We start from the raw sequence: 278,362 nt of genomic DNA, 5'->3' as shown, positions 1-278,362 counted from the left end.
TACTCACTTCTCCAAAGTACTGAAGAGGACGGACAACGATGCTAGGTATGTCTGAAGATACACTGATACTGGAGAGAGACTGATAACTCTGGAGAGAGAGAGACAGAGAGAGAGAGAGATCGACAGACAGACGGAGATAGAGAGAGAGACAGACAGAGAGGGAGTGAGCCAGACAGAGAGAGAGACAGAGACAGACACAGAGAGAGAGACACAGAGACCGAGAGAGACAGAAAGAGAGACAAACATTAAATACATTTTCATATCACATGTAACAAGGCAGTTTAGTTACCTGGAGGAAATGGATGTGATCCTCTGTGTGTGAGAGCTGCTCCACCTCAGTGCTTCTCTTCCTCAGCTCAGCTATCTCCTGCTTCAGTTGCTCCAGGAGTCCTTCAGCTTGACTCACTTGAGCCTTCTCTTGGGCTCTGATCAGCTCCTTCACCTCAGAGCGCCTTCTCTCAATGGAGCGGATCAGCTCAGTAAAGATCTGATCACTGTCCTCCATTGCTGCTTGTGCAGAGTGCTGTTAAGAGAGAGAAAGAGAGAGAGAAGAGGGAGAGAGAGAAAGAGGAAGAGAGAGAGAGAAAGAGAGAGAGATGGAGAGAGAGACTGATCCAGCCACAAACTCAATTCCATTTTCCCTAAATGGCACCAAAAAAAGTCTTCCTTTTTATTTTACCACTACAATCTGTTCTTTGGACGAAACTGGGAAAAAGTATATAACAATAATAATAATAACTGGTTTACGTTTTAACTACCAGCAATTGGTAAAAACATTGTACGATGCTCAAACTTACATCATTAGAAATAATAGGTTATGCTGATTAAAATGGTGTAGAACTTCAAACCATTAAAATAAATACATCTATTAGAGATAATTGGAGAAATAGACAGACATGTCCCTATTTCCCCAAAATAATGGCAGTCTTTTATTTAACCAGCTTACCATTTATCTACCACCATTTGACTTGTGTTTAACATTTAGTGGTTTGTAATCTAGTGGTTATGAGCGTTGGGCAGTAATAGAAAGGTGGCTGGTTCGAATCCCCAAGCCGACTAGGTGAGAAATGTGTCGATGTTCCCTTGTACATCAACAGATTTAGGCTCTTTACCCCTAGTCACTCTGGATAAGAGTGTCTCCTAAATGACTCACATGTAAATGTAAACTCTGCCTCTGCGAAAGTGTGTCTATAACTTACAAACTTTTCATTATTCACAGACAGACTCCTCTGAAGGCAAGCAGGCAGCACACTCCTGAAAACTAACTGCTCAGCAAAGCAAAGGCTATTTTGAGAGCTACCAGATATATATTAAAAAAGCTCATTTTCAGTGTCTGTGTTTATATGTTAAGGAGGTGTTACTTTGGCAGATAATGTCACCCATCTAGATAATTATATACAAATATGTATATTTAACTAAATGTTTAGCGTTTTCTGGTTTATGTCAGTTTCATTATGCTATAAATTGTTATTTTATGGTTGTTAGTGATACAATGAACTAGAACATTTTATATTTTGCAATTCTGAGTAATTACTACTTTAGTAAGGATACACACTTTATTCAGTACTGCTACAATTGCTAAATAATTCCAATAGATGGCAGCATAAGACAGTACAGATTAGTTTAGGTCAAGTATAAGTAGCCAACTCAACAAGCCCCACCAAAAGCTTGTTCCTTCAGCGGCAGCAAGGACTCTGCCTTCTCCCACCAGAGAGGGGCATGTTGAGGTAAATTTACTAACCGTGAGGGCTGCATGATGTCATTTATTGTCGGGCTGGAAGATGCATCATCTTTTCTATTCCGAGGCTGTTTTGTCATATTTGTGTATGTAGGTGGCAGGGAAGTCAGGCGCAGGAGAAACCAAATTGGTTAATCTGGAGTATTTAATGAAAAAACAAACTCCAAAACCAAAATACAAAATAACATGGGTAAAATATACCCGTCGCACACCGATACACAAACCCACGTAACATAACATCACAAACAATCACCGACATGGACATGAGGGGAAATAGAGGGTTAAATACACAACATGATTAACTTCTCTTGGGTAGGGGGCAGTATTTTCACGGCCGGATGAAAAAACGTACCCAAATTAAACTGTCTACTACTTGGGTCCAGAAACTAGAATATGCATATTATTAGTAGATGTGGATAGAAAACACTCTGAAGTTTCTGAAATTGTTTGAATGATGTCTGTGAGTATAACAGAACTCATATGGCAGGCAAAAACCTGAAAAGAATCCAACCAGGAAGTTGAAAATCTGAGGCTGTAGTTTAAATTAATTCCCTTTCCAAACTACAGTGACTTAGGGGTCATTTTGCACTTCCTAAGGCTTCCACTAGATGTCAACAGTCTTTAGAAAGTTGTTTGAGGCTTCTATGGTGAATTTTGAGGGAATAACAGCCGGTTCAAGCAGTGGACTGTCTGAAGTCATGTAGTTACTTCATGAGCATTCACACATGGCTAGCATTTTTTATTTTTCTTCTGTAATGAATATGCTATTGTCCGATTGGAATATGATCGATTATTTATGTTAAAAACACCCTAAGGATTGATTGTAAACATCGTTTGACATGTTTCTACAAACGGTAATGGAACTATTTAGCTTTTCGTCTATTGATTTGCGCTCCCGCATCGTGCCTTTGGAATAGTGTTCTGGACGCGCCAACAAAACGGAGGTATTTGGACATAAATGATGGACTAATGAACATTTCTTGTGGAAGTGGGAGTCCTGCGAGTGCATTCCGCCAAAGATCAGCAAAGGTAAGGAAAGATTTATAACACTAATTTAGAGTTTTATTGATGCCATGACTTGGCGGGTAGCTGTATAGCTTGCATTGATGGTTGAGCTCCGTACTCAGAATATTGAACAATGTGCTTTCGCCGAAAAGCTATTTTAAAATCTGACACAGCGGTTGCATTAACCTGTTGGGGGTAGGGGGCAGTATTTACACGGCCGGATAAAAAACGTACCCGATTTAATCTGGTTATTACTACTGCCCAGAAACTAGAATATGCATATAATTATTGGCTTTGGATAGAAAACACCCTAAAGTTTCTAAAACTGTTTGAATGGTGTCTGTGAGTATAACAGAACTCATATGGCAGGCAAAAACCTGAGAAGATTCCTTACAGGAAGTGGCCTGTCTGACCATTCCTTAAGCTTCTTGCCTCTGTTTATTGAAGACTGAGGATCTTTGCTGTAACGTGACACTTCCTACGGCTCCCATAGGCTCTCAAAAGGCGGAAAAAGCTGAATGATGTCATTCCAGCCCCAGGCTGAAACACATTTGCGCTTTTGGCAAGTGGCCGATCAGAGGACAATGGGCTTAGGCGCGTGCACGAGTCGACCCCATGCTTTATTTTCTTTAGTCTTTTTACCTAAACGCAGATTCCCGGTCGGAATATTATCGCTTTTTTACGAGAAAAATGGCATAAAAATTGATTTTAAACAGCGGTTGACATGTTTCGAAGTACGGTAATGGAATATTTCGATTTTTTTGTCACGAAATGCGTCGTGCTCGTCACCCTTCTTTACCCTTTCGGATAGTGTCTTGAACGCACGAACAAAACGCCGCTGTTTGGATATAACTATGGATTATTTGGGACCAAACCAACATGTGTTATTGAAGTAGAAGTCCTGGGAGTGCATTCTGACGAAGAAGGCTAAACTTGCTGGGTGTCTAAATAGCTAGCCCTGTGATGCCGGGCTATCTACTTAGAATATTGCGAAATGTGCTTTCACCAAAAAGCTATTTTAAAATCGGACATATCGAGTGCATAGAGGAGTTCTGTATCTATAATTCTTAAAATAATTGTTATGCTTTTTGTGAACGTTTATCGTGAGTAATTTAGTAAATTGTTAGTAAATTCGCCGGAAGTTTGCGGGGAGTATGCTAGTTCTGAACGTCACATGCTAATGTAAAAAGCTGGTTTTTGATATAAATATGAACTTGATTGAACAAAACATGCATGTATTGTATAACATAATGTCCTAGGTGTGTCATCTGATGAAGATCATTAAAGGTGAGTGCTGCATTTAGCTGTCTTCTGGGTTTTTGTGACATTATATGCTAGCTTGAAAAATGGGTGTCTGATTATTTCTGGCTGGGTAGTCTGCTGACATAATCTAATGTTTTGCTTTCGTTGTAAAGCCTTTTTGAAATCAGACAGTGTGGTTAGATTAACGAGAGTCTTGTCTTTAAAATGCTGTAAAATAGTAATGTCACGTCCTGGCCAGTATAAGGTTAATTGTTTTTGTAGTTTGGTCAGGACGTGGCAGAGGGTATTTGTTTTATGTGGTTCGGGGTGGTGTGTTTGTGTAAAGGGTGTTTGATTTAGTATTTCTGGGTTTTTGGTTGATGGTCTATGTGGTTGTATTCTATGGTTAGTCTGGTGTGTGTGTTTCTATGTTTGGTTAATTGGGGTTGGGACTCTCAGTTGAAGGCAGGTGTTGTCTATCTGCCTTTGATTGAGAGTCCCATATATTGGGGTGTGTTTGTGTGTGTGATTTGTGGGTGATTGTTCTGTGTATAGCCTTGTGCCTTACCAGACTGTTTATTTGTCGAGTGTTCATTTTTCGTTATTTTGTATGTTCATTTTTGAGAGTAATTAAAAATCAAGATGAGCATTCACGTACCTGCTGCGTTTTGGTCCTCATTCACCGACAACAGCCGTGACAAGTAATATGTTTGAGAAATTGAAGTAATAGCATTTCTAAGGTATTTGAATAACGCGCCACAGGATTCCACTGGCTGTTACGTAGGTGGGACGATTTGGTGCCACCTACCCTAGAGAGGTTAAAATCTGACACCACGATTGCATAAAGGAGTTCTGTATCTATAATTCTTAAAATAATTGTTATGTATTTTGTGAACGTTAATCGTGAGTAATTTAGTAAATTCACCGGAAGTTTGCGGTGGGTATGCTAGTTCTGAACATCACATGCTAATGTAAAAAGCTGGTTTTTGATATGAATATGAACTTGATTGAACAAAACAGGCTTGTATTGTATAACATAATGTCCTAGGAGTGGCATCTGATGAAGATCATCAAAGGTTAGTGCTGCATTTAGCTGTGGTTTTGGTTTTTGTGACATATATGCTTGCTTTGAAAATGGCTGTGTAATTATTTTTGGCGGACGTACAACCTTATTTTCGCTGTAAAGCCTTTTTGAAATCGGACAATGTGGTTGGAATAACGAGAGTCTTGTCTTTAAAATGGTGTAAAATAGTCATATGTTTGAGAAATTGAAGTTATAGCATTTATGAGGTATTTGTATTTCGCGCCACGCGATTCCACTGGCTGTTGACTAGGTGGGACGCAAGCATCCCACCTTGCCCAGGGAGGTTAAACGGCCCCACAAACCGCGGACCCAGCTTCCGGCAGGGCAGGTGGAGGGGCAGGTTTCTGGTCGAGAGCCAGACCCTGTCCCCCGGTGCAAACACCGGGGCCTCACTGCGGTGACGGTTTGTGCCAACTTTCTGGCGCGCTGAAGGCGGACATGGGCAGCGTCCCAGGGTTTCCTCTGCGCGCCGGAACCAGTCATCCACCGCAGGAGCCTCGGTCTGACTCTGATGCCAAGGGGCCAGAACCGGCTGATACCCCAACACACACTGAAAGGGAGAGAGGTTAGTGGAGGAGTGGCGGAGCGAGTTCTGAGCCATCTCTGCCCAGGGCACAAACTCCGCCCACTTACCCGGCCGGTCCTGGCAATAAGACCTCAGAACCTACCCACATCCTGGTTAGCTCTCTCCGCCTGCCCATTACTCTCAGGGTGAAAACCCGAGGGAAGGCTGACGGAGACCCCCAGACGTTCCATGAACGCCCTCCAGACCCTAGAAGTGAACTGGGGACCCCGATCAGACACTATATCCTCAGGCACCCCGTAGTGCCGGAAGACGTGTGTAAACAGAGCCTCCGCTGTTTGTAGGGCCGTAGGGAGACCGGCCAAAGGGAGAAGACGACAGGAAGGTGGAAGATCGGTTATAAAATCCACCGGCAAGTACGACCACGGCCGTTGTGGAACGGGTAAGGGTTGTAACTTACCCCTGGGTAGGTGTCTAGGAGCCTTGCACTGAGCAGAAGGAAACATAAACCCTCACGTCTTTAGGTAAAGTGGGCCACCAGTACCTCCCACTAAGACAGCGCATCGTCCGATCAATCCCAGGATGAGCAGAGGAGGGTGACGTGTGAGCCCAGTAGAACAACCGATCGCGGACAGCAGACGGAACGTACCGACGCCCAGCTGGACACTCAGGGGAATGGGCTCAGCACGTGACGCCCGCTCAATGTCCGCGTCCAGCTCCCACACTACCGGCGCCACCAAGCAAGAAGCTGGAATTATGGGAGTGGGATCCATGGACCGCTCCTCTGTGTCATACAGCCGGGACAATGAGTCTGCCTTAACGTTCAGGGAACCTGGTCTGTAAGAGAGGGTAAACACAAAATGGGCGAAAAACATGGCCCACCTTGCCTGGCAAGGATTTAGTCTCCTCGCTTCCCGGATGTATTCCAGATTAAGGTGGTCAGTCCAGATGAGAAAAGGGTGTTTATCCCCCTCAAGCCAATGTCTCCACACCTTCAAAGCCTTGAGGACAGCCAACAGCTCCCGGTTCCCCACATCGTTTCGCTCCGACGGGCTGAGCTTCTTAGAAAAGAAGGCACAGGAGCGGAGCTTAGATGGCGTACACGAGTGCTGAGAGAGCACAGCTCCTATCCCAGCCTCAGATGCCTCCACCTCCACTATGAATTGCAAAGACGGATCCGGATGAGCCAACACAGGAACCGAGGTAAACAGAGCCTTCAGTTTCCTAAAAGCCCTGTCCGCCACAGCCGACCACTGCAAACGCACCGGACCCCCCTTCAATAGTGAGGTAATGGGAGCAGCTACCTGACCAAAACCCCGGATAAACCTCCGGTAGGAATTGGCAAACCCTAAAAATCGCTGCACCTCCTTCACCGTGGTTTGAGTCGGCCAATTACGCATGGCTGCAATGCGGTCACTCTCCATCTCCACTCCTGACGTAGATATGCGATACCCTAAGAAGGAGACGGACTGTTGAAAGAACAGGCATTTCTCAGCCTTGACATACAGGTCATGCTCCAACAGCCGACCAAGTACTCTGCGCTGTTGCTCGGCCTCCGACTGCAAGGCATTACAGAGGGTAGTGCGAATGGCCCAGTACATCACTGGGGCCAAGCTTCCTGCCATCCAGGACCTCTATACCAGGCGGTGTCAGAGGAAGGCCCTAAAAATTGTAAACGACTCCAGCCACCCTAGTCATAGACTGTTCTCTCTGCTACCGCACGGCAAGCGGTACCCGGAGCGCCAAGTCTAGGTCCAAGAGGCTTCTAAACAGCTTCTACCCCCAAGTCATAAGACTCCTGAACATTTCATCAAATGGCTACCCGAACTATTTGCATTGCCCTCCCCCTCCCCCTCTTTACACCGCTGCTACTCTCTGTTGTTATCATCTATGCATAGTCACTTTAATAACTCTGCCTACGTGTACATATTACCTCAACTGACCGGTGCCCCCGCACATGGACTCTGTACCGGTACCCCCCTGTATATAGTCTCGCTATTGTTATTTTACTGCAGCTCTTTAATCCCTTGTTAATTTTATTTCTTATTCTTATCTGTATTTTTGTAAACTGGTTGGTTAGGGGCTCATAAGTAAGCATTTCACTGTAAGGTCTACACCTGTTGTATTCAGCGCACGTGACTAATAACATTTAATTTGATTTGATTTAGTAGGTCACTCCTATTAGATTTACCAGATGATAAACTATTCAATACAGACAGAGAATCTGAGCATACTATAATTCCAACAGGTTGTACGTCCTCCACCCACTGGAGGACAACTATTATCACCAACAGTTCAACTGAGTATACTGACAGTTCATCTGTTAGTCTTCTATCTGCACATCACATTCAGGAAGGTAAACACCTGCTCCTGTGTGCCCACTATCTGGGTCCTTGGATCCATCTGTGAAAAGAGGTAAAAAAGCATAACAACTTCTACCAATGTAACTGTCAACCAGTTTCCCTTTATCACTGACTTCTGACCCATCTTTTCTCTACCAAGGTTAGATCAACAACAGGATCTGGGAGTAACCATGGAGGAACATCCCCTATCACCACAGAAGGGCCAACCTCCAACTCCCTCAAACCACTCTCATCAGCAAGCTTTCCAACTGTCCATCCAAAACCACTGCCTTGTCTACTAGTATATTCCCAACAGTCATCTAGAACAGTAGCAGTGTGATGCTCAACCTCACAGCCTTTCAACCCAATAAGATAATGACAATTTATTACACCGTATATCCAAAGGCATCTCACCTGCCTCCACTAGTAAGACACATACAGATGTTGATTTAAATGCACCAATACATATCCTTAAAGCTATATACTGGATTCTGTCCAGCTTCTGAAGACAAGTCTTTGCCGCTGTTCCATAAACTATACACCCATAATCAATTGCCGTCCTGATCAGAGCTCTATAAATATCCATCAACGATTGTCTGTCAGCACCCCATTCATAACCAGAGACTCACACAACCAACTACCATGAAAGTGATGGAATGAGAGAGAGAGAGACATCATTACAACACTGTACATAGACATAATATAACGTTTCTTCTTCTTTGGAGTTTAACGGCGGTTGGCATCCAATATGTTTCATTACCGCCCCCAACTGTACTATAATATAAATATATTTTACTTTGAGATACAAAATGGGAAAAGCTGAAAAGAACATTTAATAAAAACAACAATAATACTAAATAAAACCCTTCCAACTAACTCTACAGTCATTAAAAACCCACTACCCCATTCCACTACTTTGACCCTATCTGCTCCTGCACCATGCCAACGATCTGGGAGGACGGGACACCACCACTCAACACACCCTGCTGGAACTCTTCTGAAGTCAAATCTCATATGACCAAATACTTCTCTGCAGCTGCCAACACAACATCTATTTTCTGTGTTTTACGTTCCATTTCTGTAGTACAGTTGGGGGGGGGAGAGAGCTGGTAATGTGATGAGGTAGCGTCTTCAAAATCAGTTTCGCCCCAATAGGGAACGTCCTCTTGGTGTAATGGTCTAGATGTTGGTTTCTCCTGCAGTAGACCTGGGTTCATATCCCGTTGGTTACATTAAGCAGTATATTCTCTGAAAGGGGTCCAGACAGCCTGTTCCCAACAGTGGGGTCAGTGATATTGGAGAGGGGGCCCTTTCCCTCTCTCTCTCTCTCTCTCTCTCTCTCTCTCTGACTGGAGGAGAGAAGTAAAATGGTGTGTCTCCTCTGGTCAACAATACTCACCTTAAGAGACTCCACAGCCTGTTGGAGCTCCTTCAGCTCCTTCTCTCTCTCCTGGAATCTCTGCTGGACCTTCTGCTGACTCATCCCCAGCTGCCTCTGTGGAGAATCACTCTTCAATGAGCTATCAAGCTTTATTTGTCCAGTAGATCAATAGTATAGTCATGTGACATAGGGTCCATAGAGAGGAAGGTCTACAATCTTGATGGTCTATTTTATATGATATTTATATGTTGCTATGTGAATGATTATAGTTCTAACAGTCGGTGTACATGTATCAAGGAGTTGAGACTGAACTTTGGACTCATAAAAGGGCATTCAGAATGATAATAGTGTTTGACTTTAGGAAATGGTGATACATTTGGAGAGTCTGGGTTAACATATCTATATAATCAAGGTTTGTGTTCATATTTGTTCTGCCGTGGATCGATTTCATTTGAATTATCTCATATTCAAACAGTCGTTGTTCCTACTGTATCTTTAATTCTTTGTTTATCAGACAGTCACCAACAAGTTGTTCTGGTCTTACCTGTTTCTCAGTCCTCTCTGCTGCAGCTGACACTGTATCATGGCCTTTATGTTCATCCATTGTACACTGATGACAGATACACTGCTGATCGGTACGACAGTAAACCTCCAGCAGTTTGTCATGAAGAGAGCAGATCTTCTCCTTTAGTTGTGCGGTGGCTTTGACCAGCTTGTGCTTCTTGAAAGCAGGAGATTCGTAGTGAGGTTGGAGGTGAGTCTCACAGTAAGAGGCCAGACACGCCAGACAGGACATGAGGGCTTTCTGCTTTCTGGTCCCAGTGCAGGAATCACACGCCACATCTCCAGGTCCAGCATAGCACAGAGCAGGAAGGGAAGCAGCCTGGAGTCCTGTCTTCTTCAGTTCCTCCACCATCTCAGCCAACATGTTATTTTTCCTCAGAATAGGCCTTGGAGTGAAGGTCTGTCAGCACTGAGGACAGCTATAGACCCCTTTCAGATCATTCTGATCCCAGCAGTCCTCAATACAGCTTCTACAGTAACTGTGTCCACAGGGAGTAGTGACTGGTTCCTTCAGTAGATCCAGACAGACAGAACATCATAACTGGTCCTGGTCCAGCAGTACTCCCTGCTGAGCCATTTGATGGTTATTCACTCTCACACAGACAGATGACACTGAGACTCAGATCAGTTTCGTTTCCAAAGAAGAGAGTTTTTGGAAGGTATGAACTTTCTGGATTTGCCAGATAGGTGAGTTTAGAGGGAGGAAGAGAAGGAGGGATTAGAGAGAGAGAACTGCATGCAATGTTGAGAGACATATTTTAGTTCCTAGTTTAGGACCCTTAATATGGAATACATTAGAGTGGTTAGAATACATAAAGGGTAACAGTTTCTATGAAATACATATTATAATTATTTAATAACCTTTATAATACCTTATAATAGACCTATGTGTTATAACACTGATTATAAGTGTTTAACATTTTTTAGAAGTGGTTGTAATGAGGAGGGGACTTGATATTGATACAATATACCGTAGGTGAATTGAATACTGTATGTATTGACTGATCATTGAGAATGAGGTAATACTTTATATTACAGGTTATTACTGTTAGCTCTGTAATGGGTGCGTGATGGTGGCAGGAAAGTCAGGCGCAGGAGAACGAACTTGATATAAACGGAGTCGTTTAATAAGTGCTCACAAACTCTGAAAACCAACATATACAAAATAATGAACGTGGGTACAAAACCCGTCGCACACCAGAACATAAATAGCACCAATACATATAACAAACAATCACCGACAAGGACATGAGGAGAAACAGAGGGTTAAATACACAACATGTAATTGATGGGATTGGAACCAGGTGTGATGGAAGACAAGACAAAACCAATGGAAAATAAAAAATGGATCAGTGATGGCTAGAAGGTCGGTGATGTCGACCGCCGAACACCGCCCGAACAAGGAGAGGGACCGACTTCGGAGGAAGTCATGACACTAGGGTCAGGGGTAGAGGTACTACATTCAGCAGTAACACTAGACATATCTAGGATTAAAAAGAGAAGACGTTTTACAGTCAGAGTTCTTTGTATTATGAACATATCCAATACATTATTTCTGAAACCAGATGAAATGAAACTGTCTTTCAGCAGGAAAAGCTTCTCTAATAATCCTAACCATGGCTGGGTGTCTTCAGAGACTGAGAGGTATAGAGACACACTGTCAAGTCAAAACATCTGGCTGTGCTTTCATGTCAAAACCCTTATTCTATTCTGGTCATTATATTATATTGTATTATATTCTATGATAATATATTATATCCATAGTCTCCACTCAGTATAGTGTTAATGATGACTGTTTATTGTGTACATTGATTGAATGGTTAGGACTATCTCTGTATTCACAGTTTAAATCCCAAGAGACCAGGAGACCTAAAGGAAGCCTTCAACACTGCATCCCTTCATCCAGTCATAGTAAACAACCTCTGTCTGTCTGTCTGTCTGTCCGTCTGTCTCTCTGTCACGTCCTGACCATAGTAAGATGTTATTTTCTATGGTAGAGTAGGTCAGGGCGTGACAGGGGGTGTTTTTCTATGTTTTCTATTTCTATGTTCATATTCTAGTTTTGTATTTCTATGTTGGTTTTGTTTGAGATGATCTCCAATTAGAGGCAGCTGGTCCTCGTTGTCTCTAATTCACCTCTGCGTCAAGGTTTGTTGTTTTTTTGTCATTCAGTTTATTTATTGCGTAGTTTCACAGTATAAATAAAATGTGGAACGACACACATGCTGCACTTTGGTCCGCTCCTCTTTCGACAGCCGTGACTCTCTCTGCCTGTCTATTGACAGCTGTAAATACAGCCAACTTCTCTGTAGTGGTTGTTGTTGCTATCAGTGCTGCACAGTTATTTTCAGGTCTCTCCAGAGATGGTAGATCAGGTTCAACTCTGGCTGGGCCACTCAAGGACATTCAGAGACTTGTCCCGAAGCCACTCCTGTGTTGCCTTGGCTGTGTGCTAAGGGTTGTTGTCCTGTTGGAAGGTGAACCTTCGCCCAGTCTGAGATCCTGAGAGCTCTGTACTTTGCTCCGATCCTGACTAGTCTCCCAGTCCGTGCTGCTGAAAAACAACCCCACAGCATGATGCTGCCACCACCATGCTTCACCGTAAGGATGGTGCCAGGTTTCCTCCAGATGTGACGCTTGGCATTCAGGCCAAAGAGTTCAATCTTGGTTTCATCAGACCAGAGAATCTTGTTTCATATGGTCAGTCCTTTAGGTGCCTTTTTGCAAACTCCTAGTGGGCTGTCATGTGCCTTTTACTGAAGAGTGGCTTCCGTCTGAAGGTCTGATTGGTGGAGTGCTGCAGAGATGGTTGTCCTTATGGAAGGTTCTCCCATCTCCACAGAGGAGCTCTGTCAGAGTTACCATCAGCTTTTTGGTCTCCTTCCTGACCAAAGCCCTTCTCCCACGATTGCTCAGTTTGGCTGGACTGCCAGCTCTAGGGAGAGTCTTGGTGGTTCCAAACTTCTTCCATTTAATAATGATGGAGGCCACTGTGTTCTTGAACCTTCAATGCTGCAGAAATGTTTTGGTACCCTTCCACAGATCTGTGCCTTGACACAATCCTGTCTCAGTGCTCTACGAACAATTCCTTTGACCTCATGGCTTGGTTTTTGGTCTGACATACACTGTCAAATGTGGGACCTTAAATAGACAGGTGTGTGCCAATCTAAATCATGACCAATCAAATGAATTTACCAAAGGTGGACTTCAATCAAGTTGTAGAAACATCTCAAGAATGATCAATGGAAACAGGATGCACCTGAGCTCAATTTCGAGTCTCATTGCAAAGGGTCTGAAATCGTATGTAAATTAAGTATTTCTGTTTTTTATTTTTAATACATTTGCACAAATTTCTAAACCTGTTTTCGCTTTGTCATTATGTGGTATTGTGTGTAGATTGACGAGGAACATTTTTATTTAATCCATTTTAGAATAAGGCTGTAATGTAACCAAATGTGGAAAAAGTCAAGGGGTCTGAATAACTTCCGAATGCACTGTAATGTCATCTATAACAGCGCTTTGGTCCACAATGCTTTATGCCATAAATAAACTGTTAAATACCCAGGAAAGTCCTGAGTCTGAATGAATATGCGGATATCTTTGTTTGGATTCTATTACATTCATTGGCTGAGATGCAACCTTCTATTGCAGAGGAGACAAAAAATATACTTTGCTTGGAAAGTAATCTAATTCTGTCGCTATCAATTCATTGAGCTATTAACTTTCAGTAAAATAGATGTTTAAACCAGTCAGCTTTTAGGGAAACACTTGTGACCATCTCTAGTTGGGTTAAGCCACAGAATAAGAGTAGCCATCAGTTAAACCATATTACTGTATTGTTATGACCACTCTGTCCGGGATGGAAAGGTAGGCCCACTCTGTCTGGGGTGGAAAGGTAGGCCCACTCTGTCTGGGGTGGAAAGGTAGGCCCACTCTGTCTGGGATGGAAAGGTAGGCCCATTCTGTCTGGGATGGAAAGGTAGGCCCACTCTGTCTGGGGTAGAAAGGTAGGCCCACTCTGTTCGGGATGGAAAGGTAGGCCCACTCTGTCCGGGATGGAAAGGTAGGCCCACTCTGTCGGGGTGGAAAGGTAGGCCCACTCTGTCTGGGGTGGAAAGGTAGTCCCACTCTGTCTGGGGTGGAAAGGTAGGCCCACTCTGTCTGGGGTGGAAAGGTAGTCCCACTCTGTCCGGGGTGGAAATGTAGGTCTAACTTCTGAAAGTACCATGCATAATGATGTCTCAGATTTTATTATTTGAAAACGGGGACAGATTCGTTGTAAACAAGACACACTGATGAACACAGACCTATCTCTCTGACCATTTCTGGCCTAAAATGTCTGCAATTTGTTTGGTATTAAAAAATCTGATAACGTCTCTAGTCATGTAAACTGACATACAATTACAGAAATGTTTTATAGAAGGCCAGTTGTTGGGAGTGAGTCGACTCCAAAAATCTTGGAGTCGTTCACCTCTACAGACGACACAGTTTTACTGAGAAGAGTTTTCTGTTTTCCTGGTTCTCTCTGTAATGTCAGGTAACAGGTCTGGCCAGAAGAGGGCGTAAATGTTCTGTTACTGGATAGAACAGAGAGAACTCAGAACAACAAATCATTAACCAGGTTTCCATCCAACCTCTGAAGTACATGTCAGATAACAAATGTCATGACAGGCCTGATGGAAAAAGCAATTTTATCGCTAAACGTTTCCAAATTTCAATAAAATATGCAAAGTGGGATCTTTCAGTGTTGGTAGAATTATTTTATTTATTGAACCTTTATTTAACGAGGCAGGTCAGTTAAGAACAAATTCTTATTTACAATGATGGCCTACCAGAAGGCAAAAGGCTTACCAAAAGGCAAAAGGCCTCCTGTGGGGACGGGTGCCTGGGATTAAAAATAAATAAATATAGGACAAAACACACATCATGACAAGAGAGACAACACTACATAAAGAGAGACCTAAGACAACATAGCAAGGCAGCAACACATGACAGCACAGCATGGTAGCAACACAACATGGTAGCAGCACAAAACATGGTACAAACATTATTGGGCACAGACAACAGCACAAAGGTCAAGAAGGTAGAGACAACAATACATCACACAAAGCAGCCACAACTGTCAGTAAGAGTGTCCATGATTGAGTCTTTGAATCTTTATGCAAGAAATTGGAGTTATAAAGGCTGGGAGTCATGCTATGATATGTTGTGTAGTCCTCCCGCTATGATATGTTGAGTAGTCCTCCCGCTATGATATGTTGTGTAGTCCTCCCGCTATGATATGTTGTGTAGTCCTCCCGCTATGATATGTTGTGTAGTCCTCCCGCTATGATATGTTGTGTAGTCCTCCCGCTATGATATGTTGTGTAGTCCTCCCGCTATGATATGTTGTGTAGTCCTCACGCTATGATATGTTGTGTAGTCCTCCCGCTATGATATGTTGTGTAGTCCTCCCGCTATGATATGTTGTGTAGTCCTCCCACTATGATATGTTGTGTAGTCCTCCCACTATGATATGTTGTGTAGTCCTCCCACTATGACTTATTACACTCAGACAGTAGGATACTGCTGATGGTGATGGACAAAAACTACAAATATAATATAAAAATACCATAAAGATCAATTTATCAAAATTAACAACATTCTCAGTAACGGTTACAAAAACATTTCTTGCTATGACTGATATAATGTATATCTACCTTGCTGAACAAGTCACTCTGGATGAGAGTGTCTGCTAAATGACCAACATGTAAATGTATATGTGAAAATGAACATACTTAAATGAACTGCAAAGCACACTGGGTATTATCATTGATCTTCAAATCAAATGTTATTTGTCACATGTGCCGAATACAACAGGGGAATCATCAAAGAAAAAGAAAAAGAAGAAAAAGGTCAAGGAGGTAGAGGGAGAATAATCTGGTTAGAAACTGTATTATATTAGGACTTTTAGTTGTCGTTGTATCTATCAGGGCCGGACTGACTCATGTATCAGCCTGACCGTTTAAAGACTAGAGGAGGGAACTCGAGACAGAGGTTATTTCACAATGACCAGCAGCTGAAATGCTTTCTTGCAAGTCCTTAACCAACAATGCAGTTTTAAGAAAATACCCCCACAAAAAAGTAAGAGATAAGAAAAACAAATAATTAAAGAGCAGCAGTAAATAACAATAGCTGGGCTATATACAGGGGGTACCGGTACAGAGTCAATGTGGAGGCTATATACAGGGGGTAGCGGTACAGAGTCAATGTGGAGACTATATACCGGGGGTACCGGTACAGAGTCAATGTGGAGACTATATACAGGGGGTACCGGTACAGAGTCAATGTGGAGGCTATATACAGGGGGTACCGGTACAGAGTCAATGTGGAGACTATATACAGGGGGTACCGGTACAGAGTCAATGTGGAGACTATATACAGGGGGTACCGGTACAGAGTCAATGTGGAGACTATATACAGGGGGTACCGGTACAGAGTCAATGTGGAGACTATATACAGGGGGTACCGGTACAGAGTCAATGTGGAGGCTATATACAGGGGGTACCGGTACAGAGTCAATGTGGAGGCTATATACAGGGGGTACCGGTACAGAGTCAATGTGGAGACTATATACAGGGGGTACCGGTACAGAGTCAATGTGGAGACTATATACAGGGGGTACCGGTACAGAGTCAATGTGGAGGCTATATACAGGGGGTACCGGTACAGAGTCAATGTGGAGGCTATATACAGGGGGTACCGGTACAGAGTCAATGTGGAGACTATATACAGGGGGTACCGGTACAGAGTCAATGTGGAGACTATATACAGGGGGTACCGGTACAGAGTCAATGTGGAGGCTATATACAGGGGGTACCGGTACAGAGTCAATGTGGAGACTATATACAGGGGGTACCGGTACAGAGTCAATGTGGAGACTATATACAGGGGGTACCGGTACAGAGTCAATGTGGAGACTATATACAGGGGGTACCGGTACAGAGTCAATGTGGAGACTATATACAGGGGGTACTGGTACAGAGTCAATGTGGAGACTATATACAGGGGGTACCGGTACAGAGTCAATGTGGAGAATATATACAGGGGGTACCGGTACAGAGTCAATGTGGAGACTATATACAGGGGGTACTGGTACAGAGTCAATGTGGAGACTATATACAGGGGGTACCGGTACAGAGTCAATGTGGAGGCTATATACAGGGGGTACTGGTACAGAGTCAATGTGGAGACTATATACAGGGGGTACCGGTACAGAGTCAATGTGGAGACTATATACAGGGGGTACCGGTACAGAGTCAATATGCGGGGGCACAGGTGTCGAGGTAATTGAGGTAATATGTACATGTATGTAGAGTTATTAAAGTGACTATGCCTAGATAATAACAGAGAGTAGCAGCAGCGTAGAAGAGGGGGGTGTTCAGATGGCTACCCAGACTATTTGCATATGATCTTGTTTTGGGGCGGAGCTCATTAGAATAATACTCAACTGAAATTGTTCACTTTCACATATATGTTTTAGTCATTTAATAGACACTTATCCAGAGAGACTTAAAATTTGTGCATTTACCTTCAGACAGCTAGGTGAGCCAACAACCTCTCACAATCGTATCAAGTACATTTTCCCTCAACAAAGTATTTATCAACATTTTTACATTTATATTTAGTTAATTTAGCAGACAGTCTTATCACACCATAGTACTATCATACTGCTGATACCAATGTTGTCATTTAGCAGACAGTCTTATCACACCATAGTACTATCATACTGCTGATACCAATGTTGTCATTTAGCAGTCTTATCCCACCATAGTACTATAATAATGCTGATACCAATGTTGTCATTTAGCAGACAGTCTTATCACACCATAGTACTATCATACTGCTGATACCAATGTTGTCATTTAGCAGACAGTCTTATCACACCATAGTACTATCATACTGCTGATAACAATGTTGTCATTTAGCAGACAGTCTTATCACACCATAGTACTATCATACTGCTGATACCAATGTTATCATTTAGCAGAGTCTTATCACACCATAGCACTATCATACTGCTGATACCAATGTTGTCATTTAGCAGTCTTATCACACCATAGTACTATCATACTGCTGATACCAATGTTGTCATTTAGCAGACACTCTTATCACACCATAGTACTATCATACTGCTGATACCAATGTTGTCATTTAGCAGACAGTCTTATCCCACCATAGTACTATCATACTGCTGATACCAATGTTGTCATTTAGCAGACACTCTTATCACACCATAGTACTATCATACTGCTGATACCAATGTTGTCATTTAGCAGACACTCTTATCACACCATAGTACTATCATACTGCTGATACCAATGTTGTCATTTAGCAGACAGTCTTATCCCACCATAGTACTATCATACTGCTGATACCAATGTTGTCATTTAGCAGACAGTCTTATCACACCATAGTACTATCATACTGCTGATACCAATGTTGTCATTTAGCAGACAGTCTTATCACACCATAGTACTATCATACTGCTGATACCAATGTTGTCATTTAGCAGACAGTCTTATCACACCATAGTACTATCATACTGCTGATACCAATGTTGTCATTTAGCAGAGTCTTATCACACCATAGTACTATCATACTGCTGATACCAATGTTGTCATTTAGCAGACAGTCTTATCACACCATAGTACTATAATAATGCTGATACCAATGCAGGGTGAAAGAGGGTTCAAAAAATGTTTTCATGAAAAGTTTAGTATTTTGAAAATACAAATGACATAATTTTGAAAATACAACATACATTGGAGTGTAAATTAAATTACAATATACTCCGAAGTAATTAAAATACGTATTTCAAATACATGTAACAGAAATACTGCCCATCTCTGACTTCATAGTATACAGTACAGACATGACATGGGCCTTTTCTCAATTAGATTTGCTCAACTCCTGTATCCTCTCTCCTCCTTTTGAAAAAGGTCAAAGGTAACCAAACTATGTTTGCTGTCATGTCATCTTTTACTATTCTATTATTTTATTTAGTATTATTACTATTATTATTTTAATATTGTTTCACTCACTTCTCTTTGACCTGCATTGTTGGAGCTCGGAGCTTAAGAATTTCACTGTACCCTGCCTGCAATTAGATCTGTGATCCTGAGAATGTGACAAAAAAACTCTGATTTGATTTGACATAGGCAGTGTTATCTACACTCAGTGGACAGTTTATTAGGTACACCCATCTACTCCTGGGTCGGACGCTCCAGAACACCCTGAATTCTTTGTGACAGGTGTTCAATCGTTGCTCAATTGGTATCAAGGGACCTAATGTGTGCCAGGAAAACATTCCCCACACCAGTACTCTACCATCACCAGCCTGTACTGTTGAATCCAGGCAGGATGGGGCCATGGACTCATGCTGCTTGGGCCAAATCCTGACTCTGCCATCAGCATGACGCAACAGAAACCGGGATGGAGCCACTTGTTCTTGTTTTTATCTGATAGGAGTGGAACCCGATGTGGTCGTCTGCTGCAATAGCCCAACCGTGACAAGGATCGACAAGTTCTGCGGTCCGAGATGTTGTTCTGCACCCCACTGTTGTACTGAGCCGTTATTTGTCCGTTCATGGCCCACCTTTTAGCTTGCATGATTCTTGCCATTTTCCTTCGACTTCTCATCAACGAGCTGTTTCGCCCACAGAACTGCCACTGACTAGATGCTTTTTGGTTTGTCGCACCGTTCTCGGTAAACCCTAGACACCGTCATGCGTGAAAAGCCCAGGAGGGCAGCTGTTTCTGAGATACTGGATGCGTCGCGGCAGGCACCGACGATCATACCACACTCAAAGTCGCTTATATCACTCGTTTTCCCCATTATAACGTTCCACGGCCACGTGACTCACTGTCGGTAGGAGCGCTGTGGTCCAGGTACACTCCTACTCTGGAGTCTGAGCAGATGGCAGGGATATCTGTCTCTTTACTATTGTGGTAGAAACAGCATGTAGATGCAGAACAGTACAACCTCCAGGACTGGTCATTACCTCCAAACCAACAGTCATTACCACTTCCTCTCCTGCTGATGGCTTTATCTGAGACGGCTAAATCAACCTCAACCCGGTCCACTCTTCCTCCCAGTAGCAGGCTCCAGACAGACCCTCTCCACACAACACCTGTTTCCAGTGGCTGAATCTATGTTGATGGTTGAGATAAGGCTGGATCTTATCACTCCTGGTCACCTTTTGGTTCCCCTCAGACAGACGCAGGAGTTGATGTGCTGTGTTGGGATCCAATGTCAGCGGGAACCAGTCCATGAAGAGGAAAAAGGCCCTGTGCCTTTAAGAATATATTATTGACAAGTCAGTCAGCCAATCTCTGCACCCATATGTTGGCCAATCACCTCTGGCGCCCTTCCCTTGGGCATCAGGGCTGCATTCAGCACAAATAAAATGTAATGCATCATTCAATTAAACGGATACGGTGCTGTTCTGAACGACCAGTTGAAAAACCGCAAGGGGTTGTGATTTGGGGAATGCTGTCAGCATGGCCGCTTTCCTTTAAATACGCCACTTGTTGCTTCATGCCACACCCCGCCACACCCACCAAATGGAGCAGAACATTGAAGAGCGTTTTGGGGAAACGTGCCATTCAGTATAAGCTGTTACGCAACAAAGCAAGCGTTTAATCAAACTGAACGCACCCCATTTGAGTTTCTAAAAGTGAGCGTGTTAATGAGTGATGTGTGCGTCCACTCAACGTGAGCAGTGCTGTGTAGTGTTTGCTATGCTAACATATTCATACTACTGTTTGTTGTTGACATTCATGCTTGCCTCTCTTACCATTAAATATGGACCATACATCCTGTTAAATATGGACCATACATCCTGTTAAATATGGGCCATACATCCTGTTAAATATGGACCATACATCCTGTTAAATATGGACCATACTTCCTGTTAAATATGGACCATACATCCTGTTAAATATGGACCATACATCCTGTTAAATATGGACCATACATCCTGTTAAATATGGACCATACATCCTGTTAAATATGGGCCATACATCCTGTTAAATATGGACCATACATCCTGTTAAATATGGACCATACATCCTGTTAAATATGGACCATACATCCTGTTAAATATGGACCATACATCCTGTTAAATATGGGCCATACATCCTGTTAAATATGGACCATACATCCTGTTAAATATGGGCCATACATCCTGTTAAATATGGACCATACATCCTGTTAAATATGGACCATACATCCTGTTAAATATGGGCCATACATCCTGTTAAATATGGACCATACATCCTGTTAAATATGGACCATACATCCTGTTAAATATGGGCCATACATCCTGTTAAATATCAACCATACATCCTGTTAAATATGGACCATACATCCTGTTAAATATGGACCATACATCCTGTTAAATATGGACCATACATCCTGTTAAATATGGACCATACATCCTGTTAAATATGGGCCATACATCCTGTTAAATATGGACCATACATCCTGTTAAATATGGGCCATACATCCTGTTAAATATGGACCATACATCCTGTTAAATAGTTTTGTGCTTACAGCATTCATGGAACTTTTTATCAGGTTTTTGCTTTGGCAGATTTTATTTTGTTAATTGACATTTGTCAATGAAACTCATGAATGCAACTGTTTATGTCAAATTGTGTTGTGTTCTAATTTTAGCCCTGGTTGTCCTGAAAGGAAAATGGTAAAATACTTCATTGTGAAGCTAAATATAAAGGCTGGACATACAGATAAATGGAAGTGGGGAAAATGAAAAGAGGATTTTTGCTGTGGTCTCAGGACTGATAGGGTTTACTGGCCTCTATAGGCCTAGGCATATCTCCAGTTGTATAGCTTTGACTATTAGCATGTGTAGCCTGCATTTATCTGGTTGCATTTACATCATTTAGCAGACACTCTTATCCAGAGCAACTTACAGTAGTGAATGCATACTTTTTTTTTTTTGTACTGGCCCCCCGTGGGAATCAAACCCACAACCCTGGCATTGCACACACCATGCTGGCATTGCAAACACCATGCTCTACTAACTGAGCCACAGGGAAGACTGGTTGTGTTTGTCAATGCTATCATATATCTACCTTTCCATATGCATGTTTCTAATATTGATGTTTCTGTTACTTCTAGAAACCACACATACAATGGAGGGTCTGGTTGGTGAGCAACATGTTATACATCTGCCTGGTTCTTATGAGATCCCCTATGGAGGGTCTGGGTCACATCACTAGCAGTCAGAGTTGACTATATAGCAGGCGAGGGCCCAGAACTGTTACATCTAGCTGTTTTTTACAGTGTGTGTGTGTGTGTGTGTGTGTGTGTGTGTGCGTGTGTGTGTGTGTGTGTGTGTGTGTGTGTGTGTGTGTGTGTGTGTGTGTGTGTGTGTGTGTGCGCGTGCGTTTGTGCATGCGTTTGTGCATGCGTGCGTATACACTTTGCTCCCACTCTAAGAACTGGTCTTGGGCTCAGAAGGGAGAACATTTAGAACTTAAGACACAGGTACATTCATTATCAGTTGGCAACACAATAAGTTTCAGGAGGACGACATCACTCAGCAATGCTAACTTAGCCATCAACTGTACAAATACCACAAATCATTCTGCATGCATTTCTACAGCAGACACAATAGCTAGAACAAATACACAAAAAGAGCACTTATATGAGCTTGAAATTGGCCTTCCACCAACCTCTGAGGACAACACCTGTCTATTTCTGGAATAATCACCCTGATTAATTCATTAGTCATATCCCAGTTTACCTATATATTTATGGCCCTGCCTACACCTAACGACTTAAATTATATGAGCAAAACATATTCCACTTTATTTGGAATGGCAAACCAGACAATATTACACGGGCCTGTTTATATAATGAACATGAATTCCGATGGCAGAAATTCTTAAATATTAAAGCATAAGACCTCTCACTAATGGCTTCAATCATAACTATAGTTAAATCAGAACTGGTTCTCTATAGTTAAATCAGAACTGGTTCTCTTTAGTTAAATCAGAACTGGTTCTCTTTAGTTAAATCAGAACTGGTTCTCTATAGTTAAATCAGAACTGGTTCTCTATAGTTAAATCAGAACTGGTTCTCTATAGTTAAATCAGAACTGGTTCTCTATAGTTAAATCAGAACGGGTTCTCTATAGTTAAATCAGAACTGGTTCTCTATAGTTAAATCAGAACTGGTTCTCTATAGTTAAATCAGAACTGGTTCTCTATAGTTAAATCAGAACTGGTTCTCTATAGTTAAATCAGAACTGGTTCTCTAGTCGATTAGTAAGAATGGCTCACCCAGTGTTCAAGAATGGCCTTTTCCTTTCATTTAAGTTACAACCTCTCACTTCTGGTTATTTGAAAATGAAATCATCTCCAAAATATTGCTATTTTTAATACAAGCAATAGAAAGGTGGTTGCAATTTTAGTTTGATACACCAGAAAAGACAGAACAAATATTCCAACAAATATTATGGTTAAACTCAAATATATTATTTGATTAAAATATATGCTCAAAAAAATTAAGGGAACACTTAAACAACACAATGTAACTCCAAGTCAATCACACTTCTGTGAAATCAAACTGTCCACTTAGGAAGCAACACTGATTGACAATAAATTTCACATGCTGTGGTGCAAATGGAATAGACAACAGGTGGAAATTATAGGCAATTAACAAGACACCCCCAATAAAGGAGTGGTTCTGCAGGTGGGGACCACAGACCACTTCTCAGTTCCTATGCTTCCTGGCTGATGTTTTGGTCACTTTTGAATGCTGGCGGTGCTTTCACTCTAGTGGTAGCATGAGACGGAGTCTACAACCCACACAAGTGGCTCAGGTAGTGCAGCTCATCCAGGATGGCACATCAATGCGAGCTGTGGCAAGAAGGTTTGCTGTGTCTGTCAGCGTAGTGTCCAGAGCATGGAGGCGCTACCAGGGGACAGGCCAGTACATCAGGAGACGTGGAGGAGGCCGTAGGAGGGCAACAACCCAGCAGCAGGACCGCTACCTCCGCCTTTGTGCAAGGAGGAGCAGGAGAAGCACTGCCAGAGCCCTGCAAAATGACCTCCAGCAGGCCACAAATGTGCATGTGTCTGCTCAAACGGTCAGAAACAGACTCCATGAGGGTGGTATGAGGGCCCAACGTCCACAGGTGGGGGTTGTGCTTACAGCCCAACACCGTGCAGGACGTTTGGCATTTGCCAGAGAACACCAAGATTGGCAAATTCGCCACTGGCGCCCTGTGCTCTTCACAGATGAAAGCAGGTTCACACTGAGCACATGTGACAGACGTGACAGAGTCTGGAGACGCCGTGGAGAACGTTCTGCTGCCTGCAACATCCTCCAGCATGACCGGTTTGGCGGTGGGTCAGTCATGGTGTGGGGTGGCATTTCTTTGGGGGGCTGCACAGCCCTCCATGTGCTTGCCAGAGGTAGCCTGACTGCCGTTAGGTACCGAGATGAGATCCTCAGACCCCTTGTGAGACCATATGCTGGTGCAGTTGGCCCTGGGTTCCTCCTAATGCAAGACAATGCTAGACCTCATGTGGCTGGAGTGTGTCAGCAGTTCCTGCAAGAGGAATGCATTGATGCTATGGACTGGCCCGCCCGTTCCCCAGACCTGAATCCAATTGAGCACATCTGGGACATCATGTCTCGCTCCATCCACCAACGCCACGTTGCACCACAGACTGTCCAGGAGGAGATCCCTCAGGAGACCATCCGCCACCTCATCAGGAGCATGCCCAGGCGTTGTAGGGAGGTCATACAGGCACGTGGAGGCCACACACACTACTGAGCCTCATTTTGACTTGTTTTAAGGACATTACATCAAAGTTGGATCAGCCTGTAGTGTGGTTTTCCACTTTAATTTTGAGTGTGACTCCAAATCCAAACCTCCATGGGTTGATAAATTGGATTTCTATTGATTATTTTTGTGTGATTTTGTTGTCAGCACATTCAACTATGTAAAGAAAAAAGTATTTTATAAGATTATTTCTTTCATTCAGATCTAGGATGTGTTGTTTAAGTGTTCCCTTTATTTTTTTGAGCAGTATATATATATATTAATATTTTTTTTTTCTTAAATATATATGAAGAAAGAAAAAAAACTGCATAATCTTTGTAAATGATATCATAAATGGAAATGTCTGCTTTATCCAAAATTACATCAAACTGATTGCAGCATTACCGCAAAAAATGGAGGAGGCAAGTGGAAAAGGGAGAAGGTAAGGAACTTGTCTGTCGGCCCTGCATTACAGACCAAAATTGGCTAAAAACAATTGTGATACATAAAAAAGTACACCGGTTACATTTAAAGACAAAACATTGACAGCTGTGTCATACAGGTTGACAGCTGTGTTAAACAGGTTGACAGCTGTGTCATACAGGTTGACAGCTGTGTTATACAGGTTGACAGCTGTACCATACAGGTTGACAGCTGTACCATACAGGTTGACAGCTGTGTTATACAGGTTGACAGCTGTACCATACAGGTTGACAGCTGTGTCGTACAGGTTGACAGCTGTTTTTATACAGGTTGACAGCTGTACCATACAGGTTGACAGCTGTGTCATACAGGTTGACAGCTGTACCATACAGGTTGAGAGCTGTGTCATACAGGTTGACAGCTGTGTTATACAGGTTGACAGCTGTGTTATACAGGTTGACAGCTGTGTCGTACAGGTTGACAGCTGTGTCATGCAGGTTGACAGCTGTGTCATACAGGTTGACAGCTGTGTCGTACAGGTTGACAGCTGTGTCATGCAGGTTGACAGCTGTGCCATACAGGTTGACAGCTGTGTCATGCAGGTTGACAGCTGTACCATACAGGTTGACAGCTGTGTCATACAGGTTGACAGCTGTGTCATGCAGGTTGACAGCTGTGTCATGCAGGTTGCAAAATAGTTGGGAGATTTCTTTATGTACCGATTCCATGGCACATGGTTTATGAACTGATATACAAAACGACGCCAGATTCAAAACTTTTACTTTTTCAATTTCAATTATTATACAAAATTCTTGCAACCAATATAATGTTACACATGTGGGAGATCCAACAGAATCATTAGATCACTTGTTTTTGTACTGCCCATATGTAGCTTGTTTTTGTACTGCCCATATGTACTGTAGCTTGTTTTGGTACTGCCCATATGTACTGTAGCTTGTTTTGGTACTGCCCATATGTACTGTAGCTTGTTTTTGTACTGCCCATATATAGCTTGTTTTTGTACTGCCCATATATAGCTTGTATTGGTACTGCCCAGATGTAGCTTGTTTTGGTACTGCCCATATGTACTGTAGCTTGTTTTGGTACTGCCCATATGTAGCTTGTTTTTGGTCGCAGTCTCAGGAATGGATGAAAAATTGCTAACTCTGCAAATAGCACTGCTGTGTGATTTGAAAAGTCACAGTCAATCAATCAATAATATAATAATACTCTTAGCAAAGGTGTTTATCTTTAATATTTACAATCTGTAGAAACTGTGAGATTAGAAAGGTTCAGAACATTAGAAATATATATGGCAAATAGAAATCAAAACTGGATGGTCTTCAGCGGTAGATGGGAGGGGTTGAGGGTAGCTGAGGGATGGGAGTAAAAACAAACAAAAGATAACTAATGTCAAATATAGTGTCTGTGAAATGTATGTACTATGTATAAGCTGGAAGTGGAAGCCTAAGGTTTCTGTCCATTAGTTTACTCCAGTTAGGGGAGTGGTGGTAGGGTTCGGGGAAATTAATAAAAAAGGAAAATATATTTAAGGTTATGTTTTCAAAATATATGTATGGGGTATTGGAAATTATGCAGACAATTACGCTGATACAAGCCACAATCTATCTGCAATATTAAAGCTGATTTATCCCGTGCCCCCTCTCCCAAAAAACATTACAAACAAGACAATAATAAAAACAAATATTATAATCATATTATTTGATTTAAACACATCTTCCCCAGATATCCTGTCCATTTCCTCCTTGCAGATCTCTTTCAGGTCAGAGACGTATTTCTTCGCATGTTTAAATGTGATATTGATGCTGGGTATGGCCTCAGATCCAGGAGGAACACAGAGAGACTGGAAACTCTATGATGTTGAGAAAGACAAAGGTTATTTGATTTCAAACACATACCACAGGTAAAGAGATCTAGAGATAGCCATTGAAAAGCAATTTGTTTGTGACATTTAAGTTAGTGTCACCTGGAGGAAATGGATGTGATCCTCTGTGTGTGAAAGCTGCTTTAGTTCAGTATCTCTCCTCTTCAACTCAGCCACTTCCTGTTCCAGCTGCTGCAGTCGCCTTTTAGCTCGACTCACTTCAGCCTTCACCTGGGCACTGATCAGCTCATTCACCTCAGAGCGCCTTCTCTCAATGAAGAGGATCAGCTCAGTTAAGGTCCTCTCACTGTCAGACAATTCCTCTTGTGCAGAGCGCTGTTAGGACAGAGGTGAGGGGGGACATTTCCACCTCCCTATTAACTTATCTCTCATCAGGACCCCAGACAGCCTGAATATAATGAAAGTATAGTTGGTCCCATCCTCACCTTCAGAGAGTCCACAGCCTGTCTCAGCTCCTGCATCTCCTTCTCTCTCTCCTGGATTCTCAGCATGGATTTCAGACTGTTTTCCCCCATCTGCTTCTGCAGATGTCACGTCCTGGCCAGTATATAAGGTTAATTGTTTTGTAGTTTGGTCAGGGCGTGGCAGGGGGTATTTGTTTTATGTGGTTCGGGGTGGTGTGTTTTGTGTAAAGGGTGTTTGATTTAGTAATTCCGGGTTTTGGTTTATGTTTAGTATTCTATGGTTAGTCTAGGTTGTGTGTTTCTATGTTTGGTTGATTGGGGTTGGGACTCTCAGTTGAAGGCAGGTGTTGTCTATCTGCCTTTGATTGAGAGTTCCATATATTAGGGTGTGTTTGTATGTGTGATTTGTGGGTGATTGTTCTGTGTTTCGCCTTGTGCCTTACCAGACTGTTTTTGTTGATCGTTCGTGTTTTTGTTATTTTGTATGTTCGTTTTGAAAGATAATTAAAAATCAAGATGAGCATTCACGTACCTGCTGCGTTTTGGTCCTCATTCACCGACAACAACTGTGACAGAATCACCCACCACCAAAGGACCAAGCAGCAGAGGAAGGAGCAGACGGAGTTCGAGTTGGACTGGCGGGAGAAGTGGACTTGGGAGGAAGTTCTGGACGGGGCCGGACCCTGGCATCAGGCTGGGGATTATCGACGCCCGCAGGGGGGAAATTGAGGCAGCCAAGGCAGAGAGGCGGTGGTACGAGGCCAAGTACGCGCTGAAGGAGAAGCACGAGAGGCACCCCCAAGAAAATTTTGGGGGGCACACGGGTAGTTTTTGGCTAGGCGTAAGAAGAGCCGGAAGCCAGCTACTCGTGGTTATATGGAGGAGCGTATGGGGTGGAGAGCGCTATGTTTCGCTGAGGAGCGCACTATCTCACCCATACGCACGCACAGTCCGGTGCGCGTTATTCCAGCCCCTCGCAGGTGCCGTGCTAGAGCGGGCATCCAGCCTGGTAGGAGGATGCCTGCGCAGCGCATCTGGTCGCCGGTACGCCTCCGAGGACCAGGCTACCCAACTCCCGCTCTACGCACGGCTACCATCAGGCCCCTGCACAGCCCAGTCTGCCCTGTACGAGCACCCCGCTCGTACAGGGCTACTAGTTCCATCCAGCCAAGGCGGGTTGTGCAGGAGGTAAGATCTAGACCGGCTGTGCGCCTCCATAGCCCTGGGTTTCCAGCTCCTGTCTCTCGTGCGGACCCGGAAGTGCGTCAACCCAGTCCGACTCGTCCTGTTCCCGCTCCCCGCACTAGCCTGGAGGTGCGTGTACATAATCTGGTAATCCCAGTACCAGCACCACGCACCAGGCTACAAGTGCGTCAACCCAGCCTCGCCAGTCAACAGTCTTCATCAGAGCTGCCCGCCAGTCAACAGTCATCGTCAGAGCTGCCCGCCAGTCAACAGTCATCGTCAGAGCTGCCCGCCAGTCAACAGTCATCGTCAGAGCTGCCCGCCAGTCAACAGTCATCGTCAGAGCTGCCCGCCAGTCAACAGTCATCGTCAGAGCTGCCCGCCAGTCAACAGTCATCGTCAGAGCTGCCCGCCAGTCAACAGTCATCGTCAGAGCTGCCCGCCAGTCAACAGTCATCGTCAGAGCTGCCCGCCAGTCAACAGTCATCGTCAGAGCTGCCCGCCAGTCAACAGTCATCGTCAGAGCTGCCCGCCAGTCAACAGTCATCGTCAGAGCTGCCCGCCAGTCAACAGTCATCGTCAGAGCTGCCCGCCAGTCAACAGTCGTCAGAGCTGCCCGCCAGTCAACAGTCGCCAGAGAGGTCAGACTGCGCTGAACTGCCGGAGTGGCCAGACTGCGCTGAACTGCCGGAGTGGCCAGACTGCGCTGAACTGCCGGAGTGGCCAGACTGCGCTGAACTGCCGGAGTGGCCAGACTGCGCTGAACTGCCGGAGTGGCCAGACTGCGCTGAACTGCCGGAGTGGCCAGACTGCGCTGAACTGCCGGAGTGGCCAGACTGCGCTGAACTGCCGGAGTGGCCAGACTGCGCTGAACTGCCGGAGTGGCCAGACTGCGCTGAACTGCCGGAGTGGCCAGACTGCGCTGAACTGCCGGAGTGGCCAGACTGCGCTGAACTGCCGGAGTGGCCAGACTGCGCTGAACTGCCGGAGTGGCCAGACTGCGCTGAACTGCCGGAGTGGCCAGACTGCGCTGAACTGCCGGAGTGGCCAGACTGCGCTGAACTGCCGGAGTGGCCAGACTGCGCTGAACTGCCGGAGTGGCCAGACTGCGCTGAACTGCCGGAGTGGCCAGACTGCCCTGAACTGCCGGAGTGGCCAGACTGCCCTGAACTGCCGGAGTGGCCAGACTGCCCTGAACTGCCGGAGTGGCCAGACTGCCCTGAACTGCCGGAGTGGCCAGACTGCCCTGAACTGCCGGAGTGGCCAGACTGCCCTGAACTGCCGGAGTGGCCAGACTGCCCTGAACTGCCGGAGTGGCCAGACTGCCCTGAACTGCCGGAGTGGCCAGACTGCCCTGAACTGCCGGAGTGGCCAGACTGCCCTGAACTGCCGGAGTGGCCAGACTGCCCTGAACTGCCGGAGTGGCCAGACTGCCCTGAACTGCCGGAGTGGCCAGACTGCCCTGAACTGCCGGAGTGGCCAGACTGCCCTGAACTGCCGGAGTGGCCAGACTGCCCTGAACTGCCGGAGTGGCCAGACTGCCCTGAACTGCCGGAGTGGCCAGACTGCCCTGAACTGCCGGAGTGGCCAGACTGCCCTGAACTGCCGGAGTGGCCAGACTGCCCAGACTGTCCCGGAGTGGCCAGACTGCCCAGACTGTCCCGAATTGCCAGACTGCCCAGACTGTCCCGAATTGCCAGACTGCCCAGACTGTCCCGAATTGCCAGACTGCCCAGACTGTCCCGAATTGCCAGACTGCCCCGACTGCCCCCCGGCGATGCCAGAGTGGCCCGACAGCCTGGAACGGCCGGAGCCAGAGCCACCTCCAGAAATAGGTGGGTTGGGGAGGGGGGGTGTAGCACAGTGCCGTCGTTGACGGCAGCCACCCTCCCTTCCCTCCCTTTAGAAAAGGGGACTTTTTGTTGGTGTTGCTTGGGATTCTTTTTTGTTAAGGTGCTTCTGGGGTAGCACCTTTAAGGGGGGGGTACTGTCACGTCCTGGCCAGTATATAAGGTTAATTGTTTTGTAGTTTGGTCAGGGCGTGGCAGGGGGTATTTGTTTTATGTGGTTCGGGGTGGTGTGTTTTGTGTAAAGGGTGTTTGATTTAGTAATTCCGGGTTTTGGTTTATGTTTAGTATTCTATGGTTAGTCTAGGTTGTGTGTTTCTATGTTTGGTTGATTGGGGTTGGGACTCTCAGTTGAAGGCAGGTGTTGTCTATCTGCCTTTGATTGAGAGTTCCATATATTAGGGTGTGTTTGTATGTGTGATTTGTGGGTGATTGTTCTGTGTTTCGCCTTGTGCCTTACCAGACTGTTTTTGTTGATCGTTCGTGTTTTTGTTATTTTGTATGTTCGTTTTGAAAGATAATTAAAAATCAAGATGAGCATTCACGTACCTGCTGCGTTTTGGTCCTCATTCACCGACAACAACTGTGACAGCAGAGAACATTATCAGACCAATAAATCACTAACTATCAGGTAGGCTACTGTGCATCTGACAAGGTACCCAGAAAGCAAAATGGCGTAAAAAGGGTTGAAAAAGCATCTTTTCCTGATGTTGAAACCACATTCACTTTCAGTTCTGAAGGAACAGTTCATGGAACAGAACTCATTTTTAGAGGATCGGAAACAGAACCGGGAACGAAAGCGATCTGTAGTGTTCCAGAACAGAACTGTTATTAATGCAATTCCATGAAAGGTTTGCATCAATGTTCCATCACGTTTTGGGGCACAGAGCAAATTTTAAGTCTTGTGAGCAGAAACGTGCAACGTCCGGCGCGCATTTACAGTGAACACTGAGGCGGTACCCTTACAGTTTTAGACAGTAGCCAATACATTGTGGCTATCTGAGCATAATGTAAGTCTACTAACAAAATCAATGGAGCAAATCCCATAACATACAGTAGCCTATATGTGGTGTTCAATGCAGGTCTACATTGCATGAAATGTTTTTACATTATGAAGGGCTTGACATTAATTAACAATGCTTTACTTGGTCTGTAACACTGTGGGCCAAATAGGTGACTGTAAATACCATTGTATTGTGTTCTATGATACAAGAAACAGGGGTACAAAATAAAATGTATTATTATCACCACACAGAGAATTAGACAATGTAGGTTACCCCTCTGCCTATTGGCTTACTTGCATATTCAAGCCTGTATCAAAATATAACACTGCCCCTTTAATTTTGACATAATCTTTCTACCTGATTGGCTTTATAAAGGTAGCTTGACATGTAGCCTATACATTTTGTGCTGCTGTAGGAAGCAGTAACTCCCCATTGCTGACCTATAGCTATCTATAACTAGGCTAATAACTCGCTAACTAGCAAAGAATTTCAACAAATGTGCACACGCGCTTCCTGCGCTCTGATCTGACATGAACTGATCTGAAAAGCAGACTCAATCTTGCATAGTTAGATTTGTTTTGGTTTGTTGCGTTGAAAAGGGGCTGATATAATGTTGATTCGATCACAGAATAAATGTTGATCTATATAGTGCAAACTATTATCCTGGAGGAAGAGCGCGGCCGCGCAAGTGCGCAGTTTAGAGGGGACATTGGATAGCACACCTTCCACTTTATTTTCCATAGATCGCATAGCCCCACGTTGATTATCTCTTACATAATATACAGCAATATATGGTGCATAATAATTTTCTGTAATGTAATACTATGTGTGTGTGGGTAATCATGTTCTTTTTTGTTCCTAAATCATTTCTAATGTCTAGTATATCATTCTGTAATTCAGTGAAGTTATGATGCTAGTAATAGCCCAAGCACGTTCTTATTCACGTCATGTCATTGTGTTCAGCGATTCAAGCCAAGCCCCCTCCATGTCCACCCCTCTCTCGCTCTCTCCCCACCCTTGAAATCTCTCGCCAGCCTATCAGATGAGACATTTCTTTTTAAACAAAAATACTTTACATACATAAACGTTTTGCCACACGAACTACGTGTGATTCGCTCTATTCTTCTTACACCTATTCTCACTCACTGGTCTGGATGCCAGGCTAAAAGAGATGAACACATCTTTAAATGCATTGTGTGATATTTGACTGTTCCCATCTTTACCTGTTTCTCAGTCCTCTCTGCTGCAGCTGACACTGTATCATGGCCTTTATGTTCATCCATTGTACACAGATAACAGATACACTGCTGATCGGTACGACAGTAAACCTCCAGCAGTTTGTCATGATGAGAGCAGATCTTCTCCTGTAGTTGTCCAGTGGCATCAATCAACTTGTGTTTTTTTCCTCGGTTGAGGTCATTGTGAAGTTTGAGGTGAGTATCACAGTAAGAGGCCAGACACATCAGGCAAGACTTGACAGCTTTGAGTTTTCTCCCAGTGCAGCTGTCACACCCCACATCTAAAGGTCCAGCATAACAGTGAGCAGGAGCAGCCTGGAGTCCTGTCTTCTTCAGTTTCTCCACCACCTCAGCCAGCACAGTGCTCCTGTTCAGAACAGGCCTTGGGATAAAGGTTTGTCTGCACTGTGGACAGCTGTAAAAGCCTTTCAGATCATCCTGATCCCAGCTTTCTTTAATACAGCCCATACAGTAACTGTGTCCACAGGGAGTAGTCACCGGATCCTTCAGTAGATCCAGACAGATTGAACAGGTCATCAAATCCATATCTGCAAAATGTGCTTCTGCCATTGTGAAACGCCCTATCAGACTGAGCAGCAGATTCCCAGAGATAAGTTTCGTTTCCTGGTTTAACGGTTTGTTCTGAGCAGTAGGAGTGGCTTCCCTTGAATCTGGGCTTTCTGCCTGGTTCTTTGTCTGAACTGGGATATCAGACAGTCTGGCCAGCAGAGGGCATATGTAGTGGAGGTCTTTGGACAACATTTACACAACACAGCTATGAACAATAATATACAGTGATATACAGGAATGTATGCAATAATGTACAGTAATGTTATAGTGTGTGATGACTGTCTTGGGCTGCACCCCCCCCACATACCACCACTTTCATATAGTTTTCGTGTTCTATTAAACTGAGGCACATGTTTTACATTGTTCCATCATCACTCAGTACCACAGGAGGTTTGTAGCACCTTAATTGGGGAGGACAGGCTCATAGTAATGGCTGGAATGGATTTAATGGAATGGTAATTTAACACATCAAACACGTGGTTTCCATGTGTTTGATCCCATTCCATTGACTCCATTCCAGCCATTGTTGAGCCGTCCTCCCCCAGCAGCCTCCTTTATATAGTTTTAGTTTTCTATTCAACTGAGGCACATGTTTAACTTTGTTCCATCATCACTCAGTACCCATGTCTTTGTTCCATCATCACTCAGTACCCATGTCTTTGTTCCATCATCACTCAGTACCCATGTCTCTTAGTTCTGATGGATTAGTTTCTCAATGAAGACATCTCTGTCCAACACTATTTCTCATCTTCAGCCACCATCTCTGCTTGTGTCTTTTTTGATGTTGTGGTCATAGCTGAGTGGTTGTGGAGGTGGAGAGGCAGGGTGTGGTGGTGGTGGTAGGAGAGCTATTGACACGACATAGACTAAATACATTGTTAAACTGGATAGAGATCAAACATTTGATAAACATCTGACGACAGTGTTATCAGGAAAGGCTAGGCTCTGGGACTAAGGAATTGCACACAACAGACATTACACTGTGCTTGATTTTCCACTGCAATCTTGTGATTCAAAATTGACAGAAATCCACACTTGTCCTGAAAATGTTTGTTTGTATCAGGGCCTAAAGACAGTTGAATGGAGCAGTCAGCAGCGGCCCCCGACTAGGTCTGAACATGATATAAAACTATTACAGTCATAATCATAATCAATGTGAGTAACTCAGTGAAATGCAGCTTGATGGGCCTTTATTAACCTTTAGATGCACAGAACGCTGTATGGATTGGTGATCAGATAACTGTCAAACATGTCGATGTCTCCAATGTTTCATAACTGTGTAATGAACACTGTCAGAGGAAAGAGGAGAGTGCAGGCAGAGCCATGTATTTAGACAAGAAACATGTCAGCAACATTTATTCTGTGAAAGTAAATAAAATGTACGATCTCCGAATAAAAAATGTTTTGGGAGGTTCATTCACCTGAATGGGTTTACCTGAGCCTGAAGGTTCATTCACCTGAGTCTACCTGAGCCTGAAGGTTCATTCACCTGAGTCTACCTGAGCCTGAAGGTTCATTCACCTGAGTCTACCTGAGCCTGAAGGTTCATTCACCTGAATGGGTCTACCTGAGCCTGAAGGTTCATTCACCTGAGTCTACCTGAGCCTGAAGGTTCATTCACCTGAGTCTACCTGAGCCTGAAGGTTCATTCACCTGAATGGGTCTACCTGAGCCTGAAGGTTCATTCACCTGAGTCTACCTGAGCCTGAAGGTTCATTCTCCTGAGTCTACCTGAGCCTGAAGGTTCATTCACCTGAGTCTACCTGAGCCTGAAGGTTCATTCACCTGAGTCTACCTGAGCCTGAAGGTTCATTCTCCTGAGTCTACCTGAGCCTGAAGGTTCATTCACCTGAGTCTACCTGAGCCTGAAGGTTCATTCTCCTGAGTCTACCTGAGCCTGAAGGTTCATTCACCTGAGTCTACCTGAGCCTGAAGGTTCATTCTCCTGAGTCTACCTGAGCCTGAAGGTTCATTCACCTGAGTCTACCTGAGCCTGAAGGTTCATTCACCTGAGTCTACCTGAGCCTGAAGGTTCATTCTCCTGAGTCTACCTGAGCCTGAAGGTTCATTCACCTGAGTCTACCTGAGCCTGAAGGTTCATTCACCTGAGTCTACCTGAGCCTGAAGGTTCATTCACCTGAGTCTACCTGAGCCTGAAGGTTCATTCACCTGAGTCTACCTGAGCCTGAAGGTTCATTCACCTGAGTCTACCTGAGCCTGAAGGTTCATTCACCTGAGTCTACCTGAGCCTGAAGGTTCATTCACCTGAGTCTACCTGAGCCTGAAGGTTCATTCACCTGAGTCTACCTGAGCCTGAAGGTTCATTCTCCTGAGTCTACCTGAGCCTGAAGGTTCATTCACCTGAGTCTACCTGAGCCTGAAGGTTCATTCTCCTGAGTCTACCTGAGCCTGAAGGTTCATTCTCCTGAGTCTACCTGAGCCTGAAGGTTCATTCACCTGAGTCTACCTGAGCCTGAAGGTTCATTCACCTGAATGGGTCTACCTGAGCCTGAAGGTTCATTCACCTGAGTCTACCTGAGCCTGAAGGTTCATTCTCCTGAGTCTACCTGAGCCTGAAGGTTCATTCACCTGAATGAGTCTACCTGAGCCTGTCATACCAATTGTCTGAATCAAATCAAAGTTTATGTCTCGTACATCTATTAGCAGATGTTAAAGCAGGTGCAGTAAATGCTTGTTTCTAGCTCCAGCATTGCAGTAAATGATTGTGTTTCTAGCTCCAGCAGTAAATTATTGTGTTTCTAGCTCCAGCAGTGCAGTAAATTATTGTTTCTAGCTCCAGCAGTAAATGATTGTGTTTCTAGCTCCAGCAGTGCAGTAAATGATTGTGTTTCTAGCTCCAGCAGTAAATGATTGTGTTTCTAGCTCCAGCAGTAAATGATTGTGTTTCTAGCTCCAGCAGTAAATGATTGTGTTTCTAGCTCCAGCAGTAAATGATTGTGTTTCTAGCTCCAGCAGTAAATGATTGTGTTTCTAGCTCCAGCAGTAAATGATTGTGTTTCTAGCTCCAGCAGTACAGTAAATGATTGCGCTTCTAGCTCCAGCAGTATTAGTACAATACTAATGCACAAATAACACCCCACGTCGTTTTAGAGAATTTGGCAGTGCGTCCAATCAGCCCCAAAACATGTATAAGAAGAAATATCAGAATATTTTTTATTTAACCTTAATTTAACTAGGCAAGTCAGTTAACCTCTATGGGACCCCTTCCAGTTCTCATCCCGGTAACGGTATTGCTTGACAAGATAGCAAAAATCTAATAATTTCAATTTCTCAAACAATCAACTATTTTACACCATTTGAAAGATAAACATCTCCTTAATCCAACCACGTTGTCCGATTTCAAAGAGGCTTTACAGCAAAAGCATAAAGTTAGATTATGTTAGGACAGTACATTGACAAACATTACACACAGCTATTTTCAATGCAAAGACAGGCGTCACCAAAAGCAGAAAACCAGCTAAAATTATGCACTAACCTTTGACAATCTTCATCAGATGACACTCCTAGGACATTATGTTAGACAATACATGCATTTTTTGTTCTATCAAGTTCATATTTATATCTAAAAACAGCATTTTACAATGGCGGTGATGTTCAGAAAATATTTAGCCTCCAAAACTGCCGGTGAATCTGCGCTACAACTTACAAGATTACTATTCGAAAACATTGGTAAAATATAATATTGTCATTCAAAGAATTATAGATTAACATCTCGTGAATGCAACCGCATTGCCAGATTTCAAAATAACTTTACTGGGAAATCACACTTTGCAATAAACGAGGTACTATGCTCAGAAAAATAGGCTAGGCGATACAGGTTAGCGCCATCTTGGAACCATCTAAAATCAAATATACTATTGTAAATATTCACTTACCTTTGATTATCTTCATCACTTCCAGGAATCCCAGGTCCACAACAAATGTAGTTTTGTTCGAAAAAGTTCATAATTTATGTCCATATAGCTCCTTCTTGTTAGCGCGTTCCGAAGGCTACTCAAAATGTACGAAGCGCGTGGGACTTGTCGTCACGAAAGTGCAAAAAAATATTATTTACGTTCGTTCAAACATGTCAAACGCTGTATAGCATAAATCTTTAGGGCCTTTTTCAATCAGAACTTCAATAATATTCAAGGTGGACGATTGCATTGTCTTACAAAACGTTTCGTAACGAGAGAGTACCCACGGGCATGCACATCATAGTAGTAATGGACTTCCTCCTATGACAAACTTTCCAGGCCTCTCGTTCGGTCAGTTTTTACAGGAGAAGACTCAAACCACTTTGTAAAGACTGTTGACATCTAGTGGAAGCCGTAGGAAGTGCTACATGAATCCTAATTTACAGTGTGTTTCATAGGCAAAGGCTTGAAAGTGATTCCACACATCAGATTTCCACTTCCTGTTAGGATTTCTCTCAAGGTTTTGACTGCCGTATGAGTTCTGTTATACTCACAGACACCATTCAAACGGTTTTAGAAACTTCAGAGTGTTTTCTATCCAAATCTACTAATAATATGCATATCCTACGTTCTGAGTTTGAGTAGGAGGCAGTTTAATATGGACACATATTTTTTCCGAAATTGTCAATACTGCCCCCTAGTCCCAACAGGTTTTAAGAGCTAATTTACAATGACGGCCTACCCCGGACGACAATGGGCCAATTGTGCGCCGCCCTATGAGACTCCCAATCACGGCCGGATGTGACACAGCCTGGATTCAAACCAGGGACTGTAACGATTCCTCTTGCACTAAGATGCAGTGCCTTAGACCACTGTGCCACCCGGGAGACCAATATATAGGATGAGCTATAGAATGTTGAGAATACAGTATGTACATATAAAAGTGAGTAATCAGTTAGCTTAATTTCTCAGAGATCAAATTAAATGTCAACAGAATAATGTTGCAGAATTATTATTACCATTTCAGAACCATAAACATTATGCAAACATTAACGTGGCCAGTGTTCAATGAGTCTATGTATCTAGGGCAGCAGTCTCTAAGATGCAGGGTAGAGTACTGGGTGGGAGCCAGCTAGTGACAGTGTCTAAGGTGCAAGTCAGGGTACCGGGCAGACACCGGCTAGTGATGGCTGGTTAACAGTCTGAAGATAGAAGCTGTTTTTCATTCTCTCTGTCCCAGCTTTGATGCACTTGTACTGTCTCCGCCTGCTAGATGGTAGGAGGGTGAACAGGCCATGGCTTGGGTGGCTGAGGTCCTTGATGATCTTCTTGGCCTTCCTGTGACATCGGTGCTGTAGATGTCCTGGAGGGCAGACATTGTGCCCCCGGTGATGGGTTGGGCAGAACGCACCACCCTCTGGAGAGCCCTGCGGTTGCGGGCAGTGCAGTTGCCGTACCAGACGGTGAGACAGCCCGACAGAACGCTCTCGATGGTGCAATATGTAGAAGTTTGTGAGGTTTTCAGGGGCCAAGCCCGGCTGTTGCGCCTTCTTCACCAGTGTCGGTGTGGAGGGACCATTTCAGGTCCTTAGTGATGTACACGCCAAGGCTTTTGACCCTCTCCACTGCGGCCCAGTCGATGTGGATTAGGGCGTGCTCTCTGCTGTCCTATAGTCCACGATCAGCTCCTTCATTTTGTTAACGATGAGGGAGAGGTTATTTTCCAAGAACCACTCCGCCAGTGCTCTTACCTCCTCCCTGTAGGCTGTCTTGTCGTTGTTGGTAGTCAGGCCTACCGCTGTTGTGTCATCAGCAAACTTGATTATTGAGTTAGAGATGTGAGTAGCCAATTGCTTGTCAAAACACGTAAAAAATACAATAAAAATGTACTTTCCCTCATGAAGTGGAAACTGACATCAAGCCCATAGATATGATAAATCGGTGTGTATAGGATTGTCTTAGCTCCTGTGGACACTGGAGGGCACAAAGCACAAAGCAACCAATATTGTTAACTACTTTAGCGACATCAAAACAGATATAATGTGACAGTTTAACATATTGGCAAAATGTAAACCTTTAAAACAAACATGTTTTATGTATAAATGGAGGACGTGGGTTCAAATGGCTTATTGTCATCCCATAACTAATGAGCAGACTCCTGTAGCTCAGAAATCCACTACCTGCTCTCTGATAGACAGCGATGGGGAGTTCTTAGGTTCAAGCAGTAACTCACAGTGGTGGAAAAGTATCCAACTGTCATACTTGAGTAAAAGAAAAGATACCGTAATAGAAAATTACTCAAAGTCACCCAGTAGTCACCCAGTAAAATACTGCTTGAGTAAAAGACAAAGTATTTGGCTTTAAATATACTTATGTATAAAAAGTAAATGTAATTGATCAAATATACTTAAGTATCAAAAGTAAAATAATAAATACTTTTAAATTCCTTATATATAGCAAACCAGACACCACCATTATATATTTTTTATTTACGGTTAGCCAGGGGCACACTCCAACACTCACACTCCAACACTCTCACTCCAAAACTCACACTCCAACACACAGACAATTTCCAAACAAATCATTTGTGTTAAGTGAGTCCACCAGATCAGAGGCAGTAGAGATGACCAAGGATGTTATTTTGATCAGTGCGTGAATAGGAACCATTTGTTTTCCTGCTAAGCATTCAAAATGTAACGAGTGCTTTTGGGTGTCAGGGAAAATGTATGGCATAAAAAATACATTATTTTCTTTGGGAATGTAGTGGAGTAAAAGTTGAAAAAATATAAATAGTAAAGATACTCCTTAAATAGTCATTTGAAGTATTTTAACTTCGTTATTTTACACCACTGGTAATTCAGTCATATATTATTCATCCAAGAGTGGTGTCCTGAGGAGCATCTACCTATCGCAGGTCCTCCATGCCACTGACACTTTCACCGTTTTCACTCTGAGCTGCAAAACAGTCTGGATTTGCTTCAGAGAATGGCTGAGAGACACTGGTTGAATCTGATTCTCTATAGTCCTCTCCGTCAGGTTGTGTTTTGATCAGTTCAGTTGTAGTACTGGGTTGTGTCTCTCTGTCTGTTAGAATGCACCTCTAAATATTCTGTCTGAAGACTTTCCCCAAACAGCACATTATCATGTTTCCTCCATCTTGTGACCGTTGTTAATGTAACTTTGTAGGAGTTCTATAATAAAACATGTAAAAACTCTGCAATCATTGCACCTATACAGTGCTTCTGTGAGTCATCATGTGCACTTTCAGATTGATGCCAGTACTGAATAGTTTTGTATTTTCTCTCCTGTGCGAATCTTCATGTGCACTGACAGATTACCAGCAATGCTGAATCCTTGAGAAGCATCCAGCTGCAGATTATGCGGTCTGAAGCTGCCTATCTCAGATGGTATTTTTGCATCTCAGATGGTATGTACACATGCAGTCTGAACTCCAGCCGTAACATAGTAAACGTTTTCTTGTGTCCCTCCGTTTTGTATGATGTTACATTTCTATGTATGAATTTGTATCGGTCCCTCCAATTCGTGTGATATTAATTTCATTAATATACGTTACAAATGTGTGGCTAACGTTAGCTAGCTGCCTACATGTCAGTAGCTCTGGTCCAGGGCGTTATGTTAAGTGAAGTAGTATCTTAGTGGTAAAAGTTGGGAAAGTTAGCGGAGTATAAATTGGCTACACTAGCTGGCTACACTAGCTATCTAGCGTTAGCTAGTAACGTTAGCTAGCTCTCTGGCAGGATTCGACATCCTGTCTCAGCTCATATGTCTCACAGCGTGTGTGTCCTGAGAAGGTATCTGCTGGAGCCAGACCCTATTAGAATCCTTTGCCACAATCAGGGCAGCGATATGGATAATCCTGTGTAAATTCTAGTGTGTTTTTTCAGATCACCGCTGGTGCCGAATCCTTTGCCACAATCAGGGTGATACAGTTGCTCTCCCGAGTGTCTCCTCATGTGTCTTTTCAGACCACCGCTAGTGCTGAATCCTTGGCCACAATCACAGCAGCGATATGGTTTCTCCCCTGTGTGGATCCTCATGTGCTCTGTCAGTTTACTGTTACAGGAAAAATATTTACTACAAACATGACAAGAAACATTAGCTGCAATGTGAGTTTGGAGGTGATCTTTCTTACTTTCTGTGGACTCCATACTTTTCCCACAGACACCACATTGATGATCTTTATCCCCTGTATGGGTTTTAACATGTCTAATTAATGTACTCATGTAATTAAAAAACTTGCCACACACCTTGCAACAACAGGGAGAAGCAAAACTTTGCCTGTGTGATTTCAGATGGGACAACTGTGTGGATGTGCTGCCCATAGTAGTGATACAGGAGTTTTGCCCTTTTACCATATTTTTTCTCTTTGATTTGACTGGCTTAAAACCTATCGCAGGTCCTCCATTCTCCATGCCACTGACACTTTTACTGTTTTCACTCTGAGCTGCATAACAGTCTGGATCTGCTTCAGAGAACGGATGAGAGACAGTGGTTGGTTCTGATTCTACATAGTTCTCTCGGTCAAGTTGTGTTTTGATCAGTTCAGATGTAATACTGGGTAGAGTGTCTCTCTCTCCGTTTTCTTCATTTTGGGTTTGATAGAGATGTGAGGGGTGAGTTGGGTACTCATCACAGTCACTTTTCACATAGGCGAGAGTGAAAATGGAGTCTATGGTATCTGCCTCAAGCCCTTGAAGCTGCTCTTCTTCCCGACTGGTCCCGATTTCCTCCGGTTCCTCTTTTATCTGTGTCGGCTGTGGGTCCTCCTGCCTCAGACTGGTGTTCCACTCTTGCTGCTCAGGGGCAACCTCAGCTTCAGAGACGGAGAGAGAGCGGTCTGGAGGAAGAGAAGCGAAAGGAAGAAACTGTTAACTCAATGCTGACTCACTTTGGCATTGCTCCTTTTGTCCTATAAAATTATGATTTAGTAAGTTAGACAAACGTACCGAGTAACACACCTGCCCTGCGTAGCTTTATCTCAGGTTGAAGAACTATGTCGAGCAGCCTTTGTAGACGGACAACTTCCTCCTGATACTCTATTATAGTTTTTTCAACGATCCCGAATATCTCATTGGCAGCATATGTTAATCTCTCGTTGAGAAAAACCCTCAACAACTGTATGTTAGACATTTTTACTTCTTAGATAACGCGAGTTGCTAGCTAACGTCTGGGTTGTTTTCGTCACTAATGTAACACCGCTGATGAATGATTAACACAGTCACAAAGTCATAATTGTGCCTAAACTCCGCTTATTTCTACAATTTATGTTATTAAAATCTTATTTTAAATGTAACCCTTGCCTTAAATGATTACCAAAAATAACATTGTGTAGCCTTTGTGGCTGTAATATCGGACTTTGTGGCAATGCTATCTAGTGGGAAACTGTTGTTTTCATCATGTGCACCATCAGCGACAAAGACATCCGGTGGCAATAAATCATTTGCGCTCTTGTCGTAAACGAGTAAATACATTTCTCTATCGCCACCTGCTGGAGTGGAGTGTGACAAAGGTTTGGCTTATCAGAGGTGGAACCTGTTGAAATGATAGTTTACTGACAAAACACATCCTCCTTGATTCGTTGAGAAACATAAACAATAAAACAAAACAAAACAATAAAAGTACATCATTAACACTAGATGAATAGCATTTGAGAAAATGTATAAAAAAATGATCCAGTGATAATCCTATCAACTACAAGAGCCTTATTTAAATTCAACCTGTTTGGCCTTTATAGTACTTTATATGTATAACAGATTATATGGATGGGTGATTAGATAACTGCCAAACATTTCAATGTATCCAATGTTTCATAATCGTGGGGGTGACGTTCAACGTGTTGTTTTGGGCCATCTGTGAGTGGAAGTACAACTTTAAGTGGTATAGAGTTATGTTAAAGTTTGAACCTGTTTGCTGCCAGTCCTGAAATCTTTGTAAATATGTACATAAGAGCATGTGGCATAAAATACATACAAATATTATTGTAATATCCTTAGTCAAACATTGCATAACACCATTGGTGAAAACTATATACACTTCCTAGTGTTAAAATTACTGTGTGAGGTGTTAATTGCCTAACACTGACAAAGTATAACAGCGTCAGCAGTGTTAAGTTAACATTGGAAGATGTGGACCTGTATAGACACTGGCCCAGTTTTAAATGCAACACTGTCCGAGTCATGTATTAAGACACTTAACATGTTATTCTGTCTACTTTTTCCCTCATGGTGAATATTGGCATCAAGCTCATAGAGGTAATAACAAAAAATGTATAGGATTGTCTCTGATCCTGTAGACACCTGAGGACACATAAGCACAAAGTAACCAATATTGTGAACACTACTTTAGCAACACAATCCCTTGGTTCTTCAAACCTTAAAAAAGGTTGACTTACTATCAGGGAACACATTTAAACTGTAGCTTTGCCTCTCTCAGGTTGCACCGCAACACTAGTTTTAAGACTAATTTGCCCTTCAAATAAAGACACATCTTTTCCAACTGTCATCGCTTATGTACCAACTTTCCATTGTTTCCTTTGAGTCCTGTGAAACTCCCTTAACTTTGGGACAGGTAAAATTCTATGCGTCTGTCATTGTTTTGGCTTTCTGGGCCATAGCTTTTTATTTGCCAAACTCTTGTACTATCTTTCAGATGGTCCAGAGTTAGTGCCGAAATAATTTGTATTTTCCTTTTGCAATATGCACATTTTTGCTCAACTGGGCAAATCATTTCAATGCCATTTTCCTGCCTCATGTCAAACAGTGACAGGCGATCCATTTCCTTCCTCATTGTATTTTGGATTTATCTCAACTTCCTTTTACTGTACTTTCTGATGGTTTCAACAAAAAATGTGTATCAGAGATTCCCTAATAGAAGACATTAATTGACATTTTCAAGCTCTTGCTCAGTGTTCATTTTGATTGTCATGGTGAATGTTCAACTGGTGCATTACCTGTGGAGAACAATAAAAGATGAAGAGACCCAGCACACTGCATTGTACAGTTTGCGCCCATTTAAATTATTTGACTATTTCACAATGTTTTGATGACCCACCTGGCCTGGTTTACACATGGTCCTCAGGAAGCTTTTAACAACAAGGTGCACAAATGGAGCAGAGGGGAAAGTGGAAGCTAAGGTCCCTAAGATTAGATTCAAATGTGCATTGGTCTCAGAAAAAGCTACACCAACTCTATGAAAATCCACAAGGTGGTAACTTGTTTAGCATATAGTATTGAGCTGTGTGTTAGAAATGCCGTCTCAAGGATATCAATGTAGTTGTAATATTTGAATTTCTTGTCAAATCATGTAATGGCGTCAGTCATAGCTGAGCATGGGCTTGGAGATGCTTGTCTATGACATATCAATTGGGCGGGTATATACAGTATTCGAGTGCCAGATGCATGTCAGAGTGGTGGGATAAAAGGTACATCAAAAGCTTGAGTTGTCATATTTTAATAATTTAACTGTTAAACAAACCAATTCATATACTTCAGCATTCAAGTAAATACACAACATTTTCCGATATGATAGTGATAAACACAGAGCTTCAGCTAGCCACTTAAATCGAGAGATCATTTACAGGTTTACAAGCTAGTACTTGAGCTCAAGTTATCCCAACAAAATAAAATAACATATCTGAGAAATAATGGAGAACAATAATACTGAACTCTCCTACGCAGCAACTCACACATTTTACATGTTTAAAAACAAAGTCTATTTGCGGTGTGATGTTTCAGTAGGATAAACCACATTTGAGGTATGTATTACTCAAAAACAAAACCATATTTTGGCAGGCAGTACCATTGATTAAAAGCTGGCTTCCAATAGGCTTGCCCATGCCCAGAGTTCACCACCTCATTAAAGGAGTACAATATTTCCAAGCTAAACAAATAATGATAAAGAGTGACTCTCCTGTGCACACAAACAATGAATAACTGGGGGGGGGGGGGGCAGTCCTCCGGTGGCAGCAGTAAAGGATTCAGTTCTTCAAAACAACACAAATTCAAGTATCTTCTCCATTGCTTAGGGGAGAGTGCTGGACAAGCATGTCTTCAAAAGGGATGTAAGGTATACTCTTCTAACAGTCTTGGCAGTTACAGGTGAACAGCAGTCAGACCTGACTAATCAGGTAACGGGTCAAAACTCAAAAGCCAATCAATCACATTGACCTTCTGCTGCAGCTTGGGGCTTCTACACTAAATTACCAAAAGTATGTGGACACCTGCTCGTCGAAAATCTCATTCCAAAATCAAGGGCATTAATATGGAGTTGGGCCCCCCTTTGTTGCTAGAACAGCATCCACTCTTCTGGGAAGACTTTCCACTAGATGATGTACATTGCTGCGGGAATTTGCTTCCATTCAGCCACAAGGGCATTAGTGAGGTCGAGCACTGATGTTGGGCGATTAGAACTGGCTCGCAGTTGGGGTTCTAATTCATTCCGAGGTGTTCGATGGGGTTGAGGTCAGGGCTCTGAGCAGGCCAGTCAAGTTCTTCCACACTGTTCTTGACAATTCTTTTCAGCATTGACTTCGCTTTGTGCAGGGGGGACTTGTCATGCTGAAACAGGAAAGGGCCTTTCCCAAACTGTTGCCACAAAGTTGGAAGCACAGAATCGTCAAGAATGTCATTGTATGCTGTAGTGTTAAGATTTCCCTTCACTGGATCTAAGGGGCCTAGCCCGAACCATGAAAAACAGCCCCAGACCATTATTCCTCCTCCATCAAACTTTACAGTTGGCACTATGCATTGGGGCAGGTAGCGTTCTCCTGGCATCCGGCAAACCCAGATTTTTCCGTCAGACTACCAGATATGAAGCGTGATTCATCACTCCAGAGAACACATTTCTCCTGCTCCAGAGACCAATGGTGGCGAGCTTTACGCCACTCCAGCCGACGCTTGGCATTGCGCATGGTGATCTTAGGCTTGTGTGTGGCTGTGCGGCCATGGAAACCCATTTCATGAAGTGCCCAACGAACAGTTCTTGTGCCGACGTTGCTTCCAGAGGCAGTTTGGAACTCAGTAGTGAGTGTTGCAACTATTTTTAAGCGCTACGTGCTTCAGCACTCAGCAGTCCCATTCTGTGAGCTTGTGTGGCCTACCACTTTGCAACTGAGCCGTTGTTGCTCATAGACGTTCCCACTTCACAATAAGAGCACTTAAAGTTGACCGGGGCAACTTGAGCAGGGCAGACATTTTATGAACTGACTTGTTGGAAAGGTGGCATCCTATGACGGTGCCATGTTGAAAGTCACTGAGCTCTTCAGTAAGGCCATTCTACTGGCACTGTTTGTCTATGGAGATTGCATGGCTGTGTGCTCGATTTTATACACCTGTCAGCAAAGGGTTTGGCTGAAATAGCTGAATCCACTACTTTGAAGGGGTATCCACATACTTTTGTATATAGGAGTATCTAATCTACAGCTACTGAGCCTCTGTTACAGAGGCTCTACACTGCAGGTACTGAATAGAGCCATAGGCCGGTGTTACGGAGGCCCTACTCCACAGGCACTGAATAGAGCTCTACGTCTGGGTTACGAAGGCTCTACTCCGCAGGTACTAAGTAGAGCTCTAGGCCTGGGTTACGAAGGCTCTACTCTGCAGGCACTGAGTCCGGACCCTCATCCCTCAGCATGCCCATCTCAGGGCTAGGCAGGGCTGGGTCAGAGGTAGGCGTGTCGGCCTGCTCCTGGGAGAGGTCTTCGGAACACCGGCTCACGGTCGGGGAAATGACATCGGGGCTCGTGTCACATGACTCTGTGCTCTGCTCCGACATGGCGGTGGTGATCGTCGCAGCAACGCTGGGCGGGATGAGATCAAACTCGTCGTCGTCCTCCTCCAGGATAGGCGACTCGTGGACGTCTATGGGGAAGAGGGAGAGACTCAGAGTGAGTATCAACAGTCTAAAGTGGCCTCCATCTACACTCATTGTAAAAAAAACAAAAAACAGCACGTCTAATTTCTTTCTTTCCCATAATTGCAGATAGAGGAAAGGAAGAATTAACGCCACTTAACACTATCAAGATGCACCCTCAGAGAGGCACTGAGAAGGACTTACTGTGGTGTCTCTCGTCATGTGTGTTTTGTCCTATACTTTCTTTTTAATCTCAGCCCCTGTCCCCGTAGGAGGTCTTTTGGTAGTCCGTCTTTGTAAATAAGAATTTGTTCTTAACTGACTTGCCTTGTTAAATAAAATGTTCAATAAAAAAATACATAAATAAAAGTAGATTGAATTGAAACATTGAATTCAGTTACTTGACAAAGTGTCTGATGTGTAGCGCTAACTAAAGGGCCCTAAGCAAAGTCGTATACCATCTGTTCAAAACATTTTACAGCACAAAAGTACGTAGAATTACGTACAAAAAGACACTCCATTGCTGCGTTTACATGTCTCATCTTGTTAAGCCCGCAACACACAACAAAAAACACTGAAAAATGTATGATTAGCAACTATTTACAGTAAACAACATTTGTTTGTCTGCCAATGTTACTGTCATGACTGTAAAATGTCAAACTCACTGCTGAAGGCCTCTGGGTACTGCTTGGCGATCTTGCCCTTTAACGTCCTGCATGGACAGATAGAACCATGAATAAATGGATTATGTTCTCGTTACAGAAGGAAACCAAGGTTAGAGCAATAATTGTGTGACTACTCCCATGAGCGAGTGTAAAAATTGAACGAGAGTGAGTGACTGAAAGTTTCCATTTGTAGTCAGTATAAAGTCCGCTTAGAGGAAATCTACAATCCACCAAGAGTATAGATAATCCAATAAGCCAAGGGTTTGTTAAACAACCCCTTGCCCCTTATCCTAGGAACTTCATGTACAGTGCATTTGGATTCAGACCCCTTGACTTTTTTCACATTTTGTTATGTTACAGCCTTACATCCCCCCCCCCCCCTCAGGTACATCCTGTTTCCATTGATCATCCTTGAGATGTTTCTACAACTTGGAGTCCACCTGTGGTAAATTCTATTGATTGGAAATTATTTGGAAAGGCACACACCTGCCTATATTAGGTCCCACAGTTGACAGTACATGTCAGAGGAAAAACCAAGCCATGAAGTTGAAGGAATTGTCTGTAGGGCTCCGAGACAGGATTGTGCTGAGGCACACATCTGGGAAATGGTAGCAAAAAATGTATGCAGCATTGAAGGTCTCCAATAACACAGTGGCTGCCATCATTCTTAAAAGGAACAAGTTTGGAACCACCAAGACTCTTCCTAGAGCCTGGCCAAACTGAGCAATCGTGGGAGAAGGGCCTTGGTCAGGGAGGTGACCAAGAACCCAATGATCATTGACAGAGCTCAGAGTTCCTCTGTGGAGATTGGAGAACCTTCCAGAAGGACAACCATCTCTGCAGCACTCCACCAATCAGGTATTTATGGTAGTGACCAGACGGAAGCCACTCCTCAGTAAAAGGCAGAAGACAACCCGCTTTGAGGTTGCCAAAAGGCACCTAAAGGACTCTGACCATGAGAAACAAGATTCTCGGTCTGATGAAACCAAGATTGAAATCTTTGGCCTGAATGCCAAGCGTCACGTCTGGAGGAAACCTGGCACCATCCATACGGCGTAGCATAGAAACTTCCCAAATACAGGTGTGCCAAGCTTGTAGTTTCATGCATAAGAAAACTTGAGGCTGTAATTGCTGCCAAAGGTGCTTCAACAAAGTACTGAGTAAAGGGTCTGAATATTTGTATTTCTTTTTTTTTTTTTTATATATACATTTGCAAAAATTTCAAAACCTGTTTTCAGATCTACAGAAATGTTTAGGGGGTAAGGCTTGGTTATTTTTGTAGCGAACAGTGGGGCTAGAGGCCGGGTCTAGGGGTAGTCCATTATCTTACATAGAATGATGCCATCTGTGGGAAGACAATGGGGGTAGCCTAGTATTGGGCCAGGTCCTTCACCTGATTCTCCTAAAGATACTGTCCAAGTCTTTCTTCATCTCCACCAGGGTGCGCGTGTGAAGCAGGAAGTGTTCGTTCATCTGCAGCAGCCGCACGTTGGACAGCCCATTGAAGTTGATTAGCATCTCATTGGTCTTCTCAAAGCGGTCCAGCCTGGAAGAGGAGCAAATGAGTGAGATAAACAGGCTTAAATTAATGGTGTTATATTTGTATCAGGCTGTGGCAAAGCTGTGCCTATTTTGCTATAGTCTACCCACGTTGACTGCTAACCAATGGCCACCCATCAAGACCCCTTGCAGACAGTCTGCCCTCTATATGAGAAATATCAATAAATCCAGCAGATGTACAATGTGGACTGTGCTGTAGTTCAGACTGTCACTCACATGTGCCTCTGGGCTTGGATGATGGCGTTGACATCCTCCGAGTTTACCATACTGAGCATTCTGTTACAGAACATTCCGGAGGCTGTGGGTTCCATGGTGCTGGTGATACTGGAAAGCAATTGGAAAATAAATGCTACACCATCAACAGTGCTAATACATGAATGTCAAACAACTAGGCTAGCTAGCTATGCGTTTGTATCACCAAATACACCAAGACAGCTAACAAATGTGAGACTGTAAGGTAGTAGGCCTATCGTGCTCAAGAAATGCTATGGGCATTGGAAAGATGCAAGGCTCATTAGGCGTTATCTATAAATAAATGTTTGCTTAGCAAGACAGCTAACGTAACGTTGAGCTGACAATGTAAAAATCTGTCGTTCTGCCCCTGAACAAGGCAGTTAACCCACTGTTCCTAGGCTGTCTTTGTAAATAAGAATGTGTTAACCGACTTGCCTAGGTTAAAAAATATATTTTAAAACGTTAGCTGGTGCAGAATACTAGCTAACGTTACCTAAGTAGAAAGACAGACCATAGACAAGCTACGTTAGCTAGCTAACATAATTACTTACGACAGGTTCCAAACACGTTATACCCGTGAATTTTCTTCAACACTTGAAGGGAAAAATACACGTTTACATTAAGCTACTGTCAGTCACTTCCATAACTGAAGCTAACTGCAATTTAGCAGCTGTGGCAAAGAGAAAAATGTCTTAGTTTGGGAAAACAGAACGCTACGCCGCACTTCAGTGCTGTGAAAAATGTTTATCACATGACAGCAAATGCATGTCAGCCATTTCCGGTGGAAAACTAAAGCTAGTTTAAGTAAGATATATATCTTATTTGTGATGTTGAATTTACGAACAGTTTAAAATTATGTATGGTTTTCCCCCTATTTTGGGCGAGTACAAAGAAAGTGTTTATGCCGCGTTCGAGACAACTCGGAATCTCGTAAATATCCGACTTGGAAACTCGTATAAAATAATCTGAGTTCTCTTGAATGTGGGACTAGATTTAGCCCTGAAACAGCATAAAGGGCTAAAGCATGGCAAGGCATTTGGGAATATAATAATCATGCCAAAAACATAAAATCCAGACTCAAACTCACAAAATTACTTTTATTGAAAGACTAGTAAAAAAAAGTACATCATCATGTATAAAAATACAAAATGTCTAGAGCTAACTTGGTAAATAAATGCAAGTGCATAGCTACAATACATGCATGTAGCACTAAAGCTATTTTTAAGAGATGCACAATTGTAAATTGCTCTGGTGAAGAGAATCTGCTAAATGACAAATGTAAAGCTAAATCGAGTTAAATTATATGCAACATCACAGGGCAAAGATGAGGAAAGTAAAGTTTTAATATACGTCAAAAAATGTAATTCATATTTCAACAGGCTAAATACCTGATATGGAGGTACAGGTCCAATCAAATGTTTGTTTATAACATAAATTACTACACGATAATGTTGATTAAAAAAAGACAAGTATTGATCCCAATATTTCACAAATACTGTTATAAATTGTGAATTTCTGACTCGAACACTGCTTACTTAAGAACTACATTAAAGCTAATCATATTACAGAACTAAATTTTTAATGTAACATCTTTAAGTTATTACAGTGAGAAACCAGAATAAGAATACAGTAATATGGGGGAAATGCTGTAATACCAATAAATATGAAATAAATAACAGAAAAACTGAACTACAAAGCCGTCACCCTCCATTTAAATATGTACACATACATACAATCCTCCCTATGTTATGGCTCATTAAAAACGAACATATTTTAGTGTCCTTTTTATGCCACTAATAGCCTACAAAATAAATTGAAATGATCAGTTTTGCATTTCAAATTGAATGAATTTAATTGTGCTTTGGTTGTTTGATATATGTATGCTAGTATATCGTGGTTGCTTAACTAACCAAGGAATGAGGAATCCTAAGTTTAGAACATGATAATAAGTCCCCAAAAGTATAAAATGATTAAATAAAGATCAATAGCATTGACATACTGTATGTATCATAAGTAGGCCTTCCATTTAAATCTGAAACACCTGCTGCACCACAAGAGGCAATGTGGTTTAAATTATGTGGAAGTCCTGCAAAAAAAAAAAAAGATTTAAAAAAAACACTATAATACGCAAACCGTTTCCTCAAAACAATCAAAAAACAATACACTGTTATTGACAACAGGGGTGCAGACTTAGAATGTTGTGCTCATGTGGAGAGAAAACACTTAGAGGGTTTGATTTCCGAGGCCACCCTTACATGAAATGTATGCATGCATTACTAAGTCGGTTTGGATAAAAGTGTCTGCTAAATGGTATACATTACATTGTATGTCTAGGTTGTTGCAGTAGATGTGTGTGTATGTGTGTATGTATATATGTGTGTGAATTGGTTCTTCTATACTTGTGGGGATTGAAAATCCCCAAAAGGATAGTAAAAGAACAGAAATTCTCCATCATGGGGACACTTCCCACATCCCCATGAAAACAAAGGCTATTTTAAATTCAGGAGTTAAGTTTAGGGTTACAATTAGTTATGGTAAGGGGTTAGTGGTTCGGTTTAGGGTTACGGTAAGGGTTAAGGTAAATTGGATTTGGAATGGAAATAAATGTTAGGTCCCCACGAGGATAGAAGAACAAACCGTGTGTGTCTGTGTTAATTACATCATCCTGTCCCTTACTGACAGCAAGAAAAACTCAAGTATAAAAGTTTTCCAGCCTCTAGAACTCTAGAAGGAATAGGTCATGATCTGAACTGGTCACTATTGTATTTGCTGGTGTATAATACAGCAGATGAGACAATTCTGCAAATTTTTTCCCCCTTTTAAATAAATACCTTGTGGCTTCGGGGCATTAGGTCTGGAAAATACGAACAAGACTTCCACAAAAATTGTAGTTATGCTTTTAAGGCCATGCAATAGCTTATTAGACTTATGCATCTGATCTACAGATATTTTGGATGAGGGGTTATTTTCATCAGCATTCATGCAAAACTCACTGTGTTGCTTCTCTTCATTTTGAAAGCCTTAGGCCTCCATTAACATATAATAAGCAGGAGAAAACTCAAACTTGCACTAACTATTATGTCTCAATAGGGACATTTCACAATTTTCTACTTCATATTCATCATCTCCAGTGCCACCTCAACAAATGCAAAAAAAAAGCGTGCTTCGATGTTGTGTAGTCATAAAGATAGAGGCAGAGGAAGAAAAGTGTTTCTGATGACATAATCCATAAACACTTGTGACATGATCAGATAGTTAGTTTCCTAACCTTTGCCTGCTCATAGTTGGTTTAAAAAAAATCACGATGTCAAATGTTTTTCATCCAGAATCCATTTTCTTTTACATCATCTGGTGTGCATCCTTTAGACTGCAAAACATAGAAACCCCCCCATTTTTAAATATGTTGATGTTGGGGTGATGCTGGAGATAATAAATATCAAGTTGAACCTTTTTGAAATGTCCCTTTAATATCATCCCTTAGTACCAACACTGACAAAACACTGGCACTGCCTTCCCTCACTAAATTAAGGCTGGTGTATTGGCTGTTGGTGGTGTATTGGCTGTTGGTGCTGTGAATAGGCCTTTCTCAATCGAGGCCGATATATAAATATATACAGGCCCATATACAGAATCAATAAAAAAAATGGTATAAATGCAAATGTGTTTCAGTATATTACAAGTGCTACTGTACGACTGTAACCTGTAAAAGGTATGCTGGTGATCAGTCAGAGCTACAGCATTTCATGTCAAGGAGAAAAACACACCAAGAAAGGTGTTCGAACATATGGGTCATATTCATTAGGAACCAAACAGAAGAAAATAGATTGCAACACGTAGGTACTACATGACTTGCCCAATAAGAAAAGCTCATTTTCCGTTGCATGCCCGGCCTAATGAACATGAACCCAGGACAAGGAGAATACCAAGTACAAGACCTGATGGCTCAGTCAGTCCACAAGTTACCAAACTAACAAACAAAAGTACTGAAAAAAAAGTCCAAATGGGTTTCAGCTGCTCGTTGACTGAAGGAAATCCGACCTAACTCATCTTTGTAAGCGCTTGTAAACCAGGAGCACTCCCAAGGCTTCCTCAAAGATGCACACTGTGGTGCAGCGTCACCAGTCTCCCTCCTCAACCTCCTCTACGGTCTGAGGCGTTGTCATGGTGACCTGTAGCTGAGGAGTCTCTAAGCTCTTCTGGCTGTTTGACCTCTTCACCTCCTCTTCCTCCTCCGTCACTTCTACCACCTCCACCTCTTCTTCCTCGTACCCTTCCTCCTCCTCCTCCTCCTCCTGCCGCTGCCGTTGCTGTTTCTTGCGGCAGCAGGGCTTGAAGAGGTGGGGGTCGATGAGCACCTCCCCAAACCGGCCCTTGTAGATGATCCCACAACACACCCTCTGCCTAGAGGAGGAGCAAAGGAGCATGGGATTATTCCTGTGATACTGACAGTACATCCAACCATGCGAGATACAGACAACTATTGTGACAGACACTAATGCATGTGCGCATATAAAATACAAAAAAAACCTCTCCTTCGATGGCTCATCTTTCTCTTTCATTCATTCATTCATTCATTCATTCATTCATCCATCCATTCATTCATTCATTCATTCATTCATTCATTCATTCATTCATTCATTCATTCATTCCTCTCTTTTATCTAACTACCAGAGCAGTGGTGAGGCTTCGCATCTGGTGAAAATTAACAAGGAAGCTTCCAGGCTGGAGATTACAAATGCAGTGTTCTGTTAGGAGGCTCATGAGCTCACCACACACACCACTACATTGTGTGAAGTTTATTGTTTTTAAATAAACTGGGAAAGAGTGGCCACACACATACAGGCCATGAAGGATAATGAATTCATGATGTACCATCTTATCGACTGAAGACTGTATGAAACTGTATGAGTGTTATCAGACATGGGGGACACAGGAAACAAGTTACAGTAACTCCGATACAATCTATGGACACATTCTTCCTGTTTATCATCCTCACTATCATTGTTCTCAGAGGAATAAATCCACTTCAAAACACTTGTGACCATGGATATGAGAGGCGGCATATGGATCAGAAGACTTCCCACATTTGTTCCGCACTAAATCAATACAAAACACTGACTAAATAAGTACAGAAAATCTACCAGAACAAAAAATATATATATTTTAAAAAGGGAAAATGTATTAAATGAAGCATTTGGACAAGGCAGTCATGAACATTCTACATCTCAAACAGAGTTTGCAGGACAGAAAGGGACGTTTTCCCCAGACCCAGATTAAGCCTTGACTTCATATACACCATTCTGTGTTTGCAAACATTGCCGCACAAGGGCGATGCGCACAAGTTGGTGGTAGAACACGGGGGAGTTAAAGAACACCAGCAAAAAAAGTCTATATATACACGTTGCTTATGAGTACATTTCACTCTACTTTTGGATTATAATTGGATTTTAAGGCTCGTATGAATGTCCTGCTTAATATAATGTTTGTGTCATCATCGCAAATAAACTGCATTATACTTAAAAAATAGTTAAACTTCAACCAGTAAAATGGCTCTTAGGCTGTTGCAAAAGCTAGCCAATGTCAATAAGCATTAGCATTCTAGCTAACAACTGCTGCATCCAAAATAGTTATTTTGCAAAGTTCACAACCAAATATAATCTTAGCAACTGTTCAAGCAAGAATCAAAACATCATTGTAAGCGTATGAGAACCTAAAAAAGTTATTTTGTTTAGAAGTAATAAAAATTTAAATCTAGGCTGTTGAAAATGCGCAGATGGCGATGGCTTTCTTACTGAAGCCAAGAGTCGCGCACATCTGTGAGTGACGTCAATGTGGCGTGTACTGGAAAGGGGTCGATTGCACTTTCAATGGATATTTTCAGTCCCGGACCAGGTTTAAACTGTGTCCCGGGAAACTGGCCCATACTGTCTATCAGGGCATGTATACTGAACAAAAATATAAAACGCAACATGCATCAATTTCAAAGATTTTACTGAGTTACAGTTCATATAAGGAAAACATTAAATTGAAATAAATTCATTAGGCCCTAATCTATGGATTTCACATGACTGGGAATACAGATATGCATCTGTTAGTCAGATACCTTAAAAAAACAGTAGGCGTGGATCAGAAAACCAGTCTGTATCTGGTATGACCACCATTTGCCTCATGCAGCGTGACACATCTCCTTCGCATAGAGTTAATCAGGCTGTTGATTGTGACCTGTGGAATGTTGACCCACTCCTCTTCAATGGCTGTGCAATGATGCTGTATATATTGGCGAGAAGAGGAACACGCTGTCGTACACTTTGATCCAGAGCATTCCAAACATGCTCAATGGGTGACTGGTGAATATACAGGCCATTGAAGAACTTACAGGAATTGTGTACAGCTCCTTGCGACAATGGGCCGTGCTTTATCATGCTGAAATATGAGGTGATGGCGACTGATGAATAGCACGACAATGGGCCTCAGGATCTTGTTGTGGGATCTCTGTGCATTCAAATCGCAATTGATAAAATGCAATTGTCTTCTTTGTCCGTAGCTTGTGCCTGCCCATTGCATAACTCCACTGCCACCATGGGGCACCCTGTTCACAATGTTGACATCAGCAAACCGCTCACCCACACGACTCCATACACATGGTCTGCGGTTGTGAGGCCGGTTGGACATACTTACAGATTCTCTAAAACGACGTTGGAGGTGGTTTATGGTTGAGAAATGAACATTCAATTCTCTGGCAACAGCTTTGGTGAACATTCCTTCAGTCAGCATGCAAATTGCACGCTCCCTCAAAATTGAGACATCTGTGGCACTGTGTTGTGTGACAAAACTGCAGATTTTAGAGTGGCCTTTTATTGTCCCCAGCACAAGGTGGATGTATGTAATGACCATGCTGTTTAATCAGCTTCTTGATACGCCACACCTGTCAGGTGGATGGATTATCTCGACAAAGCAGAAATGCTCACTAACAGGGATGTAAACAAATTTCTACACAAAATTTGAGAGAAATAAGCTTTTTGTGCATATGGAACATATTTAGGATATTTTATTTCAGCTTATGAAACATGGGATCAACACTTTGCATGTTGCGTTTATATTTCTGTTCAGTGTAGTTTACTGGGAAGATCCTCCAGCCTTACCTCTTCCAGTAAGTGAGGTCCAGGAATGAGAAGACAGGGGAACGGCTGGAGCCAGGGGAGAGCTCTGTGTCGGTGCCCTCGTCTGAGGGGTTGCTGTAGCTGGGAGACTGGGCCGGCGAGGCACTGGACGTGGTGCTGTGGGCATCGGAGTCTGGAGAGGGGGTAGAACCATAGATGAAGTAAGCTATACTGTAGTGTACATTATTTGGTAGAACGCAGCAGGGGTATGTTCAGAGTGGGAATGTCGCACAAAGTTTGAAACATCTCATCCGCCAGAATATTTACATAATAATTAGGTGGGTGCTTATATTTGTCCTATACAAGCGTGTATAATACACATGTGTGAATTGAAAATGTGTTGTTTTGCAAATCCCAACTCCCCCTGAGACACCCTCGGAAAGTGGGGCCACGGCCAGCCATTATCAATGGCGACACTGGAGCAATTAGGGTTAATTGCCTTGTCGGCTCAGGGATTCGAACTAGCAACCTTTCGGTTACTGGCCCAATGCTCTAACCGCTAGGCTACCTGCGGTTAGGCTACAATACAAGGATACTCGTGAAATGAAAAAAAAAAGTGACCTGAACACCTGAAAAGCACCGAGATTGGGTCCTTATGGTTGCATTGATCTATTACTGAAGTGGTCAAACCCCATTATGTTTATGGTTGCATTGTGAACAGGACTTACTGTTTCTCTTCAGCTCTTTCTGCAGTCGGCTGATCTGGCTTGGCCTGGCTCTCTTGGAGAGGGACTTCAGCTTCTTTGGCCTGGAAGACATCTTTAGGCTGGGGCCTCCTCGGGCATCAACCACCTAAGATAAGAGAGGAGGGGAGAGAAGAAGAGTAGAGAGGGGGATAAGAGAGAAAAGGAGATGCTGTGCGTTTTGTAGGGAGTTTTTCCTAGGGAGTTTTTCCTAGCCACCGTGCTTCTTTCACATGCATTGCTTGCTGTTTGGGGTTTTAGGCTGGGTTTCTGTACAGCACTTTGAGATATCAGCTGATGTACGAAGGGCTATATAAATACATTTGATTTGAGATAGGAGCTCCTCTCCTCCCCTCTTTTTGCTGTTATTCATAACCATTTTCAACAAACAGTAAGGTGAAGAGGAGATCAAGACAACATGTGGAGCTTACATGATTCCAGCTTTTCTTAGACCCCACTGGGAGTTTCTTCCATCGTTTCACAAGGAGTACACAGGCATTGCAGATTTCACCAGACCGAGTTTCACACAATCTACATGAGGGGAAATATGGGTTAAGCAGGACAATGTGAACAATGTTAATATTATGGTTCCTAATGTCATTACATTTTGGTTACCAGGACATATTTTTATTCAAACCATTTTAGATGAATTCACATGTAGCTGTCAACGCATAGGGACAATGTTTTGTAATTGTGAGAGTGTGTGCTTGGGATGCAGCAATGTCGCTACACTACACCTGTTTCCTGCATAGGCGCCATGCGTAATTTACGCACCACACGCAATGGAAACAGAACTGAATATGTGGCATTTCATTGACTCCGCTCCGTTATTTAAAAATAAAACTATATTTTGTACAATGCATGCAGCAGACTAGTCTTTCTATTTTTACAACGTGGAAATACACTATAAAGCCGCGGTAATTGTCAGAAATTCTTGCTTACCCGAAACAGCTCGTGAAGTCCTTCTCGTACCGCTTGCTATCCGTGAAGCGCGAGCTGGAGGACTTGGCGCGGCAGATGCAACAGCCGTCTAAACTCCGGTACATCTTCGGCTTGTGAAAGCCAAACATCTGTTTTCGAAAACAAAACAGCAAAGGCAATTTGCAGTTTATTAAAATGAGAAAAAAAGCAAGAATCATAATGAAAAGGATTGGCCTATAATAGGCGATGGTTAGCCTACATGCCTGTTACATTTTGGGGATATATATATTCCCTATTAATGGCGTATTCAAACGTTATGCAAAATATTCAGCCCATGTATCAACCAGCGGAACAACAGGCTACCATTTCAATGTGTTTGTATATGGAGATGGTTGATAAAGCTTACTTGCAATATTTTTTAGACGGTTCGCGCAATAAAGCGCACTAGATGAAAGTGAGCGCCATACTCTGACCCAAATGGGACTGAATATAGGTCAGCTGTCTGCACGTCAGACAGATAATGTCCCCGTGCTGCCCCGCTCTGATCGCCCTCTGAGATTAGCATAGCTTCCGCACCGATATGGCAAAATATAACATATCATAAACTAGGACAAACCTGTAAACTCTGGTTTTGATGCTAAAGGACAGACCCGCCTGCCCAGTGAATGAAAGAGGTTAAAGTGATGAGACCTGTTTGTGTGAATACCTCGTGGTGCAATAAATTGTTTAAAAAAATGTAATAAAAAAAAAAAAATCATGGGGGTATGGTTTAATTCTAATCGACATTTAAAGTAGATTTTATCTTATGTTGCCATGCAAACCCTATCACTAAGCACAAGGAGGCCTTCAAAATAATCATGCGGCAAAACCGTGAGCCGCGCCCCCCATGCTACTTGTTTTCCCATCTAAGCGGCAGTCCTTCGGGTCTCTTGACAATGCAGGGGTACAACCACAGACAGTACAGGATAATACAGCAGGCCTATGTGCGGTAACTCTACATGGCAACACACTTCAAAGGTGGGGAAGGGGGAGTGAGGGCGGGGTGTGTGATGCGCTATCATGTGCGAAATATTTCGAATTTTAAAGTTGTAAAACAGACTTAACATCGTTAAATCATTAAAACTGACTGTGTTTAAAAACTGAAAAGTCGTCTTTCATGATAAAAAAATAGCCTTTCCACCGAGGAAAGACTACTGTAAATCGATACGTTCACCGCCCACTTTCGCCAGGAAGCATGGCACACGAGCAGCCTCATGCGCACCCATTTTAAACGGAACCTTTCAACCCGTCGTCGGTCGTCTACCAGTCCATAAACTCGATTGTCGATGACACAACCGCATTATCAAACTTATTTCAGAAAACGGACATATTCCTCTCTAAAACGATACAATCATGCTTTGGAACAGTCTTGTAATGTGATCTTTACCCTTTGTTATTTATGCGATGCCGCATCACTGGCCAGTGCACCTCCAAACACGCACCAAGTTCAACGCTTCGTTTTTTAACAGTGACAACGTACTTCAATGTTATCGAATTGTGGTTTAACCTTGCCATCATTTGGTTAGGCTACTACTTGTTTTGTCGTGATGGATGCATCCATGAATGTGTTGACACACGGAGTAATCGCGTGTAAACTCATCTCGGGTGGGCGTGATGGGAGCTCGAACTTGGGCATTAGTTACATCAGTATACTATACAGTCATTAATCACAAACGGAACATGCATATTTCAACATTGCAAACTTAAAAATGGGGTTATAAGCTATGAATTCACCTATTCAAAATCACAATTAAAACGAATTTATCAAGACACCATACAATAATGTAGAAGGCATAGCGCTAGAAATCATGGGGATACAATGCGTTTAGGGCCAAATCTGCATTAAACATTGTTGCAATCGTTTCTCCAATTATTATTTCAATTTAAACTAGCCTATAAAAAAAAATAATGGTAAAATAGTAGGCATATGGTAGGCTTATTAATGCTTAATTCTAACGGTGACATCGATGTTAATTGTGCTCCTTCTCAAGTGGACAACTCGAGCTCACTTGTTTTGAATCATAGCCTACAATAGTCAAGCAAAGACACCAAAAGCTTGCACATTTTGAGTAGCTTATTGAACAGTAGCCAACACAATTCTTACCTTGAAGCAAAACGAACGTAGCTGATACAAAGTAATAACCTTGAACACGAGTCGTTACAATGTAATTACTCTCACAATTCACCAGCATCAGTAACCAGCTCTCTGTTGTTGACGTCTCGCTGGTTGTGTCTGGGACTGGGTAGTTGTGGACTCACTGCGCGTGCGCCCCATCAACGCCTCCATTTTCTGATTTTCTTCAATCAACCTCATTTGCATAAGTGTCTGACGTTTCAGTGCGTCTGCGTCTGCTGGCCTTATAAGGATGGGAACATTGCGCGGGAAGCGGGGGCTCGTCTCTCGTTGCTATGGCACAGTGGAGAACGTAAGCAAAGAGGCGGAGCCAATCGTTTTACTATGGAATGCCAGATGGCTTGTGTAATTATGGTCGTCAACGTTAAAGCCATTTTGTGACAGTAAAGGCTAACTAGGCCTAATGCATGCCCAAACAAACATGATTTTTTAAACAAATTATATAACCAACCATTGCGCGCGCACGCCACCTTTGCATCAGGTAGGGCCTATCGTTGCCGACAGTTGTGAGAATCATGCCACCCGACAAAACAAAAGTCAGTTTTATATTTTAGCAGACTTTAATCTTTAACACAATTCATTAATATTGAAAATAATAGATTAGTACTTAGCCTAATATCAATTTTCAAATAATAATAAGCTAGAGACTTCATCATTGCGGGTTTGACAAAAAACAGTGCAGGAGATGACATTTTCCATCTTATCAACAAAAAAAGCTAAATGTAATATCAATATCAAGCTTGTTTTCGAAGAAAAACCTAAATGTTTTGACCAAGCAATTACAATTACATAAGCAACATGACATTTAGAAAACAAAATGCAATTTTTTTGTCAACAGAAATGTAGACAGATAGAGAACTCCCCTATCAACTGAAAAGTCTATGGTAACATTGTATGACTGAAGGACAACTTCTTACAAAGCAACGTTCAAATAGTCACAGTATTAAAAAAAAAAAACATTTGAATTGACAAAAGACCATTTTCAATATTTCAAACCAATATTTTCTAAATTTTTGTCAGTAAAGCCAGAATGATCCTGTAGGAGGCAAAAAGTCTATAGAACGATAAACAGACAGGGCTACAGAAACCGGCCCGAGTCAGGGAACATTGAGAAGAGTAGTGGTGCTAGGGTTTCAGTCAGTCAAATAAAACCTGACGTACAGGACCAGGCAACTGCTGCACAGAGACAATTTAAACAGAGTTTTTACATCAACTTTCATGAAAGGCATTCATAAACTATTAAAGTATTTTTAAGCATTACATTTTATAACATTTATAGTTTATAAAGCATTTATGATGGTTCATTCAGGAAAGTTATTATCAAGTGTTGGCGAACAAAAATCTACACCAGTTTGAGCAGAGTAACTATCCTTAATCTCCATTAATTTTTAAATGAGAAATAATCCATTCACAATGTCCATACCATAATAATACAGACAATCGGGCAGCAGAATAACTTTAGCTAGAGACTGCATCACTGAGAGAAAGGAAAAACATTGGGTGTATTCATTAGGGCACACCGGTGCGAACCATAGCAAAAATGTTTTGCAACGATAACGAGCGTTGAGTTTAGTCCCTCCTCATTTCGGGCTGTTTGGTTCATAGTGAATACACCCCTGATATGGCCATGCATGTCAGGTTTATATGCCAAGGGCAAGCATAACAGCAATACGACTTGGGTTAAGTAGGGGCAGGACAGGTAGGTGGAGTCAAAGTTCATCACAACTCTTTTCTCCCTTGCCCTTCACAGTATGAGCTGAGACATCAAAGCTGGTTGGTTAAGGGTATCACTCCGCCTCACTCCAAGAGACAGATCACAGTGTAAATTAGGAAAATAAGAAATGCAATACTGTTGTTTCCTGTACGTACGTCGGGGCGCAACTTTCGTTTTAGAAGTGAGGGCGAAAGTTATTATATATATATATATTTATCCATTCGGATAAACACGCCAAACAGCCAACTTGACCGCTCGGAGGCGTCCGCATGGTCCTAAAGCACACCGTTGCCTCGTTTTGTATCACATTCCAATAATACAACTCAAGGGGACGAAAATGAAAGTTGCACCCATGTATGTATGTATGTATGCATGTATGCATGTATGCATGCATGCATGTATGTATGTCATTGTAACTTCAATAGATATGACATATGCATCAGCGAATGAGGCAATAGGCCTGCTGTGGCAATATAATAGGCCTGCAGAAGCTGCCAGGTCAGTGGCTTGTCTTTGGTGTTCCATCCCTCTCCTAGACTCACACCCCAAAAAGGTCTCCCATTGTCACTTCCTCTCTTGTCGTGAGAGTTCAGCTGTCCAGTTCTGACCAGGCAGGCGCTGCATCTCAATTGTCTAAAGTGACTTCCTGTCCTCGTGTCCTCTCCCTCACTAGATCTGACAGGATTGAAGTGATGATCCAATGATGGGCTTGTGTCACTTCTTACTTACACCTGTCATGATCGGTGCGGAACCGAAGGAGAGGACACAGGGAGAGGCAGTCACGACACTATTGAGGCCCAGCCACCTTGTGTGCGTTGCGCAGTCTGTGGATAGGGGTTAAAACGCCATTTCACCAATGTCCTCAGCGGCGGTGGGGTTAGAGGTCCACCCCCTTGACCAGGGTGGTCTCCAGGGTGATGGAGAACTCGTGGAGGGTGTGGAGGACACGGGAGAGAGTGTGGACGGCGGCACGATCCCGGACCAGCGCTGACTTCTCGTATTGAACAGCCGTCAGGTGGCACTCGGCCAATAGGTGAAGCCACTGGGGCAGCAGCCGGTCCCTGCCAACATACAGGGTTAAAGGTCAAATCCTTTTCTCCACAGGTCTGTTCAGGAGGGAGCAACACTACATAACACAAACAAAAATGCATTGTGTAGAACAAAAGTGATTTGCATTTATGCTATAATGGTTAAGGTCTGGAATTGGGGCTCAGAAATCAACTTGTACCTGGAGCTTTTGACTAGGTTCTCATAGATGCAAGTTTGCATTTTATTTCAAATGAAACTGAGTCAGCACATTCTTTGTGGGTTTAATTTGATGATTCTTCCAGTAGTGGTCAGTTTCTAGCTAGCTAGGTAGGTAGGTAGTCTGTCTCAGGAAAATGTAGATGCAATATATATAGAAGACTAGATCGTAATAAAGCCACGTTTTCAAAAGCAAGCTCCAAGGTGTACCAAAGCACATCAGACCACTTACTTCAAATCAATTGTTATTTTTAGTTTATTTTAATGAATTAATTGCATTTATAAACTGGGTGGTAAGAGCCCTGAATGCTGATTGGTTGACAGCTGTGGTATATCAAACCGTATACCACAGTTATGACAATACATTTATTTTTACTGCTTTAATTCCGTTCGTAAACAGTTTATAATAGCAATAAGGAACCTCTAGGGTTTGTGGTATATGGCCAATATACTACGGCTAAGGGCTGTGTCCAGGCACTCTGCGTTGTGCATAAGAACAGCACTTAGCCATGGTACATTGGCCATATACCACACTCCCCCGGGCCTTATTGCTTAATTATATAGCGCCTTTCATTAGGCCTCAAATGCATGAAATGGAATGAGGAAAATGTATCAAGTTTAGACCATATACACCCATTAACAAACCAGATGAATTGTCATTGTATATAAAACTATTATTAGTTACGTTTCATTTTACAGCCCGTTACTTAGAAATTATTACTTATTAAAAACAATTACCTAATAATTGCATAGTTATTATATTTCCCTTTCTTTGAAATTCATTGACACAAATGTCAATATGTACCATTTGGTAACAGGTTGTTTACCAATTGTGTTGAATTCTTTGGGAGGTAGGTACCAGAAGGTATCTTGTTTCTACATAGTTAACTACCAGGTAGGTACCAGCTTGAACAAGGCATTACCCAGTTATTCAGCCAGCTATGTATCCTACATTACACTGGAGGCTCCTCAGAGGTGGAAGAGGACCATCCTCAGTAAATTTCCTAAACAAAAAAATTGTGAAACATAAAAAAAAAGGTATCCTTTTTAGATAAAACTATACTAAACATAGTCACGTCACCAAATTATTTATTAAAATACACTGTTTTGCAATAGCCTCAACAGCACTCCGTAGGGTAGCACCATGGTGTAGCCGGAGGGCAGCCAGCTTCCGTCCTCCTCTGGGTACACTGACTTCAATACAAAACCTAGGAGGCTCATGGTTCTCACGCCCTTCCATAGACTTAGACAGTAATGTTAACAACTTCCGGAGGACGTCCTCCAACCTATCAGAGCTCTTGCAGCATGAACTGACATGTTGTCCATCCAATCAAAGGATCAGAGAATGAATCTAGTACTGAAAGCATAATCTACAGATAGCTAGCACTGCATAACGTGGTGAGTAGTTGACTCCGAGAGAGAAAGACAATAGTTGAACAGTTTAACAAATTAATTTCCCCTAAAATGAAAAAGCAAGAGATTGATATGTACACACACAAAAGTTTGGACACACCTACTCATTCCAGGGTTTCTTTATTTTTACTATTTTCTACATTGTAGAATAATAGTGAAGACATCAAAACTATGAACACATATGGAATCATGTGTTCAACAAATTACGATATATATTTTATATTTGAGATTCTTCAAAGTAGCCACCCTTTGCCTTGATTACAGCTTTGCACAATGTTGGCATTCTCTCAACCAGCTTCACCTGGAATGCTTTTCAAGTCTTGAAGGAGTTCCCACATATGCTGAGTACTTGTTGACTGCTTTTCCTTCACTCTGCGGTTCAACTCATCCCAAACCATCTCAATTGGGTTGAGGTTGGGTGATTGTGGAGGCCAGGTCATCTGCTGCTGTACTCAATCACTCTCCTTCTTGGTCAAATAGCCCTTACACAGCCTGGAGGTGTGTTGTGTCATTGTCCTGTTGGAAAACAAATGATAGCCCCACTAAGCGCAAACCAGATGGGATGGCATATCGCTGCAGAATGATGTGGTAGACATACTGGTTAAATACTGGCAGTCCTCATGAGACACAGTTTGATGGTTTAAGCTGGTTGAGAGAATGCCAAGAGTGTGCAAAGCTGTTATCAAGGCAAAGGGTGGCTACTTTGAAGAATCTCAAATGCAAAATATATTTTGATTTGTTGAACACTTTTTTGGTTACTACATGATTCCATGTGTTATTTCATAGTTTTGATGTCTGATTCTACAATGTAGAAAATAATAAAAATAAAGAAAAACCCTGGAATGAGTAGGTGTGTCCAAACTTTTGACTGGTACTGTATACATTTCATATTTTTTCTTCTTCTTCCACTTACTTAGCTAGCGAATGCAGCTAACTAGTTTAGCCTACTCAAATAAAGAGTGATGCTATGTTACCTAGCTGGCTATGACTATCCAACAACACAAACACTTCCGAGGTAAGCTTTTGGTTGTACTTTTTTTTTTTGACAGCAGGGCCTGCTGGTGTAACGGCTAAACTGCTTGTTAACTGTACTGCATGCCTGTAGCAGGTTTACTACTCACGCATTAGTTCTATTAGCTGTGTTGACTATGACGTTACTTTAGCTAATATGGTGACAACGATGTAGGATGTGTGCAGCGGTTATGGTTTGGCTTGGAAAGGTTTTTTGCCCTGGTCTCATACAGCTGATGTGCTGTGCATTATTGAAGTCCACAAGCAAAGGGAAAAAGTCGAGAGGAGGGCGCATAGATGCGACAAGGAATACAACGCAGCTGCTATGAAAGTGAAATGTGTTTAAGTATGATCAGGGGTGTTTTAATTCTGCCGATTCCGTTGAAAAGCGTTTCTTAAAAAGGGAAGCAATAGAAACTCTTGTTTGCAACAGTGGGACTAATGATTACACCCTAGATCAGAGATGCAGGCAAGAGTGTGCAAAGCGGTATTGAATGTCACCATCTGTGCATGTGTCACTGTCGGTCACCTCAAATTTCTCTCGACCTGTGTGCAGCTACTTTCATTCATAGGCTAGGTTGTAGCAACCTCATGAAGGGTATAGAGAACATGTCAATGTTACATTGGAATGGAATTTGAATGACAGCCATCCAATATGCTGTAACAGAAATAACGCCATGCTCATAAAAAAAAAAAAAAAAAAAAAATTGTCCTCCCTCATCTTAAAGCGGCACCGACCACCACTGTTTTGACCACCCCAACGCTGCAGGCCTGCAGCAGCCCAAATTCCTGGCTGAAATAACAGTGTGTGATGTAAATGGGTCAGGTCTATGACTGAGGCCTTGGAGACCAGTCCTGCTGCAGGCCACTCTGGCTGCAGAGTGCTCAGAGGGGCTACAGGGAAATGGAAAGTGTGTCACTCGGGACTGATAAAATTAACCACCAGAATGGTGACATTCACATTTTTCATTAGAGGGCCCGGTGGCCCGGTTAGAATGCATCCGTCATGTCATACTTGCACAGTCTTACACAACTGGGGTCTATTCAGAAAGATGCAACGTTCAGTACGTGAAGATAGAAATAGGATGTATGGAGCTGGAATTATTCCCTATTCTGCATGACAGACAGTCATGATGTTAGATCCCCTTGGCCCCTACCATCTCCCTTTCCATTGCCGTTTGAACTTTCAACTATGACCTCTCACCTGATTCCCAGGCAGACCAGCAGCTGGAACTTGCCCTCCTTTCCGATGTTCCGTGGCGAAGCGTTGATGGCGTTGGCATAGTGACACAGCGAGTCACATAGTTCTGTTGACTCCCTCAAGTCACCCATCTGATCCGCAGTCTCCATGGAAACCACCACTTTCTCTGTGTGTGTGTATGTGTAGGTAAAACAGAAGGACAGGGACCATGGAAATAGTGACTAATCATACACTAGAACGCTAGAAATTCAATTTCTATGACAAGATGATGCCGTTTACTGGGGGTACTAGGTGAATTATGCTGTGCTGCACTAACACACTGAATAATGAAACATTTAACTTGTAAAATGAGCCACTAGATGGAGACAAATTACATTACTACACAACACATTCTGTGCCCACACACACTTACCCACAAAGTCCCATATGAACACACTCCTTTGAAATAGGCGCGAGGACTTAAAGCCGTGGAGGAGGAACTGTTCCAGGGAGCGCACCAGCCCCCCCTCTCCACAGAGCAGAGCAGTCAGGTTCCCCCTCTGAAAGGAGAGGAGACAGAGGAGAGGTTCAATGAGTCGCTAACTTGTAGAATATGGTTCTGGTTATACAGTTACAATGGTAGAGTTTAAAGAGCGACTGAAAAAAAAAAAAAAGAATAAACGGCCTGTGGCATCGATACGAGTCAGAAACATTTATTCTAGTGTCAAAATTTACTACAAATAAATAAAATAAATATGATAATTTTGGTCATATAGCCAGGTCTCTTCCAAAACGGAGATTTGTGAGATTATTAGGGGGAAAAAAAGGGTATGTCACGGAATGAAGGGTACGTAACAGTTTTCCTTCGGTTGGGTGATCGTCAATTCAGAGCACATCTGCACAAGACACATTCGTAATTCCCAGGACACTGACCATGATAAATTTGGTTTGACTTTGGATATCCCTATTTGGCTAGATAGGGGCAATCAGTTGTCCCATTTATGTTGTGTAATATATTGACAGTCCCACATATAGGCCATCCAAAGTCAAACCAACTTTGCCATGGTTGCACACCCGCCAGCTGAAGCCAATTGGCGAAAGAAGTTGGCTATCTTGCTAGCTAGCCTACTTCCAGACACAAGACCTGGTTAGACTGTTTCAAGTTATCTAGAAGGGTGCATGACTAACTGTATACTGTTTCTGAGTGAATATACAAATGCTTCCCATGTGTGAACACACCCACCCCCAAAGCCCACCTTCAAGACACAAATCTCATTCTCAGTTGCATTTCCTAATGAGGATGATTGAAAGCGAGGCTAAATCAGTAAGTTCAGCCCCCCTTTAAAGATGCTACATCGCTTTTTAAGCTGGACACAACAGAACACTCAGACAGCGGAAGCAATCCCTCTGAAGTTTCTTCAGAAACCTTCCATCCGCATTCAGTCAGTTGTCCTTACAAATTAAGCATTATTGTCTTGCCTACAGTGTTGTAGAATTGTTGGACTGCAGTGTGGAGGAGTTGAATTATGGTTGCCAAGGTGACAAACCTAAGCCCAGGGCGATATTATCTAGTACAGTTCAGTTCCAGAGAAGGCTCTCAAAGCAACACGATTCAGCTTTCCCTCCAGGGTCCAACAGTCTAAGATGAAATTAAAAACCAAATTCATAGCACTTGCTGTGACGGAATCTCCCAAAGCAGTGAGTGGTTTCTTGGAAGCTCATATACATAATAATATAATTTCATGGATTATAATATTCAATTCACTGAGGGGCTATGTGAATCTTCATGGAGCCTCTGCTACGCCAAGGAAAGGTCCATTTATTAAAGCTGATTGGTCGATGAATTATCCAGGGGGGAGGGGTTAAGTGGTAACTGATAAAAACAGTGAGCTACTGTCTCCACATGGCTGAGGTTTTTAAGGGGAGTTCAGACTAGGGATTTTAAAGATGTCAGAGCAGGCTTCTAAAAGGAGAGGTCAGAACAGGCTTTTAAAGGGGAGGTCAGGGCAGGCCATAGACCAGAGAAAAAAAGGCAGTCTGCCTTTAAACTGTGGGAGATTCTGCCTTGCAGAGTGAAGGTTATGAATCGTGCTGATAATAACCTCTAGACACACAGAGACTCAGATCCAGACACACACACAAACAGCAGCAGACAAAGGCTGAGAGGCTAAAGTCTCCTCTGCTCCCTCTATTTGGAATCTCTCACACACAGCCTACCTCCTGCTCTGCTTTGTGGAAGTGCTTGACAAGGTTGTTCACTGCCTCCCTCGTATCCTCCTGCACCTGGACAGAGGAGAGCTCTGAATGGAGGAGAGAGATGGCGGGAAGGAGAGAGGTAGAATGGGAGAGAGGAATTTAGACGTGAAGATGGACAATGGCATGAAAGACGATAAGGGGAGGAAAGATGGAGCATTAAAAGAAAGGTATAGCAATGAATTACAGAAAATGTACATTTACTCATGACCATAGGAAAGATATTACGCTTAATGGTTAATATAAAAAGTGTAATATCTGTTTTTTTACATTCCCCTTCATAAGATTCCAGGTCCAAACTGTTACCAGGTGTAGATGCTCAGTAAATCTGACCCTCAGTGTGTGTCCATACATACTGTTGCTGCGGCCCAGAGACCCCAGACTCCCCGTGCGTCCGCTCTGTGGGGGCGAGCCCTGCTCTGGGGGAGTCCCCGTCCACCTCCCAGAATCATCCTCTCCTCCGGGCGCCACCAGCTGACCAATCAGCACCCTCTCCAGGCTTCCGTCACCCACACCCTTCCCCAGCCAGCGGCCGCACGGGAACCTGGGAGGAGAGCGCAGGTAAAGATAAGGGGGTGAGAGGTTATATGTGAAACAGGGCAAAGGAGCAGTCAAATTTTAAATTTGTTCATTCAGAATTTTGAGGCAGGATCATGTTCATTAGGGACCAAACAGAAGGACAACCTGGGCTTGTCTAATCCGAAACACAAATGTTCCTTTCCTGTTGCAGACAGTTTTAAAGTGGTTTTCCGTTGTGTGCCCTAATAAACACAACTTGTGTGAGTACAGAAATTAGAGCAACACTTTAACTAACTTGGTTAACAACAAAAAAGTGCAGTGCAAAGCAGGTTTAACAGAAGAAACCCCCGTATGTGTTTGTTACCTGTAGGTGTGTCCAGTGATCTCATTGTGCACAATTACACAGTCCACCAGACACTTAGCCAGCAGGCCAGAGTTCTCCTGGCCCAACTGCAGGGTGCTCAGTCTGCCCAGGTTCTGACACTAACACACACAGAGAGACAGACTAGAATAAGAACAGAGTGTGCCAGCATGTGTGTGTGTGTGTCTGTTCGATGGAGAATTCCTAAGGAGTAGCTTCCATCCGCTCCACCCAGCCCAGGGAAACAATGGGACTGAGCAGCTCACCTGGAAGAAGATCTCCTGTGTGTTCTTGGGAATCTGCCTGATCCCGGAGTCACCTAGCTCGCCAGAAACACACACCCAGGGGTTGGACATTGTCATGGCAATGCTCAGCTTCTTCATGGACATTATGACAACACGGTACGGAATGCCTGAAGGGACAAGAGACGAGAACATTTACATTTTAGTCATTTAGCAGATGCCCTTGTCCAGAGCAACTTACAGGTAGTGAACACCTTTCACATTTCAGTGCAATATTAGATGTTTATGGACTGTTAAAAGGTTGCTTTAGTTTAAACCAGCTAAGAATGTTTAGATCCCAGAACATTTCTGGTAGGTTAATGGTAATGTTCCTCTATCCAAGATGAGTGTTCTTAAGACCATTCCTTCTTAAAAACATACCAGGAATGTTCTCAGAACTGCAGGAGGATGCTGACTAATATGAAGATAATAGAATGATATTACAAAAACATTAACTAATGTTAGAACATTCTCTCATACAACCAAATAGGAATTAGGAACCCAATGACATCATAATAAAACTCCCTGTAGGCTATTTTTAAAATCACACTCAAGTTGTGGTCTGATAATGATGGGGTCCCTGATTAGCCTTAGTACCAATCTCTTTAGCGAACATTCCATTCCTTGCCACTCGTCATTGCCACAGAGACTGGCCTTATGCAGCCGGATTTACAGCGCAGTTGCTGATTGGTGGTTGGAAACAACATTAATAGTTTCCATGAAAATTTCTAAGATTGTTGTTCTTAATGTCTTCACTGTTCCTTTCTTGCTAAATTCATGCATCTCCACTGGCCTCTCTCTCACACTTCTATCCTCTCCCTATTCCTCATACAGCTACTGAACCAGTAGCCTAGCCCAATGTGTCCCAGAAGTAGAAACATCATTTTGTCTCTTATTTTGAGAAAGAAAATAGATAATTATCCACATACACACAACTCTTGCTCGCTGTACATACAGTAAAATTGTCTACAGCGTTCACAATGAACAGGCAGGGAAGTTAAAGAAAAGCTCTCACCATTCAATGTGATCCCATTGGCTGGTGGTAAAAATGCAATAAACAGGAATCCTCTGTTCTCCCAGCGCATAATGTTAATGTTTCCAATGAAATGTATTGTCAGAATGCCCAATGTTAATGTTTCCAATGAAATGTATTGTCAGAATGCCCAATGTTAATGTTTCCAATGAAATGTATGAATTAATGAATTTAGGAAACGTTCTATCAGTCTAATTTGCATAAACATTGTGATTGGATGATAGCTGTGCGGGTTATCGAATCAGGATCAAATCCTCTGATCTCCTCGAGCTCATTAAGAATGTTCATGTTTTAAGATTGCCAAAGATACTGGCCTTTTTAGCAATGACAAGGAGTGGCATGTTAGCGAAATAGACTGGTACCCAGGCAAATCCCTGATGAATTTGCTGTCACGAAAGGCCCCCCGCCCGAAAAAGTCTGAAAACCCCTGCATTAGTGCACCAAAAAATAAATGAACATTTCTCATTGGACAATCTCAGGTACTTCTTCCGTTTGGTGCCTAATGAACACAGCCCTGTTGAATCTCCCAGACTTACTGATGGAGGTGAATTTGCGTGTGAAGCAGAGGTAGTCTACAGTGTTGAGCGACAGCAGGTGGAACAGAAACTGCTCCCTCTCCTCCTCACACAGCAGGAATGCATAAGGCTTATACAGCTGCCTGTAAGGAGAGGACAGAGGTTAACACACACACACACACACACAAAGCCATGCATCTGAAGAGTCATCACATTATCGTGCCGACCCCAACCGTGCCGGCTCAGATATTTTCTTTTCACTATGTACTTTCCAGCACGGTTCTAGAGACTATCCTGGATGTGCAACCAAGCCGGCACGGCACGGCTCGGCTCAGTAGTATGAAGAGGGTATACGTGATATGGGTGTGTACCTAATCAGGTCATGGTTGGCCAGCAGCAGTTTGAGGTGTTGTGAGAGCAGTTTCTTCTCCAGGGCCAGATGAATCCAGGCCCGGGCCTGACCCACTTCACTGAGACCCCCACTCATGGTCTGGACAAACCTGAGGTGGTAAAACACATTCTATGGTTTTCAAAGAGAGCAGTTTGTTGGGTTGGGTTGCGCTGTCCTTTAGGAAAGCTGCCGTGGTTTCAAAACTCCCTGTAATTGACCATAGTTACTGGAATTTTCTGAAATGTTGGTTATTAAGAGGTAATTTTGGAAATCTATGGACACGTGGTCCTTTATATTTTCAAGTATATTTTTTTCCATATTCTTTATGTGTCCATTACTTTCTAGTAGATAGACCATGTGGTTCAAGAGAAAATAGCCTTCATGATAAAAAAACATGTAAAAAACATGTAATCAACAATGACATAATTTCCAATGAAATCCGCAACTTACAACTATAGATTTTTTCCACAACTGCCAAAACATTTACAACACAATATTGACATAGTAAAATAAATAAAAATGTTAAATATTTCATTGTGAAACCCTTATATTAAAAACAGCAACAGTGATGGTTACATTTAAGATCATGTTTTACAGCTTTGTGAATCCACACATTACCTCATATCCTGTACAAAGGAGCCCTTCGGCGGTGGAAGCCCCTCCTCCAGCCTCCTGCTGTCCGACCCATTGGACACTGTAACCAGGAAGAGCATGATTGGCAGATGTGATCCCTTCACAGAGCATACCTAGCAGACAAACTACTGTATTATCTGGTTAATGACGGGTGATGCTAGCAGACCAGACCAATAAAATAATACCAGATGGATATTACTGTACAACCTTCCTAATATCTAGCCTGGTCCAACATCTGTTTGTGCTGTATATCTAATTCCGATGATCATTGTCATCACAAACAGATCTGGGATCAGATTAGTATGCATCTACTTTGACCTGGAGACTCGGCATTTGAAGGCGACTCCATCTTCTCCTCGTTGGCCTGGTAGTGGAGCAGGTGGGACCACAGAGCCGACCTCCCCTGGACGGTACAAACACAAATCAACAGCACTCACAACATTTTAGGGAAACATTAGATTTTTTAAAGTGTATTCCAGCGTGCAGATTGCCAATTTTATGCCACCATCGTTTTGTACTTCCCGGAGACAAAGAAAAGTCATTATTAGGATGATTATTGCTAATTTGCATGTCTGTTTGAATACTGGGCTTCAGTGCACTCAGAAAGTATTCCTTTGACCCCCCCCCTCCCATCTTCACACAATATCCCATAATGACAAAAGTATGGGGGTCATTGTCCTGTTGGATAGTAAATCTTCGCCCCAGTCTAAGGTCATTTGCACTGAAGCAGGTTCTCATCAAGGATTTGCCTACATTCATTGTTCCCTCTATCCTTAACCATCTCCTAGTCGCTGCTGATGAAAAGCATCCCCATAGCATGATGCTGCCACCACCATGCTTCATGGTAGGGATGGTGTTAAGACGGATGATGAGCTGTGCCTTGTTCTCTCTAGACATAGCACTTTGCATTCAGGCCAAAGAGTTACCTTTTTGTCTCATCAGACCACAGAATATTTTGCGTTATGCTCGGAGTCTTTCACATGCCTTTTTCCAAACTCCAGGCGTGCGGTCATGTGCCTTTTTCTCAGGAGTGGCTTCCGTCTGGCCACTCTCCCATTAAACCCAGAGTGGTGAAGTACTGTAGAGACTTGTCCTTCTGGCAGGTTCTCCCATCTCAGCCAAGGAACTCTGTAAATCTGTCAGAGTGGTCATTGGATTCTTGGTCAACGCTGTAGTTCTGTCAGAGTGGTCATTGGGTTCCTTGACACCTCCCTGACCAAGGTCCTTGCCTGGTTGCTCAGTTTGGTCGGACGGCCAGGTCTAGGCAGAGTCTGGGTAGTTCCATATTTTTTTAATTTCCTAATGATGGAGACCACTGTGCTCTTGGAAACTTCCCACACTCTAGAAATAGTTTTATACCCGTCCCCAGATATATGCCTCATTACAATTCCATCTCAGAGATCTACAGACATGCACTGTCAACTGTGGGACCTTACATAGGCAGGTATGTGTTTTTCATGTTCAAACAATTGAATTGGCCACAGTTGGACTCGAAATAAAGTTAGTGACATCAAGGATGATCAAAGGAAATTGGATGCACCCAAGCGCAATTTGGAGTGTCATGGCAAAGGAGTGTGAATTTATTTTCAATCAATTTGGAACATTTCGAAAAATATGTTTTCACTTTGCCATTATGGGGTTTTGTGCCAAGATAGGTGAGAAAAAAAACAATTTAATCCATTTTGAATTCAGGCTGTAATGTGGCTGTAATGTGGAATAAGTCAAGGGGTATGAATACTTTTTGCCGTCCGTCTGCCTGCCCGTCCATGCGACTAACCTGTTTGAGCTGTAGCCCGTGGCCCCAGGTCCTCTCCAGCAGGTCACAGAGGCTGTGGATCAGTCTGTTCTCCTGCAGGCCTGTAATATTGGCCTCGCCCTGCCCCAGCTCCACACTCTCCTTGCCCATCCTTTCCATCAGCATACGCCTGGTCTGCACCACACAGATACACACAATCAGGGTTACATCATAATTCTAATCTTAGGCTGCGTCCCTATTCTAACACCCTTCCCCTGAAGTGTGCACTTGCACACACTCAGCAATGGATTTCAGGATTTTATATCCATGACGAGGAGGAGTGTGCAAGGGCATAGACGGCTTGGCTGACAATGTCACAAAAATAAAGTAATCAGCAAGCTGTGCAGTACGATTCTGGACGGTCAGATAGTTAGAAACAATGACAAGATGCTGCCAAGTGGGGAATTCTAGGTGGCTTGTTTCAGCTAGTTGTATCTTGTTATTGATACCCTGTCTTGTTTAGAGGTGTTTTGACTGATTTCATGTCAATGCTAAAATGGCTAATTCGCTAGCTAGCTAACCAACCACTTTAACGTATTTGAGAGACAAGTGTTCATTGTGGAAATGTTTTTGTTTTACATAAACATTTGGAGAGGAAATCGTTCACAGGTTGCCAACCCAGTGTGTTTTGCTCCATAGTTGGGCACGTGTCAGTTTTGTTGCTAAACAACCAGCCAGTCTATACTTCAGAAGTGTGGACAATTGGGACACACATCCTTAAAATCTTCCATTGACGTCAATGCAGGCTTCTTGCAAGGGACAGAATTAAAGCTGAAATCCGTAGCTGTGAAATTGCCAAGTCCGTTTCCGATATTACAACAGCAAAGATGTTACTTCAAACAACGAAACCGTTATTATAATTTTTTGAATCAGTGAGATTATATATATATATATATGTGTTCGATAGATAAAAAAAAAATAATAGTATTGTGGTATATATAAAAATATGTTTTACCTCTCCTCTACTTTTAGAAACAATACAAAAACAACAAATGTGCCTGGGGTGACCAGCGGCCTGTTCCACCTAATGCGGATCCACTTCAGCTTTAAGCACATGCAACTTAAGTGAGGAGGACTTGGCCCTTATTGAATGTAGTCTTGATTTATGTTATTTCAAGAAGTGGATTTTTTGGATACAGATGCCCTGCACACAGGCACACTGCATTTATTACGAGTCACAACACAAACCAGGGTTCCCCAAAGTTGGTCCTGGGGCTCCCCTGGGTCAGAGTACGTGAGCTGAGTTGAGCCGCTCCATGTCCTTTCCTACAGCGCTGCTAAAAAACACGGCATGTGCACAGGCAAAAAAAAAATATATAAACTCCCGCTTCAAATTCACGCCGTTCATTAAAAATCACAATTTAACCACCACCCATCTATTTTTGCGAGTACCTGGACCTACCAATAGTTTAGGTATTGATACCATATGGATTTTAATGAAAAGCATTTGAATAAACATTAAAAGGTGAATGTAAGAAGCGAAAATAATTTCAAAATAGGCTACGTCATTAAAACAGCATTTAAACACTAAATAGGTCAGGAGCCTAAGGAGGAACAAAAATTAATTATTTAGGTTATATTATTTCAATTATTTCAAGGCTATAGCCTACAAAGAAACATTGTGAAGCATTTGCAAGTGCGACACTAGGCTGGTAGGGACATAAAGCTCATTTAAACATGTTGTTGTATAAAATCCTTAGTCTATAAATTGCGCATATAGCCTGTGACTTAGAATGAAATACAAATTAAACAAAAAATGACTTATTAGTGCCTTTGAATTCATTTTTAGAAACAGGAGTTTGGCCAGTCTGTGGATTCAGGCTCATGTGATGGTGCCTGGAGAGCCGGCCATCAGCAGATCGTATCCTGTCCACACCTGCAGAGCCACTGGGGATGCTAAACACCCTTTTGGCCACTCTTTTCTTTTTCCTATAGGTTGGCCTAAAGGTTTTTATGCAAAATAACCCAATCAAAACAGAAAGCTCCTTGAACATCGTCCTTTACTTGTGGATGTTAAATGTAGCCAGTGTATAACTACCATATTCCACGTGTAGAACAATGGCATCCGGTCTGTAATCTAATAGTTTAGCACCATAACAGCAGGTAGCATCCAGTCTGTAACCTAATAGTTTAGCACCATAACAGCAGGTAGCATCCAGTCTGTAACGTAATAGTTTAGCACCATAACAGCAGGTAGCATCCAGTCTGTAACCTAATAGTTTAGCACCATAACAGCAGGTAGCATCCAGTCTGTAATCTAATAGTTTAGCACCATAACAGCAGGTAGCATCCAGTCTGTAATCTAATAGTTTAGCACCATAACAGCAGGTAGCATCCGGTCTGTAACCTAATAGTTTAGCACCATAACAGCAGGTAGCATCCAGTCTGTAATCTAATAGTTTAGCACCATAACAGCAGGTAGCATCCAGTCTGTAATCTAATAGTTTAGCACCATAACAGCAGGTAGCATCCAGTCTGTAACCTAATAGTTTAGCACCATAACAGCAGGTAGCATCCAGTCTGTAACCTAATAGTTTAGCACCATAACAGCAGGTAGCATCCAGTCTGTAACCTAATAGTTTAGCACCATAACAGCAGGTAGCATCCGGTCTGTAATCTAATAGTTTAGCACCATAACAGCAGGTAGAATCCAGTCTGTAACCTAATAGTTTAGCACCATAACAGCAGGTAGCATCCAGTCTGTAACCTAATAGTTTAGCACCATAACAGCAGGTAGAATCCAAGCCTTATGTTTCGAACACACCGACATCGTTATTTCCTTTTGGGCCACCAGAATTATTCATTTCCAATGAAACGCTGCATTTCCCTCGCAACAATGCGTTGCAGAGGCAGTTGCAATACGTTCGGTGTGGTGCATACTGTTAGCAGTTGATGTTATTCTTCAATAACACAGACCCCAAAGCAAATCAGGGGGAGGAAAATAGGTTTATTCAAAGAGGACATATCATGCAGGGAGGTAGATGGTCATGCTCCCCTGCCCTCAGTGATCATCTCCACAGAACAAAGAAACAGGATGTCATTTATAACCCCCCACCCTAGCCTGTGGCTGACCAATTAGAAGTCCTTGCAGTTCAACTGGGCCAATTGCCAAATAAAAAGTATGCTGCTCCAGACTCAGACCAATGAAAACATAGCACACCTAGCTATGAGTTCAGGACTGACATTCTTAACAGATGTTGAACTGAAAAACAACCGTTTCCATTGATCGTTAATTCTAGTCCTCTCCGTTGTGTATTTATCTTCAACATATTCTTACAATACGTTGGATTTATAGAAGGTATGCGTCAAACTATATTCGTAGACGGCTTGACAGAAATGGTAGCAGAAGGTGAATGTTGAATACATATCCAGATGATGCTGCGTGCTATTTTGTGCAAAAATCTCAGTTGTTGTGTTCGAAGCCTTACACATAACAGTGGACACTACATCACCGCACTCCCTCTCTTGGTCCTCATCTTGATTTAACACCTGTATGTTGTAGAAGTTTCTTTATGAAAATATTTAGCTTCCTCCATGACAGTAGCTACAGCAAGGGGCAACAAATGCATGCTGGGGCAGGGATGCCCTGAGCACTACTAGAGTGGGTGAGAAGACTTGGCACATCTGAATTCTTAAAAGGAATTGGTGTGCTCAAATGTTTGTGGTAGAAAGTATTTGGGTGCTGGATTCCAAAAGGCATATATTTAAAGAAAGGGAAAGTCCACTCTGTGAAATTCTTTACCTTTTAATGTAAAAGACAGACGCTCCAGCCTTTGGGAATCTCGCTCCAGTCAAATTGAGCACGCGCCGCTCACATACTCTGCCCTGGGTGCACGTTTTGGTTTTTGCCCTAAACACTACACGTCTGTTTCAAATAACCAACTCATCATCAAGCTTTGATTATTTTAATGGGCTGTGTAGTGTTTAGGGCAAAAACCAAACCATGCAGCCAGTGGGGGACCCAGGGCAGACTGAATCCCTGCACTAAACTACAGGTAATACACACCTTGACACTGCTTCCATCTTGAGGACAGAATAACAGCACCCACACATTGGTTACCTCTGAAATGGCATCCTTTTCCCTACATAGTGCACTACTGAGGCTTGAGGCAAAAGTGGTACACTATATAGGGAAAAGGGTGCCAATTTGGGACACAGACAACCATTCAATTTTTAATATGCTGTCTTTACAATCCAGTAAGGGATGGGTTGCCAACTGGCGAATGACACGAAAATAAAAAAAAAGTGTTAACAGGTGAGATTGACTTCATCACTACTTGTAGAGTTCGGCCCCGAATTTAGGCTGGCCTCCCTGAAAAAAATTAAAAGAAGTGCCCCCGAACAGCTGAATAAGTCCAAAACATCACAAAATGTCGTCATAATATCTGCACAAACTCTACTGGCTGGGAAGCATTCGGATGCCTTAAGGAGACCCCTTACCTTCACACGACACTCCCTCAGCAGCCCCTCCACGAACCCACGCTGGGTTTGAGTGACAGCTGAGGGGGAGGGGTCAAGCAGCTTAGACTGGCATAGGCTCCTCCTCCCCGGAGAGAACTTCTATTGGATGAACACAGAGAACAACAGCCAATACTAAAAAGTTGATTCTGAAAACAGCCAATAACTCCTTTCCTGGCCTAGCCCCTACCCATCCTGGGTTTGTAGATCAGACTGAAACAGAGAGGCACTAGCTGGACTTGTTCAATAAGGCACATTTTCTTTTTCCCCGTTACAAATCGTTGTTTTAGAAATGTTTTCCATTGTGTGCCCTTATGAGCACGGCCCAGAAGGCAGAATGGTGTTCACGCAAAGAAAGGTAAAGGCATTACAATATTGTTTACACCAGGTATGGGAAACGGGCTAGAGGTAGATTTTGGACTACATAACTAAAGCAGGAATTTACCTCTCTCTGGTCATTGTCCAGTCCTGAGGTGGTCTCAGTGGTCACTGGTCTCTTAGGGATGTAACGACTTGACCACCTGCACACAGACACAATGTACTGTGTGTGTTTGTGTAGATCATTTGTGTGTGTAGGTAATTGTTGTGTACGTGTGTGTATATATGGGCGTGTGTTACTTACTTGTTGGTGTGGTGTCCCTGTGCCAGTACATCAGCCTGTAGCCTGGGGAAGCAGCCCTGTTGGTGTCGGCCCTGGCCAATCCTCATGTCCAACAGGTGGGGGTGGATGGCCGTGTGGTCAGCCTTAAGCAGCCTGCGCTCCATGGCCTGGACTGGGAACCAGAGGATAATCGAGGTTGGGGATGTGAGTGGGGCCTACTGGAGAAGGTTGTAGGAGAGGCAGCCTCTAGTAACCTTTTCACACTAGTGTGCTGACCCAAGCCATACTGTGCTGCCTGATATATTCCTGTCACAGAGGCAATTCCATGATAACGGAATTACACCGATTACCCATTGTCATTTGCAGGAACTATGGTGGATATGTAACCAGGCCAGCACTGTAATAATAGCCATTTAGCAGAGTCCGTTATCCAAAGCAACTTATATTCATGTATTTTTGTATGGGGTTGCCCCAGCGGGAATCAAACCCACAATCCAGGCATTGCAAGTGCCATGCTCTACCAACTGAGCCATACAGGACTCTGCTCAATAGTGTATTTTCTACATCATGTTCATTTCTAAATTCTCATTCCTCTGTAGTCCGACATCGAAGGACCATTTGAATAAGCCTCCTTTCAAATCCAGAGTTGTAGATACGTCGTCATACTGCATGTCTAATCCGGAAAGCTCTTTGTGCAGAAACAAGGTCATGTGTTGTTGTCGTGATGTGGAAGTGAATCCCTATCTGGTTTGCTTTCAAAGCCCACATTGCTGGGAAACACGGAGTGAGAGAAACTTAAAACAGAGACCCAGAGAGAGACTGAAGCAGATTTAGTGGTGCAGTCTCTGCAGAGCGCTTGGCAGAACTTCAAAGCTGAGAGTTGAGGGTCTCATTATAGGGACACAATGTACTGGTTTCTTCCTCATGTGCTACTTTTCCTCCCCCCCATCCTCCACTCTAGTATTCCTCCCCCCCCATCCCCCTCCCCTCTAGTATTCCCCATCCCCCCATCCCCCACCCCTCTAGTATTCCCCATCCCCCCATCCTCTAGTATTCCCCATCCCCCCATCCTCTAGTATTCCCCATCCCCCCCTCTAGTATTCCCCCATCCCCCCATCCTCTCCCCCCTCTAGTATTCCCCATCCCCCCTAGTATTCCCCACCCCCCCAGTATTCCTCCCCCCATCCTCCACTCATCTAGTATTCCTCACCCCCCCATCCTCCACCCCTCTAGTATTCCCCCATCCCCCCATCCTCTAGTATTCCCCATCCCCCCCATCCTCCCCCCTCTAGTATTCCCCATCCTCCCCCCCTCTAGTATTCCCCATCCTCCCCCCCTCTAGTATTCCCCATCCTCCCCCCCCTCTAGTATTCCCCATCCTCCCCCCCTCTAGTATTCCCCATCCTCCCCCCCTCTAGTATTCCTCATCCCCCCATCCTCCACCCCTCTAGTATTCCCCATCCTCCCCCCCCTCTAGTATTCCCCATCCTCCCCCCCTCTAGTATTCCCCATCCTCCCCCCCTCTAGTATTCCCCATCCTCCCCCCCTCTAGTATTCCTCATCCCCCCATCCTCCACCCCTCTAGTATTCCCCATCCCCCCATCCTCCACCCCTCTAGTATTCCTTATCCCCCACCCCTCTAGTATTCCCCATCCTCCTCCTCCCCCCCTCTAGTATTCCTTATCCCCCCATCCCCCCATCCTCCCCCCCTCTAGTATTCCCCATCCCCCACCCCTCTAGTATTCCCCATCCCCCACCCCTCTAGTATTCCCCATCCTCCCCCCTCTAGTATTCCCCATCCCCCACCCCTCTAGTATTCCCCATCCTCCCCCCTCTAGTATTCCCCATCCTCCCCCCCCTCTAGTATTCCCCATCCTCCCCCCCTCTAGTATTCCCCATCCCCCACCCCTCTAGTATTCCCCATCCTCCCCCCCCTCTAGTATTCCCCATCCTCCCCCCCTCTAGTATTCCCCATCCTCCCCCCCTCTAGTATTCCCCATCCCCCACCCCTCTAGTATTCCCCATCCCTCTAGTATTCCCCATCCTCCTCCTCCCCCCTCTAGTATTCCTTATCCCCCCATCCCCCCATCCTCCCCCCCTCTAGTATTCCCCATCCCCCACCCCTCTAGTATTCCCCATCCCTCTAGTATTCCCCATCCTCCCCCCCTCTAGTATTCCTCATCCCCCCCCATCCCCCCACCCCTCTAGTATTCCCCATCCCCCCATCCTCCCCCCCTCTAGTATTCCCCATCCCCCCCCATCCTCCCCCCCTCTAGTATTCCCCATCCTCCACATCCTCCCCCCCTCTAGTATTCCCCATCCTCCACCCCTCTAGTATTCCCCGTCTCCCCCATTCATCATTTTGTACCTCTTACCATCAATGCCTCTCTCTCGCTTTCTCCCCCTCTCGTGTCTACCTTTTCATTCTCTCAGATTGATACTGGACTATTTTACCCCAGAACGGAATATTCCCCATCCCTCTCATGTTCTGGCATTCTACGGTGCTCTGGCAAAGTTTTCCTTCCTTTGATTCTCTCTTCAGTGGAACTGAGGGATTATAGGGAGTAGAAAGAAAAAAAATGACAAGACATATAATGTGTGTTCTGTGGTTTTGGAGATGCTTGCATCCTTAGCTAATCCCTGCCTCCCAATGACCTCCATGCCAGGGGTCCCCAGTTTCCTTGAGGGGGAGGGTTGGGGGCCAGAGCAAAGTTAAAGTTTTACAATGCAAATTGACAGCAAGACACCCAAACATGTATAGTATTTGACAAAAACAGAATTTCAGTATTTTTTTGCTCAGAAAATGTGGGGGCCGAATAGAATCACCCATAGGCCACTTATTGGAGAACCCTGCTCTATGCTTTGGACAAAGGACAAACAGAACATGTTCATCAGGCAACAACCCCAACCCACCTGACTCATGGAGCACTGTGCACTTCCTGTAGTGACGGTTGCCAGGATCGTCCTCGAACGTGTTGTAGAGGCGCTCCCTCTCCAAGCGCTTGTCGAACATGCGCTGCAGTGGCTCCCGGTCTGCCCAGCGAGACAACACCTTGCTGTCTACGAACGATGAAAACATGGCCGTCTCCAGGAACCGAGACAGGAAGCGTAGGTGTGTGGCAGGCTGCGCCGACAGGAAAGAGCCCTGGGGATAGAAAAACGCACAAGTACATAAAATGTTAACACTTCACTTAAAATCACTAACAGTGGTAGAATACTGCTTGTATCCTGAATAACAGCTTCCTGTCCATGTATGTAGGATTACTGACTGAAGGAGTAGGCTATGGATAGGAGAGTCTATGGTATTCATTCAGTGAATGATTGTTGATGGATCTTCATTACCTTATCAAAGTTGCTCGTTCCCTCACGGTTGCCCAGCCAGGACTCCAGGTCGGGAGCGCTGTGGATCACAAACTCTTCGTACCTCCCGAACATGGAGGTGAAACGCCCCGCGAACACCTCCCTCAGCTGTACATTCATCTTGGCTGCCTTCAGCTCCTCCTCTTCCTCCTCGAACGCCCGTCCCAGCGTCTTCCCTCCCGCCATTCCCCCTCCTCCACACCTCCTGGCCAGTGCTTGCAGTCGTTCCAGCACGGCCAACTCCTCCCCTCCCAGGTTCCCATTGCGCCGGTCTTCCATCAGGTCCTCCAGGACTAGGCTGCTGAGGCAGGGGGGAGCGGCAGGGGCGGGCATGGTGGTTGTAGCACCCCCGTATGGCTGGAGGCCGAAGCGCAGCAGAACCTCGTTCAGCTCCTGGATGAGCTCCAGCTGGTCTGGGAAGAGGGGCAGGTCCTCGGGTGGATCCACGCAGTGGTTGTCAATGTCCACGAAGCACAGATTGGCCTGGAGAGGGGGATGGGAAGGCAACAGTAAACTTAAAAATCTGTTTATCCATCATTATCAAATAAGGGATCTTTCCCAAAGTGTGCACATGAATACTCCCCATCATGGATTTAGCAGTTAAGGATTGGCTGGAGGGAGATTCCATCATTGCTAAATCCCAGACAGGGAGTGTGCAAGTGCATACTTTGGGAGAAGGCTGCGGAATCAGAACCCTTGTTAAAATGTTCAGAAAGGGAACACAGACCCATCCTGGCAGAGTGGCACAAGCAACTCTTCTTCATGTAGATCATTCAGATTGTAGAGGTTATTACCACTGATAGGATTAGGGCCAAGTATGCAAACATCCCATTAAGATCAGAGAGACTCAACTATGCTCGTTGACGTTAGACCACAATTAGCGCAGATACTGACATATTAGTATATGAAGCATTAGCAAACTATTGCTGTTATCACTTACAAAGGGGAGATAGGAAAACTGCAAAAGGTTAAACAGGAAAGCTGCAATACATCACAGGAGGTTGGTGGCACCTTAATTGGGGAGGAAACGCTTGTGGTAATGGCTGGAGCGGAATGTTATCAAATACATGGTTTGATGCCATTTGCTCCACCATTATTATGAGCCTTCCTACACTCAGCAGCCTCTGCTGCCCCCACACCAAGCGGCCACATTTTTTTAATGGCCCTCCTCCTGACGGTGGGGAGAAAGATTTACGTTTTAAAGTCAATTTCCTGCAATTCAACACATTATGCCATGTGGCGTAGACACACTGGGTGCGTCGCAGTTCAGATCTCCCGAAGTGTGCACTTGTTCACTCCTTTCATGGTTTTTAAGGAAAAATGACTGGTGTATGGAAACTCCCTCTGGCCCATGACAACACCAATCCAATGCTTTTACAATTGTGAGGGGTAGTGAAGGAAAAGACATTTCAGGCACTAAGAGAGATTATTGGGATGCACCCTCTGTACCCATCCAGGTCCATTAAAAAGGTTAGTCAAGCAGTGGTACAGTTGTGGATAGTAAACTTTTCTTTTTTTTACCGTAGAGCTCCTATAAGTCACAACCCTGAAGCAGACACACACACAGAGGCAATTGTTCAACCTAGCCTCACTTTTTAGGGCCCGCAACTGTACTGAAAGTGCAACTGTCATCTGTAAGGTGTGGTGTAATAAAGTGAGTGGCCCAGCTGTCAGTGGAATTCAGTGGCCTTATGGGTAGAGTATCTGCCTTGAGATTAGAAGGTTGGGGGTTCAATCCCTGTTCAAGTCAAACCAAAGACAAAAAATGGGTCCGGTGTCTCTCTGCTTGGCACTCAGCAAGATGGATCGACAGTTAAGGCCCTGCGACAAACTAGGGGCCTGTCCAGGGGGTGTACTTGTACATCAAGTTGCCTCAAGTTACAGAAACAGGGGACAGTCTCCTGCAATATGGGCCATCCTGGCTCGAACAAGGCTTACTTAAGCAGTTAAGTATGCAGCAGCCGCCCCAACACCATGACCTTCTGACAAGTAGTGCACTGCCCCAGGGGAGTATGGGAGATGTAGTGAGTGAGCAGCTGCAGTGATGTGTATTGCTCTCACTACATCTACACCGTTTGTCCGCAACTCCTACCTTCAAATCCCTCTTCCCCAGATCAGTCTCTTCCTACATTGCATCTCTCCTTTAACCTTTCCCCTCTCAAAATGCCCCCTCTATGGCCCATCTCGCTTGGCAAGTACTAGATTTACATATCCTAGTCCCATAGGTCTTTGTGCTGTATAACCAACTCTGTCCATTGGAGTTGGCTATACAGCCAAACAGATCTGGGACGATCACCTCATTCACAGACACACGTTTTTTTATAAATGCAAAAACAGTCAGAAAAATGAGTCGACCTCTGGAGAGAAGCCGAGCAGGCACTAGCCTGGCACATAGAACTACGTCAGAGACTGACACCAAATCCCATTCAACAGCATTGACAGTGTGCTCTGCTTAAGTTTGTTATTAACCCCATGTGATGACTGAGTCACACAGACTACCGTTTGTTTACAATTCTACTTTAAAGGCCTACTCCTCAACTTGAAAAACAACAAGACAGTGATATTCTTTAAGAACGGGCATGAACAATGGGTATCATTCATTTAAGTTGTCAAACATAACGAATAATGTGCCTTTAAAGGGTGATATGATTCAAATGCATCACTGCTCCTCTTCTCATAGGAAAGGCAACAAATCCTCTATGACAAACCCCCCCCCCACCTCACAGTATGGTGACCCAATTCACCATGACAAAATCTAAGAACATTCCACTGTGATGCATCAGCTAAATTCCATTAAAACAAATCTGTGCCGTTTAAAAAGCCTTCGGATAAGGCTACAGATATTTTTTTTATTATTCAACCCTGCTGGAAGGATGGAACTACAAGGAGGGGATTGTATAAAAATACATTTCCAATAGGACACGCTCTCGATGCGTTCTGCCATCTGCATCGCTACCTACCATGTTATCCTTATCCTCTCAAAAACCCAGAAATAAAGTGGGCAGTCCTTAAACCCTGTTAATTATTCACGTTGTCCGATTTCTCTGGAAATGTGATGTTCGGTGCCTTCCTCCTCCCACCGTCGCCCACGGCTCAGCGCTCTCCTTCTACTGGTGTATTTATGGGCCAACTCTACCACTTCAAAGAAAACTCCTGAGCTGTATCCTAAATGGCACCCTATTCCCCTACATAAAGCCCTATGGGTCCTGGTCAAAAGTAGTGCACTATATTGGGAATAGGACCCCATGTGGGATGCAAACCTAGCAAAACGCTTATACAGCATGGTGTGATTTGGGGAGAAGTGTAGATCGCCTGAGATGTGTGAATCTCTATATTTCATCAGCACCAGAGAGCAGGGGGATGTTAATATGCAACCAGAATAGGATTAATTAGTACAGGCACTGCAAGAATGCAGCAAATGTTACAATGCTCTTTCACTGTCTGTTACAATGCGTACTGGAATGCCTGTTATTAGAATGACTGACAGTGTACATTAGACTGCTGGAAAGCTTGTTGGAATGTTTTGCAAGGTCAGTGAATTCCTGTCAAAATGTGTATCACAATGCCTACTGGGAAGCTACAGAGAATGTGAACTAAAATGCTTCTAATTCCATGTGGTAAAGCCAATTAAAATGGGATTCAATAGTGGATTTAAAACTCACTGGGTATGTGGATTCAGCAACCTCCCATTCTTAGAGAAATAGGAACTTAGGAATGAGTGGCAACATTGTTTGTCCTACTGCATCGCAAGTGCAATACATTTATCACTCCTTCTTGGTCAGGTGGTTATTAAAGAAGAGAATGTGTTCACAATAAGTCAACTGGTTAAATAAAGCCATTTTGAGGATAAAAGTGTTTTTAAAAAAGGCCTCCATTACATGGCTACAGTCCCAAACACAGATGACCATGTACATGCCATTCTAATACTGTACCTCATTGGACAGATCCAGAGTGGAGCGTTGAGTACCGTCCCTCCTCTGGATACCCATGAGGAAGGGCACTGGTGCATCCAGGAGGTGGTGCAGGGGAGCGGGCAGGATGGGCAGGTAGATATGCTGCCACTGGAACGGGAACAGCAGGGTGGTGATGCCCTCTGCCACAGTCATCAACCGCTGGTAGTCTGAGACAGAGATGGAAAGACGGAGGGAATTGGACCTCGGTGTACTAATGTGTTGTATTGTTAAGTTGTTGTCGTCAACCTTTTGATAGTATGGAGACAGAGACGGAGAGGAGATTTTAAATTGTTGTTGATTTGAGGAATTTGACCCTGGTGGTACTCATCATGGATACATGTGTTGCGGTGAAGTTTTAGTTGTGATTAGGTTGTACACTCATACACTCACCACCATGGACTAGTGGCGGGTGTCCAAGCCCCAGTCCTCCCGTACCCCCAACACTACACGTTGTTGTAGCGCCAGACAAACTCACCTGGGGGCTTGATTATTAGTTGAATCAGGTGAGTTTGTCTGGGGCTACATCAACGTGTGCTGTTTGGGGTACAACTCCAGTACCGATCTAATACTTTAAAGTGCATGATGGGAATTGAACATGTACACACTTTAGAGTGAAGGTTAGAAGAAAAAAAAACCTAGGTTGTTGATCTTTCAGCAAACGCTGCCTGGTCCTTTGGTCCTCACCTTGTGAGTAAAGCAGGACCTGGGTCTCCAGTAGCACAGAGGTGAGCAGTCTCACCAGGTTCTCCACCCCCAGCAGAGAGAAGGCCTCTCCCAGTGGGTAGTCCCCCAGCGGGAGCTCCTCTGGGCCGGGCTGCTGGCACACAATGGGCCCCTGGACCCCGTGGAACCGGAGCGACCGACCAGGCGGCGGTGCGGGCACCTCATACAGGATGTTGTGGATGTAGCTCTCTAGGGGCAGCGGCGGGGCGGCGTGCGATGTCACCGCCTGGTGCAGCTGGGACAGGAAGTGGCGGGCGGCGAGGAGGAAGGGGAGGGGCGTCAGGAGGCAGAGGGCCTTGGAGACATACAGGGTGTCCCGGGCCGGCTGGAAGGAGCCCGATGTGCAGCCCAAACAAGCCATCAGGGGACGCTCTGCCAGAGAAGGAGCATCCGACTCGTCCAGGCTGCTCACCAGAGAGTCCATGCTGGATGTGGAGGGGGAGGAGGCAGAGGAGGTAGAGCGGGATGAAGAAGAGGTGGAGTGATGCTCCACGTGGTGCATCTGATGGAGGGTCTGCATCGCCGCGGTGATCTGGGCGCTCGTCACCTCCTCGTAGTACATGTGCACAAAGCCGTAGGAGTGTGTGCCGTCGTCCCGAGCGACCGTGAAGGAGTGGAAGCGGGAGTCACGGCTGTCCGCCTGACTACGGAACGACAGGCCCCGCGGCATGCAGAGCTGGGGAAAGAGAGAGATGATGATGAGGAGGAGGGAGTATCGAGAGAGATGGAGACGAAGGGAGGAGGAGAGAGGGGAAGGGAGGAGGAGAGGGGAAGGTGATACGTGAGAAAAATGGAAAGATGAGTGAGGGGAAGGAGGATGAAGAGGTGGTGGGGGGGAGAGATATGGACAGAAGAGTTGGGATGTTTTAGAGGACATAGCAGAGGAACAAAAGAGAAAAAGGTGGAGAGCGGTAGGAGGAGGGGAAGAGGGAAAATACAGAAAGAATGACAGTGTCAACTGCCTTCAATAACATGTTCTTGTATCAAACACACAAGGAATTATGGACAGGGATGAGGGGTCAAATCATTCTGAAGAGCGTCCATTCTGACAAATAACATTGAAGACTAGCGGTTTAAAAAAAAGAAAGAGGGCCCTTATTCGCCTCCCGAGTGTCGCAGCGGTCTGAGGCACTGCATCACAGTACGAGGTGTCACTACAGACCCAAATTCGATCCCGGACTGTCGCAGCCGGCCGCGACCGGGAGACCAATGAGGCGGCACACAAGTTGTGTAAAAGTTGTTAAAATAAAGAACAAAGGGGTCTTATTTGTGGAGAGAGTCAGAGCTGAGTGTGGCTCCATGAAAAGTTACTCTATCCATCTGTTACAAAGTACTTCAGTGTCTGTGCTCACAACAGGCTTTAGCTTCATGAAAAACTAACATTTGTTTATTGGTTCATTTAAAATTAAATGCTGTCGAGTTCCTGCCTAGTGCTTTCATTATCCAGACAAGAATGTGCCATTAAACAACTTATTTTATTATTGAAATTCCATACATTTTGAAGGATACTAATGTTTCAAAAATGCTTCTTAATTAAAAATTATAACACTTGAAACATTCTCATTTGCATAAAAGAGAAATGCATTGTGGTACTGGAGAACCAAACAAATTTGTGATGTCACAGCAGTTCCAAACCATCAGCATTTTGTTTATTACTTTCAATTGGTTCAATTACTAATTTACACTGACAGATTTGCGACAGCATTGTTAAACCCCAAAAACATACATTAACAAAACAATAGTGCACAAACCAATAAAGTCCCCTATTCTGTGTAACAGAATACAACAGAATGTCCACAATAAGCTGTACTGTAATTCAACATGACACACTTTCTTGTAATGAATGCAATAAATGAATCTGTTTTCACATGGACACATGACAACCATCTCTAGAAAGGGCTAAAACAGCCCAAATGCCATAAAAATAATGACTTAACCCTCTTCTCTGTATAGAACTTCTCTAAACGAATCGTAGCTCCACCGTCTTACCATGTTGACTGCATCTCTGTTGAAGGGACTCCTGTCTGTGCTCTCAGGGTAGTGGGACAGAACCTTGGACTTGAAGGACCTCCGGATGGGGCTCTGCTCAAAGCTCTCACCTAGGAAAGAGATGAGAGAAGACAAACAGATGTTGAAAGGGAGAGGGAGGGCAGGGACAAAGAAAGAGTGAGCATGTCAGCGTTGCAATACTGGCACAGACAAAATCAGAGGGACAAGTGACCTTCATCGCCGCACTGAATTCTTAATAAGGGGACATGGTGGAGAACACTGTGGTTACCAGATAGGGTCAGGATTTAATATCAGAGACAGCACAACTGTTTACCCTTCATTTGACACCAGCTAAAATCCCTGTGTGTGTTTAATCCCTTTATTGAGCTAGAGGTGAGATTGTAGAGGGTTGAGACAGAAGCAGTGAGACCAGAGAAGGATCTTAAGGTAGCCCGCTAGCCATTTTCAGACAGGGCTAGAAGAAAAATGTAGAAAGGTGAGACAGAGGCGTGGTCCTATAGTGAAGATGGGAAGCCCTGGGAGACCCAGATCACAACAACCCCAGAGGAGCTTCCACAGCAGCTGCTGCACCCGCCAGCCCCTCACGCTGCACCCTCCCTCCATCCCCTCCAGCTGCACCCTCCCTCCATCCCCTCACGCTGCACCCTCCCCTCCATCCCCTCCCGCTCCCCTCACGCTGCACCCTCCATCCCCTCCCGCTGCACCCTCCATCCCCTCACGCTAAAAATGAGTAAAGAGGTTGTAGAAGGAGGATCAATGCACAGAATGAATCCCAAATTAACGGTACATGCTGAACCTGGGGCCTGATAAATGAAAAAAAAGATTATCCTTGGTTTGGCACTGAAGGGAAGGAGAGAATTCCTTAAATTTGAGGCCGTTTGAGTGCGTCACCAGTGACACTCACTTCCTCTGACCTTGATGTATTACCTTGTCTGCCTGATGCCTCTGCCTCTCACTGTCCCCTGTGTCAGCTGCCTGATCCACTTACATACAGAGAGAGATAGATATATATATATATTGCTCAAAAAAATAAAGGGAACACTTAAACAACACAATGTAACTCCAAGTCAATCACACTTCTATGAAATCAAACTGTCCACTTAGGAAGCAACACTGATTGTCAATCAATTTCACATGCTGTTGTGCAAATGGAATAGACAACAGGTGGAAATTATAGACAATTAGCAAGACACCCCCAATAAAGGAGTGGTTCTGCAGGTGGTAACCACAGACCACTTCTCAGTTCCTATGCTTCCTGGCTGATGTTTTGGTCACTTTTGAATGCTGGCGGTGCTTTCACTCTAGTGGTAGCATGAGACGGAGTCTACAACCCACACAAGTGGCTCAGGTAGTGCAGCTCATCCAGGATGGCACATCAATGCGAGCAGTGGCAAGAAGGTTTGCTGTGTCTGTTAGCGTAGTGTCCAGAGCATGGAGGCGCTACCAGGAGACAGGCCAGTACATCAGGAGACGTGGAGGAGGCCGTAGGAGGGCAACAACCCAGCAGCAGAACCGCTACCTCCGCCTTTGTGCAAGGAGGAGCAGGAGGAGCACTGCCAGAGCCCTGCAAAATGACCTCCAGCAGGCCACAAATGTGCATGTGTCTGCTCAAACGGTCAGAAACAGACTCCATGAGGGTGGTATGAGGGCCCGACGTCCACAGGTGGGGGTTGTGCTTACAGCCCAACACCGTGCAGGACGTTTGGCATTTGCCAGAGAACACCAAGATTGGCAAATTCGCCACTGGCGCCCTGTGCTCTTCACAGATGAAAGCAGGTTCACACTGAGCACATGTGACAGACGTGACAGTCTGGAGACGCCGTGGAGAACGTTCTGCTGCCTGCAACATCCTCCAGCATGACCGGTTTGGCGGTGGGTCAGTCATAGTATGGGGTGGCATGTCTTTGGGGGGGCCGCACAGCCCTCCATGTACTCGCCAGAGGTAGCCTGACTGCCATTAGGTACCGAGATGAGATCCTCAGACCCCTTGTGAGACCATATGCTGGTGCGGTTGGCCCTGGGTTCCTCCTAATGCAAGACAATGCTAGACCTCATGTAGCTGGAATGTGTCAGCAGTTCCTGCAAGAGGAAGGCATTGATGCTATGGACTGGCCCACCCGTTCCCCAGACCTGAATCCAATTGAGCACATCTGGGACATCATGTCTCGCTCCATCCACCAACGCCACGTTGCACCACAGACTGTCCAGGAGGAGATCCAGGAGTTGGCAGATGCTTTAGTCCAGGTCTGGAAGGAGATCCCTCAGGAGACCATTCGCCACCTCATCAGGAGCATGTCCAGGCGTTGTAGGGAGGTCATACAGGCACGTGGAGGCCACACACACTACTGAGCCTCATTTTGACTTGTTTTAAGGACATTACATCAAAGTTGGATCAGCCTGTAGTGTGGTTTTCCACTTTAATTTTGAGTGGGACTCCAAATCCAGACCTCCATGGGTTGATAAATTGGATTTCCATTGATTATTTTTGTGTGATTTTGCTGTCAGCACATTCAACTATGTAAAGAAAAAAGTATTTAATAAGATTATTTCATTCATTCAGATCTAGGATGTGTTATTTTAGTGTTCCCTTTATTTTTTTGAGCAGTATATATATATATATATATATATATATATATATATATATATATATATATATATATATATATATATATATATATATATCCATCCTCTTGGGTACCAGAAAATCCCCAAAAGTCCCCACAGGGAAAGTAAAACAAGAAATTGTACCAAGTGGGGACATTTCCCATGTCCCAAAGACAGGCTATTTTAGGCTTAGGTTTACAATTAGGGGTTAGGGTTAGGAAAAATAGTATTGTGAATGGAAATAAGATGTTAGGTCCCCATAAGGATAGTAAAACATATCCTCTGTATGTAAGACACAGGCGAGTACACTCACTACCTCATTTAAAGCAACACCGTCACTCTCCTTCCCTTGAGTGCACCACTCTTCACAATACTACTCTGTCTGGCATTTGGACACACACACAAAAACACATCTTGTAATCTAATGCTTTGACGCATATCCACTTATCCAGCCAGATTCCAGCATTCCACCTGCTTCTCCGATGACGCACGGAAAGCCGAGAACAGTAAGGATGCCGAAGGCAAGAGACGGAGCAAAACTGAGAATTGCTTTGCTTTGAATCAGGCTGGTGGGTGGGTAGTAATGAAGTTTGGGTGCTAGGAAAAAAAACGTCCTGAAATGCAGGACTACCTGAAATTGTCCAAAAATAAACACTTGTATTCGCTGTCCATTGCGTAACGTTCTGCTACTGTGTGTGCACTATTGAATACGACTCTGGTGGGTGGGTTGTACACATGCTATGTTATGAGAACAGGGCAGCCATGTTGTATATCAGTGTGATAAGGAAGAGAATCAGAGCTGGTATTAAAAACGACCATCTTGCTGAGTGTTGTACCAATTCTCCATTTGATTTTAAATCAAGGGACACGGCCTGCAGAGATGTGATGAGTCATCAGTGTGGTCTTTGTGTTTATCTTCCTCAGGGCCTCGTCGTCAAGAAGAGAACGATGTCTGGTTTCCATGGTAGCCGTCTCCGCTGGCGTTACGGTTATCATGGCCTTGAAGAAGCCAGTCATCAGCTGACGCAATTAGTTGGGTGAACATTCACACACACTCAGCCAGCCATCAGGGGATGACACCATGTACAGTACACACACACACACACACACACACACACACACACACACGTGTGAAAGCTCCATTTAACCCGAACCATGCCTGGGATTGTAATTTGGGTTTCACTGCTCAGTGTTCATGTGGACTCGCTGAACCGGTTCTTCTAATGCCTTACCATGACCCATTTAAAAACACAAGCACTTGAAATGAATAGCTTCCAGAGTGTTGTGTCAGAGATGGAAGTCAAATATTAGGAAGTTGCTGACCACATTAAAGAAAGATTTTAAAGGAGAGAAAGAGAGAAATGGAGGGGAAGAGAGAAAAAAAAAACAGTTCAACTGACAGAAAGAGAAGTGGGATGGAAAGATGTAGGAAAAGAAAGAGGGAGATAAGAGGAGAGATGCAGGGAGCGAGGGTGGCTTGTTATGGTTCTGTGGATGAAAGATTAAAGCGGTGCCTCGGTTAGGCTGTGTGACTAAATCAGCTCAGCCCACTCTAGAGAGACTGCAACAGATCTGCTGGCCGGGGTAACACACTACCTAAACGCATCATTTAACCCTTCATGAACACCAGCGAAAGCAAGATTCTCCTACGTACATGTATGCTCACACCACTTCTGCCACGAGGGATCAGTGATTGCTCAGAGGAAGGAAGGACAAAAGATAGAATGAAGGATAAAGTGAATTCACGTTGGAAGAGGGCCTCAGTCTCACAGTTCCACTCCAGGGACTGCAACGTCACCCAGAATCTCAACACCACAGGATCACACTCCAGCATGGATAGATTTCTCAAGGGGCGTTTAGTCAGAGTCACGGCAGTACTCAGCCTCAGTAAGAGGACCATGTTATGCCACATATTACCATTTCATTATCAAACTGGAGTCTTTTTCAGTAGGCACACTTACAGAACAAAACTAAAAATGTGAAGGCAGTACGAGACCTTGTCCAATAAAAAAAGGCTTGACTTGGTTTGTTGAGAAACATTTTGATATGGTGTGCCCTAATGAACATTGCTGATTGATCACAGGATGACATCTGGTTTTCATTGGTCTATAGATGTAATGTTTGATGTTAAAGAAGATTCCAAACACATACAATTTCATAGGATCCTAGTAGGCTTACTCTAGACTGTTAAAACACCCAGTTCCCACACAGCAAATATGCAGACAGAGGAGGACTCTGACACCTAAAGATGAGGCACCTATGATGAAACAGCTGACATATGAAAGTATGATTAACAGTCATGCGCAGCTTTCCATCCTTCAAACAGACAGACCGAGACAGGGATGAGTGAGAAGAGAGATGCATTTCATCCTTGCCTAACTCAATTGCTCCACCACATTCAATTCATCATACCCTCGGATGGGCAGATGACGAGGAGGAGAACGAGAGAGAGATGGAGGTGGGTTGAGAGATGAAACGACAGAATGAGCAGACACTGCCTCAATTACAAGAACCTCCTACGTCTGTCTCCTGGTTGAAGAAATGTAGCAGATGTGGTTTGCCGAACTTTGCTTTCTCAAATGATAGCTAACCTTGCCCCCAGACTGGAAGACTTGTGTGAAGGCTTTCGCTCAGAGGGATAACACATTCTTGAGAACGGACGACTCAGGTTTGATCATTGATTGGTAACAGAAGCAACCAAGAGTTCACAAGATAAAAATGCAATGTATAAATCACCAGCCTTTCATATTCAATTGTATTGAACATAGCCGAATCGGACTTCAACAGTCCATCCTTGTCTTCCTGTTTGCGACATTTCAGCGTCCGTGAACATCCCGACTGTGGTTCCCGCCTGACACTGATGTCATTCCCTGTGACAGTCACCCGTCCGTTTGGAGCCGGGAGCTGAAACCATGGCGACCCGGCATTCCAGCCGGGAACGTCATGTGAAATTAGATTAGGGCTGCAGAAACAGAGGCATCTATTGAGGGGCCAACAAGAGCAGATTGTTTCTTTCAAGTCACTCTCCAATTACAAACACACAAGAAAATAAGACCTCTCAAAACAACATTCACCATCGACAGATATGCAGACACACCCCTCAAAGCAATTTATCTACCGACACACACAAATCCATGAAAGGCAGTATTGCCTTGCTGCAGCAGATTAGTATGACCTAATGTTACATAAGCAGACAGGTGAAGGCCAGATCCCCCCCCGTCCTTTCCTTTTCACTGCCAAATCTGATAAGGTGATCCTCAGCAGGGGGTGTTGTGAATGTGAGGGTGTGTAACATCCTGACACAAACGCCAGGCTAGATAGGATGTAGGATGTATGACGACAGTCTTGGAGGGTTAAATGTGTCCGGTTACCACCCCACCATGTTCCCTGGAGACCTATTCTACAGAGGATATTCTGCCTTGGATGCTCAGTCCCCTGTCCTGTCCTTCTCGCCCACCTCCACAAAGAATACAGGGTGTGACTGCGTGTTCTGTGAATTTGACAATGACAGAGAGGCAGTGGGAAGATGGTGCAGATTGATCTCTGAATAACACATTCCTTGCCTCTTCCTCACTTGGGACTTAATATAGAGAATCCAGTATACCAGAGCTTGCAATATACCATTTACACACCACAGGGATTCTCTCCCAGCCCCCTCCCTTTTAATCCTGTTGGTGTCAACAACCTGAGGGCTGTAAAGAGGAACATATATTCTATACATACAGGTTGGAGACATTAAAACTCATTTTTCAACCACTCCACAAATTGCTTGTTAACAAACTATAGTTTTGGCAAGTCGGTTAGGACATCTACTTTGTGCATGACAAGTAATTTTTCCAACAATTGTTTACAGACAGATTATTTCACTGTATCACAATTCCAGTGGGTCAGAAGTTTACATAAACTAAGATGACTGTGCCTTCAAACAGCTTGGATAACTTTATGGAATTATATCATGGCTTTAGAAGCTTCTGATAGGCTAACTAACATAATTTGAGTCAATTGGAGGTGTACCTATGGATGTATTTCCAAGGCCTACCTTCAAACTCAGTACCTCTTTGCTTGACATCATGGGAAAATCAAAAGAAATCAGCAATTTCCAAAGACCTGAAGGTATAACGTTCATCTGTACAAACAATAGTAGGCAAGTGTGAACAGCATGGGACCACACAGCCGTTATATCGCTCAGGAAGGAGACGCGTTCTGTCTCCTAGAAATGAACGTACTTTGGTGCGAAAAGTGCAAATCAATCCCAGAACAAAGGCAAAGGACCTTGTGAAGATGCTGGAGGAAAAAGGTACAAAAGTATCTATATCCACAGTAAAACGAGTCCTATATCAACATAACCTGAAAAGACGCTCAGCAAGGAAGAAGCCACTGCTCCAAAATCGCCATAAAAAAGCCAGACAACGGTTTGCAACTGCACATGGGGACAAAGATTGTACTTTTTGGAGAAATGTCCTTGGTCCGATGAAACAAAAATAGAACTGTTTGGCCATAATGACCACCGTTATGTTTGGAGGAAAAAGGGGGAGGCTTGCAAGCCGAAGAACACCATCCCAACCGTGAAGCACGGGGGTGGCAGCATCATGTTGTGGGGGTGATTTGCTGCAGGAGGGACTGGTGCACTTCACAAAATAGATGGCATCATGAGGAGGGAAAAGTATGTGGCTATATTGAAGCCACATCTCAAGACATCAGTCAGGAAGTTAAAGCTTGGTCGCAAATGGGTCTTCCAAATGGACAGTGACCCCAAGCATACTTCCAAAGTTGTGGCAAAATGACTTAAGGACAACAAAGTCAAGGTACTGGAGTGGCCATCACAAAGCCCTGATCTCAATTTACATTTACATTACATTTAAGTCATTTAGCAGACGCTCTTATCCAGAGCGACTTACAAAATGGTGCATTCACCTTATGATATCCAGTGGAACAACCACTTTACAATAGTGCATCTAAATCTTTTAAGGGGGGGGGGGGTTAGAAGGATTACTTTATCCTATCCTAGGTATTCCTTAAAGAGGTGGGGTTTCAGGTGTCTCCGGAAGTTGGTGATTGACTCCGCTGTCCTGGCGTCCTATAGAAAATTTGTGGGCAGAACTGAAAAAGCGTGTGCGAGCAAGGAGGCCTACAAACCTGACTCAGTTACACCAGCTGTCATTAGGAATGGACCAAAATTCACCCAACTTATTGTGGGAAGCTTGTGGAAGGCTACCCAAAACGTGTGACCCAAGTTAAACAAATTTAAAGGCAATGCTACCAAATACTAATTGAGTGCATGTAAACTTCTGACCCACTGGGAATGTGATGAAAGAAATAAAAGCTGAAATTAATAATTCTCTAATACTATTCTGACATTTCACATTCTTAAAATAAAGTGGTGTTCCCAACTGACCTAAGACAGGTCATTTTTACTAGGATTAAAATGTCATTAATTGTGAAAAACTGAGTTTAAATGTATTTGGCTAAGGGGTATGTAAACTTCCGACTTCAACTGTACATACATACATACCCTCATACTTGGAATGAGAAAGGAGGATTCAAGAAAGCTACACCGTGAAGACGATTTTCTAAAAGCAGTGGGTGACTGATTACCTAACGATCAACTGCTGAGGGAGAACGAATGGTGGCGATTCAACATTTAAAAGAAAATAGATTTAACAGAAAAATATGACTGCCGATATTCTGGTCAGAGCCGATAGGAAGGCCACCCAGTGCTTTAGGCATTTATCTTCGCGGGTAAGTCTTTTCTCTTAGAGATAATGTCATGAAAGAGTCTAGCCATATAGCTCTGGAAGTGACCACTTCCCCCTCAGGTTTCAGGCACAACCGCAGCGGCACTGTGGTTGACTGTCATGGTCACCATGGCAATCTGACGCCCTCCTCCACTGCATCCAGGAGACCTGACCAGAAGAGGCTCCGACAACCACAAAGGAGTTGGCTACAGAAGAAACAGACTGGCAGCCAGGGCAGTGTTCACTTCTTAGGGCGGTGACGATACCAGTATCGCAATATTTTTTCCATGGCAAAAAATGAAAACAAAGCAGACTAAACTATTTGGTCCTTTAAAAACCTGCTGTATGTATTCCTCCCTGTTCTCTCCTCCCCTGATGATTCCTCCCTGTTCTCTCCTCCCCTGATGATTCCTCCCTGTTCTCTCCTCCCCTGATGATTCCTCCCTGTTCTCTCCTCCCCTGATGATTCCTCCCTGTTCTCTCCTCCCCTGATGATTCCTCCCCTGATGATTCCTCCCCTGATGATTCCTCCCCTGATGATTCCTCCCCTGATGTCTCATCCTGTGGTGCACTAGCCTGGGTCATGTTCATTGATTATGGCACAAAATGTAAAAATATTGAGCAACAGGAAGAAAAAAAAAAGTTTGGATAGTACAAGTTAATCTCACTTCTTTTCAAATTGTTTTCTTCAGTTACCAGATAGAACAGAAAACCTGCAGGCTCTGGACCTCATAGGGCAACTTCAGTCCTGACTAGTGTCACACTTTTACCCCAGCTAATACACCCAACTCCAATAATCAACTAATAATGAGCTTCAGTTTAAATTGTAATTAGTTAAAATATTAGAAAAGCCATCTTTGCTAGGGATGGGGAAGTGTGACACCAGTCCAGCCCAGAATACCCTGGCCTGCGTGGTTGGGATCAGCCGTTCTCCTCTAATAACTACACAACCCCACCCCCAGGGAGTGATGTGGGTAGTGTTCAGCAAACTTTATAATGACAATAGAAACACTAAATATGCTGTAACCATGGATATATATAGGCCAGGGAGGGGAAACTCCAGTTCTCGCGGGCATGGCCCCAGTAAACACACCTGACTCCAATAATCAACTAATCATGATCTTCAGTTTAGAATTATCAGCTGTGTTTGTTAGGAATGGAGAGAGCATGACACCACTCCGGACACGAGGACTGGAGTTGCCCATCAGTCAAAACTGCATTGTGTTAAATATGAATTGATTGAGAAGGCAATTTTAAGGGATTTCTATATCTGCTCTGCCTGTCACGACAACAAACACTCCCAGCTGACCGTCACGGTCTCAGCTGTTTTCCTGACGTCTCACCGAACCTGGATGGATGGATAGGCACTATTGCACTTCTCACCTGACTGGGCTCGATAAAAAAAATGTAAAACCCTCGGACGGTCGCCCAGTCACTTTGATAAATCAATTGATTGAAGACCTCTTGGTGATTTCACCTTCAATTGCGTTGGCAAATTCGGGAGTTAACGTTTTTTTTATTATTCTATATTATGCTATAATAGGCTATCAAAAAACAATATTTACCAGCTAATTCTTCGGGTTCTAGACCAGTCTCCGTATCCAATCCACACACCACGAAGTACTGGGCGAAGCGGCACGAAGCCGAGCCTGTGGCAGAGGTAACCCCGCTCATCATCGGTTTAGATGTGATAGGCTACTCCGTCCGTCTCTATTCCACGCTCTGGATCTCCATAGTGTAGCCTACGCAGGTCAAGTGACAACAAACTTTACAATCTTATTCACGTATCAAACGAACCCCTCGTATTATATTTGTGATGAAATGTGCTCTTCTGTTCTCCGTCCACGGTCGACAGCCTAGTGTCAGCCCGTTTATGAATGTGTTGCCGAGACACAGACAGCCTATTTTTGGGAGGATCTCAATTGTATTCTTCTTGCGTCCTCTCTTCACGCCTCCTTCTCAAAACCCATTGGATGAGAAAGCCAGAGGTTCCTCCCCTCTGACATTCTCCTCCAATGGGTTTTGAGAAGGAGAGAGGATGCGAGGAGTTAACTATTGAGATTTTACCAAAGTGTGATAAGGGGAGGAGGGAAGAGATGGAGGAGGGGGGAAGAGAGAGGGAGCGGAAGAGAGGGGGGAAGAGAGAGGGAGAGAGGGAGAGGGAGGGAGGCAGGCGGGAAGAGAGAGGGAGGGGGGAAGAGAGAGAGGGAGGGAGGGAAGATAGAGAGAGGGGGTAGAGAGGAAAAGAGAGGGAGGGGGAAGACAGAGAGGGGGAGGGGAGAGAGAGAGGGAGGAGACGGGGAAGAGAGGGAGAGGGAGAGAGGGAGAGGGAGGGAGGCGGGAAGAGGGAGAGGGAGGGAGGCGGGAAGAGAGAGAGGGAGGGAGGGAAGATAGAGAGAGGGGGTAGAGAGGAAAAGAGAGGGGGATGGGAGAGAGAGAGGGAGGAGACGGGGAAGAGAGAGAGCGGGAGGGAGGGGAAGAGAGAGAGAGAGAGAGAGAGGGAAGAGGGGTGGAAGAGAGAGAGAGGGAGGGGGAAGAGAGAGAGAGGGAGGGAGAAGAGAGAGAGGGGGGAGAGAGAGGGGGAGAGAGAGAGAGGGGGGAGAGAGAGGGGGGGAGAGAGAGAGAGGGAGGGGGAAGAGAGGGAGTGGGGGAAGAAGGAGTGGGAAGAGAGAGTGAGGGAGGGGGGGAAGAGAGAGCGAGGGAGGGGGGAAGAGAGGGAGGGAGGGAGGGGGGAAGAGAGAGAGGGAGGGGGATGAGAGAGAGAGAGAGGGAGGAGAGAGAGGGAGGGGGATGAGAGAGAGGGAGGGGGATGAGAGAGAGAGGGAGGGGGAAGAGAGAGAGAGGGAGGTAGGGAAGAAAGAGACCTCCCTACAACGCCTGGGCATGCTCCTGATGAGGTGGCGGATGGTCTCCTGAGGGATCTCCTCCCAGACCTGGACTAAAGCATCCGCCAACTCCTGGACAGTCTGTGGTGCAACGTGGCGTTGGTGGGGAACGGGCGGGCCAGTCCATAGCATCAATGCCTTCCTCTTGCAGGAACTGCTGACACACTCTAGCCACATGAGGTCTAGCATTGTCTTGCATTAGGAGGAACCCAGGGCCAACCGCACCAGCATATGGTCTCACAAGGGGTCTGAGGATCTCGGTACCTAATGGCAGTCAGGCTACCTCTGGCGAGCACATGGAGGACTTTGCGGCCCCCCAAAGAAATGCCACCCCACACCATGACTGACCCACCGCCAAACCGGTCATGCTGGAGGATGTTGCAGGCAGCAGAACGTTCTCCACGGCGTCTCCAGACTCTGTCACGTCTATCACATGTGCTCAGTGTGAACCTGCTTTCATCTGTGAAGAGCATAGGGCGCCAGTGGCGAATTTGCCAATCTTGGTGTTCTCTGGCAAATGCCAAACGTCCTGCACGGTGTTGGGCTGTAAGCACAACCCCCACCTGTGGACGTCGGGCCCTCATACCACCCTCATGGAGTCTGTTTCTGACCGTTTGAGCAGACACATGCACATTTGTGGCCTGCTGGAGGTCATTTTGCAGGGCACTGGCAGTGCTCCCCCTGCTCCTCCTTGCACAAAGGCGGAGGTAGCAGTCCTGCTGCTGGGTTGTTGCTCTCCTATGGCCTCCTCCACGTCTCCTGATGTACTGGCCTGTCTCCTGGTAGCGCCTCCATGCTCTGGACACTACGTTGACAGACACAGCAAACTTTCTTGCCACAGCTCGCATTGATGTGCCATCCTGGATGAGCTGCACTACCTGAGCCACTTGTGTGGGTTGTAGACTCCGTCTCATGCTACCACTAGAGTGAAAGCACCGGCAGCATTCAAAAGTGACCAAAACATCCGCCAGGAAGCATAGGAACTGAGAAGTGGTCTGTGGTCACCACCTGCAGAACCACTCCTTTATTGGGGGTGTCTTGCTAATTGCCTATAATTTCAACCTGTTGTCTATTCCATTTGCACAACAGCATGTAAAATGTATTGTCAATCAGTGTTGCTTCCTAAGTGGACAGTTTGATTTCACAGAAGTGTGATTGACTTGGAGTTACATTGTGTTGTTTAAGTGTTCCCTTTATTTTTTGGAGCAGTGTACGTCAACAGCAACTTTGGGAAAGTCCTCTGCATTATCCTTAACAGCAGACTCGTACATTTCCTCAGAGAAAACAATGTACTGAGCAAATGTCAAATTAGCTTTTTTCCAAATTATTGTACGCCAGACCATGTATTCACCCTGCACACCCTAATTGACAAACAAACAAACAAACAAACCAAAACAAAGGCAAAGTCTTCTCATGCTATGTTGATTTAAAAAAAAGCCTTCGACTCAATTTTGCATGAGGGTCTGCTATACAAATTGATGGAAAGTGGGGTTGGGGGAAAAACATACGATATTATAAAATCCATGTACACAAACAACAACTGTGCGGTTAAAATAGGCAAAAAAACGCACACATTTCTTCCCACAGGGCCGTGGGGTGAGACAGGGATGTAGCTTAAGCCCCACCCTCTTCAACATATATATCAACGAATTGGCGAGGGCACTAGAAAAGTCAGCAGCACCCGGGCCTCACCCTACTAGAATCTGAAGTCAAATGTCTACTGTTTGCTGATGATCTGGTGCTTCTGTCACCAACCAAGGAGGGCCTACTGCAGCACCTAGATCTTCTGCACAGATTCTGCCAGACCTGGGCCCTGACAGTAAATCTCAGTAAGACCAAAATAATGGTGTTCCAAAAAAGGTCCAGTCGCCTGGGCCACAAATACAAATTCCATCTAGACCCCGTTGCCCTAGAGCACACAAAAAAACCGATACATACCAGGGCCTAAACATCAGCGCCACAGGTAACTTCCACAAAGCTGTGAATGATCTGAGAGACAAGGCAAGAAGGGCATTCTATGCCAACAAAAGGAACATACAATTCGACCTACCAATTAGGATCAGGCCAAAAATACTTGAATCAGTTATAGAACACATTGCCCTTTATGGTTGTGAGGTCTGGGGTCCATTCACCAACCAAGAATTTATAAAATGGGACAAACACCAAATTAAGACTCAGCATGCAGAATTCTGCAAAAATATCCTCTGTGTACAATGTAAACTCAGCAAAAAAATAAACGTCCCCTTTTCAGGACCCTGTCTTTCAAAGATAATTTGTAAAAATCCAAATAACTTCACAGATCTTCATTGTAAAGGGTTTACACTGTTTCTCATGCTTGTTCAATGAACCATAAACAATTAATGAACATGCACCTGTGAAACGGTCGTTAAGACACTTACAGCTTACAGATGGTAGGCAATTAAGGTCGCAGTTATGAAAACTTAGGACACTAAAGAGGCCTTTCTACTGACTCCGAAAAACACCAAAAGAAAGATGCCCAGGGTCGCTGCTCATCTGTGTTAACGTGCCATAGGCATGCTGGAAGAAGGACTGCAGATGTGGCCAGGGCAATAAATTGCAATGTCCGTACTGTGAGATGCCTAAGACAGTGCTACAGGGAGACAGGACAGACAGATGGTGGTCCGTGCAGCGGCAGACCACATGTAACAACACCTGCACAGGATCGGTACATCCGAACATCACACCTGCGGGACAGGTACAGAATGGCAACAACAACTGCCCGAGTTACACCAGGAACGTACAATCCCTCCATCAGTGCTCAGACTGTCCGCAATAGGCTGAGAGAGGCTGGACTGAGGGCTTGTAGGCGTGTTGTAAGGCAGGTCCTCACCAGATATCACCTATGGGCACAAACCCACTGTCGCTGGACCAGACAGGACTGCCAAAAAGTGCTCTTCACTGACGAGTCGCGGTTTTGTCTCACTCATGGTCGGATTCGCATTTATCGTCGAAGGAATGAGCGTTACACTGTGGTCTGAACTCTGGAGTGGGATCAATTTGGAGGTGGAGGGTCCGTCATGGTCTGGGGCGGTGTGTCACAGCATCATCGGACTGAGCTTGTTGTCATTGCAGGCAATCTCAACGCTGTACGTTACAGCGAAGGCATCCTCCTCCCCATGTGGTACCCTTCCTGCAGGCCCATCCTGACATGACCCTCCAGCATGACAATGCCATCAGCCATGCTGCTCATTCTGTGTGTGATTTCCTGCAAGAAAGGAATGTCAGTGTTCTGCCATGGCCAGCAAAGAGCTCGGATCTCAATCCCATTGAGCACGTCTGGGACCTGTTGGATCGGAGGATGAGGGCTAGAGCCATTACACCCCAGAAATGTCCGGGAACTTGCAAGTGCCTTGGTGGAAGAGTGGGGTAACATCTCACAGCAAGAACTGGAAAATCTGGTGGAGTCTATGAGGAAGAGATGCACTGCAGTACTTAACGCAGCTGGTGGCTACACCAGATACTGACTGTTACTTTTGATATTGACCCCCCATTGTTCAGGGACACATTATTCAATTTCTGTTAGTCACATGTCTGTGGAACTTGTTCAGTTTATGTCTCAGTTGTTGAATCTTGTTATGTTCATACAAATATTTACACATGTTAAGTTTGCTGAAAATAAACGCAGTTGACAGTGAGAGTGTCACGCGGAATGATGCTGGAGAGACGAAGCAGGTACGGGAGTAAACATTTAATAAATGACGGACATATAACGAGACAAGCCCAGCGTCAGCAAACAGAAACTAAGACAAGGAACAATCAATGCAGCAGCCTAACATACGAAGCATCGGGGAGTACTGGCATTCTGGTTGGAATGGTGGCAGCGGCTCTGGGTCGCCATCAATGGAACCGGGGGTGCCTAGCCAGCTCGTCGGGCTTCCACGCCCTCGCTGGTTCGAGAGCTTTCCTTGCCCCGGTTGGATCGGAGGGTGCCCATCCCACGTCGGGCCTCAGCCGGATCGTCAGTTTTTGTGCGCCCAACCAGTCCAGGAGTGTTTTATTTGTTTTGTTTGTGACGTCGGGGTGGATTCCGCCGCCGATGGAAGCGGGGGTACCTCAGCCATCCCATCGGGCTTTCACGCCCTGGCTGGCTCGAGAGGTTTCGTTGCCTCGGTTGGCTCGGCAGTTTTCCATCCCACGTCACGCTCCGCTGGATCTTCGGGCTTCCTCGGCCGGCTCGCCAGGCTCTCACGCTCCTGCTCACCAGGCTCTCACGCTCCTGCTCGCCAGGCTCTCACGCTTGCCCAGCGCCCATGTCTCGGCCTGTTTGCCCAGGTGGGACGCCGAGTGTACTTGGGTGTACGAGATTTGACTTTAGAAGAGTTACAGTGTTTGTTGAGTGGTGGTGTCCTTCCTCCCAGGCCGTTGGCATGGTGCAAGGTTAGATAGGGTTAAAGTAGTGGAATAAGGTGATGGGTTTTAATGAGTATAGGGTTAGTTGTTAGGGTAAATCAAATATGTGTATTCAAATTGTATTTATTTTAAATGTTTCATGGTTCCCCTTTCCCATTTTGCATCACAAAGTGTAATGGATCTACAGTCGTGGCAAAACGTTTTGAGAATGACACAAATATTAATTTATATTAATATTACAGCATATGATGTCATAAACACATGTTCTCTGTCTGGATCACAGTATGTGATGTCATAAACTCATGTTCTCTGTCTGGATCAAGAACAAAGTCCTGCTGGAAATTAAGAAGACAGAGACACTGGGTCATATCAAACTGTATATGTTCTGTTCAGCAGTATGTATAGATTGAAGACAGAGACACTGAAGTATAATAACATGTGTAATTAGATTCTTTCATTAGTACATTAGTGGAGGAGCAGTATATCCTGTCGCAAACATCCTCCCATAACTCATCACTGATAGTCAAAGGTCCTTTTCCCAGATTCTCTTCAGAGGAGTAAAGGAGGAGTCCACATTCTCAGAAAGGAGTCTATAGATGTAGGAGATGTAGTCTTTGATGGACTCTGCTGTAGCAAGAAGGCTCTCAACTCCATTCAGCTGAGCTCTAAACCTCCCCTTGGAAGTCAATGAGGAAATGCCCTGTCTAATTTCAAGATATAAAAACAAACTGGATCTTGGCCCATTGAATTCACTGCAGAGCTCTTGAAAGGATTTCCGTGTACAGTCGTGGCCAAATGTTTTGAGAATGACACAAATATGAATTTTCACAGTCTGCTGCCTCAGTTTGTATGATGGCAATTTGCATATACTCCAGAATTTTATGAAGAGTGATCAGATGAATTGCAATTAAGTGCAAAGTCCCTCTTTGCCATGCAAATGAACTGAATCCCCGAAAAACATTTCCACTGCATTTCAGCCCTGCCACAAAAGGACCAGCTGGCATCATGTCAGTGATTCTCTCGTTAACACAGGTGTGAGTGTTGACAAGGACAAGTCTGGAGATCACACTGTCATGCCGATTGAGTTCGAATAACAGACTGGAAGCTTCAAAAGGAGGGTGGTGCTTGGAATCATTGTTCTTCCTCTGTCAACCATGGTTACCTGCAAGGAAAGAAGTGCCGTCAACATTGCTTTGCACAAAAAGGGCTTCACGGGCAAGGATATTGCTGCCAGTAAGATTGCACCTAAAATCAACCATTTATCGGATCATCAAGAACTTCAAAGAGAGCGATTCAATTGTTGTGAAGAATGCTTCAGGGCGCCCAAGAAAGTCCAGCAAGCTCCAGGACCGTCTCCTAAAGTTGATTCAGCTGCGGGATCGGGGCACCACCAGTACAGGAATGGCAGCAGGCAGGTGTGTGTGCATCTGCACGCACAATGAGGCAAAGACTTTTGGAGGATGGCCTGGTGTCAAGAAGGGCAGCAAAGAAGCCACTTCTTTCCGGGAAAAACATCAGGGACAGACTGATATTCTGCAAAAGGTACAGGGATTGGACTGCTGAGGACTGGGGTAAAGTCATTTTCTTTGATGAATCCCCTTTCCAATTGTTTGGGGCATCCGGAAAAAAGCTTGTCCGGAGAAGACAAGGTGAGCGCTACCATCAGCCCTGTGTCATGCCAACAGTAAAGTATCCTGAGACCATTCATGTGTGGGGTTGCTTCTCAGCCAAGGGAGTGGGCTAACTCACAATTATGCCTAAGAACACAGCCATGAATAAAGAATGGTAACAACACATCCTCCGAGAGCAACTTCTCCCAACCATCCAGGAAAAGTTTGGTGATGAACAATGCCTTTTCCAGCATGATGGAGCACCTTGCCATTGAGAACTTGTGGTCAATCCTCAAGAGGCGGGTGGACAAACAAAAACCCACAAATTCTGACAAACTCCAAGCATTGATTATGCAAGAATGGGCTGCCATCGGTCAGGATGTGGCCCAGAAGTTAATTGACAGCATGCCAGGGCGGATTGCAGAGGTCTTGAAAAAGAAGGGTCAACACTGCAAATATTGACTCTTTGCATCAACTTCATGTAATTGTCATTATGAAATGCTTGTAATTATACTTCAGTATTCCATAGTAACATCTGACAAAAATATCTAAAGACACTGAAGCAGCAAACTTTGTGGAAATTAATATTTGTGTCATTCTCAAAACTTTTGGCCACAACTGTATACTATAGTTGGTGGTAATGAAACATATTGGATGTCAACCGCCGTTAAACAGAAGAAGAAGGGATTCCAAGTCGGAAACTCTGGTGTCTTTCTAGAACTCCGACTTCCTGACCTAAAGATCACTGACGTCATGACTTGACCACATTTTTTTTAGTTCCCAGTTGTCCTGAAAGCACGAATTGTCTTCCAAAAAACACACTAACGGTCCGTCTTTTCACTTATTCAACCCGTCCGACAGTAGTTGACTTAAGTTGTACTTTTGACAGACAAAACAGAAAATGATGTAGCCTAGGTAAGATGGTCACACCTACATTGATCAGGCCCCACCTCACCACATCTACCAAACGGGCGCAAACGTACCTCAAAGGCTGTTCAAGAACGGTGTGCACCGTTTTGGGAAAAAGTGTCTTTCAGTGCTGTCACGCAACTTAGCAATACAAACCGTCACTCAACATAGCAAATGTTGAGGTAAACTGAACACACCCCATTGAGGCAATCGCCATGTTAAAGTAGTGATTTTCTTCTTTACGATTGGTTGAACGCTCCTGATGATCAGCCAATGAAGTTGTAAGTCCCCACCCAGTTGACAACATTAAAATGGTGGAAGCCCTCAATGGCGCTGGCCATGCTGACATGGCCTTTAGGCCACAAGAGGCCTCTATCATTCTCTATGGCAGGGGTGGGCAATTCCAGTCCTTGAGGGCCTGATTGGTGTCACAGTTTTGCCCCAGCTCCAGCTAACACACCTCCAATAATCACCTAATCATGATCTTCAGTTTAGAATGCAATTTGATTAATCAGCTGTGTTTGCTAGGGATAGAGAAAAAGTGTTACACCAATCAGGCCCCCGAGGACTGGAGTTGCCCACCCCTGCCCTATGGGAAGGATGCGTTTCTTAAGTATTCTACAGGGCCTTTTAATGAGCACAGTCTTGAGGTTGATTAAACTAATTAATGAAGGGGCGGGTTCACGTTCAACCAGATGGCTTAAAAAGGTTCTTCCTAGACACCAAGGAGATGTTGTGAATTCAGCATTTGATATTTGCAGTCATGGGATTAAAGCAGGTGCTAATTAAGCTTTTGGCAGTGGTTGCTGCATTTGTTTGTTTCTGGGATGCTGTGTCATCAACTCCTTGGGCTCATGCAGCTCTGAAGCCCAGGGCCTTCCAAAAGTCTGCAGTGCTGCAACCCAGGGGCTTCCAGAACCAGAGATCTGCAGTGCTGCAACCCAGGAAGCAGGATTCAGTGTTCCAGTCAAAGCAAGTCTTCGAAACCCCGCTGACCTGGACGTTTCCTCATGATTCAGTGCTAGAGGCCAAGCCTGAAGTGAAGAATTTTGAGCTGAAGCAGCCTGTCCCTGCCAACACAGTGGGGGTCAAATGCGGGGAGAATCTGGTCCAGGTGGAGGTCAAGCAGGATCTGTTTGGAAACGGCCAACTCATCCAGCCAGCGCATCTCACCCTGGGGGGCTGTGCTGCAGCTGGGGAGGATGTCGAAGCCCAGAGGCTGATCTTTGAGTCTGAGCTGCAGGGATGCGGCAGCAAACTGGAGGTAGCCTTTGTTCAAATCTAAATGCCCAGTTAAAATATTTTAAATCTAAGGACTGGTTTCCTGGACACATAGTAAGCCTAGTCTTGGACTTTTTATTCTTTTAAATTAATTGTTTCATTTGGTCCATACTTTTAAAGTATGTGACAAATAAAACATGATTTGAAGTGAAATGCGGAGTCATTTAAAGCAACTGCTTTAAACACTTATTTTTTGTTACCACTTCACAGATGATAGAGGATGCCTTCATCTATACCTTCCACTTGCTCTACAAACCAAGCAATATTGGTGACACACCTATTGTAAGGACCACTGAGGCTGTTGTAGGCATTGAGTGCCACTACAAGAGGTGAGAATTCTCCAAGCAGATGATTTGTGGTGCATGGACATTGACTTATCAGAAGTAGGCTGACGTCACTCAGGACTTGAGTTAATTTTGCAATGACTAATGTCCATTTCTCCCCTTGCAGGAAACTCAATGTGAGCAGCAATGCCTTGAAGCCTACCTGGACCCTCTTTGCGGACTCTAAATTAGTTGAGGAGCAACTCTACTTTACTCTCAAGCTAATGACTGGTGGGTAGTTCCATGTCTCAACTATTATTAGTGTCTGTATGGTAGTGCCCTCAACCAACACCTAGCAACCTCACGAAGAGGTTTGGTCTCTTGGTGTTAAGGTGTTGGGTTGACACTTGCTGGTCCTGGTGAAGGCTACACACAACTTGCAGCAATCTACTGCAGCCCTGAAATGACTGACACAATGTTATGTAACATTGTAATGTAAAGTCTATATGTTTTTGTTCCTAGGTGACCTGGTGTCTTTGTCAAGATGCTATTAAATTACACTTTTTTTAAATTTTTTTTTTACTTTGCTTCTTTCTAGACGACTGGTGGATTGAGAGGCCCTCCAGTCAGTACTTCCTAGGTGACCTGATTTGCATGGAAGCCTCTGTCCTGCAGTACCACCATGTGCCTCTGCGGGTCTTTGTGGAAAGCTGTGTTGCCACTCTGGTGCCTGACATTAACTCTAAGCCCAGTTACTCCTTCATTGAGAATGACGGGTGAGTCGGCGAGGGCACTGTTCAAAGGTGGCGCGTACCAGGTTTGGGATCCAGTTTAATTCCTGAATTGAAATTAACATTACTTTTGTTCTCGTCTTACTAGCACTGATTTAGCTGATGCTATATTGAGGTTTCTGCTTGCAGACTGTCATTTTAGCTACGTTAGTGTAATGTACTGGATAGGAGTCTGCTAAATATAAACGCAAATACCAATTCCACTCTTCTCCAAGTATTGAGGCGCATTGGCCTCAGTTTACTAAAAATAATTGACCCAACCCTGGTGTGCATGCCCAACAAACTATGACTATGTACAACCAGTTTCCTGAACAGATTAGCCTAATTCTGGACTAATACCTCTTATTGAGGTTCTCCATTGACTATAATATTTTGTCCAGGACTAGAAGTTATATTTATCTGAAATGGTCCATAGAAGTTGCACATTTTACTATTAAAGGAGCAACTGGAAGGTGTGCACTGCACATCCTTGTGACATGTCCTCCAATGGTTTCTGGTTCTTCAGGTGTCTAGTTGATGCTGCGCTGACAGGCTCTCGTTCCCAGTTCCTGCCTCGCTCACAGGACCACAAGCTTCAGATCCAGCTGGAGACCTTCATATTCAAACAGCAGTATGCTGGTCCTGGAAGCAAAAGCAAAACTAGCCATGAAAAAATGGACCTGATCTACATAACCTGCCACCTGAAGGCCATTGCAGCTTCCTCCCCAACTTATGCTGAGGGCAAGGCCTGTTCCTTTGTCAATGGGTAAATGTATAGTGTGACTTTTCTTCTGTGAGATGGGTGTGTCCACTTTTGCAATGGAAGCAGACATTTCTTACTGGGCTGGTAGGATTGTACTTCACTTTCTAGTTTCGGTCTACTAAATACTGGTAAAGCTATTAATTTTTCTCACAGGTGGAGGTCTGTAGACGGGGATGACCAGGTGTGTGGTTGCTGTGACGCCACCTGTACCATGAGAAGGGCCAGAGCTATTTCCATCGACGCTGGTATGATTTGAGTTTTCAAATTCACTGGTTCAACATTTCGGCTTCCTTGAGGCTCAACACAAATGATCTGGCAACTTGAGTGCTGCTGGGCTCAGATCCTGAGTACTCCTATCCTTGTGCCCTTGGAAGGCTATTAACCCCACCTTGCTCTCGCCGTCCAGTGGCGCTGCACTGCGGCTTGACCCTGTGCGCCTAACTGACATGTGCGATCATCATTCAATTCGATGTTTGCCTCTTGAGGGACTTTGTTTTGATCATTCTTAAACATTGGCAATACATCTAATGTTTATGATAATTCTAGTCCTCTTACAGTTGACTTCTCTCCCCAGATGTGCAGTGGGAAGCCGACGCTGTCCTGGGCCCCATATCCATCCAGTAGTATCTTGTGTTGACGTGCTCTACCTGAATCATGACATGAAATAGGCTATAGAGAAATAAACAACGTAATGGTAATGTGCTGTATGCTTCTCTTGGTTTGTCCGTGTAGTGGACTACTATTTTTGGTCTCTGTAGTATCATTATAGACGAAGTTCACATTGGGTTTCTTGGCTGCTCAACTGGGGTTTGGTTAAATTGACATCAACTTTCCTGTTGAAGAAAAGTGACACTGAAGAGTTATTTAAAAGGTAGGGTTGTCTATGCTCTTGACATTTTGCTTCCGTTTGTAAGGAACCTTGTTTAAATGCCCATGTGACTACAAATACATCTTCTCTATTGCTTGTGTGGGAAGACACTGTCCTGACAGAAATGGTTCAATAAACAAACAGTTGGTGGCCTCAACTCATTGCTGTTCTGTTACTTTAATCTCATCAGTACTATACCAGTAACTTGACATGGCTGTGTTTTTAACCTGTAAGAATGGGCACTAGGACATGTAATTTCTAAAATGCCTCTAATCAGTTAGACCACCATGTTGGAGAGAAGGTAATTATCTTCACCTCTCCTCATGCAAGCGTAATTAGTTCTGTCTTATTTTCAATGACGGCCTAGGAACAGTGGGTTAACTGCCTTGTTCAGGGGCAGAATGAAAGATTTGTAGCTTGTCAGCTCGGGGATTTGAACTTGCAACAGTTCAGTTACTAGTCCAACACTCACCACTAGGCTACGCTGCTGTCACTATGACATATGTGACCTTGTCGTTCTAGAGCAGGTTAGTCTTTTTTGCCCAAAAGAACAGATTTTGATCCAACTAACTGTAAGCCTTAACAATGGCTTAAGACAGCTTGTACAACTGGACAATGGTTGTGATGCATGGCATGAATTGTCCAGAACCCTCTTGAGCAGGGACAAGACTGTCTTTCTACACTCTTGCTGCATATCTTCAGCACCGTTGACAGACTCGAACCCACCAGTGGTTTAAGTTCCCCAAGAACATCTAAACTGCAAAATGGATCATTAACAATGTACACTTGTGAACATGACAAGTGGGGAATGTCACTTTGGTTTGGAAGTGTATTTGACCAATGGTGTTGTCTGGGTCCATTTCCGGGAGATGATGGTCACTGGCTAGCCCTGCAGTGTGCAACATTACACAGCCAGGTTTTTTGTTTTTCCTTCCATGCAGTTAGTCTAGTTCTATGGTGATAAGGAGTAAAATGTCCAGCTAGCTGATAAGTCCAAGGAGAACACTAGGTCAGGCAATACAATTCCGATTCCACAAAGGTCCTGGGGTATTATATGATGGCTTGTTCATCTATTCTTTGTCAAAAAAATATAAACAGTAAGATTATAGCGCATCTTATTGGCACAATACTGCTCTTCTGACATGACATTTATGTATCTGTGTGTACTTACAGTGCCTTGCGAAAGTATTCGGCCCCCTTGAACTTTTCGACCTTTTGCCACATTTCAGGCTTCAAACAACTAATTTTTTGTGAAGAATCAACAAGTGGGACACAATCATGAAGTGGAACGAAATTTATTGGAGATTTCAAACTTTTAACAAATGAAAAACTGAAATTGGGTGTGCAAAATTATTCAGCCCCCTTAAGTTAATACTTTGTAGCACCACCTTTTGCTGCAATTACAGCTGTAAGTCGCTTGGTATGTCTATCAGTTTTGCACATCGAGAGACTGACATTTTTGCCCATTCCTCCTTGCAAAACAGCTCGAGCTCAGTGAGGTTGGATGGAGAGCGTTTGTGAACAGCAGTTTTCAGTTCTTTCCACAGATTCTCGATTGGATTCAGGTCTGGACTTGGCCATTCTAACACCTGGATATGTTTATTTGTGAACCATTCCATTGTAGATTTTGCTTTATGTTTTGGATCATTGTCTTGTTGGAAGACAAATCTCCGTCCCAGTCTCAGGTCTTTTGCAGACTCCATCAGGTTTTCTCCCAGAATGGTCCTGTATTTGGCTCCATCCATCTTCCCATCAATTTTAACCATCTTCCCTGCCCCTGCTGAAGAAAAGCAGGTCCAAACCATGATGCTGCCACCACCATGTTTGACAGTGGGTATGGTGTGTTCAGGGTGATGAGCTGTGTTGCTTTTACGCCAAACATAACGTTTTGCATTGTTGCCAGAAAGTTCGATTTTGGTTTCATCTGACCAGAGCACCTTCTTCCACATGTTTGGTGTGTCTCCCAGGTGGCTAGTGGCAAACTTTAAATGACACTTTTTATGGATATCTTTAAGAAATGGCTTTCTTCTTGCCACTCTTCCATAAAGGCCAGATTTGTGCAGTATACGACTGATTGTTGTCCTATGGACAGAGTCTCCCACCTCAGCTGGTCTGATACTCCTTCCATTTCAATATTATCGCTTGCACAGTGCTCCTTGGGATGTTTAAAGCTTGGGAAATCTTTTTCTATCCAAATCCGGCTTAAAACTTCTCCACAACAGTATCTCGGACCTGCCTGGTGTGTTCCTTGTTCTTCATGATGCTCTCTGCGCTTTAAATGGACCTCTGAGACTATCACAGAGCAGGTGCATTTATACGGAGACTTGATTACACACAGGTGGATTCTATTTATCATCATTAGTCATTTAGGTCAACATTGGATCATTCAGAGATCCTCACTGAACTTCTGGAGAGTGTTTGCTGCACTGAAAGTAAAGGGGCTGAATAATTTTGCACGGCCAATTTTTCAGTTTTTTTATGTGTTAAAAAAGTTTGAAATATCCAATAAATTTCGTTCCACTTCATAATTGTGTCCCACTTGTTGTTGATTCTTCACAAAAAATAAGTTTTATATCTTTATGTTTGAAGCCTGAAATGTGGCAAAAGGTCGAAAAGTTCAAGGGGGCCGAATACTTTCGCAAGGCACTTTACCATGTAGGATAGGTAGAAGCTCCTACTCTGGTGTGCAAAGTGCCAAAAGCACTCTAGTCCCGAGGCAGGCACCACGATGGCTAAGTCATAGTAATCAGATCCTCGGAACAGGTTGTGATCCTTCAGGCCTCGGGCTCTGTCTTTTGGCCGCCACCCTAATGCCCCATAAGGGTGTGGAACAGAGGACCACACCTATCATGGTCTGCATTCACACACTTACATACTGTACGGTAGACTTGAGGTAGCTACTATTTTGTTGAGCTAATTATATGATACTGTATCACACCCAGGGCAATGTTTAACCACGGTCTTGTTCATTAGACACGAAATGGGGAGAACTACCTGGACCTGTCCATATGCTAATTTTTTGTTTTTCATTGTGCAATTTAAACATGTCTCGTAATGAACACAACCCACTTGTGTAAAACATAAAATGTAGAATTTCTCAATAGTAATGTGTTGACCATCACTCAGAACACAGAAATAAAGACTCAAATCTACACCAAATATATGCACTGTAATGACAATTTTGTCAAATGTGAGACTTTGATACATTCCAACATTGATATAAGGCGTGTAGATCCCATTAGTAACTTAACATTCACAAAAGGGTCAGGATCAATTCCATTTGGATTCAGTCACTTCAGAATGTAATGGAATTTCAGTTCACTTGTTGACGGAATTGTTAATGGTTGACTGAATTGAAATGGAATTCATCCCAACCAGGGAGCATGAGGGCTCTGGATAGTTAAAGAGAATCCAGGGCGTCAGCAGTGAGTTTTCTCTGGTACCTCAGTAGTGGGCTTGGTGTTAAAGACCATCTTGAGCAAGAAGAGATGCAGGTAGCCCGCCATGACCATATCCTGTCCGCAGACCAATAGGTGAAATATTTGGAGTTGGAGAGGAGGAGGTAGTAGACAGCGCCTCTCCTCATACTGCCAAAGTTCTAATGTTGAAACGTGGAAGACGTAGCCCTCCACGCGATGTCTCCTAAAAGTGGTTGGAGAGTTTACGTTAACTTTATTTCATATTTACATGAACACTATAATATTTACATTACTATATTATATATACATTAATACTATATTACATTGCTGTATATTTTCTTACTGTATTATCTCACATATACAGATATTTTTACTTTATGTTGTTTGGGCATGTTTACTTTTTGGTAACATAGGCTACCACCATTTTCACACTTTGTTGAAGGTTTCGTTACATGCATTCAGTTCAATGATTGCGGTCAGTAAAATGAGTCTGAGACAGACATACAGTCAATCCCAAATAAACCCATTATCTCTATGGTGGACCGAGTGTTGTTCAGGTCTTTCTGGGTTTCCGCCATTTTCTTCTTCTCCTCCTTCTGTTGGCTTTCTGAACCCTCGTAGTGCAACCCAAAGTTGAGAAAGACCTACATGCTACCAAATGGGTTGTGGAAGTTGTTGAAGCACATTTGATAGAAACCTAAAATAAATAAATGCCATGTTCCCACAACATTTCAAAGGGGAAATGCATTTGTCATGCACTTCATGCACGCGCGTGCACCTGCATTCAAAGGAGGAACAATATACCCATCTTCCCAGCTATGAAGTTGATTTGACCCGTAGCTTCATCAATTCTGGACACCAACAAGCCTTTAGGAGAGGACACATGAACACACAGACCTTGTTCACCATCATATGGGACATCCATGTGCTGCAAATCATATTTTAACTGCTCCTTAACCTGTTTGGGATAGGGGGCAGTATTTTCACGGCCGGATAAAAAACGTACCCAATTTAATCTGGTTACTACTCCTGCCCAGAAACTAGAATATGCATATAATTAGTACATTTGGATAGAAAACACTCTAAAGTTTCTAAAACTGTTTGAATGGTGTCTGTGAGTATTACAGAACTCATATGGCAGGCCAAAACCTGAGAAGATTCTATACAGGAAGTGCCCTGTCTGACCATTTCTTGTCCTTCTAGGGCATCTCTATACAAAATACAGCATCTCTGCTGTAACGTGACATTTTCTAAGGCTTTCATTGGCTCTAGGAAGGCGGCAGAAAGTGGAATGACAGCTCTGCAGTCTCTGGGTGAAAAACAGCAGGGGTTTTTGTGAGTGGTCCTTCTGGGAACAATGACACTGGCGCCCGCGTGCATGAGACGACTCCAAGTTTTTCTTTCTCTCTTTGAACGAATACAACGTCTCGCGGTTGGAATATTATCGCTATTTTACAAAAAAAATCACATAAAATCTTTATTTAAACATGCTTTGAAGTACGGTAATGGAATAATTTGACTTTTTTTTGTCACGAAATGCGCTGGCGCGTCACCCTTTGGATAGTGACTTGAACGCATGAACAAAACGGAGCTATTTGGATATAACTATGGATTATTTCGAACCAAAACAACATTTGTTGTTGAAGTAGAAGTCCTGGGAGTGCATTCTGATGAAGAACAGCAAAGATAATCCAATTTTTCTTATAGTAAATCTGAGTTTGGTGAGGGCCAAACTTGGTGGGTGTCAAATTAGCTAGCCGTGATGGCCGGGCTATCTACTCAGAATATTGCAAAATGTGCTTTCACCGAAAAGCTATTTTAAAATCTGACACCGCGATTGCATAAAGGAGTTCTGTATCTATAATTCTTAAAATAATTGTTGTGTTTTTTGTAAACGTTTATCGTGAGTAATTTAGTAAATTCACCGGAAGTTTTCAGTATGTATGCTAGTTCTGAACAAAACATGCTAATGTAAAAAGCTGGTTTTTGATATAAATATGAACTTGATTGAACAAAACATGCATGTATTGTATAACATAATGTCCTAGGAGTGTCATCTGATGAAGATCATCAAAGGTTAGTGCTGCATTTAGCTGTGGTTTTGGTTTTTGTGACATATATGCTTGCTTGAAAAATGGGTGTGTGATTATTTCTGGCTGGGTACTCTCCTGACATAATCTAATGTTTTGCTTTCGCTGTAAAGCCTTTTTGAAATCGGACAATGTGGTTAGATAAAGGAGAGTCTTACCTTTCAAATGGTGTAAAATAGTCATATGTTTGAGAAATTGAAATTATAGCATTTTTAAGGTTTTTCGTATTTCGCGCCAGGCGCTACCATTGGATATTGGTGAGGCGAGCTAGCGGAACGCCTGTCCATAAAAACTACAATGGACTAAGCCCTGTTAACAGATTTTCCCCCCATTTTAAGGGTCAATATCACTAAAAGTGTTATTCTTTTGTCCTCAAGATAAATCACTGGATCAAATTTCAGAAGGATCCTTATGTGGTGTGTATACCTTCATGATAATAGAAGCATAATGACAGACTTCAAAGTTAATTTTATACATTTTAGACTATTTTATTTCAGTGGAAGGAGGCAATTTTTCAATGTGCTGCTCAATCAACTTCAACGAGAATAATTAGGAATAAAATTATACATTTAAAAAATATTTCCTAATTTTCTTCATTCAATTTTATCTTATGTATAGTCTTATGTTAACTGCTGCACTTTTTATAAGAATATTGACTCTTTTCTGTACATCGTCAAAGTTGTTGTCCACCCTATTACATTGTGGTAACAGGCACTTTATTATTATTTAAAAAAACAATTTATTAACAAATATCAACAAACAAAAGAGGAAGAGTTACATGCAAACAAGCATACAAACAGACTATTTACATTGCTAGGAATCCTAAACAAACAAATCATATTCATTAATAATCCAACAAGTTTTAATTGCCTTTTTGTTTTTCATTTTAGTTAAAGTGGTCCCATATTGTTTAAACTCATTTAAAAAGTGAAAAAAGTTAGGTTTTGAATTAGACCATTTGCATTTGTGAATATGAAATTGACCTAGTATAATTAGCAGTTGAATAAAATATACTACAACTTTATCTATGTCAGAATTTCTGAAATAAATCAGTATATCAAAACCATTAAATAGTACAACCAGTCCTATTTCTTTTGTAACAAAATTCTGTATGTCAATCCAAAACATTCTGCTATAAATACAGGCAAAAAACAAATGCAAAATGGTCACCTTCTCCATTCCACAGAAATCACATTTATATTCAATATTCAGCTTGAATCTTTCCAAAACATGTTTCACAGGATAAATTCTAAGTAACATTTTAAATGAAACTTACTTTGTTATTGATACAATATTTGTTAGCAATTTTCCATGCTTTCCCCCATTGTATATCACCATAGATATTTGACCAAAAGAATCTTGCTGAGGGAATTGTAGTATCACAAACAATACTCCTAATATGTTTAGGAGTATCTAGAGAGTCGAGAAATGGAGGAAAGATAAAGAGATAGGGAAGAAGAAGGCAATAGCTGAACTCAGTGACAGAGTGCAGCATGCAGAAAGGAAGAAATGGAGAGATTGAAAAAGGACACTCAGAGCCAGGGCCAAGGCTAGTGCGTTGCTTCTTTACAATTTGACCAGAAAAAATTGACACGGTTGACAAGGGGACACAATAGCTTTATGAAAATATAAATATTATTAAAATACTGCAATGAAAGTAATTAAAGACAGTTAAGTGCATGTCCGTAACAGGGTGGACATATTTTATGGCTGATTCACTGAAAATGTGTTTATAATTATCTAAGTGCTGGAGCTTGGCCAACATGTTTTCCTACAAGTTTAATATTTCCTTTGTATAATAAACATAAACAGAATACAAATTCTGAAATAAAAATATAAAATGTTTCATGGTCCAAATGGTATTGCTTTGTGATATTGACTCAGACGCCTTTTAATACATTTTCAGACAAAGACGCAATAATTAGAAGGCATAACAACATAAGTTAAGAGAAATATATATATATACACACACACTGCTCAAAAAAATAAAGGGAACACTTAAACAACACATCCTAGATCTGAAAGAAAGAAATAATCTTATTAAATACTTTTTTCTTTACATAGTTGAATGTGCTGACAACAAAATCACACAAAAATAATCAATGGAAATCCAATTTATCAACCCATGGAGGTCTGGATTTGGAGTCACACTCAAAATTAAAGTGGAAAACCACACTACAGGCTGATCCAACTTTGATGTAATGTTCTTAAAACAAGTCAAAATGAGGCTCAGTAGTGTGTATGGCCTCCCTATGGCCTGTATGGCCTCCCTACAACGCTTGGGCATGCTCCTGATGAGGTGGCGGATGGTCTCCTGAGGGATCTCCTCCCAGACCTGGACTAAAGCATCCGCCAACTCCTGGACAGTCTGTGGTGCAACGTGGCGTTGGTGGATGGAGCGAGACATGATGTCCCAGATGTGCTCAATTGGATTCAGGTCTGGGGAACGGGCGGGCCAGTCCATAGCATCAATGCCTTCCTCTTGCAGGAACTGCTGACACACTCTAGCCACATGAGGTCTAGCATTGTCTTGCATTAGGAGGAACCCAGGGCCAACCGCACCAGCATATGGTCTCACAAGGGGTCTGAGGATCTCATCTCGGTACCTAATGGCAGTCAGGCTACCTCTGGCGAGCACATGGAGGGCTGTGCGGCCCCCCCAAAGAAATGCCACCCCACACCATGACTGACCCACCGCCAAACCGGTCATGCTGGAGGATGTTGCAGGCAGCAGAACGTTCTCCACGGTGTCTCCAGACTGTCACGTCTGTCACATGTGCTCAGTGTGAACCTGCTTTCATATGTGAAGAGCACAGGGCGCCAGTGGCGAATTTGCCAATCTTGGTGTTCTCTGGCAAATGCCAAACGTCCTGCACGGTGTTGGGCTGTAAGCACAACCCCCACCTGTGGACGTCGGGCCCTCATACCACCCTCATGGAGTCTGTTTCTGACCGTTTGAGCAGACACATGCACATTTGTGGCCTGCTGGAGGTCATTTTGCAGGGCTCTGGCAGTGCTCCTCCTGCTCCTCCTTGCACAAAGGCGGAGGTAGCGGTCCTGCTGCTGGGTTGTTGCCCTCCTACGGCCTCCTCCACGTCTCCTGATGTACTGGCCTGTCTCCTGGTAGCGCCTCCATGCTCTGGACACTACGCTGACAGACACAGCAAACCTTCTTGCCACAGCTCGCATTGATGTGCCATCCTGGATGAGCTGCACTATCTGAGCCACTTGTGTGGGTTGTAGACTCCGTCTCATGCTACCACTAGAGTGAAAGCACCGCCAGCATTCAAAAGTGACCAAAACATCAGCCAGGAAGCATAGGAACTGAGAAGTGGTCTGTGGTCCCCACCTGGAGAACCACTCCTTTATTAGGGGTGTCTTGCTAATTGCTTATAATTTCCACCTGTTGCCTATTCCATTTGCACAACAGCATGTGACATTTATTGTCAATCAGTGTTGCTTCCTTAGTGGACAGTTTGATTTCACAGAAGTGTGATTGACTTGGAGTTACATTGTGTTGTTTAAGTGTTCCCTTTATTTTTTTGAGCAGTGTATATTTATATATATATATATATATATATATATGCACAGTTGAAGTCGGAAGTTTCCATACACTTAGGTTGGAGTCATTAAAACTCGTTTTTCAACCACTCCACACATTTCTTGTTAACAAACTATAGTTTTGGCAAGTCGGTTAGGACATGTACTTTGTGCATGACACAAGTATTTTCTCCAACAATTATTTACAGACAGATTATTTAATTTATAATTCACTCTATCACAATTCCAGTGGGTCAGAAGTTTACATACACTAAGTTGACTGTGCCTTTAAACAGCTTGGAGAATTCCAGAAAATGATGTCAGGGCAGGTCAAGCCCTGACCTCAATCCTATAGAAAATGTGTTGGCAGAACAGAAAAAGCGTGTGCGAGCAAGGAGGCCTACAAACCTGACTCAGTTACACCAGCTCTGTCAGGACGAATTGGCCAAAATCTACCCGAAATGTTTGTCCCAAGTTAAACAATTTAAAGGCAATGCTACCAAATACTAATTCAGTGCATGTAAACTTCTGACCCAGTGGGAATGTGATGAGACATAAAAGCGAAAATAAATCATTCTCTCTACTATTATTCTGACATTTCACATTCTTAAAATAAACTGAGCAATTTTTACTAGGATTAAATGTCAGGAATTGTGAAAAACTGAGTTTAAATGTATTTGGCTAAGGTGTATGTGAACTTCAACTGTATATTTGGTAGCATTGCCATTAAATTGTTTAACTTGGGTCAAACGTTTTGGGTAGCCTTCCACAAGCTTCCCACAGTAAGTTGGGTGAATGTTGGCCCATTCCTCCTGACAGAGCTGGTGTAACTGAGTTATATAGGATTGAGGTCAGGGCTTTGTGATGCTCCCAGGGATGAACCAGACTTGTGGAGGTCTACAATTATTTTTCTGAGGTCTTGGCTGATTTCTTTCGATTTCCCAATGATGTCAAGCATAGAGGCACTGAATTTGAAGGTAGGCCTTGAAGTGCATCCACAGGCACACCTCCAATTGACTCAAATGATGTCAATTAGCCTATCAGAAGCTTCTAAAGCCATGACATCATTTTATGGAATTTTCCAAGCTGTTTAAAGGCACAGTCAACTTAGTGTATGTAAACTTCTGACCCACTGGAATTGTGATACAGTGAATTATAAGTGAAATAATCTGTAAACAATTTTTGGAAAAATTACTTGTGTCATGCACAAAGTAGATGTCCTAACCGACTTGCCAAAACTATAGTATGTTAACAATAAATTTGTGGAGTGGTTGAAAAACGAGTTTTAATGACTCCAACCTAAGTGTATGTAAACTTCTAACTTCAACTGTACACACACACACACACACACACACATATCCTGTTATTGTACTACTAAACTGTGGAATAACATCTTACCATAATAGCATCTTACCAAGAAGCACTCCAGTCCGGAGGCACGCAGGACGACTGCAAAGTCACACTGGTCCACTCCCCAGAACAAGTCCTGGTCCGCTGGTAGGTCAGGATGGGGGGGTCCGCCAAGGGATCCCCCAAACCCAATAGAGCCAGGAGCACGACTACAGATGTCCCACATAACATGGCTGGTTTTCTAGAAAATAGTTTTTATAGGAATGAGGAGGTGCAGTTAGCTACTGTCTGCCAGTGTGGATATGTGGATATGGCCCGTGGGATAAGAAGTTATTCACTACAACTTGTACATTTGCTTTACTATAGGTCCGGGGTGAAGTTTACCTTGGTTACAGATCTAGGATCAGGATCTAGGACCTAACCTTAAACATTAGTGGGGGAAATGCAAAACTGGCCCAAGGTCAGCGTCTAAGGGCAACTTCACCCTACGATGGGTGGAGTTCAGAAATGGGAAAATCCAGATCCCTTCACATATGGTGTCGAGACACCCAGTCCCAATTCCATCTCAAGGCTTCGCCTCAGCCCTGACCCTTTAATGTTAGCAGATCTGAATAATTTTTATTTACAGTTTTTATTTGACCTTTATTTAACTAGGCAAGTCACTTAAGAACAAATTATTTTCAATGACGGCCTAGGAACAGTGGGTTAACTACCTTGTTCAAGGGCAGAACAGATTTTTGCCTTGTCAGCTCGGGGATTCAATCTCGCAACCTTTCGGTTACTAGTCCAACGGTCTAACCACTAGGCTACCTGCCGCCCCAGGTAGCATAGATAGGTATCAGCAGTGTAGAGGTGAAGCTTCCACCATATTGCTTCTACCTTACAGATCTGCAAACATTAAAGGGTTACAACCAAGAGGAAGGGAGGGAATTGGGACCAGTGCTTCACATACAGCTTTCTGTGCACATCAAGTCATCCACCAGTTCTAAGTGCTGCATAGTGGGCTCCCACTCTTATCTAGTCAGTAATATGGACAAATAGATCTGGATTTTAGGAGGTAAAAATGAAGTTGATTTAATGGGAGCACAGTAAATGTAGCTGCGAAAAAACTGAAAGGTTTCAAAACAGAAGTACATAACATCTCCAAACAGAACATAAAAAAAAAAAAAAATCAGTCTTAACAAATTCCTTTATCCAGTCCATCACGTCTTCAAAACATTTTCATGTCAAATAAAAAGATACAATTATAATGGCTAATCAGAATTTCAGAATCATACATCTTACAATCAGCGTGACAGGAAGTCCCCTGTATACATAGGGGAGTGTACTGTAGTGGAATACTTGTGAGGAAGTCAGAGTATGTGGCCACGGGTGTCCTTCACGATGCTACAACGTGGTAGCTACAGGAACAAAACAGCAGAGAAGTTTAGCCTTGAGCTTCAACACGGTTAGTTGTGGAAATTGGACCGATATTGCGGTTGCCTTTGTGCATCGCTAAGTGTACCTTTAAATCAGAGCACAGTTAAATTATCATAGCATACTTCCCATTAAAATAACCATGACCAAGGGTTTAATGCTAACTTTTGGCTAATGAAACAAGTTCCTTGTCCACGTCACAGCAAATTTGTCAGACACATTACTAAAAGTTGATGCGATTGCCTCATGCAGAATCCAAACAGCTGATTCTAGTATTTCTCTATCATCTTGCTGGCAACCATTAATTATTCATATTTCATACCCCTCCATCCCCACCCCAACTCATCTAACTCCTACAAGCGGTAAACATGTATTTTTAAGGTATAAAAAAAAAAATGCAATACAGAGAATGTAAACCGACATTTAGGCAAAAACAACATGATTCTCAAGCAATATATCCAGCAATATATTCATAAAATGTCGTTTTTTTTTTTTTAAATGAATGGATATATAGTGGTTAACACCAATTCTAGCACATCATTTTTCCAGAGGTACAGCTAGCTACATTTTATACATAGGATGCAAAACTTACAATTAGTGACGCAAAATGGCAATCCTGCTAGTTGCGTAGAGAAAAAACGCAGACCTGCGCACTCCAGCAATTTGTAAGTCGACACAAGTACACGACATCGCCATTTTGAGTAGCTAATTGCGATCTTACATTGTGCATGTACTGTAGGTAAGGTATAAATCAGGCTTTACTCAATCACACACCCCCAGAGCGACAGGAAGAGAAGAACACAACAATGAGTGTGTTTAAAAATAAATCAATAAATAAACAGATGAAGTGAATCCTCCTCCCTGTAGGCTTCCTGTAACTGTGCAATATGTAGTGTTTCAGTCTGTCTGTTTAAGAACTACAGCGCCCCTTCATTTGATCTTTCAACAGGTTTCTATGGGTCTCTCAATAGTCTGAGTCCTGATCCATGTCACCTATACAGACGTGACGTTCAGAAGCACCATTGTCCATGCTGTTGGATAGAACTTGAGTCTTCCTTGTAGCTGGGTTGTGTTCATTAGGGCACACGATGGAAAACATTTTGCAACAGAAAACAAACATTTGCGTTTCTTATTGGACCTTCCCTGTTTGAGTCCGTTTTCTTCCGTTTGGTGCCTGAAATGAACAGGACCCTGATGTCAAAGCCAGCTCCTGAGTCAGGTTCTACAGATTGTCTCAGACAGTACAGTAGGAAACTGCTGATAAGGTGAGAGGTCAGACAGAGAACTCGGGGCCAGCTTTCCGGGAGCGTGTGGCGAGTAGCCGGCGCAGTCGGAGCCCGGCAAACGGGTTGATCCACAGCAGTGAAGGCTTTCCCCCAAACACGCTCCTCATGCCCTCCCAGCGAACCTGCCTCTCCCACGTGGGCTTCTCGTTCTTCAGACGCTCAATCTCCTGTGGTAAAAACACACACAGAGGGGGTAAACATCAACACCAGGTGAGAATTCAATAAAGCAGAGCGAATGAGGTCAAATAACCACAATGGTAAACTAGCATCGGTCATTGGTCACTAGTCTCATCAATGTCACCACAACTAGGTTTCTTCTTCCTTACAATATCAACAGGTTTTCTGAAGGAGGCTGATGTCTCATATGTAAATAAGCCCCATTTCCCTCACTGGGACTTCACTAGCATGGCCACGTGCTTGTTCAGAGGTGCAGGACATTTAGAAACAAATCCCAATCATGCAGAATAGAGAATCTTATCCATTCTACATTGTTGATAGAAATAGTCGACGTAGAATGGCGTTCTGTAATGCCTTTGCCCTACTGAATGTCTATCTATTATTTTTCTATCCATGTGTTTTGGCTCCTCGCCGTCTTGTTGCAGATGGATTGGACCTGAGAATGTAATGTATAACATGGAAACAATTCTTAAATCATCTAATGTACATTGTATATCTAAGGTTGTGGGTTCAATTCCCACAGGAATCAAACTGAAAATGTAGCCACTCACTGCACAGAAAGTTTCTTAGGATTACAACAGTGTCTGGTAAGTGTCATATAGTGTTATATTAACCTCCTCACCGTCTCGTCGTTGCAGATGGAGTGGACCTGAGTGCCAAACATGACAGCCGTAAAGGTGAGGAAGAGGAGGCCCTCCAGGCAGAGGAAGATCATCAGCATCACCGTCACCGGGGGGGAAAAGTCACTGCACTCTGGAGGGGCAGAAATACCATTCAGGATAATAACATTAACACTGACCTCAATGTAGTTGTATTTGCAGCTGCAATCCTTAATTTGAAATTATAATAATTAATTTTAAAAAATCAACAAATGACAGCTCTGCCAATTAGATTGCTATAAACGGTGAGGGATGGGGCTGGAGAAATGTAACCCCTCTCAAATTCATAGACGGAGCTATAGAAACGAATAATGATAGTCCACAAGATTAAAATGATAGTTTTGAAGCTGTATATTTTTGTTAACACACAATTGTGCCTTTAAACAGGGCACATTGAAGTCAATGTAGCTGTTTTTAAACAGGGCACCCTACAGTCAAAGTAGTTCTATTTAACAGGGAACAGTATATTTAGAAAACTCATCTGCAATCATATAATGATACTCACCACTCCACTGGACCTTGACGCAGGTTACAAACTGGTACCCACTCAGGGCGAGAGCATGGGTGGAGATCATCGCTATATACATCTGCAAAGAGAGAGGGAACTATTACCCAATCCTGGTATTGATGGTAAAACATTCATAGTAATTCATTGTGCATTGACAATGCACACAGGCATAAAGCTACAACAAAAGCACATTGACGAGCAGTGTACACAATCACAACCTATCCTAATAATACATCATCATACTTCTATCTGGCCAGAGCTAAAAGCACTCAGTAGCAATGTGGTTTACAGGCCTTTATGATAAGGCACCACAAATAAAGATGAAACACTAATCATTCTGTCAAACCCATTGCTTCCATGCAAAACTACACAACAGTACAAAATAGGGATGTCAGCAATGCAACAAAAACAAAGTCTGATTAATTGACGTTGATTAATTGGACCGATGTACTACAGATGCATTTCAGTATTTCCATTGTGCACATGACCTTCAAGGTGGAACTGAGACGGAACTCACAGTGAAGAGGACAAAGAAGCGCTGGTTGTTCTCTCCGACACAGTTGTTCACCCAGGGACAGTGGTGATCCATCTTACGGATGCAGCGCTTACAAATACTACAGGGGAGGGAAACGACACCATGGTCGTGTTCATTAGGCACCAAACGGGGAGGGGGGGCTGAAACCGGGAGGGACTACCTGGACTTCTGCAATTAGAAACGTTCCTTTTTGTTTTCCATTTCAAAAGTTTGCCTAATTAACAGGACCCAACAGATACAGTAGGCCTAAATAGGAGGTTTTGCCTAGCCAAGTGACTCAGCCAGGAAAACACTTTAGATACTATAAAGCATAACAATAATACATAAAAGCAACAGAAGTGTCCCCTCCTCACCTGCAGTGGTGGGCTCTCTCAGGTTTGATGCTGTAGCATTTGGAACACTTATAGATGACCTCTCCTGGTTTCAGGTTCAGGCTCTCCATGTATTTCTTGGTGGCGTTGCCTTTGGGCACAGCTCCCTGTAAACAAGACACATGGTTGGACAGAATGGACACAGTCAGAATGACATGTTTGGACAGACTCATTCAAAACTTAAAGGAAACTACTAATAAGTCAGCTCTTTCACTGCTAATAGGACAACACATTGTTCCTATTCTGTGCCCAGGAGCATCAGCGTGCCCTCAGACTTACCCTTCGTCATTCTGACTGCTTCTTTTACTTCTTGTATGCTCTGTCTTGCACTCCGTTCAAAGTCACTCCCTTTTCCAAGTCACCCAACATTACAATGCATCTTCACTCCTTTGTTACGTTTTGTCCTAATGAGCACGACCCTGCAGCGGTTGGTTCACTCACCGGGTCGGTGAGCATGGTGCGCAGGTGAGAGGTGAGAGCCAGCACGGCCAGGCAGTTGAAGACCACGCCGTTGACCACGGCGTACCAGAAGCTCTTGGAGGGCAGCAGCATGACAAAGGTGACCACAAAGTCAGCGTAGAGCACCAGGAACCAGGTGATGAAGGCACAGACCATGCCACAGCCGTCCTGGATGAACCACACCTGCTCCGCCTCCCCTGCTGTGGAACCCACTGCAGCCTCCTCTCCATCCAGCAGGGGGTGGTGTTGCTCTACATCTCGCAGCCGGTGACCTGAAGACATGCTGCCCTGCAGGAAAAAACAGAGAGAAAGAGGGAATATGAAAGCACAGAAAAGACTGAAAGGAAAAGAGTGTCTGTTAAAATAAAGTGGCTTTGGTCAAATTGTGGACATAGGCTATTTAGCCATACATTGTGCCCATGTTTCTAGCCCAACCAAAAAGAATGTGTAGGAAGAACAACTGTTGTTTCTCTAGCATTGACCAATTAGGCGTATTGTGTACTCACTCACTTTTTGTTAGTGTCCTTTATAATGTCATTGTTGTGTCCAATCTTCAAAACTACTGATGAGAGCATCCAGGGCCCGACTTATCAGGCCACATAATAGCCTGGCTATAACAGGAGAGAGGGTGGCAGTTTAGTGACAGTTCAACAATCCAAATTCATAAAACAGAGGTCGATATTTTATCCTCCTCATCCAGTAACAATGTCGTGTGCACAGCAGAAGGAACACTATTTGAACCTCCCTTTAGTTTTAAATAAAACGTTCGTGTGTCTCAGTTGGTAGAGCATGGCGCTTGCAACGCCAGGGTTGTGGGTTCGATTTCCAGGGGGTACCAGTACAAACATGTGTGCATTCGCTCTGGATAAGAGCGTCTGCTAAATTCTTATATATTTTTTAATTTAACTTATGCAACTTGCAAGCGACATAGTTAATTAGCTAGCTAACGTCAACACATAGCAACATGGAAGCTAGCTATTAGCATTGTTAGCCCTCAGTGGTGGTTGACGTTAATAGGCTGTGCACCAGAAAAGTACATGCAACCACTGACATCTAACAGCAGTAAGCTGGCTAGTGGTGTAAATATTACTCTCTCTTTCGGCTGAGAAACGTTAGCTAGCAGTGTTAGCACTGCTGGCCAGCTACACTAACTACTGCCAGTCTCGCTACAGCCAATGACTGGAACGTAAATGAAGGCTACAGCTACAACTGTCTAGTAAGCAGATACAGGCATTAGCTAGCATTATTAACGTTACATATTAGATCCCTTCATTCTTACCTTCTTCACAGTTTCCCTGCTAAGGTGGTGGAATAAGGCTTCAATTTCATTCATGACAGCACACTCAAGGCAAGTAAGCTAACGTTAGCTAGCTACACAACAATGTTTGGGAAGGTGTATTTCCGGTGTGGTCTAATTTTTTGAGAACTGTCAAATGTTTTTATTATCATATATATTTTTTTTACGATTTGGCTACTTATTTCGTTTAATCAATCATAAGTTATTGTGCAACATGCAAAACTGACCTTTTTTTATGACCAAAAATTATGTAAATAGCATTCTCAGTACCTGTGAAAACTCAGCAAGGTGCAATATGAAACCATGAATAAAGAATACTTTGCATTTTGGAGGATCATTCCTGTAAGAATGTAAGAATGCATAAAGCAGTAACACATTTTGAAAGAGGCCCTGAAATAGCTCTAATATACATTCACATAATTTAATTACAACGTCTGGGACTTTAATTCAATTATTCCTTTGTTATGGAAAACATTGTTCTAAAAACATTAGGTGATAATATCATGAGGAAAATTCCGTTTCAGGCCAACACCTTGACTTATTTTTCCAGACAATATACCCCTTATCTCTAAATTTGATCTAGTATTATTTTGTGGGTCGAAAAACATGGATTATGTTACAATATTGCTCCTCTACACTGCTACCATAGATGGTGTTATTTCCTTCAGTGCACTCTCAAGTAAAGTAAGTAGCTTTGCACGAGCTGGAACGGCTCACAGGAGCCTATCTGCTGTTTCTGTAGCACCCCTTGGACAGAGCACAGAACGCTTGTCTTTCACAGGGCCTTACCCCCAGTCTACCTCTTTAATGCTAAGTGTCAAGCAGAAACGCACGAGTCTTATTTTTACAGTCTGGGAAGACTCGGCCAGGGATCAAACTTCCGATCTTGCAATCTCAGCGCAGATACTCAGAAGGCCACTGATTTGCTAACTAATGTGCTAGTTAGTAAGTGTACTCCCAAACTGATGTGCTAACTAGGTTTAAAAAATCCGACCTTGGTTCAAATACCATTTGACATAATTTCAAATACTTTAGCTGGGCTTGATTGAACTTGCCTAGCGCAATGGAATCGATAGAATAGTGGCAACAGTGCAAACCCTGCCCGACTGGGACACAAGGCAGGCTAAAGCGAACGCTAAAAGTATATCAATGGGGAATAAACTTTTTTTCCAGCAGGAACTTCATTTCATCCACATTATTATTTTCTGGAAAGGCAACATTAATTAAAGGCAAATTAATTCCCCTTTGTGTTTTTATTTTATTTTTAATTCCAGAATTTAAAAAAAGAATTCACAACATAATGGCATGTGGTGACCACACTGTTCTGTGTCAATTCATCGACTATGCTGACTGACTAAAATCACAGTCTCTGTCACATGTCTCTATCTGAATGTCACAGAATGCTCTCTCTTTTCCTTAGACCAAGTTCCAGGGTTAGGGAGTAATGGATTACATTTTGAAAGTTACCTACCCAACCCAGCCAAGTTCCAATTAAACTGGCAACATTTTTGTTCTTACAGATGTTCTTATGTAAGAAATATGGACTCTTTTTTAAGCTATATTAATAATCAATCAAAGCAGATTAAGTAAGAGCTGATTGTTTAAAAAACACTGTGTTAAAGGTCCCAAACAGTCATTCTGATTCCCATGTAAAAGCATTTTGAGTGACTAAAACATCACCCACAATATTTTTCCCTGATAAAAATGTTCAAAATTTGTGAAACATTTATTTTTCTCTCATGTCAAACGGAAGTCTGAAAACACAGTTTGCACTGTGATGCAGTGTCTTAGACCAGTGTGCCACTCGGGAAGTTGCATCCTCAAAGTTTTTAATGCTTATCAATTGCCTTGCACAAAGTATCAAAATACTAAAATACTACACAGGACTCTTAAAGAATTTCATTTAAATGTTAATTGTATTTTTTGATCAGAAACAATGAGGAAATAAAGAAATAATGAAAGTAATACATTTGTGCCAGATAGCTCTCACCGGAATCGGCCCGAACTCCAAGTAATATATACATCTGGGACAGATACTCTCACTGGAATCGGCCCGAGCCCCAATTAATACATTTGGGCCAGATAATTCTCACTGGAATCGGCCCGAGCACCAAGTAATACATTTGGGACAGATAACTCACACCGGAATCTGCCCGAGCCCCAAATACTACATTTGGGACAGATAACTCACACTGGAATCGTCCCGAGCCCCAAGTAATACATTTGGGACAGATAACTCACACCGGAATCGACCCGAGCCCCAATTAATACATTTGGGCCAGATAATTCACACTGGAATCGGCCCGAGCATCAAGTAATACATTTGGGACAGATAACTCACACCGGAATCGGCCCGAGCTCAATCCTAGTCATAAGTAATACTACAGAAGGCTGCCCAGACTCGGGCCACATGACGTCGGCCGAGTCTGACTCTCAGCCGGGTGCCCCGACTCTCAGCCGGAATCGGCTCAGATCCACTGTGCTAGCTGGGTAAACTCTATGAATGTAGGTCCATTGATTGTGCACAGTGATTATTAGTGAGCTGGACAGTCAAGAAACTGTATGAATATAGTTGAATTATCATTTCTACACCATTTAGATTTTTTAAATTCATTTGAAAGTATATTGAGTTTTTACTCAAATCACCCGCTGGCCTGTTTGGACCTCCCGTACGCCAGATCCTGCAGGCCATATGTTTTTATTTTTTATTTGATTTAACCTTTATTTAACTAGGCAAGTCAGTTAATAACGAATTCTTATTTATCATGACGGCCTACCAAAAGGAAAAAGGCCTCCTGCGGGGACGGGGGCTGGCATTAAAAATTAAAAATAAATATAGGACAAAACACACATTACGACAAGAGAGACACTTCAACGCTACATGAAGAGAGACCTAAGACAACAACATAGCATGGCAGCAACACATGAAAACACAGCATGGTAGCAACACAACACAACAACAAGATGGTAGCAACACATGGCAGCAGCCCAACATGGTAGCAGAACAAAACATGGTACAAAAAAATATAATAAAAAACCAATAGAATTATATTTGTTTAAATTCAATAAATAAGTTAAACATGGCACAAACATTATTTGGCACAGACAACAGCACAAAGGGCAAGAAGATAGAGACAACAATACATCACACAAAGCAGCCACAACTGTCAGTAAGGGTGTCCATGATTGAGATTGAGATAAAACTGTCCAGTTTGAGTGTTTGTTGCAGCTCGTTCCAGTTGCTAGCTGCAGTGAACTGAAAAGAGGAGCGACCCAGGAATGTGTGCTTTGGGGACCTTTAACAGAATGTGACTGGCAGAACGGGTGTTGTATGTGGAGGACGAGGGTTGCAGTAGCTATCTCAGATAGGGGGGAGTCAGATAGGGGGGGAGTGTTTGACACCCCTGGTTTAGGTAGTCTTAGTCTTCCCAATCTGGTAGTCATTCTGAATGCAGGTCAGGCATGAATAAGAATTCCAAATGTTGGCGATACCAACTCTAGCTGGATTTCAACAGGAATTAAACATCACTTTGCAAGGTTGCTTAGTGTGACTTGCAGGCCCGATGTGGTCTGTAAACGATGAGTTTCAGGTCACTCTATTAGGGTAAAACTAGGCCCTCAATATAAGGCCTTATGAAATACATATCCTATTGTGTAAAGTATTTCATTTTAATGATAAGATACAGTATTCACTTAGGCTCTCACTAGGATTGCTATAGGACAAAAAATATTTTGTAACTTGTATGACTGTATCAGTTCTGCACTGTACTACTGCAGTTTAATTATTTGTGCCAATAGTTACATTTTCACATATAATTTTTATGTGAAGCTAAGCAACATTATAATATCCATAAACCTAAAGTCATATCATTTTTAATTTGGTGGCATTGTCAATATTTTCAGCTTGAATATGAAGTCAAAACATGCAGGGCATTATTCTAATGAGCTCCGCCCCCGAAACAAAGCCAATAAAAATACCCAGTGTTCTTTGCAATTGTTTATCAATTGTGTCTTCTCATTGAGCAGTGACTAACAGTCAGTTCATTCAACTATACAACCACATCTCACAGTCATAGCAAGTAAAAGCTTTTTTTTGTTACCGGATTTGGATGAAATCAGATCTAAGTAAAATTACCAAAATATAAAATGACTGTTGCTTCTACATTGATAAAGTTTGATCATAAAGTTACTGATATCCTCTCCCATTTCAAACACTTGGATTCAGGAGTCGCGATTATAAAGGGCTTTTTGTGACATCACAAAAATACAAATTTATTACACCAATGGTAGTGTCTTATTCTCTTGCCTAATTTAAATTAGTACTGTCTTGTAACCAACATCGCAGAAGGTGTGTTCACAGAGGAGCGTGGTTTACATAGCTAGGTAGCTAGTCTTCTGGTGCCAAAATTTGACTGCAGCGAGTCAGCAAATATGATTAGAAGTTTCCCCTATTCATCCAAGGCAAAGATACATATATGTTTCCCCTTTCATCTGTCTGGTGTTATCTAGTAACCAGAGGTGTAAAAAGTACTCAATTGTCATACTTGAGTAAAAGTAAAGATATCTTACTCTAAAAAGACTGAAGTAAAAGTAACCCAGTAAAATACTACTTGAGTGTCAGATTTTAAATGTATCTAAGTGTAAAACTTGAGTAAAAGTAAATGCTCTACATCATATTCATTACATTCAGCAAACCAGATGGCACAATTTCCTTTTTTATTACTTTTTATGACAACCGGGCCCACACTCCAACACTCAGACATCATTTACAAAGGAAACATGTATGTTTAGTGAGTCCACCAGATCAGAGGCAGTATGGATGACCAGGGATGTTCTCTTGATAAGTGTGTGAATTTGACCTTTTTGTTTTTTACTGAACTGCTAAGCATTCAAATTGTAACTAGTAGTTTTGTGTGTCAGGGAAAATGTATGGAGTAAAAAGTACATACTTTTCTTAGGAATTTAGTGAAGTAAAAGTACAAGTAGTCAAAAACATATATAGTAAAGTACAGATATCCCCCAAAACTACTTAAATAGTACTTTAAAGTATTTTTACTTAAGTACTTTACACCACTGCAAAAAAAGCATGTGTGTTTAGTGAGTCCACCAGATCAGAGGCAGTAGGGATGACCAGGGATGGTTGGTTGATAGTTTAGTGAGCCCACCAGATCAGAGGCAGTAGGGAGGACCAGGGACGGTTGGTTGATAGTTTAGTGAGTCCACCAGATCAGAGGCAGTATGGATGACCAGGGATGTTCTCTTGATAAGTGTGTGAATTTGACCTTTTTGTTTTTTACTGAACTGCTAAGCATTCAAATTGTAACTAGTAGTTTTGTGTGTCAGGGAAAATGTATGGAGTAAAAAGTACATACTTTTCTTAGGAATGTAGTGAAGTAAAAGTACAAGTAGTCAAAAACATATATAGTAAAGTACAGATATCCCCCAAAACTACTTAAATAGTACTTTAAAGTATTTTTACTTAAGTACTTTACACCACTGCAAAAAAAGCATGTGTGTTTAGTGAGTCCACCAGATCAGAGGCAGTAGGGATGACCAGGGATGGTTGGTTGATAGTTTAGTGAGCCCACCAGATCAGAGGCAGTAGGGAGGACCAGGGACGGTTGGTTGATAGTTTAGTGAGCCCACCAGATCAGAGGCAGTAGGGATGACCAGGGATGGTTGGTTGATAGTTTAGTGAGCCCACCAGATCAGAGGCAGTAGGGAGGACCAGGGACGGTTGGTTGATAGTTTAGTGAGCCCACCAGATCAGAGGCAGTAGGGATGACCAGGGATGGTTGGTTGATAGTTTAATGAGCCCACCAGATCAGAGGCAGTAGGGAGGACCAGGGACGGTTGGTTGATAGTTTAGTGAGCCCACCAGATCAGAGGCAGTAGGGATGACCAGGGATGGTTGGTTGATAGTTTAGTGAGCCCACCAGATCAGAGGCAGTAGGGAGGACCAGGGACGGTTGGTTGATAGTTTAGTGAGCCCACCAGATCAGAGGCAGTAGGGATGACCAGGGATGGTTGGTTGATATGTGTGTGAATGACTATTTTCCTGTCCTGCTGAGCATTCAAAATGTAACGAGTACTTTTGGGTGTCAAAGACAATGTATGGAGTAAAAAGTACAATATTTTCTTAAGGAATGTAGTGAAGTAAAAGGAGTAAAAAATACAAATAGTAAAGTAAAGTACAGATATCCCCAAAAAACGACTTAGGTAGTACTTAAAAATATTTTTAGTTAAGTACTTTACACCACTGCTAGTTACTGGCTAGCTTGGTCTTAAGCCAGCATGGAACAAAAGCTGGGGAAGGGTTGCCCAAAACTCTGACGCAGTTGTCATGTCATACATCAAACAGGAAATTCAAACAAACTTCTTGACTTTATTGATAGTAATGATGTGTGAACGTTGCAGTCTATATATTGAAATATACCCAGACCTCACTTTGTAAAGTTTCAACTGAAATTTTCCAAATGAGGTAGCCAGCTACATTACGTGACCAAAAGTATGTGGACACATGCTCGTCGAATATTTCATTCCAGATTCGTCCGTCGGACTGCCAGATGGTGAAGCGTGATTCATCCCTCCAGAGAACGCGTTTCCACTGCTCCAGAGTCCAATGGCGGAGAGCTTTACACCACTCTATCCAACGCTTGGCATTGCGCATGTTGATCTTTGGCTTGTTTGTGGCTGCTCGGCCATGGAAACCCATTTCATGAAGCTCCTAACGAACAGCTCTTGTGCTGATATTGCTTCCAGAGGCAGTTTGGAAGTCAGTAGTGAGTATTGCAACCGAGGACAGACGATTTTTACGCGCTACCCGCTTCAGCACTCGGCAATCCCGTTCTGTGAGCTTGTGTGGCTTACTGCTTTGCGGCTGAGCCATTGTTGCTCCTAGAGGTTTCCACTTCACATTCACAGCACTTACAGTTGACCAAGGCAGCTCTAGAAGGACATAAATTTGACAAACTGACTTGTTGGAAAGGTGACATTCTATGACAGTGCCATGTTGAAAGTAACTGAGCTTTTCAGTAAGGACATTCTACTGCCATTGTTTGTCTATGGAGATTGCATGGCAGTGTGCTCAATTTTATACACCTGTCAGCAGTGGGTGTGGCTGAAAAGGTGAATCTACTAATTTGAAAGGGCGCCACACACTTTTGTGTATACACAAACTCAGCAAAAAAATAAACGTCCGCTCACTGTCAACTGCATTTATTTTCAGCAAACTTAATATGTGTAAATATTTGTATGAACATAACAAAATGCAACAACTGAGACATAAACTGAACAAGTTCCACAGACACGTGACTAACAGAAATGGAGTAATGTGTCCCTGAACAAAGGGGGGTCAAAATCAAAAGTAACAGTCAGTATCTGGTGTGGCCACCAGCTGCATTAATTACTGCAGCACATCTCCTCCTCATGGACTGCACCAGATTTGCCAGTTCTTGCTGTGAGATTTTACCCCACTCTTCCACCAAGGCACCTGCAAGTTCCTGGACATTTCTGGGGGGAATGGCCCTAGCCCTCACCCTCCGATCCAACAGGTCCCAGACGTGCTCAATGGGATTGAGATCCGGGCTCTTTGCTGGCCATGGCAGAACACTGACATTCCTTTCTTGCAGGAAATCATGCACACAACGAGCAGTATGGCTGGTGGAATTGTCATGCTGTGGAGGGTTATGTCAGGATAAGCCTGCAGGAAGGGTACCACATGAGGGAGAAGGATGTCTTCCCTGTAACGCACAGTGTTGAGATTGCCTGCAATGACAACAAGATGTGACACACCGCCCCAGACCATGACGGACCCTCCACCTCCAAATCGATCCCGCTCCAGAGTACAGGCCTCGGTGTAACGCTCATTCCTTCGATGATAAACGCGAATCCGACCATCACCCCTGGTGAGACAAAACCGCGACTCGTCAGAGAAGAGCACTTTTTGCCAGTCCTGTCTGGTCCAGCGATGGTAGGTTTGTGCCGGTGATGTCTGGTGAGGACCTGCCTTACAACAGGCCTACAAGCCCTCAGTCCAGCCTCTCTCAGCCTGTTGCGGACAGTCTGAGCACTGATGGAGGGATTGTGCGTTCCTGGTGTAACTCAGGCAGTTGTTGTTGACATCCTGGTGTTGTTGACATCCTAGTGTTGTTGACATCCTGGTGTTTTGTTCGGACTTACCGATCCTGTGCAGGTGTTGTTACACATGGTCTGCCACTGCGAGGACAATCAGCTGTCCGTCCTGTCTCCCTGTAGCGCTGTCTTAGGCATCACACAGTACGAACATTGCAATTTATTGCCCTGGCCACATCTGCAGTCCTCATGCCTCCTTGCAGCATGCCTAAGGCACATTCACGCAGATGAGCAGGGACCCTGGGCATCTTTCTTTTGGTGTTTTTCAGAGTCAAAGCCTCTTTATTGTCCTAAGTTTTCATAACTGTGACCTTAATTGCCTACCGTCTGTAAGCTGTTAGTGTCTTTGCGACCGTTCCACAGGTGCATGTTCATTAATTGTTTATGGTTCATTGAACAAGCATGGGAAACAGTGTTTAAACCCTTTACAATGAAGATCTGTGAAGTTATTTGGATTTTTACAAATTATCTTTGAAAGACAGGGTCCTGAAAAAGGGACATTTCTTTTTTTGCTGAGTTTAGTATTGAACCAGTATTTCAGTGCAGCCCCCCAAACCTGTTGAAGACCAACTACAGCCCCTTGGGCAAATATAGTTTTAAACCACCATTTCAGTAATGGGTAAAAAAATTCCAAGTTACAGATTTGATTAGTTTAGACAAATGTATATTATTTATATTTGAGTAGCATAAGATGAATTAATCAATCAATGTACATGCAAAAACATAGATATTGAAACAAACGAATTCTAAAAATCGACCTGCAATAGAGCATGCTGGGACATATGATAATGCTGGGCGTGGTTTTGTTTTAACACTGGTTATTAACTTAACACTTACAGAGTGACTTTAACACCTGAATCAACACTAGAAATGTTACACTGAAAAAAATCAACACTTGGTAACAATTTGCTGTGTATATACATTGCAGTTATCTCTATATACATAAACTCAAGTTCAAGTAGATCATCCTTTATGAGTACACAATACATAATTAATTTACCAAATATTTATGTTACAGTGTCTCTCTCACCACCACTGATATTGTTTTGAACTGATATTGGTGGTATATGTGAAATGAGTCAGTCAAGAGCATGTTATATGTCCTCCTCTTCTCCTGCTAGGCTCCTGTCCCAGCCCTAGTCCAAGGGTTAAGCTCTAGTCCCAGCCCCAATCTTGTCTAGGGGTTAAGCTCTAGTCCCAGCCCCAGTCTAGTCAAGGGGTTAAACTCTAGTCCCAGCCCCAGTCTAGTCAAGGGGTTAAGCTCTAGTCCAAGCCTAGTCCCAGCCCCAGTCTAGTCTAGGGATTAACCTCTAGACCCAGCCCCAGTCTGGTCTAGGGATTAACCTCTAGTCCCAGCCCCAGTCTAGTCTCAGGGTTAAGCTCTAGTCCCAGCCCCAGTCTGGTCTAGGGATTAACCTCTAGTCCCAGCCCCATTCTAGTCTCAGGGTTAAGCTCTAGTCCCAGCCCCAATCTTGTCTAGGGTTAAGCTCTAGTCCCAGCCCTAGTCCAGGGGTGTGGTTTGGGGCAACAGTGTTCAACCAAGCCACTCTTTCTATGCCGCCACAGGGGTGAGAGAAAGTCTCCTGAGCTGGGAAAGAGACAGAAGCGTGTCAAGTTCCACAGCTCTGAGAGTGCAGAAGTCACTGCAACACGAATATACACACCTCACTATTTTTAGCCCCCCCCCCACACACACACACACACACACACCCCTTCTTGCTCTCTCTGTCTTCCATCCAGTGGCGTGAAATTTGTTTCCTGCTCCATTGACCTTGTCCATCCTTTTCCCCACGCAGGAAAGGAATGCGCAGGAATAGGACCTCAGTAATATCTCAGCCAGCCCGAAACATAAAAAAAGTGCATGACATTCGCTACATCGACACTCCACTTCCTGTTCTCTGCCCATCTCAAGTTTGTCTGAGAGGGATGGCCTGTAGGTGGAGTCCTTGGCTGCACTCTCTGCTGCAGTCCAGTCTCACTCTGCCTGCTTGGAGACTTAGCATTGCATAGCGCTGTGGGAGTGACTGTGGCGACCTGCGGCGGCGACCGTAACCCTGTGAGCTGATCTTGTCCTCCGGGGCTCTGTTGACCTTTAACTTGTTGTTGAGGATGTGTAGCCGATGGGCCAGGTCATGCAGGCTGCATGTTCCCAGAGAACAGCCTGGTCTTTTCACTGAGGTCACAATGGATCTTCTGGACCTGAAAGAGAAAGAGATCAAAATGAGATAAGAGAAGAGATAGAGATTTCTAAAGATTGACTGAAATGAACTTGACCAAAAACCATTCAAATGTGACCTTTTTATATTAGTGAAAACATTTTTTTTTTTAAACACCAGAGTGATCATCATTGAAATAACACCTGGAATGAAATAGTGAGGGGTCTGTCTCCTCTCTCTGCCCTGGTCCACTGAGGATCCCTGAGTCCACTGCAGAGCTGCTTTGGAAATCTGCTCTTGTGCGGCTCTGTAACCAGACTCTAAATCTACCACAGAAGAGAAGGCATGGTTAATGCAGAAATAACATACTTCCCCCTAGACACATCAAAGACAGAACACACATCCTATCCAATAATCCTGTACACTTTATAGAATTAGACGGTGGCCACCGTTCGTCATTCGTCAATCAGCTGACCTCTTTTTCATGTTGGTGTTGAGGTCAACTTTGGTGCCTTTCACCAGCGGTAGAACGGTGCCTTTCACCAGCGGTAGAACGGTGCCTTTCACCAGCGGTAGAACTGTGCCTTTCACCAGCGGTAGAACGGTGCCTTTCACCAGCGGTAGAACTGTGGCTAGAACACACCCACAGATGATGGTTTGAAGAGGCACTTTCATATTGGCTGGAGCCTGTGAATAAGAATGGAACGAAAAAAAACATTATTTATATTTAGATAGTCTTATCTACTTGTGAGAATGATCTCCTGGCTCCAAAAGTATACCTGGATTATACCATGCTCACATAAGAGGGTCCAAAAAGCCGGTTATGTGAACTCTGACCCTCTTCAGTCCCTGGTCATTAAATTTGCCCAATATAATATCTGGACAAAAACAGTTCTGAGTATTGGCTAATTTCTCTGTGCTCAGGAATACCATACATTCTACATGGATGAGAGTGACGAGTCATCTCCTTCAGTCTTCTTCTGTAATAACAATATAATAAGAAAATTGTACTGCTGCAGAAAGACAGAAAACAAAGATAGCACTCCCTACATTCCTGCCTTGACTTCAGAGAAAACCAAAATGATCTGATACAAGTCAGAAAGAATATATACATTCTCTAATTCAAATGGCAGATTTCACTTACCTCAGGCTCAAAACAATTCACTTCACTGGGAGGTTCACTGGGAGGCTGCCAGTTGCATAGATCTCTCCAGTTTCTCCTGGGTGGGTGCTTTTTCTAAGGCTGTAGTTACCTATTTGTCTGAGTGTACACAGTCAACGTGAGAGGCTTTATAGGGGTGGGTGGGAGGGACTTATACCTTATTGACAGTCAATGTGGGAGGGGCTTGTCTATGTGACAACTTTTATTGTACCCATCCTCTCCAGCAGACTGTGCATGGTGAACCATGTCAGGCTCATGAAGCCCATGTAATGTAGCAAAGCTATTACAGAACAAAAATAGAAATGCAACAACATTCAACGATTCTACTGAGTAACAGTTCATTTAAGGAAATCAGTAATTTGAAATAAATTCATTAAGCTATGGATTTCACATGACAACCATCTGTTATTTGTTCAGCGAATTCTTCGGTGAACAAAAATATAAACACAACATGCAAAGTGTTGGTCCCATGTTTCATGAGCTGAAATAACAGATCCCAGAAATGTTTGATATGCACAAAAACCTTATTTCTCTCAAATTCTGTGCACAAATTTCTTTACATCCCTGTTAGTGAGCTTTTCTCCTTTGCCAAGATGATCCATTCACCTGACAGGAGTGGCATATCAAGAAGCTGAGTTACAGGCTTTGGTTTTTCCATTTATGTTTTGAGGTTGGACTTTGGCACGTGTAGCTCATTAGCACGTAGGGTGCACCGGTTGGTGTCACCTCGTTAGTCAGTATGTGTTACACCTGTGCTGGTTGCTGTCTCGTTAGAGGGAAGGTTTTTCACCTGTGCTGGCCCAGGTGCTATTTAGGAGTGGCTTGCCAAGTGACCTAGATGTCTTGAGAGATGGAGCACGTCAATGCCTTTAGTTGGCGCGCCCTATTTGATTTCTAGAAAAACATTTATTTGTCTTCCTGTCTTTAAGTTTGGTGTGGGTTTTTCTTTTGTTTGCATCTTCTTTGGCAAATGTATTGGGTGCTCATGGTGAATGTCTTTTATGTTCCAGTTGTAGTTGCTAGTCAACATACACCCCCTAAAACCCCACCTGTTTGTTTTGGTTGTTGTCACTGACTCTTTGTTAGTTCCCCCTTCTTGCTTGGGAACGTAACAATGGCATGATCATTACACAGGTGCCCCTTGTGCTGGGGAAAACTAAAGGCCACTCTAAAACGGGCAGTTTTGTCACACAACACAATGCCACAGATGTCTGAAGTTTTGAGGAAGCATGCAATTGGAATGCTAACTCCAGGAACATCAACCAGAGCTGTTGCCAGAGAAGTGAATGTTAATTTTTTTACCATACGCCACCTCCAATGTCATTTTAGAGAATTTGGCAGTACGCCCAACCGGCCTCACAACAGCAGACCACGTGTGTCGACGTGTGGGTAAGCGGTTTGCTGATGTCAACGTTGTGAACAGAGTGCTCCATACTGGCTGTGGGGTTATGATATGGGCAGTCATAAGCTACAGACAACGAACACAATTGCATTTTATCAATGACAATTTGAATGTATAAAATGACCGTGACGTGCCCCTGAGGCCTATTGTCAGGCTCGTTTTGTTAAAGGTACAGTTTATGTGACCAATAGATGCATACAGTTGAAGTCGGAAGTTTAAATACACTTAGGTTGGAGTCATTAAAACTCATTTTTCAACCACTCCACAAATTTTTGGTTAAACTATAGTTTTGGCAAGTCGGTTGGGACATCTACTTTGTACATGACACAAGTCATTTTTCCAACAATTGTTTACAGACAGATTATTTCACTTATAACTCACTGTATTACAATTCCAGTGGGTCAGAAATGTACATACACTAAGTTGACTGTGCCTTTAAACCGCTTGGAAAATTCCAGAAAATTATGTCATGGCTTTAGAAGCTTCTGATAGGCTAATTGACATAATTTGAGTCAATTGGAGGTGTAAAAAAGCCAGACTACGGTTTGCAACTGCACATGGGGACAAAGATTGTACTTTTTGGAGAAATGTCCTCTGGTCTGATGAAACAAAAATAGAACTGTTTGGCCATAATGACCATCGTTATGTTTGGAGGAAAAAGGGGGAAGCTTGCAAGCCGAAGAACACCATCCCAACCGTAAATCACGGGGGTGGAAGCATCATTTACATTTACATTTACGTAATTTAGCAGACGCTCTTATCCAGAGCGACATCATGTTGTGGAGGTGCTTTGCTGCAGGAGGGACTGGTGCACTTCACAAAATAGAATCATGAGGAAGGAAAATTATGTGGATATATTGAAGCAACATCTCAAGACATCAGTCAGGAAGTTAAAGCTTGGTCACAATGGGTCTTCCAAATGGACAATGACCCCAAGCATACTTCCAAAGTTGTGGCAAAATTGCTTAAGGACAACAAAGTCAAGGTATTGGAGTGGCCATCACAAAGCCCTGACCTCAATCCAATAGAAAATGTGTGCACAGAACTGAAAAAGCGTGTTTGAGCAAGGAGGCCTACAAACCTGACTCAGTTACACCAGCTCTGTCAGGAGGAATAGGCCAAAATTCACCCAACTTATTGTGGGAAGCGTGCGGAAGGCTACCCAAAATGTTTGACCCAAGTTAAACAATTTAAAGGCATTGCTACCAAATACTAATTTGGTAGCATGTATGTAAACTTCTGACCCACTGGGAATGTGATGAAAGAAATAAAAGCTGAAATAAATAATTCTCTCTACTATTATTCTGACATTTCACATTCTTAAAATAAAGTGGCGATCCTAACTGACCTAAGACAGGGAATGTTTACTAGGATTAAATGTCAGGAATTGTGAAAAACTGAGTTTAAATGTATTTGACTAAGGTGTATGTGGCTCAGTTGGTAGAGCATGGTGTGTAAGCATGGTGTGTGCAACGCCAGGGTTGTGGGTTCGATTCCCCCGGGGGGCCAGTACAAAAAAATGCATGAAATGAAATGTATGCATTCATTACTGTAAGTCGCTCTGGATAAGAGTGTCTGCTAAATGACTAAAATGTAAATGTATGTGACCTTCAACTGTATCTCTATTTCTAGTCGTGTGAAATCCATAGATTAGGACCTAATGAATTTATTTCAATTGACTAATTTCTTCATATGACATGTAACTCAGTAAAATCAATGAAATTATTTGCTTGTTGTGTTCATCTTTTTGTTCATTATAATGTTTACATTCTGTCAAAAGGAGCACATTTTCAACTTCATAAAAAACACGAATGTCAAATGGTCCCGTCAAAATCATGTTTTTAATCAAATTAGATGATATTTGGATGAAACCAGATCAAAGTAGGATGACCAAAAATCACTTTTGCTGAAGTTTGATCATAAAGTGAGTGGTCCCCTCTCCCATGTCAAACACTTCAAGGGAGGATTATTAATACAGCAATGGTAACATCTTATGTGTGCAGCAGGGAGTGGCAATTGAATGCAAGCTTAACATTTAAATTGTTGAAACATTTCTATCCTGTCTATCTGTGGGTAACAGGGTTGACATGTTATGCTCAACCCTCTCAATGTTCCACCACAAATCCACAGAAAATGACCAAAAACGGTAGAACCAGCTCAACCACTATTTAACGATTAGACGTTCAATGTTTCTTTTGAAAGAAATATTTAAGAAGTAATAGTTTCAACATAATAAAATATGAGTTCTGTTTATGTAACAGGGTTGACCTTAAAATCTTCAGAAATGACTTTGTCAAAGCTACAAAATAACTAGGACTTTACAATTATGGTGAAATCAAAGTATTTTGGGGGGTTAAGTGGGTTAACAGAGGGACATGTCAAAATACAGAATTTTGGCACTTTAGTAAGTCTTTATTCATATTGAAAATCGGATTTATTGACTTCTCTATGTGGTCTATAGTAAAGGGAACTTAATTTAATATAGCAGGCTTTTAAAATGACATATTGGTGCACAATTTCTCTTAAAATATCAAAGGGATGCAAAAAGCACTAATTTCGTGGAACGCCCCATATACAGTATGAGAGTGACATTCATATTGACACCCAAATAAGTAACACTTTTGTTACAGGCCACTCATTGTCGTCAGTTTTCACACAAAAAAACCCAAATTGTACTGTTTCTGCCTTGTAACTGGTAACTTCTGTGTTACATGTGACAGAGCTCTGACTAGAAGTTCATTGCCACTGAATCAGGAAATGGTTATGAGCCAGAAGGATAATGGTTTGGCCTGACCCCAACTATTTTACCCACCTACACATTCTCGCAGTATTCAAGGAATGTTAATTCTAGCTATTTCCAATACTAGTTTTTAGAACCAGATGTCAATGATAGGCCTATTTTAGGATTCAGCACAAACTTAAGCTCATCACTGCTCAGCAAAAGTCATTGTAAGGCCGGGATTTAATCCGATCGTGCTTTGTCTGCTATAGATTTTTTTAAGGCAATATTCACGAATTCGCAGAGACCACATAAAAATAAACGCTGCATATTTCGGCTCAATCGGAAATTACCTTTCAATGGTTCATTATCCAAATCCAGTGGGATTAAATCCGGGCTAAACCATAAATCGTTTGGGATACCCAACTGATGATTGGCTTTCGGTTGCCGAAGCATACTGTGATGGTCTCATTTTTTATTCACTGCAATTAAAATCATTGGTTTTGATTGCCAATCTGTGCTCATGCATAGAACACTCATGCATAGAAAACTCATGCCTAGAACACTCATGCACAGAACACTCATGCACAGAACACTCTTGCACAGAACACTCTTGCACAGAACACTCATGCACAGAACATTTGAATCATTTTGTGGTCCATCCCATGCTTCCAGAACCAACCTCAGGTCTTAACAACCTGCCACATAGTTCATCTAATTAGTCAAGGACTAAATAGTCCAGAAGTTAGTAATCTGAAGTCTAATCTGAAGCAATGTCTTAGAAATATATATTTTTATTTATATATATATATATATACACATTTTATTAGAATTAGCCCTAGTCTTGACGTAATTTAAGATTGATTATGATTCAGAGTTAGTCAGGCTTTTTCAGACAACATACACTGCAACATGTTCAGAATTTAAAATAGGCAGTTCATTTTCTGTGGTTATGACAACGGCACGTTAAGTGCTCTATTATGCACTGTGGATGTATTTTAAACAGGTGATAAGAAGCGGTGAACGTGCCAAATGAGATGCATGGCCAGTCTGCACAGTTTCCACAAAATAAAAGTGATTTGAAACCAAATTGCATGCACTTCGTTTTTACAATGTGGAGATGAAAGAAATTTAGAAAGAAACGCTATTGCTTATTTCAATAGGTTGTATTGTGCATGACAAATTCAATTTACTCAATCAATCAATCAAATGTATTTATAAAGACCTTTGTACATAAGCAGTTGTCACAAAGTGCTCCACAATAATCCATCCCAGAATTCTTCTGTTGAACAAGGCAGTGTAAATTTAAGGCAAGCCAATGTGTTCACTAGTAAGTTGCCCAAAGTTGTTGAAAATATTTTAGTTGCATTTTGGTGGGCATAAAGTACCAGTCAAAAGTTTGGACACACCTACTCATTAAAGGGCTTTTCTTTATTTTAACTATTTTCTACATTATAGAACAAGAGTGAAGACATCAAAACTATGAAATAACACATATGGAATCATATAATAACCAAAAAAGTGTTAAACAAATCAAAATATATTTAATAGTAGCCACCCTTTGACTTGATGACAGCTTTGCACACTCTTGGCATTCTCTCAACCAGCTTCATAAGGGAGTCACCTAAAATGCATTTCAATTAACATATGTGCCTTGTTAAAAGTCAATTTGTGGAATTTCTTTCCTTCATAATGCGTTTGAGCCAATCAGTTGTGTTGTGACAAGGTAGGGGGGTTTACAGAAGATAGCCCTATTTGGTAAAAGACCGTCCATATTATGGCAAGAACAGCTCAAATAAGCAAAGAGAAACGACAGTCCATCATTACTTTACATGAAAGTCAGTCAATCAGGAAAATGTCAAGAACTTTGAAAGTTTAAGTGCAGTCGCAAAAACCATCAAGCGCTATAATGAAACTGGCTCTCATGAGGACCACCACAGGAAAGGAAGACCCAGAGTTACCTCTGCTGCAGAGGATAAGTTCATTAGAGTTACCAGCCTCAGAAATTGCAGCCCAAATAAATGCTTCACACAGTTTAAGTAACAGACACATCTCAACTCTCAACATCAACTGTTCAGAGGAGGCTGCGTGAATCAGGCCTTCATGGTCTGAAACCACTACTAAATGACACCAGTAAGAAGAAGAGATTTGCTTGGGCCAAGAAACACAAGCAACGGATGTTAGACCGGTGGAAATATGTCCTTTGGTCTGATGAGTCCAAATGAAAGATTTCTGGTTCCAACTGTCATGTATTTGTGAGACGCAGAGTAGGTGATTCCCATCATGAAGCATGGAGGAGGTGGTGTGGGGGTGCTTTGCTGGTGACACTGTATGTGATTTATTTAGAATTCAAGGCACACTTAACCAGCATGGCTACCACATCATTTTGCAGCAATACACCATCCCATCTGGTTTGCGCTTAGTTGGACTATCATTTGTTTTTCAACAGGATAATGACCCACCACACCTCCAGGCTGTGTAAGGGCTATTTGATTGAGAAGGAGAGTTATGGAGTGCTGCATCAGGTGACCTGGCCTCCACAATCACCCAACCTCAACCCAATTGAGATGGTTTGGGATGAGTTGAACCGCAGAGTGAAGGAAAAGCAGCCAACACATGCTCAGTTTATGAGGGAACTCCAGGTGGAGCTGGTTGAGAGAATGCCAAATGTGCAACGCTGTCATCAAGTCAAAGGGTGGCTACTTTGAACAACCTAAAATATAAAATTACATTTTGATTTGTTTAACACTTCAACCACATCCATGTATTGGAAGGAATATCCTCAATGTTCATCATGGATAGCAAAACCTAACTCTTTAGAAACACATTTCTGAAGTAAATAACTATAGAAATGATCATAGAATGTATCATCTTGGTGGAGCAGCTGTTGTGATCAAGGTGGAGCATCTTGAAAAGAGCATTTGCACCGTCAACAGCTGTTTTCATTTATTTTAACATGATCAGCATCCACTCAGAACATATTCCCTTCATCCAAATCCCATTGAAGAACAAGCAACAGTCGTCAATGGTGGAACGAAAATGAGCAAAGTCACTCCTAGCCACGAGTCACGCTCTGAAAGGAATATCTAAAATCTTCATCATTATTTCTTCATTACAAGATTTAGTTGAGGTTTAGGGAATGATTTGTCCCAAATACAAATTGCTTTTTGTTTTTTAAATATTTATGACTAACTTATTCCTTGACACCCATTCTGAAACTAACTGCAGCTCTTTGTTAAGTGTTGCAGTGATTTCACTTGCTGTAGTAGCTGACGTGTATAATGTTGAGTCATCCGCATACATAGGCACATTGGCTTTGCCCAGGGCCAGTGGCATGTCATTAGTTTAAAAATAAATAAGAGGCCTAAAAAGCTGCCCTGGGGAATTGCTGATTCTACCTTGATTATGTTGGAGAGGCCTCCATTAAATAACACCCTCTGTGTTCTTTTACAGGTAACTCTTTATCCACAATATAACAGTGGGTGTAAATCCATAGCACATACGTTTTTCCATCAGCAGACTATGATCGATGCCAAAAGCCGCACTGAAGTCTAACAAAACAATTTTTTTATCATCAATTTCTCTCAGCCAATCATCAATCATTTGTGTAAGTGCCATGCTTGTTGAATGTCCTTCCCTATAAGCGTGCTGAAAGTCTGTTGTCAATTTGTTTACAGTAAAATAGCATTGTATCTAGTGAAACACAATTTTTTACAAAAGTTTACTAAGAGTTGGTAACAGGTGCATTGGTTGGTGGTATTTGAACCAGTGAAGGGGGCTTAACTATTCTTGGGTAGTGGAATTACTTTTGCTTCCCTCCAGGCCTGAGGGCACACACTTTCTAGTAGGCTTAGATTTAAAATATTGCAAATAGGAGTGGCAATATCGACCGCTATTATCCTCAGTAATTTTCCATCCAAGTTGTCAGACCCCAGTGGCTTGTCATTGTTGATAGACAACAATACCATTTTTTTACCTCTTCCATATGCACTTTATGGAATTCAAAATAATTTGATCAGTTATATTTGGATTTGTAGTGTCAGCATTTGTTGCTCACATGTCATGCCTATGTTTGCTAATCTTGCCAATGAAAAAAATCATTAAAGTAATTGCCAATATCAGTGGCTTTTGTGATGAATGAGCCATCTGATTCAATGAATGATGGAGCTGAGTTTGTCTTTTTGCCCAAAATTTCATTTAAGATTCTCCAAAGCTTTTAACTATCATTCTTTAAATCTTTTTTCTTTGTTTCATAATATAGTTTATTTTTCTTTCTAGTCACATGATTTCTAAATTTGCAGTATGTTTGCCAATCTGTTGTGCAGCCAGACTTATATCCCATTCTTTTACCTCATCCCTCTCAACCATACCATTTTTTAATTCCTCAACAATCCATGGGGATTTCATCGCTTTTACAGTCATTTTCTTAAATGGTGCATGCTTATTAGTAACTGGAATAAGACATTTCATAAATATGTCAAGTGCAGTGTCTGGTTGCTCCTCATTACACACCACAGACCAACAAATATTATTTACATCAACAACATAGCAATCACTACACAACTTATTGTATGACCTCTTATACAGTATATTAGGCCCAGCCTTTGGAACTTTGTTTTTCCTAAATATGGCTACTATGTTGTGATCACTACATCCAATGGATTTGGATACTGCTTCAAAGCAAATTTCTGCAGCATTGGTAAAGGTGTGATCAATAAAAATGTTGATGATTTAATTCCTGTAACTACCCTGGTACAGTAGGTTGACTGATAACCTGAACCAAGGTTGCAGGCACTAGCTACAGTTTGAAGCAATTTCTTGAGTGGGAAGCTTTATGAAAGCAAGTCCATATTTAAATCCCCCAGAAAATATACCTCTCTGTCAATATCACATACATTATCAAGCATTTCACACATGTTATCCAGATACTGACTGTTAGCACTTGGTGGTCTATAGCAGCTTCCCACAAGAATGGGCTTTAGGCGAGGAAGATGAACTTGTAGCAATATTACTTCAACAGTATTTAACATGAGAACCATTTTAAGATTTACAGGAATGTGGCTCTGAATATAAATGGTAACACTTCCACCATTGGCATTTCTGTAGATGTTATAACCATGTGTTTCTACCACTGAATCATCAAAGGTATTATCTAAGTGATTTTCAGAAATTATGAATGTCATCTGTTACTAGCAAGTTATTAATGTCATGAACTTTGTTTCTTAAGCTACATATGTTAATGTGGGCTATTTTCAGCGCTTTTCTGAGATGTTTATTTTTTCTTTACCTTTATTGAACTAGGCAAGTCAGTTAAGAACAAATTCTTATTTTCAATGACGGCCTAGGAATAGTGGGTTTACTGCCTTGTTCAGGGGCAGAACGAATGATTAGTACCTTGTCAGCTCGGGGATTCAATCTTGCAACCTTTCAGTTACTAGTCCAACGTTCTAACCACTAGGCTACGCTTCCGCCCCAATGTTTGATTATTTTCATTGGTTTACTGGGAAGCCTAGCAGAAGTAGACATGCTGTTCCAAATTATGTTAGTGCAGGGTGAGCTGCACACCGCCTCAGGGCTAACAGTATAACTCTGGTTCATAGTCACATAATTACAGCATACAATAACTGTAGAATCAGCAGAGGCATTCAGGGAAGTTAGAGAGACATAAATTAGGTCACTCACATTGGGTATTCCAATATCCCCGGGATAATGTTCACTTGCTGAAGCATTACGACAACTCTGCGACACAACAGTAGGGATTAACTGATCTAATCTAGCTTTGGGTCATTGATAAGTCATTGTGTCAACGCAGTAAATAACAAATAAAATTATCCCTGAAAGTTTTGTCTTCATTCATGTTCATTGAAGAACAATTCTACCCCTTTTAAACATCGTCTGTTTTAGCTATAGACGTATGGGTTGAATTACAAACCCCTAAAAGCTATCTATGAAAAGCTGAGACTCTAACGAACATGCACATGTGACATGATTTGCTCTATGACGCTCCCAAGCTACACAAGAGTTGTTAGAAGATATGGGGTTATTCTATGTAGAAGGTCAAAGGAAGGTCAAAGGTTGTCCTGAAAGGAAAATGGTAAAGCACCTCATTGTGAAGCTAAATATAAGGGCTGGACATGGAGATAAATGAAAGTCAGAAAACTGAAAAGATTTTTGCTGGGGTATCAGGACTGATTCAATAGGATTTATTTTATTAACGATGAGGATTTGGGAGACATTTCAGTAAGTTTTATTGTACAGGGTGATCATCCACTCAGAACATATTCCCTTCATCCATGTTCATTGAAGAACAAGGAAAGATCATCAAAGGTGTAAGAAACATGAGCAAAGTCATTTCTAGCCACCAGATTCATGCTCTGAACGGGAATATCTTGAATCGTCATCATGGATAGCAAAACCTACCACTTTAGACACACATTTCTCAAGTAACGAACTATAGAAATGATCCCTGAAAGTATAGTCTTGGTGTATAAGTAGTTGTGATCAAGGTGGAGCATCTTGAAAAGAGCATTTGCACCAGCGGTTTGTGTTGCATTCTCAGCATCAACAGTTGTTGCAATCAAATGATGTTAATTATGGAGAATTGCTAGGTTCCACAAATGAGAAAGATGGTCAGCGATGCTGGTTGCCAACAGGTAAAATATGACCTAATGTTGGTGGACATCCATCCATATTTCAAAGCAAGTTATTTTTGTGGAATTCTACCCCCTTTTCAACATTGTCTGTTTTAGCTATAGACGTATGGGTTGTACCATCAGATCTGTCTTTGTCTTCCGCATCCAGTGGTACCAAGAGTTAGTCTGTGTGATTAACGGGGGCTGAGATAGAGCTGTGTTTGTGAGACAATGACGTATCTCAAAGGGGCCCAGGTCCGGGTCTTTTTTTTACAAAAACATCTGTAGAGTCAGAATGGTTTGAATTACAAACCCCTAAAAGCTATCTATGAAAAGCTGAGACTCTAACGAACATGCACATGTGACATGATTTGCTCTATGACGCTCCCAAGCTACACAAGAGTTGTTAGAAGTTATGGGGTTATTCTATGTAGAAGATCAAAGGAAGGTCAAAGGTTGTCCTGAAAGGAAAATGGTAAAGCACCTCATTGTGAAGCTAAATATAAGGGCTGGACATGGAGATAAATGAAAGTCAGAAAACTGAAAAGATTTTTGCTGGGGTATCAGGACTGATTCAATAGGATTTATTTTATTAATGATGAGGATTTGGGAGACATTTCAGTAAGTTTTATTGTACAGGGTTAACATCCACTCAGAACATATTCCCTTCATCCATGTTCATTGAAGAACAAGGAAAGATCATCAAAGGTGGAAGAAACATGAGCAAAGTCATTTCTAGCCACCAGATTCATGTTCTGAATGGGAATATCTTGAATCGTCATCATGGATAACGAGACCTACCACTTTAGACACACATTTCTCATGTAACGAACTATAGAAATGATCCCTGAAAGTATAGTCTTGGTGTATAAGTAGTTGTGATCAAGGTGGAGCATCTTGAAAAGAGCATTTGCACCAGCGGTTTGTGTTGCATTCTCAGCATCAACAGTTGTTGCAATCAAATTATGTTAATTGTGGAGAATTGCTAGGTTCCACAAATGAGAAAGATGGTCAGCGATGCTGGTTGCCAACAGGTAAAATATGAGCTAATGGTGGTGGACATCCATCCATATTTCAAAGCAAGTTATTTTTGTGGAATTCTACCCCCTTTTCAACATTGTCTGTTTTAGCTATAGACGTATGGGTTGTACCATCAGATCGGTCTTTGTCTTCCGCATCCAGTGGTACCAAGAGTTAGTCTGTGTGATTAACGGGGGCTGAGATAGAGCTGTGTTTGTGAGACAAAGACGTATCTCAAAGGGGCCCAGGTCCGGGTCTTTTTTTTACAAAAACATCTGTAGAATCAGAATGGTTTGAATTACAAACCCCTAAAAGCTATCTATGAAAAGCTGAGACTCTAACGAACATGCACATGTGACATGATTAGCTCTATGACGCTCCCAAGATACACAAGAGTTGTTAGAAGTTATGGGGTTATTCTATGTAGAAAATCAAAGGAAGATCAAAGGTTGTCCTGAAAGGAAAATGGTAAAACACCTCATTGTGAAGCTAAATATAAGGGCTGGACATGGAGATAAATGAAAGTCAGAAAACTGAAAAGATTTTTGCTGGGGTATCAGGACTGATTCAGTAGGATTTATTTCATTAACAATGAGGATTTGGGAGACGTTTCAGTAATTTTTATTGTACATGGTAAACATCCACTCAGAACATATTCCCTTCATCCATGTTCATTGAAGAACAAGGAAAGATCATCAAAGGTGGAAGAAACATGAGCAAAGTCATATCTAGCCACCAGATTCATGCTCTGAACGGGAATATCTTGAATCGTCATCATGGATAGCGAGACCTACCACTTTAGACACACATTCCTCAAGTAACGAACTATAGAAATTATCCCTGAAAGTATAGTCTTGGTGTATAAGTAGTTGTGATCAAGGTGGAGCATCTTGAAAAGAGCATTTGCACCAGCGGTTTGTGTTGCATTCTCAGCATCAACAGTTGTTGCAATCAAATGATGTTAATTATGGAGAATTGCTAGGTTCCACAAATGAGAAAGATGGTCAGCGATGCTGGTTGCCAACAGTTAAAATATGACCTAATGTTGGTGGACATCCATCCATATTTCAAAGCAAGTTATTTTTGTGGAATTCTACCCCCTTTTCAAAATTGTCAGTTTTAGCTATAGACGTATGGGTTGTACCATCAGATCTGTCTTTGTCTTCCGCATCCAGTGGTACCAAGAGTTAGTCTGTGTGATTAACGGGGGCTGAGATAGAGCTGTGTTTGTGAGACAAAGACATATCTCAAAGGGGCCCAGGTCCGGGTCTTTTTTTTACAAAAACATCTGTAGAGTCAGAATGGTTTGAATTACAAACCCCTAAAAGTTATCTATGAAAAGCTGAGACTCTAACGAACATGCACATGTGACATGATTTGCTCTATGACGCTCCCAAGCTACACAAGAGTTGTTAGAAGTTATGGGGTTATTCTATGTAGAAGATCAAAGGAAGGTCAAAGGTTGTCCTGAAAGGAAAATGGTAAAACACCTCATTGTGAAGTTAAATATAAGGGCTGGACATGGAGATAAATGAAAGTCAAAAAACTGAAAAGATTTTTGCTGGGGTATCAGGACTGATTCAATAGGATTTATTTTATTAACGATGAGGATTTGGGAGACATTTCAGTAAGTTTTATTGTACATGGTTAACATCCACTCAGAACATATTCCCTTCATCCATGTTCATTGAAGAACAAGGAAAGATCATCAAAGGTGGAAGAAACATGAGCAAAGTCATATCTAGCCACCAGATTCATGCTCTGAACGGGAATATCTTGAATCGTCATCATGGACAGCGAGACCTACCACTTTAGACACACATTTCTCAAGTAACGAACTATAGAAATGATCCCTGAAAGTATAGTCTTGGTGTATAAGTAGTTGTGATCAAGGTGGAGCATCTTGAAAAGAGCATTTGCACCAGCGGTTTGTGTTGCATTCTCAGCATCAACAGTTGTTGCAATCAAATTATGTTAATTATGGAGAATTGCTAGGTTCCACAAATGAGAAAGATGGTCAGCGATGCTGGTTGCCAACAGGTAAAATATGAGCTAATGTTGGTGGACATCCATCCATATTTCAAAGCAAGTTATTTTTGTGGAATTCTACCCCCTTTTCAAAATTGTCAGTTTTAGCTATAGACATTTTTACATTTTTTACTTTTTAGTCATTTAGCAGACGCTCTTATCCAGAGCGACTTACAGTAGTGAATGCATAAATTTCATACAACCCATAGACGTATGGGTTGTACCATCAGATCTGTCTTTGTCTTCCGCATCCAGTGGTACCAAGAGTTAGTCTGTGTGATTAACGGGGGCTGAGATAGAGCTGTGTTTGTGAGACAAAGACATATCTCAAAGGGGCCCAGGTCCGGGTCTTTTTTTTACAAAAACATCTGTAGAGTCAGAATGGTTTGAATTACAAACCCCTAAAAGTTATCTATGAAAAGCTGAGACTCTAACGAACATGCACATGTGACATGATTTGCTCTATGACGCTCCCAAGCTACACAAGAGTTGTTAGAAGTTATGGGGTTATTCTATGTAGAAGATCAAAGGAAGGTCAAAGGTTGTCCTGAAAGGAAAATGGTAAAACACCTCATTGTGAAGTTAAATATAAGGGCTGGACATGGAGATAAATGAAAGTCAAAAAACTGAAAAGATTTTTGCTGGGGTATCAGGACTGATTCAATAGGATTTATTTTATTAACGATGAGGATTTGGGAGACATTTCAGTAAGTTTTATTGTACATGGTTAACATCCACTCAGAACATATTCCCTTCATCCATGTTCATTGAAGAACAAGGAAAGATCATCAAAGGTGGAAGAAACATGAGCAAAGTCATATCTAGCCACCAGATTCATGCTCTGAACGGGAATATCTTGAATCGTCATCATGGACAGCGAGACCTACCACTTTAGACACACATTTCTCAAGTAACGAACTATAGAAATGATCCCTGAAAGTATAGTCTTGGTGTATAAGTAGTTGTGATCAAGGTGGAGCATCTTGAAAAGAGCATTTGCACCAGCGGTTTGTGTTGCATTCTCAGCATCAACAGTTGTTGCAATCAAATTATGTTAATTATGGAGAATTGCTAGGTTCCACAAATGAGAAAGATGGTCAGCGATGCTGGTTGCCAACAGGTAAAATATGAGCTAATGTTGGTGGACATCCATCCATATTTCAAAGCAAGTTATTTTTGTGGAATTCTACCCCCTTTTCAAAATTGTCAGTTTTAGCTATAGACATTTTTACATTTTTTACTTTTTAGTCATTTAGCAGACGCTCTTATCCAGAGCGACTTACAGTAGTGAATGCATAAATTTCATACAACCCATAGACGTATGGGTTGTACCATCAGATCTGTCTTTGTCTTCCGCATCCAGTGGTACCAAGAGTTAGTCTGTGTGATTAACGGGGGCTGAGATAGAGCTGTGTTTGGGAGAAAAAGACGTATCTCAAAGGGGCCCAGGTCCGGGTCTTTTTTTTACAAAAACATCTGTAGAGTCAGAATGGTTTGAATTACAAACCCCTAAAAGCTATCTATGAAAAGCTGAGACTCTAACGAACATGCACATGTGACATGATTAGCTCTATGACGCTCCCAAGCTACACAAGAGTTGTTAGAAGTTATGGGGTTATTCTATGTAGAAAATCAAAGGAAGGTCAAAGGTTGTCCTGAAAGGAAAATGGTAAAACACCTCATTGTGAAGCTAAATATAAGGGCTGGACATGGAGATAAATGAAAATCAGAAAACTGAAAAGATTTTTGCTGGGGTATCAGGACTGATTCAATAGGATTTCTTTTATTAACGATGAGGATTTGGGAGACATTTCAGTAAGTTTTATTGTACATGGTTAACATCCACTCAGAACATATTCCCTTCATCCATGTTCATTGAAGAACAAGGAAAGATCATCAAAGGTGGAAGAAACATGAGCAAAGTCATATCTAGCCACCAGATTCATGCTCTGAACGGGAATATCTTGAATCGTCATCATGGAGAGCGAGACCTACCACTTTAGACACACATTTCTCAAGTAACGAACTATAGAAATTATCCCTGAAAGTATAGTCTTGGTGTATAAGTAGTTGTGATCAAGGTGGAGCATCTTGAAAAGAGCATTTGCACCAGCGGTTTGTGTTGCATTCTCAGCATCAACAGTTGTTGCAATCAAATGATGTTAATTATGGAGAATTGCTAGGTTCCACAAATGAGAAAGATGGTCAGCGATGCTGGTTGCCAACAGGTAAAATATGAGCTAATGTTGGTGGACATCCATCCATATTTCAAAGCAAGTTATTTTTGTGGAATTCTACCCCCTTTTCAACATTGTCAGTTTTAGCTATAGACGTATGGGTTGTACCATCAGATCTGTCTTTGTCTTCCGCATCCAGTGGTACCAAGAGTTAGTCTGTGTGATTAACGGGGGCTGAGATAGAGCTGTGTTTGTGAGACAAAGACATATCTCAAAGGGGCCCAGGTCCGGGTCTTTTTTTTACAAAAACATCTGTAGAGTCAGAATGGTTTGAATTACAAACCCCTAAAAGCTATCTATGAAAAGCTGAGACTCTAACGAACATGCACATGTGACATGATTAGCTCTATGACGCTCCCAAGCTACACAAGAGTTGTTAGAAGTTATGGGGTTATTCTATGTAGAAAATCAAAGGAAGGTCAAAGGTTGTCCTGAAAGGAAAATGGTAAAACACCTCATTGTGAAGCTAAATATAAGGGCTGGACATGGAGATAAATGAAAATCAGAAAACTGAAAAGATTTTTGCTGGGGTATCAGGACTGATTCAATAGGATTTCTTTTATTAACGATGAGGATTTGGGAGACATTTCAGTAAGTTTTATTGTACATGGTTAACATCCACTCAGAACATATTCCCTTCATCCATGTTCATTGAAGAACAAGGAAAGATCATCAAAGGTGGAAGAAACATGAGCAAAGTCATATCTAGCCACCAGATTCATGCTCTGAACGGGAATATCTTGAATCGTCATCATGGAGAGCGAGACCTACCACTTTAGACACACATTTCTCAAGTAACGAACTATAGAAATTATCCCTGAAAGTATAGTCTTGGTGTATAAGTAGTTGTGATCAAGGTGGAGCATCTTGAAAAGAGCATTTGCACCAGCGGTTTGTGTTGCATTCTCAGCATCAACAGTTGTTGCAATCAAATGATGTTAATTATGGAGAATTGCTAGGTTCCACAAATGAGAAAGATGGTCAGCGATGCTGGTTGCCAACAGGTAAAATATGAGCTAATGTTGGTGGACATCCATCCATATTTCAAAGCAAGTTATTTTTGTGGAATTCTACCCCCTTTTCAACATTGTCTGTTTTAGCTATAGACGTATGGGTTGTACCATCAGATCTGTCTTTGTCTTCCGCATCCAGTGGTACCAAGAGTTAGTCTGTGTGATTAACGGGGGCTGAGATAGAGCTGTGTTTGCGAGACAAAGACGTATCTCAAAGAGGCCCAGGTCCGGGTCTTTTTTACAAAAACATCCGTAGAGTCAGAATGGTTTGAATTACAAACCCCTAAAAGCTATCTATGAAAAGCTGAGACTCTAACGAACATGCACATGTGACATGATTTGCTCTATGATGCTCCCAAGCTACACAAGAGTTGTTAGAAGTTATGGGGTTATTCTATGTAGAAAATCAAAGGAAGGTCAAAGGTTGTCCTGAAAGGAAAATGGTAAAACACCTCATTGTGAAGCTAAATATAAGGGCTGGACATGGAGATAAATGAAAGTCAGAAAACTGAAAAGATTTTTTGCTGGGGTATCAGGACTGATTCAATAGGATTTATCTTATTAACGATTAGGATTTGGGAGACATTTCAGTAGATTTTATTGTACATGGTTAACATCCACTCAGAACATATTCCCTTCATGCATGTTCATTGAAGAACAAGGAAAGATCATCAAAGGTTGAAGAAACATGAGCAAAGTCATTTCCAGCCACCAGATTCATGCTCTGAATGGGAATATCTTGAATCGTCATCATGGAGAGCGAGACCTACCACTTTAGACACACATTTCTCAAGTAACGAACTATAGAAATTATCCCTGAAAGTATAGTCTTGGTGTATAAGTAGTTGTGATCAAGGTGGAGCATCTTGAAAAGAGCATTTGCACCAGCGGTTTGTGTTGCATTCTCAGCATCAACAGTTGTTGCAAACAAATGATGTTAAATATGGAGAATTGCTAGGTTCCACAAATGAGAAAGACGGTCAGCGATGCTGGTTGCCAACAGGTAAAATATGACCTAATGATGGTGGACATCCATCCATATTTCAAAGCAAGTTATTTTTGTGGAATTCTACCCCCTTTTCAACATTGTCTGTTTTAGCTATAGACTTATGGGTTGTACCATCAGATCTGTCTTTGTCTTCCGCATCCAGTGGTACCAAGAGTTAGTCTGTGTGATTAACGGGGGCTGAGATAGAGCTGTGTTTGTGAGACAAAGACATATCTCAAAGGGGCCCAGGTCCGGGTCTTTTTTTTACAAAAACATCTGTAGAGTCAGAATGGTTTGAATTACAAACCCCTGAAAGCTATCTATGAAAAGCTGAGACTCTAACGAACATGCACATGTGACATGATTAGCTCTATGACGCTCCCAAGCTACACAAGAGTTGTTAGAAGTTATGGGGTTATTCTATGTAGAAGATCAAAGGAAGGTCAAAGGTTGTCCTGAAAGGAAAATGGTAAAACACCTCATTGTGAAGTTAAATATAAGGGCTGGACATGGAGATAAATGAAAGTCAGAAAACTGAAAAGATTTTTGCTGGGGTATCAGGACTGATTCAATAGGATTTCTTTTATTAACGATGAGGATTTGGGAGACATTTCAGTAAGTTTTATTGTACATGGTTAACATCCACTCAGAACATATTCCCTTCATCCATGTTCGTTGAAGAACAAGGAAAGATCATCAAAGGTGGAAGAAACATGAGCAAAGTCATATCTAGCCACCAGATTCATGCTCTGAACGGGAATATCTTGAATCGTCATCATGGAGAGCGAGACCTACCACTTTAGACACACATTTCTCAAGTAACGAACTATAGAAATTATCCCTGAAAGTATAGTCTTGGTGTATAAGTAGTTGTGATCAAGGTGGAGCATCTTGAAAAGAGCATTTGCACCAGCGGTTTGTGTTGCATTCTCAGCATCAACAGTTGTTGCAATCAAATGATGTTAATTATGGAGAATTGCTAGGTTCCACAAATGAGAAAGATGGTCAGCGATGCTGGTTGCCAACAGGTAAAATATGAGCTAATGTTGGTGGACATCCATCCATATTTCAAAGCAAGTTATTTTTGTGGAATTCTACCCCCTTTTCAACATTGTCTGTTTTAGCTATAGACGTATGGGTTGTACCATCAGATCTGTCTTTGTCTTCCGCATCCAGTGGTACCAAGAGTTAGTCTGTGTGATTAACGGGGGCTGAGATAGAGCTGTGTTTGTGAGACAAAGACATATCTCAAAGGGGCCCAGGTCCGAGTCTTTTTTTTACAAAAACATCTGTAGAGTCAGAATGGTTTGAATTACAAACCCCTAAAAGCTATCTATGAAAAGCTGAGACTGTAACGAACATGCACATGTGACATGATTAGCTCTATGACGCTCCCAAGCTACACAAGAGTTGTTAGAAGTTATGGGGTTATTCTATGTAGAAGATCAAAGGAAGGTCAAAGGTTGTCCTGAAAGGAAAATGGTAAAACACCTCATTGTGAAGCTAAATATAAGGGCTGGACATGGAGATAAATGAAAATCAGAAAACTGAAAAGATTTTTGCTGGGGTATCAAGACTGATTCAATAGGATTTCTTTTATTAACGATGAGGATTTGGGAGACATTTCAGTAAGTTTTATTGTACATGGTTAACATCCAGTCAGAACATATTCCCTTCATCCATGTTCATTGAAGAACAAGGAAAGATCATCAAAGGTGGAAGAAACATGAGCAAAGTCATTTCTAGCCACCAGATTCATGCTCTGAACGGGAATATCTTGAATAGTCATCATGGATAGCGAGACCTACCACTTTAGACACACATTTCTCAAGTAACCAACTACAGAAATGATCCCTGAAAGTATAGTCTTGGTGTATAAGTAGTTGTGATCAAGGTGGAGCATCTTGAAAAGAGCATTTGCACCAGCGGTTTGTGTTGCATTCTCAGCATCAACAGTTGTTGCAAACAAATGATGTTAAATATGGAGAATTGCTAGTTTCCACAAATGAGAAAGACGGTCAGCGATGCTGGTTGCCAACAGGTAAAATATGACCTTATGTTGGTGGACATCCATCCATATTTCAAAGCAAGTTATTTTTGTGGAATTCTACCCCCTTTTCAACATTGTCTGTTTTAGCTATAGACTTATGGGTTGTACCATCAGATCTGTCTTTGTCTTCCGCATCCAGTGGTACCAAGAGTTAGTCTGTGTGATTAACGGGGGCTGAGATAGAGCTGTGTTTGCGAGACAAAGACGTATCTCAAAGAGGCCCAGGTCCGGGTCTTTTTTTACAAAAACATCTGTAGAGTCAGAATGGTTTGAATTACAAACCCCTAAAAGCTATCTATGAAAAGCTGAGACTCTAACGAACATGCACATGTGACATGATTAGCTCTATGACGCTCCCAAGCTACACAAGAGTTGTTAGAAGTTATGGGGTTATTCTATGTAGAAAATCAAAGGAAGGTCAAAGGTTGTCCTGAAAGGAAAATGGTAAAACACCTCATTGTGAAGCTAAATATAAGGGCTGGACATGGAGATAAATGAAAATCAGAAAACTGAAAAGATTTTTGCTGGGGTATCAGGACTGATTCAATAGGATTTCTTTTATTAACGATGAGGATTTGGGAGACATTTCAGTAAGTTTTATTGTACATGGTTAACATCCACTCAGAACATATTCCCTTCATCCATGTTCGTTGAAGAACAAGGAAAGATCATCAAAGGTGGAAGAAACATGAGCAAAGTCATTTCTAGCCACCAGATTCATGCTCTGAACGGGAATATCTTGAATCGTCATCATGGAGAGCGAGACCTACCACTTTAGACACACATTTCTCAAGTAACGAACTACAGAAATTATCCCTGAAAGTATAGTCTTGGTGTATAAGTAGTTGTGATCAAGGTGGAGCATCTTGAAAAGAGCATTTGCACCAGCGGTTTGTGTTGCATTCTCAGCATCAACAGTTGTTGCAATCAAATGATGTTAATTATGGAGAATTGCTAGGTTCCACAAATGAGAAAGACGGTCAGCGATGCTGGTTGCCAACAGGTAAAATATGACCTAATGTTGGTGGACATCCATCCATATTTCAAAGCAAGTTATTTTTGTGGAATTCTACCCCCTTTTCAACATTGTCTGTTTTAGCTATAGACTTATGGGTTGTACCATCAGATCTGTCTTTGTCTTCCGCATCCAGTGGTACCAAGAGTTAGTCTGTGTGATTAACGGGGGCTGAGATAGAGCTGTGTTTGTGAGACAAAGACATATCTCAAAGGGGCCCAGGTCCGAGTCTTTTTTTTACAAGAACATCTGTAGAGTCAGAATGGTTTGAATTACAAACCCCTAAAAGCTATCTATGAAAAGCTGAGACTGTAACGAACATGCACATGTGACATGATTAGCTCTATGACGCTCCCAAGCTACACAAGAGTTGTTAGAAGTTATGGGGTTATTCTATGTAGAAGATCAAAGGAAGGTCAAAGGTTGTCCTGAAAGGAAAATGGTAAAACACCTCATTGTGAAGCTAAATATAAGGGCTGGACATGGAGATAATTGAAAATCAGAAAACTGAAAAGATTTTTGCTGGGGTATCAAGACTGATTCAATAGGATTTCTTTTATTAACGATGAGGATTTGGGAGACATTTCAGTAAGTTTTATTGTACATGGTTAACATCCAGTCAGAACATATTCCCTTCATCCATGTTCATTGAAGAACAAGGAAAGATCATCAAAGGTGGAAGAAACATGAGCAAAGTCATTTCTAGCCACCAGATTCATGCTCTGAACGGGAATATCTTGAATAGTCATCATGGATAGCGAGACCTATCACTTTAGACACACATTTCTCAAGTAACCAACTACAGAAATGATCCCTGAAAGTATAGTCTTGGTGTATAAGTAGTTGTGATCAAGGTGGAGCATCTTGAAAAGAGCATTTGCACCAGCGGTTTGTGTTGCATTCTCAGCATCAACAGTTGTTGCAAACAAATGATGTTAAATATGGAGAATTGCTAGGTTCCACAAATGAGAAAGACGGTCAGCGATGCTGGTTGCCAACAGGTAAAATATGACCTTATGTTGGTGGACATCCATCCATATTTCAAAGCAAGTTATTTTTGTGGAATTCTACCCCCTTTTCAACATTGTCTGTTTTAGCTATAGACTTATGGGTTGTACCATCAGATCTGTCTTTGTCTTCCGCATCCAGTGGTACCAAGAGTTAGTCTGTGTGATTAACGGGGGCTGAGATAGAGCTGTGTTTGCGAGACAAAGACGTATCTCAAAGAGGCCCAGGTCCGGGTCTTTTTTTACAAAAACATCTGTAGAGTCAGAATGGTTTGAATTACAAACCCCTAAAAGCTATCTATGAAAAGCTGAGACTGTAACGAACATGCACATGTGACATGATTAGCTCTATGACGCTCCCAAGCTACACAAGAGTTGTTAGAAGTTATGGGGTTATTCTATGTAGAAGATCAAAGGAAGGTCAAAGGTTGTCCTGAAAGGAAAATGGTAAAACACCTCATTGTGAAGCTAAATATAAGGGCTGGACATGGAGATAAATGAAAATCAGAAAACTGAAAAGATTTTTGCTGGGGTATCAAGACTGATTCAATAGGATTTCTTTTATTAACGATGAGGATTTGGGAGACATTTCAGTAAGTTTTATTGTACATGGTTAACATCCAGTCAGAACATATTCCCTTCATCCATGTTCATTGAAGAACAAGGAAAGATCATCAAAGGTGGAAGAAACATGAGCAAAGTCATTTCTAGCCACCAGATTCATGCTCTGAACGGGAATATCTTGAATAGTCATCATGGATAGCGAGACCTATCACTTTAGACACACATTTCTCAAGTAACCAACTACAGAAATGATCCCTGAAAGTATAGTCTTGGTGTATAAGTAGTTGTGATCAAGGTGGAGCATCTTGAAAAGAGCATTTGCACCAGCGGTTTGTGTTGCATTCTCAGCATCAACAGTTGTTGCAAACAAATGATGTTAAATATGGAGAATTGCTAGGTTCCACAAATGAGAAAGACGGTCAGCGATGCTGGTTGCCAACAGGTAAAATATGACCTTATGTTGGTGGACATCCATCCATATTTCAAAGCAAGTTATTTTTGTGGAATTCTACCCCCTTTTCAACATTGTCTGTTTTAGCTATAGACTTATGGGTTGTACCATCAGATCTGTCTTTGTCTTCCGCATCCAGTGGTACCAAGAGTTAGTCTGTGTGATTAACGGGGGCTGAGATAGAGCTGTGTTTGCGAGACAAAGACGTATCTCAAAGAGGCCCAGGTCCGGGTCTTTTTTTACAAAAACATCTGTAGAGTCAGAATGGTTTGAATTACAAACCCCTAAAAGCTATCTATGAAAAGCTGAGACTGTAACGAACATGCACATGTGACATGATTAGCTCTATGACGCTCCCAAGCTACACAAGAGTTGTTAGAAGTTATGGGGTTATTCTATGTAGAAGATCAAAGGAAGGTCAAAGGTTGTCCTGAAAGGAAAATGGTAAAACACCTCATTGTGAAGCTAAATATAAGGGCTGGACATGGAGATAAATGAAAATCAGAAAACTGAAAAGATTTTTGCTGGGGTATCAAGACTGATTCAATAGGATTTCTTTTATTAACGATGAGGATTTGGGAGACATTTCAGTAAGTTTTATTGTACATGGTTAACATCCAGTCAGAACATATTCCCTTCATCCATGTTCATTGAAGAACAAGGAAAGATCATCAAAGGTGGAAGAAACATGAGCAAAGTCATTTCTAGCCACCAGATTCATGCTCTGAACGGGAATATCTTGAATAGTCATCATGGATAGCGAGACCTATCACTTTAGACACACATTTCTCAAGTAACCAACTACAGAAATGATCCCTGAAAGTATAGTCTTGGTGTATAAGTAGTTGTGATCAAGGTGGAGCATCTTGAAAAGAGCATTTGCACCAGCGGTTTGTGTTGCATTCTCAGCATCAACAGTTGTTGCAAACAAATGATGTTAAATATGGAGAATTGCTAGGTTCCACAAATGAGAAAGACGGTCAGCGATGCTGGTTGCCAACAGGTAAAATATGACCTTATGTTGGTGGACATCCATCCATATTTCAAAGCAAGTTATTTTTGTGGAATTCTACCCCCTTTTCAACATTGTCTGTTTTAGCTATAGACTTATGGGTTGTACCATCAGATCTGTCTTTGTCTTCCGCATCCAGTGGTACCAAGAGTTAGTCTGTGTGATTAACGGGGGCTGAGATAGAGCTGTGTTTGCGAGACAAAGACGTATCTCAAAGAGGCCCAGGTCCGGGTCTTTTTTTACAAAAACATCTGTAGAGTCAGAATGGTTTGAATTACAAACCCCTAAAAGCTATCTATGAAAAGCTGAGACTGTAACGAACATGCACATGTGACATGATTAGCTCTATGACGCTCCCAAGCTACACAAGAGTTGTTAGAAGTTATGGGGTTATTCTATGTAGAAGATCAAAGGAAGGTCAAAGGTTGTCCTGAAAGGAAAATGGTAAAACACCTCATTGTGAAGCTAAATATAAGGGCTGGACATGGAGATAAATGAAAATCAGAAAACTGAAAAGATTTTTGCTGGGGTATCAAGACTGATTCAATAGGATTTCTTTTATTAACGATGAGGATTTGGGAGACATTTCAGTAAGTTTTATTGTACATGGTTAACATCCAGTCAGAACATATTCCCTTCATCCATGTTCATTGAAGAACAAGGAAAGATCATCAAAGGTGGAAGAAACATGAGCAAAGTCATTTCTAGCCACCAGATTCATGCTCTGAACGGGAATATCTTGAATAGTCATCATGGATAGCGAGACCTATCACTTTAGACACACATTTCTCAAGTAACCAACTACAGAAATGATCCCTGAAAGTATAGTCTTGGTGTATAAGTAGTTGTGATCAAGGTGGAGCATCTTGAAAAGAGCATTTGCACCAGCGGTTTGTGTTGCATTCTCAGCATCAACAGTTGTTGCAAACAAATGATGTTAAATATGGAGAATTGCTAGGTTCCACAAATGAGAAAGACGGTCAGCGATGCTGGTTGCCAACAGGTAAAATATGACCTTATGTTGGTGGACATCCATCCATATTTCAAAGCAAGTTATTTTTGTGGAATTCTACCCCCTTTTCAACATTGTCTGTTTTAGCTATAGACTTATGGGTTGTACCATCAGATCTGTCTTTGTCTTCCGCATCCAGTGGTACCAAGAGTTAGTCTGTGTGATTAACGGGGGCTGAGATAGAGCTGTGTTTGCGAGACAAAGACGTATCTCAAAGAGGCCCAGGTCCGGGTCTTTTTTTACAAAAACATCTGTAGAGTCAGAATGGTTTGAATTACAAACCCCTAAAAGCTATCTATGAAAAGCTGAGACTGTAACGAACATGCACATGTGACATGATTAGCTCTATGACGCTCCCAAGCTACACAAGAGTTGTTAGAAGTTATGGGGTTATTCTATGTAGAAGATCAAAGGAAGGTCAAAGGTTGTCCTGAAAGGAAAATGGTAAAACACCTCATTGTGAAGCTAAATATAAGGGCTGGACATGGAGATAAATGAAAATCAGAAAACTGAAAAGATTTTTGCTGGGGTATCAAGACTGATTCAATAGGATTTCTTTTATTAACGATGAGGATTTGGGAGACATTTCAGTAAGTTTTATTGTACATGGTTAACATCCAGTCAGAACATATTCCCTTCATCCATGTTCATTGAAGAACAAGGAAAGATCATCAAAGGTGGAAGAAACATGAGCAAAGTCATTTCTAGCCACCAGATTCATGCTCTGAACGGGAATATCTTGAATAGTCATCATGGATAGCGAGACCTATCACTTTAGACACACATTTCTCAAGTAACCAACTACAGAAATGATCCCTGAAAGTATAGTCTTGGTGTATAAGTAGTTGTGATCAAGGTGGAGCATCTTGAAAAGAGCATTTGCACCAGCGGTTTGTGTTGCATTCTCAGCATCAACAGTTGTTGCAAACAAATGATGTTAAATATGGAGAATTGCTAGGTTCCACAAATGAGAAAGACGGTCAGCGATGCTGGTTGCCAACAGGTAAAATATGACCTTATGTTGGTGGACATCCATCCATATTTCAAAGCAAGTTATTTTTGTGGAATTCTACCCCCTTTTCAACATTGTCTGTTTTAGCTATAGACTTATGGGTTGTACCATCAGATCTGTCTTTGTCTTCCGCATCCAGTGGTACCAAGAGTTAGTCTGTGTGATTAACGGGGGCTGAGATAGAGCTGTGTTTGCGAGACAAAGACGTATCTCAAAGAGGCCCAGGTCCGGGTCTTTTTTTACAAAAACATCTGTAGAGTCAGAATGGTTTGAATTACAAACCCCTAAAAGCTATCTATGAAAAGCTGAGACTGTAACGAACATGCACATGTGACATGATTAGCTCTATGACGCTCCCAAGCTACACAAGAGTTGTTAGAAGTTATGGGGTTATTCTATGTAGAAGATCAAAGGAAGGTCAAAGGTTGTCCTGAAAGGAAAATGGTAAAACACCTCATTGTGAAGCTAAATATAAGGGCTGGACATGGAGATAAATGAAAATCAGAAAACTGAAAAGATTTTTTGCTGGGGTATCAGGACTGATTCAATAGGATTTCTCTTATTAACGATTAGGATTTGGGAGACATTTCAGTAAGTTTTATTGTACATGGTTAACATCCAGTCAGAACATATTCCCTTCATGCATGTTCATTGAAGAACAAGGAAAGATCATCAAAGGTTGAAGAAACATGAGCAAAGTCATTTCCAGCCACCAGATTCATGCTCTGAACGGGAATATCTTGAATAGTCATCATGGAGAGCGAGACCTACCACTTTAGACACACATTTCTCAAGTAACCAACTACAGAAATTATCCCTGAAAGTATAGTCTTGGTGTATAAGTAGTTGTGATCAAGGTGGAGCATCTTGAAAAGAGCATTTGCACCAGCGGTTTGTGTTGCATTCTCAGCATCAACAGTTGTTGCAAACAAATGATGTTAAATATGGAGAATTGCTAGGTTCCACAAATGAGAAAGACGGTCAGCGATGCTGGTTGCCAACAGGTAAAATATGACCTTATGTTGGTGGACATCCATCCATATTTCAAAGCAAGTTATTTTTGTGGAATTCTACCCCCTTTTCAACATTGTCTGTTTTAGCTATAGACTTATGGGTTGTACCATCAGATCTGTCTTTGTCTTCCGCATCCAGTGGTACCAAGAGTTAGTCTGTGTGATTAACGGGGGCTGAGATAGAGCTGTGTTTGCGAGACAAAGACGTATCTCAAAGGGGCCCAGGTCCGGGTCTTTTTTACAAAAACATCTGTAGAGTCAGAATGGGTTGAATTACAAACCCCTAAAAGCTATCTATGAAAAGCTGAGACTCTAACGAACATGCACATGTGACATGATTAGCTCTATGACGCTCCCAAGCTACACAAGAGTTGTTAGAAGTTATGGGGTTATTCTATGTAGAAGATCAAAGGAAGGTCAAAGGTTGTCCTGAAAGGAAAATGGTAAAACACCTCATTGTGAAGCTAAATATAAGGGCTGGACATGGAGATAAATGAAAGTCAGAAAACTGAAAAGATTTTTGCTGGGGTATCAGGACTGATTCAATAGGATTTCTTTTATTAACGATGAGGATTTGGGAGACATTTCAGTAAGTTTTATTGTACATGGTTAACATCCAGTCAGAACATATTCCCTTCATCCATGTTCATTGAAGAACAAGGAAAGATCATCAAAGGTGGAAGAAACATGAGCAAAGTCATTTCTAGCCACCAGATTCATGCTCTGAACGGGAATATCTTGAATAGTCATCATGGATAGCGAGACCTACCACTTTAGACACACATTTCTCAAGTAACCAACTACAGAAATGATCCCTGAAAGTATAGTCTTGGTGTATAAGTAGTTGTGATCAAGGTGGAGCATCTTGAAAAGAGCATTTGCACCAGCGGTTTGTGTTGCATTCTCAGCATCAACAGTTGTTGCAAACAAATGATGTTAAATATGGAGAATTGCTAGGTTCCACAAATGAGAAAGACGGTCAGCGATGCTGGTTGCCAACAGGTAAAATATGACCTTATGTTGGTGGACATCCATCCATATTTCAAAGCAAGTTATTTTTGTGGAATTCTACCCCCTTTTCAACATTGTCTGTTTTAGCTATAGACTTATGGGTTGTACCATCAGATCTGTCTTTGTCTTCCGCATCCAGTGGTACCAAGAGTTAGTCTGTGTGATTAACGGGGGCTGAGATAGAGCTGTGTTTGCGAGACAAAGACGTATCTCAAAGAGGCCCAGGTCCGGGTCTTTTTTTACAAAAACATCTGTAGAGTCAGAATGGTTTGAATTACAAACCCCTAAAAGCTATCTATGAAAAGCTGAGACTGTAACGAACATGCACATGTGACATGATTAGCTCTATGACGCTCCCAAGCTACACAAGAGTTGTTAGAAGTTATGGGGTTATTCTATGTAGAAGATCAAAGGAAGGTCAAAGGTTGTCCTGAAAGGAAAATGGTAAAACACCTCATTGTGAAGCTAAATATAAGGGCTGGACATGGAGATAAATGAAAGTCAGAAAACTGAAAAGATTTTTTGCTGGGGTATCAGGACTGATTCAATAGGATTTATCTTATTAACGATTAGGATTTGGGAGACATTTCAGTAGATTTTATTGTACATGGTTAACATCCACTCAGAACATATTCCCTTCATGCATGTTCATTGAAGAACAAGGAAAGATCATCAAAGGTTGAAGAAACATGAGCAAAGTCATTTCCAGCCACCAGATTCATGCTCTGAACGGGAATATCTTGAATCGTCATCATGGAGAGCGAGACCTACCACTTTAGACACACATTTCTCAAGTAACGAACTATAGAAATTATCCCTGAAAGTATAGTCTTGGTGTATAAGTAGTTGTGATCAAGGTGGAGCATCTTGAAAAGAGCATTTGCACCAGCGGTTTGTGTTGCATTCTCAGCATCAACAGTTGTTGCAAACAAATGATGTTAAATATGGAGAATTGCTAGGTTCCACAAATGAGAAAGACGGTCAGCGATGCTGGTTGCCAACAGGTAAAATATGACCTAATGTTGGTGGACATCCATCCATATTTCAAAGCAAGTTATTTTTGTGGAATTCTACCCCCTTTTCAACATTGTCTGTTTTAGCTATAGACTTATGGGTTGTACCATCAGATCTGTCTTTGTCTTCCGCATCCAGTGGTACCAAGGGTTAGTCTGTGTGATTAACGGGGGCTGAGATAGAGCTGTGTTTGTGAGACAAAGACGTATCTCAAAGGGGCCCAGGTCCGGGTCTTTTTTTACAAAAACATCTGTAGAGTCAGAATGGTTTGAATTACAAACCCCTAAAAGCTATCTATGAAAAGCTGAGACTCTAACGAACATGCACATGTGACATGATTAGCTCTATGACGCTCCCAAGCTACACAAGAGTTGTTAGAAGTTATGGGGTTATTCTATGTAGAAAATCAAAGGAAGGTCAAAGGTTGTCCTGAAAGGAAAATGGTAAAACACCTCATTGTGAAGCTAAATATAAGGGCTGGACATGGAGATAAATGAAAGTCAGAAAACTGAAAAGATTTTTGCTGGGGTATCAGGACTGATTCAATAGGATTTATCTTATTAACGATTAGGATTTGGGAGACATTTCAGTAGGTTTTATTGTACATGGTTAACATCCACTCAGAACATATTCCCTTCATCCATGTTCATTGAAGAACAAGGAAAGATCATCAAAGGTGGAATAAACATGAGCAAAGTCATTTCTAGCCACCAGATTCATGCTCTGAACGGGAATATCTTGAATCGTCATCATGGACAGCGAGACCTACCACTTTAGACACACATTTCTCAAGTAACCAACTACAGAAATGATCCCTGAAAGTATAGTCTTGGTGTATAAGTAGTTGTGATCAAGTTGGAGCATCTTGAAAAGAGCATTTGCACCAGCGGTTTGTGTTGCATTCTCAGCATCAACAGTTGTTGCAAACAAATTATGTTAAATATGGAGAATTGCTAGGTTCCACAAATGAGAAAGACGGTCAGCGATGCTGGTTGCCAACAGGTAAAATATGAGCTTATGTTGGTGGACATCCATCCATATTTCAAAGCAAGTTATTTTTGTGGAATTCTACCCCCTTTTCAACATTGTCTGTTTTAGCTATAGACTTATGGGTTGTACCATCAGATCTGTCTTTGTCTTCCGCATCCAGTGGTACCAAGAGTTAGTCTGTGTGATTAACGGGGGCTGAGATAGAGCTGTGTTTGCGAGACAAAGACGTATCTCAAAGAGGCCCAGGTCCGGGTCTTTTTTTACAAAAACATCTGTAGAGTCAGAATGGTTTGAATTACAAACCCCTAAAAGCTATCTATGAAAAGCTGAGACTCTAACGAACATGCACATGTGACATGATTTGCTCTATGATGCTCCCAAGCTACACAAGAGTTGTTAGAAGTTATGGGGTTATTCTATGTAGAAAATCAAAGGAAGGTCAAAGGTTGTCCTGAAAGGAAAATGGTAAAACACCTCATTGTGAAGCTAAATATAAGGGCTGGACATGGAGATAAATGAAAGTCAGAAAACTGAAAAGATTTTTTGCTGGGGTATCAAGACTGATTCAATAGGATTTCTTTTATTAACGATTAGGATTTGGGAGACATTTCAGTAAGTTTTATTGTACATGGTTAACATCCACTCAGAACATATTCCCTTCATCCATGTTCATTGAAGAACAAGGAAAGATCATCAAAGGTTGAAGAAACATGAGCAAAGTCATTTCCAGCCACCAGATTCATGCTCTGAATGGGAATATCTTGAATCGTCATCATGGAGAGCGAGACCTACCACTTTAGACACACATTTCTCAAGTAACGAACTATAGAAATGATCCCTGAAAGTATAGTCTTGGTGTATAAGTAGTTGTGATCAAGGTGGAGCATCTTGAAAAGAGCATTTGCACCAGCGGTTTGTGTTGCATTCTCAGCATCAACAGTTGTTGCAATCAAATGATGTTAATTATGGAGAATTGCTAGGTTCCACAAATGAGAAAGATGGTCAGCGATGCTGGTTGCCAACAGGTAAAATATGAGCTAATGTTGGTGGACATCCATCCATATTTCAAAGCAAGTTATTTTTGTGGAATTCTACCCCCTTTTCAAAATTGTCAGTTTTAGCTATAGACGTATGGGTTGTACCATCAGATCTGTCTTTGTCTTCCGCATCCAGTGGTACCAAGGGTTAGTCTGTGTGATTAACGGGGGCTGAGATAGAGCTGTGTTTGTGAGACAAAGACATATCTCAAAGGGGCCCAGGTCCGGGTCTTTTTTTTACAAAAACATCTGTAGAGTCAGAATGGTTTGAATTACAAACCCCTAAAAGCTATCTATGAAAAGCTGAGACTCTAACGAACATGCACATGTGACATGATTTGCTCTATGATGCTCCCAAGCTACACAAGAGTTGTTAGAAGTTATGGGGTTATTCTATGTAGAAAATCAAAGGAAGGTCAAAGGTTGTCCTGAAAGGAAAATGGTAAAACACCTCATTGTGAAGCTAAATATAAGGGCTGGACATGGAGATAAATGAAAGTCAGAAAACTGAAAAGATTTTTTGCTGGGGTATCAGGACTGATTCAATAGGATTTATCTTATTAACGATTAGGATTTGGGAGACATTTCAGTAGATTTTATTGTACATGGTTAACATCCACTCAGAACATATTCCCTTCATCCATGTTCATTGAAGAACAAGGAAAGATCATCAAAGGTGGAATAAACATGAGCAAAGTCATATCTAGCCACCAGATTCATGCTCTGAACGGGAATATCTTGAATCGTCATCATGGACAGCGAGACCTACCACTTTCGACACACATTTCTCAAGTAACGAACTATAGAAATGATCCCTGAAAGTATAGTCTTGGTGTATAAGTAGTTGTGATCAAGTTGGAGCATCTTGAAAAGAGCATTTGCACCAGCGGTTTGTGTTGCATTCTCAGCATCAACAGTTGTTGCAATCAAATTATGTTAATTATGGAGAATTGCTAGGTTCCACAAATGAGAAAGATGGTCAGCGATGCTGGTTGCCAACAGGTAAAATATGAGCTAATGTTGGTGGACATCCATCCATATTTCAAAGCAAGTTATTTTTGTGGAATTCTACCCCCTTTTCAACATTGTCAGTTTTAGCTATAGACGTATGGGTTGTACCATCAGATCTGTCTTTGTCTTCCGCATCCAGTGGTACCAAGAGTTAGTCTGTGTGATTAACGGGGGCTGAGATAGAGCTGTGTTTGCGAGACAAAGACGTATCTCAAAGAGGCCCAGGTCCGGGTCTTTTTTTACAAAAACATCTGTAGAGTCAGAATGGTTTGAATTACAAACCCCTAAAAGCTATCTATGAAAAGCTGAGACTCTAACGAACATGCACATGTGACATGATTTGCTCTATGATGCTCCCAAGCTACACAAGAGTTGTTAGAAGTTAAGGGGTTATTCTATGTAGAAAATCAAAGGAAGGTCAAAGGTTGTCCTGAAAGGAAAATGGTAAAACACCTCATTGTGAAGCTAAATATAAGGGCTGGACATGGAGATAAATGAAAATCAGAAAACTGAAAAGATTTTTGCTGGGGTATCAAGACTGATTCAATAGGATTTCTTTTATTAACGATGAGGATTTGGGAGACATTTCAGTAAGTTTTATTGTACATGGTTAACATCCACTCAGAACATATTCCCTTCATCCATGTTCATTGAAGAACAAGGAAAGATCATCAAAGGTTGAAGAAACATGAGCAAAGTCATTTCCAGCCACCAGATTCATGCTCTGAATGGGAATATCTTGAATCGTCATCATGGAGAGCGAGACCTACCACTTTAGACACACATTTCTCAAGTAACGAACTATAGAAATTATCCCTGAAAGTATAGTCTTGGTGTATAAGTAGTTGTGATCAAGGTGGAGCATCTTGAAAAGAGCATTTGCACCAGCGGTTTGTGTTGCATTCTCAGCATCAACAGTTGTTGCAATCAAATGATGTTAATTATGGAGAATTGCTAGGTTCCACAAATGAGAAAGATGGTCAGCGATGCTGGTTGCCAACAGGTAAAATATGAGCTAATGTTGGTGGACATCCATCCATATTTCAAAGCAAGTTATTTTTGTGGAATTCTACCCCCTTTTCAAAATTGTCAGTTTTAGCTATAGACGTATGGGTTGTACCATCAGATCTGTCTTTGTCTTCCGCATCCAGTGGTACCAAGGGTTAGTCTGTGTGATTAACGGGGGCTGAGATAGAGCTGTGTTTGTGAGACAAAGACGTATCTCAAAGGGGCCCAGGTCCGGGTCTTTTTTTACAAAAACATCTGTAGAGTCAGAATGGTTTGAATTACAAACCCCTAAAAGCTATCTATGAAAAGCTGAGACTCTAACGAACATGCACATGTGACATGATTTGCTCTATGATGCTCCCAAGCTACACAAGAGTTGTTAGAAGTTATGGGGTTATTCTATGTAGAAAATCAAAGGAAGGTCAAAGGTTGTCCTGAAAGGAAAATGGTAAAACACCTCATTGTGAAGCTAAATATAAGGGCTGGACATGGAGATAAATGAAAGTCAGAAAACTGAAAAGATTTTTGCTGGGGTATCAAGACTGATTCAATAGGATTTATCTTATTAACGATTAGGATTTGGGAGACATTTCAGTAAGTTTTATTGTACATGGTTAACATCCACTCAGAACATATTCCCTTCATGCATGTTCATTGAAGAACAAGGAAAGATCATCAAAGGTTGAAGAAACATGAGCAAAGTCATTTCCAGCCACCAGATTCATGCTCTGAATGGGAATATCTTGAATCGTCATCATGGAGAGCGAGACCTACCACTTTAGACACACATTTCTCAAGTAACGAACTATAGAAATTATCCCTGAAAGTATAGTCTTGGTGTATAAGTAGTTGTGATCAAGGTGGAGCATCTTGAAAAGAGCATTTGCACCAGCGGTTTGTGTTGCATTCTCAGCATCAACAGTTGTTGCAATCAAATTATGTTAATTATGGAGAATTACTAGGTTCCACAAATGAGAAAGATGGTCAGCGATGCTAGTTGCCAACAGGTAAAATATGAGCTAATGTTGGTGGACATCCATCCATATTTCAAAGCAAGTTATTTTTGTGGAATTCTACCCCCTTTTCAACATTGTCAGTTTTAGCTATAGACGTATGGGTTGTACCATCAGATCTGTCTTTGTCTTCCGCATCCAGTGGTACCAAGAGTTAGTCTGTGTGATTAACGGGGGCTGAGATAGAGCTGTGTTTGTGAGACAAAGACGTATCTCAAAGAGGCCCAGGTCCGGGTCTTTTTTTACAAAAACATCTGTAGAGTCAGAATGGTTTGAATTACAAACCCCTAAAAGCTATCTATGAAAAGCTGAGACTCTAACGAACATGCACATGTGACATGATTTGCTCTATGATGCTCCCAAGCTACACAAGAGTTGTTAGAAGTTAAGGGGTTATTCTATGTAGAAAATCAAAGGAAGGTCAAAGGTTGTCCTGAAAGGAAAATGGTAAAACACCTCATTGTGAAGCTAAATATAAGGGCTGGACATGGAGATAAATGAAAATCAGAAAACTGAAAAGATTTTTGCTGGGGTATCAAGACTGATTCAATAGGATTTCTTTTATTAACGATGAGGATTTGGGAGACATTTCAGTAAGTTTTATTGTACATGGTTAACATCCACTCAGAACATATTCCCTTCATCCATGTTCATTGAAGAACAAGGAAAGATCATCAAAGGTGGAAGAAACATGAGCAAAGTCATTTCCAGCCACCAGATTCATGCTCTGAACGGGAATATCTTGAATCGTCATCATGGATAGCGAGACCTACCACTTTAGACACACATTTCTCAAGTAACCAACTACAGAAATGATCCCTGAAAGTATAGTCTTGGTGTATAAGTAGTTGTGATCAAGGTGGAGCATCTTGAAAAGAGCATTTGCACCAGCGGTTTGTGTTGCATTCTCAGCATCAACAGTTGTTGCAATCAAATGATGTTAAATATGGAGAATTGCTAGGTTCCACAAATGAGAAAGACGGTCAGCGATGCTGGTTGCCAACAGGTAAAATATGACCTAATGTTGGTGGACATCCATCCATATTTCAAAGCAAGTTATTTTTGTGGAATTCTACCCCCTTTTCAACATTGTCTGTTTTAGCTATAGACTTATGGGTTGTACCATCAGATCTGTCTTTGTCTTCCGCATCCAGTGGTACCAAGAGTTAGTCTGTGTGATTAACGGGGGCTGAGATAGAGCTGTGTTTGCGAGACAAAGACGTATCTCAAAGGGGCCCAGGTCCGGGTCTTTTTTACAAAAACATCTGTAGAGTCAGAATGGTTTGAATTACAAACCCCTAAAAGCTATCTATGAAAAGCTGAGACTCTAACGAACATGCACATGTGACATGATTTGCTCTATGACGCTCCCAAGCTACACAAGAGTTGTTAGAAGTTATGGGGTTATTCTATGTAGAAAATCAAAGGAAGGTCAAAGGTTGTCCTGAAAGGAAAATGGTAAAACACCTCATTGTGAAGCTAAATATAAGGGCTGGACATGGAGATAAATGAAAGTCAGAAAACTGAAAAGATTTTTTGCTGGGGTATCAGGACTGATTCAATAGGATTTATCTTATTAACGATTAGGATTTGGGAGACATTTCAGTAAATTTTATTGTACATGGTTAACATCCACTCAGAACATATTCCCTTCATGCATGTTCATTGAAGAACAAGGAAAGATCATCAAAGGTTGAAGAAACATGAGCAAAGTCATTTCCAGCCACCAGATTCATGCTCTGAATGGGAATATCTTGAATCGTCATCATGGAGAGCGAGACCTACCACTTTAGACACACATTTCTCAAGTAACGAACTATAGAAATGATCCCTGAAAGTATAGTCTTGGTGTATAAGTAGTTGTGATCAAGGTGGAGCATCTTGAAAAGAGCATTTGCACCAGCGGTTTGTGTTGCATTCTCAGCATCAACAGTTGTTGCAATCAAATGATGTTAATTATGGAGAATTGCTAGGTTCCACAAATGAGAAAGATGGTCAGCGATGCTGGTTGCCAACAGGTAAAATGTGAGCTAATGTTGGTGGACATCCATCCATATTTCAAAGCAAGTTATTTTTGTGGAATTCTACCCCCTTTTCAAAATTGTCTGTTTTAGCTATAGACGTATGGGTTGTACCATCAGATCTGTCTTTGTCTTCCGCATCCAGTGGTACCAAGAGTTAGTCTGTGTGATTAACGGGGGCTGAGATAGAGCTGTGTTTGTGAGACAAAGACGTATCTCAAAGGGGCCCAGGTCCGGGTCTTTTTTTACAAAAACATCTGTAGAGTCAGAATGGTTTGAATTACAAACCCCTAAAAGCTATCTATGAAAAGCTGAGACTCTAACGAACATGCACATGTGACATGATTTGCTCTATGACGCTCCCAAGCTACACAAGAGTTGTTAGAAGTTATGGGGTTATTCTATGTAGAAGATCAAAGGAAGGTCAAAGGTTGTCCTGAAAGGAAAATGGTAAAACACCTCATTGTGAAGCTAAATATAAGGGCTGGACATGGAGATAAATGAAAGTCAGAAAACTGAAAAGATTTTTGCTGGGGTATCAGGACTGATTCAATAGGATTTCTTTTATTAACGATGAGGATTTGGGAGACATTTCAGTAAGTTTTATTGTACATGGTTAACATCCACTCAGAACATATTCCCTTCATCCATGTTCATTGAAGAACAAGGAAAGATCATCAAAGGTGGAAGAAACATGAGCAAAGTCATTTCTAGCCACCAGATTCATGCTCTGAACGGGAATATCTTGAATAGTCATCATGGATAGCGAGACCTACCACTTTAGACACACATTTCTCAAGTAACCAACTACAGAAATGATCCCTGAAAGTATAGTCTTGGTGTATAAGTAGTTGTGATCAAGGTGGAGCATCTTGAAAAGAGCATTTGCACCAGCGGTTTGTGTTGCATTCTCAGCATCAACAGTTGTTGCAATCAAATGATGTTAATTATGGAGAATTGCTAGGTTCCACAAATGAGAAAGACGGTCAGCGATGCTGGTTGCCAACAGGTAAAATATGACCTAATGATGGTGGACATCCATCCATATTTCAAAGCAAGTTATTTTTGTGGAATTCTACCCCCTTTTCAACATTGTCTGTTTTAGCTATAGACTTATGGGTTGTACCATCAGATCTGTCTTTGTCTTCCGCATCCAGTGGTACCAAGAGTTAGTCTGTGTGATTAACGGGGGCTGAGATAGAGCTGTGTTTGTGAGACAAAGACGTATCTCAAAGGGGCCCAGGTCCGGGTCTTTTTTTTACAAAAACATCTGTAGAGTCAGAATGGTTTGAATTACAAACCCCTAAAAGCTATCTATGAAAAGCTTAGACTCTAACGAACATGCACATGTGACATGATTAGCTCTATGACGCTCCCAAGCTACACAAGAGTTGTTAGAAGTTATGGGGTTATTCTATGTAGAAGATCAAAGGAAGGTCAAAGGTTGTCCTGAAAGGAAAATGGTAAAACACCTCATTGTGAAGCTAAATATAAGGGCTGGACATGGAGATAAATGAAAGTCAGAAAACTGAAAAGATTTTTGCTGGGGTATCAGGACTGATTCAATAGGATTTATTTTATTAACGATGAGGATTTGGGAGACATTTCAGTAAGTTTTATTGTACATGGTTAACATCCACTCAGAACATATTCCCTTCATCCATGTTCATTGAAGAACAAGGAAAGATCATCAAAGGTGGAAGAAACATGAGCAAAGTCATTTCTAGCCACCAGATTCATGCTCTGAACGGGAATATCTTGAATCGTCATCATGGATAGCGAGACCTACCACTTTAGACACACATTTCTCAAGTAACCAACTACAGAAATGATCCCTGAAAGTATAGTCTTGGTGTATAAGTAGTTGTGATCAAGGTGGAGCATCTTGAAAAGAGCATTTGCACCAGCGGTTTGTGTTGCATTCTCAGCATCAACAGTTGTTGCAATCAAATTATGTTAATTATGGAGAATTGCTAGGTTCCACAAATGAGAAAGATGGTCAGCGATGCTGGTTGCCAACAGGTAAAATATGACCTAATGTTGGTGGACATCCATCCATATTTCAAAGCAAGTTATTTTTGTGGAATTCTACCCCCTTTTCAAAATTGTCAGTTTTAGCTATAGACGTATGTGTTGTACCATCAGATCTGTCTTTGTCTTCCGCATCCAGTGGTACCAAGAGTTAGTCTGTGTGATTAACGGGGGCTGATACAGAGCTGTGTTTGTGAGACAAAGACGTATCTCAAAGGGGCCCAGGTCCGGGTCTTTTTTACAAAAACATCTGTAGAGTCAGAATGGTTTGAATTACAAACCCCTGAAAGCTATCTATGAAAAGCTGAGACTCTAACGAACATGCACATGTGACATGATTTGCTCTATGACGCTCCCAAGCTACACAAGAGTTGTTAGAAGTTATGGGGTTATTCTATGTAGAAGATCAAAGGAAGGTCAAAGGTTGTCCTGAAAGGAAAATGGTAAAACACCTCATTGTGAAGCTAAATATAAGGGCTGGACATGGAGATAAATGAAAGTCAGAAAACTGAAAAGATTTTTGCTGAGGTATCAGGACTGATTCAATAGGATTTATTTTATTAACGATGAGGATTTGGGAGACATTTCAGTAAGTTTTATTGTACAGGGTTAACATCCACTCAGAACATATTCCCTTCATCAATGTTCATTGACGAACAAGGAAAGATCATCAAAGCTAGAAGAAACATGAGCAAAGTCATATCTAGCCACCAGATTCATGCTCTGAACGGGAATATCTTGAATCGTCATCATGGATAGCGAGACCTACCACTTTAAACACACTTTCCTCAAGTAACGAACTATAGAAATTATCCCTGAAAGTATAGTCTTGGTGTATAAGTAGTTGTGATCAAGGTGGAGCATCTTGAAAAGAGCATTTGCACCAGCGGTTTGTGTTGCATTCTCAGCATCAACAGTTGTTGCAATCAAATGATGTTAATTATGGAGAATTGCTAGGTTCCACAAATGAGAAAGATGGTCAGCGATGCTGGTTGCCAACAGGTAAAATATGACCTAATGTTGGTGGACATCCATCCATATTTCAAAGCAAGTTATTTTTGGGGAATTCTACCCCCTTTTCAACATTGTCTGTTTTAGCTATAGACGTATGGGTTGTACCATCAGATCTGTCTTTGTCTTCCGCATCCAGTGGTACCAAGAGTTAGTCTGTGTGATTAACGGGGGCTGATACAGAGCTGTGTTTGTGAGACAAAGACGTATCTCAAAGGGGCCCAAGTCTGGGTCTTTTTTTACAAAAACATCTGTAGAGTCAGAATGGTTTGAATTACAAACCCCTGAAAGCTATCTATGAAAAGCTGAGACTCTATCGAACATGCACATGTGACATGATTAGCTCTATGACGCTCCCAAGCTACACAAGAGTTGTTAGAAGTTATGGGGTTATTCTATGTAGAAGATCAAAGGAAGGTCAAAGGTTGTCCTGAAAGGAAAATGGTAAAACACCTCATTGTGAAGTTAAATATAAGGGCTGGACATGGAGATACATGAAAGTCAGAAAACTGAAAAGATTTTTGCTGGGGTATCAGGACTGATTCAATAGGATTTATTTTATTAACGATTAGGATTTGGGAGACATTTCAGTAAGTTTTATTGTACATGGTTAACATCCACTCAGAACATATTCTCTTCATCCATGTTCATTGAAGAACAAGGAAAGATCATCAAAGGTGGAAGAAACATGAGCAAAGTCATATCTAGCCACCAGATTCATGCTCTGAACGGGAATATCTTGAATCGTCATCATGGATAGCGAGACCTACCACTTTAGACACACATTTCTCAAGTAACGAACTATAGAAATGATCCCTGAAAGTATAGTCTTGGTGTATAAGTAGTTGTGATCAAGGTGGAGCATCTTGAAAAGAGCATTTGCACCAGCGGTTTGTGTTGCATTCTCAGCATCAACAGTTGTTGCAATCAAATGATGTTAATTATGGAGAATTGCTAGGTTCCACAAATGAGTAAGATGGTCAGCGATGCTGGTTGCCAACAGGTAAAATATGACCTAATGTTGGTGGACATCCATCCATATTTCAAAGCAAGTTATTTTTGTGGAATTCTACCCCCTTTTCAACATTGTCTGTTTTAGCTATAGACGTATGGGTTGTACCATCAGATCTGTCTTTGTCTTCCGCATCCAGTGGTACCAAGAGTTAGTCTGTGTGATTAACGGGGGCTGAGATAGAGCTGTGTTTGTGAGACAAAGACGTATCTCAAAGAGGCCCAGGTCCGGGTCTTTTTTACAAAAACATCTGTAGAGTCAGAATGGTTTGAATTACAAACCCCTAAAAGCTATCTATGAAAAGCTGAGACTCTAACGAACATGCACATGTGACATGATTTGCTCTATGATGCTCCCAAGCTACACAAGAGTTGTTAGAAGTTATGGGGTTATTCTATGTAGAAAATCAAAGGAAGGTCAAAGGTTGTCCTGAAAGGAAAATGGTAAAACACCTCATTGTGAAGCTAAATATAAGGGCTGGACATGGAGATAAATGAAAGTCAGAAAACTGAAAAGATTTTTGCTGGGGTATCAGGACTGATTCAATAGGATTTATTTTATTAACGATGAGGATCTGGGAGACATTTCAGTAAGTTTTATTGTACATGGTTAACATCCACTCAGAACATATTCCCTTCATCTATGTTCATTGAAGAACAAGGAAAGATCATCAAAGGTGGAAGAACCATGAGCAAAGTCATTTCTAGCCACCAGATTCATGTTCTGAACGGGAATATCTTGAATCGTCATCATGGATAGCGAGACCTACCACTTTAGACACACATTTCTCAAGTAACGAACTATAGAATTGATCCCTGAAAGTATAGTCTTGGTGTATAAGTAGTTGTGATCAAGGTGGAGCACCTTGAAAAGAGCATTTGCACCAGCGGTTTGTGTTGCATTCTCAGCATCAACAGTTGTTGCAATCAAATTATGTTAATTATGGAGAATTGCTAGGTTCCACAAATGAGAAAGATGGTCAGCGATGCTGGTTGCCAACAGGTAAAATATGACCTAATGTTGGTGGACATCCATCCATATTTCAAAGCAAGTTATTTTTGTGGAATTCTACCCCCTTTTCAACATTGTCTGTTTTAGCTATAGACGTATGGGTTGTACCATCAGATCTGTCTTTGTCTTCCGCATCCAGTGGTACCAAGAGTTAGTCTGTGTGATTAACGGGGGCTGAGATAGAGCTGTGTTTGTGAGACAAAGACGTATCTCAAAGGGGCCCAGGTCCGGGTCTTTTTTTACAAAAACATCTGTAGAGTCAGAATGGTTTGAATTACAAACCCCTAAAAGCTATCTATGAAAAGCTGAGACTCTAACGAACATGCACATGTGACATGATTAGCTCTATGACGCTCCCAAGCTACACAAGAGTTGTTAGAAGTTATGGGGTTATTCTATGTAGAAAATCAAAGGAAGGTCAAAGTTGTCCTGAAAGGAAAATGGTAAAACACCTCATTGTGAAGCTAAATATAAGGGCTGGACATGGAGATAAATGAAAGTCAGAAAACTGAAAAGATTTTTGCTGGGGTATCAGGACTGATTCAATAGGATTTATTTTACTAACGATGAGGATTTGGGAGACATTTCAGTAAGTTTTATTGTACATGGTTAACATCCACTCAGAACATATTCACTTCATCCATGTTCATTGACGAACAAGGAAAGATCATCAAAGCTGGAAGAAACATGAGCAAAGTCATATCTAGCCACCAGATTCATGCTCTGAACGGGAATATCTTGAATCGTCATCATGGATAGCGAGACCTACCACTTTAGACACACATTTCTCAAGTAACGAACTATAGAAATTATCCCTGAAAGTATAGTCTTGGTGTATAAGTAGTTGTGATCAAGGTGGAGCATCTTGAAAAGAGCATTTGCACCAGCGGTTTGTGTTGCATTCTCAGCATCAACAGTTGTTGCAATCAAATTATGTTAATTATGGAGAATTGCTAGGTTCCACAAATGAGAAAGATGGTCAGCGATGCTGGTTGCCAACAGGTAAAATATGACCTAATGTTGGTGGACATCCATCCATATTTCAAAGCAAGTTATTTTTGGGGAATTCTACCCCCTTTTCAACATTGTCTGTTTTAGCTATAGACGTATGGGTTGTACCATCAGATCTGTCTTTGTCTTCCGCATCCAGTGGTACCAAGAGTTAGTCTGTGTGATTAACGGGGGCTGATACAGAGCTGTGTTTGTGAGACAAAGACGTATCTCAAAGGGGCCCAAGTCTGGGTCTTTTTTTACAAAAACATCTGTAGAGTCAGAATGGTTTGAATTACAAACCCCTGAAAGCTATCTATGAAAAGCTGAGACTCTAACGAACATGCACATGTGACATGATTTGCTCTATGACGCTCCCAAGCTACACAAGAGTTGTTAGAAGTTATGGGGTTATTCTATGTAGAAGATCAAAGGAAGGTCAAAGGTTGTCCTGAAAGGAAAATGGTAAAACACCTCATTGTGAAGCTAAATATAAGGGCTGGACATGGAGATAAATGAAAGTCAGAAAACTGAAAAGATTTTTGCTGGGGTATCAGGACTGATTCAATAGGATTTATTTTACTAACGATGAGGATTTGGGAGACATTTCAGTAAGTTTTATTGTACAGGGTTAACATCCACTCAGAACATATTCCCTTCATCAATGTTCATTGACGAACAAGGAAAGATCATGAAAGCTAGAAGAAACATGAGCAAAGTCATATCTAGCCACCAGATTCATGCTCTGAACGGGAATATCTTGAATCGTCATCATGGATAGCGAGACCTACCACTTTAGACACACATTTCTCAAGTAACGAACTATAGAAATTATCCCTGAAAGTATAGTCTTGGTGTATAAGTAGTTGTGATCAAGGTGGAGCATCTTGAAAAGAGCATTTGCACCAGCGGTTTGTGTTGCATTCTCAGCATCAACAGTTGTTGCAATCAAATTATGTTAATTATGGAGAATTGCTAGGTTCCACAAATGAGAAAGATGGTCAGCGATGCTGGTTGCCAACAGGTAAAATATGACCTAATGTTGGTGGACATCCATCCATATTTCAAAGCAAGTTATTTTTGTGGAATTCTACCCCCTTTTCAACATTGTCTGTTTTAGCTATAGACGTATGGGTTGTACCATCAGATCTGTCTTTGTCTTCCGCATCCAGTGGTACCAAGAGTTAGTCTGTGTGATTAACGGGGGCTGAGATAGAGCTGTGTTTGTGAGACAAAGACGTATCTCAAAGGGGCCCAGGTCCGGGTCTTTTTTACAAAAACATCTGTAGAGTCAGAATGGTTTGAATTACAAACCCCTAAAAGCTATCTATGAAAAGCTGAGACTCTAACGAACATGCACATGTGACATGATTAGCTCTATGACGCTCCCAAGCTACACAAGAGTTGTTAGAAGTTATGGGGTTATTCTATGTAGAAGATCAAAGGAAGGTCAAAGGTTGTCCTGAAAGGAAAATGGTAAAACACCTCATTGTGAAGCTAAATATAAGGGCTGGACATGGAGATAAATGAAAGTCAGAAAACTGAAAAGATTTTTGCTGAGGTATCAGGACTGATTCAATAGGATTTATTTTATTAACGATGAGGATTTGGGAGACATTTCAGTAAGTTTTATTGTACAGGGTTAACGTCCACTCAGAACATATTCCCTTCATCAATGTTCATTGACGAACAAGGAAAGATCATCAAAGCTAGAAGAAACATGAGCAAAGTCATATCTAGCCACCAGATTCATGCTCTGAACGGGAATATCTTGAATCGTCATCATGGATAGCGAGACCTACCACTTTAAACACACTTTCCTCAAGTAACGAACTATAGAAATTATCCCTGAAAGTATAGTCTTGGTGTATAAGTAGTTGTGATCAAGGTGGAGCATCTTGAAAAGAGCATTTGCACCAGCGGTTTGTGTTGCATTCTCAGCATCAACAGTTGTTGCAATCAAATTATGTTAATTATGGAGAATTGCTAGGTTCCACAAATGAGAAAGATGGTCAGCGATGCTGGTTGCCAACAGGTAAAATATGACCTAATGTTGGTGGACATCCATCCATATTTCAAAGCAAGTTATTTTTGTGGAATTCTACCCCCTTTTCAACATTGTCTGTTTTAGCTATAGACGTATGGGTTGTACCATCAGATCTGTCTTTGTCTTCCGCATCCAGTGGTACCAAGAGTTAGTCTGTGTGATTAACGTGGGCTGAGATAGAGCTGTGTTTGTGAGACAAAGACGTATCTCAAAGGGGCCCAGGTCCGGGTCTTTTTTTACAAAAACATCTGTAGAGTCAGAATGGTTTGAATTACAAACCCCTAAAAGCTATCTATGAAAAGCTGAGACTCTAACGAACATGCACATGTGACATGATTAGCTCTATGACGCTCCCAAGCTACACAAGAGTTGTTAGAAGTTATGGGGTTATTCTATGTAGAAGATCAAAGGAAGGTCAAAGGTTGTCCTGAAAGGAAAATGGTAAAACACCTCATTGTGAAGCTAAATATAAGGGCTGGACATGGAGATACATGAAAATCAGAAAACTGAAAAGATTTTTGCTGGGGTATCAGGACTGATTCAATAGGATTTATTTTACTAACGATAAGGATTTGGGAGACATTTCAGTAAGTTTTATTGTACATGGTTAACATCCACTCAGAACATATTCCCTTCATCCATGTTCATTGAAGAACAAGGAAAGATCATCAAAGGTGGAAGAAACATGAGCAAAGTCATATCTAGCCACCAGATTCATGCTCTGAACGGGAATATCTTGAATCGTCATCATGGATAGCGAGACCTACCACTTTAGACACACATTTCTCAAGTAACGAACTATAGAAATGATCCCTGAAAGTATAGTCTTGGTGTATAAGTAGTTGTGATCAAGGTGGAGCATCTTGAAAAGAGCATTTGCACCAGCGGTTTGTGTTGCATTCTCAGCATCAACAGTTGCTGCAATCAAATGATGTTAATTATGGAGAATTGCTAGGTTCCACAAATGAGAAAGATGGTCAGCGATGCTGGTTGCCAACAGGTAAAATATGACCTAATGTTGGTGGACATCCATCCATATTTCAAAGCAAGTTATTTTTGTGGAATTCTACCCCCTTTTCAACATTGTCAGTTTTAGCTATAGACGTATGGGTTGTACCATCAGATCTGTCTTTGTCTTCCGCATCCAGTGGTACCAAGAGTTAGTCTGTGTGATTAACGGGGGCTGAGATAGAGCTGTGTTTGTGAGACAAAGACGTATCTCAAAGGGGCCCAGGTCCGGGTCTTTTTTTACAAAAACATCTGTAGAGTCAGAATGGTTTGAATTACAAACCCCTAAAAGCTATCTATGAAAAGCTGAGACTCTAACGAACATGCACATGTGACATGATTAGCTCTATGACGCTCCCAAGCTACACAAGAGTTGTTAGAAGTTATGGGGTTATTCTATGTAGAAGATCAAAGGAAGGTCAAAGGTTGTCCTGAAAGGAAAATGGTAAAACACCTCATTGTGAAGCTAAATATAAGGGCTGGACATGGAGATAAATGAAAGTCAGAAAACTGAAAAGATTTTTGCTGGGGTATCAGGACTGATTCAATAGGATTTATTTTACTAACGATGAGGATTTTGGAGACATTTCAGTAAGTTTTATTGTACATGGTTAACATCCACTCAGAACATATTCCCTTCATCCATGTTCATTGACGAACAAGGAAAGATCATCAAAGGTGGAAGAAACATGAGCAAAGTCATATCTAGCCACCAGATTCATGCTCTGAACGGGAATATCTTGAATCGTCATCATGGATAGCGAGACCTACCACTTTAGACACACATTCCTCAAGTAACGAACTATAGAAATGATCCCTGAAAGTATAGTCTTGGTGTATAAGTAGTTGTGATCAAGGTGGAGCATCTTGAAAAGAGCATTTGCACCAGCGGTTTGTGTTGCATTCTCAGCATCAACAGTTGTTGCAATCAAATTATGTTAATTATGGAGAATTGCTAGGTTCCACAAATGAGTAAGATGGTCAGCGATGCTGGTTGCCAACAGGTAAAATATGACCTAATGTTGGTGGACATCCATCCATATTTCAAAGCAAGTTATTTTTGTGGAATTCTACCCCCTTTTCAACATTGTCTGTTTTAGCTATAGACGTATGGGTTGTACCATCAGATCTGTCTTTGTCTTCCGCATCCAGTGGTACCAAGAGTTAGTCTGTGTGATTAACGAGGGCTGAGATAGAGCTGTGTTTGTGAGACAAAGACGTATCTCAAAGGGGCCCAGGTCCGGGTATTTTTTTTACAAAAACATCTGTAGAGTCAGAATGGTTTGAATTACAAACCCCTAAAAGCTATCTATGAAAAGCTGAGACTCTAACGAACATGCAAATGTGACATGATTAGCTCTATGACGCTCCCAAGCTACACAAGAGTTGTTAGAAGTTATGGGGTTATTCTACGTAGAAGATCAAAGGAAGGTCAAAGGTTGTCCTGAAAGGAAAATGGTAAAACACCTCATTGTGAAGCTAAATACAAGGCCTGGACATGGAGATAAATGAAAATCAGAAAACTTAAAAGATTTTTGCTGGGGTATCAGGACTGATTCAATAGGATTTATTTTACTAACGATGAGGATTTGGGAGACATTTCAGTAAGTTTTATTGTACATGGTTAACATCCACTCAGAACATATTCCCTTCATCCATGTTCATTGACGAACAAGGAAAGATCATCAAAGGTGGAAGAAACATGAGCAAAGTCATATCTAGCCACCAGATTCATGCTCTGAACGGGAATATCTTGAATCGTCATCATGGATAGCGAGACCTACCACTTTAGACACACATTTCTCAAGTAACGAACTATAGAAATGATCCCTGCAAGTATAGTCTTGGTGTATAAGTAGTTGTGATCAAGGTGGAGCATCTTGAAAAGAGCATTTGCACCAGCGGTTTGTGTTGCATTCTCAGCATCAACAGTTGTTGCAATCAAATTATGTTAATTATGGAGAATTGCTAGGTTCCACAAATGAGAAAGATGGTCAGCGATGCTGGTTGCCAACAGGTAAAATATGACCTAATGTTGGTGGACATCCATCCATATTTCAAAGCAAGTTATTTTTGGGGAATTCTACCCCCTTTTCAACATTGTCTGTTTTAGCTATTGACGTATGGGTTGTACCATCAGATCTGTCTTTGTCTTCCGCATCCAGTGGTACCAAGAGTGAGTCTGTGTGATTAACGGGGGCTGAGATAGAGCTGTGTTTGTGAGACAAAGACGTATCTCAAAGGGGCCCAGGTCCGGGTCTTTTTTTACAAAAACATCTGTAGAGTCAGAATGGTTTGAATTACAAACCCCTAAAAGCTATCTATGAAAAGCTGAGACTCTAACGAACATGCACATGTGACATGATTTGCTCTATGACGCTCCCAAGCTACACAAGAGTTGTTAGAAGTTATGGGGTTATTCTATGTAGAAGATCAAAGGAAGGTCAAAGGTTGTCCTGAAAGGAAAATGGTAAAACACCTCATTGTGAAGCTAAATATAAGGGCTGGACATGGAGATAAATGAAAGTCAGAAAACTGAAAAGATTTTTGCTGGGGTATCAGGACTGATTCAATAGGATTTATTTTACTAACGATGAGGATTTGGGAGACATTTCAGTAAGTTTTATTGTACATGGTTAACATCCACTCAGAACATATTCCCTTCATCCATGTTCATTGACGAACAAGGAAAGATCATCAAAGGTGGAAGAAACATGAGCAAAGTCATATCTAGCCACCAGATTCATGCTCTGAACGGGAAAATCTTGAATCGTCATCATGGATAGCGACACCTACCACTTTAGACACACATTTCTCAAGTAACGAACTATAGAAATGATCCCTGAAAGTATAGTCTTGGTGTATAAGTAGTTGTGATAAAGGTGGAGCATCTTGAAAAGAGCATTTGCACCAGCGGTTTGTGTTGCATTCTCAGCATCAACAGTTGTTGCAATCAAATGATGTTAATTATGGAGAATTACTAGGTTCCACAAATGAGAAAGATGGTCAGCGATGCTGGTTGCCAACAGGTAAAATATGAGCTAATGTTGGTGGACATCCATCCATATTTCAAAGCAAGTTATTTTTGTGGATTTCTACCCCCTTTTCAACATTGTCAGTTTTAGCTATAGACGTATGGGTTGTACCATCAGATCTGTCTTTGTCTTCCGCATCCAGTGTTACCAAGAGTTAGTCTGTGTGATTAACGGGGGCTGAGATAGAGCTGTGTTTGTGAGACAAAGATGTATCTCAAAGAGGCCCAGGTCCGGGTCTTTTGTTTACAAAAACATCTGTAGAGTCAGAATGGGTTGAATTACAAACCCCTAAAAGCTATCTATGAAAAGCTGAGACTCTATCGAACATGCACATGTGACATGATTAGCTCTATGACGCTCCCAAGCTACACAAGAGTTGTTAGAAGTTATGGGGTTATTCTATGTAGAAGATCAAAGGAAGGTCAAAGGTTGTCCTGAAAGGAAAATGGTAAAACACCTCATTGTGAAGCTAAATATAAGGGCTGGACATGGAGATAAATGAAAGTCAGAAAACTGAAAAGATTTTACCTGGGGTATCAGGACTGATTCAATAGGATTTCTTTTATTAACGATGAGGATTTGGGAGACATTTCAGTAAGTTTTATTGTACAGGGTGAACATCCACTCAGAACATATTCCCTTCATCCATGTTCATTGAAGAACAAGGAAAGATCATCAAAGGTGGAAGAAACATGAGCAAAGTCATATCTAGCCACCAGATTCATGCTCTGAACGGGAATATCTTGAATCGTCATCATGGATAGCGAGACCTACCACTTTAGACACACATTTCTCAAGTAACGAACTATAGAAATGATTCCTGAAAGTATAGTCTTGGTGTATAAGTAGTTGTGATCAAGGTGGAGCATCTTGAAAAGAGCATTTGCACCAGCGGTTTGTGTTGCATTCTCAGCATCAACACTTGTTGCAATCAAATGATGTTAATTATGGAGAATTGCTAGGTTCCACAAATGAGTAAGATGGTCAGCGATGCTGGTTGCCAACAGGTAAAATATGACCTAATGTTGGTGGACATCCATCCATATTTCAAAGCAAGTTATTTTTGTGGAATTCTACCCCCTTTTCAACATTGTCTGTTTTAGCTATAGACGTATGGGTTGTACCATCAGATCTGTCTTTGTCTTCCGCATCCAGTGGTACCAAGAGTTAGTCTGTGTGATTAACGGGGGCTGAGATAGAGCTGTGTTTGTGAGACAAAGACGTATCTCAAAGGGGCCCAGGTCCGGGTCTTTTTTTACAAAAACATCTGTAGAGTCAGAATGGTTTGAATTACAAACCCCTAAAAGCTATCTATGAAAAGCTGAGACTCTAACGAACATGCACATGTGACATGATTAGCTCTATGACGCTCCCAAGCTACACAAGAGTTGTTAGAAGTTATGGGGTTATTCTATGTAGAAGATCAAAGGAAGGTCAAAGGTTGTCCTGAAAGGAAAATGGTAAAACACCTCATTGTGAAGCTAAATATAAGGGCTGGACATGGAGATAAATGAAAGTCAGAAAACTGAAAAGATTTTTGCTGGGGTATCAGGACTGATTCAATAGGATTTATTTTATTAACGATGAGGATTTGGGAGACATTTCAGTAAGTTTTATTGTACAGGGTGATCATCCACTCAGAACATATTCCCTTCATCCATGTTCATTGAAGAACAAGGAAAGATCAGCAAAGGTGGAAGAAACATGAGCATAGTCATATCTAGCCACCAGATTCATGCTCTGAACGGGAATATCTTGAATCGTCATCATGGATAGCGAGACCTACCACTTTAGACACACATTTCTCAAGTAACGAACTATAGAAATGATCCCTGAAAGTATAGTCTTGGTGTATAAGTAGTTGTGATAAAGGTGGAGCATCTTGAAAAGAGCATTTGCACCAGCGGTTTGTGTTGCATTCTCAGCATCAACACTTGTTGCAATCAAATGATGTTAATTATGGAGAATTGCTAGGTTCCACAAATGAGTAAGATGGTCAGCGATGCTGGTTGCCAACAGGTAAAATATGACCTAATGTTGGTGGACATCCATCCATATTTCAAAGCAAGTTATTTTTGTGAAATTCTAACCCCTTTTCAACATTGTCAGTTTTAGCTATAGACGTATGGGTTGTACCATCAGATCTGTCTTTGTCTTCCGCATCCAGTGGTACCAAGAGTGAGTCTGTGTGATTAACGGGGGCTGAGATAGAGCTGTGTTTGTGAGACAAAGACGTATCTCAAAGGGGCCCAGGTCCGGGTCTTTTTTTACAAAAACATCTGTAGAGTCAGAATGGTTTGAATTACAAACCCCTAAAAGCTATCTATGAAAAGCTGAGACTCTAACGAACATGCACATGTGACATGATTAGCTCTATGACGCTCCCAAGCTACACAAGAGTTGTTAGAAGTTATGGGGTTATTCTATGTAGAAGATCAAAGGAAGGTCAAAGGTTGTCCTGAAAGGAAAATGGTAAAACACCTCATTGTGAAGCTAAATATAAGGGCTGGACATGGAGATAAATGAAAGTCAGAAAACTGAAAAGATTTTTGCTGGGGTATCAGGACTGATTCAATAGGATTTATTTTACTAACGATGAGGATTTGGGAGACATTTCAGTAAGTTTTATTGTACAGGGTGAACATCCACTCAGAACATATTCCCTTCATCCATGTTCATTGAAGAACAAGGAAAGATCATCAAAGGTGGAAGAAACATGAGCAAAGTCATTTCTAGCCACCAGATTCATGTTCTGAACGGGAATATCTTGAATCGTCATCATGGATAGCGAGACATACCACTTTAGACACACATTTCTCAAGTAACAAACTATAGAAATGCTCCCTGAAAGTATAGTCTTGGTGTATAAGTAGTTGTGATCAAGGTGGAGCATCTTGAAAAGAGCATTTGCACCAGCGGTTTGTGTTGCATTCTCAGCATCAACAGTTGTTGCAATCAAATGATGTTAATTATGGAGAATTGCTAGGTTCCACAAATGAGAAAGATTGTCAGCGATGCTGGTTGCCAACAGGTAAAATCTGACCTAATGTTGGTGGACATCCATCCATATTTCAAAGCAAGTTATTTTTGTGGAATTCTACCCCCTTTTCAACATTGTCAGTTTTAGCTATAGACGTATGGCTTGTACCATCAGATCTGTCTTTGTCTTCCGCATCCAGTGGTACCAAGAGTTAGTCTGTGTGATTAACGGGGGCTGAGATAGAGCTGTGTTTGTGAGACAAAGACGTATCTCAAAGAGGCCCAGGTCCGGGTCTTTTTTACAAAAACATCTGTAGAGTCACAATGGTTTGAATTACAAACCCCTAAAAGCTATCTATGAAAAGCTGAGACTCTAACGAACATGCACATGTGACATGATTTGCTCTATGATGCTCCCAAGCTACACAAGAGTTGTTAGAAGTTATGGGGTTATTCTATGTAGAAAATCAAAGGAAGGTCAAAGGTTGTCCTGAAAGGAAAATGGTAAAACACCTCATTGTGAAGCAAAATATAAGGGCTGGACATGGAGATAAATGAAAATCAGAAAACTGAAAAGATTTTTGCTGGGGTATCAGGACTGATTCAATAGGATTTCTTTTATTAAATATGAGGATTTGGGAGACATTTCAGTAAGTTTTATTGTACAGGGTGAACATCCACTCAGAACATATTCCCTTCATCCATGTTCATTGAAGAACAAGGAAAGATCATCAAAGGTGGAAGAAACATGAGCAAAGTCATTTCTAGCCACCAGATTCATGTTCTGAACGGGAATATCTTGAATCGTCATCATGGATAGCGAGACCTACCACTTTAGACACACATTTCTCAAGTAACGAACTATAGAAATGATTCCTGAAAGTATAGTCTTGGTGTATAAGTACTTGTGATCAAGGTGGAGCATCTTGAAAAGAGCATTTGCACCAGCGGTTTGTGTTGCATTCTCAGCATCAACAGTTGTTGCAATCAAATGATGTTAATTATGGAGAATTTCTAGGTTCCACAAATGAGAAAGATGGTCAGCGATGCTGGTTGCCAACAGGTAAAATATGACCTAATGTTGGTGGACATCCATCCATATTTCAAAGCAAGTTATTTTTGTGGAATTCTACCCCCTTTTCAACATTGTCTGTTTTAGCTATAGACGTATGGGTTGTACCATCAGATCTGTCTTTGTCTTCCGCATCCAGTGGTACCAAGAGTTAGTCTGTGTGATTAACGGGGGCTGAGATAGAGCTGTGTTTGTGAGACAAAGACGTATCTCAAAGAGGCCCAGGTCCGGGTCTTTTTTACAAAAACATCTGTAGAGTCACAATGGTTTGAATTACAAACCCCTAAAAGCTATCTATGAAAAGCTGAGACTCTAACGAACATGCACATGTGACATGATTAGCTCTATGACGCTCCCAAGCTACACAAGAGTTGTTAGAAGTTATGGGGTTATTCTATGTAGAAGATCAAAGGAAGGTCAAAGGTTGTCCTGAAAGGAAAATGGTAAAACACCTCATTGTGAAGCTAAATATAAGGGCTGGACATGGAGATAAATGAAAGTCAGAAAACTGAAAAGATTTTTGCTGGGGTATCAGGACTGATTCAATAGGATTTATTTTACTAACGATGAGGATTTGGGAGACATTTCAGTAAGTTTTATTGTACATGGTTAACATCCACTCAGAACATATTCCCTTCATCCATGTTCATTGACGAACAAGGAAAGATCATCAAAGGTGGAAGAAACATGAGCAAAGTCATATCTAGCCACCAGATTCATGCTCTGAACGGGAATATCTTGAATCGTCATCATGGATAGCGAGACCTACCACTTTAGACACACATTTCTCAAGTAACGAACTATAGAAATGATCCCTGAAAGTATAGTCTTGGTGTATAAGTAGTTGTGATCAAGGTGGAGCATCTTGAAAAGAGCATTTGCACCAGCGGATTCTGTTTCATTCTCAGCATCAACAGTTGTTGCAATCAAATGATGTTAATTATGGAGAATTTCTAGGTTCCACAAATGAGAAAGATGGTCAGCGATGCTGGTTGCCAACAGGTAAAATATGACCTAATGTTGGTGGACATCCATCCATATTTCAAAGCAAGTTATTTTTGTGGAATTCTACCCCCTTTTCAACATTGTCAGTTTTAGCTATAGACGTATGGGTTGTACCATCAGATCTGTCTTTGTCTTCCGCATCCAGTGGTACCAAGAGTTAGTCTGTGTGATTAACGGGGGCTGAGATAGAGCTGTGTTTGGGAGACAAAGACGTATCTCAAAGGGGCCCAGGTCCGGGTCTTTTTTTTACAAAAACATGTGTAGAGTCAGAATGGTTTGAATTACAAACCCCTAAAAGCTATCTATGAAAAGCTGAGACTCTAACGAACATGCACATGTGACATGATTAGCTCTATGACGCTCCCAAGCTACACAAGAGTTGTTAGAAGTTATGGGGTTATTCTATGTAGAAGATCAAAGGAAGGTCAAAGGTTGTCCTGAAAGGAAAATGGTAAAACACCTCATTGTGAAGCTAAATATAAGGCCTGGACATGGAGATAAATGAAAATCAGAAAACTGAAAAGATTTTTGCTGGGGTATCAGGACTGATTCAATAGGATTTATTTTATTAACGATGAGGATTTGGGAGACATTTCAGTAAGTTTTATTGTACAGGGTTAACATCCACTCAGAACATATTCCCTTCATCCATGTTCATTGAAGAACAAGGAAAGATCATCAAAGGTGGAAGAAACATGAGCAAAGTCATATCTAGCCACCAGATTCATGCTCTGAACGGGAATATCTTGAATCGTCATCATGGATAGCGAGACATACCACTTTAGACACACATTTCTCAAGTAACAAACTATAGAAATGCTCCCTGAAAGTATAGTCTTGGTGTATAAGTAGTTGTGATCAAGGTGGAGCATCTTGAAAAGAGCATTTGCACCAGCGGTTTGTGTTGCATTCTCAGCATCAACAGTTGTTGCAATCAAATGATGTTAATTATGGAGAATTTCTAGGTTCCACAAATGAGAAAGATGGTCAGCGATGCTGGTTGCCAACAGGTAAAATATGACCTAATGTTGGTGGACATCCATCCATATTTCAAAGCAAGTTATTTTTGTGGAATTCTACCCCCTTTTCAACATTGTCAGTTTTAGCTATAGACGTATGGGTTGTACCATCAGATCTGTCTTTGTCTTCCGCATCCAGTGGTACCAAGAGTTAGTCTGTGTGATTAACGGGGGCTGAGATAGAGCTGTGTTTGTGAGACAAAGACGTATCTCAAAGGGGCCCAGGTCCGGGTCTTTTTTTACAAAAACATCTGTAGAGTCAGAATGGTTTGAATTACAAACCCCTAAAAGCTATCTATGAAAAGCTGAGACTCTAACGAACATGCACATGTGACATGATTAGCTCTATGACGCTCCCAAGCTACACAAGAGTTGTTAGAAGTTATGGGGTTATTCTATGTAGAAGATCAAAGGAAGGTCAAAGGTTGTCCTGAAAGGAAAATGGTAAAACACCTCATTGTGAAGCTAAATATAAGGCCTGGACATGGAGATAAATGAAAATCAGAAAACTGAAAAGATTTTTGCTGGGGTATCAGGACTGATTCAATAGGATTTCTTTTATTAAATATGAGGATTTGGGAGACATTTCAGTAAGTTTTATTGTACAGGGTGAACATCCACTCAGAACATATTCCCTTCATCCATGTTCATTGAAGAACAAGGAAAGATCATCAAAGGTGGAAGAAACATGAGCAAAGTCATTTCTAGCCACCAGATTCATGTTCTGAACGGGAATATCTTGAATCGTCATCATGGATAGCGAGACCTACCACTTTAGACACACATTTCTCAAGTAACGAACTATAGAAATGATTCCTGAAAGTATAGTCTTGGTGTATAAGTAGTTGTGATCAAGGTGGAGCATCTTGAAAAGAGCATTTGCACCAGCGGTTTGTGTTGCATTCTCAGCATCAACAGTTGTTGCAATCAAATTATGTTAATTATGGAGAATTGCTAGGTTCCACAAATGAGAAAGATGGTCAGCGATGCTGGTTGCCAACAGGTAAAATATGACCTAATGTTGGTGGACATCCATCCATATTTCAAAGCAAGTTATTTTTGTGGAATTCTACCCCCTTTTCAACATTGTCTGTTTTAGCTATAGACGTATGGGTTGTACCATCAGATCTGTCTTTGTCTTCCGCATCCAGTGGTACCAAGAGTTAGTCTGTGTGATTAACGGGGGCTGAGATAGAGCTGTGTTTGTGAGACAAAGACGTATCTCAAAGGGGCCCAGGTCCGGGTCTTTTTTTTACAAAAACATCTGTAGAGTCAGAATGGTTTGAATTACAAACCCCTAAAAGCTATCTATGAAAAGCTGAGACTCTAACGAACATGCACATGTGACATGATTAGCTCTATGACGCTCCCAAGCTACACAAGAGTTGTTAGAAGTTATGGGGTTATTCTATGTAGAAGATCAAAGGAAGGTCAAAGGTTGTCCTGAAAGGAAAATGGTAAAACACCTCATTGTGAAGCTAAATATAAGGCCTGGACATGGAGATAAATGAAAATCAGAAAACTGAAAAGATTTTTGCTGGGGTATCAGGACTGATTCAATAGGATTTCTTTTATTAACGATGAGGATTTGGGAGACATTTCAGTAAGTTTTATTGTACAGGGTGAACATCCACTCAGAACATATTCCCTTCATCCATGTTCATTGAAGAACAAGGAAAGATCATCAAAGGTGGAAGAAACATGAGCAAAGTCATATCTAGCCACCAGATTCATGCTCTGAACGGGAATATCTTGAATCGTCATCATGGATAGCGAGACCTACCACTTTAGACACACATTTCTCAAGTAACGAACTATAGAAATGATCCCTGAAAGTATAGTCTTGGTGTATAAGTAGTTGTGATCAAGGTGGAGCATCTTGAAAAGAGCATTTGCACCAGCGGTTTGTGTTGCATTCTCAGCATCAACAGTTGTTGCAATCAAATTATGTTAATTATGGAGAATTGCTAGGTTCCACAAATGAGAAAGATGGTCAGCGATGCTGGTTGCCAACAGGTAAAATATGACCTAATGTTGGTGGACATCCATCCATATTTCAAAGCAAGTTATTTTTGTGGAATTCTACCCCCTTTTCAACATTGTCAGTTTTAGCTATAGACGTATGGGTTGTACCATCAGATCTGTCTTTGTCTTCCGCATCCAGTGGTACCAAGAGTTAGTCTGTGTGATTAACGGGGGCTGAGATAGAGCTGTGTTTGTGAGACAAAGACGTATCTCAAAGGGGCCCAGGTCCGGGTCTTTTTTACAAAAACATCTGTAGAGTCAGAATGGTTTGAATTACAAACCCCTAAAAGCTATCTATGAAAAGCTGAGACTCTAACGAACATGCACATGTGACATGATTTGCTCTATGACGCTCCCAAGCTACACAAGAGTTGTTAGAAGTTATGGGGTTATTCTATGTAGAAGATCAAAGGAAGGTCAAAGGTTGTCCTGAAAGGAAAATGGTAAAACACCTCATTGTGAAGCTAAATATAAGGCCTGGACATGGAGATAAATGAAAATCAGAAAACTGAAAAGATTTTTGCTGGGGTATCAGGACTGATTCAATAGGATTTATTTTATTAAATATGAGGATTTGGGAGACATTTCAGTAAGTTTTATTGTACATGGTTAACATCCACTCAGAACATATTCCCTTCATCCATGTTCATTGAAGAACAAGGAAAGATCATCAAAGGTGGAAGAAACATGAGCAAAGTCATTTCTAGCCACCAGATTCATGCTCTGAACGGGAATATCTTGAATCGTCATCATGGATAGCGAGACCTACCACTTTAGACACACATTTCTCAAGTAACGAACTATAGAAATGATCCCTGAAAGTATAGTCTTGGTGTATAAGTAGTTGTGATCAAGGTGGAGCATCTTGAAAAGAGCATTTGCACCAGCGGTTTGTGTTGCATTCTCAGCATCAACAGTTGTTGCAATCAAATTATGTTAATTATGGAGAATTGCTAGGTTCCACAAATGAGAAAGATGGTCAGCGATGCTGGTTGCCAACAGGTAAAATATGACCTAATGTTGGTGGACATCCATCCATATTTCAAAGCAAGTTATTTTTGTGGAATTCTACCCCCTTTTCAACATTGTCAGTTTTAGCTATAGACGTATGGGTTGTACCATCAGATCTGTATTTGTCTTCCGCATCCAGTGGTACCAAGAGTTAGTCTGTGTGATTAACGGGGGCTGAGATAGAGCTGTGTTTGTGAGACAAAGACATATCTCAAAGGGGCCCAGGTCCGGGTCTTTTTTTTACAAAAACATCTGTAGAGTCAGAATGGTTTGAATTACAAACCCCTAAAAGCTATCTATGAAAAGCTGAGACTCTAACGAACATGCACATGTGACATGATTAGCTCTATGACGCTCCCAAGCTACACAAGAGTTGTTAGAAGTTATGGGGTTATTCTATGTTGAAGATCAAAGGAAGGTCAAAGGTTGTCCTGAAAGGAAAATGGTTAAACACCTCATTGTGAAGCTAAATATAAGGCCTGGACATGGAGATAAATGAAAATCAGAAAACTGAAAAGATTTTTGCTGGGGTATCATGACATTCAGTAGGATTTATTTTATTAAATATGAGGATTTGGGAGACATTTCAGTAAGTTTTATTGTACAGGGTGAACATCCACTCAGAACATATTCCCTTCATCCATGTTCATTGAAGAACAACGAAAGATCATCAAAGGTGGAAGAAACATGAGCAAAGTCATTTCTAGCCACCAGATTCATGTTCTGAACAGTAATATCTTGAATCGTCATCATGGATAGCGAGACCTACCACTTTAGACACACATTTCTCAAATAACGAACTATAGAACTGATCCCTGAAAGTATAGTCTTGGTGTATAAGTAGTTGTGATCAAGGTGGAGCATCTTGAAAAGAGCATTTGCACCAGCGGTTTGTGTTGCATTCTCAGCATCAACAGTTGTTGCAATGAAATTATGTTAATTATGGAGAATTGCTAGGTTCCACAAATGAGAAAGATGGTCAGCGATGCTGGTTGCCAACAGGTAAACTATGACCTAATGTTGGTGGACATCCATCCATATTTCAAAGCAAGTTATTTTTGTGGAATTCTACCCCCTTTTCAACATTGTCAGTTTTAGCTATAGACGTATGGGTTGTACCATCAGATCTGTCTTTGTCTTCCGCATCCAGTGGTACCAAGAGTTAGTCTGTGTGATTAACGGGGGCTGAGATAGAGCTGTGTTTGTGAGACAAAGACATATCTCAAAGGGGCCCAGGTCCGGGTCTTTTTTTTACAAAAACATCTGTAGAGTCAGAATGGTTTGAATTACAAACCCCTAAAAGCTATCTATGAAAAGCTGAGACTCTAACGAACATGCACATGTGACATGATTAGCTCTATGACGCTCCCAAGCTACACAAGAGTTGTTAGAAGTTATGGGGTTATTCTATGTAGAAGATCAAAGGAAGGTCAAAGGTTGTCCTGAAAGGAAAATGGTAAAACACCTCATTGTGAAGCTAAATATAAGGCCTGGACATGGAGATAAATGAAAGTCAGAAAACTGAAAAGATTTTTGCTGGGGTATCAGGACTGATTCAATAGGATTTCTTTTATTAAATATGAGGATTTGGGAGACATTTCAGTAAGTTTTATTGTACAGGGTGAACATCCACTCAGAACATATTCCCTTCATCCATGTTCATTGAAGAACAAGGAAAGATCATCAAAGGTGGAAGAAACATGAGCAAAGTCATTTCTAGCCACCAGATTCATGTTCTGAACGGGAATATCTTGAATCGTCATCATGGATAGCGAGACCTACCACTTTAGACACACATTTCTCAAATAACGAACTATAGAAATGATCCCTGAAAGTATAGTCTTGGTGTATAAGTAGTTGTGATCAAGGTGGAGCATCTTGAAAAGAGCATTTGCACCAGCGGTTTGTGTTGCATTCTCAGCATCAACAGTTGTTGCAATCAAATTATGTTAATTATGGAGAATTGCTAGGTTCCACAAATGAGAAAGATGGTCAGCGATGCTGGTTGCCAACAGGTAAAATATGACCTAATGTTGGTGGACATCCATCCATATTTCAAAGCAAGTTATTTTTGTGGAATTCTACCCCCTTTTCAACATTGTCTGTTTTAGCTATAGACGTATGGGTTGTACCATCAGATCTGTCTTTGTCTTCCGCATCCAGTGGTACCAAGAGTTAGTCTGTGTGATTAACGGGGGCTGAGATAGAGCTGTGTTTGTGAGACAAAGACATATCTCAAAGGGGCCCAGGTCCGGGTCTTTTTTTTACAAAAACATCTGTAGAGTCAGAATGGTTTGAATTACAAACCCCTAAAAGCTATCTATGAAAAGCTGAGACTCTAACGAACATGCACATGTGACATGATTAGCTCTATGACGCTCCCAAGCTACACAAGAGTTGTTAGAAGTTATGGGGTTATTCTATGTAGAAGATCAAAGGAAGGTCAAAGGTTGTCCTGAAAGGAAAATGGTAAAACACCTCATTGTGAAGCTAAATATAAGGCCTGGACATGGAGATAAATGAAAATCAGAAAACTGAAAAGATTTTTGCTGGGGTATCAGGACTGATTCAATAGGATTTATTTTATTAAATATGAGGATTTGGGAGACATTTCAGTAAGTTTTATTGTACATGGTTAACATCCACTCAGAACATATTCCCTTCATCCATGTTCATTGAAGAACAAGGAAAGATCATCAAAGGTGGAAGAAACATGAGCAAAGTCATTTCTAGCCACCAGATTCATGCTCTGAACGGGAATATCTTGAATCGTCATCATGGATAGCGAGACCTACCACTTTAGACACACATTTCTCAAATAACGAACTATAGAAATGATCCCTGAAAGTATAGTCTTGGTGTATAAGTAGTTGTGATCAAGGTGGAGCATCTTGAAAAGAGCATTTGCACCAGCGGTTTGTGTTGCATTCTCAGCATCAACAGTTGTTGCAATCAAATTATGTTAATTATGGAGAATTGCTAGGTTCCACAAATGAGAAAGATGGTCAGCGATGCTGGTTGCCAACAGGTAAAATATGACCTAATGTTGGTGGACATCCATCCATATTTCAAAGCAAGTTATTTTTGTGGAATTCTACCCCCTTTTCAACATTGTCAGTTTTAGCTATAGACGTATGGGTTGTACCATCAGATCTGTCTTTGTCTTCCGCATCCAGTGGTACCAAGAGTTAGTCTGTGTGATTAACGGGGGCTGAGATAGAGCTGTGTTTGTGAGACAAAGACATATCTCAAAGGGGCCCAGGTCCGGGTCTTTTTTTTACAAAAACATCTGTAGAGTCAGAATGGTTTGAATTACAAACCCCTAAAAGCTATCTATGAAAAGCTGAGACTCTAACGAACATGCACATGTGACATGATTAGCTCTATGACGCTCCCAAGCTACACAAGAGTTGTTAGAAGTTATGGGGTTATTCTATGTAGAAGATCAAAGGAAGGTCAAAGGTTGTCCTGAAAGGAAAATGGTAAAACACCTCATTGTGAAGCTAAATATAAGGGCTGGACATGGAGATAAATGAAAATCAGAAAACTGAAAAGATTTTTGCTGGGGTATCAGGACTGATTCAATAGGATTTATTTTATTAACGATGAGGATTTGGGAGACATTTCAGTAAGTTTTATTGTACAGGGTTAACATCCACTCAGAACATATTCCCTTCATCCATGTTCATTGAAGAACAAGGAAAGATCATCAAAGGTGGAAGAAACATGAGCAAAGTCATTTCTAGCCACCAGATTCATGCTCTGAACGGGAATATCTTGAATCGTCATCATGGATAGCGAGACCTACCACTTTAGACACACATTTCTCAAGTAACGAACTATAGAAATGATCCCTGAAAGTATAGTCTTGGTGTATAAGTAGTTGTGATCAAGGTGGAGCATCTTGAAAAGAGCATTTGCACCAGCGGTTTGTGTTGCATTCTCAGCATCAACAGTTGTTGCAATCAAATTATGTTAATTATGGAGAATTGCTAGGTTCCACAAATGAGAAAGATGGTCAGCGATGCTGGTTGCCAACAGGTAAAATATGACCTAATGTTGGTGGACATCCATCCATATTTCAAAGCAAGTTATTTTTGTGGAATTCTACCCCCTTTTCAACATTGTCTGTTTTAGCTATAGACGTATGGGTTGTACCATCAGATCTGTCTTTGTCTTCCGCATCCAGTGGTACCAAGAGTTAGTCTGTGTGATTAACGGGGGCTGAGATAGAGCTGTGTTTGTGAGACAAAGACATATCTCAAAGGGGCCCAGGTCCGGGTCTTTTTTTTACAAAAACATCTGTAGAGTCAGAATGGTTTGAATTACAAACCCCTAAAAGCTATCTATGAAAAGCTGAGACTCTAACGAACATGCACATGTGACATGATTAGCTCTATGACGCTCCCAAGCTACACAAGAGTTGTTAGAAGTTATGGGGTTATTCTATGTAGAAGATCAAAGGAAGGTCAAAGGTTGTCCTGAAAGGAAAATGGTAAAACACCTCATTGTGAAGCTAAATATAAGGGCTGGACATGGAGATAAATGAAAATCAGAAAACTGAAAAGATTTTTGCTGGGGTATCAGGACTGATTCAATAGGATTTATTTTATTAACGATGAGGATTTGGGAGACATTTCAGTAAGTTTTATTGTACATGGTTAACATCCACTCAGAACATATTCCCTTCATCCATGTTCATTGAAGAACAAGGAAAGATCATCAAAGGTGGAAGAAACATGAGCAAAGTCATTTCTAGCCACCAGATTCATGCTCTGAACGGGAATATCTTGAATCGTCATCATGGATAGCGAGACCTACCACTTTAGACACACATTTCTCAAGTAACGAACTATAGAAATGATCCCTGATAGTATAGTCTTGGTGTATAAGTAGTTGTGATCAAGGTGGAGCATCTTGAAAAGAGCATTTGCACCAGCGGTTTGTGTTGCATTCTCAGCATCAACAGTTGTTGCAATCAAATTATGTTAATTATGGAGAATTGCTAGGTTCCACAAATGAGAAAGATGGGCAGCAATGCTGGTTGCCAACAGGTAAAATATGACCTAATGTTGGTGGACATCCATCCATATTTCAAAGCAAGTTATTTTTGTGGAATTCTACCCCCTTTTCAACATTGTCTGTTTTAGCTATAGACGTATGGGTTGTACCATCAGATCTGTCTTTGTCTTCCGCATCCAGTGGTACCAAGAGATAGTCTGTGTGATTAACGGGGGCTGAGATAGAGCTGTGTTTGTGAGACAAAGACATATCTCAAAGGGGCCCAGGTCCGGGTCTTTTAAAAAAAAAACATCTGTAGAGTCAGAATGGTTTGAATTACAAACCCCTAAAAGCTATCTATGAAAAGCTGAGACTCTAACGAACATGCACATGTGACATGATTAGCTCTATGACGCTCCCAAGCTACACAAGAGTTGTTAGAAGTTATGGGGTTATTCTATGTAGAAGATCAAAGGAAGGTCAAAGGTTGTCCTGAAAGGAAAATGGTAAAACACCTCATTGTGAAGCTAAATATAAGGCCTGGACATGGAGATAAATGAAAATCAGAAAACTGAAAAGATTTTTGCTGGGGTATCATGACTGATTCAATAGGATTTATTTTATTAACGATGAGGATTTGGGAGACATTTCAGTAAGTTTTATTGTACAGGGTTAACATCCACTCAGAACATATTCCCTTCATCCATGTTCATTGAAGAACAAGGAAAGATCATCAAAGGTGGAAGAAACATGAGCAAAGTCATTTCTAGCCACCAGATTCATGCTCTGAACGGGAATATCTTGAATCGTCATCATGGATAGCGAGACCTACCACTTTAGACACACATTTCTCAAATAACGAACTATAGAAATGATCCCTGAAAGTATAGTCTTGGTGTATAAGTAGTTGTGATCAAGGTGGAGCATCTTGAAAAGAGCATTTGCACCAGCGGTTTGTGTTGCATTCTCAGCATCAACAGTTGTTGCAATCAAATGATGTTAATTATGGAGAATTGCTAGGTTCCACAAATGAGAAAGATGGTCAGCGATGCTGGTTGCCAACAGGTAAAATATGACCTAATGTTGGTGGACATCCATCCATATTTCAAAGCAAGTTATTTTTGTGGAATTCTACCCCCTTTTCAACATTGTCTGTTTTAGCTATAGACGTATGGGTTGTACCATCAGATCTGTCTTTGTCTTCCGCATCCAGTGGTACCAAGAGTTAGTCTGTGTGATTAACGGGGGCTGAGATAGAGCTGTGTTTGTGAGACAAAGACATATCTCAAAGGGGCCCAGGTCCGGGTCTTTTTTTTACAAAAACATCTGTAGAGTCAGAATGGTTTGAATTACAAACCCCTAAAAGCTATCTATGAAAAGCTGAGACTCTAACGAACATGCACATGTGACATGATTAGCTCTATGACTCTCCCAAGCTACACAAGAGTTGTTAGAAGTTATGGGGTTATTCTATGTAGAAGATCAAAGGAAGGTCAAAGGTTGTCCTGAAAGGAAAATGGTAAAACACCTCATTGTGAAGCTAAATATAAGGGCTGGACATGGAGATATATGAAAGTCAGAAAACTGAAAAGATTTTTGCTGAGGTATCAGGACTGATTCAATAGGATTTATTTTATTAACGATGAGGATTCTGGAGACATTTCAGTAAGTTTTATTGTACAGGGTTAACATCCACTCAGAACATATTCCCTTCATCCATGTTCATTGAAGAACAAGGAAAGATCATCAAAGGTGGAAGAACCATGAGCAAAGTCATATCTAGCCACCAGATTCATGCTCTGAACGGGAATATCTTGAATCGTCATCATGGATAGCGAGACCTACCACTTTAGACACACATTTCTCAAGTAACGAACTATAGAAATGATCCCTGAAAGTATAGTCTTGGTGTATAAGTAGTTGTGATCAAGGTGGAGCATCTTGAAAAGAGCATTTGCACCAGCGGTTTGTGTTGCATTCTCAGCATCAACAGTTGTTGCAATCAAATGATGTTAATTATGGAGAATTGCTAGGTTCCACAAATGAGAAAGATGGTCAGCGATGCTGGTTGCCAACAGGTAAAATATGACCTAATGTTGGTGGACATCCATCCATATTTCAAAGCAAGTTATTTTTGTGGAATTCTACCCCCTTTTCAACATTGTCTGTTTTAGCTATAGACGTATGGGTTGTACCATCAGATCTGTCTTTGTCTTCCGCATCCAGTGGTACCAAGAGTTAGTCTGTGTGATTAACGGGGGCTGAGATAGAGCTGTGTTTGTGAGACAAAGACATATCTCAAAGGGGCCCAGGTCCGGGTCTTTTTTACAAAAACATCTGTAGAGTCAGAATGGTTTGAATTACAAACCCCTAAAAGCTATCTATGAAAAGCTGAGACTCTAACGAACATGCACATGTGACATGATTAGCTCTATGACTCTCCCAAGCTACACAAGAGTTGTTAGAAGTTATGGGGTTATTCTATGTAGAAGATCAAAGGAAGGTCAAAGGTTGTCCTGAAAGGAAAATGGTAAAACACCTCATTGTGAAGCTAAATTATAAGGGCTGGACATGGAGATAAATGAAAATCAGAAAACTGAAAAGATTTTTGCTGGGGTATCAGGACTGATTCAATAGGATTTATTTTATTAACGATGAGGATTTGGGAGACATTTCAGTAAGTTTTATTGTACAGGGTTAACATCCACTCAGAACATATTCCCTTCATCCATGTTCATTGAAGAACAAGGAAAGATCATCAAAGGTGGAAGAAACATGAGCAAAGTCATTTCTAGCCACCAGATTCATGCTCTGAACGGGAATATCTTGAATCGTCATCATGGATAGCGAGACCTACCACTTTAGACACACATTTCTCAAGTAACGAACTATAGAAATGATCCCTGAAAGTATAGTCTTGGTGTATAAGTAGTTGTGATCAAGGTGGAGCATCTTGAAAAGAGCATTTGCACCAGCGGTTTGTGTTGCATTCTCAGCATCAACAGTTGTTGCAATCAAATTATGTTAATTATGGAGAATTGCTAGGTTCCACAAATGAGAAAGATGGTCAGCGATGCTGGTTGCCAACAGGTAAAATATGACCTAATGTTGGTGGACATCCATCCATATTTCAAAGCAAGTTATTTTTGTGGAATTCTACCCCCTTTTCAACATTGTCAGTTTTAGCTATAGACGTATGGGTTGTACCATCAGATCTGTCTTTGTCTTCCGCATCCAGTGGTACCAAGAGATAGTCTGTGTGATTAACGGGGGCTGAGATAGAGCTGTGTTTGTGAGACAAAGACATATCTCAAAGGGGCCCAGGTCCGGGTCTTTTAAAAAAAAAAACATCTGTAGAGTCAGAATGGTTTGAATTACAAACCCCTAAAAGCTATCTATGAAAAGCTGAGACTCTAACGAACATGCACATGTGACATGATTAGCTCTATGACTCTCCCAAGCTACACAAGAGTTGTTAGAAGTTATGGGGTTATTCTATGTAGAAGATCAAAGGAAGGTCAAAGGTTGTCCTGAAAGGAAAATGGTAAAACACCTCATTGTGAAGCTAAATATAAGGCCTGGACATGGAGATAAATGAAAATCAGAAAACTGAAAAGATTTTTGCTGGGGTATCAGGACTGATTCAATAGGATTTATTTTATTAACGATGAGGATTTGGGAGACATTTCAGTAAGTTTTATTGTACATGGTTAACATCCACTCAGAACATATTCCCTTCATCCATGCTCATTGAAGAACAAGGAAAGATCATCAAAGGTGGAAGAAACATGAGCAAAGTCATACCTAGCCACCAGATTTATGCTCTGAACGGGAATATCTTGAATCGTCATCATGGATAGCAAGACCTACCACTTTAGACACACATTTCTCAAGTAACGAACTATAGAAATGATCCCTGAAAGTATAGTCTTGGTGTATAAGTAGTTGTGATCAAGGTGGAGCATCTTGAAAAGAGCATTTGCACCAGCGGTTTGTGTTGCATTCTCAGCATCAACAGTTGTTGCAATCAAATTATGTTAATTATGGAGAATTGCTAGGTTCCACAAATGAGAAAGATGGTCAGCGATGCTGGTTGCCAACAGGTAAAATATGACCTAATGTTGGTGGACATCCATCCATATTTCAAAGCAAGTTATTTTTGTGGAATTCTACCCCCTTTTCAACATTGTCTGTTTTAGCTATAGACGTATGGGTTGTACCATCAGATCTGTCTTTGTCTTCCGCATCCAGTGGTACCAAGAGTTAGTCTGTGTGATTAACGGGGGCTGAGATAGAGCTGTGTTTGTGAGACAAAGACATATCTCAAAGGGGCCCAGGTCCGGGTCTTTTTTACAAAAACATCTGTAGAGTCAGAATGGTTTGAATTACAAACCCCTAAAAGCTATCTATGAAAAGCTGAGACTCTAACGAACATGCACATGTGACATGATTAGCTCTATGACTCTCCCAAGCTACACAAGAGTTGTTAGAAGTTATGGGGTTATTCTATGTAGAAGATCAAAGGAAGGTCAAAGGTTGTCCTGAAAGGAAAATGGTAAAACACCTCATTGTGAAGCTAAATATAAGGGCTGGACATGGAGATAAATGAAAATCAGAAAACTGAAAAGATTTTTGCTGGGGTATCAGGACTGATTCAATAGGATTTATTTTATTAACGATGAGGATTTGGGAGACATTTCAGTAAGTTTTATTGTACATGGTTAACATCCACTCAGAACATATTCCCTTCATCCATGTTCATTGAAGAACAAGGAAAGATCATCAAAGGTGGAAGAAACATGAGCAAAGTCATATCTAGCCACCAGATTCATGCTCTGAACGGGAATATCTTGAATCGTCATCATGGATAGCGAGACCTACCACTTTAGACACACATTTCTCAAGTAACGAACTATAGAAATGATCCCTGAAAGTATAGTCTTGGTGTATAAGTAGTTGTGATCAAGGTGGAGCATCTTGAAAAGAGCATTTGCACCAGCGGTTTGTGTTGCATTCTCAGCATCAACAGTTGTTGCAATCAAATTATGTTAATTATGGAGAATTGCTAGGTTCCACAAATGAGAAAGATGGTCAGCGATGCTGGTTGCCAACAGGTAAAATATGACCTAATGTTGGTGGACATCCATCCATATTTCAAAGCAAGTTATTTTTGTGGAATTCTACCCCCTTTTCAACATTGTCTGTTTTAGCTATAGACGTATGGGTTGTACCATCAGATCTGTCTTTGTCTTCCGCATCCAGTGGTACCAAGAGTTAGTCTGTGTGATTAACGGGGGCTGAGATAGAGCTGTGTTTGTGAGACAAAGACGTATCTCAAAGGGGCCCAGGTCCGGGTCTTTTTTTACAAAAACATCTGTAGAGTCAGAATGGTTTGAATTACAAACCCCTAAAAGCTATCTATGAAAAGCTGAGACTCTAACGAACATGCACATGTGACATGATTAGCTCTATGACTCTCCCAAGCTACACAAGAGTTGTTAGAAGTTATGGGGTTATTCTATGTAGAAGATCAAAGGAAGGTCAAAGGTTGTCCTGAAAGGAAAATGGTAAAACACCTCATTGTGAAGCTAAATATAAGGGCTGGACATGGAGATAAATGAAAATCAGAAAACTGAAAAGATTTTTGCTGGGGTATCAGGACTGATTCAATAGGATTTATTTTATTAACGATGAGGATTTGGGAGACATTTCAGTAAGTTTTATTGTACATGGTTAACATCCACTCAGAACATATTCCCTTCATCCATGTTCATTGAAGAACAAGGAAAGATCATCAAAGGTGGAAGAAACATGAGCAAAGTCATATCTAGCCACCAGATTCATGCTCTGAACGGGAATATCTTGAATCGTCATCATGGATAGCGAGACCTACCACTTTAGACACACATTTCTCAAGTAACGAACTATAGAAATGATCCCTGAAAGTATAGTCTTGGTGTATAAGTAGTTGTGATCAAGGTGGAGCATCTTGAAAAGAGCATTTGCACCAGCGGTTTGTGTTGCATTCTCAGCATCAACAGTTGTTGCAATCAAATTATGTTAATTATGGAGAATTGCTAGGTTCCACAAATGAGAAAGATGGTCAGCGATGCTGGTTGCCAACAGGTAAAATATGACCTAATGTTGGTGGACATCCATCCATATTTCAAAGCAAGTTATTTTTGTGGAATTCTACCCCCTTTTCAACATTGTCTGTTTTAGCTATAGACGTATGGGTTGTACCATCAGATCTGTCTTTGTCTTCCGCATCCAGTGGTACCAAGAGTTAGTCTGTGTGATTAACGGGGGCTGAGATAGAGCTGTGTTTGTGAGACAAAGACATATCTCAAAGGGGCCCAGGTCCGGGTCTTTTTTTACAAAAACATCTGTAGAGTCAGAATGGTTTGAATTACAAACCCCTAAAAGCTATCTATGAAAAGCTGAGACTCTAACGAACATGCACATGTGACATGATTAGCTCTATGACTCTCCCAAGCTACACAAGAGTTGTTAGAAGTTATGGGGTTATTCTATGTAGAAGATCAAAGGAAGGTCAAAGGTTGTCCTGAAAGGAAAATGGTAAAACACCTCATTGTGAAGCTAAATATAAGGGCTGGACATGGAGATAAATGAAAATCAGAAAACTGAAAAGATTTTTGCTGGGGTATCAGGACTGATTCAATAGGATTTATTTTATTAACGATGAGGATTTGGGAGACATTTCAGTAAGTTTTATTGTACATGGTTAACATCCACTCAGAACATATTCCCTTCATCCATGTTCATTGAAGAACAAGGAAAGATCATCAAAGGTGGAAGAAACATGAGCAAAGTCATATCTAGCCACCAGATTCATGCTCTGAACGGGAATATCTTGAATCGTCATCATGGATAGCGAGACCTACCACTTTAGACACACATTTCTCAAGTAACGAACTATAGAAATGATCCCTGAAAGTATAGTCTTGGTGTATAAGTAGTTGTGATCAAGGTGGAGCATCTTGAAAAGAGCATTTGCACCAGCGGTTTGTGTTGCATTCTCAGCATCAACAGTTGTTGCAATCAAATTATGTTAATTATGGAGAATTGCTAGGTTCCACAAATGAGAAAGATGGTCAGCGATGCTGGTTGCCAACAGGTAAAATATGACCTAATGTTGGTGGACATCCATCCATATTTCAAAGCAAGTTATTTTTGTGGAATTCTACCCCCTTTTCAACATTGTCTGTTTTAGCTATAGACGTATGGGTTGTACCATCAGATCTGTCTTTGTCTTCCGCATCCAGTGGTACCAAGAGTTAGTCTGTGTGATTAACGGGGGCTGAGATAGAGCTGTGTTTGTGAGACAAAGACATATCTCAAAGGGGCCCAGGTCCGGGTCTTTTTTTACAAAAACATCTGTAGAGTCAGAATGGTTTGAATTACAAACCCCTAAAAGCTATCTATGAAAAGCTGAGACTCTAACGAACATGCACATGTGACATGATTAGCTCTATGACTCTCCCAAGCTACACAAGAGTTGTTAGAAGTTATGGGGTTATTCTATGTAGAAGATCAAAGGAAGGTCAAAGGTTGTCCTGAAAGGAAAATGGTAAAACACCTCATTGTGAAGCTAAATATAAGGCCTGGACATGGAGATAAATGAAAATCAGAAAACTGAAAAGATTTTTGCTGGGGTATCAGGACTGATTCAATAGGATTTATTTTATTAACGATGAGGATTTGGGAGACATTTCAGTAAGTTTTATTGTACATGGTTAACATCCACTCAGAACATATTCCCTTCATCCATGTTCATTGAAGAACAAGGAAAGATCATCAAAGGTGGAAGAAACATGAGCAAAGTCATATCTAGCCACCAGATTCATGCTCTGAACGGGAATATCTTGAATCGTCATCATGGATAGCGAGACCTACCACTTTAGACACACATTTCTCAAGTAACGAACTATAGAAATGATCCCTGAAAGTATAGTCTTGGTGTATAAGTAGTTGTGATCAAGGTGGAGCATCTTGAAAAGAGCATTTGCACCAGCGGTTTGTGTTGCATTCTCAGCATCAACAGTTGTTGCAATCAAATTATGTTAATTATGGAGAATTGCTAGGTTCCACAAATGAGAAAGATGGTCAGCGATGCTGGTTGCCAACAGGTAAAATATGACCTAATGTTGGTGGACATCCATCCATATTTCAAAGCAAGTTATTTTTGTGGAATTCTACCCCCTTTTCAACATTGTCTGTTTTAGCTATAGACGTATGGGTTGTACCATCAGATCTGTCTTTGTCTTCCGCATCCAGTGGTACCAAGAGTTAGTCTGTGTGATTAACGGGGGCTGAGATAGAGCTGTGTTTGTGAGACAAAGACGTATCTCAAAGGGGCCCAGGTCCGGGTCTTTTTTACAAAAACATCTGTAGAGTCAGAATGGTTTGAATTACAAACCCCTAAAAGCTATCTATGAAAAGCTGAGACTCTAACGAACATGCACATGTGACATGATTAGCTCTATGACGCTCCCAAGCTACACAAGAGTTGTTAGAAGTTATGGGGTTATTCTATGTAGAAGATCAAAGGAAGGTCAAAGGTTGTCCTGAAAGGAAAATGGTAAAACACCTCATTGTGAAGCTAAATATAAGGGCTGGACATGGAGATAAATGAAAGTCAGAAAACTGAAAAGATTTTTGCTGGGGTATCAGGACTGATTCAATAGGATTTATTTTATTAACGATGAGGATTTGGGAGACATTTCAGTAAGTTTTATTGTACATGGTTAACATCCACTCAGAACATATTCCCTTCATCCATGTTCATTGAAGAACAAGGAAAGATCATCAAAGGCGGAAGAAACATGAGCAAAGTCATATCTAGCCACCAGATTCATGCTCTGAACGGGAATATCTTGAATCGTCATCATGGATAGCGAGACCTACCACTTTAGACACACATTTCTCAAGTAACGAACTATAGAAATGATCCCTGAAAGTATAGTCTTGGTGTATAAGTAGTTGTGATCAAGGTGGAGCATCTTGAAAAGAGCATTTGCACCAGCGGTTTGTGTTGCATTCTCAGCATCAACAGTTGTTGCAATCAAATTATGTTAATTATGGAGAATTGCTAGGTTCCACAAATGAGAAAGATGGTCAGCGATGCTGGTTGCCAACAGGTAAAATATGACCTAATGTTGGTGGACATCCATCCATATTTCAAAGCAAGTTATTTTTGTGGAATTCTACCCCCTTTTCAACATTGTCTGTTTTAGCTATAGACGTATGGGTTGTACCATCAGATCTGTCTTTGTCTTCCGCATCCAGTGGTACCAAGAGTTAGTCTGTGTGATTAACGGGGGCTGAGATAGAGCTGTGTTTGTGAGACAAAGACGTATCTCAAAGGGGCCCAGGTCCGGGTCTTTTTTTACAAAAACATCTGTAGAGTCAGAATGGTTTGAATTACAAACCCCTAAAAGCTATCTATGAAAAGCTGAGACTCTAACGAACATGCACATGTGACATGATTAGCTCTATGACGCTCCCAAGCTACACAAGAGTTGTTAGAAGTTATGGGGTTATTCTATGTAGAAGATCAAAGGAAGGTCAAAGGTTGTCCTGAAAGGAAAATGGTAAAACACCTCATTGTGAAGCTAAATATAAGGGCTGGACATGGAGATAAATGAAAATCAGAAAACTGAAAAGATTTTTGCTGGGGTATCAGGACTGATTCAATAGGATTTATTTTATTAACGATGAGGATTTGGGAGACATTTCAGTAAGTTTTATTGTACATGGTTAACATCCACTCAGAACATATTCCCTTCATCCATGTTCATTGAAGAACAAGGGAAGATCATCAAAGGTGGAAGAAACATGAGCAAAGTCATATCTAGCCACCAGATTCATGCTCTGAACGGGAATATCTTGAATCGTCATCATGGATAGCGAGACCTACCACTTTAGACACACATTTCTCAAGTAACGAACTATAGAAATGATCCCTGAAAGTATAGTCTTGGTGTATAAGTAGTTGTGATCAAGGTGGAGCATCTTGAAAAGAGCATTTGCACCAGCGGTTTGTGTTGCATTCTCAGCATCAACAGTTGTTGCAATCAAATTATGTTAATTATGGAGAATTGCTAGGTTCCACAAATGAGAAAGATGGTCAGCGATGCTGGTTGCCAACAGGTAAAATATGACCTAATGTTGGTGGACATCCATCCATATTTCAAAGCAAGTTATTTTTGTGGAATTCTACCCCCTTTTCAACATTGTCTGTTTTAGCTATAGACGTATGGGTTGTACCATCAGATCTGTCTTTGTCTTCCGCATCCAGTGGTACCAAGAGTTAGTCTGTGTGATTAACGGGGGCTGAGATAGAGCTGTGTTTGTGAGACAAAGACGTATCTCAAAGGGGCCCAGGTCCGGGTCTTTTTTTTACAAAAACATCTGTAGAGTCAGAATGGTTTGAATTACAAACCCCTAAAAGCTATCTATGAAAAGCTGAGACTCTAACGAACATGCACATGTGACATGATTAGCTCTATGACGCTCCCAAGCTACACAAGAGTTGTTAGAAGTTATGGGGTTATTCTATGTAGAAGATCAAAAGAAGGTCAAAGGTTGTCCTGAAAGGAAAATGGTAAAACACCTCATTGTGAAGCTAAATATAAGGGCTGGACATGGAGATAAATGAAAGTCAGAAAACTATAAAGATTTTTGCTGGGGTATCAGGACTTATTCAATAGGATTTATTTTATTAACGATGAGGATTTGGGAGACATTTCAGTAAGTTTTATTGTACATGGTTAACATCCACTCAGAACATATTCCCTTCATCCATGTTCATTGAAGAACAAGGGAAGATCATCAAAGGCGGAAGAAACATGAGCAAAGTCATATCTAGCCACCAGATTCATGCTCTGAACGGGAATATCTTGAATCGTCATCATGGATAGCGAGACCTACCACTTTAGACACACATTTCTCAAGTAACGAACTATAGAAATGATCCCTGAAAGTATAGTCTTGGTGTATAAGTAGTTGTGATCAAGGTGGAGCATCTTGAAAAGAGCATTTGCACCAGCGGTTTGTGTTGCATTCTCAGCATCAACAGTTGTTGCAATCAAATGATGTTAATTAGGGAGAATTGCTAGGGTCAACAAATGAGAAAGATGGTCAGCGATGCTGGTTGCCAACAGGTAAAATATGACCTAATGTTGGTGGACATCCATCCATATTTCAAAGCAAGTTATTTTTGTGGAATTCTACCCCCTTTTCAACATTGTCTGTTTTAGCTATAGACATATGGGTTGTACCATCAGATCTGTCTTTGTCTTCCACATCCATTGGTACCAAGAGTTAGTCTGTGTGATTAACGGGGGCTGAGATAGAGCTGTGTTTGTGAGACAAAGACGTATCTCAAAGGGGCCCAGGTCCGGGTCTTTTTTTACAAAAACATCTGTAGAGTCAGAATGGTTTGAATTACAAACCCCTAAAAGCTATCTATGAAAAGCTGAGACTCTAACGAACATGCACATGTGACATGATTAGCTCTATGACGCTCCCAAGCTACACAAGAGTTGTTAGAAGTTATGGGGTTATTCTATGTAGAAGATCAAAGGAAAATGGTAAAACACCTCATTGTGAAGCTAAATATAAGGGCTGGACATGGAGATAAATGAAAGTCAGAAAACTGAAAAGATTTTTGCTGGGGTATCAGGACTGATTCAATAGGATTTATTTTATTAACGATGAGGATTTGGGAGACATTTCAGTAAGTTTTATTGTACATGGTTAACATCCACTCAGAACATATTCCCTTCATCCATGTTCATTGAAGAACAAGGGAAGATCATCAAAGGCGGAAGAAACATCAGCAAAGTCATATCTAGCCACCAGATTCATGCTCTGAACGGGAATATCTTGAATCGTCATCATGGATAGCGAGACCTACCACTTTAGACACACATTTCTCAAGTAACGAACTATAGAAATGATCCCTGAAAGTATAGTCTTGGTGTATAAGTAGTTGTGATCAAGGTGGAGCATCTTGAAAAGAGCATTTGCACCAGCGGTTTGTGTTGCATTCTCAGCATCAACAGTTGTTGCAATCAAATTATGTTAATTATGGAGAATTGCTAGGTTCCACAAATGAGAAAGATGGTCAGCGATGCTGGTTGCCAACAGGTAAAATATGACCTAATGTTGGTGGACATCCATCCATATTTCAAAGCAAGTTATTTTTGTGGAATTCTACCCCCTTTTCAACATTGTCTGTTTTAGCTATAGACATATGGGTTGTACCATGAGATCTGTCTTTGTCTTCCACATCCAGTTGTACCAAGAGTTAGTCTGTGTGATTAACGGGGGCTGAGATAGAGCTGTGTTTGTGAGACAAAGACGTATCTCAAAGGGGCCCAGGTCCGGGTCTTTTTTTTACAAAAACATCTGTAGAGTCAGAATGGTTTGAATTACAAACCCCTAAAAGCTATCTATGAAAAGCTGAGACTCTATCGAACATGCACATGTGACATGATTAGCTCTATGACGCTCCCAAGCTACACAAGAGTTGTTAGAAGTTATGGGGTTATTCTATGTAGAAGATCAAAGGAAGGTCAAAGGTTGTCCTGAAAGGAAAATGGTAAAACACCTCATTGTGAAGCTAAATATAAGGGCTGGACATGGAGATAAATGAAAGTCAGAAAACTGAAAAGATTTTTGCTGGGGTATCAGGACTGATTCAATAGGGTTTATTTTATTAACGATGAGGATTTGCGAGACATTTCAGTAAGTTTTATTGTACATGGTTAACATCCACTCAGAACATATTCCCTTCATCCATGTTCATTGAAGAACAAGGGAAGATCATCAAAGGCGGAAGAAACATGAGCAAAGTCATATCTAGCCACCAGATTCATGCTCTGAACGGGAATATCTTGAATCGTCATCATGGATAGCGAGACCTACCACTTTAGACACACATTTCTCAAGTAACGAACTATAGAAATGATCCCTGAAAGTATAGTCTTGGTGTATAAGTAGTTGTGATCAAGGTGGAGCATCTTGAAAAGAGCATTTGCACCAGCGGTTTGTGTTGCATTCTCAGCATCAACAGTTGTTGCAATCAAATTATGTTAATTATGGAGAATTGCTAGGGTCAACAAATGAGAAAGATGGTCAGCGATGCTGGTTGCCAACATGTAAAATATGACCTAATGTTGGTGGACATCCATCCATATTTCAAAGCAAGTTATTTTTGTGGAATTCTACCCCCTTTTCAACATTGTCTGTTTTAGCTATAGACGTATGGGTTGTACCATCAGATCTGTCTTTGTCTTCCGCATCCAGTGGTACCAAGAGTTAGTCTGTGTGATTAACGGGGGCTGAGATAGAGCTGTGTTTGTGAGACAAAGACATATCTCAAAGGGGCCCAGGTCCGGGTCTTTTTTTTACAAAAACATCTGTAGAGTCAGAATGGTTTGAATTACAAACCCCTAAAAGCTATCTATGAAAAGCTGAGACTCTAACGAACATGCACATGTGACATGATTAGCTCTATGACGCTCCCAAGCTACACAAGAGTTGTTAGAAATTATGGGGTTATTCTATGTAGAAGATCAAAGGAAGGTCAAAGGTTGTCCTGAAAGGAAAATGGTAAAACACCTCATTGTGAAGCTAAATATAAGGGCTGGACATGGAGATAAATGAAAGTCAGAAAACTGAAAAGATTTTTGCTGGGGTATCAGGACTGATTCAATAGGGTTTATTTTATTAACGATGAGGACTTGGGAGACATTTCAGTAAGTTTTATTGTACATGGTTAACATCCACTCAGAACATATTCCCTTCATCCATGTTCATTGAAGAACAAGGGAAGATCATCAAAGGCGGAAGAAACATGAGCAAAGTCATATCTAGCCACCAGATTCATGCTCTGAACGGGAATATCTTGAATCGTCATCATGGATAGCGAGACCTACCACTTTAGACACACATTTCTCAAGTAACGAACTATAGAAATGATCCCTGAAAGTATAGTCTTGGTGTATAAGTAGTTGTGATCAAGGTGGAGCATCTTGAAAAGAGCATTTGCACCAGCGGTTTGTGTTGCATTCTCAGCATCAACAGTTGTTGCAATCAAATTATGTTAATTATGGAGAATTGCTAGGGTCAACAAATGAGAAAGATGGTCAGCGATGCTGGTTGCCAACAGGTAAAATATGACCTAATGTTGGTGGACATCCATCCATATTTCAAAGCAAGTCATTTTTGTGGAATTCTACCCCCTTTTCAACATTGTCTGTTTTAGCTATAGACGTATGGGTTGTACCATCAGATCTGTCTTTGTCTTCCGCATCCAGTGGTACCAAGAGTTAGTCTGTGTGATTAACGGGGGCTGAGATAGAGCTGTGTTTGTGAGACAAAGACATATCTCAAAGGGGCCCAGGTCCGGGTCTTTTTTTTACAAAAACATCTGTAGAGTCAGAATGGTTTGAATTACAAACCCCTAAAAGCTATCTATGAAAAGCTGAGACTCTAACGAACATGCACATGTGACATGATTAGCTCTATGACGCTCCCAAGCTACACAAGAGTTGTTAGAAGTTATGGGGTTATTCTATGTAGAAGATCAAAGGAAGGTCAAAGGTTGTCCTGAAAGGAAAATGGTAAAACACCTCATTGTGAAGCTAAATATAAGGGCTGGACATGGAGATAAATGAAAGTCAGAAAACTGAAAAGATTTTTGCTGGGGTATCAGGACTGATTCAATAGGATTTATTTTATTAACGATGAGGACTTGGGAGACATTTCAGTAAGTTTTATTTTACATGGTTAACATCCACTCAGAACATATTCCCTTCATCCATGTTCATTGAAGAACAAGGGAAGATCATCAAAGGCGGAAGAAACATGAGCAAAGTCATTTCTAGCCACCAGATTCATGCTCTGAACGGGAATATCTTGAATCGTCATCATGGATAGCGAGACCTACCACTTTAGACACACATTTCTCAAGTAACGAACTATAGAAATGATCCCTGAAAGTATAGTCTTGGTGTATAAGTAGTTGTGATCAAGGTGGAGCATCTTGAAAAGAGCATTTGCACCAGCGGTTTGTGTTGCATTCTCAGCATCAACAGTTGTTGCAATCAAATTATGTTAATTATGGAGAATTGCTAGGTTCCACAAATGAGAAAGATGGTCAGCGATGCTGGTTGCCAACAGGTAAAATATGACCTAATGTTGGTGGACATCCATCCATATTTCAAAGCAAGTTATTTTTGTGGAATTCTACCCCCTTTTCAACATTGTCTGTTTTAGCTATAGACGTATGGGTTGTACCATCAGATCTGTCTTTGTCTTCCGCATCCAGTGGTACCAAGAGTTAGTCTGTGTGATTAACGGGGGCTGAGATAGAGCTGTGTTTGTGAGACAAAGACGTCTCTCAAAGGGGCCCAGGTCCGGGTCTTTTTTTTACAAAAACATCTGTAGAGTCAGAATGGTTTGAATTACAAACCCCTAAAAGCTATCTATGAAAAGCTGAGACTCTAACGAACATGCACATGTGACATGATTAGCTCTATGACGCTCCCAAGCTACACAAGAGTTGTTAGAATTTATGGGGTTATTCTATGTAGAAGATCAAAGGAAGGTCAAAGGTTGTCCTGTAAGGAAAATGGTAAAACACCTCATTGTGAAGCTAAATCTAAGGGCTGGACATGGAGATAAATGAAAGTCAGAAAACTGAAAAGATTTTTGCTGGGGTATCAGGACTGATTAAATAGGGTTTATTTTATTAACGATGAGGATTTGGGAGACATTTCAGTAAGTTTTATTGTACATGGTTAACATCCACTCAGAACATATTCCCTTCATCCATGTTCATTGAAGAACAAGGAAACATCATCAAAGGTGGAAGAAACATGAGCAAAGTCATATCTAGCCACCAGATTCATGCTCTGAACAGGAATATCTTGAATCGTCATCATGGATAGCGAGACCTACCACTTTAGACACACATTTCTCAAGTAACGAACTATAGAAATGATCCCTGAAAGTATAGTCTTGGTGTATAAGTAGTTGTGATCAAGGTGGAGCATCTTGAAAAGAGCATTTGCACCAGCGGTTTGTGTTGCATTCTCAGCATCAACAGTTGTTGCAATCAAATTATGTTAATTATGGAGAATTGCTAGGTTCCACAAATGAGAAAGATGGTCAGCGATGCTGGTTGCCAACAGGTAAAATATGACCTAATGTTGGTGGACATCCATCCATATTTCAAAGCAAGTTATTTTTGTGGAATTCTACCCCCTTTTCAACATTGTCTGTTTTAGCTATAGACGTATGGGTTGTACCATCAGATCTGTCTTTGTCTTCCGCATCCAGTGGTACCAAGAGTTAGTCTGTGTGATTAACGGGGGCTGAGATAGAGCTGTGTTTGTGAGACAAAGACATCTCTCAAAGGGGCCCAGGTCCGGGTCTTTTTTTTACGAAAACATCTGTAGAGTCAGAATGGTTTGAATTACAAACCCCTAAAAGCTATCTATGAAAAGCTGAGACTCTAACGAACATGCACATGTGACATGATTAGCTCTATGACGCTCCCAAGCTACACAAGAGTTGTTAGAAGTTATGGGGTTATTCTACGTAGAAGATCAAAGGAAGGTCAAAGGTTGTCCTGAAAGGAAAATGGTAAAACACCTCATTGTGAAGCTAAATATAAGGGCTGGACATTGAGATAAATGAAAGTCAGAAAACTGAAAAGATTTTTGCTGGGGTATCAGGACTGATTCAATAGGATTTATTTTATTAACGTTGAGGATTTGGGAGACATTTCAGTAAGTTTTATTGTACATGGTTAACATCCACTCAGAACATATTCCCTTCATCCATGTTCATTGAAGAACAAGGAAAGATCATCAAAGGTGTAAGAAAGATGAGCAAAGTCATTTCTAGCCACCAGATTCATGCTCTGAACGGGAATATCTTGAATCGTCATCATGGATAGCGAGACCTACCACTTTAGACACACATTTCTCAAGTAACAAACTATAGAAATGATCCCTGAAAGTATAGTCTTGGTGTATAAGTAGTTGTGATCAAGGTGGAGCATCTTGAAAAGAGCATTTGCACCAGCGGTTTGTGTTGCATTCTCAGCATCTACAGTTGTTGCAATCAAATTATGTTAATTATGGAGAATTGCTAGGTTCCACAAATGAGAAAGATGGTCAGCGATGCTGGTTGCCAAAAGGTATAATATGAGCTAATGTTGGTGGACATCCATCCATATTTCAAAGCAAGTTATATTTGTGGAATTCTACCCCCTTTTCAACATTGTCTGTTTTAGCTATAGACGTATGGGTTGTACCATCAGATCTGTCTTTGTCTTCCGCATCCAGTGGTACCAAGAGTTAGTCTGTGTGATTAACGGGGGCTGAGATAGAGCTGTGTTTGTGAGACAAAGACGTCTCTCAAAGGGGCCCAGGTCCGGGTCTTTTTTTTACAAAAACATCTGTAGAGTCAGAATGGTTTGAATTACAAACCCCTAAAAGCTATCTATGAAAAGCTGAGACTCTAACGAACATGCACATGTGACATGATTAGCTCTATGACGCTCCCAAGCTACACAAGAGTTGTTAGAAGTTATGGGGTTATTCTACGTAGAAGATCAAAGGAAGGTCAAAGGTTGTCCTGAAAGGAAAATGGTAAAACACCTCATTGTGAAGCTAAATATAAGGGCTGGACATGGAGATAAATGAAAGTCAGAAAACTGAAAAGATTTTTGCTGGGGTATCAGGACTGATTCAATAGGATTTATTTTATTAACGATGAGGATTTGGGAGACATTTCAGTAAGTTTTATTGTACATGGTTAACATCCACTCAGAACATATTCCCTTCATCCATGTTCATTGAAGAACAAGGAAAGATCATCAAAGGTGTAAGAAAGATGAGCAAAGTCATTTCTAGCCACCAGATTCATGCTCTGAACGGGAATATCTTGAATCGTCATCATGGATAGCGAGACCTACCACTTTAGACACACATTTCTCAAGTAACAAACTATAGAAATGATCCCTGAAAGTATAGTCTTGGTGTATAAGTAGTTGTGATCAAGGTGGAGCATCTTGAAAAGAGCATTTGCACCAGCGGTTTGTGTTGCATTCTCAGCATCTACAGTTGTTGCAATCAAATTATGTTAATTATGGAGAATTGCTAGGTTCCACAAATGAGAAAGATGGTCAGCGATGCTGGTTGCCAAAAGGTATAATATGAGCTAATGTTGGTGGACATCCATCCATATTTCAAAGCAAGTTATATTTGTGGAATTCTACCCCTTTTCAACATTGTCTGTTTTAGCTATAGACGTATGGGTTGTACCATCAGATCTGTCTTTGTCTTCCGCATCCAGTGGTACCAAGAGTTAGTCTGTGTGATTAACGGGGGCTGAGATAGAGCTGTGTTTGCGAGACAAAGACGTCTCTCAAAGGGGCCCAGGTCCGGGTCTTTTTTTTAGAAAAAATAATTTATTACATTCAATGCCATTCATACAATACAACACAAAATCATACACTCCATTCAAACGCAAATAATAATGGCATTTTTAATTCACAAACCAAACGAAAACCCAAAACAAAAAACTCAGGGGAGCATCATCCCTCCCCGTCATCCTAAACACTAACTTTCCCTATCTTCCCGTCCCTAATCTAAAATAACCCCAGCCCTAATCCCCCCTTCCATCTCTCCCGGGCAGCATGCTGCCCCCACTTCGTCTCCTCCCTCTTCATCCTCCCCCTCAAATCTCCTTCCACCCTCCTCACTATTCCTTCCACCCCCCAATCTCTCCCTGTCTTGACCATGTTCTGCCTGGCTTCCCACAGCCCTCGCTTAAAGAGGCTCATGAGAAGCCAGAGCAGAAACCTATCCCTATCCGTCCCCCTCGCTCTCCCTACACCTCTCTCTAACCTAGCCCAAGTCAAAACAAAATCCCCTCTAACCCTTCCTAACAACACCCGTGCCTTTGCCCATACTACTCCGGCAATGGCACAGTCCCAAAAGACATGGCGCACAGTCTCCTCCCTGCCACAAGAAAGTCTTGGACAGGTGGGGGATCGCGCCAATCTATGCCGGTACATGGTGGAGCGTACCGGCAAACACTTGTGGAGGCTCAACCAATTCAGGTCCTTGAGCCTGTTGTCTAGACCCCGCGCCTGCACTCCCTCCCAGACCACCGCCGGGATGCCCACCACAGGTGCTGGACTTACTGCCCGCCTGACCTCCTCGTACAGGTGCCTGTGGTCTAAACCTACTCGGGCGACTTCAACCTCGGGGTGTGCACGCAGCCACTTGGCCGCATGGCCAAAGTGCCACGGCAGCTGTTCCGCCCGAGGACCCGTGTTAGACCACACCATTACGCTTCTCGCCTGATACGAGAAGAACACCCGCAGGAGGTAACCGGACGGGTGTAGTACTGGCTGAGCAAGCTCCGTCAACAGAAAATAAACAAAAATTGCGTCCAGCTTGAGGGGGAGATGTGGTACCCCCCTACCTCCCTCCCCGATGGGACAGATCATGCGTGCCCTGGCGACCCACTCGTACCTGCCACCCCACATGAACTGAAACACCAGCCTCACTAGATGCCTCCTCAGGCAAGCCGGCAATGGGTAGATGTACGCCAAGTACAATAGAGATGGCAATACATCCACCTTTAGAACCAGGACCTTGCCTAAAAAAGACAAAGACCTAGCCCTCCACATCGCTAGCTTCCTCTGTACCACTGCGATGCGCATGTTCCAGTTCAGCGTCGCTGAGCCGGAGGTCTCAAAATGGACCCCGAGAATCCTCAGGGCCCCGTTACAGAGAGATAACCCTCCGGGCACATCCGTCCTACCACTCCATCTTCCGAAAAACTTAACGGAAGACTTCACGTGGTTAAGAACCGCTCCCGACGCTTGGGTGAAGTCCCCAATGATGGCAAGGGACCTTGTCAGGCACGAGTCCTTGCAAAGCAGCAAGGAGGTGTCGTCGGCGTACTGCGTCAACTTGACACGGTGACCGCCACTTCCAGGTATCAGCAATCCCTCCACCCCTGTGTCTGCCCTAATGGCAGCCCCCAGAGGCTCCATGTACAGAACGAAGAGGAGAGCCGAGAGCGGGCATCCCTGCCTGACCCCAGACGAGAGGTCAAAAACGTCACCTAAGTGACTGTTTACGCTAACTCGGCACCCCGCTCCGACATATAAAGTACGGATCCATCCTATAAACTTTTCCCCAAATCCTAATCTACCTAACACCCTGAATAGAAAGGATCTATTCACGCGATCAAAGGCTTTCGCCTGATCTAGCGCTGCTACCATTAAAGGCAGCCCCCTATCTTCTACCCAAGCGATGGAGTCCCTGATCAACTGTAGGTTCCATCTGATCGAGCGACCCTCTACCCCGCACGTCTGATCCTCATGGACGACGTAGGGAAGGGCTGTGCGTAACCGGTCTGCTAAAACCTTTGCAAGTAGCTTGTAATCTACGCACAGCATGGTCAACGGCCGCCAGTTGCCAAGGTCAGTTGCTTCCCCCTTCTTATGAAGAAGTGACAGCACACCGACCGCCATTGATCCCCCCGGGACCCCCGTCTCAAGGATGGCCTTCAAGACTTCGAGGACCACTGGTCCAAGTATACCCCAAAACTTGAGGTAAAACTCGGCCGGCAGCCCATCCATCCCAGGCACCTTCCCTTTTCCCATCCTCCTGAGAGCACTCTCAACCTCCTCGAGGGAGATCTGAGCCTCCATCACATCTCTAATGTCCTCCGGCAATCGCCGGGACAAGTGTTCTAAAAACACATTTCCCTGCTCTACATCTATTACCCTCTCTTTAAATAAACCTCGGAAATGATCAGTTGTTACCCTGACCATTTCCTCCGGTTTTCTAACTATGCTACCATCTTCTTTCCTCACCCCATGCATTATCTTCCTACTCTGTCTGGCCCTAACCGACTTAAAGAACATAGCGGAACAAGTCTCATTATGTTCTAGAAAGCCATTATGCGCACGCTCCAGGAAAGCTCGAGCCTTCCGCTCCTGCAGCTCCCTGAGCTGCGCCTTCAGGTCAGTGGATCTCTCCCAGTCAAACGACCCGCCGAGGTTGCCTGCCTCGTACTCGAGTTCGAGCAACCTTTGGATACGATCCACCTCCCTCCTTTCCTCCCTTTTTTTCCTCTTACAATATCCTATTATAAAAGCCCTAATCCTTACCTTAACTAAATCCCACCACTCTAACACCCCCTCGCACATGGACCGGAGGCCTTCAAGCCCCCGAAAGAAACCAAAAAAGGTGTCAACGAAAGCTTGCTCCTCCAGCACATCCCGATCTAATTTCCAGTACCCCCTACCGAAGAGGCAGACTGGCGACCCCACCTGCAGGAGCACCCCGTCGTGATCTGAGAAGGACACAGGCAACAGCCGCCCAGACAACTGACCCAAAGACCTAGATAGGAAAATGTAGTCGAGCCTCCGCGCAACCCCCCGGGAGTTGCGCCATGTGGGACCAGCCATTGTCGGAGTAGAGTGCAGGCCTCCATCAACCAGACCATGGCAAGCCATTAGCCCGGTGATGGCGCCTGCACTACTATCACCCACTAACCCTAAATCTATGTTGAAATCCCCTCCTATCACCAAGTGCCTATTTGTGACACACAGGGGCGCCAGACAGTCCACCATCTCCCTCCTGTCTGCCGCCACCTGTGGCCCATACACCATCACTAACCTATACCTACTATCCCTAATAGTGACATCCACCTTCTGAACGGGAATATCTTGAATCGTCATCATGGATAGCGAGACCTACCACTTTAGACACACATTTCTCAAGTAACGAACTATAGAAATGATCCCTGAAAGTATAGTCTTGGTGTATAAGTAGTTGTGATCAAGGTGGAGCATCTTGAAAAGAGCATTTGCACCAGCGGTTTGTGTTGCATTCTCAGCATCTACAGTTGTTGCAATCAAATTATGTTAATTATGGAGAATTGCTAGGTTCCACAAATGAGAAAGATGGTCAGCGATGCTGGTTGCCAAAAGGTAAAATATGAGCTAATGTTGGTGGACATCCATCCATATTTCAAAGCAAGTTATTTTTGTGGAATTCTACCCCCTTTTCAACATTGTCTGTTTTAGCTATAGACGTATGGGTTGTACCATCAGATCTGTCTTTGTCTTCCGCATCCAGTGGTACCAAGAGTTAGTCTGTGTGATTAAGGGGGGCTGATATAGAGCTGTGTTTGTGAGACAAAGACGTATCTCAAAGGGGCCCAAGTCTGGGTCTTTTTTTACAAAAACATCTGTAGAGTCAGAATGGTTTGAATTACAAACCCCTGAAAGCTATCTATGAAAAGCTGAGACTCTAACGAACATGCACATGTGACATGATTTGCTCTATGACGCTCCCAAGCTACACAAGAGTTGTTAGAAGTTATGGGGTTATTCTATGTAGAAGATCAAAGGAAGGTCAAAGGTTGTCCTGACAGGAAAATGGTAAAACACCTCATTGTGAAGCTAAATATAAGGGCTGGACATTGAGATAAATGAAAGTCAGAAAACTGAAAAGATTTTTGCTGGGGTATCAGGACTTATTCAATAGTATTTATTTTATTAACAATAAGGATTTGGGAGACATTTCAGTAGATTTTACTGTAGATGGTTAACATCCACTCAGAACATATTCCCTTCATCCATGTTCATTGAAGAACAAGGAAAGATCATCAAAGGTGGAAGAATAATGAGCAAAGTCATTTCTAGCCACCAGATTCATGCTCTGAATGGGAATATCTTGAATCGTCATCATGGATAGCGAGACCTACCACTTTAGACACACATTTCTCAAGTAACGAACTATAGAAATGATCCCTAAAAGTATATTCTTGGTGTATAAGGAGTTGTGATCAAGGTGGAGCATCTTGAAAAGAGCATTTGCACCAGCGGTTTGTGTTGCATTCTCAGCATCAACAGTTGTTGCAATCAAATGATGTTAATAATGGAGAATTGCTAGGTTCCACAAATGAGAAAGATGGTCAGCGATGCTGGTTGCCAACAGGTAAAATATGACCTAATGTTGGTGGACATCCATCCATATTTCAAAGCAAGTTATTTTTGTGGAATTCTACCCCCTTTTCCACATTGTCTGTTTTAGCTATAGACGTATGGGTTGTACCATCAGATCTGTCTTTGTCTTCCGCATCCAGTGGTACCAAGAGTTAGTCTGTGTGATTAACGGGGGCTGAGAGAGAGCTGTGTTTGTGAGACAAAGACATATCTCAAAGGGGCCCAGGTCCGTTTTTTTTTTACAAAAACATCTGTAGAGTCAGAATGGTTTGAATTACAAACCCCTAAAAGCTATCTATGAAAAGCTGAGACTGTAACGAACATGCACATGTGACATAATTTGATCTATGACGCTCCCAAGCTACACAAGAGTTGTTAGAAGTTATGGGGTTATTCTATGTAGAAGATCAAAGGAAAGTCAAAGGTTGTCCTGAAAGGAATATGGTAAAACACCTCATTGTGAAGCTAAATATAAGGGCTGGACATGGAGATAAATGAAACTCAGAAAACTGAAAAGATTTTTGCTGGCGTATAAGGGCTTATTGAATAGGATTTATTTTATTAACAATAAGGATTTGGGAGACTTTTCAGTAGATTTTATTGTAGGTGGTTAACATCCACTCAGAACATATTCCCTTCATCCATGTTCTTTGAAGAACAAGGAAAGATCATCAAAGGTGGAAGAAAATTGAGCAAAGTCATTTCTAGCCACCAGATTCATGCTCTGAACGGGAATATCTTGAATCGTCATCATGGATAGCGAGACATACAACTTCAGACACACATTTCTCAAGTAACGAACTATAGAAATGATCCCTGAAAGTATAGTCTTGGTGTATTAGTAGTTGTGATCAAGGTGGAGCATCTTGAAAAGAGCATTTGCACCAGCGGTTTGTGTTGCATTCTCAGCATCAACAGTTGTTGCAATCAAATGATGTTAATTATGGAGAATTGCTAGGTTCCACAAATGAGAAAGATGGTCAGCGATGCTGGTTGCCAACAGGTAAAATATGACCTAATGTTGGTGGACATCCATCCATATTTCAAAGCAAGTTATTTTTGTGGAATTCTACCCCGTTTTCAACATTGTCTGTTTTAGCTATAGACGTATGGGTTGTACCATCAGATCTGTCTTTGTCTTCCGCATCCAGTGGTACCAAGAGTTAGTCTGTGTGATTAACGGGGGCTGAGATAGAGCTGTGTTTGTAAGACAAAGACGTATCTCAAAGGGGCCCAGGTCCGGGTCTTTTTTTTACAAAAACATCTGTAGAGTCAGAATGGTTTGAATTACAAACCCCTAAAAGCTATCTATGAAAAGCTGAGACTGTAACGAACATGCACATGTGACATGATTTGCTCTATGACGCTCCCAAGCTACACAAGAGTTGTTAGAAGTTATGGGGTTATTCTATGTAGAAGATCAAAGGAAGGTCAAAGGTTGTCCTGAAAGGAAAATGGTAAAACACCTCATTGTGAAGCTAAATATAAGGGCTGGACATGGAGATAAATGAAAGTCAGAAAACGGAAAGATTTTTGCTAGGGTATCAGGACTTATTCAATAGGATTTATTTTATTAACAATAAGGTTTTGGGAGACATTTCAGTAGATTTTACTGTAGATGGTTAACATCCACTCAGAACATATTCCCTTCATCCATGTTCATTGAAGAACAAGGAAAGATCATCAAAGGTGGAAGAATAATGAGCAAAGTCATTTCTAGCCACCATATTCATGCTCTGAACGGGAATATCTTGAATCGTCATCATGGATAGCGAGACCTACCACTTTAGACACACATTTCTCAAGTAACGAACTATAGAAATGATCCCTGAAAGTATAGTCTTGGTGTATAAGTAGTTGTGATCAAGGTGGAGCATCTTGAAAAGAGCATTTGCACCAGCGGTTTGTGTTGCATTCTCAGCATCAACAGTTGTTGCAATCAAATGATGTTAATTATGGAGAATTGCTCGGTTCCACAAATGAGAAAGATGGTCAGCGATGCTGGTTGCCAACATGTAAAATATGAGCTAATGTTGGTGGACATCCATCCATATTTCAAAGCAAGTTATTTTTGTGGAATTCTACCCCCTTTTCAACATTGTCTGTTTTAGCTATAGACGTATGGGTTGTACCATCAGATCTGTCTTTGTCTTCCGCATCCAGTGGTACCAAGAGTTAGTCTGTGTGATTAACGGGGGCTGAGAGAGAGCTGTGTTTGTGAGACAAAGACATATCTCAAAGGGGCCCAGGTCCGTTTTTTTTTTTACAAAAACATCTGTAGAGTCAGAATGGTTTGAATTACAAACCCCTAAAAGCTATCTATGAAAAGCTGAGACTGTAACGAACATGCACATGTGACATGATTTGCTCTATGACGCTCCCAAGCTACACAAGAGTTGTTAGAAGTTATGGGGTTATTCTATGTAGAAGATCAAAGGAAGGTCAAAGGTTGTCCTGAAAGGAAAATGGTAAAACACCTCATTGTGAAGCTAAATATAAGGGCTGGACATGGAGATAAATGAAAGTCAGAAAACGGAAAGATTTTTGCTAGGGTATCAGGACTTATTCAATAGGATTTATTTTATTAACAATAAGGATTTGGGAGACATTTCAGTAAGTTTTACTGTAGATGGTTAACATCCACTCAGAACATATTCCCTTCATCCATGTTCATTGAAGAACAAGGAAAGATCATCAAAGGTGGAAGAATAATGAGCAAAGTCATTTCTAGCCACCATATTCATGCTCTGAACGGGAATATCTTGAATCGTCATCATGGATAGCGAGACCTACCACTTTAGACACACATTTCTCAAGTAACGAACTATAGAAATGATCCCTGAAAGTATAGTCTTGGTGTATAAGTAGTTGTGATCAAGGTGGAGCATCTTGAAAAGAGCATTTGCACCAGCGGTTTGTGTTGCATTCTCAGCATCAACAGTTGTTGCAATCAAATGATGTTAATTATGGAGAATTGCTCGGTTCCACAAATGAGAAAGATGGTCAGCGATGCTGGTTGCCAACATGTAAAATATGAGCTAATGTTGGTGGACATCCATCCATATTTCAAAGCAAGTTATTTTTGTGGAATTCTACCCCCTTTTCAACATTGTCTGTTTTAGCTATAGACGTATGGGTTGTACCATCAGATCTGTCTTTGTCTTCCGCATCCAGTGGTACCAAGAGTTAGTCTGTGTGATTAACGGGGGCTGAGATAGAGCTGTGTTTGTGAGACAAAGACGTATCTCAAAGGGGCCCAGGTCCGGGTCTTTTTTTTACGAAAACATCTGTAGAGTCAGAATGGTTTGAATTATAAACCCCTAAAAGCTATCTATGAAAAGCTGAGACTCTAACGAACATGCACATGTGACATGATTAGCTCTATGACGCTCCCAAGCTACACAAGAGTTGTTAGAAGTTATGGGGTTATTCTATGTAGAAGATCAAAGGAAGGTCAAAGGTTGTCCTGAAAGGAAAATGGTAAAACACCTCATTGTGAAGCTAAATATAAGGGCTGGACATGGAGATAAATGAAAGTCAGAAAACTGAAAAGATTTTTGCTGGGGTATCAGGACTGATTCAATAGGATTTATTTTATTAACGATGAGGATTTGGGAGACATTTCAGTAAGTTTTATTTTACATGGTTAACATCCACTCAGAACATTCCCTTCATCCATGTTCATTGAAGAACAAGGAAAGATCATCAAAGGCGGAAGAAACATGAGCAAAGTCATATCTAGCCACCAGATTCATGCTCTGAACGGGAATATCTTGAATCGTCATCATGGATAGCGAGACCTACCACTTTAGACACACATTTCTCAAGTAACGAACTATAGAAATGATCCCTGAAAGTATAGTCTTGGTGTATAAGTAGTTGTGATCAAGGTGGAGCATCTTGAAAAGAGCATTTGCACCAGCGGTTTGTGTTGCATTCTCAGCATCAACAGTTGTTGCAATCAAATGATGTTAATTATGGAGAATTGCTCGGTTCCACAAATGAGAAAGATGGTCAGCGATGCTGGTTGCCAACATGTAAAATATGAGCTAATGTTGGTGGACATCCATCCATATTTCAAAGCAAGTTATTTTTGTGGAATTCTACCCCCTTTTCAACATTGTCTGTTTTAGCTATAGACGTATGGGTTGTACCATCAGATCTGTCTTTGTCTTCCGCATCCAGTGGTACCAAGAGTTAGTCTGTGTGATTAACGGGGGCTGAGCTAGAGCTGTGTTTGTGAGACAAAGACATATCTCAAAGGGGCCCAGGTCCGGGTCTTTTTTTTACGAAAACATCTGTAGAGTCAGAATGGTTTGAATTATAAACCCCTAAAAGCTATCTATGAAAAGCTGAGACTCTAACGAACATGCACATGTGACATGATTAGCTCTATGACGCTCCCAAGCTACACAAGAGTTGTTAGAAGTTATGGGGTTATTCTATGTAGAAGATCAAAGGAAGGTCAAAGGTTGTCCTGAAAGGAAAATGGTAAAACACCTCATTGTGAAGCTAAATATAAGGGCTGGACATGGAGATAAATGAAAGTCAGAAAACTGAAAAGATTTTTGCTGGGGTATCAGGACTGATTCAATAGGATTTATTTTATTAACAATAAGGATTTGGGAGACATTTCAGTAAGTTTTATTTTACATGGTTAACATCCACTCAGAACATTCCCTTCATCCATGTTCATTGAAGAACAAGGAAAGATCATCAAAGGTGGAAGAAACATGAGCAAAGTCATTTCTAGCCACCAGATTCATGCTCTGAACGGGAATATCTTGAATCGTCATCATGGATAGCGAGACCTACCACTTTAAACACACATTTCTCAAGTAACGAACTATAGAAATGATCGCTGAAAGTATAGTCTTGGTGTATAAGTAGTTGTGATCAAGGTGGAGCATCTTGAAAAGAGCATTTGCACCAGCGGTTTGTGTTGCATTCTCAGCATCAACAGTTGTTGCAATCAAATTATGTTAATTAGGGAGAATTGCTAGGTTCCACAAATGAGAAAGATGGTCAGCGATGCTGGTTGCCAACATGTAAAATATGAGCTAATGTTGGTGGACATCCATCCATATTTCAAAGCAAGTTATTTTTGTGGAATTCTACCCCCTTTTCAACATTGTCTGTTTTAGCTATAGACGTATGGGTTGTACCATCAGATCTGTCTTTGTCTTCCGCATCCAGTGGTACCAAGAGTTAGTCTGTGTGATTAACGGGGGCTGAGATAGAGCTGTGTTTGTGAGACAAAGACATATCTCAAAGGGGCCCAGGTCCGGGTCTTTTTTTTACAAAAACATCTGTAGAGTCAGAATGGTTTGAATTACAAACCCCTAAAAGCTATCTATGAAAAGCTGAGACTCTAACGAACATGCACATGTGACATGATTAGCTCTATGACGCTCCCAAGCTACACAAGAGTTGTTAGAAGTTATGGGGTTATTCTATGTAGAAGATCAAAGGAAGGTCAAAGGTTGTCCTGAAAGGAAAATGGTAAAACACCTCATTGTGAAGCTAAATATAAGGGCTGGACATGAAGATAAATGAAAGTCAGAAAACTGAAAAGATTTTTGCTGGGGTATCAGGACTTATTCAATAGTATTTATTTTATTAACAATAAGGATTTGGGAGACATTTCAGTAAGTTTTACTTTACATGGTTAACATCCACTCAGAACATATTCCCTTCATCCATGTTCATTGAAGAACAAGGAAAGATCATCAAAGGTGGAAGAATAATGAGCAAAGTCATTTCTAGCCACCAGATTCATGCTCTGAACGGGAATATCTTGAATCGTCATCATGGATAGCGAGACCTACCACTTTAGACACACATTTCTCAAGTAACGAACTATAGAAATGATCCCTGAAAGTATAGTCTTGGTGTATAAGTAGTTGTGATCAAGGTGGAGCATCTTGAAAAGAGCATTTGCACCAGCGGTTTGTGTTGCATTCTCAGCATCAACAGTTGTTGCAATCAAATTATGTTAATTATGGAGAATTGCTAGGTTCCACAAATGAGAAAGATGGTCAGCGATGCTGGTTGCCAACAGGTAAAATATGACCTAATGTTGGTGGACATCCATCCATATTTCAAAGCAAGTTATTTTTGTGGAATTCTACCCCCTTTTCAACATTGTCTGTTTTAGCTATAGACGTATGGGTTGTACCATCAGATCTGTCTTTGTCTTCCGCATCCAGTGGTACCAAGAGTTAGTCTGTGTGATTAACGGGGGCTGAGATAGAGCTGTGTTTGTGAGACAAAGACGTATCTCAAAGGGGCCCAGGTCCGGGTCTTTTTTACAAAAACATCTGTAGAGTCAGAATGGTTTGAATTACAAACCCCTAAAAGCTATCTATGAAAAGCTGAGACTCTAACGAACATGCACATGTGACATGATTTGCTCTATGACGCTCCCAAGCTACACAAGAGTTGTTAGAAGTTATGGGGTTATTCTATGTAGAAGATCAAAGGAAGGTCAAAGGTTGTCCTGTAAGGAAAATGGTAAAACACCTCATTGTGAAGCTAAATCTAAGGGCTGGACATGGAGATAAATGAAAGTCAGAAAACTGAAAAGATTTTTGCTGGGGTATCAGGACTTATTCAATAGTATTTATTTTATTAACAATAAGGATTTGGGAGACATTTCAGTAGATTTTATTGTACATGGTTAACATCCACTCAGAACATATTCCCTTCATCCATGTTCATTGAAGAACAAGGAAAGACCATCAAAGGTGGAAGAAACATGAGCAAAGTCATATCTAGCCACCAGATTCATGATCTGAACGGGAATATCTTCAATCGTCATCATGGATAGCGAGACCTACCAATTTAGACACACATTTCTCAAGTAACGAACTATAGAACTGATCCCTGAAAGTATAGTCTTGGTGTATAAGTAGTTGTGATCAAGGTGGAGCATCTTGAAAAGAGCATTTGCACCAGCGGTTTGTGTTGCATTCTCAGCATCAACAGTTGTTGCAATCAAATTATGTTAATTAGGGAGAATTGCTAGGGTCAACAAATGAGAAAGATGGTCAGCGATGCTGGTTGCCAACAGGTAAAATATGACCTAATGTTGGTGGACATCCATCCATATTTCAAAGCAAGTTATTTTTGTGGAATTCTACCCCCTTTTCAACATTGTCTGTTTTAGCTATAGACGTATGGGTTGTACCATCAGATCTGTCTTTGTCTTCCGCATCCAGTGGTACCAAGAGTTAGTCTGTGTGATTAACGGGGGCTGAGATAGAGCTGTGTTTGTGAGACAAAGACATATCTCAAAGGGGCCCAGGTCCGGGTCCTTTTTTTTACAAAAACATCTGTAGAGTCAGAATGATTTGAATTACAAACCCCTGAAAGCTATCTGTGAAAAGCTGAGACTCTAACGAACATGCACATGTGACATGATTTGCTCTATAACGCTCCCAAGCTACACAAGAGTTGTTAGAAGTTATGGGGTTATTCTATGTAGAAGATCAAAGGAAGGTCAAAGGTTGTCCTGTAAGGAAAATGGTAAAACACCTCATTGTGAAGCTAAATCTAAGGGCTGGACATGGAGATAAATGAAAGTCAGAAAACTGAAAAGATTTTTGCTGGGGTATCAGGACTGATTCAATAGGATTTATTTTATTAACGATGAGGATTTGGGAGACATTTCAGTAGATTTTATTGTACATGGTTAACATCCACTCAGAACATATTCCCTTCATCCATGTTCATTGAAGAACAAGGAAAGACCATCAAAGGTGGAAGAAACATGAGCAAAGTCATATCTAGCCACCAGATTCATGCTCTGAACGGGAATATCTTCAATCGTCATCATGGATAGCGAGACCTACCAATTTAGACACACATTTCTCAAGTAACGAACTATAGAAATGATCCCTGAAAGTATAGTCTTGGTGTATAAGTAGTTGTGATCAAGGTGGAGCATCTTGAAAAGAGCATTTGCACCAGCGGTTTGTGTTGCATTCTCAGCATCAACAGTTGTTGCAATCAAATTATGTTAATTATGGAGAATTGCTAGGTTCCACAAATGAGAAAGATGGTCAGCGATGCTGGTTGCCAACAGGTAAAATATGACCTAATGTTGGTAGACATCCATCCATATTTCAAAGCAAGTTATTTTTGGGGAATTCTACCCCCTTTTCAACATTGTCTGTTTTAGCTATAGACGTATGGGTTGTACCATCAGATCTGTCTTTGTCTTCCGCATCCAGTGGTACCAAGAGTTAGTCTGTGTGATTAACGGGGGCTGAGATAGAGCTGTGTTTGTGAGACAAAGACATATCTCAAAGGGGCCCAGGTCCGGGTCTTTTTTTACGAAAACATCTGTAGAGTCAGAATGGTTTGAATTACAAACCCCTAAAAGCTATCTATGAAAAGCTGAGACTCTAACGAACATGCACATGTGACATGATTAGCTCTATGACGCTCCCAAGCTACACAAGAGTTGTTAGAAGTTATGGGGTTATTCTATGTAGAAGGTCAAAGGAAGGTCAAAGGTTGTCCTGAAAGGAAAATGGTAAAACACCTCATTGTGAAGCTAAATATAAGGGCTGGACATTGAGATAAATGAAAGTCAGAAAACTGAAAAGATTTTTGCTGGGGTATCAGGACTGATTCAATAGGATTTCTTTTATTAACGATGAGGATTTGGGAGACATTTCAGTAAGCTTTATTGTACAAGGTGAACATCCACTCAGAACATATTCCCTTCTTCCATGTTCATTGAAGAACAAGGAAAGATCATCAAAGGTGGAAGAAACATGAGCAAAGTCATATCTAGCCACCAGATTTATGCTCTGAACGGGAATATCTTGAATCGTCATCATGGATAGCAAGACCTACCACTTTAGACACACATTTCTCAAGTAACGAACTATAGAAATGATCCCTGAAAGTATAGTCTTGGTGTATAAGTAGTTGTGATCAAGGTGGAGCATCTTGAAAAGAGCATTTGCACCAGCAGTTTGTGTTGCATTCTCAGCATCAACAGTTGTTGCAATCAAATTATGTTAATTATGGAGAATTGCTAGGTTCCACAAATGAGAAAGATGGTCAGCGATGCTGGTTGCCAACAGGTAAAATATGACCTAATGTTGGTGGACATCCATCCATATTTCAAAGCAAGTTATTTTTGGGGAATTCTACCCCCTTTTCAACATTGTCTGTTTTAGCTATAGACATATGGGTTGTACCATCAGATCTGTCTTTGTCTTCCGCATCCAGTGGTACCAAGAGTTAGTCTGTGTGATTAACGGGGGCTGAGATAGAGCTGTGTTTGTGAGACAAAGACATATCTCAAAGGGGCCCAGGTCCGGGTCCTTTTTTACAAAAACATCTGTAGAGTCAGAATGATTTGAATTACAAACCCCTGAAAGCTATCTATGAAAAGCTGAGACTCTAACGAACATGCACATGTGACATGATTTGCTCTATGACGCTCCCAAGCTACACAAGAGTTGTTAGAAGTTATGGGGTTATTCTATGTAGAAGATCAAAGGAAGGTCAAAGGTTGTCCTGAAAGGAAAATGGTAAAACACCTCATTGTGAAGCTAAATATAAGGGCTGGACATGGAGATAAATGAAAGTCAGAAAATTGAAAAGATTTTTGCTGGGGTATCAGGACTTACTCAATAGGATTTCTTTTATTAACAATAAGGATTTGGGAGACATTTCAGTAGATTTTACTGTAGATGGTTAACATCCACTCAGAACATATTCCCTTCATCCATGTTCATTGAAGAACAAGGAAAGATCATCAAAGGTGGAAGAAACATGAGCAAAGTCATTTCTAGCCACCAGATTCATGCTCTGAACGGGAATATCTTGAATCGTCATCATGGATAGCAAGACCTACCACTTTAGACACACATTTCTCAAGTAACGAACTATAGAAATGATCCCTGAAAGTATAGTCTTGGTGTATAAGTAGTTGTGATCAAGGTGGAGCATCTTGAAAAGAGCATTTGCACCACCGGTTTGTGTTGCATTCTCAGCATCAACAGTTGTTGCAATCAAATTATGTTAATTATGGAGAATTGCTAGGTTCCACAAATGAGAAAGATGGTCAGCGATGCTAGTTGCCAACAGGTAAAATATGAGCTAATGTTGGTGGACATCCATCCATATTTCAAAGCAAGTTATTTTTGTGGAATTCTACCCCCTTTTCAACATTGTCTGTTTTAGCTATAGACGTATGGGTTGTACCATCAGATCTGTCTTTGTCTTCCGCATCCAGTGGTACCAAGAGTTAGTCTGTGTGATTAAGGGGGCTGATATAGAGCTGTGTTTGTGAGACAAAGACGTATCTCAAAGGGGCCCAAGTCTGGGTCTTTTTTTACAAAAACATCTGTAGAGTCAGAATGGTTTGAATTACAAACCCCTGAAAGCTATCTATGAAAAGCTGAGACTCTAACGAACATGCACATGTGACATGATTTGCTCTATGACGCTCCCAATCTACACAAGAGTTGTTAGAAGTTATGGGGTTATTCTATGTAGAAGATCAAAGGAAGGTCAAAGGTTGTCCTGACAGGAAAATGGTAAAACACCTCATTGTGAAGCTAAATATAAGGGCTGGACATGAAGATAAATGAAAGTCAGAAAACTGAAAAGATTTTTGCTGGGGTATCAGGACTTATTCAATAGTATTTATTTTATTAACAATAAGGATTTGGGAGACATTTCAGTAGATTTTGCTGTAGATGGTTAACATCCACTGAGAACATATTCCCTTCATCCATGTTCATTGAAGAACAAGGAAAGACCATCAAAGGTGGAAGAAACATGAGCAAAGTCATATCTAGCCACCAGATTCATGCTCTGAACGGGAATATCTTGAATCGTCATCATGGATAGCGAGACCTACCAATTTAGACACACATTTCTCAAGTAACTAACTATAGAAATGATCCCTGAAAGTATAGTCTTGGTGTATAAGTAGTTGTGATCAAGGTGGAGCATCTTGAAAAGAGCATTTGCACCAGCGGTTTGTGTTGCATTCTCAGCATCAACAGTTGTTGCAATCAAATTATGTTAATTATGGAGAATTGCTAGGTTCCACAAATGAGAAAGATGGTCAGCGATGCTGGTTGCCAACAGGTAAAATATGACCTAATGTTGGTGGACATCCATCCATATTTCAAAGCAAGTTATTTTTGTGGAATTCTACCCCCTTTTCAACATTGTCTGTTTTAGCTATAGACGTATGGGTTGTACCATCAGATCTGTCTTTGTCTTCCGCATCCAGTGGTACCAAGAGTTAGTCTGTGTGATTAACGGGGGCTGAGATAGAGCTGTGTTTGTGAGACAAAGACATATCTCAAAGGGGCCCAGGTCCGGGTCTTTTTTACAAAAACATCTGTAGAGTCAGAATGGTTTGAATTACAAACCCCTAAAAGCTATCTATGAAAAGCTGAGACTCTAACGAACATGCACATGTGACATGATTTGCTCTATGACGCTCCCAAGCTACACAAGAGTTGTTAGAAGTTATGGGGTTATTCTATGTAGAAGATCAAAGGAAGGTCAAAGGTTGTCCTGACAGGAAAATGGTAAAACACCTCATTGTGAAGCTAAATATAAGGGCTGGACATGGAGATAAATGAAAGTCAGAAAACTGAAAAGATTTTTGCTGGGGTATCAGGACTTATTCAATAGTATTTATTTTATTAACAATAAGGATTTGGGAGACATTTCAGTAGATTTTACTGTAGATGGTTAACATCCACTCAGAACATATTCCCTTCATCCATGTTCATTGAAGAACAAGGAAACATCATCAAAGGTGGAAGAATAATGAGCAAAGTCATTTCTAGCCACCAGATTCATGCTCTGAATGGGAATATCTTGAATCGTCATCATGGATAGCGAGACCTACCACTTTAGACACACATTTCTCAAGTAACGAACTATAGAAATGATCCCTGAAAGTATAGTCTTGGTGTATAAGTAGTTGTGATCAAGGTGGAGCATCTTGAAAAGAGCATTTGCACCACCGGTTTGTGTTGCATTCTCAGCATCAACAGTTGTTGCAATCAAATTATGTTAATTATGGAGAATTGCTAGGTTCCACAAATGAGAAAGATGGTCAGCGATGCTGGTTGCCAACAGGTAAAATATGAGCTAATGTTGGTGGACATCCATCCATATTTCAAAGCAAGTTATTTTTGGGGAATTCTACCCCCTTTTCAACATTGTCTGTTTTAGCTATAGACGTATGGGTTGTACCATCAGATCTGTCTTTGTCTTCCGCATCCAGTGGTACCAAGAGTTAGTCTGTGTGATTAAGGGGGGCTGATATAGAGCTGTGTTTGTGAGACAAAGACGTATCTCAAAGGGGCCCAAGTCTGGGTCTTTTTTTACAAAAACATCTGTAGAGTCAGAATGGTTTGAATTACAAACCCCTGAAAGCTATCTATGAAAAGCTGAGACTCTAACGAACATGCACATGTGACATGATTTGCTCTATGACGCTCCCAATCTACACAAGAGTTGTTAGAAGTTATGGGGTTATTCTATGTAGAAGATCAAAGGAAGGTCAAAGGTTGTCCTGACAGGAAAATGGTAAAACACCTCATTGTGAAGCTAAATATAAGGGCTGGACATGAAGATAAATGAAAGTCAGAAAACTGAAAAGATTTTTGCTGGGGTATCAGGACTTATTCAATAGTATTTATTTTATTAACAATAAGGATTTGGGAGACATTTCAGTAGATTTTACTGTAGATGGTTAACATCCACTCAGAACATATTCCCTTCATCCATGTTCATTGAAGAACAAGGAAACATCATCAAAGGTGGAAGAATAATGAGCAAAGTCATTTCTAGCCACCAGATTCATGCTCTGAATGGGAATATCTTGAATCGTCATCATGGATAGCGAGACCTACCACTTTAGACACACATTTCTCAAGTAACTAACTATAGAAATGATCCCTGAAAGTATAGTCTTGGTGTATAAGTAGTTGTGATCAAGGTGGAGCATCTTGAAAAGAGCATTTGCACCAGCAGTTTGTGTTGCATTCTCAGCATCAACAGTTGTTGCAATCAAATTATGTTAATTATGGAGAATTGCTAGGTTCCACAAATGAGAAAGATGGTCAGCGATGCTGGTTGCCAACAGGTAAAATATGACCTAATGTTGGTGGACATCCATCCATATTTCAAAGCAAGTTATTTTTGGGGAATTCTACCCCCTTTTCAACATTGTCTGTTTTAGCTATAGACATATGGGTTGTACCATCAGATCTGTCTTTGTCTTCCGCATCCAGTGGTACCAAGAGTTAGTCTGTGTGATTAACGGGGGCTGAGATAGAGCTGTGTTTGTGAGACAAAGACATATCTCAAAGGGGCCCAGGTCCGGGTCCTTTTTTTACAAAAACATCTGTAGAGTCAGAATGATTTGAATTACAAACCCCTGAAAGCTATCTATGAAAAGCTGAGACTCTAACGAACATGCACATGTGACATGATTTGCTCTATGACGCTCCCAAGCTACACAAGAGTTGTTAGAAGTTATGGGGTTATTCTATGTAGAAGATCAAAGGAAGGTCAAAGGTTGTCCTGAAAGGAAAATGGTAAAACACCTCATTGTGAAGCTAAATATAAGGGCTGGACATGGAGATAAATGAAAGTCAGAAAACTGAAAAGATTTTTGCTGGGGTATCAGGACTTACTCAATAGGATTTATTTTATTAACAATAAGGATTTGGGAGACATTTCAGTAGATTTTACTGTAGATGGTTAACATCCACTCAGAACATATTCCCTTCATCCATGTTCATTGAAGAACAAGGAAAGATCATCAAAGGTGGAAGAAACATGAGCAAAGTCATTTCTAGCCACCAGATTCATGCTCTGAACGGGAATATCTTGAATCGTCATCATGGATAGCGAGACCTACCACTTTAGACACACATTTCTCAAGTAACGAACTATAGAAATGATCCCTGAAAGTATAGTCTTGGTGTATAAGTAGTTGTGATCAAGGTGGAGCATCTTGAAAAGAGCATTTGCACCACCGGTTTGTGTTGCATTCTCAGCATCAACAGTTGTTGCAATCAAATTATGTTAATTATGGAGAATTGCTAGGTTCCACAAATGAGAAAGATGGTCAGCGATGCTGGTTGCCAACAGGTAAAATATGAGCTAATGTTGGTGGACATCCATCCATATTTCAAAGCAAGTTATTTTTGTGGAATTCTACCCCCTTTTCAACATTGTCTGTTTTAGCTATAGACGTATGGGTTGTACCATCAGATCTGTCTTTGTCTTCCGCATCCAGTGGTACCAAGAGTTAGTCTGTGTGATTAAGGGGGGCTGATATAGAGCTGTGTTTGTGAGACAAAGACGTATCTCAAAGGGGCCCAAGTCTGGGTCTTTTTTTACAAAAACATCTGTAGAGTCAGAATGGTTTGAATTACAAACCCCTGAAAGCTATCTATGAAAAGCTGAGACTCTAACGAACATGCACATGTGACATGATTTGCTCTATGACGCTCCCAAGCTACACAAGAGTTGTTAGAAGTTATGGGGTTATTCTATGTAGAAGATCAAAGGAAGGTCAAAGGTTGTCCTGACAGGAAAATGGTAAAACACCTCATTGTGAAGCTAAATATAAGGGCTGGACATGAAGATAAATGAAAGTCAGAAAACTGAAAAGATTTTTGCTGGGGTATCAGGACTTATTCAATAGTATTTATTTTATTAACAATAAGGATTTGGGAGACATTTCAGTAGATTTTGCTGTAGATGGTTAACATCCACTGAGAACATATTCCCTTCATCCATGTTCATTGAAGAACAAGGAAAGACCATCAAAGGTGGAAGAAACATGAGCAAAGTCATATCTAGCCACCAGATTCATGCTCTGAACGGGAATATCTTCAATCGTCATCATGGATAGCGAGACCTACCAATTTAGACACACATTTCTCAAGTAACGAACTATAGAAATGATCCCTGAAAGTATAGTCTTGGTGTATAAGTAGTTGTGATCAAGGTGGAGCATCTTGAAAAGAGCATTTGCACCAGCGGTTTGTGTTGCATTCTCAGCATCAACAGTTGTTGCAATCAAATTATGTTAATTATGGAGAATTGCTAGGTTCCACAAATGAGAAAGATGGTCAGCGATGCTGGTTGCCAACAGGTAAAATATGACCTAATGTTGGTGGACATCCATCCATATTTCAAAGCAAGTTATTTTTGTGGAATTCTACCCCCTTTTCAACATTGTCTGTTTTAGCTATAGACGTATGGGTTGTACCATCAGATCTGTCTTTGTCTTCCGCATCCAGTGGTACCAAGAGTTAGTCTGTGTGATTAACGGGGGCTGAGAAAGAGCTGTGTTTGTGAGACAAAGACATATCTCAAAGGGGCCCAGGTCCGGGTCTTTTTTTTACGAAAACATCTGTAGAGTCAGAATGGTTTGAATTACAAACCCCTAAAAGCTATCTATGAAAAGCTGAGACTCTAACGAACATGCACATGTGACATGATTTGCTCTATGACGCTCCCAATCTACACAAGAGTTGTTAGAAGTTATGGGGTTATTCTATGTAGAAGATCAAAGGAAGGTCAAAGGTTGTCCTGACAGGAAAATGGTAAAACACCTCATTGTGAAGCTAAATATAAGGGCTGGACATGAAGATAAATGAAAGTCAGAAAACTGAAAAGATTTTTGCTGGGGTATCAGGACTTATTCAATAGTATTTATTTTATTAACAATAAGGATTTGGGAGACATTTCAGTAGATTTTACTGTAGATGGTTAACATCCACTCAGAACATATTCCCTTCATCCATGTTCATTGAAGAACAAGGAAACATCATCAAAGGTGGAAGAATAATGAGCAAAGTCATTTCTAGCCACCAGATTCATGCTCTGAACATGAATATCTTGAATCGTCATTATGGATAGCGAGACCTATCACTTTAGACACACATTTCTCAAGTAACGAACTATAGAAATGATCCCTGAAAGTATAGTCTTGGTGTATAAGTAGTTGTGATCAAGGTGGAGCATCTTGAAAAGAGCATTTGCACCACCGGTTTGTGTTGCATTCTCAGCATCAACAGTTGTTGCAATCAAATTATGTTAATTATGGAGAATTGCTAGGTTCCACAAATGAGAAAGATGGTCAGCGATGCTGGTTGCCAACAGGTAAAATATGACCTAATGTTGGTGGACATCCATCCATATTTCAAAGCAAGTTATTTTTGTGGAATTCTACCCCCTTTTCAACATTGTCTGTTTTAGCTATAGACGTATGGGTTGTACCATCAGATCTGTCTTTGTCTTCCGCATCCAGTGGTACCAAGAGTTAGTCTGTGTGATTAACGGGGGCTGAGATAGAGCTGTGTTTGTGAGACAAAGACATATCTCAAAGGGGCCCAGGTCCGGGTCTTTTTTTTACGAAAACATCTGTAGAGTCAGAATGGTTTGAATTACAAACCCCTAAAAGCTATCTATGAAAAGCTGAGACTCTAACGAACATGCACATGTGACATGATTTGCTCTATGACGCTCCCAATCTACACAAGAGTTGTTAGAAGTTATGGGGTTATTCTATGTAGAAGATCAAAGGAAGGTCAAAGGTTGTCCTGACAGGAAAATGGTAAAACACCTCATTGTGAAGCTAAATATAAGGGCTGGACATGAAGATAAATGAAAGTCAGAAAACTGAAAAGATTTTTGCTGGGGTATCAGGACTTATTCAATAGTATTTATTTTATTAACAATAAGGATTTGGGAGACATTTCAGTAGATTTTACTGTAGATGGTTAACATCCACTCAGAACATATTCCCTTCATCCATGTTCATTGAAGAACAAGGAAACATCATCAAAGGTGGAAGAATAATGAGCAAAGTCATTTCTAGCCACCAGATTCATGCTCTGAATGGGAATATCTTGAATCGTCATCATGGATAGCGAGACCTACCACTTTAGACACACATTTCTCAAGTAACTAACTATAGAAATGATCCCTGAAAGTATAGTCTTGGTGTATAAGTAGTTGTGATCAAGGTGGAGCATCTTGAAAAGAGCATTTGCACCAGCAGTTTGTGTTGCATTCTCAGCATCAACAGTTGTTGCAATCAAATTATGTTAATTATGGAGAATTGCTAGGTTCCACAAATGAGAAAGATGGTCAGCGATGCTGGTTGCCAACAGGTAAAATATGACCTAATGTTGGTGGACATCCATCCATATTTCAAAGCAAGTTATTTTTGGGGAATTCTACCCCCTTTTCAACATTGTCTGTTTTAGCTATAGACGTATGGGTTGTACCATCAGATCTGTCTTTGTCTTCCGCATCCAGTGGTACCAAGAGTTAGTCTGTGTGATTAACGGGGGCTGAGATAGAGCTGTGTTTGTGAGACAAAGACATATCTCAAAGGGGCCCAGGTCCGGGTCCTTTTTTTACAAAAACATCTGTAGAGTCAGAATGGTTTGAATTACAAACCCCTAAAAGCTATCTATGAAAAGCTGAGACTCTAACGAACATGCACATGTGACATGATTTGCTCTATGACGCTACCAAGCTACACAAGAGTTGTTAGAAGTTATGGGGTTATTCTATGTAGAAGATCAAAGGAAGGTCAAAGGTTGTCCTGAAAGGAAAATGGTAAAACACCTCATTGTGAAGCTAAATATAAGGGCTGGACATGAAGATAAATGAAAGTCAGAAAACTGAAAAGATTTTTGCTGGGGTATCAGGACTTATTCAATAGTATTTATTTTATTAACAATAAGGATTTGGGAGACATTTCAGTAGATTTTACTGTAGATGGTTAACATCCACTGAGAACATATTCCCTTCATCCATGTTCATTGAAGAACAAGGAAAGACCATCAAAGGTGGAAGAAACATGAGCAAAGTCATATCTAGCCACCAGATTCATGCTCTGAACGGGAATATCTTCAATCGTCATCATGGATAGCGAGACCTACCAATTTAGACACACATTTCTCAAGTAACGAACTATAGAAATGATCCCTGAAAGTATAGTCTTGGTGTATAAGTAGTTGTGATCAAGGTGGAGCATCTTGAAAAGAGCATTTGCACCACCGGTTTGTGTTGCATTCTCAGCATCAACAGTTGTTGCAATCAAATTATGTTAATTATGGAGAATTGCTAGGTTCCACAAATGAGAAAGATGGTCAGCGATGCTGGTTGCCAACAGGTAAAATATGAGCTAATGTTGGTGGACATCCATCCATATTTCAAAGCAAGTTATTTTTGTGGAATTCTACCCCCTTTTCAACATTGTCTGTTTTAGCTATAGACGTATGGGTTGTACCATCAGATCTGTCTTTGTCTTCCGCATCCAGTGGTACCAAGAGTTAGTCTGTGTGATTAACGGGGGCTGAGATAGAGCTGTGTTTGTGAGACAAAGACATATCTCAAAGGGGCCCAGGTCCGGGTCTTTTTTTTACGAAAACATCTGTAGAGTCAGAATGGTTTGAATTACAAACCCCTAAAAGCTATCTATGAAAAGCTGAGACTCTAACGAACATGCACATGTGACATGATTAGCTCTATGACGCTCCCAAGCTACACAAGAGTTGTTAGAAGTTATGGGGTTATTCTATGTAGAAGATCAAAGGAAGGTCAAAGGTTGTCCTGAAAGGAAAATGGTAAAATACCTCATTGTGAAGCTAAATATAAGGGCTGGACATTGAGATAAATGAAAGTCAGAAAACTGAAAAGATTTTTGCTGGGGTATCAGGACTTATTCAATAGTATTTATTTTATTAACAATAAGGATTTGGGAGACATTTCAGTAGATTTTACTGTAGATGGTTAACATCCACTCAGAACATATTCCCTTCATCCATGTTCATTGAAGAACAAGGAAACATCATCAAAGGTGGAAGAATAATGAGCAAAGTCATTTCTAGCCACCAGATTCATGCTCTGAATGGGAATATCTTGAATCGTCATCATGGATAGCGAGACCTACCACTTTAGACACACATTTCTCAAGTACAGAACTATAGAAATGATTCCTGAAAGTATAGTCTTGGTGTATAAGTAGTTGTGATCAAGGTGGAGCATCTTGAAAAGAGCATTTGCACCAGCGGTTTGTGTTGCATTCTCAGCATCAACAGTTGTTGCAATCAAATTATGTTAATTATGGAGAATTGCTAGGTTCCACAAATGAGAAAGATGGTCAGCGATGCTGGTTGCCAACAGGTAAAATAGGAGCTAATGTTGGTGGACATCCATCCATATTTCAAAGCGAGTTATTTTTGTGGAATTCTACCCCCTTTTAAACATTGTCTGTTTTAGCTATAGATGTATGGGTTGTACCATCAGATTCGTCTTTGTCTTCCGAATCCAGTGGTACCAAGAGTTAGTCTGTGTGATTCAGTCAGAAAAATTCAGAGAATTTTTGCTGATGTGTCAAGACTGATAAGGACTGCCTCCACTATTCCAGCACCATTTCAACTTCAACATTTCAACATCATCAATACACCTCTGCTTAGTCTAATACAGTGATCACTAAAAGATACCAAAAATAATTTAGCCCAATCTAAATATTATGTGGCTGTCCATGGATCTGATTTCTGATTGTGTGTGTGTGCTTGCGCGCGTCTGTGTGTGTGGATGCTTTCTCCAGTGAGATACAGTTGAAGACGGAAGTTTACATACACCAAATACATTTGAACTCAGTTTTTCACGATTCCTGACATTTAATTCTAGTAAAAATCCCTGTCAGAAGTTGACATACACTCAATTAGTATTTTATAGCATTGCCTTTAAATTGTTTAACTTATGTCAAACGTTTCGGGTAGCCTTCCACAAGCTTCCCACAATAAGTTGGGTGAATTTTGGCCCATTCCTCCTGACAGAGCTGGTGTAATTCAGGCAGGTATGTAGGCCTCCTTGCTCGCACATGCTTTTTAGTTCTGCCCACAAATGTTCTATAGGATTGAGGTCAGGGTTTTGTGATGGCCACTCCAATACCTTGACTTTGTTGTCCTTAAGCCATTTTGCCACAACTTTGGAGTGCTTGGGGTCATTGTCCATTTGGAAGACCAATTTGTGACCAAGCTTTAACTTCCTGACTGATGTCTTGAGATGTTGCTTCAATACATCAACATAATTTAATTTCCTCATGATGCCATCATTTTTTGAAGTGCACCAGTCCCTCCTGCAGCAAAGCACCCCCACAACATGATGCTGCCACCCCCGTGCTTCACGGTTGGGATGGTGTTCTTCTGCTTGCAAGCATCCCCATTTTTCCTCCAAACATAATGATGGCCATTATGGCCAAATAGTTCTATTGTTGTTTCATCAGACCAGAGGACATTTCTCCAAAAAGTATGACCTTTGTCCCCATGTGCAGTTGCAAACCGTAGTCTGGCTTTTTTATGGCGGTTTTGTAGCAGTGGCTTCTTCCTTGCTGAGCGGCCTTTCAGGTTATGTCGATATAGGACTCGTTTTACTGTGGATATAGATACTTTTGTATCTGTTTCCTCCAGCATCTTCACAAGGTCCTTCGCTGTTGTTCTGGGATTTTTTTACACTTTTCACATCAAAGTACATTCCCCTCTATGAGGCAGAACGCGTCTCCTTCCTGAGTGGTATGACGGCTGTGTGGTCCCATGGTGTTTATACTTGCGTTCTATTGTTTGTACAGATGAACGTGGTACCTTCAGGCATTTGGAAATTGCTCCCAAGGATGAACCAGACTTGTGGAGGTCTTGGCTGATTTCTTTTGATTTTCCCATGATGTCAGGCAAAGAGTCACTGAGTTTGAAGTTAGGCCTTGAAATACATCCACAGGTACACCTCCAATTGACTCATATGATGTCAATTAGCCTATCAGAAGCTTCTAAAGCCATGACATCATTTTCTGGAATTTTCCAAGCTCTGTAAAGGCAACTTAGTGTATGTAAACCTCTGACCCGCTGGAATTGTGATACAGTGAATTATAAGTGAAATAATTTGTCTGTAAACAATTGTTGTAAAAAATGACTTGTGTCATGCACAAAGTAGATGTCCTAACTGACTTGCCAAAACTATAGTTTGTTAACAAAACATTTGTGGAGTGGTTGAAATACGAGTTTTAATGACTCCAACCTAATTGTATGTGAACTTCCGACTTCAACTGTACATTCAGCCTCTTGTGAATTGAAGGAAAATTATGAAACACAGAGACAAAAGTTAAATTATTTAATGTTAAACCAAAAAAATGATTGGTACATTTTTGGGGGAAGCCTGGCTTCCCTTGGCATCCATAAATACACATCACTGACAAGGGTTGTATTTGAAGTCGAAATGGAGGTTAGTAACTGTCGATCTGATGTCCAGAAGTGCTTTGCGGTATGAACTTTCTGTCCCGCTTTAATATAAATGCATCTTATGAAGGCTTCAATTCACAAATAATCTATAACCGTATATTATGCTTTATACAGATTCATATGTATGACATAACCATCAATATATTTTTTCACATCTATTTATATTTTACAGTGCATGAAATACAGTTATAGATGATTTGTGATCCATTTATGCAGTGCTTTAGACGCTTTATAAAGCCTTCATAAGATGCACTTCAAATAAAGCGGGACCAAACTTTCTGTACAAAAAAAATTAAGATAAACACGAAAAAAGCCACTAAATAGCAAAGTTGGGTTGGAACTCGTAAGATAATGCCCTACTCCGTCGGCACCATCTTATCAAAGGAGACTGATGATGATGGCATCTGCACAAGGATAATGCACTAAAACATTTTAAATGTGTTATTTTGTTACATGTGTGCTTAAATTGGGCCCATTTTTTTCATGATGATGTTGAGTTGGAAGTTGTGTCTGTATGTGACAAACTGAAGAACTTTCCACCTGAACGTAGTTCATGCTTTGCTCTCACTATCCAACTGGTTGTCCGTGATGCCCCAGAGCAGGCTGGCTCATTTAGACAAGTGCTAGGCAAGGTGTCTAGAATATTGTCCGAAACCATACAGAGCTACTGGAGGCCCACAACAAACTAAAGACTTAAAATGCGACAAGATGGAATAGCTAGCTGAAGATGCTCAGGTCAATTCTGAGAGTTACACCAGAAGTCCTCAGTCGGCTCCATGACTCATGCAAGCTCACTGCCACTGACATGGAAAAACATCTGAAAGCTTTGTGAAACTCTGGAGCCATTTTACAGATGCCACTGAAATGGTCCAGGGGGACCAGGTTGTAACCAGCAGCTAATTCCATAACATGTGCCAAAGGTCCTCGCCTTACAAATGCCTTGCAAATGTCCCTACAACAAAATGCTTAAAACCATGAAGCTCTCAGAGAAAAACGGCTGTTGAAGTGATGGAGTGTTTCAGTTGGCAACATGCCTGGATCCACGCTTCAAAGTGGATTGGTGTTCTGGGGATGAGGCAAATAGTATGAAGGATCTTCTCCTTGCAAAGTTCACCCCTCTTCTGGATATGCAGAGGTACCGTACCCGCAACCCCTCCAACACAGTCACGCTCTAAACTCTTGAGTACATGACTGACCGTTCCAGTAGTAAATCCATGTTCATGGCCGCCAACAACGCTGCTGTTGAAATCGCAACATACTTGAGTGAACCATGTGCCCCATAGGATTCTGATCCATTGACTTTTTGGAAAGGTCAAGAGAACACACTTACCCACCTGACAAAGCCAGTTATCAAGAATCTGGCATTACCAGCTTCTTCAGCACCTCTTAAGAGATTTTTGTTTTATGTTTCACCGTACTCTGATTTTCTTTAATCAGCATAAGGTCATAATCAAAGTAAGCATAAGCTGATTAAAACACCTAGATTGGAACGCCTTAATCGGAGTTCCAGCAGTGTATTTGATCTGTGCATGTGCTAGCACGAGCAGCGCAAGCCTTTTGCATGAGTGAAGTGAGTTCGGAAAATCGTACATTTATTTATATTTTATTTAACCTTTATTTAACTAAGGAGGGGAGGTTGAAAACAAATTCTTATTTACAATGGCTGCCTACAAAAAGGCAAAAGGCTTCCAGCTGGGACGGAGGCTGGGATTAAAACAAAAAATGTAGGACAAAACAAACATCATGACAAGAGAGACACCACAACACTACATAAAGAGAGTCCTAAGACAACAGCACAGCATGGCAGCAACACAACATGACAACAACACCATAGCAACACAACATGGCAGCAGCACAACATGGTAGCAGCACAAAACATGGTACAAACATTATAGGGCACAGACAACAGCACAAAGGGCAAGAAGGTAGAGACAACAATATATCACGCAAAGCAGCCACAAGTGTCAGTAAGAGTGTCCATGATTGAGTCTTTGAATGAAGAGATTGAGATAAAACTGTCCAGTTTGTGTGTTTTTTGCAGCTCGTTCCAGTCGCTAGCTGCAGTGAACTGAAAAGAAGAGCGACCCAGGGATGTGTGTGCTTTGGGGACCTTTAACAGAATGTGACTAGCAGAACGGGTGTTGTATGTGGAGGATCAGGGCTGCAGTAGATAACTCAGATAGGGAGGAGTGAGGCCTAAGAGGGTTTTATAAATAAGAATCAACCAGTGGGTCTTGCGACGGGTATACAGAGATTACCAGTTTACAGAAGAGTAAAGAGTGCAGTGATGTGTCCTATAAGGAGCATTGGTGGTAAATCTGATGGCCGAATGGTAAATAACATCTAGACGATCGAGAGCACCCTTACCGGCCGATCTATAAATTACATCTCCATAACCTGGCATGGATAGGATGGTCATCAGAATTAGGGTTCATTGGCAACTAGGCTGAAAGAGTATCGATTATTATAGAGGAAACGAAGTCTAGATTTAACCTTAGCCTGCAGCTTGGATATGTGCTAAGAGACAGACAGTGTACCATCTAGCCATACTCCCAACTACTTGTATGAGGTGACTACCTCAAGCGCTAAACCCTCAGAGGTGGTAATCACACCTGTGGGGAGAGGGGCATTCTTCTTACCAAACCACATGACCTTTGTTTTGGAGGTGTTCAGAACAAGGTTAAGGGCAGAGAAAGCTTTTGTTGGACACAAACCTTTGTTGTAGTGTTTAACACAAAATCCGGGGAGACTGTATCATCTGCATATAAATGGGTGAGAGAGCTTCCTACTGTCTGAGCTATGTTGTTAACGTAAATTGAGAAGGGCGTGAAAGTATGGATCCTAGAAATTTTTCACATAAAAATGTTATATATGTTCAAACTCAGAATCGAATATGTTTCCCCAAAATGATAAAGTTGCTGTGATAGTGCGTTTTGATTGATTGCTGATTTTCTGCATTTTCAAAGTCCCATCAGGCAGCCTGATTTCAGATGTGTCCATGTAAACATGATTATTAGGGACATGGTTCATCTTGCAAAGTATGTAAATGTTTTAATCAAACTATTATATGAATCTTCGTATTATTGTGTGCATGTAAATGTACCCACTGTCATTTTGTCATTTTTGGGTGAACTATCTTATTAATATGTATTTTTTATATATTATGTGGACTTTTAGCATACTACATTTATTTGTTCTCAATTACACAAAACAAAGTCACAGGTGCAACAGGAATGTTTATTTTGCTTTTTATCAAAATGTTTATTGCTATCAAGTGGTGAGGCACACATGTTTTAAATTTCATGTTTGCGCACTATGGTGGTGTTTATATATATTTTTTACAAAAGCATAAACCCCAAATTGAGAGAATTTTGGCGGGACATTTAAAAATGATGAACCTGGCAGAACATAATAGCGAACTGAGCAACATTAGTAATTGAATGACCAATTATTGTAAACAACGTCTTTTAGCTCTGTCTCTTATAAATGGTGCTCACTGTGATGCTGTCAACCCTCTGAACTGCAGCATGGTATTCAACACGCCACATGCCTTTTGCTATTTATCACTTCTACCCCCCACAAACCTTATCTAATTCAGACACCACCACTACCACCCCTCAACCCGGCCGACGTGCCTAAAATGTGTTCTTAAAGTAAAGCATATGTGCAAAGTTGCATAAGAGTACAAACACTGTAATTGAAAACTTTTGAGGCAAGCCTGAGTCAAAACAGAACCTTTAAACCTTTAGTTTATTTATTAATCATTTATTTTTTTACATATTAACCTTGTACATCTCTGTATATCTGTCCCCCTGCACGCAAATTACATTGTGTGAACACACAAACCTATGAAAAGTGGTACGACACTGGCCCATAACTTCAGATTACATAACTACACAGCAAATTGGCCAGTGTTACCTAGTGTTGATTGACGCACGTAATAAAAAAAATCCCCATCAAAATCCGTCAGTTTAAACTAGAGATATCTGTTTTTTTTGCATGGGCTTTATCTCAATCGACCACATCTGTCTATGTCATCTTCCGCATGTATGGAGGAAAGTGGTTGATTTACAGTGTGTTTGTCAAACCATGAGACATCCCGAAAATCCGTCTTCTCACAAAAACATATGTAACGTCCGAACGGTTTACGTTTTGCACAAGTGTTACGGGACTCGTCTAAAGTCAGTAACACTGATGTGCCAACTTCTGTCTGTAGAGTCCGGACCATTTGAGTGCAAACTATTATGACTCTCGTGAAAACAATGGTGTTCTCCATTTTGCTTTACGACCCCCACAAGTGTCACAAGACTCGTTTGAAGGTAACCCATACAAGCAAATGGAAGTATGGAGGTAGTTTTGCGCAAACAAAAATAAGAGGTTAAATATGTGTCCAATAAAAACAAAAATATTTGCTGAGCCTTCTTTTATCTCCTAAACATAGGACAGACACTTCAAAACCTTATTTCTTAAGATTTATTTTTTTACAGTTTTTTTGCTTTTTATTAATGTGTTATACAATGCATTTCTATGGGCTATAGTAATACAGGCCAAATTCTATATTTTATCAAATAACTTTGTAAAAAAAAGTGTGGGGGGGGGGAATACCTAAAGGGGTCCTAAAATTCAAAATCAAATATCTAAATGATCCATGGTATGACCATCTTAACACAATTCCATAAACTTTAGAGTAACAATAATTTGTTTAAATGCAGTAGAGCAGGTTTTCCCAAACTGGGGTACGGGTACACTCAATGCTGTCGGGGGTACGCCAAATAAAAATGTGATTCACATTTTTTTATATATATATACAGTGGGGGAAAAAAGTATTTGATCCCCTGCTGATTTTGTATGTTTTCCCACTTACAAAGAAATGATCAGTCTATAATTTTAATAGTAGGTTTATTTGAACAGTGAGAGACAGAATAACAAAAAAAAAATCCAGAAAACGCATGTCAAAAATGTTATAAAATTATTAGCATTTTAATGAGGGAAATAAGTATTTGACCCCTCTGCAAAACATGACTTAGTACTTGGTGGCAAAACCCTTGTTGGCAATCACAGAGGTCAGACATTTCTTGTAGCTGGCCACCAGGTTTGCACACATCTCAGGAGGGATTTTGTCCCACTCCTCTTTGCAGATCATTAAGTCATTAAGGTTTCGAGGCTGACGTTTGGCAACTCGAACCTTCAGCTCCCTCCACAGATTTTCTATGGGATTAAGGTCTGGAGACTGGCTAGGCCACTCCAGGACCTTAATGTGCTTCTTCTTGAGCCACTCCTTTGTTGCCTTGGCCGTGTGTTTTGGGTCATTGTCATGCTGGAATACCCATCCACAACCCATTTGCAATGCCCTGGCTGAGGGAAGGAAGTTCTCACCCAAGATTTGACGGTACATGGCCCCGTCCATCGTCCCTTTGATGCGGTGAAGTTGTCCTGTCCCCTTAACAGAAAAACACCCCCAAAGCATAATGTTTCCACCTCCATGTTTGACGGTGGAGATGGTGTTCTTGGGGTCATAGGCAGCATTCCTCCTCCTCCAAACACGGCGAGTTGAGTTGATGTCAAAGAGCTCAATTTTGGTCTCGTCTGACCACAACACTTTCACCAGTTGTCCTCTGAGTCATTCAGATGTTCATTGGCAAACTTCAGATGGGCATGTATATGTATTCTTGAGCAGGGGGACCTTGCGGGCGCTGCAGGATTTCAGTCCTTCACGGCGTAGTGTGTTACCAATTGTTTTCTTGGTGACTATGGTCCCAGCTGCCTTGAGATCATTGACAAGATCCTCCCGTGTAGTTCTGGGCTGATTCCTCACTGTTTTCATGATCATTGCAACTCCACGAGGTGAGATCTTGCATGGAGCCCCAGGCCGAGGGATATTGACAGTTCGTTTGTGTTTCTTCAATTTGCGAATAATCACACCAAATGTTGTCACCTTCTCACCAAGCTGCTTGGCGATGGTCTTGTAGCCCATTCCAGCCTTGTGTAGGTCTACAATTTTGTCCCTGACATCCTTGGAGAGCTCTTTGGTCTTGGCCATGGTGGAGAGTTTGGAATCTGATTGATTGATTGCTTCTGTGGACAGGTGTCTTTTTTACAGGTAACAAGCTGCGGTTAGGAGCACTCCCTTTAAGAGTGTGCTCCTAATCTCAGCTCGTTACCTGTATAAAAGACACCTGGGAGCCAGAAATCTTTCTGATTGAGAGGGGGTCAAATACTTGTTTCCCTCATTAAAATGCAAATCAATTTATAACATTTTTGACCTGTATTTTTCTGGATATTTTTGTTGTTATTCTGTCTCTCACTGTTCAAATAAACCTACCATTAAAATTATAGACTGATCCTTTCTTTGTCAGTGGGCAAACGTACAAAATCAGCAGGGGATCAAATACTTTTTTCCCCCACTGTATGTATGTATATATATATATATATATATATATATATATATATATATATATATATATATATATATATATATATATATATATATATATATATATAAAAATCTTCACATCGGGGCTATACATTTGGGTGAGGTTTTTTTCTTGACTGAGTAGCCTCGTTTCAGTGCCAAAAATAAAATTAAAGCATCTAGTGTTCAGTGAAATAACAACACAAGGTCAAATACAGGTAGCCTAGTCAAATAATTAACATCCAATCACATTAACGTTACTCTCTCACGGGAATTCCACTAACGGTCCGTATGTAGCTAAACGTATCTGCTGCTCATGTTGGTATCAGTACTGATGGTGCAAAAGCCATAACAGGGAGACATAGTGGAGTGCAAGCAGTTTCTCCCGACGCCATTTGGGTGCACTGCAGCATCCACTGAGAGGCTCTTGCTGCCAAGGGAATGCCTGACAGCTTGAAAGACATTTTGGACACTACAGTGAAAGTTGTTAACTTTGTTTAAGCATGGCCCCTGAACTCTTGTGTATATTCTGCACTGTGCAATGATATGGGCAGCGACTATCTAGTGCTTTTACAACATACGGAAGTGCGCTGGTTATCAAGGGGCAAAGTATTGACACTTTTTTTTAAATTGAGAAACGAGCTTATTGTTTTCTTTACTGACCATCATTTTCACTTGTCTGACCGCTTGCATGATGGCGAGTTTCTCACACGCCTGAAAAATCTGAATCTAGGATTACAGGGACTCTCCGCAACTATATTCAATGTGCGGGGGACAAAATTGAGGCTATGCTTAAGAAGTTGCAGCTCTTCTCTGTCTGCATTAACAAGGACAACACACAGGTCTTTCCATCATTGTATGTTTTTTGTGTGCAAATGAACTCAAGTTTACGGACAATGTCTAATGTGATATAGCGAAGCACCTGAGTGAGTTGGGTGCGCAATCACGCAGGCACTTTCCCGAAACGGATGACACGAACAACTAGATTCATTATCCCTTTCATGCCCTGCCTCCAGTCCACTTACCGATATCTGAACAAGAGAGCCTCATCAAAATTGGAACAAGCAGTTCTGTGAAAATTGAATTTAATCAGAAGCCACTGCCAGATTTCTGGATTGGGCTGTGCTCAGAGTATCCTGCCTTGGCAAATCGTGCTGTTAAGACACTGGTGCCCTTTGCAACCACGTACCTATTTGAGAGTGGATTCTCAGCCCTCACTAGCATGAAAACAAAATACAGGCACAGACTGTGTGTGGAAAATTATTTAAGACTGAAACTCTCCAATACAACATTGCAGAGTTATGTGCATCATTTTAAGCACACCCTTCTCATTAACCTGTGGTGAGTTATTCACAATTTTTGATGAACAAATAAGGTTTTATATGTAAGATGGCTAAATAAAGAGCAAAATTATCGATCATTATCATTATTTGTGCCCTGGTCCTATAAGAGTTCTTTGTCTCTTCCCACGAGCTGGGTTGTGACAAAAGAACTCACATTCATTCTTATGTTTAATAAATGTATCGTATAGTTTGTGTGTGGCAGGCTTACAATGATGGCAAAAAACAATATTTCAGAGTGCACTGTCCCTGGTGCTAGAGGGGGTACACAGCTGGAGGTTGAATGTTTGAAGGGGTACGGGACTATAAAAAGTTTGGGAACCACTGCTGTAGAGCATGCTGGGAAATGTGATAATGATGGGTGTGGTTTTGATGGGAACGTTTTTACTCTCCATTGAGTAAAACTAACACATCACACTCAACTTTGGTTATTAACACCAACACTGGGATTATTTTACACCACTGAGTGTTTAACTATTACAGAGTTAATTAAACTCCTGAATCAACACTAGAAATGTAACACTTAAAAATGTTAAGCACATCATGAGGCTTATTGAAATGCTTACTCTATAACAGGGCTGTTCAATTCTGGTCCTGGATGGCCGAAACACTTCTGTTTTTTGTTACAACTGTAGGATATCCTAACTCGGGCTGGATTCCTATAGGAATTAAATATCACTTTGCATGCCAGCATAATGTGACTTGCAGGCCTGATGTGGCCTGTAAATAAAGAGCTTCTCTAACATCACTGTGGTTCAGGTAAAACTAAGCCATCAAAGTACGTCCTTACTATACTGCTCCAAAAAATAAAGGGAACACTAAAATAACACATCCTAGATCTGAATGAATGAAATAATCTTATTAAATACTTTTTTCTTTACATAGTTGAATGTGCTGACAACAAAATCACACAAAAAGAATCAATGGAAATCCAATTTATCAACCCATGGATGTCTGGATTTGGAGTCACACACAAAATTAAAGTGGAAAACCACACTACAGGCTGATCCAACTTTGATGTAATGTCCTTAAAACAAGTCAAAATGAGGCTCAGTAGTTTGTGTGGCCTCCACGTGCCTGTATGACCTCCCTACAACGCCTGGGCATGCTCCTGATGAGGTGGCAGATGGTCTCCTGAGGGATCTCCTCCCAGACCTGGACTAAAGCATCCGCCAACTCCTGGACAGTATGTGCTGCAACGTGGCGTTGGTGGATGGAGCGAGACATGATGTCCCAGATGTGCTCAATTGGATTCAGGTCTGGGGAACGGGCGGGCCAGTCCATAGCATCAATGCCTTCCTCTTGCAGGAACTGCTGACACACTCCAGCCACATGAGGTCTAGCATTGTCTTGCATTAGGAGGAACCCAGGGCCAACCGCACCAGCATATGGTCTCACAAGGGGTCTGAGGATCTCATCTCGGTACCTAATGGCAGTCAGGCTACCTCTGGCGAGCACATGGAGGGCTGTGCAGCCTCCCAAAGAAATGCCACCCCACACCATGACTGACCCACCGCCAAACCGGTCATGCTGGAGGATGTTGCAGGCAGCAGAACGTTCTCCACGGCGTCTCCAGACTCTGTCACGTCTGTCACGTGCTCAGTGTGAACCTGCTTTCATCTGTGAAGAGCACAGGGCGCCAGTGGCGAATTTGCCAATCTTGGTGTTCTCTGGCAAATGCCAAACGTCCTGTACGATGTTGGGCTGTAAGCACAACCCCCACCTGTGGACGTCGGGCCCTCATACCACCCTCATGGAGTCTGTTTCTGACCGTTTGAGCAGACACATGCACATTTGTGGCCTGCTGGAGGTCATTTTGCAGGGCTCTGGCAGTGCTCCCCCTGCTCCTCCTTGCACAAAGGCGGAGGTAGCGGTCCTGCTGCTGGGTCGTTGCCCTCCTACGGCCTCCTCCACGTCTCCTGAGATACTGGCCTGTCTCCTGGTAGCGCCTCCATGCTCTGGACACAACGCTGACAGACACAGCAAACCTTCTTGCCACAGCTCGCATTGATGTGCCATCCTGGATGAGCTGCACTACCTGAGCCACTTGTGTGGGTTGTAGACTCCGTTTCATGCTACCACTAGAGTGAAAGCACCGCCAGCATTCAAAAGTGACCAAAACATCAGCCAGGAAGCATAGGAACTGAGAAGTGGTCTGTGGTCACCACCTGCAGAACCACTCCTTTATTGGGGGTGTCTTGCTAATTGCCTATAATTTCCACCTGTTGTCTATTCCATTTGCACAACAGCATGTGAAATGTATTGTCAATCAGTGTTGCTTCCTAAGTGGACAGTTTGATTTCACAGAAGTGTGATTGACTTGGAGTTACATTGCGTTGTTTAAGTGTTCCCTTTATTTTTTTGAGCAGTGTATATATGTATTGTCCTAAAGAGTTTAGATTTGCCTAAAACCTCACTTGGTGAAGGCCAGAGACTCAAATGAGATTTAATTCAACAACCATGTCTCTGTCACTAACAAATACAGTCTTGGGTGGTAACTCTAGGTTTTACTCGAAAAGGCAAGGCATCCCGGGAAATATCTATATATATTAGGCTTTACACCATACAGTCTTAAAACAACACCCCAGAATGAGTTACTGTAACACTAGAGGTGTTAATTTCTTACACTGAGAAAGTGTAACAGCATCAGCACTAAGAAAGTGAGTCCAGTTTACTCTCAATCAAGTGTTGTGTTTTACACTGTAGGTGTTGAGATGAGACTAAAATGTAGCTTTATGGCCATCAAGAAAAAGCTTTGTCTGGCCCAAACTCAACACCTCTCATCACCCTTGAGACCACCATCCCCATAGTGAAGCATGGTGGTGGCAGCATCATGCTGTGGGGATGTTTTTCATCGGGAGGGACTGGGAAATTGGTCAGAATTGAAGGAATGATGGATAGCGCTAAATACAGGGAAATTCTTGAGGGAAAACTGTTTCAGTCTTCCAGAGATTTGAGACTGGGATGGAGGTTCACCTTCCAGCAGGACAATGACCCTAAGCATACTGCTAAAGTAACACTCGAGTGGTTTAAGGGGAAACATTTAAATGCCTTGGAATGGCCTGGTCAAATCCCAGACCTCAATCCAATTGAGAATCTGTGGTATGACTTAGAGATTGCTGTACACCAGTGGAACCCATCCAGCTTGAAGGAGCTGGAGCAGTTTTGCCTTGAAGAATGGGCAAAAATCCCACTGGCTAGATGTGCCTAGCTTATAGAGACACACCCCAAGAGACTTGCAGCTGTAATTGCTGCAAAAGGGGGCTCTACAAAGTATTTACTTTGGGGGGGGGGGGGTGAATAGTCATGCACGCTCAAGTTTTCAATATTGTTTGTTTCACAATAAAACATATTTTCAACCCTTTTTGGGTAGCTTATCAGAGATAGACATAATATGGAAAAGAGCAAATAAAGCAAGAGAAAAAAATATACATTCAGCAGTCCATTAATCAACTGGTGTGTGTAAGTGTGTGTGTGTGTGCTGCGTGGTTGAAGCTACAAACCCATAGGCTTGGCTCTCTCATCCCTTCCAGGCTATTGGGAGGGAGGATGGTCAATGAGCCTGTCATAGCAGATGTCCCCACGCGCTCTGGCAGCTTTCATGGCTGGGATAAGTTCTTTGCTCTTCTTGCGTATAGCTTCAGTCTCGTCCTCATTGAGGAAGATACACTATATATGCAAAAGTATGTGGACACCCCTTCAAATGAGTGGATTCAGCTATTTCAGCCACGCCAGTTGCTGACATGTTAGTCAAACATTGGCAGTAGAATGGCCTTAATGAAGAGCTCAGTGACTTTCAACGTGGCACCGTCATAGGATACCACCTTTCCAACAAGTCAATTTGTCAAATTTCTGCCCTTCTAGTGCTGCCCCGGTCAACTGTAAGTGCTATTATTGTGAAGTGGAAATGTCTAAGAGCAACAACGTCCAAGCAGTGAAGTGGTAGTTCACAGAACGGGACCGCTGAAGCGCATAGCGTTTTAAAATCGTCTGTCCTCGGTTGCAACACTCACTACCGAGTTCCAAACTGCCTCTGGAAGCAACGTCAGCACAAGAACTGTTTGTCGGGAGATTTATGAAATGGGTTTCCATGGCCGAGCAACCGCACACAAGCCTGAGATCACCATGTGCAATACCAAGCGTCTGCTGGAGTTGTGTAAAGCTCGCCACCATTGGACTCCGGACTCTACTTTTGTATATGTAATGTATCTAGTGTACATACGCGCTTCACCATCTAGTAGTCTGACAGACAAATCTGGGTTTGGCGGATGCCAGGAGAACACTTCCGGCCTGAATGCATAGTGCCAACTGTAAAGTTTGGTGGAGGAGAAATATTGGCCATGGACTGTTTTCCATTGTTCAGGCTAGGCCCCTTAGTTCCAGTGGAGGAATGCTACAGCATACAATGGCACTGTAGACGATTCTGTTCTTCCAACTTTGTGGCAACAGTTTGGGGAAGGCCCTTTCCTGTTTCAGCATGACAATGCCTCCATGTTCGATGAGCAGGTGTCCACCTACTTTTGGTCATGTAGTGTATACATTCCTCTCAAGTTCTTGGCTCTTTCCAGAGTTAAATGAGAAACACTGCAACATAGTAAAATCTTTAACACGTTCAAAAGTGTTATTTTAACACCAGTTCAGTGGGACACTTTCCGAATTAAAGGTACACCTTTGATTTTGTTGTGTGTTCAGCCTACACTGTAAGACTTTTCTGTAATTTCAACAGTAAAACACTGTAGAATGCACAGTATAATACCTTAAATATGGTGTAGATTGCACTGCCTTATGGGTAATATGCTGAAAAAATTGTTATTAACTGTAATCAAAACTGTAATCGAAATTGTTAAATGCCGATTTATGTCTATGTGTTACTGTTTAATCTAATAGATAGAATATATATATACTGTACAATAATACTATAACTAGGCCTAATCTTTATTGCTAGCCAACTTTAAATTACTTTATGTTTTCTTTGCTAACCTAGCTGGGTAAAGTTTGCTAACTGGCCTACTTCTCAAGTTGACACAAGCAATTTAAGTCTTAGGTCTCTACTTTTTGGAGAAATGTCCTCTGGTCTGATGAAACAAAAATAGAACTGTTTGGCCATAATGACCATCATTATGTTTGGAGGAAAAAGGGGGAGGCTTGCAAGGTGAAGAACACCATCCCAACCATGAAGCACAGAGGTGGCAGCATCATGTTGTGGGGGTGCTTTGCTGTAGGAGGGACTGGTGCACTTCACAAAATAGATAGCATCATGAGGAAATAAAATGATGTGGACATATTGAAGCAACATCTCAAGACATCAGTCAGGAAGTTAAAGCTTGGTCGCAAATAGGTCTTCCAAATGGACAATGACCCCAAGCATACTTCCAAAGTTGTGGCAAAATGGCTTAAGGACAACAAAGTCAAGGTATTGGAGTGGCCATCACAAAGCCCTGACCTCAATCCTATAGAAAACTTGTGGGCAGAACTGAAAAAGCGGGTGCGAGCAAGGAGGCCTACAAACCGGACTCAGTTACACCAGCTCTGTCAGGAGGAAGCTTGTGGAAGGCTACCCGAAACGTTTGACCCAAGTTAAATAATTTAAAGGCAATGCTACCAAATACTAACTGAGTGTATGTAAACTTCTGACCCACTGGGAATGTGATGAAAGAAATACAAGCTGAAATAAATCATTCTCTCTACTATTATTCTGACATTTCACATTCTTAAAATAAAGGGGTGATCCTAACTGACCTAAGACAGGGAATTTTTACTAGGATTAAAATGTCAGGAATTGTGAAAAACAGTTTAAATGTATTTGGCTAAGGGGTATGTAAACTTCCGACTTCAACTGTATATACTGAATATGCATGCATACTGTGTATATTTGTGCACATACATGTACATGTGAGTGCTATGATTTTAACTTTAACTTCTACTGCTATGCGGATGACACACAGCTGTACATTTCAATGAAACATGGTGAAGCCCCAAAATTGCCCTCGCTGGAAGCCTGTGTTTCAGACTCATCTCTTCAGTAGGTCCTATGATTGAGTGTAGTCTGGCCCAGGAGTGTGAAGGCGAACGGAAAGGCACTGGAGCAACGAACCGCCCTTGCTGTCTCTGCCTAGCCGGTTCCCCTCTCTCCACTGGGATTCTCTGCCTCTAACCCTATTACAGGGGCCGAGTCACTGGCTGACTGGTGCTCTTCCATGCCGTGCCTAGGAGGGGTGCGTCACTTGAGTGGGTTGAGTCACTGACGTGGTCTTCCTGTCTGGGTTGGCAACCCCTTGGGTTGTGTCGTGGCGGAGATCTTTGTGGGATATACTCGGCCTTGTCTCAGGATGGTAAGTTGGTGGTTGAAAATATCCCTGTAGTTATGTGGGGGCTGTGCTTTGGCAAAGTGGGTGGGGTTATATCCTGCCTGTTTGGCCTTGTCCGGGGGTATCATAGGATGGGGCCACAGTGACTCCTGACCCCTCCTGTCTCAGCCTCCAGTATTTATGCTGCAGTAGTTTATGTGTCAGGGGGCTAGGGTCAGTCTGTTATATCTGGAGTATTTCTCCAGTGTCCTGTGTAAATTTAAGTATGCTCTCTCTAATTCTCTCTTTCTTTCCTTCTCTCTCTCAGGGGACCTGAGCCCTAGGACCATGCCTCAGGACTACCTGGCATTGTCACGTCCTGACCATAGTAAGTTGTTATTTTCTATGGTAGAGTAGGTCAGGGTGTGACAGGGGGTGTGTGTCTTTTTCTGTTTCTATGTTCAGTTTCTAGTTTTGGATTTCTATATTGGTTTTTGTTTGGCATGACCTCCAATTAGAGGCAGCCAGTAGTCGTTGTCTCTAATTGGAGGTCCTATTTAAGTTGATGTTTGTCCCACCTGTTTTTGTGGGTGATTATATTTTGTGAGTGTGTTTGTTCCTCCTACGTCACGGTTTGTTGTTTTGGTGTTTCAAGTAATGTATGTACTGTATTCAGTTTCACGATTGAAATAAAGATGTGGAACAACAAAAACGCTGCATCTTGGTCCGCTCCTTCTAACAGCCCTGACAGAATCACCCACCACCGAAGGACCAAGCAGCGTGGAAGGGAGCAGCAGGAAAAGTGGACTTGGGAGGAGATATTGGACGGCAAGGGATCCTGGACATGGGAGGAGATCCAGGCGGGATGAGATTGCCTTTCATGGGAACTGGTGGAGGCAGCGAGAGCAGAGCGGAAACGAGAGGAGGCACGATACCAACGAAGAGGCAAGTGCGAGAGGCAGCCCCCCCAAGAAATTGGGGGGAGGGGCACACGGGGAGTTGGGCAGAGTCAGGGTGGAGCCCTGAGCCAGCTTCCCGTGTTTACTGTGGGGAACAAGCAAAGGGGCAGGCACCGGGTTGTGCGGTGATGCGCACTGTGTCATCAGGGTGCATTCACAGGCCGGTGCGATCTGTGCCCGCACCCTGCAGTTGTCGAGCTGAGTTGAGCATCCAGCCAGGGCGGGTTGTGCCAGCCATACGCTCCAGACCTCCAGTGCGCATCCGTAGCCCAGTGCGTCCTGTGCCTGCTCCTCGCACTCTCCCTCCAGTGCGCCTCCATAGCCCAGTACGTCCTGTGACTGCTCCTCACACTTGCCCTGAGGTGTGTGTTACTAGTCTGGCGCCTCCTATGCCAGCCCCACGCATCAGGCCTCCAGTGCGCCTGCCCAGTCCGGAGCCTCCAGCGACGCCCCTCGGCCCGGAGCCTCCAGCGGCGGTCCGCGGCCCGGAGTCTTCAGCGGCGGTTGACGGTCCGAAGCCTCGGCGATGATCCATGGTCTGGTTCCTCCGGACATACAGAAGCGGGGGGATCAGTGGGCGGTGGGGGTACTACGCCCGGAACCAGAGCCGCCGCCTTAGACATTGGTCACCCACCCTACCCTCCCTTTGTGTTTTTTTGGGGGGGGTACTGTCACATCCTGACCATACATAGTAAGTTGTTATTTTCTATGGTAGAGTAGGTCAGGGCGTGACAGGGGGTGTGTGTCTTTTTCTATTTCTATGTTCAGTTTCTAGTTTTGGATTTCTATGTTGGTTTTTGTTTGGCATGACCTCCAATTAGAGGAAGCCGGTTGTCGTTGTCTCTAATTGGAGGTCCTATTTAAGTTGATGTTTGTCCCACCTGTTTTGTGGGTGATTATATTTTGTGAGTGTGTTTGTTCCTCCTGCGTCACGGTTTGTTGTTATTGTGTTTCAAGTAATTGATGTACTGCATTCAGTTTCTAGATTGAAATAAAGATGTGGAGCTATGAAAATGCTGCATTTTGGTCCGCTCCTTCTAACATCCCTAGTCCACCTGGCCGTGCTGCTGCTCCAGTTTCAACTGTTCTGCCTGCGGCTATGGAACCCTGACCTATTCACCGGACGTGCTACCTGTCCCAGACCTGCTGTTTTCAACTCTCTAGAGACAGCAGGAGCGGTAGAGATACTCTCAATGATCGGCTATGAAAAGCCAACTGACATTTACTCATGAGGTGCTGACCTGTTGCACCCTCGACAACTACTGTGATTATTATTATTTGACCATGCTGGTCATTTATGAACATTTGAACATCTTGGCCATGTTCTGTTAAAGTCTCCACCCGGCACAGCCAGAAGAGGACAGGCCACCCCTCATAGCCTGGTTCCTCTTTCGATTTCTTCCTAGGTTTTGGCCTTTCTAGGGAGTTTTTCCTAGCCACCGTGCTTCTACACCTGCATTGCTTGCTGTTTGGGGTTTTAGGCTGGGTTTCTGTACAGCACTTTAAGATATCAGCTGATGTAAGAAGGGCTATATAAATACATTTGATTTGATTTGATATGACAAACTGCCGTGGACTCCACTGCACACTGAACATGCAAAAGACACAAGTTAGTAGTGTTTTACATTTATCACATCTGTGTGTCGGTGGAGTGTATAAGAGCTAATCATTTGATGGTTTGTGTGTAGAGTTTTGATGCAAAAACACAACTTTGAGAAGAGTTCAAATCGTTTTGAATGAAGTGTTTGGTTTTGCAAGAGGTGTGTGACGTTTTGCATGTTGTGTGTTTTGGTGTTTTGTGTGCAGAGTCTAGAGAAAAGGAGCCAGAGTTTCAGAAATCATGTGTAAGCAATTGTCAAAAACTGTAACAGAATTTTTCCAAAATAGCATCTACCACATTCCACCATACAGGGAAACAGACTTTTTCCAGATTGGCAGCAACCACCTTCAGAGACTACGGTGAATGTTTCATCCCATGTAGGAGCTACACCTATTTAGCACATTTCCGGAATACTATTGTCCGGCCAAATTTCCAATGTGGAAACTGTCCATTTCTTGAGGAATGTACTGTATTTCTGAGCTGGAGGTCCAGAGTAAGCAAATTGAGACATTGCAGTGTGTCCTGGATAGGTCGCACTCTAAGACCTTTTCCTTTACTACTCCTCAGCCTGATCGTTGTGTCACTGCCTCGCCACCATGTTGCCACTCTGACTGGCCAGGGTTGACCTGCAGAGACCCCTCCCTAGTGAAGTCACCACTATCCTCCCATCTCACCCGCTCTTCCCATTCTACCCCGACCTCCCATCCCCCCCTTTGGAGAATAAAGGAGCAAGGAGGCTTTATGAGGAGATGGTGGATGCCACGGTTATCGATCCTGCATCCCAGCATTTATTTGGGCTGCAATTTCTGAGGCTGGTAACTTTAATGAACTTATCCTCTGCAGCAGAGGTAACTCTGGGTCTTCCTTTCCTGTGGCGATCCTCATTAGAGCCATTTTCATCATGACTGACCTTCATGTCTTAAAGTAATTACGAACTGCTGTTTCTCTTTGCTTATTTGAGCTGTTCTTGCCATAACATGGACTTGTTCTTTTACCAAATAGGGCTATCTTCTGTATACCACCCCTACCTTGTCACAACACAATTGATTGGCTCAAATGCATTAAGAAGGAAAGAAATTCCACAAATACAATTTTAACAAGGCAAACCTGTTAATTGAAATGCATTCCTGTTGACTACCTCATGAAGCTGGTTGAGAGAATGCCAAGAATGTGCAAAGCTGTCATCAGGGCAATGGGTGGATCTTGTCAATGCTTTGGAAACTACAATTAAATGTGCTGCTTTGTTTGTGGACCTGTCAAAAGCTTTTGACACTATTGATCATGCTGTTTATTGAATAAGTTGTCCTCGATAGGCCTGAGCTCTGACGCTTGTTATTGGTTTCATGATTATCTTAGTGATAGATGGGGTTAAGTCAGTATTTCTTGAAGTATATAAATGTGTACCACATGGATCGGTTTTGGGACCTGTTCTCTTCACTATATATATAAACACCATTGGTCAATCTGTTAAAAATTGTAAACTTCATCTATATGTGGTTGATACTACTATGTAATGTATGTTATTGCCCCGACTGTTGATCTGGCTGTGTCAAAACTACAGTCAGATTTTATAGCTATGCAAGAGTCCCTTGCTGATTTAAAACTTGTGCTTAATATAGGCAAAACTACATGCATTTTGTTTTTAGACTCTCGTAAAAATATTTCAGATTAATGTTCACTCATTAGATTGAATGGTGTTCCCACAATGCTTAGGCATTTGGATTGATATGGATTTGACGTTTGAAAAACACATAGATGAGCTAGTTAAGGAGCTAAGATTTAATGTTGGCTTTTTCTACAGAAAGAGATCGTACCTTTCTCTAAACACTAGGAAGCAGATTATTCAGTCAACCTTTTTATCTGTTCTTTATTATGGTGGTATTATTTATCAAAGTGCAGCTGCTACTACTCTTAAACCTTTGGTTGCCCTCTACCATAGTGCCCTTAGCTTTGTTACAGGTGACGGTTTTGATACTCATCCCTGCATCCTGTATCAAAAGGTTGTTTGGTCTTCGCTAAAGCCCTGTAGAGCTCTACATTACTCCCTTTTTGTTTACATGGCCCTACTTCATAAACTTCCGTCTTATCTAATTTTGCTGTTGAAGTATAGACACCTGAGTGGCCTAACCCTTTCACAGGATTGGTTAACTCTTGAGGTTCCTAGGGTCTCAACCGAGCTAGGTAAATCTGCTTTTAGTTTTAATGCACCGTATTGCTGGAATAATACATTTAATCTTGATGTTCTGGTGCCATTTGGACAATTTAAAGTATTGATTGGGGATTTATTTGGGGATCAATGTAACTGTTTTTGTCAGTGATTTGTGATGTTTTATTTGTTTTTGTAATCTAATGTATATATAAATCACAGGAGGTTGGTGGCACCTTAATTGGGGAGAACAGGCTTGTGGTAATGGCTGGAGAGGAATGGATTTGCTCCATTCTGGTCATTATTATGAGCCATTTTTATGAGCCTCCTGTGATATATATATATAAATACATTTGATTTGATTTGATATGACAAACTGCCGTGGACTCCACTGCACACTGAACATGCAAAAGACACAAGTTAGTAGTGTTTTACATTTATCACATCTGTGTGTCGGTGGAGTGTATAAGAGCTAATCATGTGATGGTTTGTGTGTAGAGTTTTGATGCAAAAACACAACTTTGAGAAGAGTTCAAATCGTTTTGAATGAAGTGTTTGGTTTTGCAAGAGGTGTGTGACGTTTTGCATGTTGTGTGTTTTGGTGTTTTGTGTGCAGAGTCTAGAGAAAAGGAGCCAGAGTTTCAGAAATCATGTGTAAGCAATTGTCAAAAACAATTGTCACTATTATTCTACAATGTAGAAAATAGTAAAATAAAGAAAACCCCTTGAATAAGTAGGTGTGTCCACACTTTTGGACACACCTACTTATTCAAGGGGTTTTCTTTATTTTTACTATTTTCTACATTGTAGAATAATAGTGAAGACATCAGAACTATTAAATAACACATATGGAATCATGTAGTAACCAAAAAAGTGTCAAAATATATTTTTGATTTTAGATTCTTCAAAGTAGCCACCCTTTGTCTTGATTACAGCTTTGCACACCATTTGTGTAAAATATTTGTCACTGAGTACACAGTACATTTCCAAGTGTTAGATCAACACTTAGAGTTCATTTTGACACTATCTCAGATAACATATGGTCCCAGTCTACCAAGTGTAAAAAGTACTCTGATTATAGTGTTACATTTTGAATGTTAATGTAACACTTCGTAGTGTAAAATGTTAACTCTGCATTACACTTGCCAGTGTATTTTCACAGCATTATTTCTATTCAACACGAGTGTTAATCTAGAGTTAACTCTTATTAGTGTCATGGAAAAACACTGTTAAAATAAGTGATTTTGGGTGTTGTTTTAAAACTATATGGTGTAAAGCCTCATTTGCATATTTCCCATGGTGCCTTTTCTTTTCGAGTGAAGTGTAGAGTTACCTCCCATGATAGAGACATGTTTGTTGAATTCTTTATTTTTAGAGGCCTGTGTCTTTCACCAAATAAGTATGTAGTTTATCTTCATAACAGTACAGCAATAACAAGGCTTCACTTTGACTGCTTTGTTTTACACTTAAACAGTTGAGTTTAGAAAATCCTGGTTTACAAATTAAAATCCACGTCAAGCCTGCAAGTCATGTTATGCTAGCTGGCAAAGTGATGTTTAATTCATTTAGGAATTCAACCAGAGTAAGGAAATCCAACAGTTGGAATTTTTATTTACCTGCAACCTGCATTCAGAATGACTACCAGGGTTAGGAAATCTGGTAAAGAAGATTACCTCAACCATTTAAACCAGAACAACCATTTCAGTAACATGTGCAATAAATCTAACCAACTGATTGGATTAGTTTAGAAAAGTGTATTTTATGTATCTTTGTGTAGCATAAGATTAATCAATCAATCAATGTAAATGCAAAAATGCAGATATTAAAAACAATCCCCCCCAAAAAAAATATGCCTGCATAGCATGCTTGGAAATATGCTAACTGTTACTCTCCACAGTGTAAAAAAATAACTCTGGTTATTAACAGTAACACTGGGGTTATTTTACCCACTGTCATGACACTAGCCCTTTCAGTGAATTGGCTAGCAGAGATGTGAACAACCCCCCCTCTCCTGTTAGGAGGGGGGGGGCAGTTTTGCAACTTAACCCCCACGTCATAAATTACATAAAGAGACTCTGCCTGGCCATGCAGTATGGAGAGTTTCACAGTAAGACAAAGGGATCCTCCCGCCCAATTCTACTCCATCCCAGAATTTGAGAACTGAACAATATTCCCATTTTGGAGAATGTGTTAACGGTCAGTGGAGAAGCCAGCTACGATCCGGTCTGTTTTGTTTCATGTTTGTGACATCATGAAAGACAATTCAGCCACATTACCCTAACTCTGTTTATACAGGTGCCTCAGTTATGAGGTTTGCATCTAATTCTTGAATAAAATGAATGAGTAAAGATTAAACTATTTGCGAAATTATGTGATGTGAACTTTTAAAATGAGAAAATCATCTTCCCTGTAAAGTTTAACTAAGACAGCAGCTACGCCCAAGTGAATAGGCATTGGTTGGAAATTATGAACCAACTCCTTTCTACATTTCTATAAAAGCCCCCGTGACCCAAAGTCACCTAAGTTCCAAATAACGGGAGGACTCACGTTTAAAAAGGGCTAATTTCAAATTTCAACCATACAGGCCAGGAAACGTGAGAGCTTGCGCCACACGTGAAATTATATGAACTCTGAAATATTGATCACCTAAAGAAGAAGTGCATACTAAACTAGCATATATCAGACTGCAGCTGAACATATGCGCAAATCTAGTACACTGACCGACGTGGCCGAATCTCCAGAGTGAGAGGAACCTCTCAGACCATGTGACCACACAACAACCCGAAAGATTCCACAAAGGACAGGGCAAACCAGAGCCTCACATCACCAGCTTCACGTAAATACAATGCATTGCTTTTCCGAATGAGCGATCATAAGTGGCATATGTATTTATGTGAGAATAGCTTCCCAGGTCCGATAAAGACCAATGTTCCTTAGTCTTCCTTCCAAAACCCCCTTCTCCTCTCTCTGAATCTATCATGTTATAACCAAACTGTTTTTGTTTAGTTTAATCACGTAATAATAATTACAGAGAATTTATTTGATAAAATAACAGTCTTCACCTTTAATGATGCCAAAGACACGACACCACTGAGTGTTAATTTCCCTCCAACAGAGTTAATTTAACTCCTGAATCAACACTAGAAATATAACACTGAAAAATCAACACTAGAAATGTTACAATGAAAAATCAACACTGGCCAATTTGCTGTGTACTTAGTACTTATTGTGCTAAGACAAGAAGCGACACAAATGAGTCACATTTCCCAGATATTTGGGTCTTGACTCCGTGTTCTTGTCTCCAATCTGCTGCTGCTGATGGATTTGTCTCCATTGGGTCATAAAAATGTACTGAAATAGCAAGTCTGCTATCAGTTTTCGACATCTAAGACTTACGGTTAACAATAGGATCGCACATTGGCTTAATGTCTTGCTGCATCTCACTCAATCTCCAGGGGTAACTGTCATAGAGGTGTCATTGGGGAACAAGTGCCAGCGTTCGATGCTTGATTTGCCTGTGATAGTGTTGTGCTGCAAGCCTTTCCTCTATGGTGCCTTGCCAACACTCTCCTCGGTCTCCATGCAGGGAAAGAGGGGTGATGTAGGCCATATGAAATGTGACCCTGGCACGCTGTACGGCTGTTGTATAACGGTTCATTAGAATTGAATCATTCACCCGAGCTGTCTGAGCTAAGAGACGACTGTCACATTGTCCTCGTTATGACTTCAGAGTAACTGCACCGAAAGAAGGAAAAAAACATGTTTTATCACTTCTTAAGAAATTAAGAGACGTGGCAGATAATAAAATAAAAATACATTTTATTGAGGCAATGTTGTTTATGCCAGTGTTGCTGTATAAAGACAAGCAAGTCTTCACCTTTCTGCTTTTACAGGTACAGAGGTGGCTGGAGTGTTTTCAACGTGTGAGCTAATAACCCAAAGGCAAAAAACCTTCCATACAAAGCATGAAATGACCCTTAAGTTGAATGAAAGAGTGGTAGCAGATAAATCCTGTTAATTTGACAGTGGCAAATCAGAGGGCATTGTTAAGCACTGGGCCAGTGTCCATGGATAGAAGGGGGATAGGGGGACATTGTTAAGGACTGGGCTGGTGTCCATGGATAGAAGGGGGATAGGGGGACATTGTTAAGCACTGGGCCAGTGTCCATGGATAGAAGGGGGATAGGGGGACATTGTTAAGGACTGGGCTGGTGTCCATGGATAGAAGGGGGATAGGGGGACATTGTTAAGGACTGGGCTGGTGTCCATGGATAGAAGGGGGATAGGGGGACATTGTTAAGGACTGGGCTGGTGTCCATGGATAGAAGGGGGATAGGGGGACATTGTTAAGGACTGGGCTGGTGTCCATGGATAGAAGGGGGATAGGGGGACATTGTTAAGCACTGGGCCGGTGTCCATGGATAGAAGGGGGATAGGGGGACATTGTTAAGGACTGGGCTGGTGTCCATGGATAGAAGGGGGATAGGGGGACATTGTTAAGGACTGGGCTGGTGTCCATGGATAGAAGGGCGATCGGGGGACATTGTTAAGCACTGGGCTGGTGTCCATGGATAGAAGGGGGATCGGGGGACATTGTTAATCACTGTGCCAGTATGACACACTCCTCCAAGGGGGCACAGTGGGTGTGCTAGCCAGGAAATGGATGAGGATACGGTAGCGCACAGATAATTAAACCTTTAGGCTTCGCCACATCAAGCTTATGGCCTTTCACCTACTAAAAGAGAGCCCTCCTTAACCGTTCACTTCTACCTCTTCTCCTTTATGTATGCTGTTTTCAGATATTGAGGTATTTTTAGACAGAGTCTGCTTCTATAAATGATGCTGGTATACAATGCGTTGGTCCGAGGCCAAGTCGAACCTTGGCTCATTCAGCCCCAGCCAGAAGAAATCAAGAGAGAAGCATAAATGGATGTCCTGGCTGGCTGGAGTGCAGTACAGTCCATGTGGGGTGCTGGTAAGGAACTTTTTTGCTGAGACACTTGTGTTTTATATTTACTCCATTTGAACACATTCTTCTGTGTTGGTGGGGGAGGATGAGGAGGAGATATATTCTCGCTTCTAAAGCCTTGCGTCTTGTCATGTATACAACATTCCACACGCAGATAGCTTCGCAGCAAACAGAGTACCCCCTCCCATTCCAAGTCCACTTCAGGCTACAAATAGAGTGGTGGGGGGGGGCTTACCCTATGTTTGTGTGCATGTGTAACCTCTGACCTAATATAAATCCTGCTGTAGAAGGCAGAATGGCAAACCACTCACCTTTAACTTGGCTATTTCTATTGTTCAGGGATATTTATAACTGGATGGGTTTTATTTCCCTGCAATGGCCTCAAGCCTGGCCTTCCTGTGAGAGATCAGGGCAGACTGAAGTTAGAAACTCTGATTGGATCCAGATTCCTTTGTCTCAAACTCAGAATCTTTGCCCCGTCACAGAATCCAACACAATGCTATAACCTTGTTGTTGCATTACCATTGTTACATAAAGCCAGTGATAACTGAACACACATGTGCCATTGTGATGCAACAGGACAGGTGATAGTAGTGTCTATATGACCCCTTAATTCTGTATGTTCTCTGCCTATATTTCATGGTTTGCCACTTTATGAGAGGATGTGTTACATGTGTTTGAAATACACTATTCCAGTTTTTTATAGCTGTTTACAATTTTGTGGCCCCCTATCACCACAAATTTGCTGCATTGGTATCAGAAGTCTGATGGCACTATGGGGTCTATTAAATTAACTAAAATTGTATTTAAAAAAATGTGTTGTCGTTAAGGGGTCTGCTACCAAATATATTTATATTTAATTAAATACATGTATTTATTTATTTATTTTTTACCTTTATTTAACCAGGAAAAGCCCATTGAGACCCAGAGTCTCTTTTTCAAGGGAGACCTGGCCAAGAAGTCAGAAACAATTAATACATTACAGAATTAAAACATACAACAATACAATACAACAACATGATCCAGCCTAAAAAAAAGCATTTGCACTCTTCTGTAACAGTCTCCAATCAATATTTTGGCACTAACATATCTAGATGAAGCATGGATTGTAGACTATTCCATGCGTCTGGTGCACAAGAAGAGAAGGCAGTCTTGCCTAATACTGTGAATGTCCTGGGGACTTTAAGTAGCAACCACCTAGCAGAACGGGTATGGCAACTGCTGGTGGTGAAGGAGATCAGACTACAGAGGTAAAGAGGGAGTTTACCCAAAAGGGCTTTGTAGATGAAAACATACATGTGTATCTTTCTGCGCATATCAAGTGAGGTCCAGCCTACCATTTGGTACAATGTGCGGGTGAGGTGGGTGGTGGTTGAGTGACTTGGCATTTGTAATAAAGCGCAAGGATGCATGATAAACAGAGTCCAGTCTCTGTAAGACGGAGGAGGCTGCATGCATATACAACAAGTCACCATAATCAATTACAGAGAGAAAAGTGGCCCGAACAAGCTTCTTTCTAGCCATAAGCGGGAAGCAAGCCTTACTATGAAAATAAAAACCCAATTTCAATTTAAACTTTGTCACAAGATTATCCATATGAACTTTAAAGGACAACTTGTCGTCCAACCAAACACCTAGGTATTTATAGGATGACACTTTTTCAGTGAATAAGCCACCAGATGTGACAATGCTAACGTTCCCTGGCAGAGTTCTAGCTCTAGTAAAGATCATGAATTTAGTTTTTTGTACATTCAAGACCAGTTTGAGACCATAAAGGGAGGCCTGCAGTGACTGAAAAGCAGTCTGGAGCTCTTCAACAGCCAGTACTAGAGAAGGAGCACATGAGTATTTGACTGTATCATCTGAATATAGATGTAACTTTGCTGGTTGCATCCCATTTCCCAAAACATTAATAAAAATTGAGAACAACACAGGAGCTAAAATGGAACCCTGGGGCACACCTCTATTTATCTCAAGAAAGCTAGACTTGTGATTGTCAGTATATACATGTTGTGTTCTGTCAGAAAGATAGTTCCTAAACCAATTTACTGCCCCTTCACTGAGACCAATGTTTCTGAGTCTAGCTAGCAACAATTCTGAATCAAAGGCCTTTGATAAATCCACAAACAGAGCAGCACAATGTTGCTTTTTATCAAGTGCATTACTTGGCAAAAGTATTTTATTTTGATACATTGGTCTTTTAGATAATGTTTTTGTATTTTAACGTATCTTTATCTCTGTTTATGAGCTGAGGGAGGACATCTGTTTGTATCACTGACCTGAACAAAACATTTCTGTGGACATTTTAACATAAGCCTACCGTAGAGACAAATGCAGTACAGATACTATGATATACTGTTTCCATCTCGCCAGATGCTTGTTTAAGGTCACTCAGCTTTTACTACATCTGAATGCAGGTTGCAAGGGAATAAAAAGTCAGACTCTGGTTTTGCTTCATTACGCACACGCCTGCACTGAGGAGTTCTTGGAGTTGTGTCTCTATTTTTCATTTATTTCGATAGGCTAGGGGACAGTGCTTGTAACAGTGGCTTGACTGTGGCTGGTTTTGTTCCCTTAGTCCACGGAGCACCCCAACACCTGAAAGACTGGGGAAGAAGGAATGTAACAGTGGCTTGAATGCAGCCCGACTGGACTCCCCAGTCCACAGACCACCCCAGACCCCCAGCATCCAGAACCGGATCAGCTATCTGATGAGGAGACGACAGACTGCAGGCCTTGAGGCGAGTAGAAGCCCTGCCGTGGCAAGCCTTTACTCCCTCTACCCCCTGACCAGCAGCCCGAGAAGGATGTAATTGCAGACAGCAATTAGGGGGCGTTTTCCTATATAGGCATTTCTTGTTATCAAGTCACACACATTGATACTCGCCATTGGTCAGTGGCTGTTTCTTTCACATCGGGGACAACAGTTGTTAACAACTGTAGCATTGTAGCTAAGCCAAACTAGAACCCTTTTCCTAACCTTAACCTCAGCCTCCTAACCTGCCATGCTAATCAAATCAAATCAAATTTATTTGTCACATACACATGGTTAGCAGGTGTTAATGCAAGTATAGCGAAATGCTTGTGTTTCTAGTTCCGACCATGCAGTAATATCTAACAAGTAATATAACCAAACAATTTCACAACAACTACCTTATAAGTGTAAAGGAATGAATACGAATATGTACATACAAATATATAAATGAGTGATGGCCGAACGGCATAGGCAAGATGCAGTAGATGGTATAGAGTACAGTATATACATCTGAGATAAGTAATGTAGGATATGAAAACATATAAAGCGGCATTGTTTAAAGTGGCTAGTGATACATTACATCAACATTGCAAGATGCAGTAGATGTGATGTGTCACCTAACCTGACATGTTATTTATCCTAACCTGCCACGTTAGTTATCCTAACCTACTATGTAAAATAATAATCTGTGTCTCATAACACTGAAAGTGACCAATGGTTGGTATCAATGGCCGTTTCCTGATATCAGAGAACACCCACATCATGAAACGGCCCGAATTGTGGCCTTCAATTACACCATATTCTGCAGGCCTCCTCCCCTGCTTTCTGTCTCCCCATCTGCCTTCCTCAGGCCACAACTGACCAGATAAGGACCAGCTGACCGCCAACCACCCAGTGCAGTTTCACCAGAAGGAGACACCAGGCCAGACCAGATGCAGAGAACACCATCACAACCAGGGCACGGAGGAATAAATCCCTTTAAAGATACCAACCCCCGCTCGGAGCGAGCAGACCACTGGGGAGTGCCTCCATTGACCTTTGGCTCACGAGCTTCCAGGTGTGTCTGCTCGCTCTGAGGTTGTCCTTCCTCCCCCTGCAGGACCAGAGCAGATCAATGACCAGACCAGACCAGACAACACCAACACCAACACCAGGCCAGAACCAACACCATTCCAACCCCCACCTGACGATAAGTGGTCTATGGTTATGTACTGTAAGTCAAGTTGAAACACATCCGCTGCCAGTCCTGAAGTCTTTGTAAAGGCAGAACATGTGGCATTAAAGACTAATAATATTGTAATGTCCTTAATCACTAAGTGAACTGAGATACGGACTTCTTTGTGTAATGGTTAAAAATACTTTATGAGGTGTTATTGCATAACACTAAAAGTGTTAGGTCCCTAACACTGACAAAGTGTAACAGCGTCACCATTAAGCACAGTGTTAATTTAACACCGAAAAGTTTGGACCCTTATAGGCACTGGCCCAGTGTTAAATTTAACACTGTCGGTGTTGATTTAACACTGGAGGGAGACTTTGCTGGGGGCCTTAGAGATTCATTAATTGTTTCCTAGGACACTATAATGGCGAAAGTGGAGATGGCTGCCGTTTTACGGGCTCCTATCCAACGGTGGTATTTTGTGTGTTTTTACACATTGTTTATATTTATTTTTACATAATGTTACTGCTACCGTCTCTTATGTCCGAAAAGAGCTTCTGGGCATCAGAACAGCAATTATTCACCTCGACCTGGACAAACATTTTTTCTTTAATGAGTCCGACGCAAAGGATATACTGCTTCTACGAGACAAGGTCCAAATCCCCATCATTCGCATGGAAATACAGGGGGCGGAGATCGGGCTGCCTTGTGAGAATTTGTCGGCGAGTGGGTAACCCGCCTCTACCATCTGTTCTATTGGCCAACGTGCAATCACTTGAGAATAAACTCGATGATCTCCATTCGAGGCTACCGAGTCGAGGATGAACGACGACACTGATAATATACAGTTGGCTGGGTTTTACATGCATCGGCAGGACAGAACAGCTACTACGTCTGGTAAGATGAGAGGTGGTGGTGTATGTCTATTTGTCCATAACAGCTAGTGTGTAATGTCTAATATTAAGGAGGTCTCGAGGCATTGCTCGCCTGATTTAGAGTACCTCATGATAAGCTGTAGACCACACTCTCTGCCAAGAGGGTTTTCATATATATTTTTCATTGCCGTCTATCTACCACCACAAACCGATCCTGGCACTAAGACCACACTCAACGAGCTGTATAAGGCCATAAGCAAAAAAGAAAATGCTCATCCAGAAGCGGCGCTACTAGTGGCTGGGGACTTTAATGCGGGCAAACTTAAATCCGTTTTACCTCATTTCTACCAGCATGTCACATGTCGAACCAGAGGAGAAAAAAACTCTAGACCACCTTTACTCCACACCCAGAGATGCATACAAACCTCTCCCTCGCCCCTCCATTTGGCAAATCTCATTTGGCAAATATGTTCTGGGATTCATCCAATGGCATTGTTCAGTCACCGGCTTCATCAATAATCGCATCGATGACGTCGTCCCCACAGTGACCATACGTACATATCCAAACCAGAAGCCATGGATTACAGGAAACATCCGCACCGAGCTAATGGCTAGAGCTACCGCTTTCTAGAAGCGGGACACTAATCCGGACACTTATAATAAATCCCGCTATGCCCTCAGCTGAACCATCAAACAGGCAAGGCGTCAATACAAGACTACGATTGAATCCTACTACACCGGCTCTGATGCTCTTTATATGTAGCAGGGCTTGCAAACTATTACGGACTAGAAAGGGAAATCCAGCCACGAGCTGCCCAGTGACGCGAGCCTACCAGACGAGCTAAATGCCTTTTATGCTCACTTCGAGGCAAGCAACACTGAAGCATGCATGAGAGCACCAGCTGTTCCAGACGACTGTGTGATCACGCTATCCGTAACTGATGTGACCAATACCTTTAAACAGGTCAACATTCACAAGGCCGCGGGGCCAGATGGATTACCAGGACGGGTACTCAGAGCATGCGCGGACCAATTGGCAAGTGTCTTCACTGACATTTTCAACCTCTCCCTGACCGACTCTGTAATACCTACATGTTTCAAGCAGACCACCATAGTCCCTGTGCCCAAGAAAGCAAGGCTAACTTGCCTAAATTAATACCGCCCCATAGCACTCATGTTGGTAGTCATGATGATTTGAAAGGCTGGTCATGTCTCACATCAACATCATCATCCCTGAAACCCTAGACCCACTCCAATTCGCATACGCCCCAACAGATCCACATATGACGCAATCTCAATCGCACTCCACACTGCCCTTTCCCACCTGGACGAAAGGAACACCTATGTGAGAATGCTGTTCATTGACTACAGCTCAGCGTTCAACACCATAGTGCTCACAAAGCTCATCACTAAGCTAAGGACCCTGGGACTAAACACCTACCTCTGCAACTGGATCCTGGACTTCCTGACGGGCCGCCCCCAGGTGGTAAGGGTAGGCAACAACACATCTGCCACAACACGGGGCCCCTCAGGGGTTTGTGCTTTGTTCCCTCCTGTACTCCCTGTTCACCTGTGACTGCGTGGCCAAGCACAACTCCAACACCATCATTAAGTTTGCTAATGACACAACAATGAGACAGCCTATAGGGAGGAGGTCACACTGCCAGGACAACAACCTCGCCCTCAATGTGAGCAAGACAAAGGAGCTGATTGTGGGCTACCGGAAAAGGAGGGCCGAACAGGCCCCCATTCACATTGACGGGCTGTAGTGCAGCGGGTCGAGAGTTTCAAGTTCCTTGGTATCCACATCACCAACAAACTATCATGGTACAAACACACCAAGACAGTCATGAAGAGGGCACAACAACACCTTTTCCCCCTCAGGATACTGAAAAGATTTGGCATGGGTCCCCAGATCCTCAAACAGTTCTATAGCTGCACCATCAAGAGAATCCTGACCGGTTGCATCACCGCCTGGTATGACACCTGCTCGGCATCTGACCGTAAGGCGCTACAGAGGGTAATGCGTATGGCCCAGTACATCACTGGGGCCAAGCTTCCTGCCATCCAGGGCCTATATACTAAGCAGTGTCAGAGGAACACCCCAAAAAATTTCCAAAAACTCCAGTCACCCAAGTCATAGACTGTTCTCTCTGCTATCACACGGCAAGCGGTACCGGAGCACCAAGTCTAGGTCCAAAAGGCTTCTTAACAGCTTCTAACCCCAAGCCATAAGAATGCTGAACAATTAATGAAATGGTCACCCAGACTATTTACACTGACACCCCCCCTTCGCTTTTACACTGCTGCAACTCACTGTTGGTTATCTATGCATAGTCACTTTACCCCTACTTACATGT

The 278,362-nt window shown here is 41.9% G+C and overlaps 8 protein-coding genes, 90 non-coding genes and 4 pseudogenes across 101 annotated transcripts; 1 reads left to right on the top strand and 101 right to left on the bottom strand.

The window, feature by feature from the left end:
- Window positions 1-10,456, bottom strand: part of LOC106584676 (tripartite motif-containing protein 16-like) — an 11,622-nt pseudogene extending 1,166 nt beyond the window's left edge.
- A 15,925-nt stretch (window positions 10,457-26,381) lies between these two features.
- LOC106584677 (E3 ubiquitin/ISG15 ligase TRIM25) lies at window positions 26,382-33,344 on the bottom strand. The gene is made up of 4 exons (XM_014170183.2): window positions 32,712-33,344; window positions 27,474-27,569; window positions 27,130-27,363; window positions 26,382-27,015 (listed from the first exon to the last, which is right to left on the bottom strand). The coding sequence occupies exons 1-4, from the start codon at window positions 33,294-33,296 to the stop codon at window positions 26,791-26,793; spliced, it is 1,140 nt and encodes a 379-aa protein (XP_014025658.2). The 5' UTR covers window positions 33,297-33,344; the 3' UTR covers window positions 26,382-26,790.
- A 6,342-nt stretch (window positions 33,345-39,686) lies between these two features.
- On the bottom strand, window positions 39,687-42,646 carry LOC106584675 (zinc finger and SCAN domain-containing protein 21). 3 transcript variants are annotated; one of them, XM_045706372.1, is made up of 3 exons: window positions 42,181-42,646; window positions 41,482-42,071; window positions 41,153-41,287 (listed from the first exon to the last, which is right to left on the bottom strand). In XM_045706372.1, the coding sequence occupies exons 1-3, from the start codon at window positions 42,362-42,364 to the stop codon at window positions 41,285-41,287; spliced, it is 777 nt and encodes a 258-aa protein (XP_045562328.1). In that variant the 5' UTR covers window positions 42,365-42,646; the 3' UTR covers window positions 41,153-41,284. The 3 variants fall into 3 exon arrangements, with proteins under 3 accessions (XP_014025654.1, XP_014025655.1, XP_045562328.1); XM_014170179.2 differs by having other exon boundaries at window positions 39,687-42,071; XM_014170180.2 differs by having other exon boundaries at window positions 39,687-42,071; window positions 42,193-42,646.
- A 3,812-nt stretch (window positions 42,647-46,458) lies between these two features.
- kxd1 (KxDL motif containing 1) lies at window positions 46,459-50,394 on the bottom strand. Its single transcript, XM_014170178.2, has 5 exons — window positions 50,094-50,394; window positions 49,525-49,632; window positions 49,142-49,294; window positions 47,749-47,795; window positions 46,459-47,091 (listed from the first exon to the last, which is right to left on the bottom strand). Exons 2-5 carry the CDS (start codon window positions 49,617-49,619, stop codon window positions 46,823-46,825), a joined length of 564 nt encoding a protein of 187 aa, XP_014025653.1. The 5' UTR covers window positions 49,620-49,632; window positions 50,094-50,394; the 3' UTR covers window positions 46,459-46,822.
- A 231-nt stretch (window positions 50,395-50,625) lies between these two features.
- On the bottom strand, window positions 50,626-60,606 carry LOC106584673 (SIN3-HDAC complex-associated factor). The gene is made up of 6 exons (XM_014170177.2): window positions 60,450-60,606; window positions 58,328-58,455; window positions 57,817-57,916; window positions 57,371-57,494; window positions 56,685-56,835; window positions 50,626-53,943 (listed from the first exon to the last, which is right to left on the bottom strand). Exons 2-6 carry the CDS (start codon window positions 58,453-58,455, stop codon window positions 53,658-53,660), a joined length of 789 nt encoding a protein of 262 aa, XP_014025652.2. The 5' UTR covers window positions 60,450-60,606; the 3' UTR covers window positions 50,626-53,657.
- A 410-nt stretch (window positions 60,607-61,016) lies between these two features.
- Window positions 61,017-100,178, bottom strand: LOC106584672 (DENN domain-containing protein 5B). The gene is made up of 21 exons (XM_014170175.2): window positions 99,833-100,178; window positions 89,908-90,017; window positions 87,880-88,594; window positions 87,175-87,362; window positions 83,225-83,725; window positions 82,796-83,027; window positions 79,904-80,054; window positions 79,727-79,802; window positions 79,264-79,383; window positions 74,806-74,958; window positions 73,347-73,431; window positions 73,014-73,089; window positions 72,376-72,504; window positions 72,026-72,147; window positions 70,442-70,587; window positions 70,179-70,297; window positions 69,652-69,839; window positions 69,260-69,342; window positions 67,476-67,602; window positions 67,067-67,229; window positions 61,017-63,254 (listed from the first exon to the last, which is right to left on the bottom strand). Exons 1-21 carry the CDS (start codon window positions 99,942-99,944, stop codon window positions 63,071-63,073), a joined length of 3,780 nt encoding a protein of 1,259 aa, XP_014025650.2. The 5' UTR covers window positions 99,945-100,178; the 3' UTR covers window positions 61,017-63,070.
- Window positions 100,179-108,787: 8,609 nt separating this feature from the next.
- On the top strand, window positions 108,788-112,136 carry LOC106584671 (zona pellucida sperm-binding protein 3). The gene is made up of 7 exons (XM_014170174.1): window positions 108,788-109,306; window positions 109,534-109,652; window positions 109,774-109,877; window positions 110,185-110,362; window positions 110,883-111,122; window positions 111,273-111,364; window positions 111,694-112,136. The coding sequence occupies exons 1-7, from the start codon at window positions 108,806-108,808 to the stop codon at window positions 111,741-111,743; spliced, it is 1,284 nt and encodes a 427-aa protein (XP_014025649.1). The 5' UTR covers window positions 108,788-108,805; the 3' UTR covers window positions 111,744-112,136.
- Window positions 112,137-123,444: 11,308 nt separating this feature from the next.
- Window positions 123,445-129,213, bottom strand: LOC106584670 (palmitoyltransferase ZDHHC7). Of its 2 annotated transcripts, none has more exons than XM_014170173.2 (8): window positions 129,077-129,213; window positions 128,308-128,408; window positions 127,780-128,085; window positions 127,321-127,445; window positions 126,950-127,046; window positions 126,430-126,511; window positions 125,880-126,018; window positions 123,445-125,255 (listed from the first exon to the last, which is right to left on the bottom strand). In XM_014170173.2, the coding sequence occupies exons 3-8, from the start codon at window positions 128,077-128,079 to the stop codon at window positions 125,240-125,242; spliced, it is 759 nt and encodes a 252-aa protein (XP_014025648.1). In that variant the 5' UTR covers window positions 128,080-128,085; window positions 128,308-128,408; window positions 129,077-129,213; the 3' UTR covers window positions 123,445-125,239. The 2 variants fall into 2 exon arrangements, with proteins under 2 accessions (XP_014025648.1, XP_014025647.1); XM_014170172.2 differs by having other exon boundaries at window positions 125,888-126,018.
- A 9,707-nt stretch (window positions 129,214-138,920) lies between these two features.
- On the bottom strand, window positions 138,921-140,629 carry LOC106584669 (pro-adrenomedullin-like). Its single transcript, XM_014170171.2, has 4 exons — window positions 140,528-140,629; window positions 139,859-140,070; window positions 139,587-139,709; window positions 138,921-139,426 (listed from the first exon to the last, which is right to left on the bottom strand). The coding sequence occupies exons 2-4, from the start codon at window positions 140,056-140,058 to the stop codon at window positions 139,135-139,137; spliced, it is 615 nt and encodes a 204-aa protein (XP_014025646.1). The 5' UTR covers window positions 140,059-140,070; window positions 140,528-140,629; the 3' UTR covers window positions 138,921-139,134.
- Window positions 140,630-147,425: 6,796 nt separating this feature from the next.
- LOC123729950 (uncharacterized) lies at window positions 147,426-147,540 on the bottom strand (annotated as a pseudogene).
- Window positions 147,541-147,635: 95 nt separating this feature from the next.
- LOC123729949 (uncharacterized) lies at window positions 147,636-147,817 on the bottom strand (annotated as a pseudogene).
- Window positions 147,818-150,932: 3,115 nt separating this feature from the next.
- LOC123730021 (small nucleolar RNA U3) lies at window positions 150,933-151,148 on the bottom strand. Its single transcript, XR_006761714.1, has one exon. It is a non-coding gene; the product is annotated as a small nucleolar RNA U3 (small nucleolar RNA).
- Window positions 151,149-151,945: 797 nt separating this feature from the next.
- Window positions 151,946-152,161, bottom strand: LOC123729905 (small nucleolar RNA U3). Its single transcript, XR_006761604.1, has one exon. It is a non-coding gene; the product is annotated as a small nucleolar RNA U3 (small nucleolar RNA).
- Window positions 152,162-152,958: 797 nt separating this feature from the next.
- Window positions 152,959-153,174, bottom strand: LOC123729907 (small nucleolar RNA U3). The gene has a single exon (XR_006761606.1). It is a non-coding gene; the product is annotated as a small nucleolar RNA U3 (small nucleolar RNA).
- A 797-nt stretch (window positions 153,175-153,971) lies between these two features.
- Window positions 153,972-154,187, bottom strand: LOC123729899 (small nucleolar RNA U3). The gene has a single exon (XR_006761598.1). It is a non-coding gene; the product is annotated as a small nucleolar RNA U3 (small nucleolar RNA).
- Window positions 154,188-155,079: 892 nt separating this feature from the next.
- On the bottom strand, window positions 155,080-155,295 carry LOC123729898 (small nucleolar RNA U3). The gene has a single exon (XR_006761597.1). It is a non-coding gene; the product is annotated as a small nucleolar RNA U3 (small nucleolar RNA).
- Window positions 155,296-156,187: 892 nt separating this feature from the next.
- Window positions 156,188-156,403, bottom strand: LOC123729928 (small nucleolar RNA U3). The gene has a single exon (XR_006761627.1). It is a non-coding gene; the product is annotated as a small nucleolar RNA U3 (small nucleolar RNA).
- A 797-nt stretch (window positions 156,404-157,200) lies between these two features.
- LOC123729927 (small nucleolar RNA U3) lies at window positions 157,201-157,416 on the bottom strand. The gene has a single exon (XR_006761626.1). It is a non-coding gene; the product is annotated as a small nucleolar RNA U3 (small nucleolar RNA).
- A 796-nt stretch (window positions 157,417-158,212) lies between these two features.
- Window positions 158,213-158,428, bottom strand: LOC123729938 (small nucleolar RNA U3). The gene has a single exon (XR_006761637.1). It is a non-coding gene; the product is annotated as a small nucleolar RNA U3 (small nucleolar RNA).
- Window positions 158,429-159,225: 797 nt separating this feature from the next.
- LOC123729932 (small nucleolar RNA U3) lies at window positions 159,226-159,441 on the bottom strand. Its single transcript, XR_006761631.1, has one exon. It is a non-coding gene; the product is annotated as a small nucleolar RNA U3 (small nucleolar RNA).
- Window positions 159,442-160,238: 797 nt separating this feature from the next.
- On the bottom strand, window positions 160,239-160,454 carry LOC123729923 (small nucleolar RNA U3). Its single transcript, XR_006761622.1, has one exon. It is a non-coding gene; the product is annotated as a small nucleolar RNA U3 (small nucleolar RNA).
- Window positions 160,455-161,250: 796 nt separating this feature from the next.
- Window positions 161,251-161,466, bottom strand: LOC123729934 (small nucleolar RNA U3). Its single transcript, XR_006761633.1, has one exon. It is a non-coding gene; the product is annotated as a small nucleolar RNA U3 (small nucleolar RNA).
- Window positions 161,467-162,263: 797 nt separating this feature from the next.
- Window positions 162,264-162,479, bottom strand: LOC123729920 (small nucleolar RNA U3). Its single transcript, XR_006761619.1, has one exon. It is a non-coding gene; the product is annotated as a small nucleolar RNA U3 (small nucleolar RNA).
- Window positions 162,480-163,275: 796 nt separating this feature from the next.
- On the bottom strand, window positions 163,276-163,491 carry LOC123729919 (small nucleolar RNA U3). Its single transcript, XR_006761618.1, has one exon. It is a non-coding gene; the product is annotated as a small nucleolar RNA U3 (small nucleolar RNA).
- A 796-nt stretch (window positions 163,492-164,287) lies between these two features.
- On the bottom strand, window positions 164,288-164,503 carry LOC123729918 (small nucleolar RNA U3). The gene has a single exon (XR_006761617.1). It is a non-coding gene; the product is annotated as a small nucleolar RNA U3 (small nucleolar RNA).
- A 796-nt stretch (window positions 164,504-165,299) lies between these two features.
- LOC123729917 (small nucleolar RNA U3) lies at window positions 165,300-165,515 on the bottom strand. The gene has a single exon (XR_006761616.1). It is a non-coding gene; the product is annotated as a small nucleolar RNA U3 (small nucleolar RNA).
- Window positions 165,516-166,311: 796 nt separating this feature from the next.
- Window positions 166,312-166,527, bottom strand: LOC123729916 (small nucleolar RNA U3). The gene has a single exon (XR_006761615.1). It is a non-coding gene; the product is annotated as a small nucleolar RNA U3 (small nucleolar RNA).
- A 797-nt stretch (window positions 166,528-167,324) lies between these two features.
- LOC123729947 (small nucleolar RNA U3) lies at window positions 167,325-167,540 on the bottom strand. Its single transcript, XR_006761646.1, has one exon. It is a non-coding gene; the product is annotated as a small nucleolar RNA U3 (small nucleolar RNA).
- A 795-nt stretch (window positions 167,541-168,335) lies between these two features.
- LOC123729921 (small nucleolar RNA U3) lies at window positions 168,336-168,551 on the bottom strand. The gene has a single exon (XR_006761620.1). It is a non-coding gene; the product is annotated as a small nucleolar RNA U3 (small nucleolar RNA).
- A 797-nt stretch (window positions 168,552-169,348) lies between these two features.
- LOC123729939 (small nucleolar RNA U3) lies at window positions 169,349-169,564 on the bottom strand. The gene has a single exon (XR_006761638.1). It is a non-coding gene; the product is annotated as a small nucleolar RNA U3 (small nucleolar RNA).
- Window positions 169,565-170,360: 796 nt separating this feature from the next.
- Window positions 170,361-170,576, bottom strand: LOC123729914 (small nucleolar RNA U3). Its single transcript, XR_006761613.1, has one exon. It is a non-coding gene; the product is annotated as a small nucleolar RNA U3 (small nucleolar RNA).
- A 797-nt stretch (window positions 170,577-171,373) lies between these two features.
- Window positions 171,374-171,589, bottom strand: LOC123729909 (small nucleolar RNA U3). The gene has a single exon (XR_006761608.1). It is a non-coding gene; the product is annotated as a small nucleolar RNA U3 (small nucleolar RNA).
- Window positions 171,590-172,387: 798 nt separating this feature from the next.
- Window positions 172,388-172,603, bottom strand: LOC123729906 (small nucleolar RNA U3). Its single transcript, XR_006761605.1, has one exon. It is a non-coding gene; the product is annotated as a small nucleolar RNA U3 (small nucleolar RNA).
- A 796-nt stretch (window positions 172,604-173,399) lies between these two features.
- Window positions 173,400-173,615, bottom strand: LOC123729936 (small nucleolar RNA U3). Its single transcript, XR_006761635.1, has one exon. It is a non-coding gene; the product is annotated as a small nucleolar RNA U3 (small nucleolar RNA).
- A 796-nt stretch (window positions 173,616-174,411) lies between these two features.
- LOC123729937 (small nucleolar RNA U3) lies at window positions 174,412-174,627 on the bottom strand. Its single transcript, XR_006761636.1, has one exon. It is a non-coding gene; the product is annotated as a small nucleolar RNA U3 (small nucleolar RNA).
- A 796-nt stretch (window positions 174,628-175,423) lies between these two features.
- Window positions 175,424-175,639, bottom strand: LOC123729997 (small nucleolar RNA U3). Its single transcript, XR_006761690.1, has one exon. It is a non-coding gene; the product is annotated as a small nucleolar RNA U3 (small nucleolar RNA).
- A 796-nt stretch (window positions 175,640-176,435) lies between these two features.
- Window positions 176,436-176,651, bottom strand: LOC123729929 (small nucleolar RNA U3). Its single transcript, XR_006761628.1, has one exon. It is a non-coding gene; the product is annotated as a small nucleolar RNA U3 (small nucleolar RNA).
- Window positions 176,652-177,447: 796 nt separating this feature from the next.
- LOC123729890 (small nucleolar RNA U3) lies at window positions 177,448-177,663 on the bottom strand. The gene has a single exon (XR_006761589.1). It is a non-coding gene; the product is annotated as a small nucleolar RNA U3 (small nucleolar RNA).
- Window positions 177,664-178,460: 797 nt separating this feature from the next.
- On the bottom strand, window positions 178,461-178,676 carry LOC123730009 (small nucleolar RNA U3). The gene has a single exon (XR_006761702.1). It is a non-coding gene; the product is annotated as a small nucleolar RNA U3 (small nucleolar RNA).
- A 795-nt stretch (window positions 178,677-179,471) lies between these two features.
- LOC123729942 (small nucleolar RNA U3) lies at window positions 179,472-179,687 on the bottom strand. Its single transcript, XR_006761641.1, has one exon. It is a non-coding gene; the product is annotated as a small nucleolar RNA U3 (small nucleolar RNA).
- A 796-nt stretch (window positions 179,688-180,483) lies between these two features.
- Window positions 180,484-180,699, bottom strand: LOC123729894 (small nucleolar RNA U3). The gene has a single exon (XR_006761593.1). It is a non-coding gene; the product is annotated as a small nucleolar RNA U3 (small nucleolar RNA).
- Window positions 180,700-181,494: 795 nt separating this feature from the next.
- On the bottom strand, window positions 181,495-181,710 carry LOC123729924 (small nucleolar RNA U3). The gene has a single exon (XR_006761623.1). It is a non-coding gene; the product is annotated as a small nucleolar RNA U3 (small nucleolar RNA).
- Window positions 181,711-182,505: 795 nt separating this feature from the next.
- Window positions 182,506-182,721, bottom strand: LOC123729943 (small nucleolar RNA U3). The gene has a single exon (XR_006761642.1). It is a non-coding gene; the product is annotated as a small nucleolar RNA U3 (small nucleolar RNA).
- Window positions 182,722-183,517: 796 nt separating this feature from the next.
- LOC123729946 (small nucleolar RNA U3) lies at window positions 183,518-183,733 on the bottom strand. Its single transcript, XR_006761645.1, has one exon. It is a non-coding gene; the product is annotated as a small nucleolar RNA U3 (small nucleolar RNA).
- A 795-nt stretch (window positions 183,734-184,528) lies between these two features.
- LOC123729941 (small nucleolar RNA U3) lies at window positions 184,529-184,744 on the bottom strand. The gene has a single exon (XR_006761640.1). It is a non-coding gene; the product is annotated as a small nucleolar RNA U3 (small nucleolar RNA).
- A 796-nt stretch (window positions 184,745-185,540) lies between these two features.
- On the bottom strand, window positions 185,541-185,756 carry LOC123730004 (small nucleolar RNA U3). Its single transcript, XR_006761697.1, has one exon. It is a non-coding gene; the product is annotated as a small nucleolar RNA U3 (small nucleolar RNA).
- A 796-nt stretch (window positions 185,757-186,552) lies between these two features.
- Window positions 186,553-186,768, bottom strand: LOC123730022 (small nucleolar RNA U3). Its single transcript, XR_006761715.1, has one exon. It is a non-coding gene; the product is annotated as a small nucleolar RNA U3 (small nucleolar RNA).
- A 797-nt stretch (window positions 186,769-187,565) lies between these two features.
- Window positions 187,566-187,781, bottom strand: LOC123729891 (small nucleolar RNA U3). The gene has a single exon (XR_006761590.1). It is a non-coding gene; the product is annotated as a small nucleolar RNA U3 (small nucleolar RNA).
- A 796-nt stretch (window positions 187,782-188,577) lies between these two features.
- Window positions 188,578-188,793, bottom strand: LOC123729904 (small nucleolar RNA U3). Its single transcript, XR_006761603.1, has one exon. It is a non-coding gene; the product is annotated as a small nucleolar RNA U3 (small nucleolar RNA).
- A 797-nt stretch (window positions 188,794-189,590) lies between these two features.
- On the bottom strand, window positions 189,591-189,806 carry LOC123729998 (small nucleolar RNA U3). The gene has a single exon (XR_006761691.1). It is a non-coding gene; the product is annotated as a small nucleolar RNA U3 (small nucleolar RNA).
- A 796-nt stretch (window positions 189,807-190,602) lies between these two features.
- LOC123729908 (small nucleolar RNA U3) lies at window positions 190,603-190,818 on the bottom strand. The gene has a single exon (XR_006761607.1). It is a non-coding gene; the product is annotated as a small nucleolar RNA U3 (small nucleolar RNA).
- A 796-nt stretch (window positions 190,819-191,614) lies between these two features.
- LOC123729901 (small nucleolar RNA U3) lies at window positions 191,615-191,830 on the bottom strand. The gene has a single exon (XR_006761600.1). It is a non-coding gene; the product is annotated as a small nucleolar RNA U3 (small nucleolar RNA).
- A 795-nt stretch (window positions 191,831-192,625) lies between these two features.
- On the bottom strand, window positions 192,626-192,841 carry LOC123729884 (small nucleolar RNA U3). Its single transcript, XR_006761583.1, has one exon. It is a non-coding gene; the product is annotated as a small nucleolar RNA U3 (small nucleolar RNA).
- A 795-nt stretch (window positions 192,842-193,636) lies between these two features.
- LOC123730011 (small nucleolar RNA U3) lies at window positions 193,637-193,852 on the bottom strand. The gene has a single exon (XR_006761704.1). It is a non-coding gene; the product is annotated as a small nucleolar RNA U3 (small nucleolar RNA).
- Window positions 193,853-194,649: 797 nt separating this feature from the next.
- Window positions 194,650-194,865, bottom strand: LOC123730019 (small nucleolar RNA U3). The gene has a single exon (XR_006761712.1). It is a non-coding gene; the product is annotated as a small nucleolar RNA U3 (small nucleolar RNA).
- A 796-nt stretch (window positions 194,866-195,661) lies between these two features.
- Window positions 195,662-195,877, bottom strand: LOC123730023 (small nucleolar RNA U3). Its single transcript, XR_006761716.1, has one exon. It is a non-coding gene; the product is annotated as a small nucleolar RNA U3 (small nucleolar RNA).
- Window positions 195,878-196,674: 797 nt separating this feature from the next.
- On the bottom strand, window positions 196,675-196,890 carry LOC123730003 (small nucleolar RNA U3). Its single transcript, XR_006761696.1, has one exon. It is a non-coding gene; the product is annotated as a small nucleolar RNA U3 (small nucleolar RNA).
- Window positions 196,891-197,685: 795 nt separating this feature from the next.
- Window positions 197,686-197,901, bottom strand: LOC123730015 (small nucleolar RNA U3). The gene has a single exon (XR_006761708.1). It is a non-coding gene; the product is annotated as a small nucleolar RNA U3 (small nucleolar RNA).
- A 795-nt stretch (window positions 197,902-198,696) lies between these two features.
- On the bottom strand, window positions 198,697-198,912 carry LOC123729945 (small nucleolar RNA U3). The gene has a single exon (XR_006761644.1). It is a non-coding gene; the product is annotated as a small nucleolar RNA U3 (small nucleolar RNA).
- A 797-nt stretch (window positions 198,913-199,709) lies between these two features.
- On the bottom strand, window positions 199,710-199,925 carry LOC123729903 (small nucleolar RNA U3). The gene has a single exon (XR_006761602.1). It is a non-coding gene; the product is annotated as a small nucleolar RNA U3 (small nucleolar RNA).
- Window positions 199,926-200,722: 797 nt separating this feature from the next.
- LOC123729893 (small nucleolar RNA U3) lies at window positions 200,723-200,938 on the bottom strand. The gene has a single exon (XR_006761592.1). It is a non-coding gene; the product is annotated as a small nucleolar RNA U3 (small nucleolar RNA).
- A 797-nt stretch (window positions 200,939-201,735) lies between these two features.
- Window positions 201,736-201,951, bottom strand: LOC123730014 (small nucleolar RNA U3). The gene has a single exon (XR_006761707.1). It is a non-coding gene; the product is annotated as a small nucleolar RNA U3 (small nucleolar RNA).
- A 797-nt stretch (window positions 201,952-202,748) lies between these two features.
- On the bottom strand, window positions 202,749-202,964 carry LOC123729896 (small nucleolar RNA U3). The gene has a single exon (XR_006761595.1). It is a non-coding gene; the product is annotated as a small nucleolar RNA U3 (small nucleolar RNA).
- A 796-nt stretch (window positions 202,965-203,760) lies between these two features.
- On the bottom strand, window positions 203,761-203,976 carry LOC123729892 (small nucleolar RNA U3). The gene has a single exon (XR_006761591.1). It is a non-coding gene; the product is annotated as a small nucleolar RNA U3 (small nucleolar RNA).
- A 797-nt stretch (window positions 203,977-204,773) lies between these two features.
- On the bottom strand, window positions 204,774-204,989 carry LOC123730005 (small nucleolar RNA U3). The gene has a single exon (XR_006761698.1). It is a non-coding gene; the product is annotated as a small nucleolar RNA U3 (small nucleolar RNA).
- Window positions 204,990-205,785: 796 nt separating this feature from the next.
- Window positions 205,786-206,001, bottom strand: LOC123730013 (small nucleolar RNA U3). The gene has a single exon (XR_006761706.1). It is a non-coding gene; the product is annotated as a small nucleolar RNA U3 (small nucleolar RNA).
- Window positions 206,002-206,798: 797 nt separating this feature from the next.
- LOC123729912 (small nucleolar RNA U3) lies at window positions 206,799-207,014 on the bottom strand. Its single transcript, XR_006761611.1, has one exon. It is a non-coding gene; the product is annotated as a small nucleolar RNA U3 (small nucleolar RNA).
- A 795-nt stretch (window positions 207,015-207,809) lies between these two features.
- Window positions 207,810-208,025, bottom strand: LOC123730002 (small nucleolar RNA U3). Its single transcript, XR_006761695.1, has one exon. It is a non-coding gene; the product is annotated as a small nucleolar RNA U3 (small nucleolar RNA).
- Window positions 208,026-208,821: 796 nt separating this feature from the next.
- On the bottom strand, window positions 208,822-209,037 carry LOC123730001 (small nucleolar RNA U3). The gene has a single exon (XR_006761694.1). It is a non-coding gene; the product is annotated as a small nucleolar RNA U3 (small nucleolar RNA).
- A 796-nt stretch (window positions 209,038-209,833) lies between these two features.
- Window positions 209,834-210,049, bottom strand: LOC123730000 (small nucleolar RNA U3). The gene has a single exon (XR_006761693.1). It is a non-coding gene; the product is annotated as a small nucleolar RNA U3 (small nucleolar RNA).
- A 796-nt stretch (window positions 210,050-210,845) lies between these two features.
- On the bottom strand, window positions 210,846-211,061 carry LOC123729999 (small nucleolar RNA U3). The gene has a single exon (XR_006761692.1). It is a non-coding gene; the product is annotated as a small nucleolar RNA U3 (small nucleolar RNA).
- A 795-nt stretch (window positions 211,062-211,856) lies between these two features.
- On the bottom strand, window positions 211,857-212,072 carry LOC123730016 (small nucleolar RNA U3). The gene has a single exon (XR_006761709.1). It is a non-coding gene; the product is annotated as a small nucleolar RNA U3 (small nucleolar RNA).
- A 796-nt stretch (window positions 212,073-212,868) lies between these two features.
- On the bottom strand, window positions 212,869-213,084 carry LOC123730017 (small nucleolar RNA U3). The gene has a single exon (XR_006761710.1). It is a non-coding gene; the product is annotated as a small nucleolar RNA U3 (small nucleolar RNA).
- A 797-nt stretch (window positions 213,085-213,881) lies between these two features.
- Window positions 213,882-214,097, bottom strand: LOC123729888 (small nucleolar RNA U3). The gene has a single exon (XR_006761587.1). It is a non-coding gene; the product is annotated as a small nucleolar RNA U3 (small nucleolar RNA).
- Window positions 214,098-214,869: 772 nt separating this feature from the next.
- On the bottom strand, window positions 214,870-215,085 carry LOC123729915 (small nucleolar RNA U3). Its single transcript, XR_006761614.1, has one exon. It is a non-coding gene; the product is annotated as a small nucleolar RNA U3 (small nucleolar RNA).
- A 797-nt stretch (window positions 215,086-215,882) lies between these two features.
- Window positions 215,883-216,098, bottom strand: LOC123729887 (small nucleolar RNA U3). Its single transcript, XR_006761586.1, has one exon. It is a non-coding gene; the product is annotated as a small nucleolar RNA U3 (small nucleolar RNA).
- Window positions 216,099-216,895: 797 nt separating this feature from the next.
- Window positions 216,896-217,111, bottom strand: LOC123729886 (small nucleolar RNA U3). Its single transcript, XR_006761585.1, has one exon. It is a non-coding gene; the product is annotated as a small nucleolar RNA U3 (small nucleolar RNA).
- A 797-nt stretch (window positions 217,112-217,908) lies between these two features.
- LOC123729895 (small nucleolar RNA U3) lies at window positions 217,909-218,124 on the bottom strand. The gene has a single exon (XR_006761594.1). It is a non-coding gene; the product is annotated as a small nucleolar RNA U3 (small nucleolar RNA).
- Window positions 218,125-218,921: 797 nt separating this feature from the next.
- LOC123730010 (small nucleolar RNA U3) lies at window positions 218,922-219,137 on the bottom strand. The gene has a single exon (XR_006761703.1). It is a non-coding gene; the product is annotated as a small nucleolar RNA U3 (small nucleolar RNA).
- A 797-nt stretch (window positions 219,138-219,934) lies between these two features.
- LOC123729995 (small nucleolar RNA U3) lies at window positions 219,935-220,150 on the bottom strand. The gene has a single exon (XR_006761688.1). It is a non-coding gene; the product is annotated as a small nucleolar RNA U3 (small nucleolar RNA).
- Window positions 220,151-220,947: 797 nt separating this feature from the next.
- Window positions 220,948-221,163, bottom strand: LOC123729994 (small nucleolar RNA U3). Its single transcript, XR_006761687.1, has one exon. It is a non-coding gene; the product is annotated as a small nucleolar RNA U3 (small nucleolar RNA).
- A 3,695-nt stretch (window positions 221,164-224,858) lies between these two features.
- LOC123729948 (uncharacterized) lies at window positions 224,859-224,974 on the bottom strand (annotated as a pseudogene).
- A 796-nt stretch (window positions 224,975-225,770) lies between these two features.
- Window positions 225,771-225,986, bottom strand: LOC123729993 (small nucleolar RNA U3). The gene has a single exon (XR_006761686.1). It is a non-coding gene; the product is annotated as a small nucleolar RNA U3 (small nucleolar RNA).
- A 795-nt stretch (window positions 225,987-226,781) lies between these two features.
- Window positions 226,782-226,997, bottom strand: LOC123729897 (small nucleolar RNA U3). The gene has a single exon (XR_006761596.1). It is a non-coding gene; the product is annotated as a small nucleolar RNA U3 (small nucleolar RNA).
- Window positions 226,998-227,793: 796 nt separating this feature from the next.
- On the bottom strand, window positions 227,794-228,009 carry LOC123730008 (small nucleolar RNA U3). The gene has a single exon (XR_006761701.1). It is a non-coding gene; the product is annotated as a small nucleolar RNA U3 (small nucleolar RNA).
- A 795-nt stretch (window positions 228,010-228,804) lies between these two features.
- Window positions 228,805-229,020, bottom strand: LOC123730006 (small nucleolar RNA U3). The gene has a single exon (XR_006761699.1). It is a non-coding gene; the product is annotated as a small nucleolar RNA U3 (small nucleolar RNA).
- Window positions 229,021-229,817: 797 nt separating this feature from the next.
- LOC123729925 (small nucleolar RNA U3) lies at window positions 229,818-230,031 on the bottom strand. Its single transcript, XR_006761624.1, has one exon. It is a non-coding gene; the product is annotated as a small nucleolar RNA U3 (small nucleolar RNA).
- Window positions 230,032-230,828: 797 nt separating this feature from the next.
- LOC123729940 (small nucleolar RNA U3) lies at window positions 230,829-231,042 on the bottom strand. Its single transcript, XR_006761639.1, has one exon. It is a non-coding gene; the product is annotated as a small nucleolar RNA U3 (small nucleolar RNA).
- A 797-nt stretch (window positions 231,043-231,839) lies between these two features.
- Window positions 231,840-232,055, bottom strand: LOC123729996 (small nucleolar RNA U3). Its single transcript, XR_006761689.1, has one exon. It is a non-coding gene; the product is annotated as a small nucleolar RNA U3 (small nucleolar RNA).
- A 795-nt stretch (window positions 232,056-232,850) lies between these two features.
- On the bottom strand, window positions 232,851-233,066 carry LOC123729935 (small nucleolar RNA U3). The gene has a single exon (XR_006761634.1). It is a non-coding gene; the product is annotated as a small nucleolar RNA U3 (small nucleolar RNA).
- A 798-nt stretch (window positions 233,067-233,864) lies between these two features.
- Window positions 233,865-234,080, bottom strand: LOC123729902 (small nucleolar RNA U3). The gene has a single exon (XR_006761601.1). It is a non-coding gene; the product is annotated as a small nucleolar RNA U3 (small nucleolar RNA).
- A 796-nt stretch (window positions 234,081-234,876) lies between these two features.
- On the bottom strand, window positions 234,877-235,092 carry LOC123729910 (small nucleolar RNA U3). The gene has a single exon (XR_006761609.1). It is a non-coding gene; the product is annotated as a small nucleolar RNA U3 (small nucleolar RNA).
- A 796-nt stretch (window positions 235,093-235,888) lies between these two features.
- On the bottom strand, window positions 235,889-236,104 carry LOC123730020 (small nucleolar RNA U3). Its single transcript, XR_006761713.1, has one exon. It is a non-coding gene; the product is annotated as a small nucleolar RNA U3 (small nucleolar RNA).
- A 795-nt stretch (window positions 236,105-236,899) lies between these two features.
- On the bottom strand, window positions 236,900-237,115 carry LOC123729926 (small nucleolar RNA U3). Its single transcript, XR_006761625.1, has one exon. It is a non-coding gene; the product is annotated as a small nucleolar RNA U3 (small nucleolar RNA).
- Window positions 237,116-237,910: 795 nt separating this feature from the next.
- Window positions 237,911-238,126, bottom strand: LOC123729992 (small nucleolar RNA U3). The gene has a single exon (XR_006761685.1). It is a non-coding gene; the product is annotated as a small nucleolar RNA U3 (small nucleolar RNA).
- Window positions 238,127-238,922: 796 nt separating this feature from the next.
- Window positions 238,923-239,138, bottom strand: LOC123729991 (small nucleolar RNA U3). Its single transcript, XR_006761684.1, has one exon. It is a non-coding gene; the product is annotated as a small nucleolar RNA U3 (small nucleolar RNA).
- A 797-nt stretch (window positions 239,139-239,935) lies between these two features.
- Window positions 239,936-240,151, bottom strand: LOC123730012 (small nucleolar RNA U3). The gene has a single exon (XR_006761705.1). It is a non-coding gene; the product is annotated as a small nucleolar RNA U3 (small nucleolar RNA).
- A 796-nt stretch (window positions 240,152-240,947) lies between these two features.
- LOC123729931 (small nucleolar RNA U3) lies at window positions 240,948-241,163 on the bottom strand. Its single transcript, XR_006761630.1, has one exon. It is a non-coding gene; the product is annotated as a small nucleolar RNA U3 (small nucleolar RNA).
- A 797-nt stretch (window positions 241,164-241,960) lies between these two features.
- On the bottom strand, window positions 241,961-242,176 carry LOC123729913 (small nucleolar RNA U3). Its single transcript, XR_006761612.1, has one exon. It is a non-coding gene; the product is annotated as a small nucleolar RNA U3 (small nucleolar RNA).
- A 797-nt stretch (window positions 242,177-242,973) lies between these two features.
- Window positions 242,974-243,189, bottom strand: LOC123729990 (small nucleolar RNA U3). Its single transcript, XR_006761683.1, has one exon. It is a non-coding gene; the product is annotated as a small nucleolar RNA U3 (small nucleolar RNA).
- A 797-nt stretch (window positions 243,190-243,986) lies between these two features.
- On the bottom strand, window positions 243,987-244,202 carry LOC123729930 (small nucleolar RNA U3). The gene has a single exon (XR_006761629.1). It is a non-coding gene; the product is annotated as a small nucleolar RNA U3 (small nucleolar RNA).
- A 797-nt stretch (window positions 244,203-244,999) lies between these two features.
- LOC123729885 (small nucleolar RNA U3) lies at window positions 245,000-245,215 on the bottom strand. Its single transcript, XR_006761584.1, has one exon. It is a non-coding gene; the product is annotated as a small nucleolar RNA U3 (small nucleolar RNA).
- Between the last annotated feature and the right edge of the window lie 33,147 nt (window positions 245,216-278,362).

This window comes from Salmo salar, chromosome ssa23 (assembly GCF_905237065.1).
Source record: "Salmo salar chromosome ssa23, Ssal_v3.1, whole genome shotgun sequence".
In the NCBI taxonomy this organism is placed as follows: Eukaryota; Metazoa; Chordata; class Actinopteri; order Salmoniformes; family Salmonidae; genus Salmo; species Salmo salar.
Note: the sequence above shows the minus strand (reverse complement) of the source record. Positions and strands in the feature narration are given on the sequence as shown.

Coding starts and splice junctions, on each gene's coding strand:
- kxd1 (XM_014170178.2), bottom strand. CDS start 49,619: ATGGAACCCACAGCCTCCGGAATGTTCTGTAACAGAATGCTCAGTATG. Junction 49,295..49,524: donor ATCCAAGCCCAGAGGCACAT/GTGAGTGACAGT, acceptor CTCCTCTTCCAG/GCTGGACCGCTTTGAGAAGA. Junction 47,796..49,141: donor AGTATCTTTAGGAGAATCAG/GTGAAGGACCTG, acceptor CTGTCCATGCAG/GACGTTAAAGGGCAAGATCG.
- LOC106584677 (XM_014170183.2), bottom strand. CDS start 33,296: ATGGCAGAAGCACATTTTGCAGATATGGATTTGATGACCTGTTCAATC. Junction 27,570..32,711: donor CAGAGAGGACTGAGAAACAG/GTAAAGATGGGA, acceptor TGACATCTGCAG/AAGCAGATGGGGGAAAACAG. Junction 27,016..27,129: donor ATCACATCCATTTCCTCCAG/GTGACACTAACT, acceptor TCAACATCATAG/AGTTTCCAGTCTCTCTGTGT.
- LOC106584675 (XM_014170179.2), bottom strand. CDS start 42,364: ATGTCTAACATACAGTTGTTGAGGGTTTTTCTCAACGAGAGATTAACA. Junction 42,072..42,180: donor CAGGGCAGGTGTGTTACTCG/GTACGTTTGTCT, acceptor CTCTTCCTCCAG/ACCGCTCTCTCTCCGTCTCT.
- LOC106584669 (XM_014170171.2), bottom strand. CDS start 140,058: ATGAAAGTGCCTCTTCAAACCATCATCTGTGGGTGTGTTCTAGCCACA. Junction 139,710..139,858: donor AACACCAACATGAAAAAGAG/GTCAGCTGATTG, acceptor CTTCTGTGGTAG/ATTTAGAGTCTGGTTACAGA. Junction 139,427..139,586: donor CCCTCACTATTTCATTCCAG/GTGTTATTTCAA, acceptor TTTCTCTTTCAG/GTCCAGAAGATCCATTGTGA.
- LOC106584671 (XM_014170174.1), top strand. CDS start 108,806: ATGGGATTAAAGCAGGTGCTAATTAAGCTTTTGGCAGTGGTTGCTGCA. Junction 109,878..110,184: donor TACTCTCAAGCTAATGACTG/GTGGGTAGTTCC, acceptor GCTTCTTTCTAG/ACGACTGGTGGATTGAGAGG. Junction 111,365..111,693: donor AGCTATTTCCATCGACGCTG/GTATGATTTGAG, acceptor TTCTCTCCCCAG/ATGTGCAGTGGGAAGCCGAC.
- LOC106584672 (XM_014170175.2), bottom strand. CDS start 99,944: ATGATGAGCGGGGTTACCTCTGCCACAGGCTCGGCTTCGTGCCGCTTC. Junction 72,505..73,013: donor TCCTTTGTACAGGATATGAG/GTAATGTGTGGA, acceptor TTACCACCTCAG/GTTTGTCCAGACCATGAGTG. Junction 67,230..67,475: donor GTTCATATGGGACTTTGTGG/GTAAGTGTGTGT, acceptor ACACACACACAG/AGAAAGTGGTGGTTTCCATG.
- LOC106584670 (XM_014170172.2), bottom strand. CDS start 128,079: ATGTCTTCAGGTCACCGGCTGCGAGATGTAGAGCAACACCACCCCCTG. Junction 127,446..127,779: donor GCACCATGCTCACCGACCCG/GTGAGTGAACCA, acceptor TCTTGTTTACAG/GGAGCTGTGCCCAAAGGCAA. Junction 125,256..125,887: donor CCATCTGCAACGACGAGACG/GTGAGGAGGTTA, acceptor TTTTTACCACAG/GAGATTGAGCGTCTGAAGAA.
- LOC106584673 (XM_014170177.2), bottom strand. CDS start 58,455: ATGTTTGGCTTTCACAAGCCGAAGATGTACCGGAGTTTAGACGGCTGT. Junction 57,917..58,327: donor GACTTCACGAGCTGTTTCGG/GTAAGCAAGAAT, acceptor CCCCTCATGTAG/ATTGTGTGAAACTCGGTCTG. Junction 57,495..57,816: donor CTAAGAAAAGCTGGAATCAT/GTAAGCTCCACA, acceptor CTCTTATCTTAG/GTGGTTGATGCCCGAGGAGG.